Here is a 285768-nt window from a genome sequence, read left to right on the forward strand (position 1 = left end):
TGGAGTGTGTGCAGAATACGCTGCTCCCGGCCGTCGGGATGGAAATAAGTAACAGCCTGAGTAAGAGAGCAAATGAGTTGTCGGGATATTGCTGAATATCTTTGTGGTGCAACTGCGCGTGGTAGCAGGAGAATGCAGACAAAAATCTCATGGTAGCTCCTCGGCAAGTCTTTGATTGATGGAGACGCTTCAGGGAGTATTTCAATATGAACTTGGTTAAGTCTGAGCCACATGAGGCATTCATCACTCGCTGCCATGCAGGGGTGAGAGATGCTCACCAACAGCTAAATAGTATTTTATTTCAAAAGGACACCAGGGGAACCATCACGTGAGGCTTACCTATTTGTCGCCAGTATTGGCTCCTAACCACAACTCTGCAACATTCCCATACATCAACAACATGACTGGTATATTCTTCTGGACATTTTACCAACGTCAAATTTGTCAACTAAAGAAGATGGAGATATTTTTTACGGCGCTCTTTTGTCGCACTCAAAGACCACGCACATGTGTAAGCTTTAAAGTTAGCTCCGAGCTAACAAAATTGATTCTGAAAGTGTATCGGTAACCTATACTTTGAATCCCGTATTTTCCGGACTATAAGGCGCACCTAAAAACCTCCAATTTTCTCAAAAGACGACAGTGCGTTTTATAATCTGGTGCGCCTTATATATGGACAAACATGGATTCGTGGATGAGGACTAATTTATCAAAGTAAGCTTTACGTGTTTATTTTGTGTGTTGTGTGATATTAACGTTTGAGCAACGTTGAGTTATTGATATATTGTTATTGTTTTCACTATTTCGAGTGTTACTATATTGTGATTGCATTAACGTTTGAGCAACGTTGAGTTATTTATTCTATGCGCCTTATAATCCGGTGCACCTTGTAGTGCGGAAAATACGGTAGTAAGAAGCTTACCGTAGGCTTTCCAACTTACATTATATTCACAAGTTACAGTGAAATGACCTTTTACTTGCTAAAACATCATCTGCAATTCCCCATATAGATTGTCACTCATACTTGCTTGGTGCCGCCAGGAGATGACAGCTAATTAAAAAGCAGTGCTGAATCTTCATTTTTAGCTTCATAACAAACCTTAGAATAAGGATGAATTTATTTGATGTTAAATCAGATGAGTTTGTTGATGATGCCACCGAGTGACCTCGCACGGTTCTGTTGGGAAGCAAGTACAATTAAAGCAGCCTGTGAGCAAGCTCACACTAGTCACTAGATGTTCTATTTTGCTTTATTTGAATGGAATTCTGATAGATATGCCCCTAAAAAAACTCCTGTTGGAAATTACTGATCAGCTTCATCCTATGTGGATGAAGTGGATAGTGAAATATAATATAGTATAGTAATATAGTATTATTTTTCTCATGTAGTTTGTTGATAGTCACTCCAATGCATTTCAGTTTATTGGTGGCTGTTAAGAGGTTCTAATAAAACATCCATGGACAACAAACTTGACTGACTGCCTTATTTTTGCCAGCCTGCCCAGCCCAGACCACAAATACAAAAGAATTTTACTAGTTTTGCAATAACTGCCATTCCACAAAATGTTGGTCACATCATGAATGTCTCTATAACATTCCACACCAACCTTATATTGAAACCAGTAGAACTGAGATTATGTATTAAATTTCAGAAGAACAATCAAGGTTTGCTTGGCAGAGCTATAAATAAATTGATCCCTGCAGCAAAGTGTAACTTCAGAGGGATGAGTTGAAATCAGCTGGGTATTGAATAGCATATTAAGCCTGTAAGGGATCAAAGTAGTAGACAAAGAAATGTATATACTCCATATGTTATTTTTCAGTGTGGCAATTCATGGTTTAAAAGAGTTTTATTTTTATTCATTTGGCTACAGCATTCACAAACCAAATGATATATTTTGTGGTAGACTTGCTACCAGTTCAGGGTGTAGCCCAAAATTGCATGAGATTGGCTCCATTTGGCCGCAACCTGCTTTTAAAATAAAGGATTATTGCAGAGATGTCCAGAAGAAAGATGGCAGCAGTTCACCCAAATCCCTCAATATGCGAGGATCGCTTTCTTCTTGAGTCAAAAAAAGTAAAACACCCACTCGTTAACTCTCCCTGAGCTCTCACTTAATTGCATCAGACTGCTGTTAAATTGTGTGCTATTTATGGAACTGTGCTTGCCTGTTTTAGTGATTATCACAGCAGATTTTTTGAAACACAAAGTTTTTTTTCAAACCAAAATCCAGAAACATGGTTTTCAGCTAAATACGTTGTCATGATTCACTCTAACGACCTCTATCCCAATCACGAGCAAAATTACACAAAGATTGCATATAATTATTGACTGCTTCATGTACATGTTTGTAAAGACAGAATTGACACAATCAATTTCTCAATCGAATGATGAAACTCAAAGAAAAAGTAAAGGAATGTATTTATGAAGTACATGTTTCTCTAACTCTTGCCCAAAATGCCGTGCAATAAAAACACGATATCTCGTAAAGGTCAATAAAACAATACAACAGTGCAATATCACAAAGAATAAAAAACAGAGAAAATATAAACTCACTTTTTTAAAAGGTGAGTTGTCCTAGGAAAGATTTTTTAATGCACTTTTTGCGTCAATAAAAAAAAAAAAATCTGGCCAAGGGTTTGGGACACATATCTCAAACGTGTAGATAATATATATTGTTTTTTTTTATTAATGCTAATATTTAAATGGGAGACGATAAAACATAAATCTTTGTAGCTTTATTCTTGTTATTTTTTGTTGTAAAATATTTTATTATTACAGCTGCAGCTGTTGTGAAATGTGCTATATAAATAAAGTTGTATGTACAGTATTGTAAAAATGGTTGCTTCATTGCATTAGGTCTTCCTGCTTTTGTCACAGAAGGCAAAGTATTTTTTTTTATATAAAATTAGCATTTCTTGAATGCATTCAGGATTCAAACTATTCAGTGTTTTACACACGAGTAGCAGAATCTTAAAATCCATTCTACAGCTGACTGTGAGCCAGTGTAAATCTTTTAGGGCTGGAGTAATATGTTCTGATCTCTTTGGTCTGGTCAGAACCCGAGCTGCAGCATTGTGAATGTGCTGCAGCTGTTTGATGTTCTTTTTAGGGAGTCCAGTCTGACCAATGTAATGTGGTGTACAGGAGATAAATGCATGAAGAAGCTTCTCTTGGTCTGCTTGGAGAGTGCAAAATTAAATATGCTGTCAAATAAATCTCGGATTGCAATTTCACATGAATCTATCATGTTTTGTGTTTTAATATATTTGATACAATGCAGGAAAACAAACCTCACTAGAATAGAATTAAAACAGAAAATGACAGATTTAAAAAAAAAAAAAAAAAGTTTAGAAATTGAATTTTGGTAATGTTCCATATGGACCTCTTCCCTGTCTTTTGTTTCTTCTGCAGCAAACTCCCTCAATGTCAGAGCAGAATGGCAAAGACAATTAAAGTGTATAAATATGTAAATATGGTCACGGCAGCTCAACATGAGGAAGAGCGTAATGACATTTTCTGCCCTGGTTTGGCTAATCCCCAAGACACCTCCAAATTAGAAACCTTAATGACAACCAATAATGCACAGATGGTCAAACTCTGGGGGCACACTAGCCCTTCTGATCCTACCCAGGCGCCTTGCAGTATCACTCCTCGTGCCAACTCTACACATACACTCAAGCATGTGTGAGAGTGTAGAGACATGTAACACCATGCAGGCAGGCAGGATGGTACCGGTATGCCGCAAAGCATCATGGAGAACATAGAGGCATGCATTACCTCGCCAGATGCCACTCATACCCGTGAGGGCGATTGTGCTCGTAAGTAGAAGGTCAGTTCTTAGCAAACCCTGCCAGGTTACCTCTCTCTTTGTGTGTGTGGGCGCATTTTGAGGTTACTGTCCTGTGTCTCAGGTAATCTGTCCGATGAGGCTTTGCGCCAGATGATGTCCATCCATCTTCTCAAGCTGTTATAGAGAAATACTCCCAGTGGCCACCTCTCACCTCTCATGAGACAGGGTAAGTCAACACAAGAAAAAAAAAAAAAAAAGAGGGAGTGAGGAGAAATGGGGGAGCAAGATGTGACTAATTTCCGACAGTAATTAGTTCATCATAGTAGTTGGTATATGTTTCATCATGGAGGGTGTTTTATAAAAGGAAAAAAAATGTTAAAAGGTAGATGGCATTTATAGATATTTTACAATCAAACATTTCAATATGATATGTCCTCCAATCGGATGAGTAATCTCAGGTGAGTGGTGTGCCAGGTATGGTGATTTACAGGTGTCAGGCAATCAGTGTTGAATACCTGCAGGGCGTGGTTGAGCAAAAAGTGGGTCACTGGACGGGAGGGGCAGCAGAAGAGAAACAGAAAAGAGCTGACCATGGTGCTGATCGCATAGACACGTGACAGGTGTAGAGTTTCCATTGCCTGCAGGAAAATGCAAATTGCGCAATAGCAAACAACAAAAATCCAAAAACATCGTAAAAAGGTTTTACACTACCATGAGGTATTTTTTTTAGACGTGTCAATAAAGCACAATGTAAAGTAAAAGCGTAATGGAGGCGCGTGAACTGGCCGCCAGCCAATCACAGTTCCGTTTTGAACTTTAAAGAAAATTGCTGCTTATCACATCAAAATCCAAAGTAAAGTTTATGGTTAAGGTTTCAGAAATTAAGTTTATGTTGCATGGAACTCTTCTCCCGCAAAAGTCTTTCCTGTTTATCCAGACACTATCTCACATTAGTGTCAAAATACTGTTTAATTAATTGAAAAAGACCAATGTATTTATTTTCTTTGTCAGTAAAGTTTTTGAAAATTGAAGTAGATCTTACCTACCTTTTTATAGCTACAATTCAACTTGATAAAACAATACAGATATTTAGTACTTGGCTGATAATCATTTGATGCGATTGATTAGCGCCCATGGCCATCACCAAATTTTCTTCCCTGGAGGTGTTTTGCTCAGCCTTTACTACTTTTAGCATTTAGTTTGTGGGTCAGCTTCACATTTGTCTTCAGTAAGTTAAAATCATACATGTGGTTGATATCCAGCCACAGACTTGGCCTCTAAAGAATATTCCATTAATTCAAATCCAGGACATGAAATAATGACTGACTGATTTATTTTTAGGAAAATGTGAGAGTTCTGCAGAATCTCTATGAAATGTAAATAATGTGTTTTAAACTGAAGGAGAGGGAAGAAAAATATGCGCTACTGTTTTGTGTGAAAATAAGCTTGTTAGCTTTGACGGTGTAGCACTGACACACTTCCTCGTTACCACAGCAACAAATTTGTCCAGTGCTATTGAATGATGTTTCTTATTTAATTCTAGCAATACAAAATGAATGGGATTTTTAAAAAATAAATTAAATCACATTTCCATTTTTATAAGAAGATTGAGTTTGCCCAAAGACTCGGATGGGCTCCAGCATGCTTGAGACCTTCATGCGGAGAAGCGGTTCAGATGATGGATGGATGGATGGATGGATGGATGGATGGATGGATGGATGGATGGATGGATGGATGGATGGATGGATGGATGGATGGATGGATGGATGGATGGATGGATGGATGGATGGATGGATGGATGGATGGATGGATGGATGGATGGATGGATGGATGGATGGATGGATGGATGGATGGATGGATGGATGGATGGCACTTATTACGTAACAACAAATATGTGGATATTAGTAGGACAAGGTGAACAACCATAACGTTACTAAATGGACGGACTGCTCAGTGGCCTAGTGGTAGAGTGTCTGCCCTGAAATTGGAAGCTTGTGGGTTCAAAAAACCCAAAAGGCAAAAAAGATGTGGGTGTGACGATCATTGGGACTTTAACTTTTAATTGCATCTCCGTTCTCCACCATTCACAGTCACACACAAAGTGTGGTCTAAACACACACGAAGCTATAAACATTCCCACGCAGTCTATTTTTTTTTTAACAATTTATTAGTGGGGTAAAAGGCTTGGCCCAATCAAGACATCTTTAAAGTGGCACATTATGTGACAATTTGAAGAGGCTGCAATTCTTACCGCTGCGGGATAATTGAAGTTAAAGGTCCGAGAGCATGATGACAAAGGCCTTTTCTAGGCTGTAATCAACTTTGCAGCCCACGCAGAGACTGAGGGGAGAGCAAGCTGAAAAGATGAATCTGTCTGGTCCTGATCACAGAACAACTCTTCCAGCGGGTCGAAGCCTAGCCAGTTTGGCAACAGGAAGACTGTGAAGATTAAACAGTGAGAGCTTTCTCTTGATCAGGCCCCTCAGTCTGCCCTCCCCACCAGCCCCGCACCTGCTAGTCTCACAACCCCTGATATGCTCTCTTTTCTTTTACTCTCTCTGTCTCTCAACTTTCACTGAGTGTCTTTCTTCTGCTTTCCCTCCACTACCACCCGCTCCCCCACCCCTCTTCACCGCTTTTGATTATCGGCAACGACCCAGAACTCATGCGAGTGAATCTATCGGAATTTCATCTCAACTTTGCAAGCAATCACTTTCATATGAGCACAGTGACTCACAATCTCCTACGCGCATTTGTTCACTGGTCTTCATCTTTCTGCTTACACCCAGACATATACTTTCTCACTTAAATTAGAGACTTTCTCTTGCTCTCTCATCATCAAAATCATTTACATTAATCTTTACCCTGACTGGGTTTGAGCCGCTTACTCATTTTAATTCCACTGAGATTGCACTCTGAGCTTTCAAGGCCAAAACAATACCACAATGAAATTTGAAGTCACAATCATTTTTACTCAATTATGGAAATTTCACATTAGCTGGAACAAGACAAATTATTTGTTTTGTAGAAACTTTGGAACGATAGATGTTTATCAAACAGGAGATTCAACAACAAAAACAACTATGGATGGATGGATGGATGGATGGATGGATGGATGGATGGATGGATGGATGGATGGATGGATGGATGGATGGATGGATGGATGGATGGATGGATGGATGGATGGATGGATGGATGGATGGATGGATGGATGGATGGATGGATGGATGGATGGATGGTAGAAAAATCAAGTTTTGTTGAGGCAGTCTCAGTGGTGTTTATTTGAGAACTGTGGCATTCTGAAAATTTGGCAGCTTGCCCTTTGGCAAACTGCATCACTCCAAGTATTCTGTATTTGTAGAAGTTGGAACCCAGCATAACAACATATCAAAAAAATAAGATCAAGGTGAAAAGATACAAAGAGATGATACCTTGGTTACAGGCTAGATCTTATTTATTTTTCATTTGAATACGTTTATCAAATGCATTTCAAGCGTTTTTATAAGCAATAATACTTGATATGTTAGGGAAATATGCAATTCGGTGCATATATTAAATATTAGCATATTATTATTAGCATGATTCTATTGAAATTGATGGAAAAATAGTATTTATTTGCAGAATTAGCTGATGACAAAATCGACTACCATACAAACTATGAATGAAAAGCTTTTTAAACTTTTTGTTGGGTGAATTAATCCATTTTAAATCCATACACCTTAAAGAGCCTTTAATCCATCCATACTTATTTATATTACAAAATCCAACCGCCACACTGTCACTAGTGCCATTCCAAGGCCACTCTGATCCTTGCAGCAATTCATGTTTTAGTGAAAAATGACTTACTCTATAATACTAGTTTGCTGGAAAATCCTCTATTCAATGTTGCCTTGACAGACTCCCTCATGAGCTAATGTGTCACGCACCAGATGTTTGGAGCCAAACATTTCTAACCATGAATCAATCCATCAGTCAATCAATAAAAATGGCCCATTTTGAGTACATCCTTACACTAAAAATTAAAGCACATTTAGTTTTAGAATCCCAAAACAGCTTTACGAAGTTGATATAAGTGTTTTACTTGATTTGCAAACTCAAAGCAAAGCCCGTGGCAATGTCAAAACAGTGTCAAAAAAAATGAACATCATTATCTTTGCAGAATATTGTGTGTAGCATTAATATAGGATAAAATTATTTTTTGCAAGTAGTCATTATGTTGTGGCTCTCATGGTCCATTTACTCTCTATATATTTCAATGTCTCTTTGAGACATGATGCCAGTGTCTCCAAAATGCTTTCTCTTAACCTCTTTTGTTTCCATGCTGGATTGTTAGCAACTGTATATAAAATTCTCATTTGAATCCTAAAAAAAACTCTTTCCACCTGTTTCTGAGACGCCAGCATCAATGTTTAATGACGGACAGTTCATTTCCCCTCTCTTCAGTCAATGTTCACTTGTAAATATTTCATCGACAACGCCTACAGCCCATTCAACGCTCTGCTGTTTTTCTAAAGCCTCGGTCCCAAATGTTTCCCTATTTTTGAGTTCATTACAAATGAAGACAGAGTGAGAGAAATGGCAATTAATGGGAGGCCACAGAGCTGCTTAAATATTAAATTGATGGGCTGTGGCGACACACATAAAAAACAATCTTCGCTTATGGATTTTCATCCAAATCCAAATGGCAATAATCGGGTCAACAAAATTGTCAAGGGATTTAAAGTTTCTAAGCTCCATGCAAATGTTCCAATTGCAATGAAGATTCACTTTGCATTGTTGAAAAAACACATAAACAGTGAGTCCAAACAGAGAGTCCAAACAAAATCTTTATTCACTGGCACAATTGTTTAACTTTCAGCAATTTTAGGACTTTGGACATGCATAAATAAAACTTATACAAGTCTCCACTTTAATATGGTATACAAGAGACTGAACTCGAAAACATGACTTTACAAGTCTTGTCCACATTTGAAATATTTTATTTTCAAGAATGCCATTTGTTTTGTTTTTGAAAGAAAATGTTTTTGATCGTGTTCCTGTGAACCTGGCAACCCACTTGAATGCTATTATGTGGAGTGCATAGGCCAACTCATGAACCAAGTATTACAAAGGGATCTCTGAAGATTATGTTAGGATTGTTTTTTGATGAAATGGAGAAAAGGAGAACAGCATCACGCACGGTTTATCACTAAAGGACAACAGATAAAAAAATAATATAATTTCATCTCTCACCACAAAACCTACGTACATCGACTTCACAACATTTTCAAGTAGGTTAAAGAGACCTTGCTCCAGAGGGTGTTACATTCTTCTGAAAATTGGCTGATTGGAAGAGAACAGATTTGAAAAGTAGCTATTCGTTACAGCATAAAAAAAAATACATAAAGTCCCAAAATCCACTGGTTTAAATCACTTTAAATTAAATATAGTGGGCACATTCAATGAAATGAAAGCTAAACCTGTCTCAGTTGGTAAAGAAAACTTGCCAGTGCTTATGTTTAGTAAAAATTATACAGTATTTGCATAATAAAGTAGTTTGCCTTTTGCAAATCAAACAAAAATTAAAAGTGATATTAACATTAACTATAGTGAACACTGTGGACTCAAAGTGAATCCTTTGCAATGCATTGATTCAGCTATTACGCACATTAATTATCAATTCCAATTCAACAATAATTGCCCCTCGGGATTGACATACGACCATGTGATGGGGGGGGGGGGGGGGCATTGGTGTTTCGCACAACCTGAGAGCCCTCCGTTGCATCAGAGCCCCTCACTCACTCTCCTCCGCCAGGCTCCCTGCCTCCAACACAGGCAGGCTTCGAGAGAAGCTAAAAGGAGGCGAGAGAAAATAATCAAGCATCGGTGATGGCGCCTGCTAAAGCTAGATCGCTGCTACTAGGGTTGCTCTGGCTCCTTTTGACGGAAAATGTCCGGTGTCTTAACGGCGACGAGGACCAGAACCAGGACACCGAGTGTAAGACGAAGAGCGTCACCGTATCCGCGCTGCCTTTTTTAAGGGAAAACGACCTGAGCATCATGCACAGCCCGTCGGCCTCCGAACCGAAGCTTCTTTTTTCCGTTCGAAACGATTTTCCGGGAGATGTCGTGGTCGTGGACGACCTCGAAAACACCGAGCTTCCATTTTTTGTCCTAGGTGAGTTCCTGGAACATACTTTGTGTAGCTCAGCAGATGCTAATGGTATGAATGGATTGAAGCTTCTATGTAGCAGCAATGTTTGAAGCTTTGGCCCGCTAACAACAATTCTTACAACCATTAAAAAATAACAGTACTTCAACAACACGCATAATCTAACGTAATTTGCCGCAATTGTGACGTCGCTAATAGCTGTTAATGGTTGAATCTTGAGTGTTGTTAGCAATAACAATGGTGTGCTAAAATAAGAATAATATAGCCCGCTTATGTCAATTACAGCCACTTAATATTTCAGTGCATATTAAAATGTCTTCTTGTCTTTCATTGTTAATTCGTTTGCGTCATGCATGTGGTTTATTGGTGGCACGTTCATTTGTTTGTTTACCTCACACGCATGTCAATAATATAGTGTAAGTGTTGGATGTTCAAGGAAAAATGCTTTATATTGTTTAACTCAAACATTCGCCGTCTGTTGTTGATGCGAAGACTGATGGAGAAAAAGTTAGCTTGGCAAAACTTTGCTAGCTGCTGTCCATGGTGCTGAAGTGATTTGACGTCATGTGCGTCGTTGTCCATAGCAGCTGCCGAAAGCGTACACGTGTTATGGTTTCCACTAAGATGGAGTGTATTCCTGATTAGTTTAATGTTATTCTCATTGAAAAATAGTACTTTTATTTTTAAAATAAAGACCCAAAACTTTTGAATGGTAGTGTATACTAGACAATAACAACTTTAAGTTTAGGAATGAAAAACAGTATAACACTGTCAGAAATTTATTCATTCAACAAAATGGTAACGGTTATAATTGGAAATTTTGTTTGTTAAGTTTTTTTTTTTTTTTTTTACAGTATTAAATGTCTTTAGATCAATCAGGCATCCAATCAAAACAAACTGTCAGGGGTGCGTGAGGATGAGGATCCAAATGAAAACTCTCCCACTGTGCCTCCACTGTCAACTGCAAAAAGTGTTTGTGGTGGTTTTGTATTTTCAGAAATAATCTGATATATGAAGTCTCTGACTTGTATGCGAGCACCCTGGGATTGATTCCCGCTTATTGGTAGTATGCATGTGGGTGTGACTGGTTGTCTATATGTGCGACCCTCAACAGGATAAGCGATGTTGAAAATGGATGGATCTCATATATACGTTTGTTTACCTTGCACGAATGAAACTTCCTTTTCAGTTTTAATTCCAAATTTGAGAGTGACAGAGAATTCTTTGACTGACGGTGCAATTCATTTGCAATGCAGCTACTTGTTAGTGTTTACATTGTCAGGAAGACCCCAAGACTTCCTTCCATCATTTGTAATTTTATATAATACATAATAGTGATCAATTAATCTACTGTACTGTAATGTTTTGGGGGGGGTGAGAGGACACTGCAACGTCTGCATTAAATGCACAAAGGCCAGGTAAAATAAACAAACAAACAAACTAACTAACTAACAAAAAAAACAGAAATACCTAAATTAAGAATCAAACCTCTTGCCTGTAACAAGGACGTACTAACCACTTATTCCAGACCAACAGAATTCTCATACCCATAGGTGAAATGGTTTATTGATGAATAGTGAAGGATGTACTCTTGTCCTAGTTATTTTAATATTTATATTGTAATGTCAATGCGTGAATTGTTCTGGCCAAAATGTATTTGTAACATACTTGGAAGATTACAAACTGCCTGGTATTAAAACAAATCAGGTTCATAGCTTCCATGGTTGATTTGATAATTTAACTCATTCACGTCTATAGCTGCCAATGACATTGAATGAATTAATGATTACGAATCAGTATGCATAATTTGCCTGAAATTATGCAGATCATTATGAATTTGGGAAAGGAATGATGTGGTTTGTGACTAACACCTGACACGATGTGTGTAGTGGTGGAGGAATTCAGCATGGTAAGGAGATGCTTTGACATGGAGGGCTGGAAGACATGTCTCCGGAGTCAGAGAAATCGAATTACGGTAGTGGTGATGTGTTGCCAGGAGTCGGTGTGGGGATGGACCCGAGAATGTATTAGTACCTGTTTAGGTCATTGCTTTGTGCCCTGAACAACAGGATTTAGTTGTAAGTCTGGTTAGAGGTGATGAATGTCTCTGCAACAAGGTCTAAGGACAGGCCTAGAAATATTTTGACGTGGATGATTTACTGAAGGCTGTGATTTAGTTGTTAGACCATGTGGAGCCCGGAATTGAGGAGGTTGAAGATCCACTCTGTATTTTTTATTTTTTTAGTGCATCATAAAATTGAACTGAAGTGTATCTACTTCTCTACTGACTTTTTTTAGACACATTGAACGACTGGTTTTGTTATTTTGTTTATTTAACTATTTAATTGAGATGCTAGCACCTGAATAATGTTTTCAGTAAGTTTAATATTTTGTTTTTATACACCGAATCAGAAAAGGCCTTCATTGCAAACCTAATTTATAACCTAAAATTTAGCTTCCTATTTAAAAGCCCATTTATCTTGCTCATGAATTAATTCTGCTTCATGTGTTTGCAGCCTCTCATCCCGCTGACCAAAGCTATAACATCACATTTTACAACATATTAGAAGGGGATTTAAATGGATTTTACAACATTTAAATTGCTTGTCACATGCTGATATTAATACCAAATCATTTGTAATTACAATAATATATAAATATATATTTAAAAAAAGTAAAAATTTTAATTTCTTAGCACGCTCAAATGCATTGTTATGGGTCTGGCTATATTCTGGTTTGTGTGTTAAGTTTTCCAAAGAACGGAGTTGCTAGCCATCTTTTTTTATTAGTCTGTCAACCTACGGAGGATCAAAGCAAAAAAGTAAGCATAATCTGTATGCATGCTCACATGCTTCAGTGCTACAGACAAGGAGCTGGACAAACAGTCTGACACTGACTGGAAAAAAAAGTATATTCTTACCTTTAAGATTTCAATCTCGTAATTTATGGTGCACCATGCACATGCTGCCTTTGAGAGTTTATAAAGTAAATAAGAGGGAAGATTGAGGAATCTCATTATTCTCTGCACACGCGAGGGTATGGAAAATCTCTAGGGTTGAAAAATGGAGGAAAAGATGGCTATAGGTCGGTTCATTTAAAAGATGCATGCAGCAACATTCCCATGTTGAAAGCACTATACCAGTTAGTTAGTTTCTCCCTGTAATGCCCTTATTTCATCAGGCTGCAAAAAGCAATACATCTTAATTTTATACTGTCATCCCAGACTGGCCTCGATCTGTCAATTTGCCAACCTTGGGGAGAGGTGTTAGTGACAAAACAGCAGTTCAAAGGCAATGCAGGTCCATGGCCAATCATTGCTTCACTGACTTTATTTTCCTTTAATACGCAAATTCATATGCACGCGCACGTACATACGCACACACACAAATACACACAGCCTAACCCTCGAGTATGCAGATCTTTCGATTAACTGGCCCCACAGGGATGGGCAATTGAATGTGCAGGTATACGGGGATGTGCGGTCAGTCGCGTTTGCTTACGAGATTTCTCCATTCAATTATGGCCTGAAAATTCAATGATACATAACATTGTGGCTTAACTTTTGCGATAAGTTTCAACAAATCTATAGAAACTTTAAAGAGGGAGTTGACCCACAAAGTTTATATGTAATAATACAATTGTTCTGATTGATGTTTTGTTTGTGGAATACGTCAGGCAACATCTACATCAGTGTGTCACTTGCCCTAAAAAAACTCAACGTGCACAAATTAAACATATTTGTCATGCCTGACCAGGTCTTTCTCAAGTAGAAGTGTAGATTGTAGGAAAATATGAATGTCATATTTAAAGTATATGATTTATTTTTATGTAGTCTCATTTACATATTCCAGTCTAGCCAGGAAATATGATTTTTTTTTTTCGGGTGTTGATTTTGCCGGCTTGATGTTTGGAAGACACCTAAAGCATCATATCAGTCTCCCTTCGGCAACTCCTGACCTTGTTGTGTCAATCTAACATTCCAAATCAAGCAGAGCTCAAAATAGGTCATGTACCCTTTTTTTTCTTTCTTGACTTTATATATATATATATAATTTTTAGAATTATTGTCTTAAGAATACAAGAAGACAAGAATTCTTGTCTTAACAAGAATACAATTTAACGTTAAGGATAAAATTACACTAAAGCTTCTCATATACATATTTGTCTAATCACAAATATGAATTATTTGGATTGTATAGCTTCTGTAATTTGAAAGTATGTAGATAAAAAGGATATTTTCTCTTTTACCACAATGTCAAGACTGGCCTAAGGCTGAAACATGGTCAGTGACAGGCAGCTGTGAAAGTGTCTTGTACATCAGCCCAACCCTACTAAAATATTTACGTGAGCACGAGTTTTAAACTTTTCGCAGTTTAGTTGCCTGAGGATCTTTTCGACAATAAATCAAGCAGGCTGTAAGGAAAGAGAGAAGAGAAAAATCATTAGCGGACATTATAGAAGGAAGGGGTGGTACGATGTGAAAAGAGTTGATACATGCCTCCTGGTAGACAACTAAAATGCGTCCCACTGGACATCTTTGAATTTTGTTTTCCATAGGTCTGTTTTGACCTCTGATTGGTGTGAATGTGAAAGGTAGTCTAATACTATTTAAATAAATCAATCTCTTTTAATTGACAAATTGGACTCATCAACCATGACAGCTGAACAGATGAAGTCTGCTGTTTCAACTGGCAAATTTTGTCTCCCTTTGGTCACGTCCATTCAATGACTGACATTTGAGAATAATGACTTAGATAACAGCAAATTACACGAAGACCAAATTAGCGAGACACTTCTAACCACTTTGGTCTGAATTAAATGCCCCTTGTGGTATCGGCCTCATATTGGATGTTTTGGATTTAACAGTAAACATGTCCTTTTGAGGTGAACATCTGCTGCTCACATGTAAAGGCCATAACATAATTGAAGGGATGCATTGTTTGTCGAGATATGACTCATAACACTGCAATCACTGAATGAATAAAAATGATTTATTTGGGATTATTCTGATTCAATCATCTTCAGAAACACCAGTATTTATTTAATCAGTTATCTAGGGTACTTCATTCCAAACTCCTTGAGTTTGATACCTGTGATCTAGGTAATGACCTTTGCAAATAATAATCAAAAATGAAACATGCCATGAAAAATATACAATCTCTCGAAGTTCTCAAAATCGCATACGCATGAGGTTCTTTTTTTTTTTTTTAATGGCTGTTCAGTAAATTGACCTGACATTAGGAGTTTCTGCTGTCTGAATGAAGTGTCATGTTGTGTTGGAATATGCATATCCATGATGGGGGAAAGTCCTCAAGCCCCTGAAGACAGAAACCAATGTCTCCCTTCAAAATGGCAACATAAGTTTCTTGAAGATGTGTGCAGGGATGATTATTGTTACATGTGACAGTGTTAAAGATTGCCTGCGTGGGATTTTTGTCCTAAATTTGCCATCCCTGTTGTCATTGTTTCTGTTAGATTTACAAACCTACTGTTTCAATGTGCCACGTGCACTAACAGATGCTATCGTCTTGGCCCAGAGGAGGAAGACAGATGACCTGTCTTCTCATCTGAAGCTGAGAGATTGCTTTTTTTTTTCTTTCTTCAAATCTGCACTTTCTACTCCAGTAGCCTGCACCTGAGCAAGACCTTTCTCTCCGTACACTGTCGGGATTTTGGTATTTAAGGCAGAAAGGAAACATTTAAATGTCACTTTTAAGGAGGAACATATAGCCTTGCAGTAAGTAGTAAAACTCACTTCCCTTAAGTCAGGCCACATATTGCAAACTCAAATATTGCTTGAGGCAGAAGGAATTAACTTTCGGTGATCTAATTAGCAAACATAAGAAGGCACTTATAATTCCCTACAGAGCTCTAATAAAATGACACAATCTTCCAGCATTCTTTCTGGACATTATGCCAGCACTGCAATTAAACTACAGCTTTTTTTTATTTACAAGACCATCATGTTTAATTAATGTGTCTACAATTTAGAAGCCCAAGCTCATCTCAAGAAAAGAACTGGTGTTCTGCTTAATTACTGCAGAAATGAAATTTTAATAATGCCAACAGAAGAACTCGACACGCAATCAAGCCATTAAGTAGATGAAGGTAATCCAGCAGGACTGGAGTAAAATTAGAAATTGGTTGTGGGACGAAGAGGTAGAGGTCAAGTATTGTGAAATTAGCATCCTATGAAAGCTGGAAAAGATGCAAAGAACAGTCGCAATTTTTATTTTGTAAACATGATTGTGAAGAAAACGTTAAGCTTTGTTTCTTTTTTTTTTTTGCAGCCCGGCATCATGCCAACAAAAAAGGAATCATCTATGGGCTACGATTGTTTATGAAACATGGCTGCTTAGTATGCAGCATGCAGCTCTATAACCTGATGGAGCCTTGTCAGACCAAAATCTATATGTGCACTCTGATGAAATACAAAAAAATAAGATTGATGTGTCGTCAGGTTTGGCTGGACTGTTGGTAAACAAATAGTCTTGAAAGCTTGAAAGCAAACATACATGTAACACTGAATTATTAGCTGTCCAGAGACAATTCATAATTATTCAAAAAGTTCCTTCTGTGTTGTATTAATTTAATCAATTATTAAAATTAAAATACCTACCTAAGATAATCTATTTGTCACTAAAAACAAAACAATAACAAAAAAACAAACAGAAAATAATAGCAGCAATTTGCTGATTATTTGAATACGTTATCAATATACTGATACATTTTTAAATAATTGGATGTCTGGCTTTGAAACAGAACTCAGTTAGAGAACAAACTTTTTTTTAACACCCTTTGCTAGCATACGCACGCATGCACATTCGATGGCATATTACCCATTGAGCAATTTTGTTTGTAGCAAGATCATCGCTGTCTTTTGTCATCCCACTTAATAAGCAATGCAGACACCAGCAGTCAGAATGTCTGATTATTAACACCAATTAGGCATCCTGATCTTGTTTTGAGCAACTCTAATTGGCTCAAATAGGGCCATTTATGGAGCTTGCCTCATGAGGTCACTGAAACATAAAGGCCAGTCAATGCTGTTGGTCAAATGATTAGACAAGGTTTGATGGGTAATCATTCCAAGCGCATATAGTGGCGGAGAGAGTGCCAAATTAAATGAAGGAAAATCACAATTAATTATATTCCAATGCAGAAGGGCTTGGTTAATGTCATGTTCTTGTTCTCTTGCAAGTGTTCATGCATACAAAGTTTCTCCAAAAAATATGTCATTGTCAGGGTAGGTGCCAGAGACAAGTTCAGCTGGAGCTGATGACACACCTCCAGAACCAAGTTGGGGTTCAGTATCTTGCTTAAGGTTACTTTAACATGGTCAGTCGGGATCTGATGACGACCACATGTAAATGTCTGTCTGCCTTTCTGGCCTGTGCAAGAGATTACTGCATGCATCACAGCTGGTTTCACTGCTGTTCCTTGATATTTAATTTGAAGTCTTGGTTATTATTCGATGCCATTCTCCACAGAGGTTTATTTGTGTATAAACAGATGTAGCATTTGCATAATTCATCTGCAGTTTGTTTTGTAGATGGATCAAAATAATCACTTGTTACAAGTAAATCTGTCTACCTGCACACAGCGGAAGCCATTTCCATAATAAAGCCAACTTGATGTCTTAAAAAAAAAAAAAAGCCCTTTTCCGTTCAGATTTTCTATGCATTTGTGAAGTTTAATGTAAATAAGTTTAGGCGGACAAAGTTGAGTGAAGCTCGTGAATTTCTTGCTAAGGTACTTTATCTCAAGTCGCGGTTATTTCTTCAAACTAGTCAAAACTTTTCCTGGCATTATGTTTTATGTGCCCTCACTAGATTAAACATGGTATTCTGATTAATATTTGGTTTGTGGAATATGAATTATGCAAAGAAAAGGGAGGGCTGCCTTTTTTAGCCCGTGCTGACACCTGATTGCCACTGAAATTGTTGTCACAGTGCCTCCAGGATCAGCTTGCAGAAGTCACATGACCAAACCCAGATCACAGATGAGCTGTGACATTTGCGAGCTTAGGCACTGTGACATCAATTTCCATCACCAACAGGGCAAAATGACAGCCCCCTGCGAGGACTACAAATTTAACTAAAAAGTTGGGTGGGGGCATATTGTTATTATTATTAAAAAGCAAATTTTTTACTTTTTCTATAAACACCCTCCTCCACATCTGGAAAAATGTTGTAAAGTGATACCGAAATAACATTTCTAGAAAACAATCTTATCTTTTCACATTTGCAGTTATTAATAAAGACCTTCATTTCACCCCAATCTCAATCATCTGTCTATTTATCAAGCAAATATAGAAACAAACAGCATGTGGATTATAGAAGGGATTTTCACATTAGAGAAATCCATCCAACCATTTTCTGAACCGCTTATCAGTTTGTTAAATGTAGAACAAGATTTGTCCATTTTTGGGAGGGAAACAAAACAGAGTATACAGTATGATTTTGACTGAGTGGGTGGTATCTATTTTGAAGGCATTAGTGTCGGAGCTTTTGTCAATACTGTCAAAAACATGACACTACTGGCCAACAAAATAGAAATAAAACACAGACCAAATACAAGGTTGTTGACATTTTGCAATGTGCTTGTGATCTAATTGTTCGCTTAATATGTTTAGATATGGTGAGTCTGTGTTTGAGCCTTGGTATATTTTACCATGAGATCGGATTAGTACTTCCACAATTAGTCACAATCTTTGTTTCAATATGCTGCTGAAATACATTCAGTGTAATTCTAAAGCTAATCAGTGAACAGTTGAGATGGCTTTTTTTTTTTTTTTCCCCGGGAAGAATATCCTCATTCCACCATTTGTTACTAAGCCAAGGTTGTTAATTTTAGGGGGATTTGCTGTATTTCGGCTTATATTCACCACCTTTGGCGAGAAAAACATCTCCTCATGAATTACTTTGCTTTTGAAAATAAACCATCCATGATGCAATTCAGTTTTTTAAATAGCAACGTATACCTTGCTAAAAATATCTCAAACTATTCAGCTCTTATGTCATATTTCATCGCATGTCTCTCAACGGAAAATAACTAGACTGCCCATTTTTAAACGCGATCACTCCGCCTTTTAACTGATGGTTGCTTGTCTACAACTGTAGAAAATTGTTAATCCTGGTACCATTATATTTAAAGAAAAAAATCCATTTTATTTGAAATGAAAGTGAAATGAAAAGCCTAAAGACATGATTTCATTTTTCTTTGGAACTTTTTTTACGTTTTAATGAAAGCTAAAATATGCTCAAGGTTGTCAGGCTCAAATAGAGTGAATTAAAATGAAATGCAAAAGAGATTGCCAATAGACAATTTCTGTCTAACAAGCTGGCTATGGTCCATTTAGGGCACAGTATGTTCGATCGTCTCATTTATTACAGCCTGTCATTTGGTGAGAATGGAAACTTGGATTTGCCTTTTGCTGCTTGTCAGTGCAGTTATTGAAAATCACCTTCAATTTGCACCAGATTGCGAGGTCCAAGACACTTTGTTCTGTCAGATGTGGTGCCCACGCCCCGATCCATTTGAGATGATGCTATGAAAAATGGACTGAATAAGGCAGTATATCGGAAAAAAGGTATTACAACACCCTCATCAAACAAGGACTGCTCCTTTTTCTTATCTGATTCCAGGCATAGATACAGAAAAGTTTGCTCACCAAAAGTGCTTTATACTGGGTTTAAAAGGCTTTGATATTTTTTCGTATACAGCCTGAATGATTTATTTGCTCTGTCTGCACTGCCCATGAAATATCTAATATCAGTGAGAGTCACGCATCTGTTTTGCGACTAAGGTCACGTTCCTCTTTTGTCTCGATCCATGTCAAATCACAATGCACGCTTTAGAAATTGCCCATATGGAAAGATCCTTCTTCATCGTGACCGCGACAGGCTGAGAATTCGTCTTTAGTCTTTATTTTGTTTTCACAGTGAGTGAAAATGATCTAAGCGAACCTATTTCAATGGTCCAAATGATTTAGACACATGAAATAAGAATGGAAATATCACTTCTTCAACCTGCTTTGCCATGCCTTAGCAGTCTCCAGGGCTGAATTTGTGTAGCTGACCCCCGCCCTGAGAAAAAAAGGATCAAAAAGAAAGCATAACAAGAAATTTGACACAGTTTTGATGCACAGCGTTTGTTTTCTTCATCGCGCCTATCATAAGACCCTTGAGAGTTTCTCCAAAAAGTTTTGTCCTGAGCCTCCTACTTAAATTTGTTAGTATACTCCAGTGTCAGGATAACCGATTTGCCAACAAAGCAAAAGGAAGAAAAAGAAAAGCTCCGCTGCAGGCTCGAGCAAAGCTTCAATCAACATCCTGGGAGCTAGTTGACATGCAGGGTGTAGAGGTCCTTGCAAAGTTATTGAACTTTTCTCTCCAACCATTTTTCCAGCAGCCTTTTATATTACACGGCTAACTTCATTCTTTCCTTACCTGCCCTTTCTCTTTTCAATACCCGGAGCTCAAGTTTGAAAGACCCACTGTCCTTAAATTGGGTTTTGCTGGTGTGCATGGCTAACGAACCTGAGCCGTTATACGGTCGCAGCGACATGACTGGGATTCAGTTATATCCACCGCCAAAAGGCTGAATGATGATAAGTTCATTGCTGTGCCTCCTGTGTGCTCCAGATAAACCCCCCTACTTGTCAGGGGCTCGTCACAGCAAATACGACATCGGCAACACGGGCATAAGCTTGTTACGCTGGACAGGAATAGCGCACCCGCCGAGCCACTCCCATTTCCCAGAGTATTATTTATCATTTACCAGCCTGATTACTGCAGTTAACATACTTGTTTTACACACTGGTTTTATGCACCTGTGTGAAACTTATTTCCCACTTTAAAAAGTTTATACACTATAAGTAGAAACTTGGCAGATTCTGCCGTTGCTGGAAAAGTAGATGGCAAATCCTTCCCTTTTTAAACTTCTAATGCTGAAGTATTTCATTCGAACTACTATTGGTGATTGTAGCCTTCTAAAGTATTGATGCTGGTACTTGAAGTACCCCCAATATACTAGTAATTCATGATTATGCCTTTCTGTTGTACGCTAGGAGACAAATTCATGCCATTAACAAGAGGATAGCAAGAGTGTGCATTTGCTGTTTGTTTACTGTCGTGAATATGGCTTTAAGATTGCGTATCTTGTTTTTTTTTTTTAATTTGTTGAAGTTCTCCATACTGACTACAAATGGCTGGTAATAGTCGTCGACATTGAAGTTACTGGCGTTGTGCAAGTTGGATTTTATGACCTCAATACTGTATTCCCTTTTATTGTGAGATAGCTGTCACTCAGTATAAAGCAATAATCCTGTGGAAGTTTATTTTTTTATTATTCTCATCTTCCCTCAGCAGAGTCAGTGAATAATTCTGTTGATGTTGTTTATGCCCTGTTGGATGTTATAGCAGTCAATGTGAAAGGGGCTGTTGTTCACTTGCTGCTTTTTTGCCCATGTGTGCCTCCTGGCTTTGTTTTTCTCACTTTCATCAATTCTGGCAGTGTGGAAAAAAAAAAAGAAAAACTTACGGTAAGTGATATTTTTCTTCACACCACAAATAATATCGTGTTAACCATGACTGCTGGATGCAGTGAAATAATGCTCCTTGTTTAGCCTCATTTGCATCAAGAAACAATTAACCATCAATCAGTTCCACACAAGGTACAAAATTCTCAACGCTCAATTAATCTATCTAACCATTTTATATGCTGTAACTGGTTTTCCTATTTAATATTATGGGATGCTAACTTTTAAATTAGTTCTATACCATGCACTAGGTAAAAGTCATTCACAAGGCCGAAGCAATAACGAGACATTATATAAGTTTTATTTCAACAAATTCCAAATGTATAATTGAATAAAGTATAATAATGATAAAAAAATAAGACTCGAATCACGAAAGCCAAATTCACGAAAAGATTGAATGGCTTGAAAAAAAAAAAAGCTTTTTTCATAACAATGTCTTTACTTAGACCAGAAACATTGGAAATTAAAATCCACAGTATAAATTCTCGGTAAAGCAAAATTGTCAGTGTAGCAGTACGGAGTGGGCGGAGTCTGTCCTTATGTAATCACTATAAAAATAATTTTCCTGAACCCGTGATTGCATGCTAACACACCCACTGGTAGCAGATTCTACTTGCATCAAATCAGATATGTTTTTCTTCATTACATTTGGAGAGGGAAAAATTCCAGAAACAGATTCAGAATGTGTCTTTTTCAATATGATGAGAAGTTAAGAGTAGTTTCTAGTGGAGTACTTGTGCTTCTTGGCTCGCATGCTAAATTGCCTTTTTTGAACGTCAGTCAGCAGGGTCACCTTGATGCTTTTCTCTCAACTGCTAAGCTTTTTCCTCACTTAAATGGACTTCAAAGCCTTTTGTCGTTTTGCCTGATGAAAAATTGACAAGCAAAGTGGCCGAGTAAAGTGCCTAGAAATTATTCCAACTCAAGTGGATTATTTTTTTCCCATTAAAATTGTTAAATATAAATTGATGAACTCAATAAATGTATTCACAGCAATTATATATTACAAAGGAGCTCAAATAATATGTAAACCTGCTTTATTTGCAAGCATGTCCGTGACACATTGGAATCCTTGTTACATCTGTTGGACAGGAATACTATATGCATAACATATAAACACAGAAAGATACTGGGATGAAAATAGAAGAGGGATTAACATTTTTGACACCCTCGATGTACATTTATTCTCCAAACACGTTGATTAAATTATTTTTTCATATGCGTGGCTCCACAGAAGAACAAATGGGTAAAGCAATGGGACACAACAGAAATAGTAATTGCTATTCATTGCTGTATAGTAAAAAGCTTGTTTGGTTGGTTGCACCAAGCGTGCTGGCTTTTGCGAGAGCTGACGTGGATGTTGTATTAAGTCAACATCAAAATGAGACCGCCTTACAGAAGAGCAGCAGTGCTCTTTGAATGGTTGCTTTGTTAATCCCATTCTATTTGGGAGCAATGCCCAAATGGGTGAAACAAGTTGCTGCGGAGTTTTAGCGTTCATGCAAAACTATATTTAAGACTAAACATCAAGTGATCCGGCACAGCAAAGATTTTGCATGAAATAAATGACTACATGTGAAAAAAAAAAAAAAAAAAAAAAACTGAATCTGTTCACTTCAGACACATTAGGTTTTTAAAATGGCACCTGTTTGAACCGGTTTTGATTCTGCTCATATTCAAGCCATGCAGTCCAACCGCTCTCACTGTTTTGTTGTCGGGATTCATGCGCGTAATCGCATTTACAGAAACTCGGCAGGATGCAGACTTTACTCGAGTGGAATTTCTAATCACAGTCAGTAGGGTCTGTCTCGTTGAATCTCATCAAACAGAATCCTCCATGCATTCCGCAGCAGCTGCTTGCACAATCTCCTCTGATCTAAGCTCACCTTGAAGCGGACCACTCCTCCTTTCCCTATGTGGTCACTTCCCATATATAATCGTCCAATTTGGAAAATCCTTCAGTCATAAATTATTATTTGCAGTGATCTATTGGTGGTTAAATCTGGTTTTAGCTTGCTTGGTAGACTGGCTTACCCATTTGAAAGAAATCCGAAAGACATCCAAGCACATTTAATTTGTGCTGCCCTGCGTGGGGAGATGCTCTTCAGACCTTGTCTGGATGTGCTTTCAGTTTTTGTGTGAGAGGTTTTCATTTCACGTGCAAAATTATCATTTATATTGTCAACATATATCAAGTATAAGTGGCCCTGCCGTTTCATTAGTGCAAACTCTTTTTTTTTTTTTGTGAGCAGTTGCTTTTTTTCCCTCTTCTCTCACATAGAGACATTAAATTCCCTGTAAAGAAGCGTCTGATGAACTTTTCCCCCCGAGGGATGTCATCAACGATCGACCATCCATAAGTCTGACTCAGGGCCAACTCCTCCACCTCAGCCAAAGGTGTGTGTGGGGGGGGGTGCCTCCTCCTATATTACGAGCCTCTGCCCTTGTTCTGTTGGCAACTCAGATGCTCCCAAAAACAAATATGAATCATGCTTAGGAAGCGCACAATTACTGCCAAGTAAAATGTAATTTTCATTTAAAGTCCCATTTCCCCGACACGCTGGTTTGCAACTGTCTAACCACAAAACGACACTACCGGTGCATCATATCCAAGTCCGCACATTATCAATCAATTACTAATATGGCATGGCCAATCAAATGAGTTTACAAATTATGACTCATTCGTGCACAGCAATAATGTGCAGACACACACACGCACACACACTAGTTAAATTCAATTTATTATGCTACTACAACACACAGTAGATTAGTGCTTCAATTAACGTCTGTTTAATCACGCTTGGCTCTAGTTCATATTTTGCCAAGGCCTCGGTTATGACTTCTACTGATGTAGTTAAGACAGTTGTTTTTGTCTAAATTAGCGCTGTCTCATTGGGCAGAAAATTCATTAATTACAGGGTGACATCTGTATCCCATTGGCAACATGCATTGTGTGGTATAATCAACAAAAAATATATATGTTTATCATTTGAGTCCCCATTGAGGTTCAGATGACAAAAATAATCAAATCACTCAATTTTTTTGATGAATTGTAATATGAGGGCATCCATTTGTGTTCTTGACTAACATTAATTTGACCAGAATCTTCTGCCTCATTCCTTTGTCAGCTCACGTTTTAGATAATAGTTTTCTTTTACGTAATTCAGGAACAACTCTGAAGTCAATTTAGCTTATCGCCATGCCCTCTGGTGACCGAGGGCCACGTCAGTTCTTATCTTTGTCTAAAAGGAACCGAGTTTACAGAGGGAATACATTTGAGGCATGACAAAGACATTTTGGTATCTGGCTTTTTTTTCCCCAATATTTGTTGACGCAATCTATTAGGTATTGTGCCCGCAAAATTAAGTTGACCTGCACGGCAATGTTTAGAATTTTTACTTCTTATCTGAGCTGTACTAAATATTTGTATACTGTGGCGTAAAAATCTTTATCTGAAATGTCTGACACATATTGACACCAATAAGATGCATGAGGGACACATCCCTAAAAATTAGAGGATTACAAGTTTGAGGTGTTGTGTAGGTCATTTAAAAAATGATGAACTACACAGCAGCACAACGGGAAAGAAACACCACAAAAAGTTTTAATATTTTTGTCACACTTTAGAATGGTCAATCATTTCTAAAAGTAGCACCCACACATCAGGAATGTATACATTTAGAAAAATATTAAATTCGCCAAAATGTGACATTAGGTTTTAGGCCAGCGCAAAAATTCACGCCACTGAAAGAATGTGTCGGGATTTCATTCTGTTTTGATAACACTGAGGACACCTCTTCCTGGGAAGAAGGGACAAGCACTGATTTATAACCCATTATCTCATGGAAGTGGGGTCACCTGACTTCTTGCTCTCATATGAGACGTACGCACGGCCCAGCATTGATGTCTTTACTCAACCATAATGCTGACCAGCAGGGGTGAATTGAGGACTGGCGCAGACATGAATTGGCCATGTCGGCAGAGATTTTTTTTAAACAAAAGAAAAAGCCAACATACTAATTAAAAAAAAAAAACATGAGGCCCTCTTAAAAATGCTTAAATACTCTACTTCTATAAAAAAAACAATAACAAAAACAATAACTATTAAAACTTAACAAAATTCAGACATGTTTGGTGCATGGGAATGTCATTTGCCCTCCCCTGCCTTTTGTGGGAGGTTTCCCATGACAGGCAGGGGTGGGGCCGGCCACCTGAGTGGTGGCACCTGAGGTGTTAAATTGTTTGTGCAGTGCTCCTTCTCTCTCTCTGCTCTTTCCCACAACAGGTAACACATCTTGTTCATCTTGTGTTCCAGTTGTCTTTGAATTATACATGGCAACACCTTCACACCCACCCAGTCATTCACATTCATGCACTGATTTTTACTATGGCTTTCCATTTTATTTCATTTTAGGGTTAGGTTTTTTTTTTTTTTTCTTAGTTTTTGTTAACTATTATAACTTTGGTGTGAAGCACACACACACACACACACACGCAGGAATAGTATAGTTCTTTGTTTGTAAACCGGGTCTAATCTAAATAAGCGTTACTGCTATTATGCCAGAGACCGCTGTCCTTTGCCAGTAATCAGTATAATGGGTTATCCGACAAAGGAGGCAGGGCACACATTTCCTATGTGGAATAAAGTAAATTATGTTTATGCAAAAATTTGTAATCTTGATGTCATCAGCTTTCACTCGGAATACCTTGAGCCACACGCCACAGTAGATTTTTACCTTTTTTAATATAGGCCCAGTGCACTTAACCCCCCCACACATACACACAAATTTTTTTCCCCCTTACTGTGCAGATGACACCTTGCATACTTTTACAGGTATTGTTTTTTATTGTTGCGGATTTATACACTATATCAATTAAATGCACTTTTCATAAATTAAGATGGAAACATCTAACATTTACAACAAATTGTGCCCATCGTTATACTGCATGTTGTCAGATAGTGCACTTCACTAGACTTGATCGCAGTCAGCATCAAAGGATGAACTATGTTTTGCCTCGTGCTATACTTTTTTAATGACAAGACCCATCAAGGGATTTTCAGACTAGAAGAACAAGAAAAAGAAAGTGCACCAAAAAAAAACTGAAGTGAACTAAGCAGTTGTTCATTTAAGGCAGTACAGACGCCGCTGATGTCAATTATTTTTGTCTGACATTACAGAAATGTTTGTGCCTTGCCAGTAGATGCATACGGACGAACGACATCAGGCAATGTTTACCAAAATTACTATTTTATTTTGATACATTTTTAGCTTCCTGTTTTTCTCCATTTTATGTTTCCTTGCTTGTTGTCTCTGCTGGCATAACCAGATTTGCGCTAATTGGTGATTTGATTTGGATCTGAATATTCAAGTCTCAAAGATGTCGTACATTTTGAAGATTTACACTTTGCTTCTTGCGGTACATGCTAACCACTTGCACTAAAAGATAAGCTGTTACAAGTGCCTGCTGTGTTTTAAAATCATACATTAAACAGTGTTCGAATTAATTATGCACTTGTGTTTATATAAAAAAAAAAAAAAAAAGGTCATCGGAGATGTAAAATGTATTAGTCTACTTAATTTGCCATTCAAGTCAAGAGGGTGTTTCAAGAGTATATATTTTTAAATTATTTATTATTTTTTAAATAGAATTTTGATGTTACTTTTAAAACTTTTCTTGTATATTCAAAGTATTTATCATGGACAAATTTGACTCTGGAAGCCCTCAGCTCAGATGCACATCAATTATTTATTTACCCTCTCAAAATATTTTCTTAATTGTAACCTCTAATGGACATTTATGTTTTTAGTGCAAATCTCCGCCTTTTTTCAGGGCATGTCAAGAATTTAGAATTTAAAATTAAAATATATTCAACAATGCAGTTCGAATCCCACCAACAGCAGAAATATATCTTCAGTAGCTGTCTTTTGAAGCGACGAGAGGATTCATTGTGGACTTCTGATTGCACTCTGTGTAATCCCTGTTTGTATTCATGGCTTCCAGTCAATGCACTGACTGCTCTTGAAGTTTGAGCTTGATAAAGCTTTGCATGCAAGTCTCTGTGTGCACACCCGACAATTTTTCACAAAGCTTTGGCATGCATTTGATTTTCTTTTTTTATGGCAGCATGCATTAGAATATGATATGCTAAGGTAGGGCGTTTGAAATATTGTGTTTATCCGTGCTTTAAGTTGAACTATTCCATCACATTTTAGTCAAACAGTTGATGAGATGGGGAAGGAGCACAACATCATCTTGGCCTAGCCTGAAATAGATGTTTGCATGAAGTATTGGGGTCGGTCGGGGGGGATACTATTTAAGGTGAGAGCTGCAGGATGAAAGTAACAAACTTTGTAGAACTGCCATCGACCTAAAACCTCAAGTGATGTCATAGCCTTCCCGAATAATTATACTTGTGTGTATATTGCAGAAGCATGTTGGGATCACTTGTCAGCCCGTCCTCCTCACAGTTCAGAGGTTGCAGGTTCCAATCCAACCCTCCCTGTGTGGCGTTTGCATGTTCTCCCCATGTCTGCGTGGGTTTTCTACAGCACACCCGTGGAGAAAAGCGTTATGAAAAATGGATGGATAAATATATATTGCATTGCTATAATTAAAAAATGGAAACAGTGAGTAATTCTTCAAATAATAATGTGTTTACCATGCATATGAGACTGTATGGTTTTTAAAGTTTTATGGCGTCTCACATATTTACACGCATTGGAAACGTGTCACAGTTCCACATTTTTCAACACGCCAATTATCTTCTGAATCTATTGACGTGGGAGGAACAAATTAGTCTAATTTGTGCGCATACCACAATTAATATCTTTTTTTTTTTAATACACCCCTCCCCACTTTCAAGCTTGAACTGTAAGTCTTTAATGTCCCCTCTCAAGGGCATTGTTAGCACACAACGTGGACTGTATCACATGACACTGATTGATTGATAGGCTCTATTTTCTATTCATAATGCTAACTTTCAGACCAAATGCATGGAAGAAAAATGTTGGTTATCCTTGCCTTATTTGCTAGAGCAGTCTTGAAAACAAATGGATGTAGATTCCCTCTTCAGTTCTGTCAAATGCCCTCGAGCAAGATACTAAATCCTCAGTTGCTTGTTATGCTACATTACTGGTCGGTGATGAGTCGTTCATTTTATTTCAGTGGAGAGAGCCACTGTTATTTTTGCAAGGTGTAAAAAAATAAGCTTAGAGTGCTTTTAACAATTACTGTCGTCCACAAAAATGAAATCCACTTATCTTTTGTGCACCACAGAGATTTCTGGGAACTCAGAGGACATCCCTTTGGTGCGCTGGAGGCAGCAGTGGCTGGAGAATGGTACTTTGCTCTTTCACATACACCATCAGGATGGCAGCCTAAGCCTCCCTGAACCAACTGATGATCCAGCAAACACTTCTGCAAAGGAGGAGCTCCGCATCCTGCATATCTCAGTGATGGTAAGTTGTGGCTTCACGACAACAACGTGGTGATAGATCTTCTACCGGGTAGAGACTATTTTTCCATACGCCACATATGTATTTTCATGGAGATTAAGAAATTGCATGAGCGAGGTGGGACGTCGGGCGTCGACACACTAGGTAGATTCAGTATATTTCAAAATAAAACCGTTTTGGAAACTCTTTCAGATCCAGCTGCCTTTAATTTGTAAATTGCTTAATGCTTCTCTGCAGGAGGTTTTCAAACTTCTCTCTGTTCATCGTAAAAGTACGGCAGAGGATTAGGGCCAGTGAAAAAAAAAAAGGGGGTCAAAGGTTTGTTTGAACTCTCCAAGTTGCCGCTGAGCCATTAGTGGGGAATGGACCCATTTCCTTTTTTCCCCTCAATGTTGCTTGTCTCTCCTTCTCCTCAAAATGATCAAAACAACAGCTTTTGTTGGCTTTCTGTTTTTCCTCTCGCCAAAGTTAGATACTTTGAGTTGTACACACAATTGAATATAATGAAATGTATAAATCTTGATGACACAGGAAAACAAACTACACACAAAAAACACATTTAAAAATAGTCAGAAAGCAGTAGCAACACAAAGTATTTGTGGACTTTCCCCGCCCCTCACGACATACACATGGAATAAATTTGACGACGGCGCTCCGTGCGCCGCTCAATGTGGGTCTTTACAATTTGTTTGCAGTAAATATTTGTTGGATATATGTAATATCAAACTCAAAGTAGGAAGGAAAATATGTTTACAGTCTACACAGTAAATATTTCCTGTATATATATATATATCAAACTCAAAGTAGGGAAAAAATATGTTCCTCAGTTGTTTGTTTGAACACATTTTGTAAGCGTGGTGTGAAATCTATCCTGCTGTTTTGCCACCTGCCACAGAAGATGAACTAAAAACATTTTTTTTTTGTATCCTGTCTGACTGTGTATGATTTGTACCCCTTTGCCTGAGGTGTGTCTATGAAAACATGCATTTATATACGCAGTTCACAATGTAGATTTTGTAGGCCTGCTCTGTATCAAACCTTATCTGTTATGTCGACAATGTACAAAATGAATCCTGAGATTGCATAGCTTTCTGCTCTTGCCCAGGGAAATGTATATTTATTAGATCTTAGATATGCCACATCTAGTCCCAATGCCCTTTTCCAGTCCAAAGACATTGGAGTAGTGCTTTGATGGATGATCTGTATTTGCAGACATTGAAAGCACATTATAGCTGCATATAAATATGATTAGTCAGCTTGAAGAGAATTTCGCCACGTCGCCTGAAGAGAGGTATGGAAATCATGCTTTGACACATGTTGACCTTGTGACAAACATCTGACTTTGAGTAGAATGTTGTAGGTGAACAACTTAATGAACTGAAATAGCGGCGAAGGTTTAAACGAGGTTCCTTCATTGCCGATTGTGCTTCTTAATAATGTTACCCGATCCCCCCACCCCCACCCTCGGCTCCCGTTTATTGTCCACGTTCCATTGACCTCAAGCCAGTGTCATTCTGCCCCCTGTTTTAATAATTCCTCATCCAGAAACTCCTGCCATTCTGCCGGCAGGGTGTTTTCATAAAGGTGTGGACAGAGAAGGATTAGTATGCAAATATGAGCAAACCGTGATAACAGATGGAAGCAATGTTATTGCGCTGGCCAGAACCCTGTGCAGCCTGCCGCCCCACTGGAGGCCCTGACCTATAAATCCCAATTCATGTTGTGTTAAAGCTCCTTGTGGATTAAAAAATCTCCTGCAAAGGCTGTTTCATGGGTCTTTTAGCTGAAGATCACACCTGCCACGCACAATGCATTGACCTGAGCAACAGCCTTGACGGTCTGTCTGTCCGCCCGACTGTTCATCTGCCTTCGTTGGGGACCGCTCAAGTCGGTTGGCTTTATACAGAAGGGCCTGAATCACTCAAGGTTTGCATGTCTAAAAAAAAAAAGGCTGCATTGAGCTCATCTACCCGTATAAACCTTTTCAAAAGCCTGAAATAAAAAATGATAGCAAAATTTCATCTATTTAATTATTGGAGCTTTCTGAATGATTTAAGGGCTGATTTGGAAACCAGTCACAATTTGTGCTAGCCCTCGGAGCACACAAATGTCCTACCCAAACATTTGGGCAACCATTTCTCACACACTCGTGAATTCAAAAAAAGAAAATACCATTGCGGTCTACACCAAAAATCTCATAGCCTTTTTTTTTTTTTACAGTCTTTGACTAAGAGAAAAAGCAAATTGTCCTTTATCTTTAAATATTGATGATCCAAAGCCATCCCTTTTCTCTCCTCATCATCATGGTGATCACATTATCACCTCTGGCCATAACAGATCATCCACGATACTTGATTAACCCTGTCAAAAGACTGGTAGTTCAAAAAATGATCCTCAACTTCAACTCAGATCCCGCATTTGACGGAGAGATGTTAATCCCAAGCCTCTGGCCACACAAATAGCGACTTAAACCGTTTATATGCCACTAATTAGATTTTGTAGCTCAATTCTGTAATCACATCTACCATGAATTGATGTCTGAATTGTCTTTTCTCTTACTTTACTCATGTAGCTAAGATTAGATTCTATCACCCTTAGCCAAAAGAAGAAAAAATGTGATAACTCACGGAAAAATCAATCAACAAAATGTACACTCTAGGCGTCAAAGCAGCTGTTTTCGCCTGTAATTACAATTAAATTGTAAGTTTTACGAGATTGTACATTGTCTTTGCTGTTTTAATCATTTTCTTCATTGTGCGGAAACTCTTAAAGGGGCGGTCGAGCCGTGACGGTCTATTTTTTTGGTAACGAGCTCATTTTAATCAGGAAAATGAAAACCGTTTCCATTTTCTATTTCATCCATTTATTTTGGAGAAATAATGAAATGACTAATGCCTTGAAAAACACCCACTTTTAATCAGGAATACGATCATCCCTCTGAGAGTTGTTTTTAATTTTAGAAGTAGAGCCTCCAAGCATTTTAGGAGTGCCCTATGTTTCTTTTTTTAGGTTAGTAAACCTATTTGGAGTCCCTCTAGTTTGTTTCTTAGTCATTGTTTTTCCCCCTCATTATGTATGAAGGGATTTTTCTTCTGCTGAATAAATCTTTGCCTTGATGGCCAATTTATCTCTGCGCTAGAGTCCTCACTTCACCCCTGCTTGTCAGCACTATGGTTGAGTAAAAACATCAATGCTGGGTCGTGCGTACGTCTCATATGAGAGAAGGAAGTTATGTGACCCCACTTCCATGAGGTAATGGGTTTATAAATCAGTGCTAGTCCCTTCTTCCCAGGAAGAGGTTTCTATCCTAACGTTAATGTGGCTGAATATGGTTGCATTGTTATTGCATTATTTAGTGTCATTAGTGTTCCCAAAACAGATGTGTGTGCGTCTGTGTCGTATATACTAGAATTAATAAATGGACTACCGTATTTTCCAGACTATAAGGTGCACCGGACTATAAGGCTTTTGAGAAAATGTTAGGTTTTTAGGTGCACCTTATAGTCCGTAAAATACAGTAATTATCGCACTTGAAAAAAACATCCACCCATGTTGGAGATCATCTCTGGTCTCTTGATGGTGGAGTGGTCACCAGATTTAAATGTAACCTCAAATCACAAATATCCTGTAAACCTTAACTGTCAGCCACAGAGGCTCCCAATGCACAGAATTTCACTTGTGACCTACTTACACAAAGTTATCGATCCATTTCTTCCAGACCTGCTTTGCGGCTGAATTGTCACTGAGGTCATTGAAGCAGGTGTCTGGAGTCTGCTTTATGCTCCAATTGTGAAAGTGCTGCAAAGCAGCAGGGAAATGTTCTTACATGTTATATATAGCCTCCAAAGAATACGTTGTTCTTTTTTGTAGACAAAACAACTACATTACAGCTACCATAAAAGTTATTTAAGGAAACAATACACCATGAATTTTCATTTTGATAAAGAACCAAGCAATTGCAAGACCACCATGAGAACATACAAATTGATACTAAGAATAATCTTCTGTTTTCAGTAAGAGGGATTAAAATGTGCTGTGCCTATTGAAATTATTGCCACCGCTTCGCTTTCCTTATGGCTTGTTAATGCTGTGCACATAATAGGAGTAAAACCCAAGCATTCATGCATGCACACACGCGCACACACACACACACACACACACACACACACACACACGGAGCAGTAATAAGCATGAGTTCACATGAAAGGGATGGTCATTGTGACACAGCTCAACTCATGATATTGATATTGATGTTGCAATGCTCCTAAAACCGCCGTTGATAACATTGATCGCGTAAATCTTAAATCAATGTGACCCTGGACACTTGTAAAGCAGTCGCCCGAATCTCTTCTGCTACAGCAGCTCCATTTTTAAAAAGCCAGCCGACCGAGACACACCAATCCATAGCCTCCCCAGTTTTTCCCATGGGCTGCGAGTTAAGGCTGACAGCCTAAAACTTTTTGTTTTTTAAATAGTTTGGCTATATCTGTGCTGCAGTCACAGCACTATTTCATTCCTAAAGTGACAACTAAAATCGGAATCTCATAGTTACCGCAGCCAAAGACGTTTTCTTTTAAAGGGATTACGGTGAATATATTTCGCCGATAGCAAATGAGGATCGCATTTGATAAATCCACATTTTTTATTTACGAACAATTTCCTCAGTCTTGTTAATTGATTGACAGGAGATGTGATTTTCCACAACACTCGACAGGCATGCTCGATAGTGACACAGATGAACTGGCAGCATCTGTGGCACATGCAGCTTTTTATGCCCCCCCAGAGGAGTGGGGGCGCTGTTGAGTCATGTTTAATCACTCCGGCACCAAAGGCCAAATCCCCCATCATTACGATTGAAAAAGAAATTAATTACACTTGAGTGCAAAAAAGTATTCTACTTCATTTATTTTGTTTCCTTTTCTTGGAACGTTATTACTCTGCGGGTGTGTGCGTGTACGATTAAAGTATTTGTTCTGCTTTGTTCCTTTTCTATTATGTACAGCGCTTTGTGCTGCATCACCCATGCATGAAAAGTGCTATGTAAGTAAATGTTTGAATAAATAAATAAATAAAACCAATCAAATAAATTAAATAAATAAATAGATAAATAAATAAATAACACAGTGAGTAATGTCATTTATTGTATAATGCCATTACTCCAATCACTGGGTCCAACAATGGCCTCTTGTGGCTGGAGCTGAAGGGATTTTGGAACTTTTAATGGTGTAAAACTTTTCCTTATTGTACAGGGACAGTATGGTAGATTGTCGGTGCAATTAGTAATTATATCATGTGTGCTTCATTTTCTCCTTGAGTTACAAATCCATTATTTTCTATACTGTTTGTCCTCATTATCGTGGAAATGTGAATAGGGGGAACTTTTGACTTTGCTGCCTTCCATTTTGTATTTTCTTGCCCTATATTACTGAATACTATTTACATCCAAATATCATTCTGCCCCCCCTGGATTTTTTATGACATGAAAAAAAAGAACCATTTGGAAAGCACACTTTGTTTACAAGCCCATTAAGTGATTTGGACCAGTGTGACCTACTAAAAGCACCCTTACTTTGTTGACTGGATGTTTTTTTTCCAAAGGGGTTTGGAACTTCTCGGGCTTCATAGCTGATTGGGTGCTCTGTGATTTGTTTGTCCTTCAAACCTTGTTTCAGTGAACACAACAAGTAACCTGATGTAGGTAATACTTACTATATACGCTATGTTAGGTTTTAAGCAGGCTGGTGTCCTGTAAAGTAGACAATACATCAAACTTGCTCAGGAGATGAAAGGGTATGTGCTGGTTGACTGCCTTAGTGTGTCCTTTTCTAAATGTGAAAGGTGTCACACTGACCACATAGTGACAGAAAGAATATGAGCATTGGACTTCACTTGAATCGAATTTGTGACACAGGAACCGCCGAAAAGAAAATGCTAAGGAAATTGAAACATGGCCATGGTTTTGCACTACTGTAAAATCTTTGAATTTTGTATTTATTCCCACAATTTAAAACCGTTCCGAGCTTTTGAATGTGAAATCATTAATTTGTTACTATAACAAATTGTCAGAAACTCACACAAATCTGTAAAATATGTGTATATATATATATAGCTAGTTTCTCAACCAAATGATGCAATAATACAATAATAGTCATCAACTTCCCTATGGTAATTGAATATCATGGCTTGATGCAAAAAACAAATTATTTTCCTTGCAGTGTCCCATACGTTTATAATAAAACATGATGAATTACTACTGCACATTCGATGCCACAAAGTGCATTAGTCACACCTGAACAACCCCAAAGATGAGTTTTGCAGTTGTGCAACTTGTTGTGGAACTTTAGAAATGAAAGCAATGTGAAACCAGGAACATTTGCGGAGTGTAGGGCTACAAATATGAAAATATATGCATGAACCAACCAACTGTTTAAAATGCATTTTGGACCTCTACCGACAGCAAAATAAAGTGGCTGGATGCCCCAGTGGGTAGCACCCATGACCGGGGATAGGGGATCAAATCCAAGTCAGGACTACTGGTAGCATCTAGTTGAATCTCTTGGCAAGACCCTTTACGCTATTTACTATTTTCCTATCACAGTTGTGCGTGGGTTCCATCAGGAAGGCCATTTAGTGTAAAAACTGTGCCACACAGGTCATACGAAAAACTTAAAGGTAATAGAGAGAGTCTTATTTAGAATTGTAAGAATTTCTCAAAATTTTCTCCATATACGACTGACGGACTGTTAAATAGGTCGTCTTATATAGTATATTAATAGTACCGTATTTTCCGCACTATAAGGCGCACCTAAAAACCTCCAATTTTCTCAAAAGCTGACAGTGCGCCTTATAATCCGGTGCGCCTTATAGTGCGGAAAATACGGTATATATAAACCGCACGCTCTGTGGTACCAGAAAAACCTCAATCTTTGTCGGCGTGAATAATGGCAACATTGGTCAGTTAATTTGTCAATCAATCTGTTTTCCGTGTTTTATTTTCTTTATCCATTTATTTCTGCCATCAATCATAATTAATTGTATCCATATATTCTTACAAGACAGGGAAATTGTGCTAATAATAATCATTTAGTGAAGTTCACGTTTATTTGTAGACGTAAAAATTCATACTTTGACAACCATGTGATTAAGCATTGATTGTATGTCGGACCTCTGATAGTAAAGCACTGGAAAAATATGCAGGATGAAGTCAGTCTGCAGATTCATAATGAAAAGAAGTATGATCTCAAAAAGTAACCATTTTCTGTCGATTTCTTTGCAAGGGCAGAGTCTTTGGAAGGAAGAACAATTTGAGCTAAGTGACAGATTGATAGTTCAGCTCTAATACAATGCTTGCTCTGTCAGACTGAGAAAGGCCACGTGTCCTCTTTTCAGCAGTGTTAGTCATAAGGAGCCCTTGTATCATTAAAACACCATCCTCATCCGTTAGTAAGTAGATTATGGGGCTGGAGCAATGGCAAAGCTTGATGCGTGTTAGACTTTTATTGGCTCTATTAGAGGATACAAACCACTTAGTCTTCACTTTGATTTCAAGTAATGTCAGACATTAAACCTTTTTCCCCACATCACCTATTTTAGGCCTCTTCAAGGATGAGTGGTCATTTTGGTTGATGGGGCTGAATCACTTTTGGCAATTTTCATTTATAGCCATTTAAAATTTATGACATTTGGATGTAATTCAATTTTAGTTGTGGATGACTGCAGCATTGAGTTCAGTCATATTGGTCTAGTGTACTGTATATTTTAAAATATGCACTCAGAAAAATATACAACCTGACTGATAGTATAATACTATTTTGGAAAGAAATGCACACAGAGGACATTCAAAAATATTTTATTGCATACTGACGCTGAAACCGATGCTAAAATTTAAAAACTCATTATGTCACAGGTGTAAAACTCAAGGCCCGGGGGTGAGATACGGCCCGCCACATAATTTTATGTGGCCCGCGACGACAAATTGTGCATCAAATTCGTGTGTTATTACTAGAATTGCAAATTGTCTTCACTTTTAATAATATATTTTTTAATATTTGACTAGTTTTTACTCGTCTGATTTGAAAACGAGTTATTCATCAGTTTGTTTTGTAGCTTTTACTGTATGTATGAGGTGCTCATACATTTATTTGGGTTACCAGTCAGAATGGCCCTCCGAAAGAAGCTATGACTACAATGCAGCCCGCGAAAAAAATGAGTCTGACACCCCTGGCTTACACCCTATTCAAATATGGTGGTTTTCAAATGTGATGTTTCTCAAAAGTTCTATGCAGTTGCTCACACATTTCCTTGTGTGGAACATCTTTGTCTTTCAAAGCACTTCGTAATAATTTTAGCCCAAATTACTTTTGACTTCTGAACATGCAGATTCACAGCATACATGTCATGTGTTATCTCCTTGAATATGCAGATGAAACAAACAATTTATGCAAATAGGCCAGTAGCTTTTGTCATTATAAATAATATAGCAATGTTGCTAATTTTATCACTCTGCAATCGTAACTTATTAAACTCACATTTCACATTGGACATTTTATCCGTATATTTATTATTCCAAATTTTTGTGTCCGTCGAAAATCTTCCCATCTAGTATTGCCATTGCCATTTTTTCCCGTTTGTGTGGAACAGTAGCAGATCTTTCAGCTCTAAAAACCGCCTTATGTCGCACAGATCAGCAAGACAATGAGACAAAATGAATCCGACCATGTGACCTGACCCAATCATCAAGTATCAGCGCTTGCTGAAATACATGTGTGAGCGAATTATCATCACAGTTGACTTCTGTCTCTTATTTCCTCTTGCTCTAAGTTGAGCAGTATTGCATGTGACTCCCCGCCCCCATGTTTTTTGTGTTCTTGATATTCGCTGTCCATCATGCTGCACAATTGTGCCACATGTCTTTTTGATTTAACAGGGATTTGAAAATATAAAAAAAATATCCCATGATTACAGAACAACCGACAGGTAACAGAAATGTTACTGCAAGATAAGCATAATTCCCTCGGGAATCAATTTCTGTAGAAATAGTGTGTGAATGCTGAGGCTGACAGAACGTTCATTCATTGATCCATTTTTTTTTTTTTTTTTTTAAACTTTTAGAAACTCAGACTTGCGCTCACATTCAGAAACCGTTGAGGTTCCTCTATATGAGCTGCGACTGACCAATCCAGGGTCATCTGATCAGATAGTCTCGTTAACGTGATCTGAACAGGATTAAGTGGTTAAAAAAAAATAGATGGACAGTTGCATATTTCTATGGCACGTTTTTGGAATGACACATGAAGTGGGGTTAACCATCACATAACTCAAAGAATAAGAATGAAATCTGGGCTCACAAAGAGAACATGGTTTTCTCAGCGCGGCTTAAGGGTTTCAAAGTTTTTGGTGATCTGACGCTGTTTAATTCAACTCTTCAAAATATCCAGATATAAAAGACGTAATATATTCCCTGTGAAGGAATCACACCTTTAACAATGTGATGGATTGACCTCAAAACTTCGAGTCAAGGTACAGCTTGGAAAATGAACAAATGATGAGGGATAAGAATTATATCCTCTTGACACCTGGCTGAGAACGTCTCATAAATTCATAGACTTCATCTTTTTAGCATTCGTATATTTCCCTCTTAAATTGTGTAGGTAGAGTAGAATGGGTAGAAATGTTGAAAGCCAGCCAACACCTACATTTAAAATTGTACTTCTGGTGACATTGCTTCGACTTTGATATAGATTTCAATTGACAACATTCTCTGACTTTTCCTGTCCTGACCCTCTGTTTTCTGTCTCTTCTTATGTCTCCACTGTCATTTTTCTTTTTCTCCCTCAGGGTGGGATGATTGCCCTTCTGCTGTCCATCCTGTGTCTGGTCCTCATTCTCTACACCCGCCGACGCTGGTGTAAACGCCGCCGGATCCCTCAGCCTCAGAAGAGTGCCAGCGCTGAGGCAGCTAATGAGATCCATTATATCCCCTCAGTGCTGATGGGAGGCCAGGCCCGAGAGAGCTTGAGGAACTCCCGGGGTCAGGGGCCAAACTCCAGTGGTACCCTCAGTATCCGAGAGACTCCAATTCTGGATGGGTACAAGTAGGGTTTAGAGTCTAAAAGATGGCATAATGTTCATTATATAATATTTGAATAAGTTACTCTTATGTTGAACTAAATTGCTTAACGCTCATTGAATGCTATGATATTGCCAGGTACGAGTATGACATCACAGACCTTCGTCACCATCTGCAGCGAGAGTGTATGAATGGGGGCGAGGAATTTGCAAGTCAAGTCAGCCGTACCTTGGATTCACTGCAGGGTTGCAATGACAAGAATAATATGGACTTGACTCCTGGTAAGTTGATCAGAACTGTTGAAATAAAACGAATATCGAGTCTACTTACAGGTACGAAGCAGAAGAACAGTTAAGAACGTATTTTTAATAATAACCGTATTTTCCGCACTATAAGGCGCATCTAAAAACCTCCAATTTTCTCAAAAGTCGACAGTGCGCCTTATAATCAGGTGCGCCTTATATATGGACCAATATTGAGCCACTACAGTAGGTGTGTCCAAAGTCCGGCCCACAGGCCAAATGTATACATCTTATATATGGACAACATTTTAAAATGGGCCATTCATTGAAGTTGCGCCTTATAATCTGGTGTGCCTTATATATGGACAAAGTTTTAAAATGGGACATTCATTGAAAGTGCGCCTCATAATCTGGTGCGCCTTATAGTGCGGAAAATACGGTAATACATGAAGTGATCCCATACAAGACTGTTGTGAGCTGTAGCAAACTAGCTCAATATGAACTGCTAATCGGGGCTATCAAGCGTTTTCCTCTCTCGAAGCGGGGAAAAGTTGGTGGTGCTGAACAGGCTAAATGGCTTCTGTGCTGTAGCTACGTCTCAAAACGTTATGTAAATGGGCTGCAGTGCAGTGGGTAATTCCCCAAGTACAGGGCTTTTCCAGATAAGTGGTGCACTTTAATCGGCGTTTAAAAAAAAAAAAAAAAAGGACCATTAACACACTAATTTCGACACCCCCAATATCACTTTTGTCCTGCCTCAAGTGGTAACCTTGGAATATTATTATAAAGGGTTAATACGAACCTAGGTAATTTTGGTCAGTAATTATCTGGTTATCTTTGTTGTATCCGTGTTTTTTGGTGTGTGATTGCGTTATATGCATGATGTCACAAGAATTCACTCCCACACAACAATAAGGTTGCGGTGTCAAATCATTCTTTTCTGTTCCCATCTACAGACCAAAGAACATGGATGGAAGATGAGTGAAAGTGTGTGATTTAAGTTAATGTCTCCTCTGTGACTAACATGATCTATACCAGGGGTGTCAAACTAATTTTTGTCGCGGGTCGCGTCGTCGTCACCTTTTACTTGTGAGGGCCATTATGATTTTCAACACAAATAAATGTATGAACACCTCATATTATATACAATAGAAGCTACAAAAAAAAATAATCTGACGATTAGTTTTCAAATCAGACTAGTGGAAACTTTTCAAATATTTTAAAAATGGGATTTTTTAAAAGTGAAGACAATTTGCAATTTTTGTAATGACATTAATTTGATGCATAATTTATCTTTGTGGGCCACCAAAAATAATGTGACGGGCCGTATCTGGCCCCTGAGCCTTGAGTTTGACACCAGTGATCTATACAGTTTATTTGTCACTTTATTGCCTGTTTACAACAATATAAAGCACACAGCAAAAAAAAAAAAAAATCCACACTTAATAATTCTGTTTTAATTCCAAAATATTGGGAATTTGAATCCATTGATGCCTCTATGCTGTGTACATTGATTTATTTTCAGTTTTTACATTTCTTCCCTCCACAGTGTGTGATAACAAGCTGCCTCTATGCTGTGTACATTCATTTATTTTCAATTTTTCCATTTCTTCCCTCCACAGTGAGTGATAACAAGCTGGCTCTAATGAACAAATATAAAGACAATATCATTGCCACCAGTCCAATCGACAGTAACCACCAGCAGAACACCTTGCTTCCACACAACACCTCCACCAGCCAGCGCAAACGTCTCTCCAGCAACAATCGCAGTGAGTCACTATCTCCCACAGCTCTAGCATTTTGACAGAGAGAAAATATTTTTAACACCCCCACTCTCCCATAAACAATGTGTTTTCGCTGCTACATTTTTTTTTATTGCTCCTCTGATAGTGTGGAGGTTTGTGTGCATCTTGTAAAAAAAAAAAAAAAAGAGTATAATAGGTTTGTACAGTATCCCGTCCTATGATAAACGTACATTTTGCCAGCATTAGCTTTGTTCTTGCAGAGAGGCATCCTTCATTATGCATTGTTTTCACAATTACAGTGTCCCGTCATGTTAATATGATATTTCTGACATCCTTTTGTCAAAATAACCCAAGGCTCATGATTTACAACAGCAAAAAAAAATAAACTAGGGAAAGGAAATCAATTGCCATGCCTGCGTGCTTTTCCTCCAGGTACTTTGGTTTCCTTCCACATTCCAAAGACATAAATAATGGGCTGATTGAGCACTCCAAATTGTCCGTAGGAGTGAGTTTAAGTGTGAATGGTCTATGTGTGCCTTGTGATTGATTAGCAACCGGTTCAGGGTGTACCAGATGAATTGATGGATGTTTTTTTTAAGTGCTCTATAAATGAAATGAGATGAGTCAGATCTGGATACTGAATGTAAAATCCAAACAAAAATACAGTCTAAAAAGAGAACCAAAACATTTTCATATGGTTGGAAATGCAGTGTAAGAAAAGAACCAAGACATTCTCAAATTCCTCGGAGCCTTATGTTTCCCATTCTCCTACTCATCTTTGAGTCTCTGTATCTATCCTTCTGTAAGATTTATTTGCTTTGCTTAGGTGTGCTCGGTTTCAAACCCCATAGTGTGAACCTATGTTTCAAGCTCACTTATTTATTTTTGTTCACAAGATAATAGCTCTCCCAGGCTCTTGTAATGAACCAACTCCTCTTGGCTCCCTACAGTTCCTCTTGCAAACTGTGTCTCACTAAAAATATAAGACAGATGGAGTATTACCGAAGAGAACTTTCTGCCTCAATGACCATTAAAAGTGCTTAACTGTTCTAATAGTTCTACTGCTTTCCCGTCGTTTTGAATTAGAAATATACTTCGACCTAGCATTTTAAACTTTTTTAAAGCAGCCCATTATAATCCATTTTTGCTATTGTTTTATAAATATATCAAAATGAGCCTGTGACATGATTTAAAGTTGAAATTTATGCAGTTTGCCATTTGCATGCAAAAATGAGCAGGTTTGAATTTGGTGCCAATGTTATTAAATTACGTGCCCACTTCTGGGTCGCTACCCGCTCAACTCTGAAAAATTGACTGAAGGTGACAACACATAGCATCTAAGATGTAGCATCTGTTGCCTATTTCAGAAGAGTTGAGGAATAAACTGCCTCAGTTTATTTTTGGAGAAACTCCAAAGCACTTTGGAAGCAGAATTTTGCTGTGTTCAGCATATTTCATGTAGGATGGCTTGCTCTGTCAAGTCAACGTTGCTTTCACACATGCTACAAATGCATTTCTTGGTTCTAAGTGACACAGCCAAACACACACACATACACACACACAACACACACACACAGTTCAGAATGAATACATCAAAGTATTTTGAGAATCAGCCGGGGAAAGGCCTTGCTCAGTCCCCTTCCGAGTGCTCCCTGGGTGACCATAAGATTGCCAGAAAAATAAATTCTCCAGGGAGACTGGAACTGGCCACAATTCTGTCCACAGTGACCTTATGGTGTGGCAAAAATTATAAAGTTAATTCACCACACATTTAATAGTGTATTTCATAGAAGAAGACACTAATCTCCACAATTGAACTATTATAGACACATTGTGTTCATCAATTATTTGATGTAATTATGAGGACAGATTCCAGATGAGGCTTGTCGTGGTCATCCCACATGGATGGCTTTTACGATGGACTCCACAGAGTTGCAGAGACCAGACATGAGGTCTTAAAAGACCAGCTGAGGCACTGCCGGAGCAAAGTCAAACAACAGACAGGTTGGATAACGGCTGCAGGACATGCACTGTCGGAGCTGATGATTCAATTGGCGACCGCGGGAGCTGAGCCAACTTTACCAGTGGCAGATGGTGGCTACAGGATGTGGAAAAGGGTCGAAAGACCATCACTGAACGTGCGCTGCTGTAGCAGGGAGAGATGACAGTTGTAGAATATGGCTACTGGAGCAGGTTGTGAGACCTGTGAGTGAAAAGGTCTACCACATGGATGCAATTCTGAACTGATGCTGTATGTTTTTGAGCTTACAAGCGAGGGGAGCAGGTACGGATCCCTAAAAAAAAAAATTATACATATATATGGATGGTTAGTTAGATAGATAAATCATTTAAAACTCAAAGGTTCCTTTTAAAACTCGTCATGAGGCAACATCAGCTTGAATTTTATTTCCCTTCAAATTTATCTCGCTGATTCAGCAAATCATTGCTTTTGAAAGAGCCCCCAAACAACTACTCTCTCTCTGTCTCTCTCGCTCACACATATTATGAAATGCAATCCGTTAACTCTTCTAAAACAAGCCTCAGGACACACCCTCTAAATATAGAGAGAGCCTGGGGTAGAAGACTTTCACTTGAATTGTATTATGCAAATACGGAAAGAGCAGTTTAATCATCATAACATACTCTATCAAAGTTTATCCTTAAGATCATAGTTGAGCATTAAAATATTTGCTTAGCCCATCATCCTACTTGGAGAGACATGGAAAATATTCTCACATCGTTATAAACTCATAATCTTCCAAATAGGATTAAAAATGAAAACATAGATCTGGATTATTCAGTAGTTGATCTCTTACTTCTCCTTGGCATTACAATAAGATTCTCACAAGGTCATTATTGTGATTTTTTTGGTGAAGTTAAACAAAGCTTCCCTCTACTGGGCTATTTTCAACATTTTTTTTTTGTGACTCCAACAGCAGGTTCAAGTTTCTTGAACCCAGACGGAGACTCTGGCACTGAGGCTGACAGTGAGCCTCAGCTGGCTTTTTACACCGACCCAAACCGCAGTCGACGCCGGAGTCGAGGTATGAGAAATGGTAACGCCAACAGCGCATGGGGCTCAGGGGGTAAGAAGGACTTACACTTCAATTTCTCTCACCGCTTGATGGTGTCACCTCCCCAACGCATGACACGTAATATCAATGGTGATTGTAGCAGGTTGTTGGTTACAGTGTTGTCTGCTCATGATTCTGACTTATTATAAATATAAGTTAAATACATACATTGGTGTTAACGGTATGAAACAGAATGGTTGTGAGCATGTACAATTGATATTATTGCATCTGCAGTTATTTAGAAAAAAAAACAAGACAAGATCAGTGATTAACTTTTTAATACATTGCATTTCAAGATGTTGAAACACCACATTTTGAAATATTACCCATCAATATTATTTCGATGGAGAATGGGTTAAGTGCTGTCAAAGCACAGTCTTGCAGCACGCTTCATCTTTTTGCATGCCATGTTCTTGCAACTTTGATCATGTGCTCTAATGATACGTATAAACAAGCTGTAATATATGTATGTGAGGCAAAAAAGAAAATAAATGACAATTTCCTTAAAATAAACCGCTGTCAAAAAATGTTACAAAGCTTTTGCCTCCAAGCCAATTATTCCAAGGTAATTTGCAGAGGTATCGCAAATATAGCAAAGCTTCTATAGATGTGCAGCTATCATCTTTAATTAAAGCTGGGTTGTAGGAGAATATACAGTAAACATCTCACCCCATGCATTTTCTTAGATCCTGAAGAAAGAATATTTATTTACAAGGAAGGATAACACTGACTGAAAACATTGAGGGCTCTATTTTTGCACTCAGAGCAAGTTTAGTGCAAAGTCAAATTGTGTGCATGGGTGTAGTTTTCTTTTTGGCATTTTTGGAAATGAGCCTAGTTAGAAATTAGCATTTGCACCGTTATGGGCATTAACACAGCTGACTAGCTTCTCGGCCAATTGAAGTGGCCCCTCTCATTTCCTTTAAAATCACCTCGCGAGAAGTGACATTGCACAAGCTGAAATAGACTCGCTGGAGACCATGCAGAAGATTGATTTTTTTTTTTTTAAGGACTGCAACACTTGCAAATGTAATGTTAGCCATGGCGGTCACATATCACTGCTGTGAAGCGGGCGCCACCTTCCACCCCGATCATTTGTCTCCATGCGAGTGTATTTTGTCAGGGTGGGTCAAAACAGAAACGCAAAATGAACAGCATTTAAAAAAAAAAAAAAAAACATTCCCAATCTTAACAGTTTGAGTCAAAGCCATGAATTATTTTTATCTCTGCATCCTTCCTTGGATGGTAATACTCTAAAATAGTTATTTCAGCCCCACCGTGTCTCATTTCAACCTCCCAAAGGCCTTGTATATTCGCCCATTTATTGGTGGCAATTGTTTTGGCTTCCTTGTATAATGACTTGGTTTATGTTGCATGAGTGATGGGATGTGGGAGCAATAAAATGAAATCAGCACTTCATATGTCAATGTCTATCTGTCCCCATTCCTCTGTGTTTGTTCCCAGCAGCAGGTTCCCCAAGGAGCCCCATCAATAAGACCACACTGACTCTAATCAGTGTCATCAGCTGCGTGATGAGCCTGGTATACTGCTCTCACATATCCTGCAGCCTCTCAGTACGTGTAATCCTGCATGTGCCGGAGCACCTCATTGCTGACGGTAAGCAGCCTAAAATTGGGGATGCATTTGCCTCTGTCGTGCTTAAAATCCATCGGGGGGCGGGGTATTGGGCCGAGGTGATATTTTTGCGCAACTCCACAGAGAGTTCAACTCACTGGGTTACTAACCGAGTGCAGGTGTTTGAGAGGTGAGCCGCTGATTTGCTTTGCGCTCTGTGAGACAAAGGTAAATGCCAGGTCAGCCACCCCACCCCTCTGTGTTTTTCATGTGAGACAAGACAACAGATGTGCTCTCAAAGTATCACAGCATTTTGAGGCCAGGTCACAGAGAACACGCATAGGAAGTCCTTCATCTTCTACTTGCGCTAGAGACAATGTCAAAGACCTACATCGCTCAATTTTTTGCTTAACAAATGCATTTGTGAGGTTTCAATGTAAAACGATCAACGATGTGTCCATGTATCACATACAAAGTGTGCAGTGTTACATCTGCAAGTAAAAATTCGGATAATTTCCTTATTTTTAGCTAAAGGCACCTGGTTGTTTTCCTCATTCAGGCCCCAGCTTGCCTACTGGGAAAATGCAGCTCATTGGCTGTCATTTTAGTGAAAGCCAGGATTACCACTTGCCGAGCAGAATATTTAGCTGGCTCACCGCATGACACAGATCTGCCCCTAAAATGAGCTCATACCAGTAAGACTGGTAAAAGGTACCGTATTTTCCGCACTATAAGGTGCATCGGATTATAAGGCGCACCTTCAATGATTGGCCCATTTTAAAACTTTGTCCATATATAAGGCGCACTGGATTATAAGGCGCACCTTCAATGAATGGCCCATTTTAAAACTTTGTCCATATATATAAGTCCATATATTTAAACACGCCTGCCGTAGTGGCTCAATATTGGTCCATATCTAAGGCGCACCGGATTATAAGGCTTTTGAGAAAATTGGAGGTTTTTAAGTGCGCCTTATAGTGCGGAAAATGCGGTAAATGTGCTGTCACTTTGAATAGCGCTTTTCTACATTTAGTACTCAAAGCGGTTCCTCATTCATCTACTAATGACATACTATCAGGAGCAACTGGGGGTCCAGTGTCTTCCTCAAGAAGACTTTGACATGGTCACAATGAGATTTAATCCCCAGCCACTGGGTTGAGAGACCACTCTATACACTCTACACTATATTAATCTTTGGAATATTTAGATATAGAAATGCCCCAGACATGTTAATAAGACAACAGTTTCAAAATCGTGAAGATTGTACATTTCCTTAAATAAAGATTCCCTCATATTCCCCGTGCCCTACAATCATATCACCAGGGGGGCCACTGCTGAGGATTAAGGTTATTATTATTTTTGAATCATGTATCTGTGGCCAAGGGTGAGGTGCTTGCTCATTGGCATTTTTCAACAGCCACACGAGCTGGCAGTGTCGATATATTATAGACTTACGAGCCTCAGTCATCTATCATGCGGAGGTCTGATTTGATTCAGGGAGTTGCTGCTTGCCAATGTTACACACTAGCCCGCCAGGGAGACATTAAAATTCAAGGGAGTTGTCCATGGAGGAAACTTTGAAAGGAGAGATGAAAGATGGCGAATTTGCCTGTTGAATTACAAAACCAGGATCGATTTAGAATGTTTCCATAAATGTCTCCGCAATCTTATCAGACTTGATTTGATGCCACGGTGAATCAAATGAAAGTCTGTATTCTTCTACTGGAGGAGAAAGCTATTAATGCCAACAGCCTTTACAAAAATGAAGAGATAATTGTTGACCGCAATGTGGAAAATTGTCTTTTATTTCAAGTACAAAAGAAAACAAACACGAAAATATCATAAATGCAAAAACAGGACAACTGTGACATGCATTAATAATAATTACAATAATTAATTTTGTGATATAACGAATTTGAATGCTAACTGATGTGAAGTCAGATGCAGATCATTCTATCAAACAGCCTTGTGCTGCAAGATCATCACAGGTTGTGGTAAATCAAAATGGGGAAAAGGTCAGATAGATACTCAATCCCAAATGATGCTCTGGTATCTGCTAGGAGCAATTGTAGTACCAAAACATTATTTATTGCTTAAACAGTAGATCGATCAGTCGGAGACAACTTCGCAATACATAATAGTCGCTTATCACAGGTCTTATTTGCAATGAAACATAACAGTTCAGCAAAAGTTCAGATCAGAATTTCTGATTTCATCCATGTCCCACTCGACATGAATCATGTGTGTAGTTGTGTGGAGACAGTCTTTCACGAGTCTTCTCTGCCTCAGGGGACAAGAGCAGGTAATGGTGGGTTGCCTTCGTACCCGAGGCTTATAGTGTGGCTGGAGAAGTAAACACAACACACAGTGGCTTGTGAGAACTCCTTGGGCACATACTGAGCTTTGAAGACTTTCTGTAAGGTCTAAGATTCACTGCTAAAAGTTCAGTGTCCCGTCTGCTCTACATTCCGTCAAAGTCTGTTCTCAAGTTGGATTTCCATTTCTCTTAAATGCAAAAGTGTGGTCAGCAGAGGGTCTTATTTTTATTATTTAATAATTTAACATTAATTTATGTAGAAGAACTTTACCAGAAGTCATATCTGCAGTTTCTCATTATTAATCTGTATAGGTTTTTTTTTCTATCAACATTGTTCCTTTCCATCTGTGCCCTCCCCCGGATTTAGGGTCAAGGTTTATCTTGCTGCAAGGAAGTCAATTAGATGCCTCTGACTGGCTGAACCCAGCGCAGATCTTGCTGTACTATCAGCAGAATGCCAGTGGGCCGTGGGTGAACGAACTGTGTGGACGACGCCTGCTGGACCCCTGTGAGCACCAGTGTGATCAAGAGACAGGTGAGCCTTACAACAGTCAACACTAGGGAAGCATTTGGAAATGTTTTTCGTCACCTGGAACTGTAGCCAGAATTTAAACTCAGAATTCAAAGCATATATTTCATGATAAAAACAAAAAAAAAAAGATCTCACTCATGTAAAATGACCTTTAAAATGGTCCAGCTAAAGCTCCGAGCTAAATCTATACGCGGCTTGGCCGCCAAGCTGCATGGAAACTTGAGTGTGGCTTCTAAGTCTTAAGTCTGATTTTTAATAAATAATAATACCGTGAAGAAAAACGTCTTAAAGGATTTACAGTTTAGTGAAAATGGTTTCCAGGTGTTTGACGCATGTGACATGCAACCATATTACGGTCAGATTTTTAATAAATAATAATACCTTGAAGAAAAACGTCTTAAAGGATTTACAGTTGAGTGAAAACGGTTTCCAGGTGTTTGACGCATGTGACATGCAACCTTAATTCCCTCAAAGATTAATTGTGAAACATTTTTCAAGCTAGCTGAAAAATAATTGAGCCACTGCTCACCCTTTTAATTTTGACTGGTTGCCAACTTTGTGGTTATATTCAGAACCCTTAAGCGAGTGTATTTTCCAAAAAATGCCACATCACCATACACAAATATAAACAATTTGATGTTTATTCATGTTTTACAGTATTTCCATAGTATTTCCATTTCCTTCCTTAAATTAAACCAATTCTATCAAAGTGTGATTGATTATAAAACTTTTTGGCGTATTCCATAGGCCATGCAGAGCACAAAAACAACTCTTTTATGCAAGCTTTCACTGCAAGCTGTTCAGCGTTTTCCAGCACTCCCGTGGGAATTATACTAATCGAGTCGGGGAAACGTGTAGCATAGCACAAATGCAAAAAGGAGCAGAGGAGAATTTATCGAATGAATGGTATTTTTGTGCTCTTTTTGCTATGGCAGACTGTCCTTACTATGGAGTTTTAGAATCCAAACTGTTGCGGTGGGCGCGAATCCGCTCATGCAATGAATTGATACGTCCTCAGTGTAATCCACGAGTGAAAATACAGTCATTGAATTTAATCTCTTTATTGGAGTGGGCTTGGTTCCCATTGGGTCCTGTACAACTAAAACCCTGTTATATTTTTTCAATAGACAGACACACAGACACTTGGCTTAAAAACTGCCCTATGTTTTTGTACTCGATTTAAGATGGGCATGTCACAGCACAGCAGCAGCAGCTTTAAAATGTGCTTTTACGTTTCTATTTCTTATGATGGATATTCTCTGAGAATGACACTGTATAGTATTTGAAGTATTTCAGTGACATATTTAAGATCAGTTTAAGATCAGGGGGTGTTTGAGAATATCTTTCGTTCTTCACATGTCCTGAGTGTTGTTGTTAGTCACCTAAATGTTGAACAGAGGCTGTGATTTACCGAAGTCAAATTCCTTGTTTGGCATGCTCAAACATGGCGAATAAAAAACTCTTGAATCTTGAATCTTGAATATCGTGCTGTCATTTAAAAACAATGCTATTGAAAGAATTTTTTTTATTTACAGTTTGTGAAATTCAGTCTCTTCAAAATATTCCAACTCTTCCATTGTTCTGCAAAATATACTAATAATAATATAATTTAACGTCGTTTGACATGTCATCGTGGAATTCAAGGCCTTCGAGCAAAATAGAGTCGATAGAGACACTTCCTAAGCAAAAAACAAATGTGACACTGATGTGCGATGTGAGCAAGACTGCAAAATTTTGCTGTGATGGCATGACAGAGATTAATGAGCACAGTGTATTGAATGAAATTCTCTAATTTGATGCAGAATAAATTTGGCTAGGCTGCTATCTTGCCTTTGAATTGCCGATAATCAACCAACAGCCATAGGAAAGAAAATCAACTTATTATACCCCACATTAGATATTATATACTCATGTGAAGCTACTGTACATCATGATTTATTCAAGCCAGCCACCACATTCAACATCCAAATAATGAGAACAGTGTGCTGATGAAACAGAATTGTAGAATATTGTGTTGTTTAATGAGCTCATCATCCCGCTGTGCCTGTGATTATATTTTGATCTTTACTTCCACTAAATCAACTGTGCTCCCTTTTAAAACAGAATATCTATGACCTATCTATTATACATCTATTAAGTACTAGTACCGGTCGACAAAATATTTTTGTGTTAATGCCGATTATTCTGCCAGTACATTTAAAAATAGAAGATTTCATTTCTATTGATTTAGTTATTAATGATCTTCGTTCACCAAGATGATTGTTTAATTCATAATGAATTATTCATGTTTTAAGCAATGTATGATTTTCTTTTCTGAGAAGGGCTTAAAAAATGGAGTCAATCAAAGTACACCGGGTTTCAAAATACTAATTTTGACATTACAGACACTTATTTTCATGCAAAAACATGGAAATGTCTTCACTATATGCATTTTGTGTCAAACAAATAAGAAATGCTAATATTGTACAAACTGTATGACAAATTTTGAAAATGTGTCACAGGTATAGGAATTTGTGTTTTGCTATAAACTGCAATATGGCTCAGCTTGGCTTTATATACTGGCGTTCCGCTCAAGTTCAAGGCAACGGAAAACATGGACATTAACTTAACTTATCTCGACGTTCCGTTTCCATTCAAGGCAATGGGCATTAATTAACTTAGCGTCACTAAACCCATGCAGCTCAAAAGGGCGTGTCATATCGATCAATTTGTATCTACGACTGTTAGTCATATTCACCGCGCCCCAAAAAAAGGAATAAAAACAGATACTCAATTTTTTTTTTTTTTTTTTGACAGTCAAAAGAAAAACATTGTGCTTGACCTCACATGTTCGTACCTTGAATACTGATATGACATGACCATCTTAAACGGAAGACATACAGTATATTGTTTTGTTTTTTTAAATTCATTTTACGTGATAACAGTGGCTGTAAAATGTATACACACCCTCATTCAAATGTTTCTACAAATCAATCAAATGAGGAAACTCCGGCCATGGCGGCCCAGGTAGCAGGCTGTGGGTTTCTTTTCCTATGGGCTTAAGGTCACCTTGTAATTAAAAGAAATTCCATTGGCAAATACAAGACTAGACACAAAAGAGATATTTATCAAGCTTTAGATTACTGCTCCATGTTCCCATCAAGACCTAAATGTGGGATCTTTGGAGGTAAACTTAAATAGTTTTACTTGAAGTCTCTTACTCTCCTCGTGCATTTTTCAAAATTAAATTGCGAAATCCTGTTTCTTGCTTCTAATGGGTTAAGTTTCCTCATGACAGCCATCGTTATGAATACTGTTTTTATATTTCACACTTTTCCCCAACATATATCCGTGATAAAACCACTGTGTGTCTGTGTATGCGTGCTTACTTGTCTGGATGGTTGCATGTACGTGTGTGGAGGCGCTGCAGGGAGAATGCTGCGTTGCTATAGATAGCTTAAGTCCAATCCTCTTTTCTGCAAGAAAAGATACCGATGAGAGCTGAGATGCGCTGTGGCAACATCTGTGCTGCTTCTGCAATCCATTAAAGGAGATGAGGGAAGCTTTAACACATGGGGCCTCCTTCGCCGCAGAACCTGAAACCAGGTTATTTGGGTGTACCAATGCTATTTGGACTCACTCCCACCCTTACTATAGTTTGGTGTGTGTGCGCATGTGTGTGTGTGTTTGATGTTTGTGCTATTAGACTTTAAACAAAGCTGCATAATGGTTATGTTTGTGCACATTTCCAAAGCCATTCATCAATTGTAACAAGCAAAGGAAATGCAGTACTTTGTTTTGCATTTCCTATACTTACAATCCAGTTATGGATGATCTATTTTTTTTGCGTGAAAGTAATGTTTTAATTCGGCCACTATCCATCAAGCTCTGTTTGTCGTAAATATTATTTTAGAATGATAATCCCATTGCAACCGTTGTGAATATGAAGCGGTTTAGAAAATGGATGGATGCATGTCTTGATTTATCCTATTTTGTGAATAGCACCAACAAAAACTTTCATCGTAATTTATTCATTTCCACAAAAGTCAGATTTATTGTCATGAAAATCAAAAAATATTACTGACATGTACCTACTTTATGTGTTTCCCTTTTCTTTTCGCTCGTAGTTTTGGAGAGGACACTCCTTTATGTAATATGTGGAGGCATATAGTGGTCATCATGAGTAGGCACACTAAACACTATACAGCAGAAAGAGCACACAAACCAAAACTTCACTTCTAATGTGTTGTCGAATGTTTAAATTTACCCAAGATAATACTTAGCTGTAGTAGATTGAGTCAGTACATTTCTTTTTTTTACAGGAGAATGCATTTGCCTGAATGGCTACATGAAGGACCCGGTCCACAAGCACCTCTGCATCCGTAGTGAGTGGGGGCCCAATCAGGGGTAAGGACACATTCTCGCATCATTTGGGTTACTGCACAATCCTAGGGGCATGCAAAGGGTGGGGATGATGAGGGGGGAGCCACGGGCACCCCTTGGGAGGGGGTCACCCATAGAACCCCATTGACTGGCACCAAATGATATAAACAGGCATATGTGATTGAAGAGTGATAACATTTTTAAAATCTGCCATCACAGACTCTGCATATTTATTTATTTATTTATTTATTTATTTATTTTTTGTGGGGTGGCTGGTTTGCTATAGTGGGAATTTTATGTTTCTATTTTAGTTTGATGCATAAAAAGAAAATTGTAATACTTTGTATATCAGTAGAGAAGTTTTTTTTTTCTCATTTTCATTTTAGATGTGCTAAAAACTAATAGCAACAAAATATACTACACCACCTGTCGACTTTATTTATCAACTAGACGTACGAGAGTATGTGTAGATACACCACACGTTGTGATAATGTGCATTTTATCATGCTCTGACTAGAAGAAATGACTTGCAGTTCGACATTTGTAACATCACATCGCTCGCATACCATATACAAATTACTATCAGCCCTCTTGCTTTCATTTCAGGTTGATTTCATTCCTTGCTTTTTGTCTCTTATGATCTCTCTCTCTAATGACTTCATGTTTTTTTTTCATCATAGGCCTTGGCCTTACACCATTTTCCAGCGTGGTTTTGATCTTGTGATGGGAGAACAACCCTCTGATCGTATTTTCAGGTATGATGACCCTTAAAAAAAAAAGAAAAATTAAAACTAATAGTGTATTCCATCATCAATTGATATGTGAAAGGTTTTATATAGTGGCTGAAAAACCTTCATTATAACTTCAAAAGGTGTGACGGTATGTTGGGAACGAGATTTCATATTTTCTTAGGTTAGGGTCCCTTGTGTTCTCAGATGACTCAAGAAACAAACTTAAGAACTTTTAGCAAGCATTATTATAATTCGGTAGCGAACAAGGCATTTCCTGCAAGAGCTCTAATTTGAAACTGATTCACACCACGATACGAAATACTACTATCACGTTTGATCAAATTTTGTTTTCTTGTCATTAAAATAATTCCTTTTGTTACATTATATTCGGGTTATATTTCAAAGACATTAACACTATTTGTTATGCTGTCGTCTGCAGATTCACGTACACTTTAGGAGAAGGGATGTGGCTGCCTTTGAGTAAAAGCTTTGTCATCCCACCTGCAGAGCTTGCCATCAACCCTTCTGCAAAATGCAAGACTGATATGACAGTTATGGAGGATGCTGTAGATGTAAGGTGAGAAAAAAGAGGTGGAAAATTCTTGTAATGTTGACAATGCCTCTTCAGCAATTTTATGCTTTCATTTTTTGAACAAACCTTTTACAATCTTTTACCTATTTATGAAATATGTATTATTACACTACTAAGAATTGCATCTTTATTTTTCATTTTTATTTAAGGTGCTATGTTTGTAATGCTGCATGCTTATTGCTGTTTACAATAGTTGATGGAAAGAGTCAAATCCTTCTGTTATTTATCACAGAATGATAATGGTTAAGTAAATGACGCATAATTTATTCTAGATGCAATTACCGTATTTCCCGGACTATAAGGTGCACCTTCAATGAATGGCCCATTTTAAAATGTCCTTATATAAGGCGCACTGGACTATAAGGTGCACCACTAATGCATCATGTCAGATTTTTAATCCAAATCAAATCATTATCCATTTTATCTTTTTTATTTCAATTTCAGACACAACAAATTACTTTATAATCACAAAATAATGATCCATAGTCTTTTTGATTCATGATTCATAGTATTCAGCGGGCCACTTATGATTGATTTCATGACACAATGCTTCGGGACAGTTTAAATTTAGGAATTTGGTCCATATATAAGGCGCACCGGACTATAAGGCGCACTGTCGGCTTTTGAGAAAATTTTAGTTTTTTTTAAGTGCGCCTTATAGTCCGGAAAATACGATAAGACTTTTAACTTGTACTACACATCAGAAAGTTTTTTTTTTTTTTATTTCCATTCTTCCACTTCCTTACTGCAATTGTTATCATTGCCTTTAAACCTGAACAGCATGGTGGCCTGATGGCTGAGAGATTGACTGGTGACTAGTCGAGAGTGTAGCTCGGGTCCTGCCGTTTTAATTGACAGTGTTCATTTGGTTGGATTGATATGCTGTTCAAACCCAATTTTACTTATCTTTGGGGGAGCAAGCATGTTTTATACATTACAATTAACGGATCCAAGTGGGATTATTGACTCACGGCACACTGAATGATTTAACGTGACTGCTGTTTTGAGAGCATTATGTTCTTGCATAAAGTATGTGTGAACAGGATGAGATTAAGCAGAAGCAGAAGATGTTGGATAATGTTGCCAGTGAGAATTGACTTTTAAGTCTATGCTAGAACATGCTTTGTAAACAACTTAGCGTGCACAGCCGTGTCAAATCCTGCCCTAATTTGCAGATTGTTATTTGCCCTGTGAAAATTATGCCAGGTAAAATTAGCCATGCTTAAATGAATACCCCCACATCACTTTATTTTAATGAGCATTGAACTCTGCACCAAGGACTATTTTTTACCCCTTTGTCATAGTTTCAAGAGCTTGATCAAGTATAACTAGGGCAAGTGGTCCCAAGACAAACTGAAATCAGAAATACAAAGTTGGATGTCAAGTCGCTGCTAAATGTCTTCAACTGACATATTTCATAGGAAATGCGTTAAAGCACAGGTGTCAAACTCAAGGCCCGGGGGCCAGATACGGCCCGCCACATCATTTTATGTGGCCCGCGAAGTCAAATTGTGCATCAAATTCGTGTGTCATTACTAGAATTGCAAATTGTCTTCACTTTTAATATCTTCTTTTTTAATATTTGACCAGTTTTTACTCGTCTGATTTAAAACAAGTTATTTGTCAGTTTTTTTTGTAGCTGTTACTGTATATAATATGAGGTGCTCATACATTTATTTGAGTTGACAGTCATAATGGCTCTATGACTACAATGCGGCCCGCGAAAAAAATGAGTCTGACACCCCTGCGTTAAAGGATAGAGTTAGTCTGTTATTATTGCAAAAAGCCTGACTACAAGCTAGAGAGAGAGTGTGATGCATCAAATGTTCATCATAGAACTAGTTCTCATTATCACCCACAGCCCTTTCAGATCAAAAATTAAAACAGTTTTAAATATATGATGTGTCATAAGGTAGAAACTGGAATCAGATTTTTTTTTCCTTTGTGGAAAAAAATAAGGGTGAATCAGGGTCCAGAAACTAATGATGATGTATAAAAGGATTTATGTTAAGAACCTGTTAACTAGTCCGATGAGAAATTAGCATTTTTGATTCCCAATGTTCATTTATAGTCATTTCTCAGGAATAACACACACTCGGAAATTATACATCCATGTACATGTGCTCTAAAATTGTTGGCAAAAGATTAGATGTTGTCATTGGACATTTAATTATTTACAGCAATGGGTGCAAGTGCATGCTTGCGTGTGTGTGGTTTTTTTGTGTGCGTGAACTGTATGCCTGATTAATGTCTGTTAATTGCAGAGCGATACAGTATGACACTGAAGCCTTCGAAAAATGGCAAATGAACTGGTTCTTAAACTGCTATTTTTTACATATACTTCTGAGATTCCCATTTTGCAGTGTGCTTACATTTTGCTGGGCTGCTTTCATCTTCAGACAGCTGTGCCAATTAATGTTGTAATTAGAAGGTTACAAAATTTGCTTTCTTTAAACTCCCAATCATATGTGCTTGTTACATGTTCGACATTTGTATACTTTTTGTGTCGTTCTTTTCAGTATCATGTCTACCTTCAGTACATTTCAATGAGAGCTTCCAACTTGCACTTCCTGCAGATTTGGTTGCATGCAGTGATTTATATTTGGCGCAAAGGGCTAAATTTGCAAAGGGTTATTTGCATGCTAAGTTGATTTTAATTAGACTTTACATGATCAGGATTTTGGAGCCAATTATCCAGTTGAAAAAAAAACAAAAAACAATCACAAATCTGATCAAAACATAGACCAATCCTACCAATCTATTTAAGCAACTTTTTAATTTGCTGTATTGTTGAGCTCTGCTCTTCTCAGGGAATTGTGACTGGCCCAGCCCACAAATAGCCAAAATATTTACTTAATTTTCACCCTTTATGTATTGGGAAGATAAAATTAATAACAAACCAGTAGAATTCAATGTGTGTGTACATTGTTCGAATGTCAGTGTTAAGATTTTATATATATATATATATTTTTTTTTTTTCTTTCCCCCCAAAGCCTTCTCTGTATGCCAGTATACTATCAGATATGAAAAGCACAGCCGTACATTCTCAACTTGAATGAAACGGTAATAATTTATTTATAACAGTCTTTTCCCTTCATTTTATAGCGTGTCTTGGCTGTGTGTGAGGCATCTAGTCCTTTGTGGGTCCACATAATTATTTGCCCAACACATTTTTGCATTTCCCACCCCCACACACACACACACCCACACACACACTCACACACACTATTCACCTTCGGAAGCCCATCCCAAAGGGCCTTGTGTCGAGTGAGTTTCTGTTTTCTCATTGGTTAAGCTACAATAATTTCTCATTGGTTCAGCTCTATGTGGACTCAGCCTCGATTCACAATAGAGGACAATAATAAAAAGTTACTGTCAAGGTGCACTTTTTAAGAAAAAAAAAGAAAAAGATGTTTGATTAGTTAATATGAAGTGGGCTTTTAAATTCACGCAACAGTGATTGCTCTCTGGTTTAAGAATATAATGAGTGTCCCTCTTTCCTCTGTAATAATACTTACAAAATAATTTAGTATTGATACTTGCTGTGAGTTTCATCATCTGCAGACACCCTGCTTAATAGGTCCCCCCTGCACTAGTGTCAACAAAGCAAAAAGCAATTATAATAGAAAAATTGCTTTCTCAGAGATAATTTTTTTCAATGAAATAAAAAGAAGCAACCTATTGTCTTTTCACAGAGGAATGTGACTTTAGCTAGCAGACTACAGTATATACTGAATTTCCAAGAGTATGTGAAAAGGCATAATCTGATACAGCATGTGATCTTTGGCATGGATACATCATGCATTTGCAGAAATAGCTGACGTATCTGCGAGGAGAACAAGGAATTTTGCATTTTTTTGTTGTCATCGCAAGGATTGCAGTACAGTTAATTGAATTTGAATTCCATTGGATGAATTATTCATTGGCTACTTACACAAAACATTGATGAGAAACATAATTCAAAAAGATACATAAGGACAAAAGATTTAACTATTTAGAGTACAATGTTCATGCAACACATACTTTCTTCTATCTATATAAATTTCATACATGATCCTTAAAATATGATATTTTAATCCGATTTAACAAGAGCATATTGCTCTCATCATAATTAAATTTATTCTGCTATTATTTTGCACCTTTACTAGATATTTGATTTTCTTAAACTGCACCATTACAAGATATTTGATTTTATTAAACTAAGATGTTGGATGGGTTCAGCAAGTCAATGGAGAATAACTTTCCAGATGACTTTGAGAAGATTTGTGTCCTCTATTCTTGTCTCAAGTAGGGGAAGAAGTGCACCGATGAAATAATATAGTGAAGATGTGGTAGTGCCTCAACTAGGTCAGTGGGAAAAAGATTTCCATTCTCAAGTCTGCTACCTTTCAATCATGTAGGAGAGTCTGGACACTCATACGCAGCCTTCCTTTCTGTGGAGTCGTGGTCAGGAATACGTTCAAAAGGTTTCTCAATGGCAGGACTCCAGGGCTTGATGAGACTGATGGTTAAAATTCCCTTGGCCACACCGAGTGAATATCAGGGAAAGGGCCTCTGGATTGGCAGACAGGTGGGCCAAAGAGGGAAAGGACCATCCACATTATGAGCCCAAAATTAAAGTCAGCATCTGTGATGGTATGGCTTTGTGTTATTGCCCAGGGCATGGCTAATTTGCATATCTGTGAAGGGACCATCAATGCTGAAAGATTTTGGAGCAACATATGTTCCTATCCAAGCGCCGTAGCATCCCTGTTAATTTCAGCAAGACAAGGCACATTCTAATTGTGGCTTCGTAATGCCTCTCGTGGCCCACCATCAATCTAGACCTGTCTCCCACTGAAAATCATAAAGCACAAAACACAACACAAGAGACCCCAGTTGAACAACTACAAAAAGATTTTAATTGTTATACGGTGACAAAACTTGCAAGCTCCATTTACATGCAAGAAATCTTACACTGCCATAATGTATTGTTGTTTACAGAGAAGAATTGATGATCAGCTCATCCTTTGACTCTTTGGAGGTTCTCCTCGACTCATTCGGACCCGTCAGAGACTGTACCAAAGACAACGGCGGCTGTAGTCGCAATTTCCGCTGCATATCTGATCGAAAACTGGACTCCACTGGATGTGTGGTAAGTCATTTTTTTTGTCAAGAAAGTATGACATAAGACAAAATAGGATGTATTGCTGTCAAAATCCCAATTTATTTTACTTATTAAAGTTGATTTTAATACTACAGTAATCCCTCGTTTATCGCGGATAATTGGTTCCAAACAACACCCGCGATAAGTGAAATCCGTAAATACTAGTCTACCATGACCAGCAACCTCTGCCTTAAGGCAAATTAAAAGAATAAATCTTTAATTGATTGAGGTTAATTTGTCTGACATATATCAATCTGCAATTTGTTGAAACCGATACAGAACAAATACATTGAACGTCCAGCTGACATTTTCTTGCAATAAGCTTTTACATTGCATGCCATATTAACCTATTTGACTGCATTTGATGTCATTCGTTATTGGTACTGACGATACATTTGCAGCGTTACTGTCAAGCAAATATGTTCATTTAAATGCTAATGACCTAACGTAACATTGTGAATGTCTGTGTGAGTTCATTCCCAGAATTTGACGGGGGTGAATAAAATGCCCTGTCAAATTCTACAAATTGGGAACAAAATACATTCTGTACTTTTTTAGGGGAGTGTAGTATTGTGCAACACAACTTGTGGCTCTTTAAACTGGTGATATAAATGTGGATGCCGGTCAGCAAGGTGCTTGGCCAGATTTGATGTGTTCCCACCATGAGCAATAGTAATTTTATAGCAAGCCTTGCAGACAGGCCTGTCAGTTGGCCAAATAAATGATTACCCAAGGCAGATCCTCAAGCATTTTCTTAATAAAGGTACCCGAAATATTGGAAGACCTTTTCACTCCTCTACAGCTATGACAACTGTTCAGATCTTCAAATATAAAAAAAAAAAAAAAAATGTTATAGTATTAGCAAGTGGGAAAAAAAAAATCCACACTGGTGATGGCTGTGCCAAAAAAGAAATGCACCATCCGGGACTTTTATGGACGCGTGTTTATTTCAGCAAGATAATACTAAATCACATTTTGCACGTGTTACAGCATTCCCATTGAAAATATGTGTTGCATTATTAAACAAAATCCGATAACAGAGACCCCGCACTGTTGAACATCTGAAGCTGTACATCAAGCAAGAATGGGAAAGAATTCCTCCTACAAAGCTTCAACAACGAGTGTCCCTAGTTGCCAAACGTTTATTGAATGTTGTAAAAAGAGATGATGGTGATGCAACACAGTGGTAAATATAACTTGGAATTTTATGGAGCATGCTGCCACCATAAAATTCCAAGTTAATGATTATTTGCCAAAACAATCATGTTTCTCAGTTTGAACATCAAATATCTTGCCTTTGGAGTTTATTCAAATATAAGTCAAACATTATTTTCAAATCATTGTATTCTGATTTTATATTTGACACATCATTTTAATTGGGTTGTTGTAATACAGTAATACTAATTACAAAACACACACACGCATTCAGAGGATGTTTTTATGGACTGGGGAATAGGCCTATAAGGTGGAAATATTTGAATCACATCGATTCTGGTAGTCACATTTTCTTTAATACACATTAAAAACAAGTAAATTGGCACAACTTGGCAAATCTGATATTTCAAATACAAGAATTCGCAAAGTACTGCATGATGTCATTTGTAAGGTGACAAGTTAACACTAAGTGCCGGTGAACTAAAATAAATAAATAATTTACAAAGTACAACGCTTTTTATAAGTTTAGGTTCTCAATTATCTGTAAGCATGCCCCGCCCCCCAAAAAAACAAAACAAGTAATATGTATATTTTTAAACACTACTTTTATATGTGAGTAAGCTTCATCATACCAAACATCTTAGTAATTTATTAATAAATCTGTTGCACCGTGCATATTACTTTTTGGAATAGGTTTTGCACAATATGAAATAACTTTCCAAAGTTGCACTGGAATATGGCACTGAAAGTTCAGAGAAACATCATTCCCTTTCTATATTAAGCAATGACAGGGTTGAACTCTCTCGCCACCACTTTGAAGTACTTTAGCTATTCCAACATGTCCTAACATCTAAATGTGAAGTGGGAACTTGCACCCCAATTTACTTTTAGTCAAATAAATATGTAAATATTTTTTTATTATTTCCTCAGTATCCACTAACTGTATGCATACTGGACAAATCAAAGTAGCCTAGTCAGAAAAGAGGGGCATTCCCCAAATTCTCTTGAGGACTGGCAGCCCTGTTGTAGACGCAAAGGATTTTCTTCCTCGCAAATGTCACAAATTTGATATGGGTTATCATAGAGTTTAAAAAAAAAATTATAAAAAATGTTGAGTGGGGGAAAAAAGATTTTTCTGGCAATATAACAGAGATTCATCATGTACAGTGTAGTACACAGATTTAATATTTGAAATATTTGCATTTACCATTGCAATAGTATATTTGTCTTAATTAGTAAATCAAAAAGTAAAAGCTTTAAAGCCAACCGATGCAGTATAACGGTGACCATAATGAAAGTTTTGAAGCCTTTCATGTCATCACCCTCCATTTCATCTAGTTTTTGATGATGTCATCCCAGCTGAGTTATCCTTTTCCAGAGCTTATCTTCATTTACAGGATCTGCCTGAAAGCCTTCCCCAGGTGCAACAGCTGCCACTTTAGGCAGTCAGCCTCCAATTACGCGCAGATTGCATGCACAAATTAAATGAAACCGGCAGCTACTTTTATAAAAACACTGAATATACACAATTAGCATTTCTAAATTACACATGAATAAAAAGGGGCAGGTGAGACATTTGTCTTCCTTATGTACGTAAAGTCGTCGTTATATAGCCATTTCCCAATTAATACAATTACAATCTCTATAAACAGCCTTGATATGTAGTAATTAAAATAGGTTTTGATAATGAAAGGCATTGCAGCTACCTTTTCTTCCCTGCTGGAGAAAATGTTTTGAATTATATATCCAGTCTGTTGTAATATGGTGGGGAAAAAAAAAAAAAAAAAAAATATATATATATATATATATGTGTATATATATATATATATATATATATATATATATATATATATATATATATATGTGTATATATATATATATATATATATATATATATATATATATATATATATATATATATATATATATATATATATATATGTATATATATGTATATATATATATATATGTATGAGCATGAAAATAATTAAATACTACATGTAAATAAAATCAGAATGATTTCAGGAGCAATTGAGTCATCTCCTTGTCTCAGTCCTCCATCCATGCACTTTTTCATTGATCTGCCAATCAGACAAATCAGACAACTTGGAAAAGTGTTTAGCTTATCCAACTCCTCTTATGGGGATTTATTGCTGTTTAGCAGTGGCACAGTGCTGATTTCCTTAAGCCCCAAAAGCACTGTTGGAATTTATCTCCATTTAAAAAGAGGATTAAAAGGCATGGTGTTTCAAGAGGCTTTCTGAGTGCAGATTTAAGGTTTCTAACTTGCGCTACAGACCATACACTTCATACACTGTCCAGCTTTTAAACAATCACATACAATGGGGATTTGTTTTCATTATACATACAGTGTACTATGTATACAGCGGTGACGTGAAAAATGAGTTGAATTTTTTTCATGACATTGCTCCTATCTCCAAACACAAATAAAATGAATAGAAATCTAATTCTTTCCATTCCTCAAAAGTTGGTTATCTCATTTTTTTTTCCCTAAGGACAAGTTGCACTCAGCATAGTATACTATAAAAACAGTATAAATATTTGCTCCCCACGTTACTTGCAAAATACAAGCACAAAACTGTACTTCACCTCATGTATTGTCCGCCCTTGTTCTTCTGTGGTGTCCTTGGCCTGGGACGAGAGATTTGGAACCATTTTGTATTTATCTCATATGCCAGTAGAGAGGAAGAAGTGAAAAAAAATCTAAAAGATTTTTTTTTCCCACTACCGCTCTCATAGTGCCCCCCAGGATTGAGTCCTATGAAGGATGGGAGTGGGTGCTATGACCACCACATTGGCATTGATTGCTCTGATGGGTTCAATGGAGGTTGTGAGCAACTGTGTCTCCAGCAACTGGCTCCTCTGGAAGATGATCCCACTCTCTATAACATCCAGATGTTCTGTGGGTAAGTAAGTTAATCATTCAACAGTTTAATGCTGATAATTGTAATTGTCACATTTACACACACGTCAACATATGGTGAATACACTCACACCCACGTGCGTGCAAACGTGTGTGTGATTGTGGGTGTGTACTCACAGGAGGAGCTGCAACAATCATCATCACCATTATTATTATTAGTAGTAGTATTACACTAAAACTATTTTCTAGCTGTATTGAAGACTACAAGCGAGGGCCAGATGGAAGATCATGCCTGCCATTATCTGATGCCTGCTCAGAAGGGATAGACTGTGGGGAAGCTACAGACATTCCAGCTAACCAAACTGTGTTTGGAGATCTTTTTTATGGCTACAACAATCACACCAAAGAGAGCACCTCTGGACAAATTCTGAAGGCCACGTTCAGGTAAGATTTTTGTGAAGAGCACAACCACTAGTACGACTAGAATGTAGAAATGGCATATACAGTACATTATTTTGAAATTTAAACACCACTGTGTTAAAAGGTACTATTCTGTAGGTCAGCGATCAAACTTTTCTATTTTCTAGGCCATTTTCCAGATACGACTGTCCTCAGAGGGCCGTTATGATAGTGAAAACATAAATGTTTAATTGCCGCATCATATTGTCACATATTGCACAAAAATATGATAGATCAAATCACATGTCAAGCATAGCAGTTTTCAATTATTGTTCAAGTTAATGTAAAAATTGTAAAAAAAAACGTCTTAATATTTATTACACATGACAAATATTTTGGTAGAGATTTTAGCCAGGATCATTAAAACGGACAGACATGATTTGCTTTTACGGGCCACATAGAATGATTTGGCGGGCCGTATCTGGCCCCCGGGCCTTGAGTTTGACACCTATGCTGTAGGGCCTGTTAATAAATTCAAGTATAAAAATACAAATAGATGGTACACCTGCTGCATCAAATCGGGCTAATCATACAAACCTTTGAGAAGAAAAGTCAGTGTATGAATAATTCCAAATACTTTGTCGGAACCCACTGCAAGTAATTACACGAGTTTTAATGATACCTGAGTCAGAGCTTTAAACCTAATCAGTCTCAAGTAGTCTCAAGTTAAAATTTAATTATAGTTGATTGAGGAAAAAAAACCTGCTCCTGTAAGTAATGACCTTATGGAAATAACAAATATTTTTTTGTACATATATTAACTTCATTCAGTGGTTATAAAAAAAAATATACCCCTGTAGTTTTTTTCTCACAAAAGTGAATACACTGAAAATCAAAACACCCCTTCATTACATCTTTGGGGTTGATATTAAGTCACGCAAGGGTATGGTGTTGTCCGTCGTTGGATGATATACTATGTTTACTATGTGAGTCATTTTGGGGGAGCTCATTATTATTATCTGCATGCTGCAATCATTTACACAGGAGACCAAAAAGTCAGCAAAGTCATTGGCTACCAAAGTCATGGGCTGTTTACACTCTTTACCACAAATCAGCTCACAGAGTTGAGGAAGGAGAGAGTGAGTGAACGCAAGAGTGAGCGAGCCAAAGAAAAACAGAGGCAGAAACCTTTAACTGGGTATTTATTGATCAAATTGTTCTATTACATAAAGTATAAAATATAGTCTACCAGCACTCTATAAAAACAACACTGTGATTCGGGAATGAAGAAGAGCAGCATAAAAGGAAATGACTTCGAAGTTATAAGTAATGTCAAAATATTTAACCTAGCCCAATGGCTTATTTCAAACACTTCCCTTGGAAACTGAGAGAAAAAAAAAAAACAATGGGAGCTACAAAACCCTTTAGACAAGTTAGAATATGAAGAGAAATGTTTGGTCATCTCTGTTGCTCTTATGAAATCAATTAAAGACTGCAGGGAACTTGAACAAAAACATTTAGAACTCTAAAAAAATACGCTTCATTGAAGGATACTTTGAAAAGAAATAAGTCAATGTGTCTTTGGGTCCTTCTCGTATTCATGAAATTAAAACCAAGTTTAAGTGATTAAATGCAACGAACCAAAAATGTTGTCTACTTCAATGTTCCTTCATCATTTTATCATGTGTGGGGTGTGCAGTCAGCTATCAAATTGAATTAAAAGTGATTATTTTACTGACTGATATTAAAATATGATTTTGTTTAATGAAATATAGCTTACAGCATCACTACATCAGTGCTGTAGACGTCACTTTCATTTTCACATACAAATATAAACGCGAGTGGTGTCTCTTTTTAATAATTCATGTAGCATGTAGCATTTAATATTGTTTTTTTCAGAAACTTTCTATTTCTTGAATTTATCCATGGGTTTCCTACCAGTGGTTGATTTACATTTCACATTTTTTTGTCTCTGTCATGTTTTTTTACCGGGATTGCAGGATAATTTGAGTTGCAAATGATCAGGACACACTTGTTCAAGATATTTCTGTTGGTCTGTGATTTGAATTGACTGAGCGGTTTTCTCGTTAATATTGGAAAATATTCACTGCGGGAAATAAGTTTGGTTCTGTTTGGCTTACTGTTCTTTCGTTTATGATAGAAAACCTCTGATTGGTTAGTTCCTGATGTGTGGGCGTCTCTTGACTACAATATCCCTTTTATTGTGTTGGTCTAGTGGAAATTTAGCGGGCCGGAGGTCAATGTTTGACCTGACACAGTGCACTCTGAGGCGGACACAATTCTGCCGACGGCCCGCTGGAAGGAAATGTTCCTCTTTTTTTTTTTTTTTTTCTACATTTACATTTATGGTGATACTGCCCTGCAAACCCTCTGACCAGCACAAAACTACAGTTCTAGCAGGATCGCGTGTATCGTATTTTTTTTATAGTTCATGTACATGTTGCATTCTGACATCTTTACGGCCTAAGCTACTGTCCTAAAGCTCTTTTCAAACTCTCCAAAATGAGTCCTTTCTTTTCCATTCAACTCAATCGGAATGAAAGGGAGTATATATGAGAGTCGTACTGTACATGTGAAAAGCGTAAACAATGGTGAGACACTGATACGCTGATCATCTAACACCAATATCACCAATAATCAATCAATAGATGGACTAATTACTCCTCCTAGACAAACTCTTTGTATATTTCCATGTCCATTTGTTCTTTTACAACCAAGAAAACCTGCTCCACTGTTTGTGGAGCGTCAACCACAACAACATGTCTAATTGACGTCTAAACCCCGATGGTCTAAAGCGACATGTATAACTCCAGCAAAACTGATAACTTTTAATAAGAAACACAAAATAGTATACTGACACTGTGATTTTGTTTTTCAGTTTCAACTCAGACAACAAGTCTGCTGTCACACACTTGCTATTTAATTCACACCATTCAGTAACTCTGCGTTCACTTGCCTACTCAAATTCTTATCAGGCAGTGAGAGAGAGAGCGAGAGAGCGAGAGAGAGAAAATAAGGGTTGAAAAAGTAAAGTTGATATCAAGTACATCTAAATCTCAAATGCACTGATCTTATTTGAAAGTGCTTGAGGATGGCACGTTAAAACATACTTTGAAGACTGCCAAATGCTTCCTTTGTGATGAAAGAGGAAGGCAGACTTATTGAGAGGAATTCTAATGGAAGGGCTAATTTATAAGACATGACAGTGAATGAATTAAATCCACCCAGGATTCATTGTGCTAAAAATGTACTGGAGCAGTTGAATTTTTAAAAGTGACATTATTACATATTGTTTATCCAAAATACAAAAGAATACAACTTTATTTATATAGTAGCACATTTAACAACAGCTGGAGCAGTAACAAAGTGCTTCACGTATAGCAATGGGACAAAGACAATGAAAACATAAATTAATGTATAGTAGCGGAACAATAACAGTCAGAAGCCAAAGAAAAAAAATGGGGCTGATGGGTATATCCATCCAGTCATATTGAATTTTCATTTAGGCTGGGAATAAGCAAAATTGTTCTCAAAAACTTTATAGTAGATTGTAGGCTATTCATAAGAACAGAAAGACAGCAAAGGTGCATGCCATTTCATTATTGTAAATTGTTCATCAGAATTGTGTCCACAGATTATATAATAACAAATTATATAATCATAATAATTAATAATGATAATAATAATAAAAATGTGCTGTTTCATAAGTATGCAAAAAAAAAATAGAAGTATGTCCTGCCTTGCGTCTTCAATTCAGGCCAATGGTTACAAATATTTAACAGCATTGTGTCTTTATTGAAATGAGCTGTTAGCCCTTGAGATAAATTGTTTAAGAAATTTGACAGATGGAAGGATAGCAAGAAAACCTCTCTGTGATGTTTGCTGGCATCTTTTCAAAGGCCAATCCCCCTGTGTTCTGGAGTTGCACAAAACATCTGTCTCCATCATTCAATGATGATCAAACGATGATATCTATATTTTACATTATGATATAACTTTTCAAAAAGTAGTAGAGTCGTGGATTTTCATGTCATCTTTTTTGTATGTTGCAATGAAAAAGCATTGGACCAATCTTTCCCTTTTCAATTCATGTATGCTAGGCAAAATTACACAAGTCCACATTTTTGTCGTCAAGTAAAGTAATTTTTTACATTTACGCAAATGGTTTTTGGAGTAACAATGGATTTGCTGTCTCCAACCAAGTGTTTCCATTCGACTGTCGAGCAACAAGAAAATGAAAGTGAAAAAAACCACCAATTGGTGTGAGCATATGCCTTTTGGTACAGCAAACACATCGTCGGGGCAATTTGGCCCATCAGGAAGTCAGATCTATGATTCAGGTGGAGCAGTGTGCTTTTCATTATGGCCATGGAATTGTGGACCACTGCTCTACAGGCGTCACGGAGGCTGCTCAATCACTCTACATGTGTTTTGTGTGCCTTGGCCTGTGCTGTTTTGCCTTCATGAGTCTGACCTGTGATAAAGGCTATTCTGTCCCTGTCCCCTAGTCATTTCACAAATGATTTCCATAGCAACCAATAAAAAAGAAATACACCATAATATGACCCCAGCATGAAATTGAGTAGGTGGGGTCACACACACACTTACACTTTCACAATCACACCTAAGGACAATTTTGACTGGTCAATTAAAGAACAGTAGAACGATATAATCCACAGGACCAGATGACCTCATTCCACGATGGCCACATTTAATTTGGATCCCTCTTGCTTGGATATCTGCCGCTGTAATCTCTACTGGTTTTTCTTCTGCGATATTTCTGTGCTATTTTTTGTTACTCCGCCAGCCATTGGGCATTGATTTTGTGTCACAGTTTCTTCTTCCAGCATTGCTGTCTGTTGTAGATGGGTCTGTGTTGGTCTAGCCACTGAGAGTGGACCTTAGCTCGGTTGCTGGAGAACATTGGGTTTCTTCTCCTGGCCTCTACATCTCTCATGTACTTCTTCAAGCGAGTTGCCAAGGCTGTGAATCTTTGCTTAGTGCCTCACTTGTGGGCATCTTGTATTTTTTGAGAAGTTCTTTTAGAAGCTTCACACATTTTATTTGCTCTGTTAAGAGCTTATCTTCTATCTGGGTTGCCCTTACTTTTTCCTCTAGCCTTCTCTTCCATGGAGGTGGCCCATGCTCCTTTCGGTTCTCACCGCCAAGCATGCTGTTGCATAGATCAGCTGATTGGTCTCTGACATCATTCAGTAGTGAATCTGATGGCATTTTTTTCTTCAGCCTTGGCAAAGATGAGGTAGTTGAGTCCCTCAAAGGGACTTAATGACCTTCTCTACCAGGTCAATCGCTCTTGTATTGAGCTGTTCTGCTTTGTGCCTCATCCATATCCAAGTGGGATAGCAACTTCCTATTGCTGATGTTCAAACACTGATTCCGTAGTTGTTACTTGTTCAATGTGGATGTGGGGTACTGAAGAGTCCATCCCTCCCACATTCTGTGAACGTATTCTCTCTCTCGCAGTACTAAGCTTGTTTTGCACCCTGCTCCATAAATGCCTCACTCCAGCAGGAACATGGCTTCATTTGTGCTACATTGCCGCAAGCTCGCGTGACATCACTACCAGCTGTTTCCACATCAGGATACATTGTGGCTGGTCACAATTTCACAAAAGGACCGATCCCACAGGAGGAAAAAAAATCTCACCTTCACGTTCATGCCAAGCAACCTCGACACAGCCTATCAGCCAGTCTGAGCACTGCAGCGCAAACAATTTGCTGTCAATGTAAACTATATTCATTTAGTTTCCCTTCAAAAGACCCGCCTCCCTGAATAAAAAAAAATTGAAATATGTACTGCTGTGTGGACATTTCATTGACCCAATAAGCACCTTCATCTTTTGTTCAGAATCCTCTACTTATTATATGTAACTGACAAATCCCTCTGTACATATTTGTCCCAGATATCCCATTTCGTGATAATTTAATTTAATGGCTCAGGTTTTCTTTTTTGTCATTATTCCTTGGTCTTTCCCACTCATATTGTGATGCAGTATATAGTATGCTCTAAAAATGACGTCCTCTCCCCTCCCACTCCCTTTCCAGACAGAAAAATTTTGCTCGAGGTATTGAGCAGCAGCTACCAGATGGCATGGTGGTAGCATCTGTACCAACAGAAGTTCAGTGTCACGAGGAACTTTTAGACCCTGTGCCCGACCCAGAATACCTCACAGGTAAGAATTTTCTTACTAAGCAAGAAATTATATGTGGTCATTTATAGAAGAAGGTAATTCTATTAGAATTGGCTCACAATTAGAGATTTCCTTTACCCTCCTGATTTCTGAATTACTACATACATACCTACATATTTTTATTTTTTTTGTCTTCATCCCTCCAAAGAAGAGTAAGGGAAAGAAGCGAGACTAAGGTTTATGGTTAAGAGGAAGCAATGGGATTAGGCCCAAGTCTGCCGAGCTGCTCAACTCTCCATGTTCTCTGTGTATTGTAGCCTAAGCGAAACAAAGACAAGTACAAGGACTAGCCTCCAGACAGAAAAATAAAACAGAAATCATGACTGTGTACAATCTTTTGGACATTTGCCTTCTGTCTTACAAGATAGTGTACAAGTAATAGTTATCACTTGATTTGGTACTCTTGACCTCAAGATGACCTCAGTGTATTGAAAGCTGGAAAGCTGCAGAGTACGTTATGAGTTTATCTCATGGGATAATGTCCAATCCAATAACCAGCCCCAAGCTACTCTAAGTCCCCCACCCCACCCATCAGAACATGAAGCTAAACAATATTGCCATTTAAATTGGCAGTTTTGTTTAGAGGAAAAAAAGAGCCAGAAAATATCACAATAATATCTTAAACCTGCTTCAGCTACAGTTGGCTTTATTAGACTACCATGGAGAAATGTCAAATATGTAGGAGGGTATCGATCGCCAAATTAAATGCTAAAGAAACAAACACGCAATGGTCTGCTCTAACCACGCAATTCTGATAAGTAATTAAAATCACAGTAAAAAAATATAAAAGTTGCGGAAAAAGAAGGCACTAGCCCCAAGCTCTTTTATAGTTTGGTTTCTAAATAAGCGACATGCTTTTCCACCACCTTGTCAGAAATGATCCAAGTATCACATAAATGTCTCATGAAAGCTGACAAGCGTTCACCCTATGAATGCGCCCAGTGGAGCCTCAGGCATAACACATGTATTAGTTGAGTTCATAGCCTGGCCATTTTAACGCAACACATTGTAAGACAATTGTTTCATATGAAAATAATGGTTAGTAAGCGATTTTTACTGATGGAAAGAAACAGTGTTAATGGTTGCAAAGAAACTTTCCTGTATGGAGTCTAGATTGCATAAGCAATGGTTTCTTAGTAGTGAGCAGTGATAAGAAATCAATCTTCTGTTTATAGTTATCAGGAGTTTGATATTTCATATTAAGATCAGCATAATTAATGGATTTAACACCTTATTACAACTTTGTTCATCAAAGTCTAATAAAATAATGGTCACTGATGACAGTGGGATGAGACTGGATTGGGTCGTATAATTAAATTGATTTTTCTATTATTTTTTTAATTTGATATTCATTCTATTTTTATTGCTATAATCTGCATTTTGAGATTTGACCTTAAAAGTAAAGTTCATTATATATAAAATAAGGAATAAGTAACAGTTTGGAAATATTAACTTTCATAGAAATAGTAGTTAGCCAGATTGTTAAAAAAGCAATATGCTATTTGAACACACTTTTAAATAGGTGATGCCTATCGCATTTATTTTGTTAAAATGAAATGGAAAATCAGCCACAAATACCATGCAAAAGGATGAAAGCCCTCCATTGTTAGATGTTACATCCCAAGCATATCGTACTGAGCCAGTCAATGTAACATACTTAGTCTACAGTTTTATTCCACTCACTGCTCCCTGTCAACCAACATGAACTGATGGGATTTAAGTGTGCAATACCAGTTACAACAGATCCAAATCAATAATCTTTGGTTAAAAAAAGAAAAAAAAGATACCCAATGGGCTCTATTTTTGTAGACAGTGCACATGTGCTCAGTGCAAAAACTGGCACGTATTGATTTTTGCCCTAGGGCAAGTCGACTTTACAGTGTATGGGAATTTGGGAGACGGCGCCGCACCACACTGGGCATTCCATTGGACCAAGTGTGTTTTTGTTCACACGCCCCCGGCACATCTCACGAATTGGTGACTGAAAGTAAATGAGACTTTCGAATTTGATCGCGGTGCAGGTAGACCGAATCTTCAGGAATATAACAGTGTGGATCAAACCTTCTGAATGGGTGTCAACCAATGCAATGTCAGTGATTGCGTTTGTTTTCTCATCTTTATAATGTTTTTTTCAAAACAACCCACCGGGTAACAGCTCGGAGATGCAGGGAATGTGTCACATGTTCATGAACAATCGGAATGAAAGGAAGTCTCCAACTTCCCACTTCACAGCAAGGCTCTGCCCATTGAAGTGCACTTGCATTTCCTTGAATATACTTTGCAAGTGTCGATATCCTGCATGAACTCCAGAAAGTATCTTGCTTCTTCTTCCATGTCAAAAACATGTGCCTCTCCTGGGCTCAATTTACAGGGAATGAGAGGAGCCTCTTCCATTGGCCAGAAAAAAGGTCGGCTGTGTTCACTCCCACGATGGCGCAAATGCTCCTTTCAAACTGCGGCCCGTTTTCGAAAATACTAAATAAAAGAAAATTTAGGCCAGGCAAGAATGATGGTATGACACTGAAGCGATCGGAAAGGCTAGATAAAATACAATTTGTCTCGTCCCCTAGTTCATTTAAGAGCCACAGAAAGTCAGAAGAAAAGGCAAAACCCATGCACAAATGAATACTAATTAATTTGATGTTTGCTGTTCTTGTTTGGCATACGAACGTCATACATAAAAGGTGCCGTATTGTCAACCTGTTCTGTGGAACATTAATTATATAAACGCATTTCGAAGATGGCCCTGACATTTGTATCTTGCTACCTTTAAGGAGCTCATTTTATATTAGTTTATCAACAATGTCAACAATGACGTATGAGATTTCGCTCAGATTTCTCTCAGGCCTTTCCGTACCTGACCTTACCTGATATTAACTTACCTTACACTTGTCCTCTTGTCCGCCTACCTCCCACAGTAGTCTCAAACTCCAGCAAGCTTGCGACAATCTGCTGCCACTGAATTTCCGGCTGGCTGTCAAGCTTTGTCATTTTGCTCGCAGTTAATTGCAAGATTCACGTTATTGTCCATCGAGCGCAGAGGCTGTGTCAAAAAGTCTAACATCTATTTAGTCACATTAAAAGCATGCCATACCTCAATCCCATGTTGATTTAGCCAGGGTTGGTTGCTCTGGTCAGTATATTTGTCACAATGTCAGCAGTCCTTGTTCCAGCTCTCCCCGGTCACCCCAGGGGTGAAATCATTCATCTTCCTATTCATCTCAAGGCTTTAAAGCCATTCATCGTGAGGCCAGAGACCTCCATCAATTATTCCACAGGGGGAAAAAAAGAGTGAGGATAGGGAAGCTTTTGAAAGGCAAATACATCTTGATTTAATTGGAAAGCAAGCATGCTCTGGGCTGCTAAGCAGATTTCCCGTAAGATGGCGCTTGAGCAATAACTGATCGGTATAGAAAAGATAGACAAAGAAAAAGCATGCAAAAAGGAAACAATAGTGAATAGAATAATGGCAAAAATTACAATTAAAATTTCAGCAGCACATACACAGGGAGTACAGAACAAAAGCCTTAAAGAGCAGCCAAAAAATGAATAGGAAGAGACTTGTCTCCAGAGTAGTGATAAACAGACCATCGGCTGGGAATTTTTTACAGCGAAAGAAAAGTGATGCCAGAAGCAGGTTACAGGATCTCATGCCATTTGCTTTTCTGTGAGCAACAATATCATTTCACTGCCACTACTATCTGTAAAACATACATCACAAACTATATGGCTTTCAGTGTAAAATAGAGCAAAGAATGCCAAAGGTGAAATATTTGTCCCTGACAGAAACCACAGCTCTCTCGCCAATCCCCTGTCATTTCTTATCAGAGCTGAGGATGATGCTTATAGCTTAGAAAAAAAATGGCTGACACAAGCCCTTTTGTGCTGAAAGAAAGTGTGTTCGAACAGACAGCGATGGACATTTTTATCATAAGCCAAACTATGTATGTATTTTATGGTAAAAAATAAAAAATACATTTTGAATGAACACAGTATAATTATGGAAATACACGTCACGGGTCAATTAACCTGATTTAAAGATAAAAGTCTACAAAAAAATACAGAGAAAGAAAATGCCTCCATGCTTTGCGCTATACTTGCGCTGGGCATGAAATTTAATAAGTTTAATTTTTCAATAAATAATCACCGTAAGAAAAGACCAATTTACATTAAAGATGCATAGGCAAATAATTGTAGCACTCTATTATGTGGCAAAATTACGTTCACTGTCCAGGTATCGAATCGGCGTCATCAGCGTACACCACTACCCTGAGCAATCACATTTAATGAGTGAATTTACAGCATGCTTACTTTTTTTTCTAACGCAGAATTTAGTTATGTGAAGATGAAAGCAACTGGATGCAGTTAATGTGAGTTTGAACATCTACGGGATGACATAAGATAATCGTAATGTCAAGGTTACATGACTGAAGCACGAGAGTACCTTTGATCAAACAACTGACACACTATGGAAATTAGCAATTCTAAGGACTGCATTTGTAGGTGCACTGTCAGTAGTGATCTGTCACAACGGAATATGAGAGCAAAGGGTCATGTGACAGGTCTCATCTTATTTCCAGAGATCTGGATCTGAATACCCCTACACCAAGTACCGTGTTTTCCGCACTATAAGGTGCACCGTATTATAAGGCGCACCTTCAATGAATGGCCCATTTGAAAACTTTGTCTATATATAAGGTGCACCGGATTACAAGGTGCATCGAATAAATAACTCAACGTTGCTCAAACGTTAAGGCAATCACAGTATAGTAACACTCGAAATAGTGAAAACAATAACAATCTATCAATAACTCAACGTTGCTCAAACGTTAATATCACACAACACACTGTCGGCTTTTGAGAAAATTGGAGGTTTTTAGGTGCGCCTTATAGTGTGGAAAATACGGTAGTAATGGTATACATAAGAGTATTTTAATTTCTTGTGTATGACATATGTACCAAAACAACTCAAACTTATTTTTCTGGGATTTAGCATAGGGTCCAAAAGTTCTTTTACTGTAATGTATTAAATTGAAATTGGGGGAAGAGATTTCGCTGTATGCTTCTAACTTCCAATTGCCCCTCTGTTGATTAATAAAACAACTTGGGCCACATTGCGGTTTAGATTAATGAATACTATTGCAATCGGTGTGTTTCAATATGTAGCCCCTTGATTAAAATCAAATTGATCAGAGTCTACTCAGGAGGTCAACCTCCATATTTATTGTTCTTTTCGTAATTACAATATGCAGGATTGTCTTAATCAAGGCCGTGATCAGCAGCACTATACTATTCCTCTGATCTTATCCTATTGAATCTGGCTTCCCTCGGGTTTTGCACATTGCTTCTTTGCACGCTCCCGATGGTATGAGCCTTCACACGTGTCAGCACAGAGATGGCACATAATCTATATTTCATAAGGCCTATGTTTAATTGGTCACACTATGGGAAGGTCATTGTCATAAAGGTCCCCTGAGTTTTCTCCAAATGCTTTCAAGACACAATCCATTTAAAATAACGCACCATTCAATTATATTTTCTATAAAGGAGTAGTTAGCACCTGGGCTAAAACACTTTTCAATTTCGTGCTTGCTCCAATGCTCCTAAAAATCTCGCACAGGGGCATGTTTTCATCACTGATAGTTTTCACAACACTCAAGAAGTGGTTGGGAACTGAGGACACTATCTGTGGGTGGAATTGGAAAGGGAGGAATGTGCTCGTACCTGCTCCTGCGTGTGGTTGTGATTTCTGAACATGCATAATTCGTTCGGAATTTCTGCAGTCCTCTTCATTATCTAGAATCCTCTTGTGCTGTTTGCTGTGTAAATAAGTTGTTACCTCTATTCCACCGCTCTTTCGGGCATAACTCAAATATCACAAAACTCTATTGAAATTCAATAATTAACTACACACCCACAGTGAATTGAGAAAATTTCCAATTCATTCCTCAAACGATAATTAATTGGATGGATTTTCCACGTTTTGCGTGTTAAATGTCAGGTAATTAGCTGACAAAATCAGACAGGATAATAATTACAGTTCGTTGTCACAGCATGGCACCAAAGGGTGAGGCTCGGAGGGATTGGAGCTTCTGCTGACATAGACGTTCATGCCTGTTAGTTTCCAGCTGGTAATGTTAGCAGGAGGCTTGATTTTAAATTTAATGAAACTTGAGCTATGAGTGCAAATGCTCAGTGGAACAGTGCTCAGTTGGAGTTGATAGAGTATATGACCTCTGTATTTGACATTAGAACATGTCTATTTATCAAACCTGGAGCAGGAGTTGCTTTTTTTTTTTTGATACGTACATGAAGGACATCAAGACCTCATCACTTATATCAGTTTGTCCCTATGCCAACCCCCACGTTCCCTGAACTCAAACATTATGGCTATATATTGTAGTGCAGATTTTTCCATTATACCTCAAAGTCTCACTTTCACACAAATGGCGTGATTTCGTGAGTCAGTAACTATCTTATTCACTCACTAATGACACTAAATTAGGAGAAACTGCAAGCTTATCCGAATTTGAGGAACAGAGATTGAACCTTCAACATTTTGCGCTTGAACAATGCCCCATGCTTTTCAGAAAACAGAATTGTTGAATAAAGTTTACAATAAATTTATTAAAATATACCGTATTTTCTGCACTATAAGGCGCACCTAAAAACCTCCAATTTTCTCTAAAGCCGACAGTGCGCCTTATAATCAGGTGCGCCTTACGGGCCAAATGTATATATCTTATACACGGACAAAGTTTTAAAACGGGCCATTCATTGAAGGTGCGCATTATAATCCGGTGCGCCTTATATATGGACAAAGTTTTAAAATGGGCCATTCATTGAAATGTGCGCCTTATAATCCGGTGCGCCTTATAAGTCAGTCAAAGTCTGCTTTATTGTCAATTTTTTTCACATCTCAAGACACTCAAAGAGATCGAAATTGCATTTCCTACTATCCCACGGTGACAAGACATATTACAGTGCGGAAAATACAGTAATTGAAAGGTATATCCTCTCCTGTACTGTTACGATTCTAGTAAGTTGATTGCAATTTCTTACTGACAAAAATGGGAACACATTTGTACTTTTCCATATGCAAAATATATGGATGTTTTGATCTGTGATTTACAAAATGTCAGTTGGCCATTTAGAGAATGAGTGCCAGTCGTATGCAAGATTAATTTTCTTTCCTTACAGCCATTGCTGACCAGAACGGTTTTAATGTTATAGACACAATTAGGTTTGAAATCAGGTGAAATTGAAAAAAGAAAAAAGTCAGCTGTCATTACACGCACTGGGACATATTTTAGTTAATGAGAGAAAAACTTGTGGACAGTTTTGAAACCAGTAGATCGGGCCTTTGGAGGCAGCCAGAGTGGCAGTGATTCATAGTTCAACCCAGAGTCCCTCTCTCCCTAAGTCCCTCATAATTAAAGTTGAAGCATATGGCCTCATGACCACACAAGCTCAGAGGTATCTGCTGAACTTTTTTTTTGGCATCTTATTTCAAATTGCTGACAAAAACGGTCCCTCTCGCCTTTCTTCAGCGCAGCAGAAAAGGAAAATGTGTCACCTTGAGTGGTTACAAGCCACATCTGCCAGCCTAATTATCAAGTTTGCAAGCCACATTGTTTATGTGGGTATCAGCATAGAGCTAATGAGATTTTTGTAGATATTTTTACAAGGAAAAAGTTAATGAACACACCTGCCATACTCAATCAGATGCTTATGAAAATTGCTTACACTACATGGGCAGCAATAACCCACCTACAGTGACCCTTATTCTAAATATGTTTTCTTGTAAAATATAGAACAAGGCTTTAGACCAGATTTATTCAATTAGCGGCCCGTGGGCCACATGTGGCCCGGAACCATCCCCCATAGTGGCCCAGTTTGTGGTCCAGCCTACCTAAATTGAATTGGATTGAAGAGATGTGGTTGGTTCGCAAGATTTCGTAGCCAACATTGCTGACGGTGTTGTTTTGAGGTGTGGCTCGCATCGTACGTATTTTTATTGTAATTTTTTTTTTCTTTCAGAAAGCTGTTGGTTTTGCATCATCCTATCCTCCCATTAAGGATCTATTTAGCGTTGCCACAACCCAATCCTTAATATTCAGAATCCAGAGAGTCTAGTTTGGATCTTTACCAACAAATTCATTTGAGCAAAACTATTTATCAAAGTCTATATATTGCGATACTCTTGGATTACAGCATTTTCTTAGTGACGAGTCATCGTATGCATATGCTCCCGTATGTTCTCCTTCATGCTAAATCATTAATCACCAAACCTAATCTGGAATGAAATGGAGCACAGGCTAGACAAGTTAATGAGGTTCCATGAGTCATAAGATTACAATCTGACCCTACTCATTCTGATGAATCTAACAAGAAAAGCGCCTGAAATAACAAACACCTCTGACTTTCTAGTTAGTTTGAAGATAGCCATTGGATCTTTGGATTGATTTTTTTTTCTTTTCTAATCACTTTTGTTTTCGAACATCCACAAGCACTGCATTGATCTGTTGTCACAGTCAATGTGTTTACACATTAGAAAGAGTCTATTTATTTAGCTAGTCCGATTAGAATTAGTGATTAGAATTTTGCTTTGAGATGTTTTTACATTACCTTAAAAGTCATGTTTGAGAAAACACTTAGCAATGTGGGGCATTTATTTGATTTTGGAGATTCCACCCAATGCCAATGAAGTGATAGGGTGAACCCCTGAGACCGACTCACCGAACCCCTAGGGTTCGATCGAACCCAGGTTAAGAACCACTGCTTTAGAGCAAATATGTTACTGCAAAATTTAAAAATAAACTACAAAAGCACTTTTTTGTATGTTCACAATTCGACGTTATTTTTGGGTAAGAAAACTGAAGTCAGCTGGTATAGAACAGAACATCCAGAACCCTCATGATGATAAAGCGGTTCAGTAAATGGATGAATCAGAAGAGTTGTTCGGTATCCAAATGTGACGACTCATATTAGCGAGCCAAACCAAAGGAGCCGATTCTCCAAAAAGAGCTGTAATTCCCATCACTACTGTCGTACCCCATCCAAAAGCTTCTATACAAGGCCCTCACACTGTCTACATGAAGAGCGATTATGAACTTGGGATGTTTGCAAAGTGAAGTGCAGTCAAATTAATCATCGTGTCAGACAATGAGAGCAGAACACCCCAGGGCTAAAAGGGAGACAAGGCCTTTCAGCAAGAAGAATATGCTGCAGTACAGTACTCTGTGTTTGGGGCTTGGTCATTTTAACGAAGGGAACCGGGGCCCTTGCAGGCAATAGGAAGGTTATGTAGTGGTGCGTTCTCTCTGTGCCAGGTATTCTATGTGTCATTCCAGGGAGCTACTTCCCATAAGAGGGGATAAATGGATGTTGCTGAAGGTGAGGACAATGCCAAAATCTCACACTGAGTGGCTTCTTCATCAATTTCTTTGGTCATGTTGGACTCTATCCAAATGTTGCATTTTCATAGCATCAATATAGTGGATGTGTTACTGGCCAACATGGATGGAGCTTATGTCACACTTAATTTCCAAGTCATGTTCTTTTTAATGCACCCTCATGCAGAATGTCTTCATATCTGCCATTTTCTTGTTTGATGTACCGTATTTTCCGGACTATAAGGCGCACCGGACTATAAGGCGCACCTTCAATAAATGGCCCATTTTAAAACTTTGTCCATATATAAGGCGCACCGGACTATAAGGCACACCATTAATGCAATCACGATATAATAACTTGAAATAGTGAAAACAATAACAATATATCAATAATATTAATATGACTCAACACACAAAACAAACATGTAAAGCTTACTTTAATAAGTACAAAACAGTCAGATAGATCAGTAAACTTTAAAAGTTAAAGTTAAAAATAACAAATTAACAATTTTATGAGAGTCGAATGAATTTTTTATCAGAGATATTAAGTTTGTTTTATTGTTTGTTGTATGAATAAGAAGGGTGATATTGGTGTTTGTGACTGTAGTACACAGGCCAGGTTGCATCATGTCAGATTTTTAATCCAAATCAAATCATTCTCCATTTTATCCTTTTTATTTCAACTTCAGATGCAACAAATTACTTTAAAATCACAAAATAATGATCCGCAGTCTTTTTGATTCATGATTCATAGTCTTCAGCGGGCCACTTATGATTGATTTTATGACACAATGCTTTGGGCCAGTTTAAATTTAGATGCGGGCCACACTGGGCCCGCAGGCCGGAATTTGGTCCATATATAAGGCGCACCTGAGTATAAGGCGCACTGTCGGCTTTTGAGAAAATTTGAGGTTTATAGGTGCGCCTTATAGTCTGGAAAATACGGTACTCCTTTAATCCTTTGACACATTTGGATGCAGCATATAGGTGATCTTAGTTATGAACGGTATCAAGACACCTTCTGGGGGTGCTACAGCACACGTTGAGGGGCAGTCAGAGTGATGATATATGGCTGTAATTCCACAACTGCAGCAACCCACCATCGCTACAAGAGACAAGCGGATTTATATTCAAGCACTACGCTTGTGGTCTAGCATAAATGATGATAATCGTGAAGTTCAGGATATGTATGAGGGTTCATGGCACTTACTGGAACAAATGAGGCCTGCCACCTGAATAACTTCAGCTTCACAACCGTTTATTAAAAACCTCTGTAAGTGACATTTTGCTTATAATGTCACCCAAGAGAAAACTGGGAGATGACAAAGTCTGGGATGTACTCAATAACATGGGTCCTCTCTCTTATCATGTTTTGTCTATAATTGTTGATGGCAAGTGAGATACTGATTGTTACTGATTTATATTTTAAAAAGATTGTTGTCTCTACGTAGCTTCTCTAATTGACAATGTCCTATCGATGTAGAATTTTGCTTGTACTAATTATTGTAAATGCTGCAGTAGTAAAGGGGCTGTGTAGAATTGCCAAGTATTTTGGGAAGGTATTACTCCGCTGATTTTGGTTTAGGCCTTTGTAAAGGATCCCAGTAATTTCCTGAAAAATCTCATGATTATCTAAGCAGCAGTGACATGCAGGAGTCTAGAAACCAAGAAAAGAGAATGTCAGTGACATCATGCAATTCTGTGCCATCTTTCTACTCAGGGTAGAAAGCAAAATCTTCCTGCACTAACACGACATGTAGAAGGGACGTGTTCTAGTCATGCCAGGCTGTCGAAAGTGAACTGGAGCAGTTGCTTAGCTGATCCGGAATGCAAGTGAAATCCATAGAGACATGTCAGCCATTTGGCTGGATCCTTGCCTTGATGAAATGGTGTGGAAAGATCACCAGCAGGGTCAATTTGAAATAAAGTTTTGTTTTCGGGTATCCTACAAATATTGAAAATCATTTTAAAGTAAGTAGCAATGCATATTCAGTTAACATATTAGTATAACATGCACGAACCAAATACTTGAAAGTCAGCCTCTGCTTTAATCCAACTCAGCACACTACTTTTTTGTTGTTTTGCTAGAAAGGCAAATATATGTATAAGAATATGAAGTATGCACCGGACTCTGAAATGTGCAAGTTATCTAAACTACAGCTTAAGATATCGCTTTATTTTTTATTTTTTTTCAGAGGGCGCTGACTTCCACTTTCATCTAATGCCGACCAACCCACATTCTTACTGTGGTCCTTTTTTTTCTTTTTATCCCTAAATATTATCATTTTATTTGAGGGTGAACTGCAGTTTATGCTTTTATTTGATCTCAAGCCAATGAATTTATCATGCTTCTCTCTTGTGCCATCTAATCTACATAAATACATATTTCTCTCCAATTCTTGAGGTAAAATAAACAAGACTGAGATATTAAGCTACCCTCTGATTTATCACTGAGCTGTTTCATCCAATGCACTTTTCTCATTGTCGTTTTACTGCAAGGTTATAGTCGTGAAGTGCTACTGCAATACTTTTGTCTAATACTAAGGACGGCATCCATATTTATACATTACATGTGTGCATTGTGTGTCATTGCAGGCATGGTGAATTACAGTGAAGTGTCTGGCTACCCTCTTGTGCAGCGTTGGAGTCTTCGCTCTGTGCTCTACCATGTCAAACTCAATCAGTGGGTTTTATCTCAAGGTAAACCTCTCTCAGTTTTCGAGAATGAATTATTTGTTTAAAAAAAAGTGAATTCTTGTGTAGGTTATACCTTGGGCTGTGATTTTCCGAGCCCTGTTGACAAATATTTGTCATTGTTTTTCTTTGACGCATCAAGGTTAGCGTCTCAGTAGAACAATGGGCAATTTGTTTTATTTGCTAGACTGGCAAACTGACGGGCACCAAGTTAGCATGCGTGAGGGAATCGTGACGAATACATTTATCGAGCATATCCATTTGTATATGTTTCTTTGACACTTTCCAATCTGTTGCAAGACGTTAGTGACTCAAACCTCGGTGACTAATTCCCTATGAGAATATATTTTTTTGAAAAGTCACAACACTGTCAATCATTTTGTGGAGTGGTCTTCATCTCATAATGTCAAAATGTGACCAGTATGATCTATAGGGTTGTTTAAATACCAAAACACCTTTTTATCAACCTTTATGGGGGTTAAAAATCTGCACTTTGTGAAATGTCTACTGCTTCCAAAGACTTCAATTTACAAAGAAAATCTGTTTTTCCGTTACAAGACAAGCCAGAGCTAAGAGATAATGAGCAATTGTTAGATCTTAGATCTCTTAAATCCCATAATGTCTTGCGCTCGTGTCGACACTACACCACATGGGTACTTTGCTGGCAGCTTTGCAATTACATGCAAAAAAAAAAAAAAAAAAAAGTCAATTTTTGCTCTTTTCCTCCTAATTAAACTATTGACTGATTGTGGCTTTGCTGGTTAGCGGAGTGCAGGGCTGCAGCTATTGAATACTTTGGTATTCGGATATAAAATTCAATTAAACAAACGAGGATTCAGATAAAAGTAAAAAATCATTAAGGGAACAATTATTAGTATTGAAGAGAAAATATTTGTAGTGATTTTGGCGGATATAACAGCACATATGGTAAGCCTGGTTTGTTGAAAAATAATTATACCCCTGCTCTAGTGGTTCCATAGAAAAGACCAAACAATTATCACTTGCAAATATGCTTTTATACTGTATATTGAGATGAATATATGGTTGGATGACTGGAAAAATGAGGTTACCAAACATATATCCTTTTATTTTTCTTGTGTCTTTACTGGCAGGCTGTCATATTACAAAGCTGTATTTCGGAGCAGCACCGATATATTCTGACAGAGTATGCCTTGCACACCTTTTAGGCTTAGGGAACTGTTGATAGGTATTTAGTCAAGCAATGTTTCCTCTAGACTGGCTCTTGAACGTTGTCAGGAAGATTTTTCTATTCTATGAAAATGTATATGACTCTGTTTTAGTATTCGCCTCACCACATTATGTTTCCGGGTAATGGAACTATTGCTGAAATGTTACATTTAGTCACGTTAACTTGCATGAAATATACCACACACATAGTTTCCATTTTAGTTGAAACGGCTTTCATGCATTTTAGTGATGCTGTTGATTCTATGTTGTGCCTCAGGGGGAACAGTCAGTATTTGTTCATCTAGAAGTCGCGCTCTGCCCTTCCCTGTTTCTGCCATTTCCCTCTTTGGCTCGTCACATTTCAAATGCTACCAGAGGGGTAACAATTACCGTATTTTCTGCACTATAAGGCGCACCGGATTATAAAGTGCACCTTCAATGAATGGCCCATTTTAAAACGTTGTCCATATATAAGGCGCAACTTCAATGAATGGCCCATTTTAAAACTTTGTCCATATATAAGATATATACATTTGGCCCGCCGGCCGGACTTTGGACACGCCTACTGTAGTGGCTCAATATTGGTCCATATATAAGGCGCACCTGATTATAAGGCGCGCTGTCGGCTTTTGAGAAAATTGGAGGTTTATAGGTGCGCCTTATAGTGCGGAAAATACGGTACAAGGGTTTTATATTTGAAAGTAAAGGACCCTTAGCTTAGCTACATAAAGCTCTCTGTTTCTCACTTTAGTGAATTCCTTTAATTTTAGAGGAGAAATAAGAGCAGACAGCATGAGTTGCGTTATTAACTCCACGTCTCCACGAAATTATCATGATTAACTAGTATTGCACTTTTGATTTTCATTTATAAGCAAGTTGCAAGTCCTAAAAACAGCAACTCAAGTTTGACTCAAGTCAAGTCCCGACTGTAGTCTACCATCTCTGCTTGAGGGAAGGCTAATGTCGACCACAAAATATCTGCCTTTCACCACCTAACACCATCATTTAAAATTAATCAAATTATCTTTCTCATTTTCTTGCTAGCCTTCAGCTCAGCCATTCATTCACTGGATGGGGCAACACAGAGGGGTGACTTTGCATCCATCCTAAAGGAATTTGGGAACCACTATGTGCAGGAGGCCATGTACGGATTCCAAGAGTCCTGTACTATTTGGTACCCCAACAAACAGGTTCAGAGGCAACTGTGGCTTGAGTACCAGGACATCAGCAAAGGTAAGTTTGCGGATTAAGCTACATATGGGCCAATTTAAAGTGCAATTCCACTGTATTTAAAATAAGGTACATTTTGTATTTGGTTATTAATGAAGTAAATAATAAATAATACATGTAATTAAATAAATAATAAATAAATGTGAAATAGTTAAGTAGGCCTAACTATTTCACATTTATGACGCATATTGTGTCTGCAGTTTGTACATACAAGAACATGGGCTTCCTAATTGCTTTGAAATCATTGCACTGTTATCAGACATAATTATTTTACTTTCATTCTGAACATCCTTTATAAACATGGATTCATGGCCATGTTTAAGTGCAAGAGAAGCATTAGACTGAGAAAGTGAAACATTTCAGTCAAAAGTGGGCTATCTGTTTTGAGGAAAGGAATTAGATTTCAATGGGAAAGAGCTGGAATCAGAGTCATATTTCTTAATCCCCTTCTGGCATCGTACAAACGTCTTGGCCTTTTGGAAGGAGTAATGAGCTCGCTGGAGAGTTTGATGATCCATGTCCTCACCCTTTGCTCCAAATATGAGAACTGCCTGACTGCAACCTCCTTTCGTATCCAATGATGGGCAGACTGACCATTTCTTTTTTCATTTTTTTTATCGTTTTGTTAGGTTTTTAAAGTTTTTATTTGGCTGATACAAATGCAGCACTTCATATAATTAGTACTATAGGAATAGTTATTTTTTTTTCCAAGTCATATCAAACTGTAGATGACGGCAAAGTCTTTTCTGAAAACAACTCTTTCTCATATTCAGCTTGTTTCTTGTCACCGAAGAGCTCTGAAGCAGTGTATATCTGGGATGTAAGATTTCAGGCTTCTCATTCACATATCAAAACTTGCATGAGCTGCTCGTGAACATAGCAGAAAATCTCTTGTGAATTCCCGAGAATACACAGTGGCAGTGTGACCTAAAAGAATTCAATAAAGAGCATAACTTAAATTCCAAACATATACGGGACCAAGTAACTATGAAGGTTTATGTTTTATTAAATTATTAGTTATGTCAACTCCTGTGCTCTCCCTACGATGGCAACAGAGAGCTGACTGAGGTTTTTTTAATCAGTCATACAGTATTTGCTAAACAGATGGAAAAGTTGTGGATTAGTTTTTTATTTTATTTATTTATTTATTTATTTATTTATTTATTTATTTATTTTATTTTGTGAGTGGCACAGAAATTGCCCCAGTGAGTGGTGGTGGTGGTGGTACTCTTACGACGTCCACGTGATTCAAAGATCAATCTTTGGTTTGGAAGCGCTGAGCACTGAGATAAAATTCTGGGATGAAAACTTGATCAGCACAGTATTTGAAGGCACAGTAAGGTTTAACGAAGGAGATGTACTTTTTTCTATTTAATTAAAAAAAAACAATGTTTACATGCAAAGGGGCCGCCTTAGAAACTGAAACATTGTCTAAGGGCCAAAACAAACCTCAACTTTGTTTACAGTAGATTATTTAAAACTTATTTTAATGTATTTTGAAAAACCAATAACTCGCTAGGTACAGTTCTCAGGACTCTCAAATATAAAGTCGGACGCATAATATTATTGATCGTGATGTATAACAATACAGCCTCAGTCAGTATCTTTATCTTTGTCAGTCTGATTGAATTTTTCGATCGACACTAGCTGCCTCCCACAGCCCGAAAACATGTATGCTGCATTATTTGAAAACGGAATCACCCATAGGTATTACTGTCTTAATGAGTGTCAAGAGAGTAACAGTGATTTTCTGCATCATCTCTGTGATTGACACATGATCAGTGCAGGGTTTAACTTAACCTCTCACCCTTAATCACTTGGGATAGGCTTCAGATTCCCAATGACCTTGAATAGGACAAGCAGTATTGAAAAATGGATTTGTCACCATCTCTGCATGTATATTCCTTATTTTCTATCGCTAAAGAAATGCCCTGACCTATTTTCCAACCTCTGCTGCACTTGTCGGCTATTTACCAAACTCCAACACCATGTAGGCTGCCAGCCATTGAAAAAAAAGTGTTTATTCTCTTTGGGTATGTAATAATAACAAAGGATTATTGCTTAGGGGGCCACTGAGCATTAGGGTGAAGGCAATTTTTCAACAAAGATGGAAATTATAAATTAAAAAATGCATAATGATCAGATGACATATTGTTGGAAATTCAGTTGTGCACAAACAAATATGATCAATGCACTCTATAGCAAAACTGTGTTTGACGGACATTTAAGTTGGCAACTAAGGGTGCTTGAGTAAAACAAATAGTTGTTCATTAGGGAAAATATGGGTCTTCTCATAACAATAACAACATTGGTAGCAATAGCACACTTCAGCCATTGCCTGTAAACAGAAATGGGAAAAAAATAAACGGAAAACAGAAAGGACGTAATTACTGTCTAATTGCTCAAGGCAAACATAGTTATTCCGGTTTTTGTTTTGTTTTTTGCAACATGAATAAATAAGAAGATGTAGAAGGATTAAAAGAGATCCATTTAAGAGGGTGTGGACACAGGAGCAGCTATTAAATGGCAGCAGCAGGGAAGATCTGGTTTGGATGTGTTTGGGTGGGTGGGGTTGTCTGGGGGGGGTGTCATTTGCCTCTAGAAGACAGGATGATAAATGTGTTCTCCTTTCTCAGTTCCTTAAGAACTAAAACAATGGAGAAGTCTTCACCTCTAAAGAATCTTCTCTGAAACTTTTCATTTGCACATTTGTTTTGCTTTTTTTTTTATACAGTTAAATTTTGATGATTTTAATTTGTGACGGAAAGAGAAAATCATAATATACAGTCCTCCCCTAACCCATAAACACCAAAGTAGGGAACTGGAATTAACACAACATGTTCACTTTATATTTTTACTGTTAAAAAAATATTAAGCGAGACAATTTCAATGTCAAAATAAAAGTCAATGCTGGTTGAAATTCCATCCCCTTCTCTGCTCTGCCTTGCTTAACTCTAGTCTAGCCAGCCGTGACAATCAATAAACCCGAGTACTGAGCACATTGATCCTGCCATTGTCCTTGTCATTATTATTATAATTTTAGTATCCATTGTGCTTTTTGTTTTCTTAACTCCGCCCAAAGGTTTTCTTTTGTATTCTGTTTGTTCAATTTTTATGTCACACTGTTACAGCTCAAAGATTAAGGAAGTCTAGGTACACACAAACTTGTACAATGATACAAATTACGGACGGACGGATTCATAATCCAAATATGTTGCTTAATAAAGCACCACGGCTTTGTTTTTCTTCTACTACAAACATTCAGATAACAAGAAAGCTAACATTTCCTTATTACAATTATCTTCTCATTACATATTTTCTTTGTTCATTTAGAATAGTCAGTCTTGTCTGTTTACTTTCCTAGAGATAGTTTCCGAGCGTAAGAAGCGGGAAGACCAGAGATTTTAAAGAGTTGAGAAAAGCTGTCAAGTCAGCTGGGACGTCTTAGTGGTAAATCCATCAAAGTCTCAATTGTCTTCACAATTGTCTGAAATGATGAGCAACATTGCCAGCTTTGCAATCTGTTGGTTCCATTTCTCTCTGCAGTCAAGGCACATTACATAGCTGTATGTCTTTTGATGAGGCATTTTCATTCTTTCAGCGTCGTTGCGATGATTGCAAATTATATATGTTTGCCTCTCTTTGGAGAATTAAAAAGTAAACACAGTCATTTGTTTGGCACCACTCCTCCGTACAGACTAAATGTCTGTTCAATCTCTGTTTACAGCAAGACAATGCCTCTGAATGCGGCTAAGAAAATATGTGAAATACCATTGCAGTTATTGTGATCAATAAAGTCTTCTTTTGTTCTGATAATGCACTTGAGGATAATAGAATTGGTTGTTTTGCCTGATTCACTCATCCATATTTCATGCTAGAGCTTGGTGAAAACAGTTCCTATTAACAGGATCCTGTTGTGTGAGGTCTTCAGCACAGTAGGCGATCTTCATGACTCGGTTAATAGATCTAAATCCTGGTTCCTACTTTTTTTTTTTTTAAATTGCATTGCTGGCTGACCTCTGTAAATCTCTTCTTGAGGTAGACACTGGCCTTGGGTGCCCGCGGGGTGCTGTTGCTGGACCTTGAAGAATCTATTAATGGAATAAATCTACATACCTCCCTTTTCTATTATGGGCACTTATGACCCAGTGCAACCTTATGAAATATTCACTTGCATATCCATTTATTACATTCCAAATGGATGTCATTGGATTGAAAAACATCATGCAAGAAGAAGACAATTCATTTTGTTATTCATAATGTAGAACTAATTATGATATGGCATCACAGAACAATTTGTTACTGAATAACATAATGTAAACATAATGTACATTTACAAAAACCTAATTTACATGAAGCAGAAGACATTTTGTGCCGCGTGAACAAAAGTGTCACAATGTTGTTGGTTTATTTTTTGTTAAAACGTCCTGCTGTAAATTAGTAATGTCGTTCTATAGTTTATTTTCATGAAAGCAATGCAGCATTGATATTGATTAGATAATTTTGTGGCGGATTTCAGTCACATTTTAATAGCATTTTACCAACAGATGTATCTCAGGCAGGATTTTCCGGTTGCACAAGCAACTCCAGCAACTCCAGCAATGATCCAAGTGGCATTAAAATGATTTCCGATGTTGAGTTTAGTGTTGAACATTCTGTGCTTCTGAAAAGAAAACATAATTGCAGCAGATGTGTGCGGACACACTAACTGTTATTTTGGAAATAAAAACACTTTTAATTTGATTTTAATTTAATTACTTCTTGCCTGAAGAAGCTTTAATGAATGCTGGCCCATGAGTCAGCCAAATACATCAACATTTCAAATAACCAAAAACATTGTTTAGCAGCGGTCTTAGCATCCAACCCAAGCCTAGCAGCCAAAGTGGAAGACTCATAAATGTTAAAACTGAAATTGCTCTCAGTTTTCGTTCCCAACTGCATTCATCATTTCACATCTGTGAGTCATGTGGGATCTTTTCACATTTATTCAATTATTAGTAAATTATTGCATGCACACAGGCATTTTTTAGATTTGGTTTTGTTCAGGTTCTAATGCATGAAAATAATTACACTAGAATTGATTTTTTTTTTTTTTTGAGTGCTAAGACAACACGTTAAGAAGATTGACATTACCGTGTCATTGTGTCTTCTTACTACACCCGATAATATTAAAACTGTGGTTAATGTTGTATTTTGTGCTCTGCTGCCACCCCTCACTCCGCCGCCACCAATCCATAGATGACGCAAAGAAACGATGGGGGAGGTTTCTTTTTATAATGAGCAGTATTGATTTTCCTTTAAATTATATTCACATTGTCCTAATGTATTTTGTATCGAAACGATACTCAATATGATCGCTAAAGGGGAAAACACTCTGCTCTATGTAGACACTATATTTGTGACACACTAGATAGAAGCAAGCATCGCGTGTAACTTTGCTCCTCAGCAAAGAGCCAGGTATCTATCAAGGGCTTGCTAACAGTATCCAGGATGCAATCTCTCATCTATCCAGCAACAAGTTGTAAATTTTTAACAATTGTTGAGAAAGCAGAAAAATTTGAGATTAAAAAGTTCCATTGACTAAGACTGGGACCAAGGGGACCAAACCGCCACACCCCCAAGCCAAGACACCTGGCCTAGTTTCCTCCCTGGCCTGTCAACTCTCCCCCCACTGATGGGGGAAATCTGGAGGACTGGCTGGGTCGAGAAGCAGAGCAGCCAGATGAGAGGCCAGCACTATCGTGGCATAACCCTGCCCAGCATCTGCATCACCATGCCCAGTGCCAGCACCCCTGGAGACCCTGGCTCAGAACGTGCCCAATTTGCAAAAGCAATAGTAAAGTGCAGTGGATATGTGTTGAATGTGGGATGTAGAAAGCTAGACTACAGCAGGCCCAGCCTTGAGGCTTGCTTGAATCTAATATCATAGACATTTGTTGACAAGAATCCATCCTAGACATGTCACATTTCGTTTCTGCTCTTAAGCAGCAGCTCTCAACAATTCCCATTCTCTGTATTGCTGAGGCTATCAATACCTGCTGGAGCTGCACCTGTAGATAACCCTGACTTAACTTGGAAAGTTCAGTTTAATTTATATTCAGGGTTGTCTTGTACATTAAAATTACAGCTCAGACTGGGAACATCTGAGCAGATCCGAGCTCTACTGTTCTTGGTTTCTCTTTTTGTAAAAGAATATATATTTGACTTATACTCCAGAGCGAAATGTTTTTTTTTCCCATCTTCAAAATTCTTTTTTTGACTGATGTGATTAATACTCCTGAGCCACTTGTAGATTTTATTCTTCCTCAACCCTCGATTCATCCGCCCATCCATTTTGTATTGTACCTGTCCTCATTAGGGTTGTGGGTGAGCACTGGTTGTCAGTCAGTCACAGAGAAAAATGAATACTAAAGGTAGAAATAAAGCAGCTAGGTGAGCCTTGAATAACTGGGAATAATATAATTACATATTGGACACACCAAATTAGCCTCAGTAACACCTTTAATGTCAAAAATGTCACTAGACTCCAAAAGGTTGACATTTTCTGAAGACGCATGCATTTTTCATGGACTTCTCACCCACAATCGGTATTACGATGACTTCTGGAGGTCCACAGGGCTCAGGTTAAGCTGGACACGACACCCCACCTCCCAGCCCCAAATCAGTCATACAAGTCCTGTCAGATGTTAGTAATAACCAGTGGTGGGATTTTTATTCAAGGTCACTATTAAAAGAAAAATAATCCATAGTCTAGGTGTGTCATAGTGGTCACTAACGTGGTGCCTGCAGGCACATAATTAACGGGAATATTCTAAAAATATTTCACCAGTGAGTTACCAGTATTTCAGATTTATCAAAGTAGTAGTACTTTGCATCAGGTAGCCAAGAAATAACTTTTTCAAATATTTTAAAAATTTTAAAATTGATTATTCCATCATCTATTTAGTTATTCAAGGCAGTAGCCAAGTTATTTTTTTCATACTCCTTTGCGTCATCCCTGAATCCATTTTATGTGTAAATGCAACAGCTGCTCCGATGCATTTCAATTTTGAATCGCAACCTACCCATCTCCAGTTGTGTACTTGACCTTTGCTCTTCAGTCTCTTTACATTCAATGGCAAGTCTGTATAACATACTGTTGTAAAAAAAAAAAGTTAATGTATTCCTAATCTTTATATTTTATTCATTGTCTTATTTGTTTACACTGCATGGTAGTATAAGAAATGGACATTATGTTGCCCTCTGCTCTCAAACAAGCAATGGAGAGAAAAGTTTGCTTGTTAGCGAATAGTCTTAGCTGTGCAAGCAAGTATACACTATGTGAGATACTAAAGTGTTTTGTCAGAATAGATTGCTGCATGTGTACATTATATTCAAAAATACAGCCTTTATCAGTTTTACCATGTTTGTGTATTTCTGAATGCAAAGGTCAAACTGAGATAAAAGGTGACTCCTCCGAAGCAGTAATATTAAACAGGAAGCATGTACAAAAAATTTACAATGCCAGAATGTAATTTAAAGTCAAAGTCAGCTTTATTTCAATTTATTAATTATTAATTTATTTCAAATTTGCCAAACCTTTATTAAACTCGAGCATGTGGCAATTTAATCACCTAAACCGAACTGTGGGAAACGAGTTCCTCCATCCAGGGAAGCTGTTTTTAAAACTTAGAGGGGTGTTGTTCAAACTATGTTGCCACTGTTAATTACTGCAAGAAAAATGTCTTCAGAGATATTAATAGCAGAAGCAGAAAAAAACTTTTTAACCAATACATATTATTCTTGAACTCTACGACATTTTATTCACTGTCATACTACTAAAAACACATTTTGGAAAAATATAAAGAGAAGCCACTTCATTAAAAGTTTTTTTTTTTTTTTTTTTTTAAAGTCTGCAACAAACTTTACGCTACTATAAATTAACAAGAAGGTACCTTAAGCTCCAGGTCAGTCCGTGAAATAGAGAGAGATACGAGTACTATATTGAGTGTCCTGTATTAACTGGAGTGATTAATTACCTCCCCAAACTACAATGTCAGATTTGGAATGTGAGGAAAGCAATGGAGTCCCAGATTAAACAAATAATAGAAGAGGATGGATGGTACGATAACATTGGGAATATGCTGAGTGGCTGTGTAAAAATACAATTGGTGGTGGGGCTGTGTCAACTGAACGCGACTGACGTGAACTAAATTAAAGTTGGCAACTCCTTGCCGCACACCTAATGACATAGCACAGCACATCTACTTCAACAGAAAAACGTCTCCACAGCCACTCCACTGTTTCTATCCATGGCGTTACTGTCAGGAAAGTAGTGGATTGCCAAAAAGAGTGGAAACAAGCAAGGGTATTTCGAGAGGCTGTTGGCAATTAGCCATCTCCCCATTTCAAGAGTGGGAGAGAAGTTTGACTCATGGCATCCCCTGTAAAATCTAGCGGCGCATGTATTCTCCCAGACACATAAGTGTGTATGTCGGCAATGAATATGAGCATGCACGAAAGGTAAATTCAGTTTAAAATTTCTTTCATAATGCTGGATTGTCTTTAAAATAAATAATCATAGACGATGTAATGATATTGTGAAGCGCTGTAAAAGACTACACATACTGTATTTTCCGGACTATAAGGCGCACCATGAATGCATCATGTCAGGTTTTTAATCCAAATCAAATCATTCTCCATTTTATCTTTTTTATTTCAACTTCAGCCGCAACAACTTTATAATCACAAAAAAATGATCCATAGTCTTTTTGATTCATGATTCATAGTTTTCAGCGGGCAACTTATGATTGATTTCATGACACAATGCTTCGGGCCAGTTTCAATTTAGGAATTTGGTCCATATATAAGGCGCACCGGACTATAAGGCGTACTGTCGGCTTTTGAGAAAATTCTAGGTTTTTAGGTGCCGCCTTATAGTCCGAAAAATACGGTACAAGCCTTTGCCCTTATCTGACTTTGAAACTCTTCTTACATGAAGGCGAATGTGTGTGAAATTACCCAACATTAGCCTGCCAGCAAAACATTCTACAACAAGATATGCAGAGGACATTGAATGTTTAATAGTTAGGGTGAATGATCAGGTATGCAAATGGAAGGATTTAATATTTAATGTGGTCATGTCCAAGCGATGCATAAAAAAGATGAATTACATCTAATAATGGATATGTATTACCATTCGTGACTCATTTGGGTATGAAAAGGGAAGACTGAATGCTAAATAGACAAAACATTGGGCAAGCCAAAGCTGCTACAAAATAGCCATTCTATACCTTATCTTAATCAGTTGACTTTTTAATCAGGAGTTGTTCTAGACCCCTTGTTTCCCCACTGAATCTAAATCTTATCAAGGGTTGATAAGAAAGAAACAGCTTTTAGGGCACAGATATGGGAGGATGCCAATTGGCACAATACAGGGAGCTGTGCAGGTCTGACGATTGCTGACAATAAATCTATCATGATAATAATCAACCAAGTGAGATCAAAAGCATAATCTAAAAAAGTCATTTGAACATGAACTTCACTGCCCAAAAATGAAGCAGATACAAAATCAATTGTGGGGCCCGTTTATCTAATTGATCTATTATCATATTTTGTATTTCTATCCCATCAATTGGTCCTTCTAAACTCCTTCCTACATCTCCATACATTTACATATTCTACCCACATTGATCCTACTGAGCCTGGAGAGTCGACTGTGATCCTGAAGCTCCCGCAGAGCTTCTCTTTCTCTTCTTAACCTGATGCTTTTGAATCCTCCAAGCCTTGAATTCAGACACCTCTCTTCTTCAACCAGCATTCTCCCCTCACGCCCCCCACCCTTCTCTCCTCTCATTTGTATATCTCAGGTGGGTCACCACGTGAAGACGTACATTCCCCCCACCCAAAAAAAAATACATCTCACAATCACTTACTTTCTTCCACCCTATGGGGATTTTCTAATAGCCTTCTTCTCTGTCTGCTTCATACCTTCTTCCATCCTTCCTTCCTTCTTCCCTTCCTTCCTTGCTCTCTTTTATCTACCCTCCATATGTTGCCATTTCCCATGTGGCCATATTCCATCCTTTTGGAGCCTGGTAGCAACAGTGCAATGTTTCACAGTTCCTGCTCATGATTTGAAGGAAAACTACTCTGCACAACACAGATTCTTTACCTCAAGGCATCACATTTCCTTCCTCTCAAAGTTCTGCTTTTTGTCATTCCATCTAAACACCTTTCCAATCCTTGCGCTAACCTCTATGCACTCAGCGTCCTCCCACCTGAGTCTATCCAGAAGCGATTACATTTGTATGCTGTGAAAGGAGAAAAGGTGTGTGAGAAAGGTGCAAGATTATATTCTTCAACGATGTGGGGTTGCAGATTCGGACTGGTTTAACAAATGTGTCAGGAATAAGGGTGGACACAAAAGGTCTGGCGTGAAAGAAAAAGAAGCCAGAATGCAAATAAAATGACAATGAAAATAGGTAAGAACAGAAAAGACAATCATAAGGTACCAAATGAAGTGGATATAGCCTGAGTAAGGGGAAGACAATGTTTTATGCAACCCAACTAGTCCAAACACAGTACAGTATTTTCCGCACTATAAGGCGCACTGGATTATAAGGCACACATTCAATGAATGGCCCATTTTAAAACTTTGTCCATATATAAGATGTATACATTTGGGCTTTTAGGCGCGCCATATAGTGTGGAAAATACGGTATTCAGATTAATATTGAATATGAATGTTTTCATTCACCTGAGAGGTACGGCCATTTTGCGATTGCTACATGACCAAACTAGGTATCTAGTGATGTTTACCTGAGTCCTTAGGCACTGTCATTTTCAGTTGACAGCAAGTGCCAAAATGGCCACCCCCCTGAGATGGCTAAAAACAGGTGCATTCTCCAGCTCAATTTACTATATCCCGCAATCACAATATTAACTCATTCACTGCCATTGACGCATATAGATGTCAAAGTTGTATTTTATCTGGGCTGCCAGAATTATGACGTCTGTATGCGTCAATGGCAGTGAAGGAGTTCATCAGAATTAAGACTAGTTAGCATGCATGAAGCATAGGATTGTATTTTTTTTTTACTTGACTTCCCCTTTAAGAAAAATGAGAAAAAATAGAATGATCATTTGATGAGAAAAGGATGACAGGAGAGTTTTAGAAGCTTTACAAGATAAAAGAGTCATTTGAAGTTGGGCTAAAGGGGACTTATAAGTGGAAGGATGTAGAGAAGAGAGAAACAACTGAGAGAAAGGAGAAGAAACATTGCAAGGGGAAAAGAAATGCTGTCCAGTTTAAAAAGTTGCAAATAGAGGATTTTAAAAGAGGGACCTCAGGGTTGTGAAACCATAAGTAGGCCAGGAGAATTTTCAGCAAAATTGATTAGCACTAAAACAGACACAGTAGGCTTGAAGGGTGCTGTTTATCAGAACATGCCCTCCATTGGTTGGCACATTGACACACCCAAAGGCGGTGAAAAGGGAGGGAAAAAAAGACCCTCGGATGGAAACGACATACATCCAGTAGAGTGAAATAGACATACGATCGGTACAAATAGAGGGCGAGTAAGAAAGTGACTGACACATTGCTTCGTTAACACATCCAGCGGCTGTTCCGTGTTCTCACACTACTTGGTGAAAAAAAAAAAAGACGCTTTCGCTCAGTCTCATGGCACTGTTCATGCATGCGTGTGCGTCTTTGCCCAGAAATAGTTTGTCGTATTATCTCTCAGCCGCATCCCTGGGGTGTGCCGTTGCGTTAATAAGCAACACACCACGAGATGACTATATCCAAAGCACAGCAGTGTACAAACCAGTTTGCCCATTTTTCACCGTCTCCTGCACTTTTAATAATTTATTTCTTAAGTTTAAAAGGCAGATAAAAATCTTCTAACATTTAACATTACATTTTCTTGTTCTCCTACAGTCTCCTACAAACAAACTATGCATATTTTACATCAAGCCCATAACAGGAACTGTCCTTCAACACAAGTACTACCTAAATTGTGTTATTCATTTATCACATGATACTTGCTGACTCCAATTATTATTTACTTCAGTGCAAATTTACAGGTAAGCAAACAATACCAGAGAGCTCACTTTCGGAAATATCAGGACTGCAATTAATTAACAAAAACTGTCCTCGTTAGCTGGCTTGTGCTACGCAACCACTTAAATACCGTATTTTCCGGACTATATGGTGCATCTAAAACCTACCGACAGTTCGCTTTATAGTCCGGTGCGCCTTATATATGGACCAAATTCCTAAATTTAAACTGGCCCGAAGCATTGTGTCATGAAATCAATCATAAGTTGCCCGCTGAAGACTATGAATCATGAATCAAAAAGACTATGGATCATTCTTTGGTGATTATAATTTGTTGCATCTGAAGTTGAAATGAAAAAGATAAACTGGAGAATGATTTGATTTAGATTAAAAATCTGACATGATGCATTAATGGTGCGCCTTATAGTCCGGTGCGCCTTATATAAGGACAAAGTTTTAAAATGGGCCATTCATTGAAGGTGCGCCTTATAGTCCAGAAAATACGGTAGTTTGAAAGTAAAATTCATTGAATCCTTGAAAACTCAACTTTATATATTAAAAGGATGAGAAAATACATTCCTTAGAAAGGAAAATAAGAATATGCTGAATATTAACTACCAAGGCTCACCTGTTCTATAGTACTTTTTTGCTTCCCCTGTTCCACAACGACTCTTTGACATCAGCACCTTAAGAAATAATGACGCATGCATTCCCCTGCTGGATGTCCACTCCTCCAGATGTTTTATTTATAGGTTCTGCTCCGCGCGGTCACTCGAATGAGTATGTCTGACCATGGCGCACCCACTTGCTGTTCCAGAGAGAATTGCTATTGATCCAGAGGAAAGTGAAAGACATCCTGCTAATCCTCATTTGTACTGTCCCAAATTGCTCAAGCAGCCGTCAGTAAAATGCTTGCCACAAACTAAGACACGTTTTGGGAGAGGTTTGGACATACTCAATGCATTAAGTCCAAGCCATTCTGTAGATGTAAAGAGAAGAAATAAGCTGTTTTTAGTTTATCTTGAAAGTTCGGTGAGGGGATGGGTTAAAAATTGTGAGGCTGGAATGAAGGTGGAGTCAGTGGTATTAGCAATGTCACGTACTAATCTGCTAAAACAATGTATTTGCATTTTCATAACTTTTGGGATTGGGTTGGGGGATGCATAACTATGGTCAAAAACCTAAAAAAAAAAATCCATGTCAGTGGCCCTTTTATAATTTTTCTTGTATTATAAACTCGAGAGAAGACTAAATTGAAATGCCGATTATTTTTGTCCAGGCCTACTCTAGATCATCAAAAATTCTAAAAAGGAAAAACGGAATGGAAAATGTGTGGTTTTACTTTTAGTTGAGCTTCATTTAAACAACAGATGGCAATGGCACGGTTACAAACGCTCCTCTTCTGTACAAGACAACAAGCAACATATACAATGCATGGATTTTAAACAGATAAAGGATGCCCAACATTGAAATCTTGCTTTCCTGCAGTCTTCTGTTGAAATTAAAATATAAATAATAACCCAGATTCATATCCCCATCTAGAAACACTCCTTATTCTGAAAATCATTCTGTATTCATATGCCACACACCAACATTATGAATAATTAATATACGAGGAGAATACTGCACAGCTGGCAAGGAATGCCGTAAGATACCCAGCATGAGTATCTGTTAAATGCATCTTCATAACTTTGCCTTTAGTCAAATTACTGTTAAGTTATTTAATTTTATTGTGATTTCATTCATGCTGTTAGTTTCTACATATCACAGTTCACAAAAACATCACATTTGTGCTGAATTGCAGATCAAAAATGTAAAATCTTTGCTTCATAATATTACAAGGGGCTCATTTATGAAACATGAGCAGAACCATCAACATTTTAGTAACTACACCCTGAACTAGTTGCCAGCCAATCACCAGGCACACATAAACGAACAAGCAATCACATTGTGTCGCTCATCTAAGACTGATGGTTTGTTTTTAATTCTGATTTATGGATGCACTGACAGTCAAAAAGCAACACGGTGTGAGTTTATGAGCTGTCAAAATCGTTAATCATGATGTTTTAATCACGGCTGTTTGTTTATTCGTGTCTTGCTTCAGTCATCTTGCTGTTTCTAACTAATTGATTCCCTTGTCTAGCTCCGTGTGAAAAATATCAACTTAAAATGAAAGAGAGGGGAAAAAATGGTTCGTAGCAGTAGAAGTTGGAGCTCGGGAGTTTAGTGGGTGGGGCTCAGTACAATAACTAGTCAACTAAATTATTGTGTCATAGAAGTCAGTTGTTTTTAGCATCCATATGTCATCACCAACTGATTGGCTGATTACCTCATCCAAGATGCACTGGAAATAACTTTGGAATTTAGACTACAAACATTTGAGTCTGTTCGCAGTCACATGGGTGAGGCAAACAATATATTGTCCAAAACTACTAATGTGCATTACTGCATAAGTCACGATCCCTTTTACCCATTTGCCACAATGTCGAAAGTTGTCTTGCGCAATTACTACTGTCATGGCAGTAGTTTTGTCTGAGGAGACAAAAAAATAAAAAAGCAGGCTAGTCCTGGCGTGAGCTCAAACACAAGGAGGGAGTTCCGACCAACGCTAGCTGTATGTATGTAATGCCGGGATATAACCGGCTATACATAATTCATTCCAACTGCCGGCGAGCGAGGGAGCAATATATTCTGACATTCCGCGCTCGCACTCATGGGAAATGTGGTATTACCACTACAGGCAAAACACTACCACTTTTCTCCATATAGTCAACGAAAAGCAAAAGTTACCTTGTGCTGCTTTGAATTTATAATGTCGCAATATTTAAATTTTGTCTGGATCCGTATAGAAGGCATTTGAGTCCAGATATAGACTGAGGCCCACTTGTTGCAGACTTCTGACCAACATGCACCAGATCCTGTTGTTCATTTTGATTCAAATTATTTATAAGGAGAAATGTGAAAAAGATAAAAAGGAGCGTATTGATGATGGATCTGACTCAGGATCAAAATCTTATTATGCATGCTTCATGAGCACTACAATAATAACTAGAGGCGAGGTCGCTTGTCAAGGTGTTCTGTTCAATATAAATTATTACTTTTTGAAAGCATAGTCCTTACACAATTGTAATTACTATGAACTGTGCAAAAGATATATTTGTAAGATTTTAAGATGAGCATTTAACCTTTTATGGGTTGTGTTGAACGACTCAGCATGAGGGTATGAGCAGTCGTTTTTGTCAGGTAGCAGGGTTTTTTTTTTTTACATGGAATTATTTCTACCAGCTGTAATGTCAAAATTATAACAAGCACCAGAAGTTTCAAACAGATGGCCGTTGTGACATCTTTAATTACGTTGTTATCCTTGCTCTGTAATTTTAACACTTTATGTATTTTTGTGAGCGAATTGAGGCAACTCCGTTGTGTTTTATTTTTACTGTGAGATGAGAACATGGAATAGTTTCATGGACGTAGAGTGGAATTTGACAGTTTGATTCTGAACTGATTTAAGAGCCATTATTTTGGGAATATATTTATAATTTACTTGATTGGCATAATTAAGCATAAAAAAATGGTGATTTTCCCCAAGTGGTAATGGAAGCAGAACTGTCAAAGCCACTTTAGAGACATTATTGAGCGCTCATGGTTATGAAAGTAGTGAAAAGGAGAGTGTGAAGTTGTCATTTTTGGTGCCCCTCTATTAGTGATTGACGAGTTCAAGATGACCGACCCCGACAAAGTGGTTGTGTATTTTATTTCTGTCTTATATCTGCATTATTTTAAGCTGTGAAATATGGCGAGTGATCATAGAGGGAAGGAAATAATGCCCCTCAAAGTGTGTCCGAGTTTGACTGAATTTATATTTGTATGTGTATAAAGCATGTGTTAAGAGAATTTGGCTCCTTTAAAAGCACATGTATCTCCCCGCGGAGAACCGAAACATTCCTTAAAATATCTCTTCGACATTTAGCACCCAATTGGTGGTGCAGAGTCATTTTTTGACACTGATAGGTGTTAGTCAATTCTTGCACATCAGAAGGTCCCCCTGCAAAGAACTTGACTGAGATAGACTCACTCCCACTCCCAGATATAATGTGTTAGGGCTGGCATTTACAAAAAAGACAAGTTGCTAGGGTGATGACATTCCTTATTCTCATCCATGCCTGAATAAATTCTAATTTATCCTAATTAGGGCTGGTTAAATGTAGCAGTTATGTACAGGGGAAATAATTGACCTATTGCAATAGTGAGCCAGTCTTTTATTAAGTGACAGTGACCTTTAAAGGTTACACAAAGGCTGATACTCAAAAGACTTTATTGAATACTTGGTTTTTAGAAATATACAAACCCCAATTCAATTCAATTCATAACTTGTCATTATTTTAACAATTTTGACAGATTGGTTTGTTGGAAAAATTAGACATGCAGTCGGTAACATGCCTAGGTAACTTTATAATTGGACCTTTAAAGACATTAATTGTAAGGCAAGACCAAATGTTTTTATAAGAGAACTCACACAAAAAAAAATACTTTGACCTTATGCGACTGTAAATACTTTGTTTCACATTGTTAAACAGCAGGCAATTAATTGAAAAGGTAACAAGCTGTGAAAACAAATCTTCAAATATTCACATTTGTCCTTATTTGACGCATATTCTTCATTTAAGGTGAAAATTAGGCTAATTGTGAAATGTTCTTATGGGCGCACACGCACTCAATCCCGTGGGACCTGCAGAGTACATCAGTGTGAGTGTTAAGTGTGACAAGATAGACAGAAGATTGGAGCGGAATTCAAATGAATTTCCGAAGTTCACACAGTTTATCACGTATAATAAACGGTGAGAACGTGTGAGGTGTCAGTCATTCAAACCTAACTGGAAAAATGCATAAATCAATGCGAGGTTGTGTTTTTCTAAAACTTTCTTGATCTCTTTCATACAAACGATGCACATGATGAAGATAGAAGGCTCAAGATGGTCTTTTAAACGTGTGCTTTTCTATTCTGAACCGTGAGGACAGCATCATCATTATTATAGTCTGCGTGTGCACCAAGGCTTGACGAGATTTAACGAGTGGGTGGATTCATGCATGCGAGTTTTTTGGGAACACCGCCATTACTCTATGTTCTTACACTCTACCTTTAATAGAAAGTGAAAAGTTTCTATCATACTTCACCAAATGCATTATAGATCTCATTCTTTGAGGTTTGCGGCGTCTGCGCCTATGTGCCGACAATGACAATGATCGTGGGGAAAGAAATGGAGGAGAAAGCATGAAGGTCATAACGTGATGAGATAGTCGAAAGGAGACCATACGAAGAAAATCGAATTCAGGCTATGAAAAATGACACGTAGGTGTCTATCATTTTAAAAGATTTTTTAATGCTTATATTTAACGTTTGATCATTGCGTCAAGCAAATGCTGGAATCAAGTTTATAGGCAGCTGTGTACATGCCCATATCCAAAATGAAAAAGTCAAAAATACTCAAACAAAGCTTCTACTGACTGGAAAATGATCTTTATTCAGTTGTAATGATCTGCACATATTTCCCATCTGCAGTGACAGCTGCAGCACAATTTCCGAAGAGGCTGGAACTGTGATGTGTCTGCCCTCGGTTGTGTACATTTGACAGACCAGCTGCTCTGATTGAACCAATCTTGATGTAACATTTTGGAAATCGGCAACAAAACGCACTTTGTTGTTAACACCATCTACTAGCTTAAATGTTTCCATTAGTGGCAGGTTGTACTTCAAAGCCGAAACAGAGTTGAAGGAGTATCTCACCAAAGTACGTGTAAGGGTGTTTAACATAAAGTACTACTGACAAATGGGAAAAATAATCAAGGAAAAATAAAAACATAAAGCACTACCCTCGCTGGTAGTGCTTTAAGCATATCAAAGTTGAAAGTGGAATTGTGTCGACTGAACTGATAACATTTTGTATAACACTGAAAGCCTATTTTTACGGGGGGTGTCGTACATTAATTCAACTTGTGGGGGAGAAGTTGAAATGTGTATTACGCAACCAAACCAAGTTTTTGTCCCAAGGAGCAATGCAAATTTAGCTCAATAAAACAGAATACTCACCATTTGCCAAAGTTTTCTTCTTACGCAATGCCTTCCAATGAGGTTTTGTTTTTGACAGTTCCATGGATAATAAAACAGATGTGGGTCAGCACCAAATTTACTACTGTTGACAAGGCCATCCTCACTGGTCCCCTTTTGCTCTCCCAATTGTAGTTTTGTGGACCACAAATTAAATTAGACTACCGTATTTTCCGCACTATAAGGCGCACCTAAAAACCTCAAATTTTCTCAAAAGCCGACAGTGCGCTTTATAATCTGGTGCGCCTTATATATGGACCAATATTGAGCCACTACAGCAGGCGTGTCCAAAGTTCGGCCCGCGGGGCAAATGTATATATCTTATATATGGCCAAAGTTTTAAAATGGGCCATTCATCGAAGGTGCGCCTTATAAATCCGGTGCGCCTTATATATGGACAAAGTTTTAAAATGGGACATTCATTGAAGGTGCGCTTTATAATCCGGTGCGCCTTATAGTGCTGAAAATACGGTAAACTAAACCTGTCCCGTAATTCGCCAAGGAGTTTTTGGCATTATGATCGCAATTTGTTGCTGCCTGTGTCTCGTGACCATCTCAACCCTTCCATTTATAATTTATCACGTGCAGTACTCTGGTAATGCATCTCAAGTAACTATTCTTTATCACACTTTCTGCTTCTCTCTTCTGTCTGTCCAATCCATCTGTCCAGACTTGTGTGTCTAAAAGGCTTTGGGTGGTGCTGTTGTGCCCAGGGAAGTGCACAGATTTGGATAATCACTGTCTGGAGATATGTTCAAGATAAGAGCTATAGTCACGCTCTCCTGGTATGGTTGCCAACAGTGTATTTGTGTGTGCATGTGTGGGTGTGAGATAACCCCATAGCCTCTTGTCCAGGCCAGCTGTGGGTTGCAGCTGATAAGTGACACAAGTACATTTCATGCCTCCAAATAGTAGACACCTTGAAAACTCGATTTTCTGTTTTGCTTACGAATAACGAGAACATTGGAAAAAAACGAACATCTCAGTTCGTCACTGATGGACTCCTGTTTTGCTGACGACTGATGAAAACACACATAGCGTGTCTCTTGTGTGTGTTTTTGGCGGGGGTAAATAAACAGGCTCAAAAATACCCACAATAAGTTAAATCTATGAAGTAAAGGTGGATTTTTTTTCTCCATTTATCATTGTTTTTTTTTCAGTTAATATATAAGCCTGCCTCTATAAGTACTAGTCAATGTTGCCCTAAAAAGTGCCTTAGTTACTTATTACTTGCTTTAAAAATACCTTAATTACTTTACTGATTACTTGATTTTAAAAGTAACTTAAATTACAAATTACTGACAACCCTGCTATACATAAAAATGACACTACCGGTCTCATTTAGAAATGCATTTTTTTTTCTATTTTTTTCTAATTTTTTCATTGAAAATAAAGACAAGCAAAACATTTTTTTTTTAATAAATTTAAATGGATATAAATTTATTGCAACAAGTTGAGGGCTACTACTCGCCCCACATCATCAAACATGCATTAACTCAAATGTCATGATGATTGTGCAATATAGTACAAGTATAAAATAACAACTAGAAAATAGGAGATGTGCAACAAAAGTTGCAAGCATCAGTAATATGTATATAGTGATATTCCACCATTGTAGTCACAATCACTCACTCATAATGAACTTGTATTTGGCACCACTAACAAGCCTCACAAATAGGTAGACTTGTCACTGCCTAATTAATAATATTACCTGACACACCAATTGGACACACAGGAAGAATGGAGTCATTACTGTATCCTGTTTTGTAGGACAGCTCCTGTATAGCAAGCAGGTGGAGAGAGAAACGGAATTAAAATAATAGTACAGAGCAGATTCTCTGTCTGGTAGTGAGCAAAAAAACTTAAGTCTATATACTTATTTTAAGGCCAGGATACCAACATCATTAGTAGGGGACATACATATATAGTAAGCGTTGTTTTCACATTTTTCAAGAATATAAATTGATTGCTGAGAATGAAATACATTTGCTGCTTTAAATTATTGAAATAAAAAATGAATATAGTTAATTTGTTAGCATGTTACAATTAGTTTTGGATTTTTCATTAATGGTTTTTATTTTGTCGTGACTTTTTTAATTTATTTAGTTTTTAGAGCAAGTTTGTTAGCTTTTTGTTAGCTTTTATTTTTTGGGAAAATGCATTGTTTTAGTTTCCTTTTTATTAGTTTTCTTTATTTATTTTTTTATAAATGTTTTGAGTATTTGTCAAGTGCAATCACTGAGATTCATTCATCAATATCTTGTTTTTGTGTGGGGTCTGCCGAGAGGACTTCATGGACATTGCAGAAAGTAACATAAAAAAACAAACTTCATGACTGGTATGAAAAGTATGCACTCCAGACATTACAATATAGTTTACTTTATCGTAATAGTAGCGATCAAAAACCAAAAGTAGCAGTCAGCCTATGAGCATAGAATTGTACTCAAAGTGTTTGTAGGTTACACTTATTTGCACATATTGACACGATAGTTCTCTGAATGTGGTAAGGTTTCGCTCAAAGGGTGCTTATTACACCTGCTTCAAGCTGAGTCTGTTACGTTAGAGGACGGTCAATAGTTGACAGAGACACGCTGTTGATTCCATCAAAGCTGACAGTCTTCAAGAACTCTGCTGGATTTCACCCAGTCGGATGGCATTATTCTGAAGGACCAAACCACTAATCAATGCTTCTTGTTGTGGGGAGAAAATGGCTTTCCTTTTATTCTCATTGGCCCATCTTTTAGTTCTACAAAGAAGTGTGTACAGGCAGTAAAAATGGTATCGTGAATGAAGATCACATTACTTACAGTACAGTATTCTCTCTGTTAGAGTAAATATTGTACAACAAGAAACGGCCTGTTCTATTCTCGGAACGCACTGATAATGGTGGCCACAGAGTCTGCTCGGATTAAGGTGGACTCTATCGCGGTTTCCTCACGGTCATGCGATGAACTCGGACATGGTGTAGGAAAAACATTTTTCGTTTGAAAAATTGGTTCAGGCCTTTGAAATTTTGGCTTTAGTGTTTTAGCATCTGTGAAAAACTGTAATTGAGAAAAAAATTAACATGGATATTTTTGCTGAAGTAGATTTAGTTTTATAAACCTAAAATTTACTTTCATTTTCTTTATTTGTTAGTTTTGTTTTTAAAATCTTAATTAAATTGTTTTTTTCAATTACAGTCTTAGATTTTTCATTTCACTAACCTTGGTATGTTGACATACTCATATCTGTCAATAAAAATCAGTGGGCTGAATTTAATTATTGTTTCTGCTGTTGTGTACCTCAAGCCTTCATGAAAGATGTTTTTTTTTTTTTTTTTATTTGACAAAATATTTGGAGCTGAATCTTAATACTTTGTTTGATAAACTGCAGATCCTACCCTAAAATTTGAACATTGGCACGGTAAAAATAATTTGAAACATTTTGCTTCCAAACCCAATTTGCAACTATGATGGTTAACTTGCATGACGTCATATTTGTCCTCAAGCTCTACTCGGAAACACACAACAATAAGCAGTTATGCTTACAATATCGCCAAGATGGACGATCAATGTTATTGACCATTAAAGAGGGTTCGCTTGAGATATTGAAAAAATGTCAGAGACTTTATTGCAAAAAGTAAGATAAGTATTTTTAAGTGAGTCTTGGGTTACAGGACTAATCGATGGTCATTTTCCTACCTTGCTGCACTCATTTAATCTCATCTCTGTCTTGTACTATTAATGTATTTCTTAAATACTTAATTTCTCTGTGCTTCATTACCCTTCTTTCATGCATGTTATCCATGCATCCTAAATAGAATAGATGCTCTAAAATTGTGATTACTATCTTGTACATCTGCACTGATTTGCAGCAGCAGGGCCCACATGAGGTTGTGTATAATTGTGCACCTTCTGTTGAGGGACTCCGAGGTAAAGAATTTTAAGATTCTCCAAAGCTGCCATAATAAATAAAAATCAGGTCTCCTCGGAAGTTGCTTAATTGTATGCCCGATCAACAAAACTGTGACTAATGGCGGGTTTTGTTGAGCGAATATATTTGCACATTTGAAAACAGCTTCATTTTTTTATTGATGTTTTTTGTTTTGCTTTTCACCAGAGCAACGATAAGAACATAAGTTCAAAACAAATTTAATACATTAGTGGTACATACACCCAAGTCATTAAATGTATTTTTATATGAAACTATTAAATCTGAGAAACACATCACGCCCTTGGCAAAAATGAACAGTGACACACTGCGAAACTATTTCTCCAAATTTGTAGAAAGGTGTCAGGAGAGCAGAGCTGTTGGAGGATAACTGCAGTAAAAGTAGACTCCTTGGGGAGCAGTGTTTTCTCATTGCTTTGATTATGCCTACACACTTTGAGATTTTATGTTAAACCCTATAGCATGTCAACAGCCCTCAGCAAGCCTCTGCTGCTGAGCCTCAGTAATGAGAAGTGATTTCAGCACACTGTGGATTAAAGCTGTTCTCCCCATTGCTGCAGTAATTTTTTTTTCACAGTTAGACGATGCATAGTACAATAATTGAATGTTTTCGTTGCCTGTCTGGCTCTTTATTTTGCTTCTCTTCATACTTGTACATAATTTGACTCATACCACCTGTTGTGAGTTGAGATACTTTCTAATCGCGAGCTAATGGTAGATCATGTATGGATTTTAATAATATATCACATTTGTAGTTTTCGCTCTGAAGTCTGCCCAAGGTACCTCAGCAGATATCTCAAAATCATTGTACATTCATTGCTAATGATGTCTACAAATTGCAATTATTTGGCATCAAAATGTACTGTACGTGGACATCTTTACTGATGTCCACTTCAACCAATTTCACGATTAACGTCTTCAAGGTTCAATTTTGAGATAATGACAAAATAAGCAATCTGCGTAAAGTTTCCCTTATGTTTCTCTTTCATAAGTCTCCAAGGTATGAGCACAATTTATTTCAAGAGGCGTGATAATGGCTTTTCCCCCATAGAAGCTCCCATTTAATGTCAGTAAGACCCCACAAGTTGCGTCGATCGAAATTATAATTTGTAGAAATGAGCAAAGCCGAAGTCATCCTGCAAAACTGACATTAGCGATTGCTCAACCAATACGAATTTTGTCGGACAAGGGCTTGTCGACCAATCATCCAGCCGGCAGACCTCAGCCCTACAAAAATGTAATGGGTTTCTTTGTGACGACATTAGGAACATTTTATTTAGGGACGGGAACTGCTTTTCCGCATACTATCAGACTGACTATGTCATAGAAGGAAAGAGACAAGCATTGTAATATTCTTTCCTGGCTTGCATTGTCACATTCTGTTATCACTTAATGTCTGAAAACAGTGACCGATTGTTATCCAAAATTATGTATGAGAGTGGCATGAATAAAATCAATCATAAAATCAAAATATAAAGAAATTTAGTTGAACATTAGCTAAATAGTTAATAATTATTTCACTTTATATTATTTTCAGTGATTTAAAGAGGTACAGTAGTCTTATTATGATCAATACTCGAGAATGAATCATGCCCAGTTTCTGCTTTTCATTTCCTCAGCTTGTTTGGGTGAGGCAAATGGTTTAGCACTCCACAATGAAGGTCAGTGCTGTGTCCGATAAAAGTTACTCTCTCCTAAAACTTTTTCTCCCCTGCGGTCTCTGTGTAATCTCAGTGTGAGGAAAATGCCAGCTGCCAGTCTCATTCACAGAGATATGGACCGAGCCCTAAACGCACCTGCTTACCCACGGCAGAATAACAGTGAGCGAGAAATATATGTAGATTATAAAATGGAGGCAAGCTTTCAGATGATAATATTTGAGCACCGGGCTGGCAGGTCCCAGAGAAACTAGAACCAGGTGTTGTTGTTTTTTTTTTGACAAGCGTGTGTGTGTGTGTGTGCATGCATGTGTGTGGGTGCCAAAAAATGTGCTGTCAAGTCCTCAGTGTAACTCCCACTTGGCAGGACAAAACAAATGGCATTTTCTATAGATTTTTGGCAGACAAGTCCCACTACAACCATCTTATATCTTATTACCAACAGCCTGAGATGCGCAACTTGATCTTTATCTGTTAAAAAAAAAAAATCCCCTGGCGTAAACGACCTTTTACAGTCCTTATCTTTCAGTGTCATTTTTTTCCCCCTGTGTGTGTGTGTTTTCCTCAAAAAAATCAGCGAATATCCTCAAAGCCTGTAGGGGAGCAATTTCTGGAGGATTCACTATGGTAAGCATGTCCAAGGTGATAGCACTCAAGTGGTACTAAGATTGGGAGGACTGCAACTGTTTTTTAATCAAAAATCGAGCAAAGACCTTCAGGCTATGTTGAAGTAATCTGCCTGCAAAAATATAATCAGCATAAATATGTTGTCAGTCAAAGTTTACTCTCGAGGAAGGAAACATTCTCCTCGATTTTTTTTCTTGAAGGAACTTAAGAGTTGTATATTGCTCTGTGAAGCATTATTAAAGTAAAACAAATCCTATAAAAGATTGTGCATATTTCCCATGTCTCAATATTGCATTTATTTTGCGGAAATCCTTGTGTAAGTTATTTGTAAATTAACATGCTGTGGATAATGCCACGGGGAAAACATTCTGCATATGTAGCATAAAGTCGTATTCCTCCTATATTGAAAAAAAGTGCACATGAAATGTATATGAGGGACATAAAACAGAATGTAAAATTTTATTTCTTGTATTAAATGCCAAGGCATAAATTTTGGAGCACAAAGAGAAGGTCATCAGTTAAAGAAGGCTTTTTTTTTGCTGCCGCTGACTTTTCAGGGCAGTAGCATAACTTTACTGATAATGGTCCTTCTGACCTAGAGATGCTTTTTGACAACCACAAGCACTCTCCTTTATTTTGCTTCATTTGATTTTTTTATTAGGGGTTCACAAAATGTACTGTTTGTTTTATATGATGTTTTTTGGTGGTCGCAGTTGACATTTTGGGCTTGGGTGTTGAAGCTTATAATGTCCCTCTCACTACCCTAACCCTAACCCTAACCCCAGAAGCAGCATAATAAAGAAACACTTTCAGTTTGCAACAACATATTCACTCGACTATTTTTATTTGAATCTATAAATGCATGTACTGCAAGAAGCCAGCTTTTTCAGCCAATAGGATCGTCTTGAATTCACATGTGACTTGTGTGTCAAAGGGGCATTTTGTTGCTGAGGTGCCAGTTTTCTGCAAAGCGAGCCTTGGTTCATTTTAATAGGGAAGAAATTGCGTCACAATCACTCGGATCTTGTGAACCAAGGTTCCATTCTGCAAAGTCAACTATATTGTCAATTTGACATCATTAATTGTCTTTCGATGAGAATCTTTATAAGAAATGTTTTACATGTGTACTCAAAATGGTATATGGTAGCAAATATACCGCTTTCGTTTATTGATTTGTTTCACGTAGACAAGTGAACCGCCATTACTGTTGTGGCTAGGTGGGTGGGGAATTATCTTTAATTTAGTGTTGGGTGTGCTGTGGTTGACTCATCCTTTATGGCGGCACTATAAATGTGAATATTTATGTATTCCATTATGACTGTGCTGTAAATAGGCCTCGAGAGAATTCTCTAACGAATGTCTTGTTTCTTTCTAGATGATTCAATTGAATCATTTAACAGTCCCACAAGGGAAGTCATAGTGTGTGTGGGAATCTGACAGTGGTCTGCAAATGAACAAGCCTCTCTCTTGCAAACACTTCCATCTATCCATCTATTTTTAGAACACTTTTCTTCATTAGGGTTGTGGGTGAGCAGGAACCTATCCCAGCTGACTTTGGTCAAAGGAATACACCCTGGGCTAGTTCCCAGCCACTCACACATATTCACGACCAACAATTCATACTCCTATGGGAAATAATATTTAATTAACCTAATGTGTGTTGTGTAATGTGGGACAAAGCCATTGAAGAATTTTTTTAACGTTAGATCTTGGTTGATACTAGTGGCAGCTAATGGGAACTGCATCTCTGAGGCAGTGGTCAGCAGCCTTCTTCAGCAGACAAAGCATGTCTTCAGAGCCCACCCTGCTTCAAATACTGCTTTAAACATAAAGCGCCTATCAAGGCTTACTGAGCTTGTCAGATATTGCGAGATATCTCCGTGATAATATCTGCATGCTTGGCAGGTGGATTGGATTCTGCAGGGTGAGGCTGAGTCAAGGGTTTTATTTTGATAGGCTGAGTGTGAAACTTAGTAAAGTATACCAGAAAGCAAGGTTATGGGGTGTAATTACGACTCAAAAGTATCAAAATATGTGCACTCTTTTAACTTGTTAATCATGAATATGGACCGCCCCCCCCTCCGTGTCACATGTCAAAACAGATCCTAAAATCCATGTCTCAAAAGCAGGTCTAATCGGCTTTATTGGCACTCTGCTGGGGGCTAATTACAGTGGCCTGGCGTTATGAGCAAACCGCTCCAGGGTGGTTATTTTGGTGCAAATATTCATAACTTTTTAATTGGTTTGACAAATTAAGGCCTGTTTGTTACTCAGCTCTGCTTAATCCATCTACAAAAGTTGTAAATTTACACTTTTTGAGATTACCTCACTCATAGCCAAAGTTTAAAAATTGTTAAAAGTGGGAAATTTATATACAAAATATGTAGTGGCTAACAAAAATATTCCTAGATATCCTAGAGTAAAACACAGTGATTTCACCACTGTGGCAACATAAGATGACTAACCCCTGGCTTCAGCCATGAGCCCCGAATTGTTCATCAGTAATATGAAAGTCCATGATGTAAACCTCAGACAGAGTGCACCACATGTCCCACTGTGCCTGTGCAAAGTACTAAACTGATGCAAGAACAGCTTTTAACGATCACATCTTATCTTCAACTCAAACGGAGACAGGGTAATTTCTTGGCCAGGGGTTTTTAAATTTTGAGCCACATCTCAGGAGGCCACTGCAGGGTGCAAATCATTACTATTCTGCGAATGAGGCAAAAAAAAAAAGATCTTGGCAAAAAAATGCTCATATTTGCGGTTTTGAGGGTCTTACTTTTCCCACGCTGTTACAGCACCCTTTTTCTCCTTTTATTATTCTAAGAATTGTCAATGTCAACCATCCATTGATTTTCTACAGCGCTTAGCAGCCAATCACATGGCACAACCAGACAAACCATTCACACCTAGGGAAAATTTAGATTCTCAAAATTAATTCATAAAAGATTCATTTAAATCCGGTGTGGAATGTAACCATTGCAAATTTGTTTTCCTTAATTCAGCAAGGGGGCTTCTGGTTTACCTTCTGCTTTACTGCATCTATTTTTGTTTGTATTTTATTTTTATTTTTGTTGCATATCACACGGAAAAGCAGGCCACTCACATGTAGGCATGCAAGGAGAGATCAGAGTGAGCGAGATACATACACACACACACACACACGTCAATGGGAAAACAGTTATTTCTAAATTGTTTTCACTTTTACAGAAACAAGTACAGTAATTCTTTAACTGCCTTTGTCAATTTTACTCAAACACGGATAAAGCTCTTCTTTTTTTTTTCTTTTCTTAAATCATGCTGGGGAATACTCCAGCACGCCCGCGACACTTATGAGGATAAAGTGGTTCAGAAAATGGTTTTATGTGGTTTGTATGCAGTGTTGTATTCAGATTTGTCATATTCTTATGATAGGAGAAATGTAGCCATACAGGACAAATATTTTGAGTATTTTTCTTTATTTTTTCATATTGACTTTTTTTATCTTTTTATTATCTGGTTCTGACATACCTTTGTCAAAATACCACAAGAATCAATAATTACAGCATCTCACCTCTAACTGTATATACTACCGGGAAAATAGTGATAATGGAATTTTTTACAACAATGACGACTCAAGGTGAAGGTAGTTTGTTGAAGAAGCAAGCAGATTCTTTTTGCGCAAGTGAAACCCAGAGTGTACACTCAATATGATGACTAAATTAAACTTAGTTTAGCGAATGAGCATATTTGGAACTATCGTTAAACACAAATATCACCCAATCCCAAATCTTTAGCGTGACCTGGCATTGACCATGAATAGCCAACTGCTCATGTTTAACGAGACTTCTTTGCAAATTCTTCTGGATATCCAACCAATCTTTTCGTTTGTACCATTCCGCTTGAGTGGTAGTATCAAACCGTTTAGACCCAATGTTTTTTATTCATTACCTCCTGCTTTGATCAAAAATCCAATTTTAAAATTGTTTAAGTTTCAAAATGTTATCCGCCATTAGTCAGGGCAGGCAAGTGGGAAAAAACAACAAATGATCGAGGGCTGACCTTGACCCAATAACTTACAGCAACTTTTTGGCTGAGCATTTTGCCTTGAGGCCTGTTGCTAATGAATCATGCCCCTTACAGTGAGGCTGGAGAACCGCAAGCCTCGGACATCGTCCCTTTCTCTGCTGTTTGACATTGCACAGGTTAATAAAGTTCTTGAGATTTTTTTCAAACAAACCCATATATGTATTTAGTTCATATGCCAAAAGTAGTACAAATAAAAAAACACTATATATACTTTTTTTTAATTATATATTTAATTTTCCTTTCAATGATGTCAGGTGAGGCTCAGGCTCACCTGCCTCTACTGGTCCTAACCAAATGCCCAAGCCACCTCATCTGGCTCCTCTCCTGCAGAGGACTTTGAGTTCCTCCAGGATGACCAAGCATCTCACCCTATCTGTAAAGGAAAAGCCGGACACACTCAGGTGGATATTCTTGTTAGCTGCTTGTATCTAAGGTCTTATTATTTCAGACACAGCTCACCCGCAGTTCATGACCAGGTGAGGGTAGGAAGATAGATCGAGCCGCAAATCAAGAGTTCCACCTTCCGGCTCAGCTCTTGCTTCATGACAGATACAGTCTGCATTGCTGCAGATGATGCATCGACCCACCCGTTGATCTCCTGCTCTATCTTCCCCTTCCTTGTCAAGAAGACCCTGGGATGAAATCGTCCAACTTGAACTCAATCACTTCAGGTAGACTCTCAATCCTAACCTGATTTTTATCTCAACCGCTTCACACTTGGCTACAAACCAGTGAAAGTTGGAGCTCCATCCATCCATCCATCCATCCATCCATCCATCCATCCATCCATCCATCCATCCATCCATCCATCCATCCATCCATCCATCCATCCATCCATCCATCCATCCATCCATCTATCCATCTTCTTCCGCTTATCCGGGGTCAGGTTGTGGGGGCAGCAGCTTTAAGAGGGACTCCAAGACTTCCCTCTCCCTAGCCACTTTGTCCAGCTCATCCCGGGGTATCCCAAGGCGTTCCCAGGCCAGCTGAGAGACATAGTCTCTCCAGCGCGTCCTGGGTCGTCCCCGGGGTCTCCTGCCGGTGGGACATGCCCGGAACACCTCCCCAAAGAGGCTTCCAGGAGGCATCCTGGTGAACCCTCACTGGGAACGAATCTGACTTACTGCCGGAAATGCGGACCAAACTCTGGCATCAATGATACAGGGACCGAACCGCCCTTATCAGTTGGTTCGGCACCCCGTGCTCCCGAAGCACCCTCCACAGAACTTCCCAAGGGACACGGTCCACAAAACACATGTAGACTGATTGAGCGAACTCCCATACACCCTCGAGGATCCTGCTGAGGGTATAGAGCTGGTCCACAGTTCCACGGTCAGGACGAAAACCACGCTGCTCCTCCTGAATCCGAGATTCGACCTCCTGACGGACCCTCCTCTCCAGTACTTACCAGGGAGGCTGAGGATTGTGATTCCTCTGTAGTCGGACCACAAGTTGGAGCTCATGGCTTGCTAAAGTAAACACAACCATATCATCTGCAAAACGCAAAGCTGCAGGACAGAGGCCACCAAACTGGAATCCCCGAATGCCTTCGCTACACCTAGAAATTCTGCCCATAAATGTTATGAATGATGTGACAAAGAATCATCTTGGTGCAATCTGACCTTCACAATGCGGACAAAACTCCGACACCAGTTGAACAGGAATAACCCCATATCAGGGGGTTCGGTCCGCCGTACTCCTGATGCAATTTATAATTTGTCAGTCACAAAAAGAGCTGCTCGGTATATCATTTTGCAGGTTCACAATGCACAAGCACGCAACATACACATATTGTTTATCTGTTTCGTACATGGGTTCCTTTTTATTGGTAGTAATTATTTTTTCATTTTCCTCCTCCGCAGACATTATCCCTCTAAATCTAGGCATTTTAAATACAAATTTCTCATCTCACTGCTTTCCAATTTACTAAGCTGCTGGCTGCTTTGATTTCTGACATTCGGGCAACAGCAGGGGCTCATGATTACATTCCATAACCATATAATGTTCAACTCAGGCCAAACACAATCAAAAGGTTAGTGTGTTTTTCCTTGCTTCAGTTTGCTGAATCGAACATGCACGTGGATTTGGTCCAAAAACTGCTGCCAACCCAGTGAAGCACTAGCAGCACCTAGTGGCATTAAATCCAACTGAAGTTACAAGAAAAAATACACCCACCTGAATATGTACTGGGTTAAAAGAAACCACAGAGAAAGGAACTTTAGGATTTTGGATCAACATCTTAGACATTGATCATGCACAACGATACTTGGTCATTTATTTTCTGAAAAAAAACTGCATCTGGTCTGAAGAGCAATGGAAACAGACATGAATGCATAAGACAAGAAAGAAGCCTTTTGCTGGCAAAAAAAAAAAAAAAAAAAGAAGGCTTTTATCCTTTTCAAAAGTGGATGGTTGCATGTCTACTGATCTCTTTCCACTCAGTTTTTTCTCTCTCCCCTATCCAATGTGAAAGTATTGTGCAAGTAGGAGATATGACTCAAGTCTGTGCGATCGGTGAACTGGTGTTCTCTCTTATTGGAGTGTGTGGGAAGAAGGAATGAATGGAGAGCTATTATGTGAATCAGAAAAGCTCTTAGCTCCATCAGAGATGTGCCATCCACCAGATACAGGAATATCTAGAAAAGCCCCAAATTCCATGACACATAATATTGGACCCTCACGCACATACACGTACACTCACACAAACGCACACAGAAAACAATGCCCCACGGTTGGTGTCCTGCAGTTTAGAGAATATTAGTTGCCAGACGTTATCATAAATTACTTTCCTCACTTTGCTTCTGTGGTAGAAAATATATCAAATTATTAACCACAATGACTAGATGCTTAATCTTAACCACTACGCCAACAGAAATGGAGGACCATTGCTTTATCAGCTACAGAGCTGCTTATCTGCTGCCTGAAGCATATACCCTGCATTCCTTTGAGAGGAACTCAGCGGACCAAAATAAAAGGCTTATTTTATCACTTCTGGTTAGTTTCCTGTTTGAGTTCATGCGTTTCATCAAATGGAATTCTATGTCTCGGTGTTAGCATGGATAGATAGTCAATCTGTTCCAATACAGAAAAAAAAATCTATATTAAAAAAATATATATATAGAGTCACGAATGGTCATGCAAAATCTGAGCTTCTGAGACGCTGCATTGTTACAGATCCGGTGATTTTAAATTATGATTAAGCAGTGATGGCTAGTTTATTGATTGAATTAAAGGGGACTGTTGGACCTTGGCGAAGGTATGCGCTTGACTGAGTGCCATTCTAGTTTGAAGAAGCGATCCATTTTCTGCTGCCGCTGCAGCTTTTATGTTGGGTGTCAGTAGGCTTTAACAAAAGTGCCTGTTGGTCAGATATCTTTATAAACCTCTGCTCCAGCATAAGGCAAATGAATGAATCAAAGGCTTTTCAGGCATAAAGGCTGTGTGTACAAAGAAAAATAAAATTGCTGACTTAAAGATGATTAAAAGTGAGCAGTCCACCCACATGCCAAATACCACCACCATGACAAAGATGAAACTAATGCCTACTGGATTTAATGCCTGCATCATAGCTTTAAAAAAAAAAAAACTAGTCTGATAGCGGTTAGCATATAGATGATTCACTTACTCTATACACTGTCTCTACAATGGCGCCAAAGCAAAAATAATCCTGAAGAACTTGAAATTTAAATCGCCAAAGTTGATCTGCTTTGTCATTGTGGTTTACTTCCAACTTGCTCTATTGTTTTTAATTACCCATAGGACCTAATTATAAATGAATTTGGGCATTTCTAATTGGCGTACAAGTATACGCATCGTTAACAACAATACATATCTGTCGGCAAGCATTTCTTTGTTGACACTCGACAAACCCAGTGAGGAACGTTTAGAGGGAGGGAGAATAGAACTTGCATGCATTCATCTAACTTTGAGACATTCCACATTCTTCTTTTATTATTGTTGGCATTTGGTGATCCTCATGAGAGATATTCACCAGGGACATGTACCTTTTAAGAGAGCGACTGGAGTTTTTCCAGATTCCAGATTCGGGTGGCTGACTTTTTGTTGTCAAAACAGTCTTCTTCGTTTTGGACAAGTTATGCCTTAGTTTCCTCATCTGGTGATTGACTGCAACTACGGTGAAGTTACAAAGCAAAATTCTGACTAAAGTCTAAATTTTACGCAAAAGGTGGTTTCATTGAATTTTCATGCATTTGACTGCCAACATGGTCCAGCACATATTTTTGGTTGGTTGGTTGGTTGGTTGGTTGGTTGGTTGGTTGGTTGGTTGGTTGGTTGGTTGGTTGGTTGGTTGGTTGGTTGGTTGGTTGGTTGGTTGGTTGGTTAACATATTTTTGGTTGGTTGGTTGGTTGGTTGGTTGGTTGGTTGGTTGGTTGGTTGGTTGGTTGGTTGGTTGGTTGGTTGGTTAACATATTTTTGGTTGGTTGGTTGGTTGGTTGGTTGGTTGGTTGGTTGGTTGGTTGGTTGGTTGGTTGGTTGGTTGGTTGGTTGGTTGGTTGGTTGGTTAACATATTTTTGGTTGTTTGGTTGGTTGGTTGGTTGGTTGGTTGGTTGGTTGGTTGGTTGGTTAACTGGTTGGTTGGTTAACTGGTTGGTTGGTTGGTTGGTTGGTTGGTTGGTTGGTTGGTTGGTTGGTTGGTTGGTTGGTTGGTTGGTTGGTTGGTTAACTTATTTATGGTTTGTCGGTCGGTCGGTCGGTTTGTTGGTTAAAACTTATTTTTGCTTAGCCAAAAACCTGTGGCCTTTTTTACCTCACTTCTGTTTGTCTCTGGAGTCCTTTTATATGTTGTGGACTATTTATGAGTCAGAGTGCACTAACACATGCAATATTATGCCAATGCAAATCAACACACTACATGTGAGCTGGATTCTTGATGCCACTCACCCTCAATCAGACCCCATTTACCGACACAGCCATCTGACTGGTGAGAATGTATCAGTCAAGTGGTCCCAGTGGCCTCATTGCAAGGTCCATTGTCTGCATGTTTATCTGGTCAAGGACAGGCTCATTCAGGATGCACGCACACTGAGACATTGCATGACACAAGAGTGCACACGCACACCCTGATGCAAACAAATGTGGCTTTGGCATGAATTTCTATTTTATATTGTTGGAACTCCTGTGTGGGAAACATCAAAAGGTCTTTTTTGCATGATTATTTGGCTCCAGTAATAAAGGTGCTCTAACTACTGTATGCAGTCTGCACAGTTTGAAAATGTCATATTAATGCCCCCCAGTGGTTATATGAAAAAGAGCTCCATTTGATGCTGGTTGAAATGGATTCACTTAAATAAGCTTTTCAAACGCTCATAATGTGGTCATTTTTAGTTCAGTGAGGTTTGAGAAATCCTAGGAAAAAATATCTTTAAAGGTAAAGTGTTGTGCAAAGAACATTAAATGCACAAGTTAAGGAAAACTCTCATTCTTATAAAGTTGTTTCATTGGCTCTAAAACTGAAGTTGTATTCCATCAATTAACCTTATCCTTGCAGGAACTGAATGTCGCTTTATTACGCGCAAATATTCACAGTACCACTTCACCATTCTTCTTGTGATGTAGATGAGCTAAAAGTTTCCAAATGGGAGCAGTACAGTAAATGCAGAAGTGTATTAATGCTTTGGAGATTTGCCAAGCTACTATAAAAGACAGACATTTTCTGTCAGTTCAGCTTTATTAATTCCCAATGTTTCTTGCCTCATTCCAAAAATCTGGTAACCATTGACTGTATCTCTCTCGTCGATAGTTTGGGGGTTTGAGGGGCTAGTTAAAAATATTAGCAAATCAATGAATCAGCATTACTCAGTGGTGTAGCTTTAAAATGAAGGATTAGAATGGATTACCACTATTGTACCCCCCCTCCACACACACACACGCACACACACAGCGGTTCAAAATGTTTTTACCAATGTCATTATAAACAAAGACATTTTTGAAGCCTCATGTAGCTATACTCCAGCTGATTAACTTTCTTTATTGTGTCTATTTAGGTAACTCACCCTCTGAGGAATCAGAGGAGCATGACAAGGAGCCTAGGACTTTGACCTACCCCGCATATATTGCCAGTTTGCTGGACGCAGGAGCCAAGCGGATGGCAGCCGGTGTCCGTATGGATTGCACCAGCCAGGGCCAGTGCCCTCGTTCTTGCCATCTCTGCCATATGAGTCCAAGGGCGGCTCAAGGACGACAGCAGTCCGAGCCTGTGCTATTGCAAATCACCAAAGCAGCTCCCATCTATGAATTGGTGTCCAACAATGAGACATATCAGGTGTGTTGAAGATTGTTTTTAAGGTGAATATGGATCCTCACCAAAGAGGAGACTAGGCCCTAATTAATTCCTCAGTAGGGATATTAAATATGTTTGTGCAGCTGAGAAACAGACGGAGCACATTTGATTCAAATATTATTGGTAAACAAAAATGTCAAGTACACTTGTGTGAAAGGACATGTCACCAGCCAAGTGACATTTTTCCAAAATCACAGAAGGACAGCAGAAGTCTGGCAGTGATTTCAGTTTATTTATTTATTTATTTATTTTCAAACATGTCCAGAGGCCTCTTTCAGTCCAGTGTGACGAAACGAGTAAATTTCTTGACACTTGTCTAGAGAATTAAACTCGCATAGTTTTGACGGTCCTGTCATTTGTGTACATTTCATGCACTGACTGGTCTTTCCCTTGCTGCTTCTCGTTCAGCTCATTCATGTGCGCCAGAGTGAAAGCTGTAGCTGAAAGCTAATCTGTGTCACTCCGATCAGTAAAAGCATCAACGTCAAGTTTCTCCTAGCAAAAAAAAGGGAAACTAAAAAAAAAAAAACCTACAGCTGCAATCTTCAGTCTTAAACATTTCCACCAATTCTAAGATGAATACATTGATGAGTTGTCCTTCATCTCTCAAAATCTCATTCAGAAATATGTTCCAGAAACTTTCTTCTTGAACATCAGAGTTTACTCAACCAACATCACACCGAGCTTTGTTTTTGTGTTCCGACAACATCAATATTTTAGGTCGATACGCTAGCAAAAGTAAATGTCATGATAGTGCAACGTATGCTCCTGGGGTGTCGGCATACTGGTATTGACAAAGGTTAACTGGAGGTTGTTGGTGTTGTGCAGGAGGAAGAATAAATGCATAAAATATATTTCTATTGAATTTAAAAAAGGGCCGTGTCACCATCATGAATCTTTCAAGAGAACCTCTGCGAAGGGATTTACAATCCATGGTTAAAGTGACGGTTGCTGTGATGTTTTAGAATGAATGAAGGTGCCCAAGTGACATTTGAATTTAAAAAGCATATTAAATAGTAAGACATGACTGTACTTTTCTCAAGACGAGCATTTGAATGGAGATTTTAAACCAGAAACGATTGAAGGAATTCTCATTCAGTTTTAATTTAAAAACATATTATAAAAATAATTAAAAAATGTATTATAAAAATTAAAAATTGAAAAAGAATATTGGTTTGCTGCATATAGTTGTCACGATGAGGCATATTATAAAAATCAATTTCATCAAAATAAGAGCAATGCAGTCTGCAAATCCTTGAAAAATGAAAAATTTGATAATATTCAGTGTATTACTTGCATTCTATACTTAATACCCAACAATATCAATAATTAATTTGTATAAAATTCAACTTCCCAATCATGCTTCTGTTTACACACTTGTCATTGTTTCTTTGCCTTTTCACAGGCTCTTCAAGAGGCAATGATGAGCATGCTGTGGTGTTCAGGGAGGGGTGACGTGATTGATGATTGGTGTCGGTGTGATTCCAGTGCCTTTGGTGCAGATGGACTCCCCACCTGTGCACCTCTTCCTCAACCAATGTATGCTCTTGTCAATTTTTACACCACAGAAAATTATTGATTCCTCCAGTCATATCTAACGGTCAATCATTTTTGATGTGTGACATTAAGAATGTACATAATTAGAATGAAACTCATCAAATTGAATGCTAATCAATATGATTTTGTGGAGTCACATCTTACATCAGCCTGAACAAATCATCTACAATTTTGAAACAGTCAAATTTGACCAGCACATGATGTAAGGGTCAAATGAATTTATGTATTTCAAGTAAGTTGAGAACTGCGGGAAGAAAAAGTCATTTTAAGCTGCAGGAGCAAAGTTGGAATAATGTATCGTTCCTGTCGGCTTTTACTGAGTGTTCTTTTTTTTTTTTGAGCTATTGTGTTTCACCAAGAAGTCATGCTCATGATTTTTTACTCGTTTCCAGGCTGAAACTATCTTATACTTATGAGCCGAGTAGCTCATTGCTCATCATGGAATGGAACCACACAGAACCACCAATTGGTGTGCGGATCATTGATTACCTCATTAGCCAGGAGAAGGTGACTGAGAGGACTGACCACTCGAAAGTTGAGACAGGTATTTATTTATACTTAGAACAGTTCACATTCTGAAACCTACTTAGTTCAACTTTCTCCAAACTAGCTATTGCAGTTTTACAGGGAAATAAATGCAAACTTTTTGGGGTGTATTTTTTATGTTCAACAGGCCATATTTCACAGTCAATAATCAAATGAGACAATATAATCATTATTTCAATATCCATACTTTTGGTAACATTTTTGTTTGGTGTGATGGGATTTTTTTTTTTTTTTTTAAAGGTTTGGAAATACCGCAGGGTGTTGTAGTTTTTAAGAAATCCACAAGATGGTAGTCATTAGTAGCAATATTAAGATTCATGTTTTTTTTCCTTTGACCGAAACTATTTTACTGTATTTTTTTTGTGTGTGACAAAGATAAAGTCAGCAATACGTACAATAATATTTTTTTATTTTTTTTTATTTTTGTCGTACACAACGTTGTCAATTGATTCCACAGATTCATAAATGTTCAAGCATGGGTAGTTTGCTGTCAGTTGAACTTTTTGAAACCTTTTTGTGCCTCTCATTTTACGTCATTTTATCTGCGCTTGCATTCAATGCATTATGCAGCGAGCTCTGCTGTAGGAGATGATTGATTACTTTTGGTGAACACACCCTTATGTGAACATAGAGGCAAAGGTGTGGATGCTCAAAGAGGAAAGCGAGGAGGTGAACAGACCACCAAGGAATGGGGTGATAGACAGAGTAAAAAAAAAAATCAAAGACAGGCAAGTCTGAAAAGGCCTGAAAGCACACTGAGCAGTATGGTTTTGATTTCAGCTGTGTTTCATCTCGGAATATCACACTTACATAAACCAATGGACATTTCTCCTCAAGTTCTCCTTTGCTGTGTTTCATTCTTTTGTGCTTTTTATGCTCCTCTCAAGCTTCCTCTAATCTCCTGGTCCTCCTGTCCCATTGATTTCTCAAAAGTTGTAAATGCTGGCATGTTTTTTATTTAGTTTCCCCTCTTTCTAACCTCTCTGTTGCTTACCATATGTTCGTTTCCTCAAAACTGTATTCTCTCACTCGTTGACCTTCAAGGCGTTATTAATATGTACAGCAGGGTAAAAAAAAAAAAAATTATACAATATACTGTACAATTAGTCATCAGTCAAAACTGATTCCACTAAACTAAATATAAAATAAAATGACTAAAATGGGAATAACAATTAATAATAGTCTTTAGGGAAGATGCAGTGGATGAGTTACAAAAAAAATCATGTTTAGTGTTGACATAATTTTTACAGAAATAAGCGTCAATGCTCACTCAAATGTCCCTTTAAGCAAATACTTTTTTTTTTTATTCCCATTTTGACACCACTAAAACTACTGGTTAAATTACGATAAAATACACACTACACTGTCTGAAAACAGGATGTTTTGAAGTTTCATTGCGAAACTGTTGGCTGTGACCAGTCATGAAATAGCTTAAAGCTTCAGTGTTGGACAGCTGCGTGTTTTGGATCATAACTGTTTGGGTTGTGTTTCACTTGTTATGCAAAACCCGGCAAGAGCTCCCTCATCTGTATAATTTCACTTGCAATTGATGGGGGTAGCCGAAACACTTCAGACACACTTTGAAATGCTCATATCAGAGGAGTACATATGTGAGACGAACAAAAAAGGGAAAGGGAGGTATTGAAATGTGGAGAGAACAAAAGGAGAAAACACAAATGACTTCTTCACTATATATAAATCAAATGCAAAAAAAAAAAAACAGGCATGGCAACAACTGTTATCAATTGGTCCAGTGTAATTTTATCAAATTATAGAACATATTATTGCCCTTCTCAGTGTTAAAAAAAAGTTTGATTTATGGTGAAGTGGAAGGTCAACAGCTCACATATCAAACAGAATTTGCAAACAAGAGCGTCATTCCATTGCTTTATGAAATATGTCTTTTATATCAACTTGAGCTCCCACCCTCCCATCACTTCCTTCCTTTAACAATATAAGAAAGGTAGACAACAAATTCCAGATGTTATTTAACAAAGAACTCAGCTGCCATTTCCATTTATGTTTGCGTGCATGTATGTACGAGTTGTTTTTTTTTTTCTCCTGCCCCTTTTTTTAATCAGCTCATCAAATCAACATGTCTGCCTTAGCATTATTTTTTATTGAATTCAGTGCAAACCATGTGACAATGCAGATTTCTTCATAAGCTAAAAGTTTTGTGTCTTTTACTAGAACCTTCCTATCCAGAAAGTGCCCTGCCCACACAGTCAGGAAAGATGTGCTTCAATTTGTCTGTTGACATGAGCTAATCCACAACTTAGTAGGGAAATCCTTTTAAAATCAACAAATTTTCTTGACCTTGAATAAACAGCGCTTATAACCACTTTTAATTTTTCTGTTTGGAATTTTCAATCCCCCTTTCCAATTTCCCCCCTTAACTTGGCATTTGCTACTTTCTGTTTTCCATATCGAACAATCGTATGAATGCTTCTTATGAATACAGATTCCACTGCAAAAACAGATTTATCTTCAAAGCACACCTCCTTTCCGTTTAAAAGCAGGGAAAAACAGATTGACTTGAAGGGTCAACATGGGTGCACACACACACACACACACACACACCGCCTGTCCAGGCCTGCACAACTGAACTGACAAAAGCAGGCACAACTTCAAAAGGTGAGAGATCCCATAACTTCCATAAATCAGTCTCTTGGCAATCCTTGATTTTCCAACCAATCAGACTTGAAGAATGCAAGGGGTAAACATCTCCAGCTGAAGGACAAGTAAAACAGCGTTTCAACTGCTTATCTGTATGTTTCTTGCCCTTTGCATAAAAAAAAACAAAGTTTTTCCACAAAACACTAGCCTGAAAGAAATATTACGCTTACCTGACAATTCCGATTGTGTTCTTGTAGCACATTTGTGGGCTAACTAGTTTTAAAGGCTAACTTTCATAAGCTTCAGTTTTCTTCAACCAGTTCTCATTTGCTTGCCCTCTGTATAGAACCTTTCATTCCTCACAACAGGTGGTTTTAAAGAAGAAGCCATTTTTCTTTTAAACTACTGCTTACAGTTGAATAAATATTATCAGTCATAAAATAAAATTAGTTTAGGACTCGGTTGTACGTTATTCAATATATTTTAACTTCAGTCATCACCTCTAATCGCTGTTAGAACCATAAAACTGTTGGGCATGATAAGTGGCTCGCTGGCTGTACAAAAGAATCGGTGCGTCTATGCCTATAGCAATAAATTTGAAAAATCAGTTTAATATCATACTTTTATGACTACATTTATCCCCCAGACCGAAGCATTGATGCCCAATCAGTTGCTATCAGAGATAAAAATCCAGTCTGTCTCTTGGAGGTTTCGGCACTTTTTCTAGATAGACAAACTTTTCATTTCCCAAATGAGTCTTCCAGTGTCGTCTTTGGATAAGCTCCTGGGCTTGCAGTGCAAAACTAAATAAAGGGTCATATTTCTCACATTGTGGCTAAAGCAGCATGTTACACCAAATGACGGAAAATATAGTTCACTATGTTTTGAACATTCTTGTTTGTCTTGCCAATAAGTTTATGTTACAATTTTATAGTACCTTCAAGGGACCCAAGGACTCGTAATTGTAACCCATCGAGGCAATTGAAATGCATCTACAGTCCGGGAGACGTGCATGTGTTTTTGTCTTTCCTATTAGTGAAGAAGAAAATGTCCAACATCACAGATTGCATTTTTCTATTAGAAGGAATTGGCTTATTCCTGTTGACCAAAGTGCTTTACACATTTAAATAAAAGTTGAGAACATACACATTTACCATTTGGCCAAATATTTCATACATTTCCCAAATATGGAACAGCATTTTCCGCACTATAAGGCGCGCCGGATTATAAGGCGCACCTTCAATGAATGGTCCATTTTAAAACTTTGTCCATATATAAGATGTATACATTTGGCCCGCGGGATGGACTTTGGACACGCCTGCTGTAGTGGCTCAATATTGGTCCATATATAAGGCACACCTGATTATAAGGCGCACTGTCAGCTTTTGAGAAAATTTGAGGTTTTTAGGTGCGCCTTATAGTGCAAAAAATACGGTATCTCAATACTATGCTAGAATGATGATGCGAGAATAAAAAACAAGAACTTTTCTTTCAGGCTCATTTGTCAATCTGCGGTTTAGTCTTGTTATTCACACTGACTGTGTACACAAAAGAAAGAGACCACATACTTGGATTTATTGTGATGAAGTGCATTCAGTTTTTATTTAGATGAGAATCTCCATAAGTTATGAATCTTGAACAATCAGATTTATCTACCCACTGTTTATATAGAATCAAGAGCATGACAATAAACCAACTATAAAATGTTGCGCAAGTTTCAATACCATTATTCCTGCAACTAGAGGAATGTTTTTGTTTCTCTGTATGATTTTTATTCCCCTGGTGTTGCGGCTCGCCTATAAATGCCATGGCAGCACGTTGTGTTCACTGTATTACAGGTCTTCTGTGATTGAAGCACACTGTGCTCTGCATTGTGTTCCTCTGACCACCCACATGAAGCTTTCATCTCAGTATGACAGTGCACAATGGGGTTCCTCATATTGTTTCATTGAGCTGCTCACTGTTGTTCAGCTACTTCAAACTGACAGAAATGAAGGCATATGTTGTGATTGGCAATATTTCAAATGAGCCAGAGAAAATGTGCTTGTGGTTATTCTTATTCATTAGGACATTGAGCCCATTGCAAGTGGACTGCTCCGTTTGTTTGTTTCTCCTCTCAACACTTTGTGGCGTAAATAGTTGCATTTTCCACACAAACTCAAGTTTGTGCAGTCCTAACCAAGTGTTGTTGAATGAACTGATGAAGGCTTCTCGAGAGGCGAAATGTCAGAACAGTCCAGTTGCGATCGATCAGTGCCTTGAGAAAGCCAAACAAAAGTTCATGTGTCAAATTCATTTTTGTCCAATCACATTTCAACTTTTATGTGTTGCCAGGTAAATGTAACATGCCCAAGGCCTTCAGAATCCAGAGTGCTGCTATTGAACACACACGCAGATACGCCCATGGGTGCACACACACACACTCGCACACAAACACACACAGTTGAAGCCTTTGGCTCAAACTGGTGTCGGCATTTTGCCATCCTCTGATTGGTTCAATAGTTATGTTTACCGTAATGATTTGTCTAATATGCTCACTAAAGATTGATTTACAGAGGAGAATGATGTCAGATATGATCCAACCATCCATTTTCGGAACCGCATTTCCTCACGGAGCCGCGGGCGTGCCGAAGCCTATCCCAGCTGAATCTGAATTGGTTGCCAGGCAATCACAAGGAACAAGCATTGACACTCACAATCTCACCTATTGATAATTTGGAGTGGTCTGTCGGCCTACCGTGCATGTTTTTTGGAATGTGGGAGGAGGAAACTCTCATAGATACGAGGAGAACATGCAAACTCCTCACAGGAAGGCCGGTGCAGGAATCAAACCCACAACATCTGCACTGTGAGGCGGACGTACTAACCAGTGTTGCCCCGTGCCGTGCCATGTCAGATATAATTAAAAATTCATTTAAAACAGTTTGACTTATCATGACACAACTTTTATGTGACCCCTGTATCAATTAATGCCACAAGAACTGAAATTATTTGACAAAAACTTGAGTATTGTTTAAATCACGTTTGTCTCTGTGCTTTAGAAACGCTCCTGAGCTTCGTGGATGATATCTTGTCTGGCGCCAGGTCTCCATGTGTGATGTTAGGAGACATTCCAAACCTGCTGTCCTCCTCGGTCAGCATGATCGTCCGCTGTCTGGAACCTGACACCACATATATGTAAGATAATCCCTCCTTTTTGTGATTGAGATTGCTCCAAAAATGGTAACGATTATTGAATCACATGGCACAATGATTCATACTTGAATACATGCTGTACCTAAGGTTTTGGAATGTGAGAGAAAGCTGGAGTATTTGGCAAAAAAAAAAAAATCCACACAAGTCTAGAAAGATCCAAGAGCAAATCCAAATTGATGCATAAGAAGAGGTGCCATCAGGGATTAGTCTGTGCCTTTGTCTGTCATGGGTCATTAGAATCTTCAAATCCTTTTTTTTTCCCCTGGTGGCTTTTTGAAATTGAGAGATTGAGAGTATGAGAGATTGAAATTTTCAGATGCAGAGTCTGAATATTTAATTTGAATTTAATAATGACCAAATTACCTGTGTTGGCTTTGGCATCCATTGGCAGACTCTCAAGACTCCGATCAGTTTAATTTTATGTAACTCTAGATTTATTCAATTGTGTTAAAAATGAGGATAATGAAAGTAAAAGTATCAACAATGAGGACATGATCCTTGGGATCATTGGTGTATTTGCAAATTGCTCATGCCATTTAGCAAGATACATTACAGTAATTTGGGTTCATTTTAGCAATTCAGAAATTACTTCAAAATGGTCTTTTAATGTACCATTCCCACAAATAGGTGGGAATATAATTCCATATTAATAACAAGGTGATTTTATCAAAAGAGAGCTGTTAATGAGTCATGAAAAAATGATTTATTCCATTAAACATTTACACCACATGGGAATTTACTATCATTAGATGACCAAGACACTTTTCTCAGTCTGCACGCACACTTTCTCAGTACACATGCTCACACTTAACCCACAGACAACTTGCCTGGAGTGAAGTAATACACACATCTCAAAGAGGAAATGAGATGGCGTTTGGGGAGAAGCTGAGGAACGAGTGAGAAAAAGATCGAGAGGCAGAGAAACATAATCAGAATACAAGGAATGTTTTGATGTACTGTATTTAGTCTGTTTCAAAGCTCCTCACGTCCTTCAAATCCTAGCAAGGGCAGGGCTCCTGCACGCTCTAGTCTGTCTGGCAGCTCATTGTCACTGAGCCAAGGCCCTGTTTCTCTCCCCTTATATTTCGAGGGCCCATCCAGATATGGTCTTGTTTCAGGAAAAGTTTGTGTGAGAGGCACAGTAAGCACAAGCAGATGTTTTAATGATGAAAGTGATGAAACCCATTGATCCAAAATTATTCTTTCAGAGTTTCTATGATTCTTTCTCAGGTCTTTGTCTTTAGTTGTGGATGCTATGAGCATTTTAGCCACTGGATGGGGATATAATTCAGAACAATTTGACGTATTTGTGCCTTCCATCCAGAGATTGAGATGCAGCATAAATAGGTTACCGTATGTCTGTCTAGGTTCCGGCTTTGGGCAGTTGACAACACTGGGCGTCGCTCCAGTCCAAGTGAGGTCACTATTAAAACTCCATGCCCAACTGTGGATGACGTCAAGGCTCAAGGTGAGGAGAGAGACACGAGATAAAGTCACGTCTCACTTGGAGGCACAGGAGCCTTGTTGAATTTCGTGCGGGTGTCAGTTTTTATCGTGTGTATGCTGAGAGTGGAATAAAAATCAATTCCATTCAGTTACTTTTCATGAACTATGTATCAATATGGGTTGGACAAGTGTATTCAAGTATTATTAGTCAGTCTGGGATTACATTTTCCAAAACAAACATGGACATTGGGGTGGGTCGTCCTAATTTGTCATGTTCCGTGGCTGATTTACAGTACAAACATTATTTTTGTTGATTACAAACGATGTTAGTCCGCACGGTTCAACAGTTAGCCAGCTGTTGATTTGCTGATTTAACCGAGCTATTACAAAATGCGCCAGCCACTGAATTATGGTACATTCAGGCCATGCTGTTGTCATTTTTATTCCCTGGAAATGATGTGTTTCAAAATACAAATCCTAAATTGGACTGCATTTGTATTTTTCTTGAACAGACTATTGGCATCCAAAAATGAGCATATATCTTGATTGTGGCAAGTGTGTCCAATGAAAAGGGTGGAATAACAGTTTTCTCAGCAAATCTTTAAAATGATCCCAAAAGTTTTCTCAATGGTCTGACAGTTGTCATTTTCATCATTGTGTTGCCTGGAAACTGTATCCATTTGTTGTGCCCCTCCAGAAATAGCTGATAAAATCTACAACCTGTTTAATGGCTACACTAGTGGGAAGGAGCAGCAAACAGCTTATAACACTCTGATGGACCTTGGTGCTCCAGCGTTGCATCGAGTTCTCTACCACTACAACCAGCGATATGAGAGCTTTGGAGAATTTACCTGGAGGTGTGAGGATGAGCTTGGACCCAGGTAAAATCAGGGAGTATTCCTGCAACAGAAGCAAATCTCCATATTAACACCCAATGCAAAAAAAAAATAGAGCGTAAAAAGGGAAGTCATGCTGTAACTGAATTATCTTTATTCAGCAGTTTTAGGATTTTACTTGTATTATTTTCATTATAAAATAAAGTTTTTCACCAAGTTGCTCAATAGCATTCCAGAGGCTGAAAAAGTTGCCTGAGGAAAAGAGCCAAGGTGTGTCGCTGCCCAACTTTACAAACCAGGGGAAATGTGCAGAGTTGTGGGAGGTAAAGAGTGAGAAAGTCGACGAACCACACAGTGAAGCTATAAAGAGTAGTGGAGGCCAGATTTGACATCTGCATTAAGAACAGGGAGCGGGTGGAGTACATTAACATTTATAAAGGTGGAAACATGCACTGGAAATGAGAGATTAGCCAAAGTAAAACAGATTATATGGGCATGAATGAGAGGAGTGTGGGGGTGAAGTATGAAGAGACAGGAGGAAGAGATAGTGAGAGGCGAGGACGGACGGATTTCTTCTTTGTCGGTTCACTGCTTCTGTTTCGTACCCCAAGTCATGTCATGTTTATTTTGTACCAGGTTTATTCCTAGTTTTATTTTGTTGCTTTACGTTCTGTTGTACTTTTTCTTCCCAAAATGTTTCTATTTTTATTCATCCATGCTTCTTCATTTCCTTTTTTTATGAATATTTTCTGAGCTGTTCCCCAATCTTGCCTCCCTGATTCCTGTTTGTGACATTGAGGGATTATGATGAGTTTACGGTAGAAGAAAAAAAAAGGAATTCCAGATTATGATGGGGAAAGACAGAAAACTTGGATTTCGGTTTTGGCGTTGTATCTATAACGATTATCTTTTTATTATGTTTGATCAGAATTATGACTCAGATGCTTTCCACAGATGCTCATGGCACATTGGTCCGAGAAACACAGTAGTGGGAACCACACATTTTCCAAGTTTTAAAAAAAAAAAAAAATGTTGATGTGCAAAAACATGACATAAAATAAGATTTTACAGGTTTGTAGCTGAGTTTGTAAAAAAGTTGTTCAATAGTGGACTGTTTGAAGTGGTCATATTATTTCTTGTGCGTGTCTCAGCTCTCTTTCATCATCTCTCAAATTCCAATATAAAAGTACTCATGCATACATAGACAAAAAGCCCGGCTAAAAAAAAATTCCCGAGCTTCCTTGTCACAAACAATAAGGACTAATCAAAATTGATTTTCATTACGTCATCAGATCACTGATAATAAGAACCCATGTGGGGGTCTCTGACTCAGTATCAACTCGTATGAGCCAAGTATGCAATACTGGGAAATAAATGAATGATCAAATATGGCTTCATCTTCAACAGCAGATATTTGGACATGTTTTTAGAATCATATCGACTCACAATGACGAGACTGTTTGGCTTTCATTGAGGGACATTTTTGTTCCTTTTGATGCTTGATGTTTTAACTAAAGCCATAAACTCACCAAAGGTCTGTCCATCCAAGTCTTGACATTTTTTCTCCCGGGGGCCAGACCTTGTCATCACTATGAACGTACCCATTATTTAAGGCACACCACTTGGCTGCTTCCTCCGAAATTCAAGATGCTTTGGCAAATACGAAAGAATAGCTTTTTTTTCCCTCCTCACTCTTTTTGTCTATCTCCACAGTTGGACCTCTTTTCCCTCCATGTTCTTTTTGTTTTTGATGACAGATTCTAATCAGAGTAGTGCCTGCAATATTTAGTATTATTATGATTGGACCTCCTCTCAGGACATTTTCATTGCAGTAGACAATAATATTTTACAGACAAGAAAACGACAAGTTCAGGAAAAGGGTCTTTTCAAATTGTTTGTAAACGGTGGCTAGGTGAATGAAATTTCTTCACGCATATCAGATTATGGATCAAAATTCATTATCAGCTTCCGGGAATAACGGAAACATGCATACTGACATCACAAACATGCAAACGGCTCAGTCTTCTGCATTAATGTGAATACCACGTTGTTGTTTTTTTTGGTGTTATTGGTTCCAACAGGAAAGCTGGTCTGATCCTCTCGCAGTTAAATGAACTTTCCCCATGGTGTAAAGGCCTCCTCCAGGAGCCCAAGATTGGCCTTCGTCGGATGTCTCTCAAGTTCCTTTCCTGTCGCTACACTGACACCAAGACCTTTGAAATGAACTGGGCAGGTATGGGCCAGGACGTACACAAAGCATGTGATGAGCAAATGCTCACTGTCATGTATAATGACTATGGTGAGCCCAAGGAAATCTAAATGTACAGTGGTGTTCAGAATAGTAGTAGTGTTATGTGACTAAAAAGATTCAACCAAGTTTTGAGTCTATATTTTAAAGTTACATGGGAAACAAGGTATACAAAGGGGCAAAAAATGATTGCCTGTTCATCTACATACAATTTTTGTCTTGGGCCGCATCATAGTCATAAGTTTCCCTCAGAGGACCTGTTCAAATATTTTACAAAGGTGAATGCTAATAAAAATAGCATTCAATATCTTTAGTTTTTTAAAAGTGAATACAATTTATGATTTTAGTAATAACACAAAGTCAATGCAAAATTTCTCTCATGGGCCACATAAAATGATGTGGCGGGCCGTATCTGGCCCCAGGCCCTTGAATTTAACACCCATGATCTACAATGATCTCCAATGCTTTAAAATGGAAAAAAAAAAAAAAGATGCATGGAAGGAAATGGAAAACACTACTATATATACTACTAATATTCTGAACACAACTGTATATAACCCACCCTTGCTTTTTGTCAGATCAAAAAAAATTTGACAGTTTTACATTTAAGTGTGCACACTTAAAACATCAGAGCAAGCTTGTTTAGTTGATGTCTTTCCAACTCTTCTGTGGCAGTTGATCAGAAACAAATCAAAGGTCAAATTATAGTTACTAAGCATCTTTGTAATAATGTCATTTCACCAACTGAAGCCTTGCAACTTTATTGTTCGTCACTGTGTTTTGTTTTGTTTGTGATATATATGAAAAGATGTTTTACATGTGCTGATGCACTTTTTAACGTCAGCTACTGTATAGGTTTAAAGATAAATATTGTATGCTATAAGGGTGTACAACGAAACAAAAACGTTATTGAAACAGAAGTGTGAAACAAAAAAGTTACCTTTAACGTAGCCTTGCATCATTTAGTTGTTTTGAATTAAGGAAGTTCTATGAACAAATCAGTTCTTAAAGCAAATATATGTATTTTTGAATATTTCACTCACACTTTTATTTTTAGATTAGTTGGAGTGTTAACAAATTATATAGCAAAAATAAATGGTGGTTTTCTGTAGGTCAGACGTGATGGGATTTTTATTTAATATCCCTTGTCAAATTTTTTTTTTTTAAATCTTTGATTTCTTTTTATTGTTTGTAAAATGATTTGGGTTGGAAATGCCCAGGATGCTTATTTTCAAGTTAGTCAAATGTAAATAAGCTTTGCTCTCACTGGATAGCTGTTCTCCTTAATTTGAAGATGGAAAACAGCTTTTAATTTTTAATTTCTTCTACCTAATAAACCATAAAAAAAAAAAAAATGGCGTAACGAACAACTAAGAAGCAGGGTGCGACAGAAAAATTACATGGATGTAAACAAAAAGAGGGCCTCAGCTATTTAGACTCAGTCAGCTCCCATTTACTTGAATGCACAAGACATTCCATTTCTCGCCCGCATTTTATTTTGGTGACAGTAATTGCAAGCTTCGCTATTTCCTCCAAAGGTGCTTTCTAAATTATAAACTGTGAAGTATTGTTATAGAACATAATCTACTGTGCTTATTGTATGCTCTAATTGTATAGCTTGAAGGCAACCGGCTGTGTCTCACTTGCTCATAACCCGAAAATGTATTTTAAGCATGTGAGAACAAACATTAGATTTTGATAGCTGGGGACTTTTAAATCATTTCGATGTTTTTCATTCGGAGTTTTTTCTTCAGTCCACTTTCAAACTGTGATTTTGAAGAAAATTTCTCAATGAAATGTTGTTAAACTTGTGTATTATTTGCAATTTTGTTTCTAAATATAAATTTGTAATCTGAAAGCAGGTCCCATCTTTCACACGGGGAGAAAATAAATGGAGTGCCATAATCTTGAATTTAGAATAAAAGAAAAATAAATTGGAGTGCATTCATTCTATAATTGAGAAATCACTGTTATCATAAATGTAACTTTGAGGAGAAAGAGATATGGAGTGAGGTTGAGATGAATGAGGAGGGCAGGACACAGCTGAAATAAAACACTTCACAAATGTTTATTTGTAATTATAACTTCATACCGACATTTGTAACCTACTGCTATCATTTGCATACACATATAATTTAAAGATCAGTCCATTTTGATATACAATTTGTCTGCACTGCTACAAAACATAAGAAAGCCAGTGAAAAGTTGGAGCTATAAATTTACTGGAACAAAATTTCCAGCAGGGTCCATGCCAAAGTGTCAACAATTAATATTAATTGGCGGTCTGATAGTTGTTGGCCATACGGTGGTAAATAAAGTCAACAGATTTTAGACAGCCACCATCTCAATAATACCCTGTTTCATTTTAATCCTGCAAAAATGAAACAACCTTTGCTCTCATCAGAGACTGTATTTGAAATTAACCTTGTTGAATATAGGATTTCAAAAGAATCATAACATAGCACTAAAAATTGAGTACCTTGGTTGATTTTACAGGAGATTCTGCTTGTCATTTGTAGCTACGGGTATAATACACAAGGCATGAAATGGCAAATTTAATGTGGTGAGGAAAAAAAAATCTGTTACTAGCTTGAACAATGTACAATACATAGCATTCAAGTAGAATTTTAGAGTCAAATTGCTGAATGTACAATTTATGGTTGCTACTTTTGAATGAGGTTGTAACAGAAATTACTGTCATACCTACAATATGTGTCTGAAAGTATGTTTTATGTTCCTGTGGTTAAAACTGAAACTCATTACTTTCAATGTAGAAACACTAATGGTTTATTACCTTCTTTCTTATTGATCTTTGATTATTTTTGTGCAAACTTTGATTATATTTAGGGAGACTGTCCGAGTACTTTATATTTTTTTTATCTTACTGAAGTGGCCTGAAGGTAAGTGTCAAATAAAGGTATAGGTGTTATTAATTTCTAATAAATTTCTGAATACTAAAATGAATGCTAGATATTTGTGGAGGAGGCAGAGTGTTTTACACATGCATTATTACATTGTACCAACGTAGTGTTTTTCCTCTGTATATGCATACGTACACAAGTGTTTTAAAAAATATTGTGCGCTTCACAAGATAGCTTGTATTATCCTATTTGCTGTGTAGCTCAGTCTTTGCAGTACTAATGTGAAAAGCAGACCTGTTTATTTCTTTCTGAATATACTCTAATAGGCTATTGTGAGACATTGTACTAAACTCAGGAATTGCCTGATTAAAGGATTTTGCAACATTGTGTTGCTAAAAAGGGATTATGACAACTGATTGAGAGACACAAAAAAAAACAAATCAAGACACTTGACCAACTCGTACCTGCATGATTCTGTCTTTAAATGTGTCTGTCATCAAGTTAACATTACTTTTTTTTTTCTTGAAGAATAAAGACATGAAATGTGGCTATAGGAATGTTATTTGTTCCCACTTCAAAATTAATTGATGAGATTAGACCAATTTCAGTGATCAAGTGCAACTGATGAAGCAGCTTCATTTACTTGTGTGCGTGTGTGAAGATATGTATTAAATTCACGCAAACAATTCAGTTACACTAAAAAAGAGTTTAAGAAGGTGACAATACCGCAGTTGTGTGCTTTTGGGAAATATTAAAGTAAAGCATTTTGAAATATTGGGTTCAGTTTCACTTTAAGCATCTGTTGAACTGCTAAATAAAGGGGAAATTGTAGTGAATATGGTATAGGACTTTTTTTTTTGGGAAGCATTTAACAATATTTAGACATAGAGAACAAAAGTCAAACCACTGAAAAAGATAAATATAGTTTCAATTTATTCAATAAGGTGTATAGAGTATTGTAGAATACTGAACATGGTTACACTTATCTGCAAGTTTGGATTAACTATTTGGATACATGATTTCAGTTTTTGTACGTTTCTTGCATGGATACAACAGTGTTGGGTGTTTCACTTCGATATCTTATGTAGAACTGTACGGTTCATTTTTCTAACTCCAATAGATAATCCACAATGTTTAAGAGCAGTTCTTTTCACATTGTTTGTTTAATGCTCAACTTTACAGTTCCATTTGTACAGTAATAAAAGCTTGCGAAAACAATTTGTCGATATTAATTTCGTGGAAATGCAAAACTAATTACGGTTACCATCGATGATTTCAACATATCAGCTAGTAAATACGTATTCGAGACATGTCTTGATTTAGTCAATACACATTTGTCTTAACAAAGCCATTTACATTTCTAAGGTTAATAGTCATTAATACAAGTCCTAGGATGAGCTAAAACCATTCTGACCATTGCTGATAGTTTGATGATACATAGTAGCAGCAGAAAATGTTTCATTTTGAGTTCCCATCATTTCATAACACATAATACATTCTATTTCTGTAATCTCTTTTTATTTACCTATTGACGGCAATGGCAAAGGTGCTTAACCACTTTCATTGACCCTTTTGAAAAGACATCTTTGCCTTCAAAACGTGTACAAAGTACATGATAAGGTAATATTTGAGCTTGTTGTGTATATTATCTACAGCTTGACTTATGTTACACCACTTGACTTGCTTGCACTCATCTATTTTATGGGATTCCTCCTCCCCCTTGTGGGTCCTTGCCTTTGCTCTTATTTTCCCTGGCATCCGGATCACGGCATGTGCACTCATCTTGATTGCAGTCTGCTCCAAACTGAATGACCTGTTAGAAAATAAGTATCATTATTGGAAACACCTCCAATAGTCTACATTTTTGGTGTTGATATTTGAAAATCAGCTAAACAGCTCTGTACACATCATTTTCCCTCATTCAGTAAATATATTGCCATCGTCAGACTACCCGAATGTAGCCCTAGCGGATTTTTATTGTCTCATCATTGATTGGATTGCAAGCAAGAAACATCATACTGCCCCTCTCCACCTTCCAGAAACAGATTCATTGTCTTCTTTTTTTGTTGCCTTTTCGAAGCAGAAAACAAAACGCTCATGTACATAATGCCTTCATCAACAAGACTTTGACATTTGTTTGGCCCACGTCCCCAACGGACCTCCACCAATAGACTCAATCTATATGGAAGCACTTAATGACTGAAGGTGGTCTGGTGAGTGATGGACTTGAAGTGTGACAACTCACCCCGGCCAAGACACAGAATGATATTTATCTGGTAGCCATAAGGCACATCTCCGTAATTATCGCAACTCAAAGTTGGCGATGGCTCAGTCAACAACCTTACAGGTAAGTAACTAACACTGATTTTCGTGCGAGCTGTATTTCTATAAAGTGTAAAAACCGTCATGCAAATCACGTCTCATGTTTTATTTTAGATGACGACGAGAGAAACCGTCTGACTGGTTCAGACGAGGAATGCCCCTGATTTTTGGTAGGTGATCATTTATATTATAGGAGAATGTTTGCATTCTTCACTGTTAGGTTTGTAATGTCATATTTACACAAAGTTCCAATATGTTAAACAAAATTATCATAATCGTTTATGTGCTTCTTTTTTTCCCAAATGATTAAACAGAATTGAAAATGGAATCGGAATCGGAAAAATCTTATCAATTCACATCCCAAGTCAAAACACTATTCTGTTTGGAGCCCTTTATATATCAGATATTCACCGTTGTTTGTTGAGTTACAGTTTATATTGATTGGGCCAGGACATTTACCGTATTGGCCCGAATATAAGGTGACCTGGATTATAAGTCGACCCAGACTCAAGTTTGAAAAAAGCCTTTGTCTAGACCCTGAATGTAAGACGACCTCCCCTTTTTAAGTTTTATTTCAATGAAAAAGACCTCGTCTTATATTCGGGCCAATACGGTACTTCAGCGCACCTACAAAATGAGCTGAGGCAATAGTGGAGGTGTTATATTTTTAGTGCGGCAAGGCGTGGTGAGCAGCTAGCTATGGATCATATGTCTGGTCTCTCAGTTTTAATGTACTAAAAAGTCGCACTTGGGAACTCAAGTAGGATCTTCAAAGAAAAAAGAGGAGACCATTTGGTGTCACCTGGTCTTTGAACAACAAGAAGCCTTGAGAGTCGACGGGGAGCAGGAACACATCGTCATGGGTGGAGGTAAACCGATGAACACATGTTAAGAATCAACAACAAGAGCTGCCAGCTCTGTCTAGGAAGCAAGCCACCACCACAGGTTGTAAAACAAACTCTGGTGCCCCGCAAAGAAGTCTGTAGCAAGACATGTAAACATTTATTCTTGGAGAGAGGGAGCAAGAGGAAGACTGTAAGAGGAGAAGAAGAGGGAGAATGGAAAGTGGGAGGTAATGAAAAATGAAATGGACAACAAGTGAACCAAGATGTGGGAGGTAAACTTGTTGGTCTTCATTTCTGACATTTAAAAGGGATTGAAATCCATGGATAACCTGTCCAAATTTGTGCAACAGATAAATATTGGAACTAAAGTAAGAATGAATTTTGAAGGCTCTACGTTCCTTCAAAGTTCTGAAAGACAGTAAGCATGGTTAAGTTCACTTCCTGAGCATAAACCTGAGTTGCTTAGCTGCTGTTATAATGTGGCCAAATGAACCACCGTACTTTCAACACCTCTGCTCCCTGCCTGCTGACTTTGTAATCCTCTTTTTCCACAGTAAAATGGAGTTAGTGGTAGTTCTCTGGCAGCCCATTTATTGTGGTGGCAACTACATCCTTATAATCCTTCTACATTTAGGAAGTCATAATGTGCACTAGGCAAAAAAAAGAAACAAAAGAAGTTCAACCATGCTAGACAAATAACTTATTAAGGTGCCCCGGAGTGGGTGACATGAATATGTAGCTGCACACTAGTGAATTGAGTATATGCACTATTTTCCAAATTCTAGCACATTAAGGATTTTGAGATTTTATTATATGTTAGATGAGTGACAGAACTTTGAGACAGCTTTGATAATACAGTGGAGCACAAGTTTTGATGAGTGAGAATTGTTAATATCTAATTTTGGGGTGCAGAAAATTTTTCTCTGTCACGTCAAGATTTTGAGCATTAAGAACCCCATTTAAAATTTGAAATATGAAATAAAATGAGCATGTACATAAATAAAGCATTAAAATTGGAAGTCACTCGCCGACACTCGCCAAGTTGTCGGGCAGCGTGGGATGCGCCATTTCAATTACAGGATGCTGACGATCTTTTTACAATTTGGTATATTTGTATTAATAAAATAAAATTCAGGGAAAGCATGAATGGAATGAATTCGCCTCCAGCATGCCCGTGACCCCCATGACGGTCAAGCGGAACGGAAAATGGATAGATGGAAATACCTTTCTGGACGATAGTGTAGAAGGACAGCAATCTCCTCCGTCATACTGACAATAGGCCCGATTATTGAGCGTGTCGCACCAACCATCCCCACCAAAAGGCTGCGCACAAGATATAAAGTATTTTTTAGGAGTGCAGAATCAAGATCAAGTATATTGTGATCCCACATACTGATTTACAGAGTGATGGAATGTAATACTTCCCGTCTTTTCACTCAAATCAAAGTAATTTGACATTCTGGTAAGACATTTAAGGTTTATTCCACAGCTCACTAGCGGTCAGTGTAAAACCTTGGAGTACTGTGTTCTGATCTCTTAAGTCTGGTCAGAACTTGAACTTTGGTTTTCTGAGCTGCATCTGTCTGATGCTCTTTTGAGGGAGTCCAGTCAGAAGAATTTAACAATAATCAAGTCTAATGTGGATACAAGAATGGATATGCAGTGGTTTATGACTTGGATGACATTTGCATTAATTGTCAATGATTAACAGTGAAAAAAAAAGACAAGTATATGAGAAACACATGTGGTCTGTAATAATTTGTGTTGTTATGGAAGATAGGGAGTTGTTTTGTCTCACAACATTCACTGCAAAATGAAAGAGGAAGGAAAATGTTTGCCGGCAGTTAAAGAGAGTGTGTTTCATCAACAGTTTGCGTTCCAATGGCAGTTCCAGGATTGTCAGAGCCAAACAATATCCGGCTTTGGGATTTTAGAGGGGCATGTATTGGAAATTAGATCAGAAACGACAATAGAATAATGTTTTGATCTCCAGTGATCATTACATCTTTTAATGCCGCACACGATGGATTTAAAAAAGAAAAACTAGGTATGTTTTTCTACTTGAAACCCCATTTAATTATTTTAACTTTTGCTGGACTGAGCAAGTTGTATTTCTTCTTCACTTTGGTGTGGTGTCAAATAGAAATATTGAAAAAGATGTTTTAAGATGATTCAAACCACCTTTTTACTGTGTCTCCATCATTGATCATTAAATGTAGAATTCAATAGCTCAATTCCATTTACACATTATAATACCGAGTGTCAATAATCATCAATTTGTTGTATTTACATCTTCATATAGGGTTGTGGAATATTCTTCTAAGAATATTCACATTTCTAACTGGACCATAAACATCAAGATGTGTGAAATATTATCTCCGTGAAGCTATAAATATTTTAATATTTCTTGGTCAGACACAATGTCAGTCAAGATTGAAAAAGACATTCACGCATTTAATCGTCTCAAAAATCTGGGTGACATTGATGCCTGTGTTGTTGGCCTGGTTTAACGGAACAGGAACCGGAATGCTGGGGTGGAAATATATTCACGTACTTACCTCACATGATTGAATGCAATGAATGTTTTCAGGGGCTGGGTACCACTTCATCATCCCCGTGCAGACAATGGTCTGGAAAACAAGGCAACAAAACAAGGCAAGTTCAGCAATTCCAAATGAAGAAATATAACAAGTGAAAAGTTACAAATACTTCCCACAGTCCTAAAAATTTTATATTATTTTTATATTCAAAACAAGAGTGCTCAAATGTTGCTCCAAATGGATCTTTTTAGAACCTCTGTTGGTCAGTAGCCCTCACAATCACCACCAAATTGTCTAGCTTCTGTTCAGACAAGGCAGAGAGAGACCTTATAAATTCATGGAACACCATTTGCAAAGGTCTTTCCTGGATCGACTCCTCAAATTGTAACCTTCAGCATTTGCTGACGTGTTGCAGAGTGTGATGCAGTGAAGCTGTCAGCATGTGAATAAGCACATCCAAATCTTTCAAAAAGGTTGAATTGACCCCCAACTGGGTTGAAAGTGAAGTTCTGATCCAAGTCTCTGATCATGCAGGCTTTAAAGGAAAAGTGTTGTGCATATTTAAAAAAAAAAAAAAAAACTTGGAATATAAGAAATATAATTACTGGTCTCAACTCACAACTGTTCATTGACCATAAGTCAAGGTGTTCAGCCAAAAGCAAGCAAAAAGGCAATCTCCCCCTTCTTGGCTTGTCAGGGAGCGTAGATATTTGAGATAACACAAGGCAACGTCAAGAGTATGCCGTAAGCAACCAAAGCTCTCTCCAACTATTTGACCTTGCAGAGGTCAGATTCGCGGACTGACTGGCAGGTTAAGCGACCACCCAAAAGCGAGGCAAAAGTGAGTCAGTGTTGACAGCATTCATTTAGAATCTATTCATGAGATATGATGCTGTAACATGAGCCAACTTTCAAGCAAAATCTGGCAGTCCAACAAGTTTGTTCATTGTGTGAGTGCGTTTCCTGAAAATTTCACGCCAACTGCAACCTTTCCTTTTAGACAATCCACTTATTTCCAGTAAAGCAAAAACATTTGGACACACATCCAAATACACCCTGGGAATGTGATAGGCTGCTGTAGTTGAGAAATGTTTTCAGAGAAAATCCTGCCAATTATTTGGTCAAAAATCTGATAAAATAGGACATTCATAAATGTCAACCACATATTGTATTGTTATTCAGCAAATCTGATTATGTCCAGAAAAAAATAATTGTATTTAATATATTTAAATACTTTTGCTTTAGTGGAAAGTCGCTATGAAGGATGTTTCAGATCTAGGGGGGCATTCGTTTAAATCAATTGCAAACAACTTATTTGACTTTTCTCAGCGCCCTCCTGGCATTTAGATGACACTGAGTCGCTGCAGCCCTAACATTTTAGGCTTACAATATAATAAAAGAAGCAAGATCACATTGCTCGGCCTGCTGGATAGAATGTTCAGAGCATAGTTGCATAGTTGTGTGCAAAACTTGACTCAACGTTGCATTTAAAGACCACTTAAAGCCTACCACCTTCATGTTGCGGCGAGCAAAGATTATAAATCTAACATTTGCCTCAACAGTTCCCGCACAAGAAAGTTTCGTTTCTCTCCATAACAGAAATAGACTAGAGTTAATATGAGGCCTATGGGTTTGTTGTTACACAAATATATTTTTGTTCAAGGATATTTTTGGGGTGTTTTCTGCTTCAGAATGTCATTGATAAAAACAAAACAATTATATTTTGTGTCAAAGTTCAGTGTGGCTGGGTGGCAGGTGGACCCAAGCCCTGCAGGGAAACAGCCAAGGCAAGAGTACCGGCAAAAGAGTTATTATAGATACACGGAATTCGACTTAATATGAATCAATCCATAAAGATGGATAAACGGCAAGTAACTCATTTTACTGCATGCTGTTGTTCGGACCACCAGCTGTTTCAATGTATTATTCATTCTGATGGATTTATTTCTTTGCTGTTTTTCGGTGGCTCAGCTTTCATGACAGTCCAGATCCGTTACATGGCAACAGGGAAACAAAACAACCACTTTTTCCAAAACCTGCCAATGGTTTTCAAATTTCGCAAGCTGACCTGGACAGATACGTTGGAAATTATGACTGGTCGACTACAAAATACGAACATGTACTACTTTGACCTTTGACTTCACATTCGACATGCAGGTCATGTCAACTATGTTAAATCTACATATAAATTCATTAATATGATGTAGACTTGTTTTGATAATAGTGAGCAGACTTTGAAAAAGTATTTTAGCAAATTGTTCAATGAATTATAGCTATCATTATAAACTAACGCCTGAGTACTATTCATGTACATCTCACCTGAAGTTTGATGGGAAGTATCCAGTGTTTTAAAGAGCTAACTGTAGAGCCATTGGGCAGAACCACTGGGTCATGAAGATCCATGTCCGGGGTCAAAACGCATGTTGGGTAGCAAACAGCACCTGCACAGAAAAAAATACAAAATTAATTTCCTTGTTTCAATATGAAGTTGAAAATGACACCGTTTTGCCACTAATCAATATCTGCAGTGTTCGTTTTACTCACCAATTTCCATGCCCCCATTACAGCTATACGTTACAGAATTTAGATCAGATGGAGCAGAGCAAGATCCTTGGAGTGTGGAACACATGGTAAATTGTGCTGTCCATTCACCATCTTTAGTGCAGCGAATCCCAATCTGTAAACCAGCAAAGTCAATCACACTATTCAGTAATTCTTAATCTAAAATAGAATATGTATTTCTAGAAGTACCGGAAGCCGTAAGAAAAGAAGACTTTAGTGTTAATTGTGTTTTACATCAAAAGACAATGCATCATTCTATCAGGAATTATTTTTGTATTTTACACGTGCAGCAAACTCATTTACCGTATTTTCCGCACTATAAGGCGCACCTAAAAACCTCAAATTTTCTCAAAGGTTGACAGTGCGCCTTATAATCCGGTGCGCCTTATACATGGACCAATATGGATTCGTGGATGAGGACTAATTTATTAAAGTAAGCTTTACGTGTTTATTTTGTGTGTTGTGTGATATTAACGTTTGAGCAACATTGAGCTATTGATATGTTATTGTTTTCACTATTTCAAGTGTTACTATATTGTGATTGCGTTAACGTTTGAGCAACGTTGAGTTATTTATTCTATGCGCTTTATAATCCGGTGCGCCTTATATATGGACAAGGTTTTAAAATGGGCCATTCATTGAAGGTGTGCCTTATAATCCGGTGCGCCTTGTAGTGCGGAAAATACGGTAATGACACAAATCTTCCACAGGCCTTAAGTGAAATTGTGATCTACACAATGGACTGGAATGTGCTCTAAGTCTGGAGATTTTTGTCCAAACACTTACATTTTCTCTCGCATCTGGGCACTGCAGCGTACAGAGCGTGTCATAGTAGAGGCCATTGGTGCACTCATACATGCCCTGGAAAACACCAGGTAAGGCTGGGCAAGATATGGGCTCACATGAGGTATCCTCCCATTGCCCTTCCTCTAGGCACTCAGTCTGGAAGTATTTCCTAAAAACAACACAAGAGTAAGAAAACGCTACGCCAGATTATTGAAGTTTTTGAAAGGTCAGCATCCAGTAATTCCAATAACAAGATAAGGAAGGTGAAAATTAAACTTAGTTGACTCTGACCACAGGGATGTCATTTGATGTTGTGTTACAATAAATTGGGATTACTTGAGGTTTCACTTTAATATAAAGAAGTGCGAGCAGATATACATGGTATACAGTGGATGCACTCAGTGACCACCCCCCACCCCCCAACTTTTTCCAAGCTACACAGGACATCCCACCCTCCAGTAAAATGCATTATATGTGAATGCATCATTATGTGCTATAGCAGGTCACATGGGTTTACATGTCAAATGCATAAAAAAGCTTGTTTAAAGCTCTTTCACAGCAGCTGCTGTTCTACTTCACACATTGAACTAATAAAGCATCAGGGGTTATTAAAATGTTTACACGATTGCTTGAGAAAGTGAAACTCATAAAGTTACCAAGCTGCAAACGGATCTTAACATGAAGTTGTTTTCCACCTTACTAAATGGAAATTTTGGTCTATGAAAAAACAATGAATCTATATAGTCTCAGTTTCATATCACAGTCAACGCTGTTAATATTTAATAAGATGCTGATGAAGGCAGAACAGTGAGGGGATTAAGTTTTGCAGAATATTTTACACATGCACTCAACATGATAATTCCATAACAGATGTAAGGGAGGGATTTAGTTCATCTGAAGCAGGGTACAAACCTGGCATATCAACGGTTTCCTTTTAATGGTTGTTCAGGTAGTTACTGAGTACAACCGGCAATGAAATATAACAAGTGGTAAGCATTTTACTGGATTGTAATGTGAGCCTGTTGTATATACTCTAACGTAATACAAAATGTCAAACTACGTCTTTAAAATTGTGCACATGGGTATGCTCTGGTGTAAAGCACCATTGTTGTGGATTTAGGTGTCAATATATTGCATTGTAAATGTAGACGAGATTATTCACATCGTTGGATTTTATCATGCTGATGGAAGTTAAATCTATTTCATTACATAGGGAGGTACGGATGTTTACATAATATTTTTTGTCAGTCACTTAGGATGTTTTTTTTTTAGATATTCCAAAGTACTATTCTCACTAAAAGCACCAAAACACTCACCTTGGTGCCTTCTTTTTTAGGCTTCCCAATACATAGAAGCCTGGGTTGCATTTGAAACGGCAGGTGGAGCCAACATCATGGCTTGAGGACAGGCACTCTGCCGTTAGCAGCTTGGCGTTGGGGATGTTTGGAGCCTCCGTGCATTCGATCTTACAATAAGCCTCTGGAAAAGACCACAAACCATCCTCCAAACATACCAACCTGTCATTGTCTCCTAAGAAGAAAGAGGGGAGGAAAGACAGGAGATACACAGTAGGAGATGAGGGAAAAGGAGTTGCTGTTATAGAAATTGCCTCACACAAGCAAGCTCTTCCTTTGGCCACATCAATGCAGAATAATGGATGTTCGTTATCTCTAAGGAGGTTGCTAAGTCAGTACTAGTTGCTCGTTATACAATGAGGCTAGAGCACATCTAATCAGCAAAATCTTATCCATCCCATTCTGGTCATTGTCCTTTGCCTGCCCATCATTGCTTCTACCTACTCTCGTTCTCAAATCCCAAACTGTTCAGCATTGTATGTCTTGGAGAATGTGTGGATTTTTCTCGAACCCAAGACAGGAACCACAAATCCTGCAAAATCGAACTTTAAGATAAAATAGTAGTGGAACAAGTAGGTCACATCGTGGACTGATTTGTCTCAGTTAACATTCTTGTTTTCCTTTGAGACTTAGTTCTGTGATAATACAGAGAGGAAAATCAAATGTTTTGCAATGCCCAAAAATAATATTCTAGTTCAGTCTTTACATGGAACATGAATGTTGAGTTTAAGTACCAACATTCTAAAGTGATCATACATTTATAGGGTCTAATAGTTGAAAATAATGTTTTTAGACATGCTGGCACTGGTATCCAAATTTATTAGTTGTACTTGGTAATGGATATATTCTCGTGACTCGTGACAAGCACACCGGCCTTTGGAGTGGCATCCAAAAATATGTAACCAAAAGCCACAAATTTAATTTTTTCTGCACAATCTGTTTTCAGATCACAAAAACCGGGGTCGTACTGCTGACTCCACAATGACATTTGAGCATTCACTGCGGCTTGTCGACCACAGACGAGTAAGCGTGCATCACGTTTGTTCGTTTTGATCATTTCAAGAATGTACTGAATGTTCAAAGATGGAAAAATGGTACATCTGAGGGGGGAAATGGAATGAAAGAATGGAAGAGAGACGAGTATTTTACGTAAAACACTGTAGTAATAGGGACGCAAACAAATGGACTTCCAGAAAATAAATTCCCATCCCAACGAACGATAACAGTGAATGAAGTGGATCACCGTAAGCCGAGATGTGACAAAGGCATGATTTATTATTTCAAAGTGCTGTTGAGAAAGAAGAGGCTTTAGATTAGCCAGCTGCCTAAAATGAAAAAAGCTGCACAAATCTGCCGATCCAACTGAAAAATCACTGTTCAGTTTAAGACCCAAGTTCGAGAATGTTGGCTTTAGATGAGGCGACGGGGAGCCCAAGTCTACAAGATGGAGTGTCGGGAAGGAGCAATGAGGTTAAACACCAAAACTTCTGCTGTCTTATCATTGAAAGACAAGTACCGTAATTTCCGGACTATAAGCCGCACCGGACTATAAGCCGCACCAGCTAAAATTCAGGGATATTTTAGTTTTTTTCTTACATAAGCCGCACCGGACTATAAGCCGCACGTGCACATGAGTTTTTTACAAAGAAAGACAGTACACAGAAAGCCGTAAAAATCCATAAATACGCCGCGCCGCCATTTAAGCCTCAGGGTTCAAAGTAACCTTCTGAATGAAATGCATTAAAAGTTCACATTCATTACAACTTGTTTTTGGCGAGCAAAATTTCAGAAGAATTGAATTTAAATGCTGATTGATTGGGTTTTAATACAATGCAGATGGTCCAAACAGCGCCACTCTGAGTCACATGGCAGAGTAAGAGAAAGGGTTTAGAGCCCTTTGACGCAGGTAACCTAGTGTGCATTCCTACTAAAGCTCATAATAGTCACAAACAACACAGCCAGAATAAGCAGCAGCCATAGTAGTGTTTTAAAATAGTATTTTTGTTGTTTTTTTCTTCAAGATACCGCACAACAGTGGTCCACAGCCTTTTTACGAGTGTATAAAAGTGATCAAGTCATCACAAAAATCACGGAAAAAATCTTATATAAGCCGCACCTGACTATAAGCCGCAGGGTTCAAAATTTTGGAAAAAAGCCGCGGCTTATAGTCCGGAAATTACGGTAATTGAGTACCATCTAGATCAGTGGTTCTTAACCTGGGTTCGATCGAACCCTAGGGGTTCGGTGAGTCGGTCTCAGGGGTTCGGCAGAGCCTCCACTGCGGAAGTCCGAACACGTCTGATTTATAAATTCGTGATAACGCATATTTGAACTGGCCTCGCAAAGGCAACAGCAGAAGTCACACTGATTTGCAGGTCTGTAATTTGTTTTGAGTTCATGCATTGTGTTGGTTTTGTTCTTAGAACAAGGTGATGTTCATGCACGGCTCATTTTGTGCACCAGTACCAGACATTGATGTCTTGATTTTTTTTTTTCACTAAAGAGGGGTTCGGTGAATGCGCATATGAAATTGGTAGGGTTCGGTACCTCCAACAAGGTTAAGAACCACTGATCTAGATCTTTATTTCATCTAGACAGGACAAAAGTGGCCTCAGTGTAAAAGTTTCTTTTTTTTTTTTGCTCAGCAGGACATAGGTCTGACAATCATTCACAGAGCAGTGGAAGGAAATGCCATGTTTCCTTAAGATGGAACCCAAAGACAGCAGACATTGAAAACAGCAGAGGCTCCAGAATTGAACCCTGTGGAACACCATGACATTGAGGCCGTGAAGGCCAAATAAGTTCCAAACCACTCAAAGGTAAAACATCTGATGTTGTATGTTGGGTAGATTTACTGGGACATTTCATGTTTACATTGTTAGGGAGAAGAAGAAAAGTCCATTTCTTAATGCCCATGTGGTGCTACAAATGAGCCAACAGAATATACAGAGATTTCAATACACGTATTACATCAACGATTCAACAACACATCAAACCATACTTGGAAAATATTGAGGTTTACCTTGAAGTATTGCCGGTGAGCCACAAGTAAAGGAGCATTCTTTTCCATAGGTCGTTCCCAAGGGACAACTGAATATGGCATGGTACACATGAGACTGATCAGGCAGGCCGCAGTCGAGAGGCTGGCAGCTAACTGCGCGATTCCATAAACCATGAAAACATTCCGTCTCTGTTTGTCTCTAGAAACAATAGAGGCACAAAAGTGAGAGGGATTTCATAATCAATAATCAATTCTATATATAACTATAAACATGTCATGTGTTTTCACTCCCCTACAAGATTTCTCTTTTTAAAAGGATTGGTTAGTACCATTCATGTGACTATTTTTATTGTATTAATTCATGTTAATATAATAATAATAAGAGATTGAGAATAAGAATAAAAAAAGAAATCTCTAAATGTTTAGGTTTTATTAATAAGTATATTCATATATATTCAATATATTTCACTCCCCTACAAGATTCATCTTTTTAAAAGGATTAGTTAGTACCATTCCATGTGACTATTTTTATTGTATTAATTTATGTTAATATAATAATAAGAAGAGAAAGAGAATCAGAATAAAAAAAAATCTCTAATTTTTTAGGTTTTACTAATAAGTATATTCATATTTATTTTTAAAAGGATTAGTTAGTAGCATTCCATGTGATTATTTTTATTGTATTATTTCATGTTAATATAATATTAATAATAATAATAAGAAGAGAATGAGGATAAGAATAAAAAAAGAAATCTCTGTAATTTTTTAGGTTTTATTAATAAATATAAATATTAATAAAGCCAGCATCTAAGGCTGTAAAACATGAGACATTATTCATTGTACCTGGTGTGGTGGAATTTCCCTCCCGTTAAGGACAGTGATGCTAAAACCAAAGTGACACTGAACAGTGCAGTGAGACGACTGCCCACCTCCAATACACCTGCCAAGGACACATTTGATTTTGATCAGTTAGCATTTTACAAATATCATATTGCTACACAGGGCCTACCTGACAGAGGCATGTTCTATCTGGGGCGGGCTGCAGCTATCCATTTGACATGTCTGTCTCAAACAGCTGTTGCAGCAACACAGGATGGAAAGCGGAGGCACAAAAAAAGAGAGAGAAACATAGAATCTACACTGTTCCAGCCTTGATATTGAGATCTATAGTTTTGTTTTTTTGCAGAATGATGCCAAGCAAAATAGCTTCACGCATGCTCATTAGATTATGTAGTGTGTTGTACGTAGGTAGCTGTGGGAGAGCCCACCCTCTGATGCGCACCCAGTCACGGCGAAGGTGCTGAAGTGGCAGGACGTCCTTAGGGCTATGCCCCCGATTGCCACAGATGAGGAGGAGAAGAGGAGGATAACAGATGAGGTGAGGTAGAAAGGTTGAGAGAGGTCATGGGTCACGTTAACCACCAATGGGTTCCGATGGCATGAGAGGTTATGCGTTCCTTAAATGGAAATACTTCATTGAGTTGCAGATACAATGTAAATGACAACAGTGTTTAATGGGACAGTTTTATACCACATACATTTTTTTTATATAAATACATCTAAGGTCTCAATAGTCAAAGTACCTAATGAATGATTATTTCCAATCGTATCAGAAAGCAGGATTGTAGCAGTCCTCTGACAGTGTTCCCCACTCCATGACCCATCTGAAGCCAGATACACCATGACAGAAGCTGCCACTCCAGAATGGGCAAATCCTACCTACAATTATAGCGCAAAAACATTTCAATACACAATTTATTATGAGTAAAAAACATCAGTAAAACCGTAAATGTTCTTGTATGACTTTCATTGTGGCCGGTTTCATTCAAGAGAAAATGGGTGATTTGGAATTGGACCATACAGGTAAAGCTAAACTTTGTATTTCAAGTTGTGAAATATTTTTAAGAGGAAACTAAACATGAATGCCCTCAAAACACCTGTTATGCAGGATGGATGCAAGGACCATTCATTATTTACCTTAAATATTTTGTTATGCTAAAACTCAGTCATTACTGAGGGTAGGAATATGTGAATCAAACTGAATGTATAGCTACCCAGATACAAACTGAAAAAGAACAGTTACTCAGCCTTACCTTCAGCCAAAATGGATGTTCCAGGTCATTACTTGTGTCAGAATGAGCTGTGCAAGGGAACCATGCATCAGTGGGCAGTTTTTCGCTCACGTCCATGTACTGGTACCTACAGAGCTTTACAGAGCAAATAGATAACAGCAGGTTTTATACACACCCTTTCAACATTATTATTTTCTTCTTTGACTGACATTTCAGACTTGACACAAGGTTGTGTGTGTTCTATACATCCAGATCAGAAACCCAATTTAAAAGATTACAACCGTTCAAGACATTCTTAGAAATTAGATATTATATGTAACAAAACACATTTTTAGCAGAACATGGTGAATTTATTTTGCGGATTTTAGCGGTGTTGAATTGCTTATTCAATTTCATCTATTCCCCAAAGATGCCACTTGTCAAATTGGTAGAAGCGTTTACAATCATCCAAGTCTAATGGTTTAGGTGTCATACTTTTTTAAATGATGGTTCCCCGGTGGCTGCGTGAGCGGGACAGTGGTCAGGGTCCTGATGAGAAGCAGTAGCAGTAGATGCCCACTGGTCTGTGTAACCCAAAGGTGTAAAATAACCACAGTCCTGAACGCTGGAAACACGTTCAAACTCTTCGCACACGCCGTCCCCATCAAAAACATAACATTGGCTGGGTTCACCTTTTGGAAAAAGAGCAAAAGAAAGGAGGATTTATTAAAGAATAAATATCCAGATTTATAAATCTGGCAGGACAACTTGCCTGTCAGTGAACCAAATCTGAGCAAATCTAAATTATATTTTTGTTGGACACAGTTAATGGTAACCATGTCAAGTCCACACTATCAGGCTTAGTGACACTAAAAGACTCCAAGAAATAAATGTTAACTTCAATTAATATTTGAAGACCACACCAGGACAAATCTAAATCTGCAATGTTTGCAATTCGGGTGTCCACGCATGCACATTGTCTCAGGTTTTCCTTGAATGTCCTTATATCCATCCAGTGCTTATCCTTCGATTGTTAATTGACTGCATGAAATGTGTAGTGCTACCAAAATAAAGATAAAAAACATCTCACCAATTTTTGTAAGTATTACAAAAAGTGCAGGAATTATAAAAAAGAGCACAGTCAGCAAGTCAAGCCACTTCTTTTATTTAAAATACAGCAGATTTTGCAGCCAAATGTATTAAAAACCCAACATAAATGAACTGCTAAATGTACTTATACTAAACAGTGTATCCTGTTGGCATACACAAGCTTCTTGAGACTCACCAATGCAGTTGAAGCCCTTTTCCGTGTAGCACTTCTTAGAGCAGCCATCGCTATCTAGCAGATTACCATCGTCACATTCTTCTGCCCTACAGAGACAGCACAGTCACGATCGTTTTAGTCTTAATAAAGGTGGATTAATGTAATTTCTGGACTATAAACCACACCTGAGTTTAAACCGCACTAGCTAAAATTAGGGGAAAATCCAGTTGTTGTTTTTTTCCATATATAAACCGCATCAGACTATAAACCACAGGTGTTTTAAATAAAATGCCCTCATTTCTATTACCCATATTACCAAAACAAATCCTCTTAAAATATCATAAAAATCATGAAAAGTCCATAGATCAACCGCACTGGACTATAATACGCAAGGTTTAAAGCTTGTGCAAAAACGGTTTATAGTCCGGAAATTACGGTACATATCCACATAGTATTCATTAATAAAACGTGCATACCCTTGAATGACACCATCGCCGCAGTAGGGCTGCCCATGAGTGTAGAAAAGAGATGGGGAGGAATTGCTGAGAAGACCTCCAATCTCCACTTGAATCGTGTACTCATACCTTTCTCCCCTTTTCACAGTTCTGGAGAGATGAACATTTACTTGAGCTTAGATGTATGGCTTCATGAAGTTACAAGTCTAGCTACACAACAGCTTTATTCTGTGTAGGGTTTGTTGGGATTATACTGGTCTTGGAATGAATCCTTATTTCATTCTAAATACATTTTAACTTAATATTCCACTGTGATATCGAGATATGGTGAAACGTTAGCAAGTCGGACTCGCAGTTGGAGGTTTTGAGTTTGGATTTTATTTTGGGCCTTTGCATGTTCATGACTATGCCTGTTTACACTCTCAAAACTGTAGTTGTTTTGCAAAAAAAATAAAAAAAAAATTGTTGGGTTGTTTTGTACAAAAGCCCGTGTTGTTTTGGGCAAAACAACCCAGGACGAAACGGTCCGATTTTAAACTGCTAGACCAAATCCAAGCAGTTACTTGTGTTTATGGCCTCTGATTCCACAATTGGTTCTGTTTCAAAAAATATGCTGGCTCTTACGTTGCTTTACCTTTGCTATATATTTCTCATACTTCTCCTCCCACTCCAAATCCTCTTGCACCACTTAATTCTTGATCTCTTTTCTAGATTTTATTTTTTACGATCTAGTACATTCCCTAATTCCCTTTTCAGGTTATGGCCTGTAATTAATCCCATTTTGCTCCTTCCTATGTCGCTGCCAAAATCACTATTCTAAAAGACTCCACCTTCCACACATCAAGACCAAGCTGACCTTAAGCTCCTCATAACTCAACTCCCACCAGTTCATTTGAGTGCATTTTTCACTTAAATGTTTATTTGATATAGGAGAGGTGTTCCGATTAAAAAGAAAAAAACAAATCTTTAATTTACTTGGGAGATGAGGCACACATGACTCTACCGGGAAACGGGAAAATACACACATTTGTGGACAGACATGTCAGTCATCACTTAAAGGTTACCTGTCCGTGAACGTCTGCTGGGTCTGAGGTAACGGCAATTTGCTGGTGAAGGCTGGCTGCCGGTGAATCCGATAGAGCAAAGGTTGACAGCCAGAGCAGAGATGACTACCGGGGCCAGAAGACAACATTGCGGCATCAATCTCCATCTTCTCATCAAAGGTGCAGAGCTTTATGGCACTGATGGCAACATTGTTGGTATCGAGGCGCAGGGTGAAGAGCATGTCACAGAAGACGTGCTGTGGTCCAAGGTTCATAGTTTTACCAGTGTCTGTTATCAGCTCTATGTCCGCAATAGCAGGATTATCTGAGAAGGGGTAAATGAAATATAATTTGACGAATGTCATGTGTGTCCAAAGGTTAGTGTTGATGTAGCTTGTCACTGTACTACAAATTATAAAGTGAGACTTACTTGCTGAGACATATGTTATCCAGAGGGTAAGAGTGTGTGGAACAATGGGGTAGCGAAATTTTAGTGTAAGGGTACAGCCCTCCGTTTCAGGACAAGGTGATGTCACGTTACTATCGTAAAGGCTAAGTTCAGGACTCCATGCTTGGAGACTCGGCTCACATGACTGCTCAACATCAGGTGGGCCTGGAGTTCAAAAACACAACACGAAATTGGACCATTATTAATCTATCTTGTCACTTTTGACATAATATCACAGATGATCAGTTTATTCATTTAGACATGAGGTATGTAGCAGTCAGTGGTGTCAAACTCATTTTTTTCGCGGGCCGCATTGTAGTCATAGCTTCCTTCGGAGAGCCATTATGACTCCCAACCCAAATGTATGAGCACCTCATTATATATAGTAAAAGCTACAAAACAAACTGACAAATAACTCGTTTTTAAATCAGACGAGTTAAAAGTGGTCAAATATTTAAAAAATCTGATATTTAAAGTGAAGACAATTTGCAATTCTAGTAATGACACACGAATCTGATGCACACTTTGTCTTCGCGGGCCACATAAAATGATGTGCTGGGCCGTATCTGGCCCCCGGGCCTTGAGTTTGACACCTGTGATGTAATATGAATGTTTTGACTGACCAATAGCCTCATCAGGTGCCCAGTAGCCAGACGTGTCACAGATTCGAGGTGAAGTTGCCTCATAGGCATATTGGTGGAAAACACCATTTTTATCACACTCCCCACAGTTGATGGCAGCCACATGAGAGGGGGAGCTAGGACGAGAGAAAAACACATGATGGATATTTTTGCTTTTGTCAGTAATTGAGCAATTTTTAATACAACAGTACCTGTCATAGAGTGGCCCAGTTAATGGTGCAACCCAAAAAAGTGAGACTGAATCTTGACTCTGGTCAGTCACCATTGCTGGCAGAGGTATGGCAGCAGGTCGACGTTCTGTCAACCAGTTCTGATAGACCAAGTCGAGATAACAGTGCATCCTGGCTACTTGATTAGGAGTAAAATGATTGGTGCAGTTGTCATCTATTAAAGGGAAAAAAAAAAATTATCAAGTGATCATCGTGTTCAAATTCCAACCGTCATCAACTTCATCTAGCACTTGGTATGCTAAACATTAGGAATTTGTATTTTTTCATCACGCTTACTTATTTTTCCAAATTTACTCACCAGTGTAACTCATGTAATTACTATAAGGGGTGTCCTGATATGTGGTGATGCCACATGTATCATTAACAGGTCCGGGATCATGGCAAGCTTTGGATTTGGGTGTTGGCGCAGTGTCAGCACACAGATCTCCAGTTTCCATGGATGGGGTGGTTTCCTACACACAGGACAAAACAAATAAACATAAATAAATTAAAAACTCTATCCAGCTTGCTTTTTCTAAATTACACAGACAGCAGATAACAAGCCAATTTCTGTCATATTATTTTATAATATGGAAAAAAGTCAGTAGCTATATAAAATCACAATTTGCTAAAGGCATCTTTGTAATATTCAACAATATTTTTTTCAGAGAAAAAGAAAATACAGAACAATTTCCCGTAAATCAAAAGCTTGTAGCAGTTTTACCTGACACGGGTCATCACAGGAGTCTCGTTCGCTCACTCCCTTGAAGACATGGTACAGTCCAAATATGTGGCCCATTTCATGGATCATAGTGTTATGGTGTCCACGTGTGCCAAAGTAGGATGGATTCAAGACCATTCCACCTGAGGAACAGAGCCAAATATTGTTAAGGCAAAAAAAGTGTTAGTTATGATATATGTTAGTAAATAGTGGTGGCATAAACAAGAGGAAAGGTAATAAATATATTAAGAACAGCTGTATAGTGGGAATGGGTGGCAACTGTACGGCGCTCACACTGGCATTTCTGCATTTTGTTGTTGGGTTGGTTTGCCCTTTTCCGTGGAAAGTGGTTTAATGATTGGGAGAGGAAAGAGGCAATATGCCAGGAAATCTTTACCATCTTGTTCTCTCCATCTCATTTGGACAATACAAAGCATACACCATAACAGAAGATGCCAAATGCAGAAACTGAAGGAAAAAATTAGAGGGCAAGAACGATGCACATTTTACTATTTAAATTTTATTTTCTTCATTCATAGTTTTTGTCATTTTAAGCGGTGAACCTTCACTCTGTCTCTGCTCCTCTTTCAATTTTCACGGAGGAGTCACATTTTCACCGGTGTTTCCCCTCCCTTTATGCCGCTCTTGTGATTGTTGGCAACGTTTTTGTTTACGTTATTGTTAGAGCTCATCTATTGGTTGTTGGTTGTCACCACGAAGACTGGAAAGACTTACGATAATGTCAAACACGTAATTGTTTTAAGGCCAAGTATGGAAAAGACTGACCTAAACCGTCAAAGATTACCTACAACTTTACACTAAACAATTAAGATGACTGGAGTATAAAATTCTAAAAAAAAAATCTCTCAAGACTCAGTTTTTAATTTGAGACTGAAATTTGTTAGGTAGCCCAGCACAACAGAAATTTAGACAGAATGAAAAGTTTTAGATATTTGACTATCGCTCACGAGAAATAGTTTATATTTTTTTGTTCACTGTGCATAATAACGTAACTAACATGGTGACAAAACAGTTATTTGGTGGAAGTAATATTATTTAATTACCTTGTTGCGTAAGTGCTTCCTTTGCCCATGGCCAAGTTGCAGCTCCTGCCAGCTCTTCTCGTACAGAGTTGCTGGCAAAGAAAACATTAAGGGTCTCGCTGCCACTCAGGTGAAGCTCCTCTTTAAGCTCTTTCACACTCATATAAGCCCTGTGGAAGAGGAAAAGGTGAAAGAAACACATATTGATTCGAAATATTCAATTATAAGAATTTATCTTTATGTATCAACTAAGGGTTATAAGAAAGGGGCTCAGGAAAGAGAATCATTCCTGAAGGGAGAGTGTGTAAAACTTTTTATTTTCTTATAATTTCAATACTGATATGCATCTTTTTTTTTCTTTTACAAAGTTGGAGGTCAAATATTACATGGGTCATGCCTCACAATTTGCTGCCATATTTCTGCTATGGATACCCGAAGGAGACAAATCACCCGATCACAAATAATGCTGATTAATGATGACAGAATGTTGAAGAAATTAGTGGGAGGGTTGCAAAGTGTGGCACCGTAGTGTGCGTGCTTCAAAATACACGCGCTTCAAATGTAGGTCATTGTATTCTATTACTTCACCACTAGATGTCATTAAAAGATAAAAAAATCGACACGCTGCCTCTGAACATATCAAAACCCTTGACACACACACACAGTTGAAGGGCCAAGATATTTTTTTCCATGTTATCATATACGGCAGGGGTGTCAGTAATTTTTGTCAAAGCCTACATCGGAGTTAAGGTTTCCCTTAGAGTGATTGTTAAAGTTTGATAGTAGTAGCACCAGCGGTAGGTGGGCTCCCTCTAGTGGTACACAAAAGAATCAATGCATCATACAGATCAGTTGTATTTAACTTTCAAATACTACAATATATTTGAATTTAATCTTTAAGAGCTGTTTGTTTTTAAACTTATTTAGGTACAGGTTATATTTCACTTTTACATACATAATAATTGTAATACTTTGACTTTGTTTGGTAAAAGTACATCATTTTGTCACATGACAACTTTATTTTCCTAAAAACATTTTTTCCTTCTAATATTGTGACCTAATCTTATTGGAATTATGGCGTATCTTTTCCTGTAAAATCAGTATTCCTGTCAGATTTTTGAATTTGCGTGTATTTAAACATCGTTCTCCCGTCACATACTATAACCCCTCGAAGTAGCGAATTTGCGAAAAGTGAAACGCAAAGTAGCGAGGGATCACTGTATTCCGACTTTTGACCTGATAATGTTCTGTTTTCATATTTCAACTTTTTTCCTGCAAACAAAAAGTTTTTTCTTACAGTCTCACAACTGTATTCTCAAATGTATATTGTTGTTTTTTTGTAATTGATTTAATTTATTTATGTATAGTTTATGGGCAAAAGATCTGCCGCCAGTCATCAGAAAGAGACAGCTAAGAGTTGCTTCAGTTCTCACACCTGAGTGAGAGCTGAAACAACTCTGGCTGCACTTAAATCAGAAAAGTGAAGAGCATACATTTTCCAGAGACATTCAGTTCTGACAGTCAAATGGACCGCATTTTAACAACTCATTTTTATGTATCCCCAGCATATTAAAATGTTCATGTTTATGGTGAAAGGGCAGGATTTTCTAACCGGAAATACTGACTCGATAATAAATAATCCAATTTTTCACAAGTGGGGTACAAAGTATGACTAATAGACCACCACTATAATCCTGCAGTGGTGATGCACTGGGAATGTTTTTCATTTGTAAATATCCGTGCCATCCGTGTAAATCATGGAACATTTAAAGAGTTGCAGCTAAATGATCAGAACCTGTTACGCAACACTAGATCTGCAACAGTAGTAGCTATATAATTTTATTCCACTCCTATGAATTTAACGTTCCTAAGTCCTCCAGAGGGAAACATTTGGTCATAAAAACTAATCATTCAAATTTATGTGTGCCTATACCACCAGCTGTTCTACTTGGGGGGGAAAATAAACATTGCATGTGTAACATTATTTTCCTAACTACTTGAGAATTTATAGTCTTCAACTTCATAATATCTTTTCTAAATTGCAACTCAGCACCAAATGAGATAAAAAGCAACTTCAATCATGTATGAGTACAAATATGTTGTTTTTATCTAATTCAGTTGAATATAAGAGTCACTCGGGTTTTTTTTGTGACCCATTGAAGTAGATTTTACGAGACACCTAAAGGAGTGTTGTGGCATCAAATATCTATTTTAGAACTAAGTATTACAAGTTATAAGTTCCGTGACTGGTCAACAAGGATCTTCGCACCCATGTGATGACAGAAATAGAGTGGAATAAACACAAAGTTTGTTTTTCTTGTAAAAAGCAGCCACAAACCAAAAAGAACACAAAAATTTGGATGTTATTTATTTTTGCCCTTTGCGTTACAACTCCAAACACAATATATAATTAACAAACAAAACAAGATTTAGCATAACCTTTGGAGCTTTCGCTTTTACCTGCTGGTTGATTACAAGTACTTGTAGCTAAAGCCAAACTGTGGCATGCTTTTTACTTTCTGTACCTGGATTTTACACCTCTGCTGATTGATCCCTACTGAAGTTGCGGCAACTTGGCTGTAGTGCTCTACCAGAACTGCTGATTAGCTTTCTTTCCAAACTGTGATTTTGACAACTCAAAATATGCAGTACCTATCTTCCATGTGTATACCAGCTTTGCTATGTTATTGAATTCCAAGCATCACAAACATCCAGCCATCCATTATCCAAACTGCTTAGCATCACAAAGGTCATAATTACTGAAATATATAACATTTGTTAACTCACCTATTGGGTGACTCTGGATCAAAACAGGTCTTGAGAACATCTGTCACTTCTGGGTCACAGCAGTCTCCATCGTCATAGTCATAGTGTATACTGTTACATTCCATGTTACAAACTCCATCCTGTCTCTTCCAGTTGTAGCAGGGACCTAGCCTGAGGCAGTCCCCTCCATCATGGCCTGTCTTTGGGTGGTCACATTCTGGATCACAATGGCGGTTTCCAATTTTCCCAATTCGACAGTTGCTAAGAATAAAACGTTGCCGGAGGCTACTGTTTTGAACCGTGTGTACAGTCAACTCTAGGGTGATATTGTAAGGGCGAAAGGCATCAATCAAAGCCTGGTGTTGGAGGTGAATCTGTGCTTGTACCACAGTTGGGTTTCCACCATCATCATTGGAGAGGTTAATAATCCTGTAGCGAACGTGTTTGGGTGTACGGAGCGGCCAGTAGTTGTTGTAGCCAGAAATTATGTCAGTGTTGTCACAAGGTGTAAGACCGCAGGGTGGTGGCAAAAAAGAGGAGACAAGCTCTAAATCAGGGACTGGAGTGGTGATGACAGCTGGATGAAATCCAACTTTGTAAGGAGTCCACATCTGTTCCACCTTAAAACAGGAAGTAAAGATAATAAATGATACTGCAACAAAGCAGTCTACTTTAGTGTGAATATCAAATGAGACACTGGCAATGTCGACACGTACACAATTTTTTTCACTGGTAGACAAGCCTTGGTTTTAAACACGATACATCGAGCAATGAATTTTTAAATTCTTTTTTAGGCCTCTAATGAGCTAAATTCCTCTTAATAGCCAGATACTATTTTTTGAAACCTTGAAATCTTTCTGTGTACGTGTTGATATGGCCCAAGAGATGAGAGACAAAATCCAAGATAGCTACATTTGTAAAGTCAGCCCACAGAGCCACAAGAGGCTCCGTCTTTGGGAGAGGTCGCATCTGCAGGTCCTCATGAGTTAGGGCATAGTCCCACAAGACTATGCCTCCTACTTGGCCTCTAAAGCCTTGTCCCTGCTCTGGTTGGTTACTGCCCAGGATGAAGGTTCTGCAGGACTTCATGAAGGGGCTATAGAGATTTCCCAACTGGAGATTGCTTTCTCCCACCTGAGAGGAAAATACAGCCAAGAAGATAATTGAATCCATAGTTTTTTTATTCTAAAATCAATTTTGTAATTTGACCAAAATATATACAGTATTAAAATGAAGACGTGTTACATGGTACTTAAATAATGAAAAGCGCATACTACATACCTTGGCTCCGTCAACATACAAGGTCATGTTGTGGCTATTGTAAGTCACAATCAGGTGAGTCCAAACATTGGCTCTGTACTGCTGGTGGTTAACAACAGTGGTAGCTTTCAAGGCTCTGTCTGTGCGAAGCGTGAAGTAAAACCGTGCATCTTTGGTGCCTGCAGAATCCATGGTGCGAATTCCTACTGACCAGCCCTTCTCACTCAGGGAATGGGAACAGTTGTCATAGACACCTAAAACACAGAGGCAAAAAAATCTGTTCATTTCATTTCTATTGTGGGAATGCGGAGTACTTGACGCAATGACGTGAGCGAGCATGGATGTCAACAAGGAAATAAAACACGAAAAACAGATTGATTGACAAGTTGACTGACCAATCGTGTCATTATTCACAATGATTGGTTCTAGTCCCACAGAGAGAATATATATATTTTAAGATGACCGATTTAACAGTCCACAGGTATGTGGGGAGAGATTTGAGACAATCTAAATTCTAAATAAGATCCTCTCTAATACCTTTAAATATTATTGTAAAAGATTAAACTATATACATATACAAGACATTGGATTGGTAGAAACATGTTGCCGGCCAGTTGGATCTGGCATGGACTTTTTGATTCAGCGTGTGTGTGTCACTGTGAAGATTTTAATCTACGATTCATATTTTGCTTTGAAGCAAAACTCATGACTGGCAGTCTGCCACATATGAAAAGTGGCTACAGAATTCCGCACACTGCCCAACACAGTTCGGTCACATTCATTACATTAAAGAAATGTAATGAAATTAAAGATACTTCAAGTATTTCCAGTCATTCAGACACAGAGAATACTTTGACAGAAAGGCTAGAAAGAACAGAACAGAAAAGTAATGAGAACAGAGACATTTCAGACTGCCAAAGTAAGGCTTGGATGTTTTGGTCTGCTCTTGCAGCAGACAGACACATGACTCCATCTGTTGCACAGATGTCAAACCGTGGGACAACAAAAGGTCAGGGAACCCCTTTTCTCTTCACAACCCTGTCTGTGGGTGTGTGTAAATTGGGTAACTGTGGAAAAAAGATAATACATAAATATATTTAAGAAGATGAGTTAACTGAATGATTGCTCACTTTGAGTACAAACATAGGGCTTTGAAGGCCATACATTTTCCTTTACGCAATTAAAATTCCATATGATACAAATAAAAAAAAAGGCTTACTATAAACATCCATTAATCTGTCCGGTCGTCCATCCAGACATCTATGCATTCGATTTTCAAACCATTTATCCTATGTGGAGATTCAACTTTTATTCCATCTATCCATCAGGTGCTTGCTGGAGACTATCCCAGCAGGCAGGGGACACCTTGAACTGGTTGCCAGCCAATCGCAGGGCACACACTGGGAGGAAATCGGAGTGCCTGGAGAAAACCCACGCGGGCACGGGGAGAACATGCAAACTCCACACAGGGAGGGCCGAAGGTGGAATCGAACCCGCACCCTCCTATGAGGTGGGCGTGCTAACCAGTGCTTCACCTTGCCGTCTACTCATTTTCTTCATTTTTTGTTTTTTTCGTTGTGTATTAGGAGATTCCTTCTGGCCACAAATAAAGGCAATGAAGGAGAAACAGTGTTGGATCTTTGATCAGAGTAAATTTGAGCAGACATAACAGTTTGAGGTCTAACTCGCTATCAAGACTGCTCAGGAGGTGCACCCACATGCTTTTATTCCCCTTAATTTGTGTGATGTACGTGTTATGCTTTCAAATGAGCAGCTGACAGTGGCATTCATCATTAGGAGAAAAAACAGGTTCCTTGCACACGGTGGAATTCTGCAGGATTAAAGAAAAAAACCTAAATCCACGTACATACACAGCGTTATGAAAATGAGCTAGAAATTCACACTTTTAGATTTGATTTTTTCAGGCAAATTATAGACTCCAACAAACAACCAAAGTAAATATAAAATACCGTTTCCAATTGATTCTTGTTTATTGTTGGTCACACAAGTTTCTCAAGAATTTAGTTACGACTGATTGGTTTGCAGTATTTTAACAGATCGGGAAAACATGAGGTCACTATGTTGCACAATGTTGGTTGTAGTTCTGTAAATTGCAGTCCATATTTGGCCTTTTAGTCACTTTAAAGTAGAAAAGGGCTCTAACTTTGAAAACACAAATATTTACACCCATATGAACGCACACGATCACCCTGAAGCCACCTGCTGTGACCGCAACAGGTTTTGGCTTCTCCAGAAACGTTTTTATTTTTTTTATCTGTTCACCACAGCCTTTCAGCAAATCACATCTTTTGCCATGTTTTCCTTGCATATTTTCATTGGATGTGTCTGCGGTCGATGTGTCACTGGTTACCACAGGAACGTTGTTTTTGGTTTGAGCTCAAAATATTTGTTTACTGTAAGTTTTGAAAACGTGCTGGAAGTAGACCAAAGCGGCGTACACACACTCCGATAGATAATCAGGCAGGATTGGCTCCCAAAACATTTCTGAGCTCCTTTATGAGTAATAATTCCTACCTTATCTTATCAGAAAAAAACTGTAGTAAATATTTTTTAAATAAAATAATAAATAAACAAATATTTTCATTGTTTAAACTTATATATGTGAAGCTTGCAATATTACTGCACTGAAACAGAAGAGCAACCTGTTGTGTAGAATATTTACAAGTCATTCCAAACAAAAAAAAAGAATAATTTCTTTTTTCTACTTATAAAATGTTTGCTAGTCTGACCACACCACAGGTTTTTAAAATGGCTTAAAATACAACACACAAATATGAGAGAGAGGAAAAACGGGGCCACGTGTTTTGATCAAATGCATCAAATTCAAATAAATTCAGTGTATGACAGGAGAAAGTTAGCAAAATTGTATGATCAGCTGTGACCCACCTGCGATGACTGCAGGGTTGCTCTGCCCACCTTCTGGATTCAGCCATAGCTCCAAGCTAAACTTCTCCCTGGGGAGCTCTATCCCTGCAGAGGGCTTCAATCTCAGCTGCTCCTGGCGCCCGGTGAAGTACAGGGTCGTCATCCAAGAGGGGGGCACCGTTGGCACGGGTTTGGCCCATGAAGACGTGCTGCTGACAGACTGGCGTGCGGAAGGATCAACATCTCCGGTGAAGTCCTCGTTCCCATCCTCCAGACCACTGGAAGCTCTAATGCTGTCATCTTGTTGGATTTTCTGAGGAACCCGTAGCCTGGGAGAAGCTGAACTTCCAGGGGAGCTCGAGTTTCCCTCGTGGGTGCTGCGTTCAAACCTGGAGCCCCGTGATGCTTGACTTTGACTCTCATCTTGTTGTGATAAGATCCAAGGCTGTGTGTCTCCATTTTGGTGAAAAGATCCAGGCAAAGTCTCAGGCGTTTGCTCCTTTCCCAGTTGTGAAGCACCCCGAGTTCCCTTCTCTACCGGGGTGTCAAACCTGCACCTTCCTTCGCAACCAACAGGAGCGCTTGTGGCAGTATGGAGCTGTCGCCGGTTGGTCCTCGAACTGGCCACTGAATGGCGGTGTTGAGCCGGGGAGAAGGATCGCGGCTGCTGCAGGGCTCTCCCGGAGCCGGAGACAGCGCAAGGTTCACCGGCGAGGCGGGAGAACTCCTCGTCTGCACGCTGCGCCAAGCCACGTTTGTACCGGTTCAGTGGGTTGGAGTTTAGCAGCCATGTGTTGGTAGTAAGGGCGAGGACCAGAGCGAGGAGATTGATGGACAGCATATTTTTGGAACTTTGAATGGAATATTTGAGTAAAAATAAAGGTGATGCACAAATCTTTGTCGTTGCAATTATTATTGCTTAATTTCCACAAAGTAAAAAGGTGCTTTAGAGGAAATTGAAGATTTCAGTTGTTAGGAAAGGTAACTAATTATAATTTATTTCTACCATTTATATGTTCGTTGTCTGGGTAAGTTTATCACTTACAAATCCACAAAAAATAATATTATTTTTGCTAAAAAACTCAGTTTCACTGCATCATTTTGCCCCCTTTCCATTCGTGGTTACTTTCCAGGGGCAACATTTCTCTTAATTTTCAGAAAGATTCCTTACTTTTTTCAGGTGTCAATAGAGCACGAGAAAATTTCAAACTTAATTAAACACTAATGTGTGTGTGGTTCCCAAATTGACAATTTTTGATTCAGCCACAAAATGTCATGTTTTACCTGACCATTGTGATGTAGTGTGTCCAAGGTCCAAAATGTGACTGCAAGGTGAATCAGAGTAATAAATCTGTTTTTCCAAATGCAAGATGATGCAAGGTGTCAGAGCAGAGCTCAACGATCATCAATGAACGGGGACACAAGTATTAGTCCAATAAAGCCCCATCCTGTTCCATGTGTCTTCTCCTCTTGGTTGTGGTGTACGTCTGTTAGCACTTCATAGAGGGCTGCTTCTCTCCACGTTCCATACAATTTAGGATCTCTCTCTCTCTCTCCCTCCCTCTCTTCTCTCTCTCTCTCTCTGCTCTCTCTGATCCCCCCCTCCCAGGAGCCCCAGTCTGGCCTTACATCACCAGTGGGGAAAGTGTGGTGGAAGAGGCTGTCCTACCTATGCCTCATAATTTTGTTTTAAAGGGGAAATCCTCCACCACTCTCTCTACCACAATCCCATGTATCACCCCCTGATGCCTGAGGCAACTGCCAGTAAAGTTAATGATGTATGAATTATCCGTGTCGTGCGTCAATAATACAGTCACACAATCCATTATGTATGTATTTATTTGATAGTTTACTTGTAATAGAGCTTTAAGTTTAGTTTAATGACATGTCCATGCTATTGTCTTTCATTATTTCGTCACAGTGCATTTGTTTGTATCTCAGTTCAATGTAATGCATTGCTCCTTTACAACTTAGGTTAGTTCCCCTTCACCAACAAGGTTTTATGTCTGTCCGAACATTCGGCACTTGACAATTTAAAGTTTATTCAGTTAAACGATTATATTATTGCAGAAGCCTACGTTTCTTATTACATCTGCAAAATAGCCTGCTGTTTTGTTTAATTAAATGCTGTTAAATGTTCTTATTTTTCTAACATTGCCAATTTGTACATATAAGTAAATAGAAGAAAAAAGACACAATAAAATAATGTGTGTTCTAAAAATTTTGTTTTTCCCTGTTTTCCAAGAATGTGACCAAGGCAATTGTACTATGTGGCCGACGCAATGTAGTAGAAAATGTGTTCAAATTGCATCGCTACTGAATTGGGGATTCGTCATTGGAGCTACTTGGTAAATTTAAAAATATGCATGATGTAATGGTATTCACGAGAACTGCAGGCTGTGCGTGCACGTGTGTGCTCCTCCTGAAACATAACGGTGTTTGAGCTTTCCTTTGTTACCACTCCCTCCATCCCCCCCCCTCTCTCTCTCTCTTCCTTTACCTCACCAACTGCCTCCCCCCTATTCCTTTAATGATCTCTCCTTCTCGTTCATTCTCTGGCTCTTCTCAGTAGACAGGCAAAACATCTGTCCAGCACATGAAGATAGGTTTTTTTTTATAAAACAAATATGTTACCAAACTCCTGTGCTCCTGGAACTGAAAAACACAGAAGAGCATCAGGTGAAGAGGAATTTTCCCGAAAATTCCTTCCTATGTTTATTTATTTATTTTTTTTGCACGTCACGTTCTCCAAAATTTCAATCGATGTTTCAATTGTGTAAATAAATATTTTAAAAATGACTTTCAGTAACTATAGCCTGAAATATATTATTTAAATTCAAATGAGTTCAATGTAGTTAAAATAACCCGCATATACAATTACCTGGATATACTTTGAAAAGTGATTAAATGTACAGTATTACGTTGATATATACCTCACAAATGGAAAAAAAAAATTGCCGGTGGACCTACTTGAGATGTTTCCAGAAAAATAAAAGTTTTCACCCACAAAATAAATAATTGCTGCTACATATGAAACAAACAGTGAATCACCTTCCACGCATTAAAATACACGTTTGTGTTATTTACACCATGCAACTTCATGAGAGATTTTGCAGAACAGACAGCTGATGCTGTTACACACCTCATATCCAACATTTTTTTTGTCAGGCTCAATTTGCAAATACTACACCTTAGCCGGAGATGAAGATAGGGGCAAGGGGGTGGGATTGCAGCAAGCTATTTCAGAGGCCCCCAAAGGGGGAAGAAAAAAAAAAAACAGATTGGGAGATAGGAATTCCACAATCCCAGTTTGCCTGTCTGAGAGATCTGCCGGCTCAACATTCTTTTTCTACCGTAGAAGTTCCCTTTGAAACCCAACTGCAACTATGTTGAAGGGAAAAGAAAAGGAAGGGGTAGGATTTAGAGTAAAAAAAAAAAAAAAGTGGAAAAAAAGAGGATGATGGGCAAGATACAGAAGAGGAAGAGAGTGATAAAAGAGTGCACAGTATGTGTAAGAGGGTCTGAATAGTCTGCTTCACCAGGGCCTCACCCCCCACTGTAATGGGACCTCCTAAGATTAGCCTTCATCTGAGCTTGTCCGTATTGACCACGATGACCCCAGGGCCCACACTTGTCTTCTCACTTCTTTTGGTAGGCACACACAAACGTCACTCTATTCATTACTTCCTTTAATCACAAACTTAGTATCTCTTGTTAGCCACCTCTGACCGACCAACGTATTTCCTCTAATCACACACACAACCTACCTCCTTATTAAAAGGAAGTGGGCCCTAAAAGAGAAACTAGGCAGGGCAAGAAGAAAGCAGAGACATAAAGAAGGCAAGCTTTTCAACACCACTGGTATACTGTTAAAAAAAACAAAAAAAAACAGGAGCTTAGCGTACTAAGGGGCGAGATGACATATAAATTTGTAAGTTAACATCTTACTATATGATACATTATATTAATTCAACTATATTTTTCTGTGCTATACAGTATGTTGAGTCAGTGGCAAAAACCATTGATGGTAAAATCCGAGACAAATATGTACCCCACACTTTCCATAGTTTTGAGTCATATAGTAAACATGTAAGTAGAGCAACCTCTCAGGCAATTTACTCCTTGATGTATCCAGTAATTTTCCTCTTTGCTGAAAACTTTATTTTAAATCCTGTCTGTGCCCCATAATGGTACATGTGAATTTCTTCCACAAACAGAAACATGGGAAAGTCTATGTTGCGTGGACCCCATACACTGGCCACATGGAGGTAAAAAATGGAAAAATAAGTAGCTGGATGGATAAACTGTTAGTATGAATAAGTTATTGCTGCTTGCGTTTTATTTGCTAAGCTGCGTCCAGGTGGATGTTTGATTGACAAGACAGGGCTTTTCTTGGCGAAGTCACTGCCTACATTTTGCGGATGTGACCTACTGCCTTGTTTGTTATGTTAAGGAAATGCAATTTAAAAGAAAAAGATACAGGAGGAAATGTTTTTCTGTAATGGACTTAAAGGATATACCACTCGTTTATTTAACACACTATCTTGCCATTGTTAATTTATTTTTAATTTACTTTTTATTTGACTACAGCAACATTTTTTTCCAATTCTGTTATTTAAATGAGGTTAATACTTAACTTATTTACAATGCACCAAAACTTTGGGAAATATCTTGTTAATGTATTTAATATTTCCCTGATCTAATATTTTGGGGAGGTGTGTGTCTATGGACTAACTAATGATGCAATTCTACTCCTATCCACTAGAGGGTGGTATGTGGAAAGCCAGGCGAATACTGCATACACGAGCAATCGAGGAAACTTGAGCTAGTACTCTCCCTGTACCTAAAGTGGCTAGCCGGCTAATCGTATGCACGGCGCAGAAGGTTGTTGTTTTTCTCTTACAATTCTCAGGTATTTTCTTTGCTACTATAAAGGTTTTTAAGTACGTCACCAATAACGAGACAAGCGAGACAAACACCAACAAGTTAATCTAAATACGCTCGATGACGTGCCACCATTACCAGGATGTTAGCATATAAACTAAGCAGCTAGGTGGACAGTCTGCACAAGTAGCCAAACAGTAGCGTCCGGATGATTTGAACAGTGTCACGGCGGATTCTGGGGAGTTTTGAGTGGGATTTGCATGATGTCAAATAGGCGCTCCCCGCAAATCGCTGGAGGTGCGACTTCTGGGCCCAGCACAAGTAGCAGCACTAGTAGCAGCAGTGGTACTGGAGGAACCGTGAACCCAAGTGGTGGAAGCAATTCTGTCACAAGCAATGGAAACAGCTCAGTTACTAGTGTGTCCTCTCGGACACTGGCAACAGCGGGTGACAGTGGCATGTCGGTGCCAAATTTGGTCGCCGTGTCATCAAGCCGAGGTGGGTTCGCTTCTCTGATTAGACCTTCCGCGTCCTCAAGCAGCAGGAAGAGGTCCCTCCACCAGGCACCTCTCTGCAACGGCTTGTTGAACTCCTATGAGGACAAAAGCAACGATTTTGTCTGGTGAGTGTCTGACAATTTGATTCATTAGTTAGCGTTCGAGCGCAAGTGTGAAATGTGCAACTTCAACTTTGACTAAAATGTGACCAGATCAGCGTGAATACTTTAACATAAATGACAGTCATTTGGTTTGTAATATTCTGGTTAGACAGCAGGTATTGTAATATGTACTTCTGTAAATTCAACAATTATCATCTTTGCAGGTGAGATTTTTGTCTGTTTTTGTGAATTAACAATGTGTGCCTAATGAAATGGATGCTTAGGTCGACGTAATTGTACAGACCCGTTTCCATGTTTGTAAACAACGATGACTAATCCGGATGCGCGCTCACAGTTAGTGCAGAAAGGACAGCGGGGTAATCTAATGGACACACATTTCAAAAGTCGACTAAATGTAAAGTACAGGTATCAAATAATGAAGTAGAAAGCCATAGTTACATTACTTGACTAGAAAACTTGGGACATCTCTTCTCAAGTGAAGTCCTCCACATATTTGTATGCAAATATTTGTATTTCTATCCCTTACATACAAAAGCCGCATTACTTTTTCATTTTGGATTGTGTTCATTACAGTTTCTCATTGTTCAAAACACTAATATGATAAATTGAATGAGTTTGATTGTTGTTGGATGAGAAGTATAAACATATCACGTTCTAACACACCCTAATTTGACCTAAACCAACAAATGACAATAGGCATATATGCAGCTCAAGCTGGTAGACTCCAGTGTAACATTTTAATACAACATTTAGGGTGTACCCCGCCTTCTGCCCAAACACTGCACACCCGATGTTCCTTTTTATTTAGTGGAGAAACTTACTGCAGCCTTACTTGAGCTACTTTGAAGTTGCGGCAGTGTTCTAGGATGCCCAGGAAAAACCGGCTTAAGTAAAATATGCTAATGAATCAAAATCTTAAGTTATTAATTCGGATTAAAGGGAGTTTAACTATGCTCCAATTATGTCTATAGAGTCAGCATGCACATAACAGTATTGTGCTTACTTCTTCTAGCCCCATTTGCTTTGAAATGATCGAAGAGGCACACATGACCAAGTGTGGGCACAGTTTTTGGTAAGTGAATTTGAGCCACTTCTAAGATTATGGAGATTGTGGCTGATTTGGATGGCCGTGTGTGCGTGCGTTTGTGTATTTTCTCTGCCAAAATGAATTTTAAAAAAAAAAAAAAAAATTAACTCTCAACTGTTTTCAGCTACAAATGCATCCGCCAGAGTCTGGAGGATAGCAACAGGTGTCCCAAATGCAACTACACTGTTGATAACGTGGATCAACTTTACCCAAACTTTCTTGGTAGGTGGTGACTAATAGTAATTTAGATTGAGTCAATGTGTTATGCTTGTTGTGTAGTGGAATATCTAAGGTCAAAGAAATCTGTCCTGCTGGTAGATTGATGAAATTTTTAAACTGTTTTTCCCATTTGAATTGTTGAAACAATCGTTTGAGCAATTTCAAATTTAAAAAAAGCATCAAACGATTAATTGATTGTCAGATATAATTGTCGATTAATTGGTAGGATTCTTGGTGCTTTGAATGAGTCTGCGTGATGGTATCACTGTTTGTCTTTCATACTCGTTTTTCGATGCTCTTTGCGTGTGATGGACGAGTCTATCTTTGAGAGACCAATGTTCACTCCACAATTCATACGAGTGCATTAATTTTATACTTTAGGTTAAAACACAGCCCCATGCCAAGTGTAAGGTTTTAATTGAAACTTGACCTGGAAAAATGTGCTTGTAAACTTGTGAGCTTGTAAGGAAGAAAATGCAATGTGCTTCATTTTCATTCCTCTGGGTCACCATGGTAATAAAATTAATAAGTGACAAAATTGTGACAGTAGTCTGTGAAGCTGTTCCACTGGTTTTGGATGTTTTTCTGTTTTCTATCATTTACTCACGCTTTTCGTTCTCCTTTACTGCCACCAGTAAATGAACTAATCCTGAAACAGAAGCAAAGATCAGAGGAAAAGAGACTTAAACTAGATCAAGTAAGTAAAATGCATCTACAACTGTCCCAGTTGTATGACATCCAGGCTGACAAAAGGGGGGGCAAGCCAGTTACATTTTATTGATCAGTCTCTTTGACCCCTAGAATGGATCCAGGTGGCATGTTTTCCAGGATGTGTTGAGTCCGGACCAAGAGAACCTGGACCTGGCAAATGTCAATCTAATGTTGGAGCTATTGGTTCAGAAGAAGAAGCAGCTGGAGGCGGTAAGCCAGCATGCTCAACAAGTCTTTTTATCACCTAAGCCGTTTTTTAAATAACTCTGAATGTTACGTCAGGCCCGTTCTCAGCTCTTCGTTTGTGTTTATGTCACGTTAGCATACCTTTCGTTTAGCCTGTTGTTGCTCGTTCATGTCTGTTCTGTTGGATTTTGTCGAATAGATTTCCCCCAAAATGTGACTCATACTCCGGAGCGACTTATACGTTTTTTTTTTCCACGTTATTGTGCATTTTATGGCTAACGTGACCTATATTCCGGAGCGACTTTTAGTCCAAAAGGTACAGTATGTCTTCGGGTAATTTACAATTTTTTTGTGTCAACCAGGAATCCCAAGCAGCTCAGAGACAAATTCTCATGGAGTTCCTTAATGAAGCCAGGAGAAACAAGAGAGAGGTACTATTGCTTGTCAAATTATATACCGTGCCTATAAGAATGTTTCAAAAATACCCTTCTAAAATGATGTCATGATTTAATTAAAAAAATAGCCATCTTTATCTCTGTGGTTGTTTTTAACAGCAACTAGAGCAACTGCAGAAAGAAATAAACTTCCTTGAAGAGGACGTAAAGCGTGTTGAGGTAGGATGATTTATTAAACTAAACGTAAAAAAAAAAACGGGAGCAGTGCTCATTATTCTCACATCACCCTCTGGTCAGCCAAACATCTTATTTTATTTATGTTTCTTTCCAGGAAATGAGCGGACTGTACTCTCCAGTGGAGGCAGAGTGTACAGTGCCCAATGTCGAGGCCCCCTCACCCTCAGCCAGGTACTGCTTGACCCCATCAAATCATCTTGCATCAGCTTATTTTTTTTTTGTTTTGTAAAATACAACTTTATTCTCGACATACTGGTTGATCTATGCCAAAAGGAGCTCAAGATGACCCAGTAAAGGTCAAACAATTCTAGGACACTGGGCAACCTTGTGATGATGTCTGAGATTTGAAAACATGCTGGTGGGAAATAATGGAAATAATAAATATAAATTCATAAATAATTAATTCCTGATTCACATTGTTATCATTGGAGAACCCGTATTAGCGATAATCAGTTTTTCCAAGTAACATTTTGACGTTTAATGTTCATCCAGTAAAATTAAGTGGTGTTTAAAAAAATTTATTATAATTTGCCATTGAAATTGAATCTTAAAACTGCACATTATGTTTATAGAATTTCTTTGAAAATATCTGCCTGTCTCTCCTCTAATAGCTGCAGTAGCATAATGGAGCCACCAAACTATAACCAGCCACCAGAATTTGGTGTAACAACCCAGGTAAGCAAGATGATCTTTCTATTTACGTAAAATTTTGTATCAACCTGTCTGTTATTTTCCATGCCTTGGGATCTGACCAAAGTCTTTGTAAAATGCAGGGCAAAAAGCAGACATGGTATAACAGCACGCTAGCATCAAGGAGGAAAAGGTTGACTGCTCATTTTGAAGATCTTGAGCAGTGTTACTTCAAAATGTCACGCATCTCAGGTAAATCTCAGTGAATCATTACAATCACCTCATACGTACACTACTAGACATTTCCCCCCCATCATAATATATACACAAAACACACGCTTCTATGCTTGTTTTTTTTTCTATTTATTTTCCAGATGAAGGGAGGAACTTGAACCAGCTGGATGACTTCATGGAGTGTCTCTCTAAGTTCACACGCTACAATTCTGTGCGACCCCTGGCCACGCTCTCCTACGCCAGTGACCTCTATAATGGGTCTAGTATTGTCTCCAGGTATGACACGTGAGATATTTTTGTCAGAAATCATAGAACTTTGTAAGTACACTTTAGTAGGTTATTAACTCTTGGGAGTGCAAATATTGGGCTTGCAGTGGTTCTTATTGCTATAGCTTTTGGTTTTAAAATTAAGATTGGGTAGTCGTGTTATAAATTCCAACCGCTTTGAGTCATAGAGGTACGTGTTAATAACATTCTCAAATTGATTGACGTGTGTGTTTCAGCATTGAGTTTGACCGCGATTGTGACTACTTTGCTATCGCTGGTGTGACCAAGAAGATCAAGGTGTTTGAATACGGTACTGTGATCCAAGATGCAGTAGACATCCACTACCCTGTCAATGAAATGACATGTAATTCAAAAATCAGGTGAAAATCCCCCCAAAAGTGAAGTTATTTAAGGATGCGGGTCAATATTGCAACAAATATTATCCCAATTTTGTTCATTGTAGCTGTATCAGCTGGAGCAGCTATCATAAGAACCTCCTGGCCAGCAGCGACTATGAGGGGACAGTCATATTATGGGATGGCTTTACTGGTCATAGGTCCAAAGTGTACCAGGTACTTAGATTTGGGTTTCATAGTGGAATATTGCTGACCTTAGATATTTTCCTTATTGTCATGTTTTAAACTATCCCGTTGTTTTATTCACAGGAGCATGAGAAACGGTGCTGGACTGTTGACTTTAATCTGATGGACCCAAAGTTGTTGGCATCTGGCTCTGATGATGCTAAAGGTAACTGAAGGATAATATTTTTGATTCAGCACCAGATTGATTTGTGATTCTATTTTCCAGCACCTCAATCAAAACGTCATTGCCTTTATTCTCACTGTACAAATGCTTGTTACAACTGACTTTTATGGATGATTGATGCCTGTTTTATCTACTTTTGATTGTCAGTGAAGTTGTGGTCAACTAATCTGGACAACTCTGTGGCCTGCATTGAAACCAAGGCCAATGTCTGCTGTGTTAAATTCAGTCCAACATCCCGGTATCATCTGGCCTTTGGCTGTGCAGGTAATCTTGTTGTAATCGTTGGGATTAAAGTTTTATCTCTTAAGATATCTAACAGGCACCAACTATCTGAATAGTGTTCATCCATATTCATTTGGTATTTTCTTGCAGATCACTGTGTCCATTACTATGACCTCCGCAATATTAAGCAGCCACTCATGGTGTTCAAAGGCCACCGAAAAGCTGTTTCCTACGCTAAGTTTGTCAATGGAGATGAGATCGTGTCTGCGTAAGTCTACTTTGTCTGTGTGTAGCTAGAGGTTTTTTTTTTAATCAATCTGTTTTGTTAAGTACAGTGAATAAAGTAATATATTTTTAAGTAATCGTTAAATTGTAATGAGTTTCTTGTTGTTCAATATACCAGCCCTCTGCTAATTTTTGTGAAAATAGGTTTTAATGTACTCTTGCGATCTGACTGACCCACCTTATTCACAGTATGATGTGAACTTGTTTTGGCAATGTTTCTCGGCAATGAAATGTAATTATACTAATAAACGTGCCACTCAAAAGCTCCTTCATTGTTTGAATCACATTTCAGGTCAACAGACAGTCAGTTGAAGCTGTGGAATGTCAACAAAGCTCATTGTCTGCGCTCCTTCAAGGGTCACATCAATGATAAGAACTTTGTTGGCCTGGCTTCCAATGGAGACTATATTGCCTGTGGTAAATATTATGCTTCTATTCTGTAATACAGTGCACAAAGAAAATTGGCCATACCTCCTTAAGTATATACTAGTCCCTGCATTTCCTTGATTGGTCCAGCCAAGCAGGGACACTGCCTCAATATAAAACCATGTCTATGTTTTTGTGTGCAGGCAGTGAGAACAATTCCCTGTACCTGTACTACAAAGGACTTTCCAAGACACTTTTAACATTCAAGTTCGACACGGTGAAAAGTGTGCTGGATAAAGAGAAGAAGGAAGATGACATCAATGAGTTTGTCAGTGCTGTCTGTTGGAGGACTTTACCCGACAGCGTGAGTTTTTGTTATTTGCAATCATCACTTTGCTTTGACGGCAGGTACCACTGATCTTGGGGCATTCTGTAGTTTTGTTTTTAAAATAGTCTTTTCTTTTTCAGGAGTCAAATGTTTTGATTGCTGCAAACAGTCAAGGAACAATCAAGGTTTGTGTACAATTTCTATGATCTTTTACCTTTCTTGTCGTATGCAAAGATACATCACTGTACACAATTTATTTTACATTGTTACCAAGTAAAGCGTTACCCCCCCCAACACTCGTGACGTAAAGTATCTTTTCCCCTTGCACAGGTACTTGAGCTTGTCTGAAGACCCTGATCCTCAAATGATGAAGACCATACCTTGAGCTGCGTGTTTGATAGATGGAAGAGGCCAAGCTGCCTACTGAACTCAGAGTGCCCGACCCCCAAGGAGAAGTGATGTTTAAGGAGCTATGGGATTTTTTGTCAGCATCTTTATACTCGGACATCTGTATGCCATGCTGTCATTTTATAGAGGGGATTTTTTTGTTTGATTTCTGTGACAGTGGTACAGGTACAGTAAAGCATCTCCATGTTTTTTTTTCTCCTCAGATCCATACTTTTTAGATTTTTTTTTTAATTCACCTGTTGATCTTTGGTTCACATCCAGTCAAATGCTTTCAAGGCTAAAAGTACAGGACTATTTACCACACAAGTTTGTTTTTACATTGTACTTCAAATCTCAACCCAGCCCTGAATGTTTGTTGGACTTCTCTGAAAGTTGCTTTCCAGGATGGAAGAAACTAGTTGTAATTATTCAGAATGAAATAAAATTCTGTCAAACATATTGTCAGTTGTCAAACTAAGACATTTAAATTGTTTGATACTAATAGATCATGGTAAGGCTGAGAAATCCCTTCATTTATGTATGTCTCATGTATGTAACCAAAGGTATGGCTCAAACATGCCACATTAAAAGTAGCAGTGGAAATACTACAGATGAAAACAACAGAGCCCAGTTCCAAATCTGACAAACTATTTAAGCTTAACCGATAATCAGGAGGATTTGAAAAAACCCACTAAGGCCTACCTATTTTGCGATGAATGGAAGAAGAGCTGATTTCTATTTGTATAACTGAATAAATTATTTCAAAACCATTTTGTTTCACCTGGTCATGAAAAAAAAAACTCATCTTCAGTATTTCCCAGTGTTGTCTTGACTGAGCCTTTTTGAGGGAGTTATAATTGATAATGGGTTCCAAATGTGTTTTTGTCTTCTTTTTTTTTTTAAATGTTAGTGCTCAAAATGTTTAATTTTTTCCCACATATCCTCGGAGCATTCATGAATGCAAGATTATTGCACGTGACAAGTGTTCCATTAAGTGAAGCCATAATTTAATTTTAGTTGTCATGGCAGATGTATGTGCTGCAGGATAGACAAACTATTGTTCAATTGTAATTTCTATTCTGTGGAAATATTGAAATATTGTTTTGTGTCTGAAAGGAAGGTCCATGTTTACTTCTTAGCTTATCATTAATAAATTTGTGTTTACTTTCAGATTTTATTCATTTGGTTTAATAAAAATGTCAAGCATCTAGGAAATACAGTACATTCTAATTCAGTCCTTTTATATTCCTAAACTCAAACATAATTTGTCAATCTGGAAGAAAGCGAAATCCGAGTTTATATACTGTCAGGCCCCATATTACAGAATAAAGGTTGACATAACAGGATGCACAAGTAGTATGAGGAAATAGCAATAACAAAGGTACGTAATAGTATTTAAACGTGACAATGAATTGGGTTTTTGTGTCAAAACTGTAAAACAGGCATTTGTCCTAAATTATGAAAATGTTGATCTTATAAAAAGGCATGTCAGCAATCTCTATTAATTTCCTATTTACTTTTTTTTTAAGCGCAATTATTTCTCTATTTTTACGTAACAACAACGACAAGCCAGGAACTGTCGACAATAACAAACAAGGCGGGATCATTTTACAGACGCACCACGGAAATCTAGCTAGATTGGGGCCGTTGCAAGCAAAACCGTGTTCCTCCGAACAAAATTAAGCGTACCCTCTCATTTTTGTCTGCAGCTTAAAAACATCTAGTGCTACAGAGAATATGGGGGTCCCGAAGTTTTATCGATGGATTTCCGAGCGTTACCCTTGTCTCAGTGAAGTTGTCAAGGAACATCAGGTAAGAGGTGACCGCGGACAGCTACTCCGATTTACCGTGCGTAGCCAGGTTAGCATCTGTAGCACTTGGCTATCGGCTTGTGAACTTGGGGCTGTTTAAATTTAATGCACTAGATTAGTTTTTATGTTTAAAAGAAATGCAATCACTAGTTAGCATCCTTTTTTAATCTTCTGTTGACCTACCGTCTTCAATAGCGAAACGGTCTACTTTGCCGAGAAAGTGTTCATTTAAGCCCGACTCTAGTCCAAACAATTTTTGTGTAAACTGATTGTTCGAGTACAGCTTTTATTGTGTGGCGTTAGAAAGTCAGTGACAGACATTTAGGTTGTCGGAAAAATCATTTTGAGTGTGCGTCCATATTTGTGTGCGTGCACGTGCGTTTGCTCGTGCACGCACATTTTAATTTGGTAAGCATTTGAAATTGATTTCTAATACAAAATCATCAATTTTTTTCAGATCCCAGAATTCGACAATCTCTATTTGGATATGAATGGGATCATTCATCAGTGTTCTCATCCAAATGATGAAGATGTCCACTTCCGCATCTCTGAAGAAAAGATTTTTGCTGACATTTTTCATTACTTGGAGGTGCTTTTTAGGATCATCAAGCCACGCAAGGTTTTCTTCATGGCAGTTGATGGTGTGGCGCCAAGGGCAAAGATGAACCAGCAGAGAGGACGGAGATTCCGGTGGGTTCAATAAGAAGGAAGTGATCATTCGTATTTTTGCCTTCTGACTAAATTGACACATTTTTATGAACATCAGTAAGTTTTAGAGACAACATCATGAACATGTGTGTTTGTGTATGAAGGTCTGCTAAAGAAGCAGAAGAAAAAATTAAAAAAGCTCTGGATAAAGGAGAGTTGTTACCCACAGAAGCTCGTTTCGACTCCAACTGCATCACTCCAGGTAGGCCCTATTCCTCCCTCTTTTCGCATACTTCTGGCAATCGTTTGTTTTTCTTTTTCCCCTCCATCTTAATACATGTTTGTCGCCCATCCGCTCCGTGTTGAAAAGCATGACTTGCAAAGTGTCATACGGAACTTTTTTGCCGACAGCTGTGGCATTCGGAACATCCAAATGGCCACTTCTGTGTCAAAATTGTTTTTAAATGTCGTTTGTACTATGTTTTTCAAATGCTTTTAAATGTCACACTTGGATATGAATAAAGATGCCTTTTTTTTTTTTAAATAAATTTAAAAAAGGCCCAATTTCCCCCATTTTTTCCATATTGATCTTATATGGTAACAATAGAAAGGACACGAGATTAACGACGTTATTTTCATTGCATTCGCAAATTTGACATCCTTGATCATCTCTTCCTAGGCACTGAGTTCATGGTGAGACTCCAAGATCAGCTGAAGTATTTTGTCCACAACAAAATCTCTACTGACAAACTTTGGAAGAATGTCAAAATCTACTTGTCTGGCCATGAGGTGCGTGTGGATTAACACTTTGGTCTTAACAAATATCTTGCTAAGATTGATTTCCTGACCAAATTGGAGCCTTTCCAATTGTTTTCTAGACCCCTGGCGAGGGCGAGCATAAGATCATGGAATTCATACGTTCAGAGACTTCGAAGCCACTTCACGACCCTAACACCCGGCACTGCTTATATGGCCTGGATGCCGACCTGGTATGATTAGTGTGCATGGGAATTTGATGTGAAAGTGTATTAATGCAGCATGTTGTTTTGGCCCATTCATAGATCATGTTGGGTTTGACCAGCCATGAGCCAAATTTCTCGCTACTCAGAGAAGAGGTCCGCTTTGGAGGAAAGAAATCCCAAAAAAGGTTTGAATGTTGTTCTTTTTAAAGGTTGAATTTTGACCACCAGGTTATTTGGAAGTAGAACCGGTACAATGGAAAAGTGCTTGAAAACTCCTTGGTGAAAAACTCCTGTCCGTCTCATTCCTTCCAGGATAACTGCTCCAGAGGAGACAACGTTCCATTTGCTCCACTTGTCGCTGATGAGGGAATACATTAACTATGAGTTCTCTGAGGCTAAGGTTGGAGATCAGACACTCACATCATATTTGAAACACCTAAAGCTTGCATAATTAAAATGATCTTGATGGATGTTTTTTTTTTTTTTTTTAGAATCAGTTGGGCTCTAGATATGACTTGGAGCGGATAATAGATGACTGGATTCTAATGAGCTTCCTTGTGGGGAATGACTTCATCCCTCACCTTCCTCATCTTCACATTAATCACGATGCTTTGCCGTTGTTGTATAAGACTTACATCAGTGTGCTACCCAGTCTTGATGGTGAGGAAGTCACGAACGAAAAAGTATTCTGTGTTGACGCTCTTGTGTTTTAATTCTGTGTTACGTAGTAAGCCTGATACAATATAACGTTTTAGACCAAGTTGTAGAGCAGGGATGGGCAGCTTGGAAGGGACCACAGTTTTGTTTTTACCAAAGGTCCAAATCAGACCGCAGACTTCTTAACAAGATGTAGGACAAAAATACAATTTCAAATGTGTCTATTTACAAAATTGGTAACGCCTCTTGTAGGGCTGTAGGGCTCATGAAAAAAAATATTAATCACAAGAAAATGTTAGTACATAAAAAAAAAAAAAAAAGAAATATTAAGACAAAAAATGATTTGAAACAGTATAATTATGTAACTACCTTTTGGACCAAACAATCTTTATGAAATTAAATTGTAAAAATTTTCCTGAACGACGTTTGAATGAAATTTGGCAAATTTCCATGGGGGTGCAAACCTACATACCGAACTACAATGCTCATCACTGTGATGTGAATCAAATTGGGTTTTTTTTTTTTGTCCTCAGGTTATCTGAACGAGAATGGCCATCTTAACCTCGGAAACTTTGAGAAATACTTGGAAAAACTCTCTGAGGTGCGGATTTTAGAATTAAAGCAACACTCTTTTTTTATTGTACTAGGGTATTGCTTTCTCTAGTGCTAGTATACACAAATACAGTAAATACTATATTAAGTATTAAGAAAACCTCGTTTAACGTATTGTATTTTGCTACCCCTGTCCAGTTTGACCGTGAACATTTCAGTGAGGTGTTTGTGGACTTGAAGTGGTTTGAGAGTAAAGTTGGTAACAAGTACCTGAATGAGGCGGCGGGTCAAGCAGCAGAGATGGAAGCTGCCAGTAAACGCACCCACAAGGAAGAGGTAGGGCGGTAGTCAATTATTAAACCTTATCCAATATTCCCTGTTGTGTTTTCCTGCATACTACATGTGCTAATTACCACACTTCTTGCGTGTTTTACAGGATTGTTCTCTCCCGCTGGTAGAACTGACATCACCTGATAAAGTGACAGACGGTGGGAAAGTACCTACTGTCGAGGACGAGGAGGAGGAAGATGATATATTTGAAACTGAGTTTAGACAGTACAAGCGCACGTACTATATGACCAAGATGGGTGTCGACACGGTGTCTGAGTAAGTTTTAGAGTTTTTTTTATCTACCATGCACCCACTCATAACTGTTAGAATATTTATACGATGTTTTCCAAGCACATATTGTAGTGGGTAAGTGGAGAAAAAAAACATTTCAAGATAAGTGTAGTCCAAGCACGTATTGTAGTGGGTATGTGGAGACATTTTTATTCCAAAATAAGTGCAGTGCCCTCCACATTTATTGGCGCTCATGGTTAAGTTTTTTTTTTTATTATTTTAGCTACGCGATTTTTTTTTCTAAATAATATTATATATATAAGGATATTTTGTAAAGTAACCTGAAACAATGTCTGTGTTAATTCTTTTACAGTGATTTTCTATCAAAGCAGGCCAAATGTTACGTCGAAGGCATCCAGTGGATTCTTCACTACTATTATCATGGGGTTAAATCCTGGAGCTGGTGAGAACAAATTCCCATTTAATCTTTCAGTGGCCTGCCCTTTATTACTTAATATCTGCTGAAACAAATTGGAGTGTGAGACGTTATTTTTATTTGTAATTTTTTTTTAACTGCCAAAGAGATGTTGGTTTTAACCCATGAGGCATCAGGTTTTTTTTAAATACCGTAATTTTCGGACTATAACTCGTTCATGTCTGTTCCTGGTGTTGGATTTTGTCGAATATATTTTCCCCAAAATGCGACTTATGCTCCAGAGCAACTTATATATGTTTTTTTTCACGTTATTGTGCATTTTATGGCTAATGCGACCTGTATTACAGTACTCACTTTTGATATCACTATTTTAAAAAATTGCTAGAGATCAAGGCGATTGTGTGTGTTGCTTGGTGCGCAATTTTGCATCCTTGATGCTTAAAGGGTTAAGCTTATTAATACTATCTTTGTTTCGGCAGGTTTTACCCCTACCACTATGCACCGTTCCTGTCAGACATCAGGAATATTTCAGAATTGACGTTGACCTTTGATTTTGGGAAACCCTTCCTGCCCTTCCAGCAACTCTTGGCAGTCTTGCCCGCTGCCAGCATGGAGCTTTTGCCTGAATGTTACAGGGTAACACACACATCCTCACTGGACCTTTTCCTCATTGCAAAGAAACCATCCAAATACGTCTGACTTGTGGATTTAATATTAGCATCACACAACCCAGACAACATGATGTCCTTTAAGAAGAGTCAGTCATAGATGTTAGGGAGAGAATCCGGTCACTTTTCAAAATAAAGTATTTTTCAGCCTAGCCTAATAAATAAACCAGAAATGCTGTAAGTTTGTTGTTTTGTTTTGTTTTTTGGCAGTTCGCCGCGGCTAGCGCATGGCAATGCACTTTTTGGCTATATCTTTTTTTTTTTTTTCCAGGTTTTTCATTGATTCTAGTGCTCAGTGGGTAATTTCCCCCAGAATAATCGTAATGTATTCATTTTCCTATACAAACTAAGCTTTATGTTCACTTTAAACCTTTTTTAATAAATGTTTAAGTGACAGACAATGTACAAACAGTAAACTCTTGAATGTAGCTTGCAGGAGGAAGAACAAAGTTGCTGAACCCTTATTGACAGATGTGGTCACAATGGAATTAATTAGTGCACTGTTTTTGACTTTCCAGCACCTGATGACCAGTGAAACGTCTCCCATTATCGAATATTACCCTACGGACTTCGCAACAGACCTCAATGGCAAGCAGCAGGAGTGGGAGGCTGTGGTGCTAATTCCTTTCATCGATGAGGTAAAGTAAATTAAAACGCCATAACGCTTTTATAAATTTTGTTGAATGTTCTCTTCTCTCTTATTTTTTTTTTAAATTTTTTTTTTTATTATTTATTTATTTTTTATCTTGTCTCGTAACAGAGGTGTTTGTTAGCGGCCATGGAGAGCTGCAATCATAAGCTGACAAAAGAAGAGAAAGCCAGGAATAATCATACAGAGTGTGCTCTATATACATATGACCATGAGGAAGACTTCACATACTACTCCACCATTCCTCAGCTCTTCCCAAATATCATCCATTGCCATGTCAGGTAGATGCACACTTCACCCCTTAACTCTTACACTGGTAAACTGAGCTAGATTTCTAAAATCTTATCATACTATGTCAAACATAAATCACATTAACCCGTCATAATTGCATGGCAGAATTAAAATATATTCTCGTTCTTCTTTTCCCTTTGTCTTCATTGTTTTGTGGTTGTCTCTTGTCATCGCTCTGCAGTTACTTCATCACCACATTAACTAAGTATAGCTAAGATATAATATATGAATGGAGAGATGAATATCATTTAGATGCGTACTGGAATGGAATGCATCCATCTAACACCTCTCATTTGAAATGTCCACTGCAAGTTAATTTGTTATGCCCCTGGGTTTTCCAGGAAAGAAAACATTCCCATGGATGCCTGGCATGTTCCACTAAACCACATTGGCAGGACTGTGGATCGCTCAGCTCTGTATTTTTGTGGATTCCCCACACTACGTCACATAAAACACAAGGTATTTTATGCAGAACCCTTTTGTTTCTTGACTCGATGACAAACACAGGACACTTATCATTTAGAGCAGTACATCTAGGAGAACCAAAAATATGGCACTTTTCATTTAAAATGAAAAATTAACTGTATAGCCAAATGTATATAGCCAGGAATGAAACAGCCACATCTATGTAAAAAAAAAAAGCAGCAGATGAGATTTAGATGTATTGTGATCAATAAGCACATTGTCTTGTTCTTTCTATTATTTATTTGTACTTGTTCTTTTAGTTTAGTATGAAGAAGAGCGGGGTGGTGGTATTCCAACAAAGCAGCAGAGGTGACAATATGATACTGGAGATCCTCCCCAGTCAGAAAGAGGAATTGGTGAGCTCTCTTGTCTTTTTTTTTTTAATGATAATGTCTGTGTATGTGGAAGTACTTTACTTTAATACTTGGTTATCTAGCTTCAGTATAAAATATGGTGCACAATATTAGAAATGACTGCTCTCTTGCAAATTATAACCACGATGATGAAGTGTTGTTTCCCCGCACTTCTCTGTCGCTAACATGTGCTCTGTCTTCTTTATAGGATTGCGATGATGTTGCTGAACGAGTACTGGGGAAGTCAGTCTTTGTCAACTGGCCACATCTGGAGGAAGCACGCATCATTGCTGTGACAGATGGACACACCAAGTAAACTTTTTTTTTTTTTCTTCCTGGCGAAGATTTTTTTACGGTGTTTTAACGCCGAAAGTTTCATTCATCAACGAGAAAAAATGTAGAATAAAAAAATTCGTATGCTTCAAAGATTTTGTCTAGATGAACCATCAGGGGTCCAACGAGTCTACGACAGGTCTTCCACCCCTCCACCGACCATAGTCACATACCTCTTAGACAAGGAGCAGAGGGACTGGATAAAAGACATCCAAGGAATAACAGAACAGTAAGGCTCAAACGCGAGCAAAAATCATTTTCAAATAATGAAAAAACTGTTCTTCAATTCCATACATAATCCCATCTGTCATTCATCCCCAATCCCATATTTTGTAGCTACCTGAAGAGGAAAGGCATAACAGTGAATGAAACAACAGTGGTTTTATATGGACAACTGCTGACAGGAAGAAAATACGTCCCAAAGTCGAACGGTGTGGTCGAGTTGGAGAAACAGTGGGCGAAGCAGGTCCTTCCTTTTGCCTACCAGACTGTCGTCCAGGTACGCGTTCCACAAGTTTCAACTATTGCTCACTAGTTGACTAGTAATGCAACCAAGGTCATTTGCCAAAGCTAATTGCATTTCCTAGCAAATGTCTCTTCTCTCTTCCATTCTCAAACACATTTTTGTCGTCAAGCTTTGGGATGAAGACATTCATTCATTCATGTTACTTATTGTTCATTTTAAAATTATGGTTCATTTCATCTGGAGGAAAGCATTGCTAATGTCATATACATTATCATCCACTGCACTGATAAACGCTGTGCTCACTTTTCTAGGACATCGAGGCCTTTTATTCATCTTTGGCCTGCTTTAAGAGCTTAGAAGACCTCTATCCTCCACAAAGCACTGTTTTCATGGTGGGGAACCACTACTTGTATGCTGCCATGGGCAAGGTCAGTTAACTGCAATTTCTACACGTCTAAGACTTTGGATCTCACTCCAACCATTGCAACTGCACATCTATCACTCGTACATTCTGAACAGGTGCAAGACTCCAGCGATGTCATCAAAGATGGCCGTTTGCGTGTGGTTTTCAACCTCCCATATGAACCCCAACTAGAGGTTCTCATCCAAAACCTGCATGTAAGACATACATTCACCATCACACACACACAAATTAAAAGTGTGTCTCCAGTTGATGTTTCTGAATGTATTTGTCTTTTGTGTTTTGTAGAAGTACTCTGTAAAGTACAGCCCTGGGTACATTGTGGCATCCCGGCTTGGTATTAGCGGCTACCTTGTGTCCCGCTTTTCTGGAAGCATCTTCATTGGCAGAGGATCTAAAAAGAAGTACAGTACAGTACAGTACTATAATTACCAGACTATAAGTCGCTATCTTTTGTCACTTAATGTGTATTTTTCTGTCTTATAGAAAAGTGTAGCCTGTACACATACCTTTTTTTTTTTCTTTTTTTGCACGTGCGTGACACATTCAGATGTGCTTGATGGAACAGAAATTACCGTATTTCGTGAAATACCAGTGTATTTCAAAAACGTGCCTTTATTACTACCCTCATGACTAAGCCATTTGTGCTTGATATGTCTGCAATTACATTTTTAGCCCCTGTGGAGAGCAAAAAGGTAATGTTGGCCTGAACCTGAAGTTTAACAAGAAGAATGAGGAAGTTCCAGGGTACACCAAGAGAACTGAGAAGGAATGGCTTTACTCTGCTGCTGTGGAGGAGCTATTAGCCGAATACTTAGAAAGGTAAAACAGAACATTGCCATTCAAGTGGGATTTTAAATAATTTATTGGAAATATATTGTATTTTAATATACTATCATTTATACTTTTATAGATTTCCTGAGGTGTTTGACACTGTTGCAAGAAACAGTCACGATGATGTGTTCTATGAAGACGACATCTGGCCCGGGGAAGACCACAATGGGTCAGTGCATATACTTGTACTTGCCCTCATGTATAAACAATGTACCTAATAGGTTATATTTACAATAAAATAATTAATAATATAGTCCTTCCTTAAAGGTATTTTATATTTGGTAAACGTCAGATAAAAACCAAATCATGACACAAAGTCAGTCTAAATCTTATGTGTGCAAATATTTACAAAGCTTCACTTGGTCACTTTTATGCTACAGCCTTGTTAAAAAAAAGTTATTTTTTGCAAATGTATTAAAAATTAGTCGATAACATGTTAGCCTGCAATTCAGCATTAATGGATCAGTGTGTCAAGTGTGACACTTTGTTCTTCCGAATGAAATATGTACGTATATGTAGTTTGTGTCCAGCACACCACTAGTAAGGCTTAAAGTTATACCAGACATTTTTAAGTTAAAGACAAGCACTTAACAACTTCCTAATGGTCCACAGGGCAGAAAAGGTGGCTGAAATCATGACATGGTTGAAAAATCACCCCGTCAGCTCCATCAGCAGAGCGTCATGTGACTTGCAAGTGTTGGACGCCGCAGTCATCGAGAAAATTGAGGAGGCTGTGGAGAAAGCCAAGGTGTTATGCACACACACAAGCACACACATTCTTTTCTGCGCTATTGTTAATTTGTTTCAGCTCTTAACCATAGTTTTCCTTTCTATGCCTATCATGTAACACAGGTGAAAAGGAGTACAAAGAACGTTCGAGTCACCGTAAAGCCGCATCTCCTGTTTAGGGTTTGTATTTTTTTCTTTTGTAATGGTCAAGTCTGTCCAAGTCTTTTTACTGTATATTATTTACCTAAGGTGTTAAAGATGTCCTCCCATAGTTTTTAGATTACTGTCCTTTGAAGCATGTCTGATACATTGGTGGATATTAGGTTCCTGTTTCACATATATGGTTATGTTTTTCTGCTTTTGTATTATTAAATAAGACACTATCATCTTTGCATCCATCTGTGGGCTTTTCAATGGCAATGCAAATCTGAGAGGTAGAACACATTTAGGATTTCTCTCAGGCATCCACGTTCTCATATTTCCATGTAGCCCTTGGAGCAGCAACAGGGTGTGGTCCCAGACCCCAATGCAGAGTATCGCCTGTTTGACCGTGTCATCAATGTCAGAGAGAGCTTCACTGTCCCGTTGGGTCTCAGAGGCACCGTTATTGGCATTAAAGGAGGTGATGACACATCAGTTCGGACTCGTCAATTTCATTTGTTGGAAGCCAAATATGCGTGTGGACATACTAAAGGATGAAGATGTCATTAATATTGTGCATGTTTTGCCTTTCAGCTGAGCGTGAGGACGAGGTTCTCTATGAGGTGCTGTTTGATGAGGAATTTGCTGGAGGGCTTAATATCAGGTAATTGAAGCCAATATGATGAGTTACGTCATCAGTTGTGTACAGCCATGGCCAATTGTTGTGAGAATGACAGTAAAAAGTTTACTTGGCATTCTTCATGACGGTAATCGGCATGTCCTGCCTGCATTCCATGTCTCCTTGTGTCAGGATGTTCAATATAATGCTGCTACGATCTAAGACGAGACTTTCTGATATCCTCAGGTGCACATCACCTCGTTGTTACCGTCTACCGCCCTGTGCGCTACTTAACCAATCGCATGGTGCCCGAATGGAACCCACGGACAACAAATTCGCCGCCATTGTCAAACCTCAACCTGCTGCTGCCACCAACTTCAACTCGCATCATCATCTTGCTAGCCTCAACCATTCTCCACGTTCACCCTTTATATCAACAAAAGTAAAGGATTATTTTTATCTCATCGTTGTCACGATTTTTGCAATCTCTCTTTTTTTTTCCCCCCTCATTCTCTTTGTTTTACCTAATAGCATAATAAACACAGTGAAGTAAGACCAGCCTACCAAGGCAGCGAAAACGCTAAGGCTGCTATGCAGAAGCAACAGGATAAGGTGAGTTTATCTACCCGGGATAAACATTACAGACTTTTCTCTGCAAACTTTATACTTTGTCCACTTGTCATGACAGAGTCAAGACATGTACATGAATGTATGGCAGTCTTTGCTAGACTCCTCTACTTCCCATAAACCTCCTGCTCAATCGCAAACTAATGTAAGCTCTCATTTTTTGCTCATGTTTATATATATTTTTGTCTCTCTGCACAGTGCTTTGATAACGCACTGATATTTTTCACTTGGGGCCAGGTCGAGCCTGCCGCATAATTTTACGTGGCCTGCAAAAGTAAATCTTGTCTGTCGACCATGTTGGTTTAAAACGTGATCTGTAAAAGTTAATAGGTATCGTGAAAAATGTAGTTTGTGTATTTGTGTGTACTCCGCAGCCCACTGCCGGTCTCATTAAGTTGTTGAAGAAAAACGAAGATGACGTTTCAGTTTTATCTCAGCAGAACACAGTCAACAAGGTATTCACACACACGGAGAGGTGGTTGTGGTTTGACCAAAGTTTCTCTTGAGTGTTAAATTGGCTGCAAACTTATCCTATTTTTATTTCTCCTGTTTAAATTTGCATTTATTCAATCAGACATCAACTGAGTTTGAGGACCTGATAGCCAGCCTTAAGATTTCGAAGGACAGCCAACAGAGTCCTGCAAATCTTCCTCCAGCCCCTTTACAAACAACCGCCACCCAATCCGATGAGCCTTTGTCACCACAGTCCTTTGCAATGGTCAGTATCAGTCTTGCAACAAAAGAAAACGGATATTTCTTTTGTGAATCCCACCTCTACAATTAGTGACCCTTTACTACAAAAACAAGCACCGTTGTACTAAGATAGTGTTCCAACTGACTGTGCTTGCAGAAGGGCACAAGGGTGTTGAAAGAGATGCTGAAGATTGATGGCACTGCAACAGGAAGTTCTGCCCCTCAGGAGACTGCGAACAACCAGAAGCAAAACACAAGAAGAAAGTCCAAAAAATTAGGTACCTTATTCCTATGTACAGTGATCCCTCACCACTTTGTGCTTCACCTTTCGCGAATACAGTTAAAGCCTGTTGTCACATTTGATTTCCCCCCCTCAACTAGCGGCACAAATGAATCTTCCCCATGGAGATAAAGCTCAATCGTCTTCTCCTGTGCCTGATACCTATGTTCACCTGCTCAACGCGTTGATGGCCACTAAGGTGTCGGAGTTGGAGTGCGTGTGTGTCGCTTTCGGCATGGCACCACCGGAGTTCAGCTTTATGCACAACAGACTGGTAATACTGCAATATTTGTCTGGCATCCAATGTCCTGGATTTGAAACAAAACAATGCATTGCTGCAATCTTAAAAAAAATCTGGGCTGTGTCTGCAGGGTGTTGCGGTGTGTCAGGTTAAGCTGTCCAACGGTTTGACTCTTCACGGGCCTCAGTGTCAATCAGAAAACGAAGCCAAGGAGAAAGCTGCTGCCTTTGCCTTACAGCGACTGGTACGACAAAATTTGATCAAATTACATTACAGCAGAGCTTTTTAAAAATCAATTTCGCTTTGTTTCAAGACAATAAAGTCAACTTTACTGTTATACATGATGTGAATTTGATTGTTGATTCTATATATTGACCCAAAAAAATCTTTCTATATAGTCATGTTTTTTAGTGTTTAATAAAATCCTTGCTTCAGTTCCCAGAGTTTAATCTGTAAATAAAAAAAAGAAATTTGACCAACAAAAAGTTGTCCCTCAAATTGGGTTATTGATTTGCTAACTGCTCTGCAAAGAAAGCACATTTTGAGCATTGTGTTGTGTAGTGATTCAGTAGTGGATCTCAGTTGATCATACTACACAACGCAACCTCGGATTAGATTTGTTTTCTGTCATTTCATGTACCATTATTTAGTTAAAATAAAAAAAAAGAGAGAGAATCTATAACAGTCAAACTTTTTGCCCTGCTAGCATTCACTGGGCTCAGGTTTCCCTCGTCAACCCCCTCCATTCCATGGAGTGGCGGGTTTGCAGTCTCCAGCCTTCAGAGCCAGGCCTCCTGTTTACAACCAGCCAGGTAAATCCATGTAATATAAAAAAACGTAAACATTTGATCACACCTGCTAAGAGGGAGAATGCAAGTGAACTTTCCATTCCATTCTTCTTATATTTTCATTATCAAGCAATATTGTGACTGGAACAGAATTTGCTCACGGCACTTGTATTGATCTCTGTAGGCGGCTTGATGATGCCCCAGCGGGGTTGTTCTCCCGCCCCTATCTGGGGAATGCCTCTGCCACGCCACCCTCACCCCCATCCAAACCCAGCGTTCTACAGAGCAGAGGGAACGTTTCCTGGTGTCTCGAGGCCACAGCCAGTCAATACTCTGCCCATGGGCTCACATCATCAGTTCATCCCTTTACAGGTCAGCATACAAGTCGGTGAACACAGCCTCCATAGTTCAACACAATTCTGAGATGCTTTTTGGCTTGTTTGCAGCATTCCCTGTTCGTTAGCAGTGTCAAATTAAGTTCATAAGTAGAGATACTACTGTAATTACTTGATTCATTAAGAGGAACAATCCAACACAAAAAAAAATCACTTCAACCAATGCAGTCAAACTAGGCTTTGGTCTGTTTCTGAAAATGTCGTTGTGCTCTTGAACACCAACAGGTTACGAAAAAGCGAATGTCTACCAACCACAAAACCCAAGAGTTTTACTCAGCTGCCCAGAACGCAGCTAGGAACAAAGCCCGACGAGGCCGGGATACGCATCCTGGCCAGTCACAACCCGTCAGAGAAGACGACCCTGCTCCGGCAAACACGCTTCCTGTGACGACGACCCACCCGTCCACGCCTCCTCGGCAAAATAAGCCGGCCGGGGGCCACACCCCTGGCTCCGCCTCCAAAAGGAAGCACAGGAAACTGGCTGTGAACTTTGAGGCAGCTCGAGTGTCAGACCAGTGAACTTGATGTGCGTCAGCATGTGTGCTCGCACCTCTGCTGCATATTGCAGTTGCTCCGTTGGCTGATTGATATACCAATCACATCCTTGCGAATTTTAGAGTCAGATTTTTGTTCAGTTCGTTACTTTGCATTTTGGACTCCAGATTTGACAAAGATGAGAATCTCACAATAGCAACGATGGCATCACACTCACAGAATTGAAGCCCTACATTTCGAAGTTCACCTTAACTATGCACCGCCTCTCCAATTTACAGAGACGAACTGAAGTTTTTCCAATGAGAAGTTGTGGCAGCTCCCACAGTAACTGCTCTCTGATTTTTTGCGATTCCGTCTTTTCTTTGCTCTAGTAGCTTATTTTTATTTTAGGATTTTGGCTGCAAACCTAAAAGTAAAAAAAAAAAAAAAAATGCATAGTTGTAATTATAGTGCCACTACAAGATTTTAAGTTCATTTATGATGGTTGAAATGCCCCCGCCCAGTTTTTACAATTGGAAACTCATTTTGATAAGGCCAAGTGTTTAGATGTTTGTCCTATTGAAACCCTGCGTACTCACACGAGGACATTTTATGTCTGCTTCTCAGAACAATGTTACTTTTTTTCAAACTTTAACCTCATATGGGGACACTACCATCTTGCGCTGGTCATACCACATTACACCCATTTCGGAAGCGTGGAGCTGCCAGTGTGGAGTTTAAAAAAAAAAATTTGATTGGCAAATACGTTCAAACGTACTCACAAACACAGCAAAAAAATGTGTTAAGCAAAATTTATGATTATTGATGATTACATTTATAGTTGTAAATAGTTTTTTAAAGTAGCACATTGTCCCATTTTTGCATTTAATTAATTTTGGAAAGAATTGGAAATTATTCTTGTTCAGTAAATTTCAAGCCATTTTTTATTTGAATTTGAACTTCAGTTTGTATCATCGCTGGACCGGGAAAGTTTCATTGTTCAGAGTAGAATATTTTAGACAGTTTTGATTTTGAAGACTGAAAACCCACCTGATTGTAAAGCATCAATCTTCACCACCACAAGAGACAAAAACCCAACCACTTTAGTAATTGTACTTTTTAGGTCTTACTTATCCCAAATCGTTAGGCGAAATAAAAAATGCACACCGAATAAAAGCTCGGGTCTCAAGATGTTAAACCCCAAGAAAAGCACATTATTTTTACATACCATAGTATTTTCAGTTGAAATGAATCTGATGGATTAACTTAAGGATTTAGCTGTGATCTGATGCATTTGTGTAATATGCTGGTGAAACCGCTTTCACCAGCATATTACATATTTACATTTGCACAAACCTTTTGTCAGCCTGCCTGAATATTAGTCAAGTAATGATGGTGATGATTGATATTTTATATACAATCAAAGAACGGAAAACCAGCATTTATATTCACACTGTAGTGAGATGCTTTCAAAATTATTCATCCGGTCTGTTATGTGTCGATCTTAAAGAAATAAATATGTGGGCATATTCGCCAAGCAGAAAAATTAAATTAGTCAATTTCCTTTTATAGATTTTATGGATGGCTGATGGGTACTTTCCTCTGGCAAATTGTTAACTCGTTTTTTTTTTTTTTTTTTAACGTAGTGATATCAGTGTTACAGTGAACATACTTATGAGGGCCTTGTCTTGCTTACATTTTTTTTTGGTGCTATTTCACTGGCTAAAGGATAAGGTATAATAAAATATGACAGCTCAAGCATGTATTTTTTAAAGTGTTTGAAATTAAATGTCAATTTTAAGTTTAAATCCAACACTGCTGTGTCAGAGGATGACGAATCTGTGTTGTTGATTGCTTCATTTTCCCTGATTTTGGGGTTGCCTACGACTGCTTCAATAAACCTAATCGAGAGCCTGCGGCATCACAAGTAAGATATATGACACTGTTATAACTACAATTAGGATACTTATTAAATAAAATGCACATTTTGTTACACAGGGATTTTACACCATTATCTAAAATACCTTTGCAAAAACAAAGCTTTGTGCTCCCGATAAGCAAATTCCTAAACTACAGCAATAAATAAATCTTTGTTTAAGCCAAAGTGACCCTTATATCATTTTGTAGGGTTGTATAAGGCAGTGTTTCCCAACCTTTTTTCATTCACGGCACACTTTTTCATTGGAAAAAATCTCGAGGCACACCACCAACAACAATCTGTTAAGTGTTACACGAGCTTCTATATTAAAATCAGTTATATTACAACAAAAGACGTAAAGTTCTATTCCTATATATGTATGGAGAGTCGAATAATTGAATTAAAATAATTACTAAATATTCTTTAAATTGTATTTCTTTTTTTTTTAAATGAACGTGACGGTTTTTGAAAAAAGGTTCCTTAAGGAATAAACTATTGAAAGTCGGGGAGATTATGCGTCTCTTTGGGTAATCTTGATTTTATAACACTCGTAGTAGTTTTTAAATAACGTGTATGCATATATACGCCTAAATATTGTTATCCAATATATCTACTGCAATTTCAAATTGGATTGCTGGGTTGAAATTTACTGTTATTATTATTATATTAATAAACATTTATGTTAAAACTTGTCTGGTGTTTTATTCCTTGTCTTTATATTCGCCAATTAAAACATAAAAATCAGACATTTGGTGAACTGCTTTATATGACGTGTAGGTACATCTCATGGACACTTCAATAGGTACACTACACGAGGTAAAAAAAATAAAAAAAAGAATAAATAAAGACTTAATTGCACAATATCTTACTGACCAAGAGCTCCTTAGGGCCGCATTCCAACATGTTTTCCAAGTCCTTTGACCATGATATTTCCCTAATAAAGTGGCCTGTTATTAGGTACACTTGAAAATAGCTTGACACCTGTGACCTTTGACCATAATATTTCCCTAATAAAGTGGCCTGTTATTAGGTACACTTGAAAATGGCGGTGTACCTAATGGAGTGTCCGTGTCATTCCCTCGTTAAGTGCAGGTGCGTAAAAAGTTTTAGCTCCTTTTGAACGTGAAAGTGGCTAAAAGTTTTCACGCACCTGCACTTAACGAGGGTCACTTGGAAAACATGTTGGAACGCGGCCCCGAGGACTAGAGCTTGACGCCTGTGACCTTTGACCATGATATTTCCCTAATAAAGTGGCCTGTTATTAGGTACACTTGAAAATGGCGGTGTACCTAATGGAGTGTCCGTGTCATTCCCTCGTTAAGTGCAGGTGCGTGAAAAGTTTTAACCCCTTTTGAACGTGAAAGTGGCTAAAAGTTTTCACGCACCTGCACTTAACGAGGGTCACTTGGAAAACATGTTGGAACGCGGCCCCGAGGACTAGAGCTTGACACCTGTGACCTTTGACCATGATATTTCCCCAATAAAGCGGCCTGTTATTAGGTACACTTGAAAATGGCGGTGTAGGTACACAATCATATTTTCAATGGAGTGTCCGTGTGATTCCCTCGTTAAGTGCGTGAAAAGTTTTAGCCACAATGTTGGGAAACATTGGTATAAGGCAGTGTTTCCCAACCAGTGTTCCGTGAGAGATGTTCAGCTGTGCTGTGGGAAATTGTCCAACATTAAATACCGAGCGCATTGTAAACAGGATCGCCAAACCACAGGTCGGTTAGCGCAAGGCCTGGTCAGCCACTTGCTAATAGTGCATGCGTGGCAAATTGGAGAATCTTGAGACTTCATGTTGTGGCATCGGCACAGACTCAGTTTATGTGTGTGTTGCTGTTAGTGTTGGCTCGTGAGTGAACGAGTCGTTCAAAAGAACGATTTTGTTTTCAGTGAACGAGAGTGAACAAATCACCTCCTAAAGTGATTCGTTCTTTTTTCAGTTCATATGACTTCAACCAGTAAGTGTCGGTAATGCGAGAAGAAGATTTGAATCGACGGATGTGACGTCAGGGCTTTAGGTCAATTGAAGACAGGTGTGCTCGATCAAGGGGAGTTATCATATGCAAGTGCCACCGAGCGCGTGGCGGCGGCGGCGGACAGTTTCTCAGGTAAGCGAGCATGCTAGCAAATGTTTGTCGTCTCCTGCCGTTTTTCACGACGGACGCCGTGTTTGTTGCACGATTGGCACGCTTTGCTGCCTTTTCTCACAAGCCTTTTTTTTTTTTTTACATTTTGTTTGTCGCAGGATTGTCGTACTCTCGTGACTCGGCAACGTCACGTCCACCGCGACGGTGGGCCTGGAGGTAAATTGTAGGCCGCAGGCCATTTAGCCCGTGAGCAAATGTTTGCAGTTTCTTACGATGCCATTTATTATTTCTTGCAGGATTTTCGCTGTCTAGGGAGTGCTTGAGGTTTCGGCACGGCACGGCACGCCACAATCCACTTTGCGTCGCGTCGCGTCGTTGCGCGTTTTGGTGGTATTTTAAATGTATTTCGCGGTTGGTTTTTTTCATGCTGGCCAGCATTTTTTTCATTCGTCTGTCTGTAGACTGTTCGTAAATGACGCCGCCGCTAAGCGCGTGTTTGTCTGTCTATAGGAAATGTTAGTTTGACTCTAGTCAACAATTTTTTTATTATTTTATATGATGCGTGTGCCATTTCCGTGTCATGCAAACTGGTGAATGCAACGTATGTTACGTCATGTCCAAATCGGACCAAATCCATTCAAAGACGGCGCCCGCCCGCCCGCTCTCGTTCCGTTACGCAACAAACATTTGCGCGGCGGGTTATTTTCTCCCGTCTTGGACGCCGCCAACCTGGATCATCTGTCCAATGTGAGGGGAGTTGATGAATGATGAAATTAAAATATGAATTATAATCCTGAATAATTATCATAATTTACTACAATGTGATGATTATATATTTTTTCAAATGTAAAACTCTACTTAGAATGTATCAAATTCAAATATGAACTATAATTTTGATCAATTATCATAACTTACTACATTATATTTTTTTTCAAATGTGAAACTCCTAGTATGTATAATTGTTGGTAAAAAAATCATGCCATTGGCACTCGACTCAATGTCTATTTTTGTTGCAATCATTTGCTTGTCTTTTGTAACACTAAAAACTGCCCAGCCAGCATCCTTCTATACAAAGCAAGCAGGAGGCTCTTGAAGGAGCCCGTTCAGTGATGTTGAGGACACTGAGAAAGAGTACTCCTAAATCAGGTGAAAACCTGTTTTTGTCAAGTTTCAACTTCCCAACACACAATGGTTGTCGAGTTTTAGCTTCCCAGCACACAATTAATGGCTGGCTGTGTTTTTGTAGGCTGCAAGAGGAGCCGAATGGGATAATTCCATATGAAAAGGCACAATGACCTATCCAAAGGAGCAATGGCCTATCCAAAGGAGCAATGGCCTATCCAAAGGAGCCATGGCCTATCCAAAGGAGCCATGGCCTATCCAAAGGAGCCATGGCCTATCCAAAGGAGCCATGGCCTATCCAAAGGAGCCATGGCCTATCCAAAGGAGCCATGGCCTATCCAAAGGAGCCATGGCCATATGCAATGGAGCCATGGCCATATGCAAAGGAGCCATGGCCATATGCAAAGGAGCAATGGCCATATGCAAAGGAGCAATGGCCATATGCAAAGGAGCAATGGCCATATCAAGTCAAGAATCAAGCATCGCGCTGCAAAAGTCGAAGTGTGCGGATCATGTGCCCAGGAGGGGGCAGTGTGGTTGCCTTTGGTTATGGGTGCACGACGGAAAGGTTGCAGGTGTGGACAGTGTTTGGGGGTCTGACGGTTGGTCTTGCTTAAGAGGTTGTGGCTTATCTGGATCCAGCGGTGTCTTGCGCTTGGTTGACATTGACGGCTCACTTAGGGGAGGACGTGGTGACTTGGATGGAGACAAAACTGAACTTTGACGCGGAGCCCAATGTCCAAGCTTGCCATATGACTTGTACCATTTTGTGTCTTTTTCTAACCTGCCACTGTCGTGCTCGCTGCGTTCTTTGTTCTCCCCCATCGGTGTAGGGCAGCGTTGGAGCGAGCCGATCCCGAATGTCCAGTTTTGCAATTTGACTTGTACTATTGTCTTTTTCTAACCTGCCCCTGTTGCACTTCATCTAACCCTAACCTACCACCACTGTGGTACTTGTGTTCTTTGTTCTCCCCTAGGTGTAGGACCGCATTGGACGGTAACATTTTGTCTTTTTCTAACCTACCACTGTCGTGCTTGATCTAAGCTGTGTGTCCTTTGTTCTCTAGGTGTAGGGGGCGGTGTTTGGGCGAGCCGGTCCACGAGGAAGACGTAATGATGCGAGCAGCGCCCAACTCATTGCATGTTCTGCCATTTGCAGGCCGGACGCAAAAGGGGGGGGGGGGCGCACAGCCCGATCCGACCGGGTGACGCTCACCAATAGTAGCTAGCCGCTGTGCTCAAGTAAGCAAGTGACTGACAACTTGGGGTGCTCTTTGAGTTTCTAACATTTGTTTCTGTTTCTGCAGACGGCGACCGGGATGTGACACGATCTGATCAGAGATGAACGGACCGCTGTGGCATCGCTCTGAAGTCGCCGACTTTTGAGGGAGACCCGCTTCCCTGGAGGCGTCGACCTGCGCAGCTTCAACGTGTGAAATGGATTTCTTTTTTTTTTTTTTAAATTACACCAGCGGTGTCCCAATGTCTGCTTGAGGGCTGCATACTGAAACAAATTCAGAATTCTTTGACACCAATTACTTCAATCAATCACGAAATGTTGCCATTGACATTTTGTGCTACAAAGCAGTGTTGCGTTCATTCATGTGGTGTGTTGATCAAGTTGCCCCGAGGCTGCCATTTGGACACCAATGGTGACGTGTGTGTGTAGGGCTGCACGTGTATTGGAAAACTGCCATATGGTGGTCTAGGTTATTGACATGCACTTTAAGACAGCAAACATTTGTTTTTTCATGTCTCAAATGAAACATGTTTTCTTGCCTAACTATTTGTAATGCGTTAAGACGATAAGTCATTGATGTAAGTTAAAGTTAACTCATCTAACTGATCTCATTGCGATCAAATAGTTAACCTCCATCCAAGAATTTTGCACAACTTGCCTCAATGCAGTGGTCTGGCCCAATACTGCCATATCATTGATTTTCCAAAATGTTGTGCAGCCCTCATTGAGTGCCAAACGCGCAGCGACGGGAAGCGCAAGCGCCCGCGCAGCGACGGGAAGCGCAAGCGCCCGCGCAGCGACGGGAAGCGCAAGCGCCCGCGCAGCGACGGGAAGCGCACGCTTCCCGCGCAGCGACGGGAAGCGCAAGCGCCCGCGCAGCGACGGGAAGCGCAAGCGCCCGCGCAGCGACGGGAAGCGCAAGCGACGGCGCAGCGAGACTTCTGTGCTTGTCTTGCAAGGTGGAAGAGCTGATGTATGAAACGAAGAGCCGGTGGACGGAGGCCACCAGACCCGCGATTGGTGAGCGGGGTGCAAAGGAAGGAATCACCCAAAGAAAGCAGTCGCCAAGTGTTGAAGAGGAGCCGGATGCATGACTGGCCAAGGCTGGCCAGAGGCGGTGACATGGCAATCCAATCTGCAAGGGTAGTGTACACACTTGTTGGTTTTAATTTGATTTCCTTATTTGTCTGCCGTTCAGGGTTGCCGGGGCGGCGGATGGGACGAGCGCCAGCCTGCACCGAGAGGGGCTGGGCTGCACCCACAAGACCAGGGAGGGGGCAGGTAATGAGTACGTTGACACATGTGAACCGCATGCAACTGAGTACCGTTTGTCTTTTTGCACTCGTGCGAGGCGGAAGACGAGTCCAACGCCGGCCTAAGTAGACCCGGACCTTGGCCAGTGACGAGCGGCCCACACGAGACTGATGGGTGCAGATGCAGCCAGCGTTTCGGGGGAGTATGACTTTGTTTTTTCTTTGGTGTTTTCCCTACCCCTGTCTGTTTGAATAGGGTAACTAGTAGCACGCACGAGCATTTGTGTTGCTGTGACCCTCAAGATACGAATTGGCAAAGTAGACACCCCCTGCCTACCTCCCTCCCTCTCTCTCGCTCTCTTTCTCCAATGCGCCCGGCAGTACCTGCATGGCCTGGTGCGCTCAGGGTGGAACGTGGCTATACCTTGCCCTTTGTGGAATAACAGGGTATAATGTCTGCCTGCCTGGGTCCCAGTGTCGTCGACGGTGTCGAGGACGAGGAGATTCTCCGTGACGTTCTCCGTGACGTCACGTCTTCCTCTTTTTTTCCTCTCGGGGCCAAGCCAGCTCTACTCAGGGGGAACTGGCCGGTTGCGCTTAAGTGCGCACCAAAGCCTCTTCTCATCTCCTCTTGCTCTCTCCCTCCCTGCCTCGCTCCCTCCCTTTTTCTAAGGGGTCGAACATTTCATAACCCGGATCGCTCCAATGCAGGAGGGCCGTTTGAGACATGCGTCAGCCCGTGCGTGCCGCTAGTTACCTGATTCAAACTTACCTTAGTCAAGGTTGGGGGGGAGGGGGGTGCTAGTGGAATTTTTCCCCTTGCCAAAACCACCACAATATGTCTGCCTTTCAGGATTGCTGAGGTAGTGGATTGGACGAGTGCCTGCACAGAGAGGGACTGGACAGGACCACGAGACCAGAGGGTAATAGTAAAAAACTTTATTTGTAGAGCACCTTTCATACAAGAAATGCAGCTCAAAGCATTTTACAACAAAGAGAGAAATTATAAGCATTGAATTCTTCATATAGGAACAGACATAAAAAGAAAACAAATATTAATGTATGCATACGCAATTAATAAAGGGAGCTTAAAATAGGAGCCAGCTTTAATAGACAGCTAATGAGTACGTCCGCAGAAGTAAACCGCATGCAACCGAGTGCTGTTTTTTTTTTTTTTTGCAGTGGCACGAGGTGGAGGATGAGTCGAAACGTCGGATACCGGCCGGGAGGATAACCCAACCGTCGGCCGACCTTGACGCCCGTGACGAGCGGCCTACGCAAGACGAATGGGTGCAGATACGGTGAGGGCAAAGCGCCCAGCCAGCGTTTAAGGAGAGTATGACTGTTTTTCCTTTTGTGCTTTCTTTCCCTCCCTCCACTTTTTCACTGGGTGTGCACACTGGTTGTCTGCATGATGCCTCTTTCTTTCTCAGCGCAGCGTCATTTTGCAATATTGTTGTTTTACTGTTGTTTTTTTAATAATGAAATGAACTGTTTGTACTGTAATTTTGTTTGTGTGCGTACGTGTACCACTGAACTGCAATTAAACTGTGAACTGAATTCATGTGGTCCATTTTAAGCATTGGCAGTCTATCGTACATACAAACTGGAATCATTTGAGACATTCTTAATGACAAGACAATTGTAAAGTTAGGCTGAAACAAAATTGACTTGATGAATATGCAGTGTCAGGCTTTTTTTTTTTTTTTTTTTTAAATCATACAAAGAAAAGCGGGATGCATTCTAAATGGTTGACAAAAGCCAAGTAGCCAGACACCCATACATGCAAACGACAAGCGCACAAACGGTCTCTGTTGCGATCAATAAGTCATCTTTGGCAACCCTGCTTTAAAATGGCCACCGAACTCAGAATCTTGCAGAATGTTGGTACATTTTTCTGTAAGAGTAAAAGCTGTCATTTGAATTTAGTCGGAGCCATGTTTTGGTTTGTTTTGAATCGTCATGCATCATGTGGGCATTCTTGTGAATAAAATCAACAGTGGTGTTTGCTTCTTGTTGGTGCTCTTGTAAATAAAGTAAACTTTGGCGTCAGTCATCATTCGCGATGTGCCTCAATCGATGGTGCATCGCTTGAATGTGGAACTTCTTGCATGTTTTGTTGCAGGGCTTGGCGTCCCCATTGGCTGTCTGACCACAAAGAAGGCTGCTGCTGTCCAGTCCAGGTTGCTGCTGTAGTCAATTGAATGTATAAACATAGTGTGTAACTTCCAGGACCTTAGCTTTCAATTCAAAGCAGTTGCGAAACTACACGGCCAGCGTCGGTACATGTACTGGGTGGTACCACCCAGTTCAGAGTGAAGTAAAGGCCAGAGTGTTCTTATTCATACCGGCATCCTTATGAAATTGTCCATATCAGAAAGGCTAGATGAATTCCAAGTGCTGCCACCGAGTAGCAGCATATTTGCCTCAACCTCTCTGATGCTGGGTCAATGCAATGCACCTTTCGTTGTTTTGCCCAAAACAACCTAAGAAATAAAGAAGTACTGCCGTTATCTCGCCAGTGTGCATGTGTGTTAAAAGTACAAGACAAACTCATTTGCATGATAGACGTCTAAACCACATGCTAGATATTTGCCTCAACCTGTCTGATGCTCTATTTAACTATGCGATAATTTTTAACAATTTCAATCATTGAAATTTTTAAGTACATTACAAATGATAGGCACCCCAATTAGACAGCTGGGTCAATGTGACCCGTCTTTTGCGGTTTGTTCTGCCCAAAGCAATCAAACAAATACACAAGTACTGCCGCCATCTTGACAATGTGCATGTCCCTCAAAAGTACAAAGCAAACAAGTTCATTTGTATAATACACTTCTAAACCACACGCTAAAATAATTCATGTGATGCAGAAAGTCTCCTTCTGTAGCTTGCTATGATTTGCCAATTTGAGCGATGACGTATGCGGACCAGAGGCTGGGGGTTGCTCGTCCATGTGCCTAATCGCTCGGGCATTGATACATCAGCAATGCTTCTTTCTAGGTCTCCTCATGTCCTCAGCACTGCAACCCTTTGTGCCGGTACACCATATGAAGTAAATGATGGAATATGGTGTGTTTTTTTACACCTCCTCTGTGTATCAAGCATACCAGATGGTGTTTTAGAACAGCCTAGAATAGTAAATTACAAAAAGTAAAAAAAACTTGTAAAGTTCAAAAAAGTTATTAATTCACTTATTAATCACTGCAAGTGAGAAGTACAGGCAAATGTCTGCCTAATCATAGTCAACGCAATGGAGCGAATATCGCAGCGCGGCGTATGCCGTAGGAGGCGGCAGGTGGCGCAGGCGGCATGGGCAGCGCAGGCGGCATGGAGCGCAGGCGGCGCAGGCGGCGCAGGCGGCATGGAGCGCAGGCGGCGCAAGCAGCAAGGGTGGGGAATCGAACCCTGGATCTCAGGTGTTCAAGCGCAGCGACGGAGCCACTCGCCAAGCGTGGCGAGCTCGGCAGTCACCCCGCTTTCACTTCGAGTCATTCTTATACGTTCAGTATTGCGCTCCGCGCGCGCTGGGTAAGTACAAAAGGGATCAGAGCGCCGCCGGCTGTCAGGTCACACTGGCCGACCGGTTAGTGACACGGCCTCTTGCCCCGTACAGTCCTGGTTCGATCCCAGGGGTGAGAACATTCACCGGGCTACTTTTGTAGGTGTCTGGATACATGCATATAGATTGCATATCCAAGTATTTATTTATGTGTAAGCACCCAGTGTGGCCCCGCCCGGAAGTGGGCGGGGCGATGCAGCTGGCCCCGCCCCCGTCGAAATGGCCCCGCCCCTGGCCCCGCCCCCTGCCCTACTAAATGACAGTAGGGCAGGGGGCGGGGCTACGCCCCGCCCCCCTGCCCTACTAAATGACAGTAGGGTAGGGGGCGGGGCGGAGCCCCGCCCCCTGCCCTACTAAATGACAGTAGGGTAGGGGGCGGGGCGAAGCCCCGCCCCCTGCCCTACTAAATGACAGTAGGGTAGGGGGCGGGGCGAAGCCCCGCCCCCTGCCCTACAAAAGACAATTGAAAGTGTATTGAAAGACAGTAGGGTAGGGGGCGGGGCGAAGCCCCGCCCCCTACCCTACTGTCTTTCAATACACTATTAAAAGACAGTAGGGTAGGGGGCGGGGCGAAGCCCCGCCCCCTACCCTACTGTCTTTTAATAGTGTATTGAAATTGAATTGAAGACTATTAAAAGACAGTAGGGTAGGGGGCGGGGCTTCGCCCCGCCCCCTACCCTACTGTCTTTTAATAGTGTATTGAAAGACAGTAGGGTAGGGGGCGGGGCTTCGCCCCGCCCCCTACCCTACTGTCTTTCAATACACTTTCAATTGTCTTTTGTAGGGCAGGGGGCGGGGCTTCGCCCCGCCCCCTACCCTACTGTCATTTAGTAGGGCAGGGGGGCGGGGCTTCGCCCCGCCCCCTACCCTACTGTCATTTAGTAGGGCAGGGGGGCGGGGCTACGCCCCGCCCCCCTGCCCTACTGTCATTTAGTAGGGCAGGGGGGCGGGGCTACGCCCCGCCCCCCTGCCCTACTGTCATTTAGTAGGGCAGGGGGCGGGGCCAGGGGCGGGGCCATTTCGACGGGGGCGGGGCCAGCTGCATCGCCCCGCCCACTTCCGGCGGGGCCACACTGGGTGCTTACACATAAATAAATACTTGGATATGCAATCTATATGCATGTATCCAGACACCTACAAAAGTAGCCCGGTGAATGTTCTCACCCCTGGGATCGAACCAGGACTGTACGGGGCAAGAGGCCGTGTCACTAACCGGTCGGCCAGTGTGACCTGACAGCCGGCGGCGCTCTGATCCCTTTTGTACTTACCCAGCGCGCGCGGAGCGCAATACTGAACGTATAAGAATGACTCGAAGTGAAAGCGGGGTGACTGCCGAGCTCGCCACGCTTGGCGAGTGGCTCCGTCGCTGCGCTTGAACACCTGAGATCCAGGGTTCGATTCCCCACCCTTGCTGCTTGCGCCGCCTGCGCTCCATGCCGCCTGCGCCGCCTGCGCCGCCTGCGCTCCATGCCGCCTGCGCTGCCCATGCCGCCTGCGCCACCTGCCGCCTCCTACGGCATACGCCGCGCTGCGATATTCGCTCCATTGCGTTGACTATGATTAGGCAGACATTTGCCTGTACTTCTCACTTGCAGTGATTAATAAGTGAATTAATAACTTTTTTGAACTTTACAAGTTTTTTTTACTTTTTGTAATTTACTATTCTAGGCTGTTCTAAAACACCATCTGGTATGCTTGATACACAGAGGAGGTGTAAAAAAACACACCATATTCCATCATTTACTTCATATGGTGTACCGGCACAAAGGGTTGCAGTGCTGAGGACATGAGGAGACCTAGAAAGAAGCATTGCTGATGTATCAATGCCCGAGCGATTAGGCACATGGACGAGCAACCCCCAGCCTCTGGTCCGCATACGTCATCGCTCAAATTGGCAAATCATAGCAAGCTACAGAAGGAGACTTTCTGCATCACATGAATTATTTTAGCGTGTGGTTTAGAAGTGTATTATACAAATGAACTTGTTTGCTTTGTACTTTTGAGGGACATGCACATTGTCAAGATGGCGGCAGTACTTGTGTATTTGTTTGATTGCTTTGGGCAGAACAAACCGCAAAAGACGGGTCACATTGACCCAGCTGTCTAATTGGGGTGCCTATCATTTGTAATGTACTTAAAAATTTCAATGATTGAAATTGTTAAAAATTATCGCATAGTTAAATAGAGCATCAGACAGGTTGAGGCAAATATCTAGCATGTGGTTTAGACGTCTATCATGCAAATGAGTTTGTCTTGTACTTTTAACACACATGCACACTGGCGAGATAACGGCAGTACTTCTTTATTTCTTAGGTTGTTTTGGGCAAAACAACGAAAGGTGCATTGCATTGACCCAGCATCAGAGAGGTTGAGGCAAATATGCTGCTACTCGGTGGCAGCACTTGGAATTCATCTAGCCTTTCTGATATGGACAATTTCATAAGGATGCCGGTATGAATAAGAACACTCTGGCCTTTACTTCACTCTGAACTGGGTGGTACCACCCAGTACATGTACCGACGCTGGCCGTGTAGTTTCGCAACTGCTTTGAATTGAAAGCTAAGGTCCTGGAAGTTACACACTATGTTTATACATTCAATTGACTACAGCAGCAACCTGGACTGGACAGCAGCAGCCTTCTTTGTGGTCAGACAGCCAATGGGGACGCCAAGCCCTGCAACAAAACATGCAAGAAGTTCCACATTCAAGCGATGCACCATCGATTGAGGCACATCGCGAATGATGACTGACGCCAAAGTTTACTTTATTTACAAGAGCACCAACAAGAAGCAAACACCACTGTTGATTTTATTCACAAGAATGCCCACATGATGCATGACGATTCAAAACAAACCAAAACATGGCTCCGACTAAATTCAAATGACAGCTTTTACTCTTACAGAAAAATGTACCAACATTCTGCAAGATTCTGAGTTCGGTGGCCATTTTAAAGCAGGGTTGCCAAAGATGACTTATTGATCGCAACAGAGACCGTTTGTGCGCTTGTCGTTTGCATGTATGGGTGTCTGGCTACTTGGCTTTTGTCAACCATTTAGAATGCATCCCGCTTTTCTTTGTATGATTTAAAAAAAAAAAAAAAAAAAAGCCTGACACTGCATATTCATCAAGTCAATTTTGTTTCAGCCTAACTTTACAATTGTCTTGTCATTAAGAATGTCTCAAATGATTCCAGTTTGTATGTACGATAGACTGCCAATGCTTAAAATGGACCACATGAATTCAGTTCACAGTTTAATTGCAGTTCAGTGGTACACGTACGCACACAAACAAAATTACAGTACAAACAGTTCATTTCATTATTAAAAAAACAACAGTAAAACAACAATATTGCAAAATGACGCTGCGCTGAGAAAGAAAGAGGCATCATGCAGACAACCAGTGTGCACACCCAGTGAAAAAGTGGAGGGAGGGAAAGAAAGCACAAAAGGAAAAACAGTCATACTCTCCTTAAACGCTGGCTGGGCGCTTTGCCCTCACCGTATCTGCACCCATTCGTCTTGCGTAGGCCGCTCGTCACGGGCGTCAAGGTCGGCCGACGGTTGGGTTATCCTCCCGGCCGGTATCCGACGTTTCGACTCATCCTCCACCTCGTGCCACTGCAAAAAAAAAAAAAAACAGCACTCGGTTGCATGCGGTTTACTTCTGCGGACGTACTCATTAGCTGTCTATTAAAGCTGGCTCCTATTTTAAGCTCCCTTTATTAATTGCGTATGCATACATTAATATTTGTTTTCTTTTTATGTCTGTTCCTATATGAAGAATTCAATGCTTATAATTTCTCTCTTTGTTGTAAAATGCTTTGAGCTGCATTTCTTGTATGAAAGGTGCTCTACAAATAAAGTTTTTTACTATTACCCTCTGGTCTCGTGGTCCTGTCCAGTCCCTCTCTGTGCAGGCACTCGTCCAATCCACTACCTCAGCAATCCTGAAAGGCAGACATATTGTGGTGGTTTTGGCAAGGGGAAAAATTCCACTAGCACCCCCCTCCCCCCCAACCTTGACTAAGGTAAGTTTGAATCAGGTAACTAGCGGCACGCACGGGCTGACGCATGTCTCAAACGGCCCTCCTGCATTGGAGCGATCCGGGTTATGAAATGTTCGACCCCTTAGAAAAAGGGAGGGAGCGAGGCAGGGAGGGAGAGAGCAAGAGGAGATGAGAAGAGGCTTTGGTGCGCACTTAAGCGCAACCGGCCAGTTCCCCCTGAGTAGAGCTGGCTTGGCCCCGAGAGGAAAAAAAGAGGAAGACGTGACGTCACGGAGAACGTCACGGAGAATCTCCTCGTCCTCGACACCGTCGACGACACTGGGACCCAGGCAGGCAGACATTATACCCTGTTATTCCACAAAGGGCAAGGTATAGCCACGTTCCACCCTGAGCGCACCAGGCCATGCAGGTACTGCCGGGCGCATTGGAGAAAGAGAGCGAGAGAGAGGGAGGGAGGTAGGCAGGGGGTGTCTACTTTGCCAATTCGTATCTTGAGGGTCACAGCAACACAAATGCTCGTGCGTGCTACTAGTTACCCTATTCAAACAGACAGGGGTAGGGAAAACACCAAAGAAAAAACAAAGTCATACTCCCCCGAAACGCTGGCTGCATCTGCACCCATCAGTCTCGTGTGGGCCGCTCGTCACTGGCCAAGGTCCGGGTCTACTTAGGCCGGCGTTGGACTCGTCTTCCGCCTCGCACGAGTGCAAAAAGACAAACGGTACTCAGTTGCATGCGGTTCACATGTGTCAACGTACTCATTACCTGCCCCCTCCCTGGTCTTGTGGGTGCAGCCCAGCCCCTCTCGGTGCAGGCTGGCGCTCGTCCCATCCGCCGCCCCGGCAACCCTGAACGGCAGACAAATAAGGAAATCAAATTAAAACCAACAAGTGTGTACACTACCCTTGCAGATTGGATTGCCATGTCACCGCCTCTGGCCAGCCTTGGCCAGTCATGCATCCGGCTCCTCTTCAACACTTGGCGACTGCTTTCTTTGGGTGATTCCTTCCTTTGCACCCCGCTCACCAATCGCGGGTCTGGTGGCCTCCGTCCACCGGCTCTTCGTTTCATACATCAGCTCTTCCACCTTGCAAGACAAGCACAGAAGTCTCGCTGCGCCGTCGCTTGCGCTTCCCGTCGCTGCGCGGGCGCTTGCGCTTCCCGTCGCTGCGCGGGCGCTTGCGCTTCCCGTCGCTGCGCGGGAAGCGTGCGCTTCCCGTCGCTGCGCGGGCGCTTGCGCTTCCCGTCGCTGCGCGGGCGCTTGCGCTTCCCGTCGCTGCGCGGGCGCTTGCGCTTCCCGTCGCTGCGCGTTTGGCACTCAATGAGGGCTGCACAACATTTTGGAAAATCAATGATATGGCAGTATTGGGCCAGACCACTGCATTGAGGCAAGTTGTGCAAAATTCTTGGATGGAGGTTAACTATTTGATCGCAATGAGATCAGTTAGATGAGTTAACTTTAACTTACATCAATGACTTATCGTCTTAACGCATTACAAATAGTTAGGCAAGAAAACATGTTTCATTTGAGACATGAAAAAACAAATGTTTGCTGTCTTAAAGTGCATGTCAATAACCTAGACCACCATATGGCAGTTTTCCAATACACGTGCAGCCCTACACACACACGTCACCATTGGTGTCCAAATGGCAGCCTCGGGGCAACTTGATCAACACACCACATGAATGAACGCAACACTGCTTTGTAGCACAAAATGTCAATGGCAACATTTCGTGATTGATTGAAGTAATTGGTGTCAAAGAATTCTGAATTTGTTTCAGTATGCAGCCCTCAAGCAGACATTGGGACACCGCTGGTGTAATTTAAAAAAAAAAAAAAGAAATCCATTTCACACGTTGAAGCTGCGCAGGTCGACGCCTCCAGGGAAGCGGGTCTCCCTCAAAAGTCGGCGACTTCAGAGCGATGCCACAGCGGTCCGTTCATCTCTGATCAGATCGTGTCACATCCCGGTCGCCGTCTGCAGAAACAGAAACAAATGTTAGAAACTCAAAGAGCACCCCAAGTTGTCAGTCACTTGCTTACTTGAGCACAGCGGCTAGCTACTATTGGTGAGCGTCACCCGGTCGGATCGGGCTGTGCGCCCCCCCCCCCCTTTTGCGTCCGGCCTGCAAATGGCAGAACATGCAATGAGTTGGGCGCTGCTCGCATCATTACGTCTTCCTCGTGGACCGGCTCGCCCAAACACCGCCCCCTACACCTAGAGAACAAAGGACACACAGCTTAGATCAAGCACGACAGTGGTAGGTTAGAAAAAGACAAAATGTTACCGTCCAATGCGGTCCTACACCTAGGGGAGAACAAAGAACACAAGTACCACAGTGGTGGTAGGTTAGGGTTAGATGAAGTGCAACAGGGGCAGGTTAGAAAAAGACAATAGTACAAGTCAAATTGCAAAACTGGACATTCGGGATCGGCTCGCTCCAACGCTGCCCTACACCGATGGGGGAGAACAAAGAACGCAGCGAGCACGACAGTGGCAGGTTAGAAAAAGACACAAAATGGTACAAGTCATATGGCAAGCTTGGACATTGGGCTCCGCGTCAAAGTTCAGTTTTGTCTCCATCCAAGTCACCACGTCCTCCCCTAAGTGAGCCGTCAATGTCAACCAAGCGCAAGACACCGCTGGATCCAGATAAGCCACAACCTCTTAAGCAAGACCAACCGTCAGACCCCCAAACACTGTCCACACCTGCAACCTTTCCGTCGTGCACCCATAACCAAAGGCAACCACACTGCCCCCTCCTGGGCACATGATCCGCACACGTCGACTTTTGCAGCGCGATGCTTGATTCTTGACTTGATATGGCCATTGCTCCTTTGCATATGGCCATGGCTCCTTTGCATATGGCCATGGCTCCTTTGGATAGGCCACGGCTCCTTTGGATAGGCCACGGCTCCTTTGGATAGGCCACGGCTCCTTTGGATAGGCCACGGCTCCTTTGGATAGGCCACGGCTCCTTTGGATAGGCCACGGCTCCTTTGGATAGGCCACGGCTCCTTTGGATAGGCCACGGCTCCTTTGGATAGGCCACGGCTCCTTTGGATAGGCCACGGCTCCTTTGGATAGGCCACGGCTCCTTTGGATAGGCCACGGCTCCTTTGGATAGGCCACGGCTCCTTTGGATAGGCCATCGCTCCTTTGGATAGGCCATCGCTCCTTTGGATAGGCCATCGCTCCTTTGGATAGGCCATTGTGCCTTTTCATATGGAATTATCCCATTCGGCTCCTCTTGCAGCCTACAAAAACACAGCCAGCCATTAATTGTGTGCTGGGAAGCTAAAACTCGACAACCATTGTGTGTTGGGAAGTTGAAACTTGACAAAAACAGGTTTTCACCTGATTTAGGAGTACTCTTTCTCAGTGTCCTCAACATCACTGAACGGGCTCCTTCAAGAGCCTCCTGCTTGCTTTGTATAGAAGGATGCTGGCTGGGCAGTTTTTAGTGTTACAAAAGACAAGCAAATGATTGCAACAAAAATAGACATTGAGTCGAGTGCCAATGGCATGATTTTTTTACCAACAATTATACATACTAGGAGTTTCACATTTGAAAAAAAAAATATATAATGTAGTAAGTTATGATAATTGATCAAAATTATAGTTTATATTTGAATTTGATACATTCTAAGTAGAGTTTTACATTTGAAAAAATATATAATCATCACATTGTAGTAAATTATGATAATTATTCAGGATTATAATTCATATTTTAATTTCATCATTCATCAACTCCCCTCACATTGGACAGATGATCCAGGTTGGCGGCGTCCAAGACGGGAGAAAATAACCCGCCGCGCAAATGTTTGTTGCGTAACGGAACGAGAGCGGGCGGGCGGGCGCCGTCTTTGAATGGATTTGGTCCGATTTGGACATGACGTAACATGCGTTGCATTCACCAGTTTGCATGACGCGGAAATGGCACACGCATCATATAAAATAAAAAAATTGTTGACTAGAGTCAAACTAACATTTCCTATAGACAGACAAACACGCGCTTAGCGGCGGCGTCATTTACGAACAGTCTACAGACAGACGAATGAAAAAAATGCTGGCCAGCATGAAAAAAAACAACCGCGAAATACATTTAAAATACCACCAAAACGCGCAACGACGCGACGCAAAGTGGATTGTGGCGTGCCGTGCCGTGCCGAAACCTCAAGCACTCCCTAGACAGCGAAAATCCTGCAAGAAATAATAAATGGCATCGTAAGAAACTGCAAACATTTGCTCACGGGCTAAATGGCCTGCGGCCTACAATTTACCTCCAGGCCCACCGTCGCGGTGGACGCGACGTTGCCGAGTCACGAGAGTACGACAATCCTGCGACAAACAAAATGTAAAAAAAAAAAAAAAAGGCTTGTGAGAAAAGGCAGCAAAGCGTGCCAATCGTGCAACAAACACGGCGTCCGTCGTGAAAAACGGCAGGAGACGACAAACATTTGCTAGCATGCTCGCTTACCTGAGAAACTGTCCGCCGCCGCCGCCGCCGCCACGCGCTCGGTGGCACTTGCATATGATAACTCCCCTTGAGCGAGCACACCTGTCTTCAATTGACCTAAAGCCCTGACGTCACATCCGTCGATTCAAATCTTCTTCTCCTGATCGTCCAACGGCGCTCGGCACACTGACGCCACCAGGTGGTCGCCTGTCATGGTGACTACTGTGGAAAGGGTTGCTTGGGTCTATCCGTTGAAACTTTCAACACCGAACATGTTTGGATGGAGGATACCCTATCAATATGACCAAATCTCCTTTGGTTTCCGAGCAGGCTCTGGTTGAGTGGTTAACGCCATTGCCTTCCATCAAATGAAAATATTTGTATCGAGAGTTCATCCTAAAATGAATTGTTCTTGCAAAAATTCTGCCGCCGTTGCAGTGCTCCCGTGGACTCATTTTCAAGTCAGTTGCTAAGAAACACCACACCGTTGCACAGAGACAATTCTTGAGTCATATCAAATCAATGATTTTCAAACGGGTCCAAACAAGTTTTTCCCTCATGGCTACAAAGATCTTTAGATCTTTTCGTTCACTCTCGTTCACTGAAAACATTCGTTCTTTGTTCACTCACGAGCCAACACTACACTGCAGTAGTAATACACACACACACACACACACACACACACACACACACACACACACACACACACACACACACACACACACACACACACACACACACACAATGACACGACAATCACGATGACACGACTTTTCACGCACCTGCACTTAACGAGGGAATGTTGGGAAACATGTTGGAACGCGGCCCCGAGGACTAGAGCTTGACACCTGTGACCTTTGACCATGATATTTCCCTCATAAAGTGGCCTGTTATTAAAAAGGTTGGGAAACACTGGTATAAGGTAATATGCATTGTGGGAGTTAAAAGTGCTGAGGAATAAGAGGACATGCTAAAAAGAAACAGGCAAAGTTTTTTTTTTTCCATCAAACAAGAAGAAATGTCATGCCATTACATTGCAATGCAAAGAAATGGGATACAATCAAATGTCAGTGTATGAGTAAGCCATAGTTAATAAAAGCAACATTCTTAACCAGACATGAAAAGTAAAAGGGTTTTAAATGGAATTTACCTTTAAAAGTACAGTCCATTGGAATGCAGCTGTTCTCAATGGCTAAACTAATTTAACAAATTTAATTCACTAACCTTGAGTTTTACTACATTTTTCCTGTTATCATATTAAATTAAAGTGTTAATTAAGTGATGGGATTCGAGTGATGCCCGCACCTGGTTTTGGCAGCAAAAAAAAAAAAAAAATAAAAAAAAAATCAGTGCAGTTTATTCATTTAAGAGACACTTGAAGTTGTGCAGGCACAAAGTAAATAAAAAGCATCACTTTTCTTTTATACATGCGTGCTGAGATTTCATTCTTACATATAAAATAAAACAGGATTATGACAAATCATCATAGCTAGTGATGTGCAGTAATATTAGTTGGCACAAAGCAGCAGCTTTCTGTACATGATTTCTGTCTCCGCTGCCATCTTTCCGTAATTGTTATTGCAAGAAGGCAAATAAATAAAATAGAACTTAAATATGAATAAATTAAGCTACACTTCTCATCATTCACACGTCCGTTTATGCCATTCTGTGTCCCACAGTTGTCTTTTGATCATTAAAATAAACTGCCCACCATTCTCACACATGCTCTACCATCTGAATGTGCTGATGTCCCTTTGTCCATAAAGTGTTCATACAAACACCTTCAAACAAGCCGTCCGAGTTCCACTATTTCTCGCTATGCTTAAAACTACCATACAGTACATCCTACGGTCTTGAGTGTATTTTCTTGTGGTTGCTGAGTTGGAGGGCTCAGATGAACCATTCCTTCTTGCTCTCGTCGATAGTTTCGGTGAAGGCGGGGTCGTTGACGATGATAGCCGCGTCGGCACAGTCCGCTGACTCGGCACCCTTAGCCTCGTTGGTATGGTAGGAGCCTTTGTGTTGGAACATGTGGCGGATGACAACCACCATGATGCACAAAACTGCAAAGATGACCATGGCGATGATGCCTGGGAGCACAACAAATGGGAGAGAAAAGGTCATAACCCCCATGATGCAACTTGCCAAAATACACAGCTCTTCATAGTTTTGCTGTTCAGTGCGTCTATCTGCGACACAATGCAAATTTTGTGTTGCAAACTGCATTGTGAACCTTTTTTTTTTAGCCTTTTAATATTTACCTCCAATGACTGCAGAGTTGCGATTGACACCATTACTGCTTGACGATTCCTCACTGAAAGGGAAAACTGCTCCGCCTGCGAGCAAAGTCAACACAGAAATGTTGAACCTGGCATTCTCCTCGTGTTTCATGCACAGGTATTTTACCCTACCGGTTTCGACGTGCCAGGGGTCATTTGCCGCCAAGGGGGAGATGGTCAGCGGGGAGGCTCCACAATTGGACGGAACCAGAATCCCGTGGGTACTGACGGGTGCCGCCTGGCCAGAGCGCAGGGCGGCTTTGAGTGGCGCCACACTGTTCAGTTGAACCCTTGACAGGCAGCCCACAAAGCCTGGCGTGTTGTAGCGCTCAATCAAGATGGGGTCAATTTGTCCTGTTTCTGCAAGCACAACACAAATGAGCCCCGTCAAAAAAAAATAAATAAAAAAATAAAAATCGTAAGCAAACACCTTAAGATTATCCTAGGCACTTACCAAAAACTTTTCCAAGAAACAAACTTTTGATCAAGTTGAATTCTGTATCCGAGGCCTCGGGTAATATGTGAGTGGACACTGGGTAATGGTCAACCTGGAAAACATGCAAAGTAAACGGAGCAATGACATGCGTGTTTGGCCAACAACCCCCCAAAAAATATGGCAGCTATGTCAGTGTAGCTAAAAGCTCACCTGTAATCGTATCTCCCGAAAGTGTCTGCTTATGTTGACAGTGTGAGGCTGCCCGTTGGCCATGTTACGATGGTCAATATCGATAGTGAAAGGTTCGTTCAGCCCTCCTAATCTGTAGCGGATCTGGAGCGTTCCTGGAAAAACATGGATAAACCACTCATTGGTACAAAAGGATTGCAACAACATTTTAACAACAGCCCATGCAGAGGATGGAACTCAGAAGCTCACCATTAACCCTGAGCACCACAGCCAGGTAGTCCTGTGTCCTGGAACTGATGTAGACCAGGATGCTTGGAGCACTGGAAGTGCTAAAGCTGAAACTAAGCTCCTCCTGAGTCAGGTTGGCCTCAACAGGAACAGCGACGTCCGAAAAGCTTTTTCCCTCCTGGACCACAAAGTAGGCTGCTTCTGGCTGGAAGTCATAGCGCACCAGGGTTCCGGTTTCAAAGTAGGCGCCCACGTCTACCGCAGATCCAGGAAGAAAGAGAAGGGGTTACTTCTTGATGTGATGTCACCTGCAGGACTCCAGTTAGTGTGTGGACCCTACCCTCAGTACAGAAAGGTCCATCAAATGCCGTGAGCGAGCAGTCACAAGAGTATCTGTTGTACTGCTCCACGCACTTCCCTCCATTCTTGCAGTGCATCCCATAGCTGCTGCAGTGACCCTGGCAACCTGGATTTACCCCTGAAGTCACCTTAGCCTTTTCCTCCAGGTCATAGGTCAATCCATTTATCGTCAGAGCTCGCATGCAGCCCAGGAATCCCCTCTGACCTCCTGAGGCACCTGGGAAGAGACCAAAAAAAAAAAAGAGATTTGACATGAACTTTTTCACACCTCAGCTCTTTCTTACCAAGGTAAAGGTCGCTGTAGAACTCCAGTTTTGTGTGCCCCTGCGGAGCTGTGAGTCTGATCTCTCGGTGCTGTCCATCAAGCTGCAGCACCGCCTCCTTGATGTTCTTCTCGGCCTCCACGCGATGCCACTGGCCGTCATTTAAAGGCACCGCAGAGTGCACAAGAATCTCCATTCGCTCACTGCCCACATCGAAGGAGAAAGACACCCAGGAGGCTCCTGAAACACCGGGAGGACATTATTCGTTCATTTCGCTCAGGTTACGCAATCTTCAACTTCAGACATTGGAGAGACAAGAAATTGGTTCTGCTGTTGAGTCTTTTCCAGTTGATCTGAACATATGACGATACTGTACCTCTTAGTTCAATGTGAAGGAAGTCCGATGTTCCAGAGTTGTCAAGGAAGACCCCATGGCTGGAGGAAGTCTTAAAGTAAAAGGAGATGTCAGTGCTGGTTTCTCCTCTGATGGAAGAGAAGTGGAGGAAGGAAGCTGGACTTGTGAAGGACGCGGCATTCCAGTATTTTCCTTTAAAGGCAGTAAGAGCAGACACAATTCTTCTGTTGTGATTCTATTTCAAATAAACACATTTAATTCTCTGCTGAGTATGAAACTCACGGTCCCCCTGACATCTGAGCGGCCCCACTGTCAGCTTAGCCTCAGATCCAGCTCTGCCTGTATCACCAACCACAACCTGCCGGACTGGCAAGTGGTCCTTATACACCAACAGGCCCGCATCTTCTTTCCTGCGGACACACAGATTCCAGATTACAAACGTAACTGGGAGAGAAAGACAAGAAAGATTGCCCACCACTCACCAGGAGCGCTGATCGGCGTCACAGTTGCAAAAGTGTTTGGGGTTGGTGCAGTTGTGCTCAATTCCACATGCACACTTCTGTATCCCTGGACCTGAACCTCCCCAGTAGAAATGTCTCTCGTTGACTCGTCCTAACCACCAGGTAAACGGTTCACTGCCTGGAAGTTAAAATCAATATTTAGTTCCTAATATCAGACCATATTTTCATTTATAAAAGATACTGTACGTGTAGTGTCTTATTGCATTATTATCTATTGAGGATTCTGAAGAAAAGCAACAAAGTATTTAAATTGATAATACATAGTTTGAAGCCCTTTGTATTACGTTCATTATGCAGTATAATAATGTATGTTTGATTTCAAATTGATTTACCTGGAGTGTTGAGTAGACGGGACATTCGGCAGGCATAGGCAAGATATTGTTCGCACTTTTCCGCACTGCTGGTGACTGAAAACAACTAAAAGAAAATGCAAAAAAAAATTGCACCCTCGATTTTATATTCTCTTTAGCAGTTAATTGTAGTTTATTCACAAATTCCAAGAACTCCCCTTTGCCAAGCATAAATACTGTCACTATTGTGTACCTGCTGATCTGTTACATTGTAAGTGATCTGCAGTACTGCCTTCTCCTCTGGATTAGCAGTCATGACTGATGTCTGAGGTGCAAGGTTGTTCTTCACTACGGTCCAAACTTTTTCTTCTGTAAATCAGCAATTCACACATTAGTCAGTGAACAGTAAACAGCAGATAAGGAAAGTTAGAAAGACCCAAAATATCCGAGCAAGTCCACCTCTGAATGCTCAAAAAAAAAAGAAACATAACAAATAAATAAACAATATAAATATAAAAATAATAGTATGATAAAAATATGAAAATGAAAGTTTCGGAGTGGCCAAGTCAAAGTTCAGACTCAAATGCCATTGTGAATTTTTGTATGTATTTTGTCCTGTCAGAATAAATAAAATCCTAAATTAGAAACTGCACTTTGAATTAACATGTCCTGTCTTTTTCTTGATTCGGTATTAAAATTGCTTTTATTACATGAAACGATCAGAAGCGGACAACTAATTTTTTGCTCACCCGTCATGTCACACATAACTCTGAAAGGCTCTATAGCACCACTGCCATCAGGGTCAATCCAGTAACTCCCAGTGCCTCTACCCTGGTGCTTATAGTCTTCACAGGACTGCTGGAACTTGGCTGCACGGGAGACAAACAGCACAAAACTGATCAGCCCCAAAAATATTTTTTTAAATATAATGACGTTATTGTGCTTTTGTGTGCTCGTACAGGTATGGCAAGTAGCCCCAGCGTATCCAGTGCCACTACAGTTGCAGCTGAATGTATCCCATGTTTGAGAACAACGGGATCCGTGCTCACAATGGTTGGGGACGCATCTAAAAGGACACGACAGACACGTGGATGAGCAATGAAATAGATACAGCGGCCTCGAACTAATCCAAACAACGATTCTATTGTGTACCTGTCAATGATGGCGCACATATTCAGGCTGACATTTTCAAAGGTTCCAATGAGACCTTGTTCCACGGCCTTGAGGTCAGCTAGATGGTCATCGATGTGGATCAACTGCATGCAGCCCTGGAAGGGGCGCTGATGTGTGTGAGTGGTTGAATGTGGGAAGTAACCTTGAAAACAATAAATAAGGGGGTCAAAATTCACTACTTTCAATTTGAGTAAAGTAAAGTCAGTTGCAAATTCAACATCCAAAGCCATTTGGTCTCGTCACCTCCAAAGTAGTATGTTCCGCCCGTCATGATCTGTACTGGAATGGCGGTTCTGACTGTGGATGCCTCGTCTCCATCTACTGTTAGCATTGCATAGTTCTCCAAAGCATTCAGATGGACACTGTGCCACTGGCCATCATTCAGACCGGAGCCTGAAAACGACAAACATGCCTCATGTTTATAAAATCATTCGTAGAGGATTCCAACATGAACCTCCAATGACAAACGAGTAAAAGCTCACCTGATGAAATGTCAATATGCGTGTTCTTTTTTTGTGTCACGTTCATATATACGACAATCTTGCCCTCGGTCAGTCCCACCTCCACCCAGCCATCAGCTAGTGCGGTGAACATCAGCAATCCATTTGGATTCCATGTCCTGAAAGACAGACTGACAGACAGTGTGTCACTGTCAGTCTGTCCAGGCAGGAGCAGGAACGATGTGGAGTTGAAGAAGACAGGGAAGGTGTTGGACTCAGCACAGGAAAACGTTAAGTTGCGCTATGGTGGGGGAGAAGGGGAAGGTAGAAAAGAGAGACAAGAAAAGTAGTAAGAATGCAGTCACATAAAATCATTGTTACAAAACTATCTTGGGCAACACTGCTGAGTCTATGTATGGAGTTTAGTTTTATTTTTGTTGCACACTAAATATACAGACTACACACATGCAGCTTTCCAAAACCCGAATGAGCACAGCTAAGAAGGGAGAATCGTCTTACAAAGCTGGATGTGTCCACTTTCCCCCTGCGGACCAAGTGCGTAATGTTGTCGCCATTGTAGGTAATCCCCTCCATGCAGCCCACAAAATTGTCTCGACCTCCCGAGCTTGACTTTGCTGATAGAGGTAGACCCCCGAAGCTAATCTGGAAGGAAAACAAATGCTATCATTTCAATTCATAATGTGTCTGCTGCTACTTTGGGGGGGAAATTGAGGGTGGACACAGCACAGTGGTGCTTTACCTCATAGTCAAGATCGAGATGAGCAAACTCTCCATTGGTCCTGAAGTGATGAACATGGTGATCCAAAGTAAAGTTGACATTCCTTCTGTATCGCTCTATGACAACTGAGTGCCAGTGGTCGTCGTCAAGTAAGCTCCCACTGGTCACCGATGTGTGGCCTTGGATAGAGCCGTACTGGTTACTGCCTGAGAGCAGAAGAATGTTGACGGTTGGCAGCTGGAAAGGAAAAGCTTAACAGGGGCAGCGCTGTTACGGTCCGCTTAATGTTAGGAAACCTACCAAGATTCATACTGAGCTGAAGTCTCGCCCTTCGAAGCTCCAGAGAAACATAGTCTCCTTGTTGTCCCTCCCCGTGGAGCAACACTCCATCTCGAGCTGTGGTTCTAAACTTCAGAGCGATGACATCCTTTAAAATCTTCATCTTTCTACTCCTAAAGCGGTAGGACAGGATTCCATGGCCATCAAAACCGATCACATCAGCCCCTAGAAGACATTATTGGGTTCATTATTGGGCCAACGGTAGGCAGTTGACTTTGGCTATCATAGTAAAAAAAATATCGTATAAAGGAATGAGTCCCAAAGTCAGTACTTTTTTGGCATGAACTGATTTGGGTCGTCCTACTAGGCACATATAATTTCATCCCAAATCTTTCCAAGTTGGGACCGCAAGTGAGTAGAAGAGTTGGCAACCCTAAACTAACCCTAACCCTATATCCCAATGAAAGGTGAACAATACTCGAATATTACTCACAGTATGAGCAGCCATAGAGTTCCAGACGGAGTCCCACGCGACCCTCCTTGCTCTTGTCCAATGGGACAAAGCGGACGTAACGGGCCAGAATGACGTGCTGCAGCTGATAACGAATCACTCCATCGCTGTTCACGTTGCCGTCAAAGTTCTGGACGTAGACAGAAACGGAACAACCTTTGGATTTGGTGGTCAAATTCAAAAGTACAGATGGAACAAAAGTCTAAGAATCTTCCTTACCCAGATGTTTCCATCCTGTAAATAAGGCCTCCAGTTTGTCTGCGTATCGCTATAAAGTAGCTGATATTTGCTGGTCCAGTCAGAGCTACTGTAGCGACCCTGAGTTGCTATGGCAACAAGCTGTTTTCTGGCACCCAAATCGACCTGTAACCATTGGTAACGGTCTGAGTCCGAAGGCGACCAGCCTCCAGCCCCTGGTTTTGTAAGTATCACACAGATGGGCAAGTTAAGAAATGGCACAGAAGAAATGGAAAAATGTAAACTGTTCAATGGCCATAATTTCCAAGAATAACACACACTTGAAAAATGATCTTTGTAGCATTTAGCTAAGTATGTCATTTTTGCTCCACATTGGCAACTCTAAAGGGATTTTATCAAATAAACATAAGCCAAGTAAAACAATATTCAGAGTGATGCAATTAAGTTATCTTGAACTACACAAGTTTAAATTCTAATGGATATGGTCACAAAATTTCAATCTGCATACCTTGTTTCCGATTAAGCTTGGCATAACCAGCCCCATAATCTCGAGCATAAACTGATGAGCTGGTGAAGGAGCTATACGGAAGAGGTGTGGCCAAACTGTCCTCACACCTTCCTAAAAGGACACAAAAAAATGTCAATACCAGTTTTTACAAATTGAGTGTTCAACCAATACAGTATTCTAAAACTTTAAAGACATTAAAATCCTTGCTTGGAATCAGAATCCAAGGACTGTTGTCTGACACATGAATTATGATGCAGCAATTATGCCTGCAAATTGGGAGATAACGCTACCTTGCTATGAGCTAATGATAAGGTTAACACTTCAAACACTAACAAACGTGAGTTATTTTGAGATATGACTTTGCTCTCGTTCAGTTCTGTTCTGTTTGTGCAAAAGAAGTTTTAGTTTTGATGATCATGATGTTAAAGGATTTGTGTTTGCGAACTGAATTAAATCATTTTATTTTAAAATTGTTTCATCCTCATGTATTTTAATACATATGAAATAGACTTTCATGAGAAATATACACCACACGGTTTGAGGTTGCTCATGATTTGTTGTTCCTTTCAATTTCAACACACACACACACACACACGCACGCACACACACACACCCTATGACAAACCCTACTCTCACGATCAGCACAATACAAGAATCGCCCATTTATGTGTGGGACAAAGCAAAAAAGCACATATGGCAAAACAATAATTAGAATAATGATAATAATAATAATAACAGATCTATATTTATGTCATCTCTGATCTCTATTTACGTCATCTCTATTGTGATGTTCGGGGTGAAGAACTGCACAGATGGTGATTACCTGATTTACTGTAGCTTTATCTTCGTCAATTCAGCAAATAGACGCAGAATTTGATCTTATAACGTTATGGAAGTGCACATATACGTTTAATGTTTGCCTGGTGAGTGCATGACGGAAAATTAGGTAGATGATCGTTTTGAGGCAGTTTAGCCACAAATTCTTATCGTCACTTCATCGACTCCAAATTAGCTAGCTTAGCTACCAGTGTGTCTGTTTGCACCCACTTACGGTTAACTGAGGACGCAGCTCTGCAGGTGATGGTGATGCTACACAGGACTGGTAACAACAACTTGGTCACATGAGACATTTTTACAGGGAGACCCAAAAATCCAAACCCAACCGAGAGACAATGGAGCGAATCCCTGCGGGATGCTGCTGATTTCCAGCTCCTGCGGGGTCTTCCTTACAGCCGAATACGTTGCTGTTATCTATCGATTGAAAAATAAAAGTCAAGTCACCTTGCTATGCGGCTTAGAACGCGTTCTTTTACCTCCTTTCTGAATAATTAAGGCGGGTGTGAGTGAGCACCTAGAAAAAGATGGTGTTTGGGAGCCTCGAACCCCAGGTGCATGATCACACAGCCAGGAGCTGTCCAACTGCTGGATAAAGCAGCGGACCCCCCCGTTTCATCGATACACTTGGTACGGTCCAGACGCTGTGCAATTCAAAGGGCCCCAAAATATCAAAAGGAGGAGGTGAGGGGGAACAGAAGGGTCCTCTGTTTGCCCTGAGGGAATAACAAGCACGCATCATTAGCTTGATATAGAGTATTGGATTTGTTTATTTAACCAGATTCAGAATCAGACTTCAAATTTACCTAAGGACAGTTAGATGGCCCACAATAACATCAGATTTTTTTTTTCTGTTCTCTGATTGGCTGGTCAGAAATAGCCAAACCTGACAAAACATGTCAGAATAATCTTCAAGCATTAATAAATTCATTAATCAGTATCACTAGTGAGCATAATGTATTCATGTTATTTGATAAAGATTCATTCTGAAGTGCTCCAGTTGATAAACAGTACATGGTACAGTTGTGTCATGTTATTAATTGCAACATGGCGTGGTGATATTAAGGAGAGGAATTTATTTATTCCCTGGTTTTTCATCCTTTTCAAGACTATATTTGGCAATTCAGTAAACCTTTTGTGTTTTGTGAGTTTTAACAAGGATATCCCATGAGATGAAAAAAACAAAAACAACAGGCCCCTTTGCTTGCTTGTGTGTGAGCTGTTGTGACATTGACAGTGGCACAGTAATACAGATTTGTAAAATAGTATATTTTCCAACTAAATAAAAACACAACATAAAGCCTCAGCCCTTTTTAATTTAATGCCTAATAGTTTACACATTATTCAAAAATGTTTTACAGTAACTTTTATTGGTGCGTTTGTTTTTTTTGACGCACAGATTCCTTCAGTATTATCCTTAAATTAATTTTAAGTACAATATCTACGAGTCACTTTTTTAAACTTACATCAAAACATTTTTGGGAATAAGAATGACTCCCGTCATTTCAACATATGACCATGACGAGTTCAAACTAATCTCCATGTAAGTCCATGATTCACCAAATGATTGTGTTAGCTAACGAGAAACTGCCCCAAAGGTTTTAGTTATGAAGGTAAAAAAAAAAGGCAACAAAAGTTGTACTTTATCCAGAAAGTGCAGCATAACAAAGACTTCATCATCAACAACATACTAATTCAACATCATCAATAAAATATACTTTTTCATGGTAACAGTTTCATTATTTTGTTTTAACATTAACTTTAAATTTATTATTTCCCTCAAATTTCTAGTTACAGCATGTAGTTCCTCTAGTACTCATAATCAGAATGCGGTGTCTTCTGTGATGTGCTTCGTGTACTCTGGCTGCTGAGACTTAGGTGTCTCCTGAGACACGGGATTTTCTTCGCAAGCAGCCTTTTAAAGTGGCTCTGAAATTTTTTACCCACAAATGTGTAAAAGACTGGACTGATACAACAATAAAGGTAGGCTACATTGCGGGTCACAAACAACGCATAGTCCAGCTTGTCCGAGTAAGTGCAATCGACATCCGGACTGGAGCTTTGTATGGCTCGAAGCAGGATGACGACATTGTAGGGGGTCCAGCAGAGGAAGAAGGTAAAGATGATGATGAATATAAGCTTGATGGCACGACATTTGTCCCTCATTCGAGTGGACATGATGCGGACAGTGATGCTGATGTAGCAGTAGCTTACCATGAACAAAGGGAGGAGGAAGAACACCAGAAATTGTTGATAATAAGTGACCAGACGCCACAATGCCATGGTGCTTTCAGAGTATCCTGACTCCTCACACACTAGCCCATTGGAATTACTCTTCCACACCTTTTGGAAAACCAGTTCTTTCACACTGGCTATAATACTGATGCACCAAACCACAACAGAGGAAATGAAAGCATAGCTCCTCTTTCTGCTCTTAGCAGCTGCTACTGCATGCACCACTGCAAGGTATCGGTCGAACGTCATGAGCGTGAGGAACAGGATGGAGCTGTAGAAACCGATGAAGTAGGCGCTGCTGACCAACTTGCATAAAATATCTCCAAAAATCCACTCAGACAGATGATAAGTTGCCCAAAATGGGAGACTGGTGGCAAACAGGATGTTGGAAAGGACCAGATTGAGCAAGAAAATGTTTGTCACTGAGTTGAGCTTCTCATACTTGTAAATGATGTAGAGGACGAGGCCATTACCAAGGTAACTCAGGAAGAAATTGACATAGCAGAAAGCCGGGTTGAATTTGGAGCCAAAATCATTGACGTTTGACTTCCTGCAGAGTTTGACACTATCACTGACAACATCGTCTGGGTTGTAGGTCACATTCTCGAGAAGGTCCAAGATGCCCAAGTCGTCAAACATGTCCATAGTTAGCGATTGTCCTGAGGCACAGAAATATTTTCAAAGTATATTAGTTTTTGTCCGCTTTTTGACTTTTGTGTGTGAAAATTACAAAGCCATTTAAACGATTAGACCACATCTGAGGCAAACTGAAGCAAATTTGTAACTGAAACAAACCATAAACCATTTTCGACATCAACAATCATTCTGAATATTTCAGTATTGATGCGTATTTCAAAATAACCCAGCATGTTATGAGAAGAGTGTCTTGCGTGTATATTTCCGTTACTCACTCAAAAGAGAGAACAGAAACTGCTGACTGTTACAATAACAGTCTGGTGTGCAATACTACTCTTGACTTGTTCAGTAGTTTTTATTTTCTATTTTTTTACAATAACAGTGAAAAGCCATGTTAATGATCACCTTTGCATTTACAAACTACAAATTACAAACTAGCTATATGTGCATGTATGTGTATATATATATATATATATATATATATATATATATATATATATATATATATATATATATATATATATATATATATATATATATATATATATATATAAACACATATATACAGATAGATTGAATCAATCAAAAAGTTATTTTCTTAATCATCTTTTTTTTTAGTTAGGTTTAATTAAATATTTAGTAGTCACACGTACAGTATTGACTGTTAAGTTGCCCTTACGTTCGAGAAATAGAAAATATTTAAGTGTAATCTATTATGAGGAAATATCATAGAGTCAATGTTTTTTCTCAATATCAATATTGATTCTTAGTGTATCCTCTAAGGAGAAATGGGCACAGAAGCATCAAGGAATATATCCTAAAATTTCAACAGACAAACATAAAATATTTGCTATCATTAAAAACAGTATTATGTGCTGTTAATTACAGAGTACACCCTAAACTTTAGTTCCATAAAAAACAAAAGCAATAAAACAGTGACTATAAAAATAAGAACATTGATAAATGAACTAGAAAAGTCATTCTCATTTACTCACCACTTCTGTTTTCTTTATAAGGCGTTTTGGAGAGAGACCACAAAGAAGCTCTAAAGTCTACAAGTGCGGAAGAAGACTTTGAAAGTGGGAAGGCCCGGAACTCACAGAGGACGTGCACGCTGACGTACTGAGTACACAGGTACTCAGTGTGTGCAAGTGGAAAGTCACATTATACTACTGATCAGTTGAAATGTATTTTAACTACCGTAATTTCTGGACTATAAGCCGCACCAGACTATAAGCCGCACCAGCTAAAATTCAGGGATATTTTAGTTTTTTTCTTACATAAGCCGCACCGGACTATAAGCCGCACGTGCACATGAGTTTTTTACAAAGCAAGACAGTACACAGAAAGCCGTAAAAATCCATAAATACGCCTCGCCGCCATTGAAGCACCTGACTATAAGCCGCAGGGTTCAAAATTTTGGAAAAAAGTCGTGGCTTATAGTCCGGAAATTATGGTATATTCCAACAATGCAAACTTTCTTGAATTTGAATTGAACCCAAACACATCACATGGCAGATTTTTTTTAGGGGAAGGTGGAGGTATACATACCTACATGAAGTACATAATGTCAAGAATCATCTGGAAAAAAAGGAATCATGTGAAACATTTTATTTTCCATTGAGAACTTGTGTTTTTTTTTATTAAAGAGCAAATGATAAACAACCATTTAAAACAAACAATAGGGAAAGAAATAGAAAACTCCATGTGCTGGCTGTGTTACTGATACTGGCACCCTTTCCTGGAAGTAGCCGAAATTTGCAAACCGCAATTTCCTTTGAATCTCTGGTTCCGCTCAATATATACGACAAGGAGATAGCTCTGAGGGAAAGCAATACAATAGTGACATTTATAACCGGGAAACTGAATGTTCTGTTGACACACAATGTACTCAAAAATCGCCGAATTAGTGAAAAAAAGTAAAATATATGCACAACAAATTTTTATCAGAAACCAAGACAGTGAGTATTCCAAACTTTATATCGGAAACACACACATGCACGCCCGCACATACACACACAAAACCAAAACCAGTGTTTAATTTTGCTTCATTAATGCCGTGTATACATGAGATTGTCCAGCTAAGGACAATCGAAATGAAAGCACTAAAATACAATAAAATGATTAACATGGTATAAAAGTCATACAGAAATCATTTAGAAAAAAAAAGAAATTCTATGAGAAACTACAACAGCAATTCTCCATTTTTTTCTGAAACGTTCATTGCTTATTGTTTCCATCAAATTTCTATTTACAGCATGTAGTTCCTCTAGTACTCATACTCAGAATGCGGTGTCTTCTGTGATGTGCTTCGTGTACTCTGGCTGCTGAGACTTATGTGTCTCCTGAGACACGGGATTTTCTTCGCAAGCAGCCTTTTAAAGTGGCTCTGAAACTTTTTACCCACAAATGTGTAAAAGACTGGACTGATACAACAATAAAGGTAGGCTACATTGCGGGTCACAAACAACGCATAATCCAGTTTGTCCGAGTCAGCGCAATCGACATCGGGATTGGAGCTCTGTATGGCTCGAAGCAGGATGACGACATTGTAGGGGGTCCAGCAAAGGAAGAAAGTAAAGATGATGATGAATATAAGCTTGATGGCACGACATTTCTCCTTCATTCGAGTGGACAGGATACGGACAGTGATGCTGATGTAGCAGTAGATGACCATCAACAAAGGGAGGAGGAAGAACACCAGAAATTGTTGATAATAAGAGACCAGACGCCACAATGCCATGGTTCTTTCAGAGTATCCTGACTCCTCACACACCAGCCCGTTGAAAGGACTCTTCCACACGTTCTGAAAAATCAGTTCTTTCACACTGGCCATAACACTGATACACCAAACAACTGCAGAGGATATAAAAGCATAGCTTCTCTTTCTGCTTCTAGCAGCTGCTACTGCATGCACCACTGCAAGGTATCGGTCGAAGGTCATAAGTGTGAGGAACAGGATGGAGCTGTAGAAACCGATGAAGTAGGCGCTACTGACTAATTTACATAAAATATTCCCAAAAATCCATTCAGACAGATGATAAGTTGCCCAAAATGGGAGACTGGTGGCAAACAGGATGTTGGAGAGAACCAGATTGAGCAGGAAAATGTTTGTCACCGTGTTGAGCTTCTCATACTTGTAAATGATGAAGAGGACGAGGCCATTACCAAGGTAACTCAGCAAGAAATTGACATAGCAGAAAGCCGGGTTAAATTTGGAGCCAAAATCATTGACGTTTGACTTCCTACAGAGTTTGACACTTTCGCTGACAACATAGCTTGGGTCATATGTCTCATTCATATTGAGGAGATCCATGAGGAGGGAATATTGGTCTTCAACCGTGTCCATGGTTGGAGATTGTCCTAAGGCGCAGAGATATTTGCAAAGTATATTAGACTGATAAATGTCACAACATTACTTGTTGAGCCACACAAAGTGGTTAGACCACTGTTAAGCCTAATTTAAAATCATTGATGCAAACTTGAAACTGAAAGCAAGAATTAAAAAAAATTCTAAATACTATGTATATATACTTCTTCGATGACCAATCAGTCTTAATATTTCAGTTTTGGTCTTGATATGGGAACAATACAGAATGTGTGTATTACATTTAGTCTATTACTACTCACCCCAAAAGGGAGAACAGAAACTGCTGAGTGGTGCAGTAAAATGTCCTGACTTTCACAGATGCAGTGTGCAATACTATTATTCTCAAAAATGACTCATTCTCAGAGGTTTAAAAAAAAAAAGGAAAAAGCCATGTTCGTGATCAATTGCAGAGAGGTGTTATTTTATTCCATTTATTTACAGCAAACCTTGGCCAATGTCGTTCCCAGTAGTGCAAGAAATCTTAAATATACACAAAGTCACAAAACTATAATTATTTGTTTTAAATAAATGTCCCTAAGTCTAAGTCTAAGTTATTTTATTATAAGTGTAGCAATCAAAATGTCATATTTAAAAAGGAATACACATTGCCATGTTATTTTGCTACCAAACTGTGATATTTTATTTTATGCATTTACTGTATTGGAACACAATTAAGTTAGGTTGCTTTGTGATTTCAGTAAGGTTAGCGGATGCAGTTTTGATAAATTATACCACATGCATTTATCATATTTGTATAAATTATCAAGGCCTTGGCTACACAAATGAATTGCAAACTGAACGAAGATTCAGACGATCAAGTAAAAAGCCTTTTTCTTACTCTGTTTTTTTATTGCCTTTGAGTTTGTTGTTCCCTAAAAAACTGTTCTAGAAATGAAACAGCTGCAATTTTGATTTCTTACATTTATTATACTCTGAGGAAATATTATGTAGTAAAAAAGAATCATAAATTGTAAAGAGTGCTGATTTGTCTTTTGCCTCAAAGTGTGTTGCTCAATATGATTATTACTCTCCTAAAGAGGTAAACACACAATAACTACTCTACAATAACAACTATGATTTATACAAACACACAACTAAAAAGATTTGATGCAATTTAAAACAGTATCATATGGCCTAAATTTTAATCAGACTAACATTTGATTACAAAATTTCATATGGTATAAAAACAGCAGTTCATTTTATATCCAATTTCTACTTGAATAAAAACCTGGGTTGATTATTTATGTATGAAAATTCACACTTAATTACTTACCAAAGCTGCTTTCCATATAAGGCTTAAAGGTCAGAGATCGCAAAGAAGCACGCAAGTCAATTCTGACTGCAGATCGAGAATCTGAAAGTAGGGGTGCTGGCTTCCTTCCAGGAGATGTGCACACAGATGTTGTGTACGTGTGTGTAAACTGGTGGCTGGTGTGTGTGCGATAATGTTGACCAGTCAGCAAATAATCGAAGTGGGTGTGATGCAGGGTCTTCGATCACTTAGTCACTGTTATTTATTTTGTATTTTAAGTTAGATATCAAACCAACTAAATTATGAATGCAAGGCAAAAGAAACCAGGATGAAGGGTGCAACGATAGCAAAGAAAACTGAAATAAAATTCTATATTCAGTATGGAAAATAAAATATTTAAGTGCAGTTACAGGAAATCCATCTTCTCACTTGATAAAGTATGCATGTGCAATATCTCATACAAACTTTCACACAGGCAGAGCAGTAAGCAAAATTCTTCACACTTTTGCCAAAATTGTCACAGTTTGGTCATGAGCGTGATGAAGATATGATTCCCTGAGATTAAAATAATGATATTCTCTTTAACGTAACACATAAATCACTGATTTCTCATATTAATGGTTTAAACCTTCAAGCTGTGGTTTCTATATGTACTGCGCATGATTCAAAAAGTAGGAAGTTGTGGTAAGTGAGTCAGTTGAACATTGTTGGGGGCTTCAAAATCAGTTTCGAAATGATAAATAGAAGAACATTGTCCACTTTGTCTTGGAGACAAAATATTGACTTGAGGAAGTAAAGAGAATTCAAAATATCAAGTAAAACAAAAGAAGCCAGAGCTTGTTGTGAATTACTTACAAATGTGGTCTACCTGAAATCCCTAAATTGCTTTTCTGCAACTAGTGTGGGGTTAATTCTACCTTGAAGTCGTGAAGAGTAGTTGCAATCAGTCGGTATCCTCAAGATGCCATTCTGATGCCACCAACGGAGGATTCATTAGGTCAATGGTCTCACCTTCTTTGAGTCTCAAAACTGCCAGCTTCACACTCCATCTACAGAAACACAGTTTTGAAATATTTGCCAACGTTTAGCCCGTGAAGGGTATTGGGTTTTATAATTTTGACTCTATACGTATACTGCAACAATAGAAATACAACATCATGACATCAAGTCCAAATTGGTATACAGTGATCCCTCGCTACTTCGCGGTTCGTTTATCGCAGCTTCACTACATCGCGGATTTTCTTTCCAAATCAAAAAAACATTTAAAAGTCAAAAAACTGTATTGCTGCTGGTCTAATATTTTTTTTAAAACATTCATTAAAAGTGCCATTAAAGCAGCAGTAAACTTGTCTCCTGCTGCTTTAACGGCAATTTTCCAACTTTCTAATTAATCAGTGGGTCCTTTCTGGAGCATAAATGTATTTTGACTGAGGGAATAGAATGTACATACCTGTTGGTGAGTGGGTCTCTGATGGAAGATGTATATAAATAGCCCCCAGTTTTTGAGCCAGTAACAGGGATCTTTATCTGCAAAACCATAGAAGCTCTAATGAATACATACAGAGCTCAACACAAATTTATAATCCCTCAAATGGACTTTGCTGGGTGACTTCACTGCTCATTTCGGCAATGACAGTGAGACCGAGAAGGGCATGGTTGGGAGGAAATCAGAACCCAAGTAGTAGTAGTATGTGCACTTTGATGATCAACTTTGTTATCGTATCATCAAATTTGCAGCTGTATGTTTTGGACATTGAGGTGAAAAGAGGGGCGGAGGTGTCAACTGATGGTGTGTTGGCACCGATGGTGGCGGAAGATGCCAGTAAAGGCATCAAGGATACACTCACTTATGTTGAGCATGCTATGTAAATAAAAAAAAATATTACCATGTGGCTTTCTAAACACAGTACCTGTGCTGTTTGGTGGTCTATTCGATTGTGCCTGTCAGTCAGATGGATGTTGTGAATTTTTAATGGTGGAGCGCCCAAACTCTCCATGGCGACCGTACATGCTTCCAACTTCTGCAGAGGCAACTTGTGGTAGTCTGACTCAGCAAATTTCTCTAATATGATACAAAAAAAAAATCTGGTTTATCCTTTGAAACAAAATACTGTCACATTTTTACTACTTCCAAAAAACTGAAGTGACACCTTTGATTTTTTTCTTTTTATGTCGAGAGACTCAAAATAAATCAGTGAGCTTTCAATGAAAATTCTGCATCGATAAATTGTGTACCGGAATTTTTTTTTTTTTCATTTTAAAAAAAGAACAACAACAATTTCTTATCTGTATAGTTTAGTACAGTCAGTGTAAAAAAAATAAAAACAATCAAACGTTAATGACCTAACAGTTTTATACTCACTTTGCATCAGGTAGTACATGGTGCCAATGCCTCCTCCTGTCAGTAAAGTGGTGAATATTGTGAGCTGTTGCAGTTTATTGGTGGAAATCCTCATTTTCTGTGTAAATAAAAAAATTAATAAAAGGAAATACTGTTGTGACCAGAAGCAGATACTGCAGATTTGCCCTTCGATACAGTTCGCCAGTCCCTCATTGACACTTTCACTGAGTGAGAAATGACATTAACGACTCGACTGTCAGTGATTAATTGACAAGCATTAAAATTAATCTAAAATCACAATCATTTCTTAGAGATATCCTTACTTTGTCTTACTGATTCACAGCGCAACTAAATTTTATTTAGCATGTTCACCTCTTCATTCATCAGTATCAAGCAGTAAGGACGCCGTGGGACAAGCCTGCGTTCCTAACTTCCGTAAACGTCATTTTTGGTGCGCTCCATTATTGTTCCGCCATGTGCCTGTCGGGTTCTGGAAGGCGGGTACTATGTTAGATTGCAACACTACTGTACTGAGTTCATTTCTGGCCCCACATATAATTCTACTGAGACAAAAACTCTAATAACAACTTATGCACATTTTAGAAACACGTTAACTTTATATGGGAATAAAAGTAAGGTCTAAAAGTGTACAAAGACCATATGAAAGCCCCGTGCACGGGGGCGTGGGGAGGATGGCGTACGGTATATTTCAGTCGGACACTTTGCACTCAATCATCTTGCACTCAATTTCATTTATCTGGCATTGCGAGTATTTTGGGATTTTTGAATTGTTCAGTCTGAGAAAAAAACAACTCCTTCGAGCCGGATTTGAACCAGCGACCTAAGGATGACAACAAGCTCTACAGTCCTCCGCTCTACCAACTGAGCTATCGAAGGATAAATTGGTGCATTGCCACATGTACAAACAAATGCAACAATCTCCCAAACTGGTGGGTATTTGAATTGTTCAGTATGCAGTCTGAGAAAAAGACATCTCCTTCGAGCCGGATTTGAACCAGCGACCTAAGGATATCAACAAGTTCTACAGTCCTCCGCTCTACCAACTGAGCTATCGAAGGATACATTGGTGCCTTGCCACATGTACAAACAAATGCAACAATCTCCCAAACTGGTGGGTATTTGAATTGTTCAGTATGCAGTCTGAGAAAAAGACATCTCCTTCGAGCCGGATTTGAACCAGCAACCTAAGGATATCAACAAGTTCTACAGTCCTCCGCTCTACCAACTGAGCTATCGAAGGATACATTGGTGCCTTGCCACATGTACAAACAAATGCAACAATCTCCCAAACTGGTGGGTATTTGAATTTTTCAGTATGCAGTCTGAGAGAAAAAGCAACTCCTTCGAGCCGGATTTGAACCAGCGACCTAAGGATATCAACAAGTTCTACAGTCCTCCGCTCTACCAACTGAGCTATCGAAGGATACATTAGTGCATTGCCACATGTACAAACAAATGCAACAATCTCCCAAACTGGTGGGTTTTTGAATTTTTCAGTATGCAGTCTGAGAAAAAAAAGGAACTCCTTCGAGCCGGATTTGAACCAGCGACCTAAGGATGTCAACGAGTTCTACAGTCCTCCGCTCTACCAACTGAGCTATCGAAGGATACATTGGTGCATTGCCACATGTACAAACAAATGCAACAATCTCCCAAACTGGTGGGTTTTTGAATTTTTCAGTATGCAGTCTGAGAAAAAAAAGGAACTCCTTCGAGCCGGATTTGAACCAGCGACCTAAGGATGTCAACAAGTTCTACAGTCCTCCGCTCTACCAACTGAGCTATCGAAGGATGCATCTAAGTGAAGTTACATCAACACACAAATCCAATAAACTCCTACACTGGTAGGTCTTGCAAAAGTTTAGTCTGAGAAAAAAAATGAACTCCTTCGAGCCGGATTTGAACCAGCGACCTAAGGATATCAACAACCTCTACAGTCCTCCGCTCTACCAACTGAGCTATCGAAGGATGCGAATTGTCTTAGATAAATGAATAGAAACCTAGCTAACTACCAAACTTTTCATCTGCAAGTGGGTGTGGTTTTTTTTAGATAAGCTTGTAGAACTTGAAAAAAGAAAAAAAAAACACGAGAAACACACTTTCATCATATCGATGATGTAAACCTGGAAACTGAGATAACGTCTGTTCCTAACCAACCCACGATAAACACATTTGAATGAACACTTAATGGTAGATTAACTCGTTTCTCTTTCCGTTAACAATATGATACTTAAAAATGACAATTCACAGGCGACCCTTTTCCTTCTACCATAACCCACAAAAGCGCGAAACAAATAATGTCCAATCGGCTTTCCATAGCACGCTGCTGATAAGGGGCGTGGCTTCCCTGGCACACACACACACGCACGCACTTAGTAGTACACAAAAGCGAACAAGCTAGGACTGTCATCACGCTGCACAACGGGGCGCAGAGCATAAACTACTTCCACGCAAAAATTGTAGTGTGCCGACTATCAAGTAAGTAACCTACTTTGGGAGCATACCAGATTCGAAATGTTAAGGGTGTACTGATTCTCAAATAACAGGTTACGTGAACATTGGATACCGAGGGATGGGTACACCGCCCCCCCCCCCCCAAAATACTTAGATAATACATTAGATAAGACATCATCTTTTACAACAATCCTTCGTCCACATTGTCCATTTTCCTAACCCCCATCAATTAGATCGTAGTCTTATACTATGCAAAGTGAGTACTTGTTTGGCCCAGTATGATTTGGTTCATTTAGCAAGGCATGATCAATGCAACGTTCTCTCCTCCTCTCACAGGCATGACGTTTGGAGCTGTGGTGGTGGGCATCGGGACAGCAGGTTGGGTGAGGATCAGAGACATCTTATCTTCCCTGCCGGGCAGTTCTGCTGAGAAATTCACTGTCCAAGGATTCGTCTCTAGGTCGCAACAAACTCCAGTCTTGCACACATTACGCACAAATACAAACCACTTTAAGAGTGAACTCAATATACTCAATATGGCGTTATTAAGTCATAAGTTGATGACACCTTACGTTAATATTTTTGTCAACAGGAGAACTCTGGACAGTCAGCAAGGAGTGAGTCAGATTCCAATCGAAGAGGCTCTGAGCAGAGAAGACATTGACGTGGCGTTCATCTGCACAGAGAATGCATCACATGAGGATGGTGTCAGGTATGTAAAATAATCATAAGTGTTCAATATTTCTGCCTGAGTGTATTTCTCAAATGTGTCTTTGCTCAAGGTCATCTTAAAAGTTTTGTGCACTGATGTTTTTCTGTACCAGAACTTTTTTGCAGGCAGGGAAACATGTTTGTGTGGAGTATCCCATGACGCTAAACTACAAAGCTGCTGTTGAACTCTGGAATTTGGCGCAGGAGAAAGGTGATAATAATGTGTGACTTAGTGTACAAGTACAAAAATCTTGAAACGCATCTCTCAAATGATTAGTCAATTGAGAGGTATTGATCAAGAGTATAAAAAAACTTCAATATGTCAACATTGTAGATAAAATATTGTGTCTGTGTGATAGGGGTGATTCTTCACGAGGAGCACATAGAACTTTTTTCAGAAGATTTCAAATGGCTGAAGACAGAGGTCAAAGGAAAAACTTTGCAGGAGGGAACGCTTCATTTTACAGGTTATGGTTCTATTGGTGGTACCGTATTTTTCTGACTATAAATCAAAATGTCTTACCTTAATTCTTATCCTGTGTTGTATTCTGAGGTCAGTTAGTGCACTTTTTGGTGCCATAAATCTTTGTTGTGGCATAAGGAAGCTGCATGCTAATCTAGACATACATCACACATTTGTTGCCATGACTACTACTTTTACTACTACTTCATTTTTATCCAGTCTACTCATTTTAATATCCACAAGTCCCACCTTAGTATAACTCGCAGAACCAAGCAAACTACGAAAAAAGTGTAACTTATATTGTGAGACCAGATACATTTATAGTATTACCAGGCTTATTGAATTTTGTGTTTTGTTTTTTTCTTAGGTGGAGTTCTGAAGCCAGGATTTGGTTTTCTTTCATTTAGTGGCATCGCTCGTCTTACCTGGTTGGTTGTGTTGTTTGGGGAGCTCTCTGTAACTGCAGCAACCATGGAACAAGACTTGGGCACTAACTACAGCAAGATGACTGCAAAAATGCTAACTGCTGACAAAAAGTGAGAGAACAATTTTAACCTTGTAAAATTATAAGATGACAGATATCTAAAAGAATGAGTGGGGGCCCTTTGCTGCTTTTTGTTAGCAAAATAATGGTTGTTTTTAGTGTTTTTTTTTTACCCTATTGAGGTTAAGAGAGCTAGGACTGCCCCCATTTAATATTTTTAGAATCGATATTTTCTATCAATTATTCCATCGATTAAATGAATAATCGGATAAAGTTTAAATTGTATTTTATTTGTACATATTTGTTTTATTTAAGCGTATAACAAAATATTTTCCCCAAGTAATGTTTATTCAGTGATTTTTAAAAATAAAAAACAATTAAGCAATATTACGAGAGGGAAATTACTGCTTTCATGCATTTAATTTATTCTTGCTGTGAATGGGTGATTTGAATTGATTGATTTAATTGATGTATTTCACCTTTTGTTTTTTCAGACCTTTGACTTGGATTGAGGAACGAGCACCAGGCCTCCCAAGAGCCAAGAATATCAACTTTCAATTTGAGTCCGGACAACTGATTGAAATCCCTCCAACACCCAGAGGGGCAGTGGGTCTTTTCATGCAAGATCTGATCCACTTCTCCTCCAAGCTAATGGGGCAAATAAGCCCAGATGATCTCCAGAAAGAGAAAACTAGAGTCCTTCACTGCTTAGAATTAGCTGAGAAAATACAGCAACTTAGCCAGAGATAATAAGTCTCTCTACTTAACCATTTGCAATATGACTTGACTTTTTGCAAACTGATTTTTTTTCCTACAAAGTACACCAATATTGCTTATAGAGATTAAAGAAAGGATGCCAGATGAATTGCAATATTTATACAGTATTTCATTTTAGTGTGTCCGTGTATACAAAACCCTATTTAAATGAAGGTGAGATGAAAATGTAAACAAAAAAAACAAATATACTTGTTGAAACTAATACTTTAAAATACGTTTCATAGCAGGTTTGTGAAACAAAGCAAAAAAAATGACAAGCTCCTCCCCAAATTCTTCAGAAAACCCTGAAAAACGTTCTCTGCAGAGAATAGAGGGTGAAACATTAAAAAATGTCCAAAAGATTTTTTAGGGGGAGCCAGTGCCCTCGCAGCACCCCTTCTAGCTCCGTCAGTGAGAAGCATTCCTCAAATCAGAGCGACCTGAGCAGTTGGCGGACCAGTTTTTCCAAAGGGTGTGCTACCAAGTATGAAGTGAAGTTGCAAAAATGTTATCCAGTCTATTTTGGGAGGTCTGTGTGGAATGATCAGATTTGGCTTTTTGTGTTGGCTGTTCCCGTACAAATAAAACAACAACCAAGCATTTGTTTTTGCTCTAATTTCTGTGAGATCTGGTGTTATTTTCTGACAAAAACACATGGGTGCCAATGTTTTGGGCCTTGACTACATGTGTATACTATACATACTGTATAAACATTTTAATAAACACTTCATGGTTTATACAGGTTCCTAAATCCTCTTTACCCTTCCATAAAACAAGTCTTCCAGCCCATATGTGGACATGAACAAGCACTTTTTATAAAAAATGAAAACATTTGTTTCATAACACAAAGTAGAAAAATGATTAAGAGTGCATTGATTATAAACAATCGTTAAAATGTGTTGTACTTTACAGGCACAAGATAGACATCCTGATTAAAAAGTACGAAATAAAGTCCCTGTGGCATTTTTATGTACTTGATGAATCCAGTGCAAATCAAGAACTTGAAAAGATTTGTTACCGAGTTTAGGTGTCATTCCTAATCAAACTGCCAAAGTAAGCAGTTAAGGTCTTTAACTTGTTGTTGAGGATATTCTGCTCTACCTCCACCTTACCTCCAGGACCAGCCAGGGAGACAATCTGTGGACAGATTGAGAGACACACCATTATAAGATTTGTCAAGTGTCGAAAAGTTTTCTATATAAATTGACATCAAATTCATTATGGCATAATGATTATGCAAAAGCTACTGAATGCTCCAAGTAATGAATTTAACATTTGCAAACATTGCCGTGCCCAATGCATTCATTATTTTACTCATTATTTTCTTTGTAAAGAAAACTTTGTTAGATATTCCTGTTAGATATATACTATATTGCAGTACAGAAAATGGACTGATGTGTTTTGACTTTTGAACCCAATAATGCAGGTGTTAAAAACTTGGATTTGATGGACATAGCATCTGCATAACCAGAACCATTTTCAAAAAACACAAAATGTTTTTTTTAACTTTTGCACCTCCACACATTTTACGACAGTGAAGATTCTGACCTGATCCATGTCTGCGTTGCGAGGCAAGAAATACACAATGTTGTCTGATATTTGTTTAGCCAGATGAAAAATCTGAAAAGTGACCCCAGTTAAGGATAGAAACTAATATAATACTTATCATGTCATTATTAGAAATCAAAATTGTCAAAACATTGAAATAATTTGTCGTTACAAAAGTTGAGTTGTTAGAAAAGTAATTTACTGCACAAACAATCTAACTAGGAAGTCATGCAGTGCTTACTGATAGACTGTTAAATTGTCAATAAAGAAAAACAGCAAAAAGGTGTAAATAAATAAAAGGATATCCATCTGGTTCCATCATGGTCTTTATGTCAAACACCTCTGCAGTCAGGTAGTCTGGTCCTCCCCAGGGGGGCGACAAGAAGACAACGTCACCGCAGAGACGAGGCGCCAGCTGAAGGAAGTCCCCTTGAATAAACTCGATTTGATGTGCGACGCCATAAACGGTAGCATTGTGGCGTGCTAAGTCCAGACGTACTGGGTCAATATCAACAGCTAGGACTGAGAGTAAAAACACAGGACATGTGAACATACATGCTGATAATCCTTGATTGAAAGCTGAATTCAACTATTTCAAATTCATTAGGAAAAGCTATTTGTGTTTTTACAGATTTTTACCTCTTTTCCCAGTCAATGCAAACTGGATAGCATTTCCTCCAACTCCGCAAAATGCATCAATGATCAGCTGAGTGTTGGAAAAGCTGGACTCCACTCTGAGGGCAATGTGCTCAGCAATCTTCTCTGGTGTCACAGAAAACCAGCCCTCTGAAACATGTGACGATGTTAAGTTTGGGGACATTTAAAAGGTGCAGAAGCACACAAAAACCAAAGAATAAAAATGACAAGATTTAAAGACCTCTGTCCAGTTTGATTCCTTCGTCAAAGCGAGAGAAGAGTCTGTACCGCTGAGCCCAGTATTTGGCCAGCCCTGGTTCTGCTGCCATGTCTGCCGGTATCTTCTGCTTCCTCCATCGTTTATTCATCTTCTTTGGCTTTTTTGCTTCTTTCACAATCAGAATTGATTTTTCATCATTAAGAATACCATACATAAATGTACAATCCTGATGTGCAAAAGTTTTCTTCACAAAAAAAAAAAAAATCTTTTTATTTTTTAATTTTTTTTCATTTGTCAACTGTAATCCTAAATGTAAATTATTATATAGTTCTGCACTCACCAACATTCCCTGGAGGTTTGTCAGGCAAGAGAAAGTCTGGGACTTCCAAACATTCCAATTGCCTAGTTGATTCCTCTCTCTCGATATCCTTCTTCTCAATGTCCGGGAAATTAGGACTCTCCTCTTCAAATGATGTATGACTTCCATGTGCAACGTTCTCACTACTGACGTCATTTTTGTCAGGCTCCTCCTCCGAGTGCATGCTTTTTCCTTCATGCTGTTGTTGCTCATTTAAATTCGCATGTGCTTCACTCTGAATCGCCCCAAGAAAGTTTTGAACCTGTGAAAAACAACAGAGCAGTTTTTAGTTATCGGTATAGTGTTCACATTTTAACTCAAGTGGTTTGGTGTAATTGGTTGAAGATCACCTCTTTCAATCAGTTATACGCTTGTTTGGTGCACACCAAGATTCGCATGACCCAGAGTAGACTTAAGTTAATTTATTTTAACGGGAGTGTGTTTAAAGTACAAGTACAAACACGGATTCCTACCTTTTGGAGGATGGTGCTACCATCTTCAGTGAATCTGATGTGTGTGTTCACACTGTTGCCAGGTCTCTTGGAGCACCACCGCTTCTGACGCTTCTGTCCCAAGTTGCTTTTAAAGTTAAAAACACTGTCGAACCTGAAAGACAGGTCAGATTATTATTTTCAAATTCATATGAGTGTTGATGATGGATTAAAACAAACTTGATATGGAGATTAAAATAACAAATCTGAAAAAGTCAGACGCACAGTGACTCTGGATTGTGTTTCAGTCCAAGTCTGTTCCAGGCTTCATCACATGTGAGATGTGGGTTCTCCTCCACGTCAAATTCATGGCTGCAGAGAAAATGAAAATGAGCCATCAGGAAAGTTATTTTTACACTATCCATGATATACACTACTCGCAAAAATTAAAGTAACACTATAATATATAGCATCATGACATTTAAACTTCTGGGATTTCGATATGCAGGCCGTACCAGAAGGATGAAAGAACTGCTACTAGTGACTGATGGTGAAAAAATACACCAGAAGTCAATGTTCAAATTTACCTGCGTTTTATTTTACTTTGTCCGCCTTTTGAGGGATTTTCGTCATCATCATCATCTTCCCCATTTGATACCTGATTCGAAGAACCTACATGTATGTTGAGACTCCCTGCAGCCTGCTGAGACTCTAAATAAATAAACAAAAATAAAAACAGACTTTTTGATACAGTGATTTGATGAAACAATTCATTCTGACCTAGTGTGGGACATTTTTTTTCAACTAAATAAAATAAAAGAATATTCATCCATTGTAATTCAATACTGTACACACCTACATAGAGTGGCAAACATGCAAATGTGGAATAACATTCTATTTCGTATCTCCTACCAGCTAAAATTCAAAAATGATAATGAAATATGTCTGATAATGCAATATGATTTATATCTCCATCTCCTCAGTATTACCTGTGTGTTGGGTTCCTTCCTGGTGTGAGGAAACATCTGATTTCTTACCAGAATTACCCCCATCAGAGGGCTCAGAAATACAGTCTTCGGCATGTTTCTTTGGAACACTGGCCATATCGGAAGGTTGTCTGGTTGTTCCAGAGTCAGCTGAGATGTTCCCACCTGCCTTTAAAGTGCAGTTCTTTTCAAGGAGATCATTTAAAACCTCGACACCATCATTTTTTTCATCCAGCCGATCCTCTGAATGGTTCACTACACTTTCATCCACCCGCTCATTTGTAGTTTCTTCCCAAGTGTTCTTCTCACAAGATAAGTCTGTGGTCCAGCCCTGTGCTGCCCAGTATGAGTATTGCTCCCAATAGTAATAATAGGTGTCTGTTGCGTGTTGATCCCAGATGGCTTTTTTGTTGGGGTCGTCCCATGGGCTAGTCACACATTGGGAATCTTCTGTAGACTGCAAGTCATCAGGATGTTTCTCCAGCCAGCTGTTCCACAGAAGAGCTTCACCTTGTTGAGCTAACCCAGAAAGAGATCAATAAAATAAAAGACACCCATTACTTAGTTGTTATGGATGCAATTATCAATTAGATTGGATGAATTGGTATCTGATAGAGATTGATCCAAAATGTTTACATGTGCTTTGTCATGAAATAAAATACTCGGAATGTGTCCACATTTGTAACATCAGTCCTACCCCAGTATGTCTCCCAGCCAGCATCATTGGTCGATGGGGTTTCGACTGCTTCATCGAGCGTCTCTGTCTTCAATCCTTCTTCCAGAGGATCACTGATGTCTGTGCAAACAGACATTAGTGAAACTATAAATCACAGTGATTCATAACGTCATTACATCTTGTGGGATGAGGGTTTTGTGGCTTGGGAGGAGTTTAGGGTAAGTACTTTTAATTGGCCTCGGAAACCAGCTCTGTCTAGAATTGGCCTTTGAAAACTTCCGTGTATGAAATGCTTTTGTGTAATTGATGATGCCGCAACAACCATGCCCAACTGCAAGGATAATTATTTGCTGCTAGAACTCACAGTACAAGAAAATAAGACAAGTTGTACATTATTGTTTTCTTTGTTGTTGTTTTTAAACGCACCTTTCCTATTCACCTCCTTTAGAGAACACATATAAATACATGATATATTGATATTCTAAACAATAATACACTCAATCCAAACCCCGCACAAGCCACATATTAGTGATGTAGGTTAAACTGCATAAAGATACAACAGAGCCAAGAACAGTGTCGGTCAACAGTTTGCCGGTTTGAAAAAAATAAAAATAAATTATGTTACGTATTACCTTTGTCAGTAAACTGCACATTTTCCTCCTGTTCCTCAAGAGATGGTGTCTGATTGGTAACTGGTTGTTTGGTAGATCTCTTCTCCTGCCACATGAGCACAAATATAATCAGATCTGATATATCTATTAATGCCTCTGATGACATATTAGTTTGTTATTAGTAACAGAATGACATTATTAGATGGCATTGCATCTGACTGGTCAAAATCAAATAAAAGCACATAAATCCATCTGAAACTTATAAGTCTCTGCTATGTTGCATTCTCCATGAACACAATGATATTTTTTCGATATCTTGTGCAGTCTTAGATAGTATTCACACTTTAACCAGAAATCAGCAAACATACCTTTTTACGCTGGCTGGAAGAGCTGGCAAAGGCAAGAGGCAGACCCATACTAGACATCAGTTGAGCCTCTTCATCTAAAAATTCAACTTCTTCATCACCCTCTTCTTCCTCATTCTCCTCTTCTATGGACAATGAAATATGTCAAATAAAATATAAAAATATAATCAAAAACCTACCTTGGATTGCAGAGTCTGCCTGATCAGGTGAGAGAAGTCTATTATCTGACCGATATAACTCTCGATCACTAGGAAGAAGCAGACAAAAAGATGATGAACACAGCGTCTAAACAATTTATACACATTAATAAGTGCGTTTGTTTGCGAGATATAATTGAAAAAAGATCACTTACTGTACAAAAGCTCTGGAGCAGCAGCAGTGGATTATTTCTTCGGATGAATGTTTTCTGCTGAAGAATATGTCTGCCACGACTGACACCGTGTTCTTGTCCAGCATCATGGAGTCAATTCAGCCTTATTAATCAGAATTGTTTACAAATTAAACATTAAACCAGATTTACTGTTGTGGCAGCATGGGAAGACTATTTGTGCGTCGTGAGAGTCTTCCGGCCGGATTATCCCGGCAAAACATTTCAGAATAAAATAATCTTTTTACGTTTGTGGTCTGTGGTTGTGATTCCAACCACACTGGTTGGAAGTGATAGTCTTTAAATTTGACTACATAAAAAATCTCGTATTTTAAATCGATGTATAAAAAAAATACTTTAACATTTATTTATGTCCGGGGTTTCGCTGTCATTCCCTCGAAAACATGTCCCCACCGGACCGATTTCTGCGTTACACTCAAAGCATCGCGGACCCCGGAATCGCCAGGAAGGCATTTGTTAGTTAAATATCGTTGCTAATATAATTTTAAATTATGTCTCTACAACCAGCCATTATAATTTAATTAACTCATATTTTGCCTTGTTTACGTAAATTCTGAATTTTATCAGCGAGTAAATATGACGCCACACTCACTGGCCCATCGTTTTTGTCGATGTTATGATAATAACATTGCTTCTGCCAAGCTAATCCCCTTCTAATTATTCCAAACACGTTTGTCATGGGAGACAATACTATTATGAAGTTGTGACTTTCCTAACAGCGCCACCAAAAAACTCAAATTTAATCGTTTCCTTCTCTTACCTACTTAGTTATAGTCGCAAATGCTATTCAGGCATCATCATTTGAATAATCCAGAGCCACGTCTTCAGTGAGTGACAGCAAGGAAGGATGTCAAAGGCTGTAAACGAGTCATGTCTGACGGGAGCAGAGGACACAGTCGCCTTCCTAGTAAGACATTTCTGTTATCTATTCTGTTATAATATAAGCAACATGTAAGAATTCCCACTGCTGATCTTTACAGCATCTGAATATATTTAGTGATTATTGTGGATGTTCAGGAACGTTCCAACAATTTTATCTGTAGATATTATAAACTGCTGTGTTAATCAATTTTTTTTATTTTTTGCATGTAGCAATTGAACTTACTGATGTCCATTTTTGTTTGCAGCTTTGTAGCTTTCATGCCTTGGAGGAATGGGTTGGCCTTGGTCAGGTAGAGGACTACCTGAGTGTTCTCGAATACTTATTGTGGGTCTTCACCCCTCTAGCGATCGTCTTTATCCTACCCTTCCTCATCGTCATCCTCCTCTACCTCTCGATACTTTTTCTTCATGTCTACAAGGTAGGCAAAAATAATGTTTTGTTTCATGATATTAATTTGAATGCGTTTTTTATTTTGTATCACTCATGTCCAGATTACTGTCAGTACTTCACCATATACAGCTTTTCAGTCATTCAAGGCTTCTCTAGGTTCTGTCAACAAGAACTTTGTTAATTTTGAATGAGATCCAAGTAGGCAGAGCACAGACAAAAAGTTTTAGTCCTTTAGTCAAATCACAGCTGTTGAAGTTAAGTTGCAGTGTAGTTGTTAAACTATTTTTGCTTTTTTTATCCTCTAACAGAGGAAGAATCAGTTGAGAGAGGCATACTGCAACAACCTTTGGGATGGAGCCAGAAAGACTCTGGCAACGTTATGGGATGGACATGGCGCTATATGGCATGGTAGGATTAAATTCGGTGGAAACTTACTCAAATTGTGGAAGCTTTAAATCCACTCTTCGACAGGACAGTGGTTGTGACCTTTTAGAATTATTGAAATTAGATGTTTCTTTGCAGTAACTCAGTAATATGCAGTTATTTTGTCTTCAATCACTTCTGCATTGTGTAATTTTCTTTTCCACCAGGATATGAGATCCATGGGATGGACAAAATCCCAGACAAAGGACCAGCACTAATAGTGTACTATCATGGAGCCATTCCGATTGATTACTACTACTTCTTAGCTAATGTTATTATCCAGAAAGGACGAACTTGCCACTCTGTAGCTGACCACTTCCTTTTCAAAATACCAGGTATGTGCGGTCTCTGACAGATACAAAATCTACAAGAGTGCAGTACTATATGTAATAAGAAAGTAAACCTCATCATTTTCTTTACAATATGTGCCCCGATTAATTAACTGATTAATATTGCCTTTGTGGAATAGGAGTTAAGCAAGAAAATTCACCCGTTTTTATCCATCGTTCCGCCAGGGTTCAAATTACTATTGGAGGTGTTCAGTGTGATGCATGGTCCTCAGGAGGAGTGTGTACAGGCACTGAAGAATGGTCACCTGTTGGGCATTTCTCCAGGAGGTGTGAGGGAGGCTTTGTTCAGCGATGAAACTTATCCTCTTCTTTGGGGTAAACGCAAAGGCTTCGCCCAAGTCGCCATCGATTCTAAGGTGGTACGTAGTTTTTCCTGAAATTAAAAAACAATCCCTTACATCTCATTTATGGTTACAGTATCCAGAAGAGGTAAGGAACAAAATGCTAAGCACAGCCATTTAGAAAAATATTTTAAAAAATGCACAGTTATTATGTAGATATACTGTATTATCTTTTATGTTTCAGGCTATAATTCCAATGTTTACCCAAAATGTCCGAGAAGGCTTCAGATCTTTGGGAACACTGAGTAAGTGCTCATTGAATTGTTTGGCTCGAATTCTTTTGCCATCTTTTTTATCTTTAATCAAATATTTATTTTACTTCTGTTCACCTGCACGAAATTCACAAATACAATTACATTTTCAGCCTTAATTGTAATCATTTATTTATCTATTTCATTTTTAATCACACCAGACACCAATGTTCTGATCCTGTGTTTTTCTGACCAGGATTTTTCCGTTGGCTGTACGAGAGATTTCGTCTTCCTATCGCTCCTGTATATGGTGGATTCCCAGTGAAGTTCCGAACATTCCTTGGCGATCCTATCCTCTACGACCCTAATATAAGTGCTTCAGAGCTGGCAGAAAAAGTACGCTCAAAGCACATTTCAAATTTTTGCTAGTCACTATCATGAGGAGTGTTCATTTTGATCCTAAATTGGATTGAATACTCAGATCTTATTAGTAAAATTGATGGACCCAAGGTGCATTTCAGATTACTAACTGTAAATAAATCAGAGAAAATGGCACGTGGATGATGATGATGTCATGAGAAGACTATATATTTGATCCTTTCCTTTACAGGTAAAACAGGCTGTCCAGTCTCTCATAGACGAGCACCAGCAGAAGCCCGGGAATGTTCTGAGAGCCCTTCTGGAGAGATTCCGCACCAAATACAAAATTGAATAGCGTCATCATACACAAACTATCCATTAGGCAGAACAAAAATGGGACATGGAGGGAGTGTGTTCAAAAAGGTAGACTACGTTGGCGAAGTGCATTATTCTAAAGGATTATGTCGAAGCGGAAAACTTGAAATTCAGATTTGATGGATCTTTAGTGACACAAGTCCTGGAACTTTTCAGATACAAGTTAGATACATATAGACTCATGTCAGTGCCAAACTGGCTCCCTCTCCATACATACATATTTTTTGAGTTAAACAGATGTGTGTTGATGGTCTGAAAATCACTGTGTCTATCATCTTGATTTCCTCATGCTACCAAAGTTAGACTTCTTGAAGGGTCTTAAAGTTTTTTGTTTTGTTTCACTTCAGAAGCCCTGCTTTTCCGTTCTTGGTGTGCAAATCAAAACTGTTGCTTTAAACTACTCTTAATATGCCTTTGTTTGTGAAAAGTCTTAATAGTTATGACCAATTGGCCTCATTTTTTTATTTTTTATTACAGTACTACTTTTATTGTGTGCTTGGAGTAACACCTTTTAATTACTATATTATCAATGAAAACAGATTTGGACACATTCTGGCTAAAAGCTTGTGAACACTTTGTATGGGTATCATTCTTTTTTAATAGAATTATTTTGGTATATAAAATGTAATTTGAAGACAAATTATTGGTTGTTGGAACATATCAAGACTGTCTACTTAACATAATAATATGTGGAAGGATGTGGATTATTAAGTTTGTTTGCACTGAACATGAAAATCCACTGGTCACCTTTACTTTTCTTTTAAATAGAAATAGTGTCACCCATTAAAAATGCATCCGTCCACCCATCTATACAGTTCCTCTACTGCCTAAATATTTTAGGGAGTTACTTTCAGCTTACAACTTTGTCAGGGTAAATTGAACTCATTTGTAAATTGCCAATATTGTCTTGAATTTGAAAGTGACATTTTGAGTCGGGTAATTTGGACATGGAATTTTGCTGTGTCATCTTTTTTGGAAGAGGAGTCTCCATAGCAACCATTTTAAAGAAAAGGGTAGAAGCACTGATCTGGCCACACTTGAAAAGATGTATTCAAGTCTATTTTGAGGGGTTTTAAGATTCCTGAAGTTATCATTTAGTTGGAATTTCGATGTTATAATGGCAGTCCTTACTTGACTTTGGGGAACAAAATTTGCAAGGTGTATGTTGCGTAATAGCAGAATGTAATCCTATTTGTATTATTTCTAGTTCCTGGGTGCTTTGGAGTGTTTTAAAATGTGCAGTACATAGCCCCCCTTTTTGAACTGTCTACATTGTGGTTGCAGATGCAGTGTAATTTATTACTTTTCTGTGCATGTAAACATATATTTGCATGTATGTACTAATAATTCAACTGATGAAAGTTTTGCACAACGATTTTTGAACATTGTAATTGCCAACTCAGAGTTCATTTTTGTAAAAATCAAAAATGTGTTGTTTAACTGATTGTTTTATATTGGTGTCCTGGTTGCTTTATTTCTATATATGTAGTCTATGTATTTGCTTTTAAATGACAGACTTTAAATAGGACATTTTTTAAATTTGAATAAATCTATTTTTTTAAGAAATACCGTTTTAATTAATGTTGCTCCATTTGATGAAAATATGTGTATATATATAATATCATATTTATTCATGTTTGAAAAAGGAATAATAGAATCTACAGGAGCCAGAAAATTACCATCGAAATAACCACAGTGTACTTTATTAAATACATTTTGGTAGTTTGCATTAGATTCAAATAAAAATTTACAAAAAAAAACTCCCTATATACAAAAATGTTTTGATCTTCATCACTCTGGATTTTATTTTTTTTAATTTAATGTATTCTTCATCCATAGAACACCGTCCCCCCACAGTTTAGCACTTCAGAATTTAATCACAGAATGCAATTTACTATTTTTCTTAAACATTTCTTTTTTTCTGAAAATACACCACATATACCACACATATTGTTTTATTCTCTGAAGTACTTTATATTGTCATAATTAGAGCCAATCTATTGGCGTCAAACCCTTCACAGTCAGAACTCAAGATAGGAATATCCTATTTTTAAACATGTACATTTTGCATATGTTTATTTACAGTTAAGCTCTAAACTCATCATTTCCGATATTCATTTCGTACGTGGTATCATCCAACTGTTGACCAAGCCACTTGAACAGGATGCTCATACAAGTGTGTGACAGGATAAGCAACTTGATTTTACTTTTATTTGTGTGCTGAATAATCTAAAATAGGTGTTACTGCACAGGTTTTAATACGTCCATCAAAACTAAGCCAGTCATTCAATTCCATTATGTTTTTTTAGTAAGTCCGTTGCTGTATCAAGAGAGGATAATCACGCGACACCAATGTGAGTGGTGTGCTGTTAGTAAATTGTTTTGTTTCAATCAATGTCTCACATACCATAATATCCACTAAATTGTAAGATGGGGATTAGAAAGAACCTCCAAGTAGTCCGGCTTTGTTTGGACATGCACACAACCTGCTGTCCATACAAAAAAATCGTGAATAGTTACACTTATACACCTTCATATAAACACACATATAGAGTTGGCCAAATTATTCATACCTTGTTAAAGTGATTATTATTTGTTTAATAGATATACTTTGACCCCTTTTCCTGCTAAAAGATATCCATCCATCCATCCATGATACGCAATATGCGAGTGCATCGGATTTTAGCAAGTAATATTTGAAGAAAATGCCACATTTACAGTATTGTCAAGTATAACAATACTGAATCAAATTGTGATCCAACCAAACGAATCAAATAATTTCATTTTGAAATGAACAGTCCTTGAAATCGTATGGAGATGAGTATTGAATCGTCTTTTGCACATTAACTTAACTTCTTTTGATGACCAATTTGTCTATACAAATTAATGATTGGAAAATCGAAAATCTTTTTCTGACAGACTGAGATAAGCTGTTGCTATATCAAACTATCAAACGCTCTGCATTATGGAAACACGCCGGCAACCTTGGCTCAATTGCAATGTCACAGTTTTTATATGATTTGTGTTTTTACTATGCTGAAAGGGCCTTAGAATAAATAATTATACTTCAATTTTCAATGGGACTTTTGAGGTTTCAGTTTGGCACATGACAATTATAATGCAAATATTTTTATGCACTGTAAATGGGTGGATGTGATGAAGATGAGGAGGTACTCATTAACTGAATGTACTGAGGTAGCTTCATGTCAACGGTAAATTGACAATATGGTCTGCAAGTCATACCATACTGTCGCACGCATGGACGCGAATTGCGAACCATTTTTGAGTAAATGATATAATTACTGCAACGCATAGCACAACAGCGAGTCACAGCCAGACATGACAAACTAACTGCGCATTGTCTACTAATTAAACTTCCCGACTTCCCCATGACCTGCTAGAATCACGATTCTTCAGAATTCTGACTTTAAAGTGGGAATTCTCACGTTAAAGTCAGAATTCTGAGAAAAAATGTCAGAATCCTGGCACCCGCCCTTTTTTTTCTTTCCTACACTGGCCCTATAATGCTCTTCTGTACATGTTCGAACATGTAGTCACAAAATAATAATAAAAAATATGGCTGGGGAGTATGAATGTTCACCCAACATTGTCCCACAACAATACCATCATGGGATCCACAATACATTATGCACACACACACACAAGACACATTGGTTATGGTTGGTTGTGGGGAAAAAAAGCAAATAAAATGTTTGCAAAACAAAACAGTATTGGGCAGAAACCAGAGAGAAAAAAAATCAAAGACTCAGGAAAATGCAACCTGCATTATGAGCGAGTAGAATAAAAATAAAGACATACAGAATACATTAGAATACAAATCATTACTTTTAACAAAGTGAAGATATTCAAGTAGGTTAGGGCATGTCAGCTATATGATGATGATATGATAATTTTTGTCTTGGACAGTGGCATTATTACATTTAAATTCAGACTGACAAGCTGAAATGATGCAACCTTTCACGCGAATGAACAAATCAAATCAAAAGTGACATTTTGATTATCCAATTGCCTTGTGTTGTGCTTTTCTCTTTCCTTGGAAAATAACAATATTGTATACATTGCAAAAAACATTTAAAAAATGGAAGCTACTTTGGGTAAGGGCTGTATTTAACTAAATGAGAAAATTACATCGCATTGTGTGATCATGTGCTTACTTTAACATCCCAGCATTCCCTGAATGTTTTTTTTTAAGGTTGTGATAGTTAGGAAAGAGGTGGAAATGCGCTATATACAGTGATCCCTCGCTACTTCGCGTTTCGTTTATCCCGGCTTCACTACATCGCGGATTTTTTTCCCCCAAATAAAAAAAACATTTGAAAGTCAAAATAAAATTTCTAAATTGAGGAAACACGTGTCTAACCTTTAGAACAATGTAGTATTGCTCCCAATGTTCGTTTACATTCCTTCAGAAGTCCGTTTTCGTGTGCTAGCACGATCGCAAATTAGCATCTTTCCGCTAACTCGCGGATTTCACTTATCGTGGGTGTTTTTTTTTTTTTAAACCAATTATCCGCGATAAACGAGGGATTACTGCAGGGGTGGGCAATTAATTTTTACAAGGGGCCACATGAAAAACCTGAGTTGTGTCAGAGGGCCACACCTACGATAACTTAAACCTGCTCAATTTTCTTCCATTGTAAAATGCACTAAATTATTTATTTTATATAGATGGTACTGGTAATTAGAAGAATACAATTATTCTGCTTATATTTATATTAAGCTATGTGAAATTGTGGTGTAAAGGTCAAATAAAAAAACAATTATTAATCAGTACAATTTATTCTTAACTTCTTTAAATTTTCCTCAAATGACAAAGCCGCTGGGTGTGAAATTTGATAAAAAGTCCTTGTTGGGCTTGCAGTTTTGCTAGCAATGCATCAGCCTCTGATGCGCCCTGTTTATCAGACACATTTTTTTTTTCTCATGCTTGGTCGTGTAGTGGCGACATGCACATGGCTTTACCTTTCATTTCTGTAAAGAAATACTTGGCAGTCCATGTCTTGTTGAAAACACGGCGCTCCTTGTCAACTTTTCTTTTCTGAGGGTCAGCAAACGTTTCTCGGGCAGCATTACTTTGCACTGATCACCTTTACGCACAGCTCACGTACACGTACGCTACACGGAAGTGCGACGCCTTTCAAAATAAAAGCGAAACAGTTGTATTGTACGCACGACACAAATTTTTTTTTTAAAATTACAATTGGCCTCTTGCGGGCCGGACAGGGACGCACAAAGGCCCGCGGGCCGTAATTTGCCTAGGTTTGGATTACTGTATGCCTCACCTCTTGAATTTGTCTACAATACCTATTGTAGCTTTTCCAGATGTCTGGGGAAAACTTTGTTAGATTCCCATACGAGGACAGTATGGAATGTTTAAGTGTTCCTTAAATTATTACCTGAACTATATTTAAAAGTTTGCGATGGCATATACGTTGGAAGATGTATTCTATTTCAAATATCATCACTGTGGGAGTCAGGAAGTGAGTGGGCCGGGGAACAACCTGCTCAACTTGTGGCCTATTATCTTAAGTCTTTTCAAGTCAGCAGTACCATCACATTTAATTCCACAAGGGGCATGGCAAGTCACAGTAGTTAAACCCCTTTTTGAGTTTGTAAACAATGTGGCATCATTTTGGGGGGGGCGTGGCTTAGCTGGAGGCAAAATGATCTAGCATGCTTGAAAACTGAAGTTGGCATATTTCATCTTCACTTTGCCTCCAGCCAACACTGACGTCATCATGACGTAGGCCATAAAGGGGTCCATATATTTGCACACAAATTTGTACATACGCTCGCACACACAGACACACACGGCATTGTGCAAAGTCTTAGGCCACCTTGAGCTTTCTTCTTCTAATGATCTTTTTACAGCAGCCATCAATCTGAACAGGATAAAAAAAAATTAGCTGACCAATCGTCATGAAAATTAGTAAAGGACGGGCATAGACAAAGGAAGAACTTTGTTGGTGATACTTCAGTTTAGTTATTTTTGTTCACAGCTTGGCCTTGTTTGAGGCCTGTATTTTACTCACCAACATTGTATTATAGTACTTGCTAAAACAACATCTGTAATGGTGATCTAAGACTTTTGCACGTATAGAACAAGAATAACAATGACTTCAGTACCCACTACTGATCTGAAAAGGTAAGAAAATGCTGCATGTTGTATAGAAGTATTGTACATCCCGGTTGCTTCGATTTGGCGTTGCAAGCGCTTCCTTCCTGGCTGTATCATTTCTTTTCAAATGGCATCCACCACAGTCCTCAATTCTGCTGCTCTCCTTCACAAGGTGGAACTTCAGCTCAGTTTAGTGTAGAAAGCTGTTCTCTATTGTCGACTTGAGGTGCCAGGAAGTTTTTTTTCTTCCCCATGTCAATCGGCGAGTTGGAGAGAGAGAGGCTGTGGATCTTTGTGTCCAACTTCGACCTTTTTGTTCCACCCTTTCTTTCAGCCAGGTTTGACAACTGTAAATAAGTGCTACTTTGACCATTGTCTTCAAGTACTTGACCTTCTTCTTCTACAATGAGCTAAGACGATTAAGTCTGCACTTGTGGAGAGACTACTGTGCCATCTACTGTATGAGGCGCTCCACATCTTCAATATTTCCAAGGAAACGTTTTGGCACTAGGAAAAGGGAACAGATATTGTTGTCAAATTGATGAGAGGTGTACACAACATCAGGTCATCAGAACTCTCTAATATGAGGACACCTGCACAGTAAGACATACATGAGTTTTTCAAGTTTTGAATCAGGGAATTTTTCCTCAGAAATTCAAGTGTCACATAGGTTTACACGTGTAACATCTGATGACTTCAAACTTGGACCCTGGAGGGATAAGGAGATCCCAATGGATTTGTTAAACTCAGTCCAAGTCACATAAGTCTCTTGGGGTTTTTGAGTTTTTCAGTACTCTGTTGATATGCATTTTTTTTTTAAATACCACACAGGATTTCCCTGATGAACCCAAGTAAAAATAAGCAGACAAGTAAAAATACAAAGGAGATAGCGATGAGCTTCACCTCTCCTCTGATCGTTGGATTTTTCATTGGAAGGTCACTGAGTTGACGAAGAAAGTAGGGGGAGAGAGATGAAATGGGGAGTCACGTGCCACAGTCTGTTTTGCTGATTCTGGCTGCTGGGTGGAGTTAAGAGAGCATTATAATGTAGTTTCATACTCCAACCTTTCTTGTACCAGGGCATCATCTTTATACTGCAGCCGTGGAGGAGTCAGCGAGCAATCTATGGCCAAAATTGCCTTTCGTATACTACGGTCGAGGACGTGGCGCTCCCAGGCTGGGTAGCGGTTCCGACAGAGATCGATCTTGATGACGGTCTCATCGAGGCGAGCCGCACGAGATGATGGAGTAGATGGCACGGTGTGTCGCACCTGAAACACTGGCATGCAACCATCCCTTTCCGTATATTTTGCAGCGTCGCGTTCCAATGTTGTGGTGGCGCCCCGGTTGGAGCGCAGAGAATTGGTGCCACCGTCAGACGGTAGCGTGGAGAACTGAGTCGTGGCATCCAGATCAAGGCGCTGGCAGCTTGGCGAGTGGCCAAAACGAGGCCCGTTTGGATGGAAAAAAGCATAGTACATGAGCAAGAAAACCACCCCTGTGAGGAAACTACTGAAGATGACGCAGAGTGCTGGCACAGCAAAGGAGTCAGTGGGGTGAGGTAAGCGGTAGATGTACCACAATGCACTGAGAGCTGCATTCTCCACCAGTATCACCAGGTAGTAGATGAAAAGACGACACCTGCGATACAAAATAGAAAATAACTTCATTATTTATTTAATTAGCATGTTCTCCCTCATACAGTATACAGTGATCCCTCGCTACTTCGTTTATCGCGGCTTCGCTACATCGCAGATTTTTTTTTTTCCAAATTAAAAAAAAACATTTAAAAGTCAAAATAAAACTTCTAAATTGAGGAAACACGTGTTTAACCTTTAGGATAATGTAGTATTGCTCCAAATGTTTGTTTATATTCCTTTAGAAGTCCGTTTTCCCGTGTTAGCACGAGCTTGATTTGGGGAAAAAAATCTTTTGGCTGTCTACCAGCAATAATAATAACTGTAAATACGATTATTTTTAGATTATTAATAAGCATACTTCTCACCTTGTCCGTCCCTCCTTAACATTGAACCAGGAAAAGATGTAGATAATGCCCACCACCATGTCAAACACAATTTCTTCCCACTTGCTGATGCAAAAGTCCGTCTCACAGTGGACAATCCAGAAGGTCATGATGCACCAGTGTAGCACGATGAAGATGCCAAAGTAAAGTTGGAAAACGGACGCAAACAGGGCAAAGGTGATGACCCTTGCGGCGATAGTGAAGAAGTGCCAGCAGAACTGAATGATGACAGCCAGGTAGGTGATGGGCTTCTTGTCATCCCGAGATTCTCGCAGGGCCTTCTGATAGGAGGCCAGGGCCCAGGCAAGTGAGACCAGGGAGGCTGCTGCTGTCATACCTGAGACACAAACACATTTCACATTGTCTCCATGATGGAGGTGTTTGCTGAAGCTTAGCATAAACAAATAATGAAGTATTCTGCATTCAACTCTGAATAAGAGTGAAAATGACAAGACATTTATTTTCATCTGCTGGTGAGCACAAATACAAATGTTCTTTTTTTTTTGGGCACAATATAAGCTTTTAATACGATTTAAACATTGTGTGCTTTATGTCCAGCAAAGCATATATTTAGGATTAACAAAAAGATGAATAAAGCTTTTTGAATGATCTGACCTGAGAATTTCTGCTGGTTAAACTAAACAGGCTGGAGAGATTTTTTTTTTTTGAGAGGAAAACATAATCACCACAAATGAAAATAAAGCTGCTGGAATGGTCCACCCAATCACATGTTCTAAAGATCTAAAGAGATATATTTTAAACCGAACTCTCATTTTCTATAAAGTACAGAATATGAAGAAGATGATTACAATGATGATGAGATTCCAAGATGAAGTGTAATTTGTGGTCAACATTTAGAGGTTGCCTGTTACAGAGATTTTTCTCTTACCTTGCACAGCCTGAAGTTTGTGTGTCTGTATTATGATGCACAATTGTAGCACCAACTGTGGAGCGCTCTCGAGAAAAGTGGCCAGTAGATGCAGCATGCTCACGTCTGCAAACTCATAGATCATCCTCCAATGGTAACGCCACCGGTCAGTGTCAGAACTCTGACGACTCCGAATGCCCAGATAAATAGTATGGAGGTACCTGTAAAATAAAAAAATAATAAAATAATAAAATAATACCAAAGTGGTAACTACCAGAATTTTGGTGATGAATTAAATGTCGTGAAAATACTGCAATGATTTTTATTTTTTTTTTGCATTCTCTGTCTTGTCCTCTGCCTTTGCCTCCTACACATATTTCATTATCTCTTACCACCAATATATTCCGGCATTTAGCAGTCAGCTAACGGGCCAAGAAATTAAATGCCATTGTCAATAAATATTTGTAAAATATAATCTGGTGCGAGGGTATTAAAGCTGTAGCATGTTCTCTGCTCCCACTTGTCTCATTGTGTGCTTATGTGTGCAGAGACTGAGCTGACTGTCTGGCCTGCCACTCTCGCTACATTCACAATTTAACCGAAGGTGTCCCAGTTCTGACTGCTTGTCACATCCAGTGAAGAGGAAAGTGATGTCTCATTTTCATTTCAGCCTCGCACTAAGGCCATCAGAACAGTCACTATTACCATGGCAACACCATTTCATCCATCCAGCATATTCTCTCTCAAGTAGCAGCTGACATTTATCAAGCATTACAGTACTGCAATTTAATCATTCATCCCATTTAAATCGATTTAGAAATTTTGTGCAGTGCAATAACGATACCCGCTCATTTCCTCATGTGTGAGTGTGAAGCTGGTCTGTTAGTCAGCATTCGATGAACTGTGTAAAGCAATATTCTATAAATTGTGAGATGTTTTCTGACCCAAGAGATTATAAAAATGCACTCAGGTATCATTGTTACACTGAAGGACCATTGTAAATTGCGTATTATAAAGACATCTGTGATTATTCCCATCAATTGTCCAACACTTCTATTTTTTTTAAAATTAAGAGTGCCATATAATGTATTATCTAACTAAGGAGGTTGATTTTGAAGGTAATAAACGCCGTGTGGCTAATCCGGCTAATTTGAAAATGTTTAATACGTTCTGAACGCTACTCCATAGTGTATCGTGGTCAGAGAGACCTCTGCAAGATGGATATGAATAATGCAAGAAGTGGATACACCTTTCACACACTTGCACGCGCACACACACACACGCATACATCGTGAAATATTTAGTGCAGTTGGGATTCCCTGATGCAGATACTTTACCGTGACAGCTTTGAACAGCTGCTGTTAAACTGCAGTCATACCCCCTTCCTTAAATCACCATGACAACTCAAACTTAGCGTTGCAACAAAGCAGGCTCGCTTAACAAACCCATCAGTTCCATGAGTACTGATGTGTGTACTGTGCGTATATCAAATACATACTACATAATTAATAAAGAAATTAATTACAATAGATGCTCCTAAATGCATTTTGGCGGTACACCCACAGTGGTTAAACACAGTATGTACATTCGGAAGGAATGCACCAAGATTACAAATTCATATTAAGTTCTGTGCAAACAGAAATACACAGAGGAATGAGATATTGATGTGCTTTCACAAAATAGGTCATATGTGTGACGTGATCATGTGGGAACAAAACAGTAGAAGGTTGCAGATCCAAACTGGAAACTGAGAGTGTGTTGATCATGTTTAGAATTTGAGAAACAGTGGCCCTGAAAGGATCTTGCATCCATCCATTTTGTATTCCGGGAGGTGGAGCTAATCCCAATGGATTTTGCTCGAATCGGACCAGACCCTGCACGGGTCGACAGTCAGTCACAGGGATATGAATGTACTACTACAATTACAAGACAACAGTCATTAAATAATTTAACAGTACAGACACTCTGAGTAAGATAGTCTGTCATCAAGTGATCAAAACAGAGACTTGGCTGCAGGGATGCTATTAAAAGAAAAACTATATATGCATGTAAAAAGGATTGCCTTAACTATATTATGCGTTAGAAATAATAATGTGCATTTACCTTTACTGATCCAAGTGATATGAAAATGATGACCCATATCACATCTTAAGGGTTTGAATGTTATGCAGGATTTAGCTACCTAATAAATGTGGGCGTGTCTAACATCTGGCACCCATTTAAAATTGATGATCCGTCTTAAGGTGATCAGGAAGTCATGAGGTGTGTGTGACAATCAAAAGTAGAAAGCACAGCAGCACCGTTTATTAAGGTTCTAGTTTACCTTAAAGGTAAGGGGTGACAGCATCCCATTTGTTCTGTGTATTGATGGAGAAGGGCAAAGATGGCAGCTAGGATCGGTAACGTTCTTAGTTCTAGGGCATTTAGATTGCAAAAGGTTTGTCGCGGTCATTTGTTCATTCTGCTCAAGTGCACATCCATCCGCACAAGCATCCTACCTCCATAGCTGGCCCAGCTGGAAGATGTGGATGAGAGACTGAGAGAACCACATACACAAGGAGTATGAGGCCGAGCGTTTCCGAGTCCGGCTTCCCATGGCGGTGCTGTTGGTGCTGTTGGTCGTAGTGTTCTTACTCGCGGTCGACGCCTGTCTCTGCGGCGTGGTCGGGGGATGCTGAGCGCTCACATCACCGTGTGAGGCCGAGCCACTCAGCAGCTTATTACCGTCCATGTGCGAGCAATCGGCGGCGGATTCCGTCGCCTCTTCTGTGCTGAAATCGTGAACGAACCATCTGAAGCTAAAGAGCTGCACCGAGAAGGAACCCAGGACGACGAAGAAGAGTGTCAGGCCGAACCACCAGTAGTCTCGCTGGAGGTAATAGTCGACTGACAGCCACACATCAGTGCCCACATCGGCTACATACACGGCCACTGCGGCGACTATCCACAGGCAGTCCCACACCGTGTATTTCTGCTGCTCCCTGCCCAAGCGAAGACAAGCCGTGTTGGAGCCCCCGCCGCCACAACACCGCGATTCCCCGTTAACGAAGTCAGCGTCCCCGGCGCCAGCGGAGTCAGGCTGGCAGCCCGGGTGGAGCCCTTGAACCGAGCCGGAGTACTCCGAGTTCTGCAGGGGCGTGAAGGCCACGTCGCTCTTCTTCATCTTCAGGACCCCGTCCGATTTAGCAGCCATTGTTACCAGTTTGAAATAACACTAGTCTATTATTTCGCCCACCTTCTGAGCCTCTCTCCTCCACCCCTGTCTCCTCTCACCGTCGACACCCTTCTGCGCGTCTCCTCCTCTTCTGTCCCCCACCACCTCCTCCTCCTTTCTGGGCAGGAGCGGCTCCGCTACACAGGCGACAGGTCATAATCCACAATAAAAAACAAAAGGAGGATTTGAGTTTACATCTTTCCGCTTGGGTTCAAATCACATATTAAGTGCGTTTCTTTAAACGGACCTCGGCTGACATTTAAAGATGGGGTTTCCCGTTTTATGCCTGGAAGATCATCCGCTCAAGTTGTGCTTCCACGGGTGGAACCCGCAAGGCCAACGAAGCAGATGAGGCGACGATGAGAGCCTGAAGAAGAGGAAGCCTGCAGCCACCAGCTTTTTCAATGGGAGCGACCAGAAACTATGACATCATCTCTCCCTTACCGTCTTCCCCCTCCACCGTTTGCGGTTAAATGAACTGTTTTCCCTTTGTAAAATTTATTAGACATATTCTCAAATGCCGTGGTGCAAATGTAGTGATTTATATGGTGACATCAAAACATTGAAATTAATTTGAATTACGAAGGATTATTTTTTCTCACTCCTTGCACCACAGAATCTTTGGATTTATTTTGTTGCAATCTATAATCCACTAGATGTCCCTTTAACACTTCAACATTAGTTCAATTTGATTTAATGATTCATCAAAAAACAATACAACATTCCGCTGCTTAATTACATTGTATTGTAGTCTCAATATTGAATGTTGCCTCGCCATATTGCGGTTCACTTTTCGCGGACTCGCTGTTGCACAGATATTTTTTTTTTGGTCCGCGTATCATGCTTTTATTTATTTTTCTACAGCGTAGGAATGGAGCGCACTCATAGTGCTTCTATCTACAACATATGGTGCTCAAAGTGCTTTACAAAGGCTTTGTCTACACATAACCAGGCTTTTAAAAATAAAAAAAAAAACAATATTCCCCCTTTCTGTGTTAGTTTCAAAAAGCCACATCCACACCAAACCAACTGGTGTGTGGGAATAAGGGTGTAGATGAGGCACACTTCTCTAACTTTACGAATTATTAATCACTATCTAGAAATCTAAAAGCCATGTCATGTGAATATTGAAATCTTGACTGACAATAACAGACTGGCTGATGGACAGTCCTAAAATATAGAATTCACTGGCAACAACTGTCCACAGCCAAACAAGGATCTAGAGATATCTGCAAATCTCCACATTGGCGTTTTCAGAAAAAAAAAATATTTAAAGAAATCACCGGGGAAGTGTGGATGACAGGTCAAATCACAAAATATCTCTCCCATTTATAAAATCCCTGGCTATGTGTAAACAAACAAGTTTTATTGACATACCCTTTCAAATCAGTAATGTGTTCTCCATCCTGATTTGCCGGTCTGTTCGGAGGGATAAATTCGTAGTTACAGATAGCACCAAAGTTTTTCCTCTGTTTTTTTTTTTCCTTGCCGATGTAACAATGCAGCCACGACTCCCACAGCCATCATTTGACAGTTCTCAACTTTGATGTGCTGTTGTTGTGACTCTGTTGACATGGATTAATGATGTTTCTGTGTTTGTATATACAGTACATTATATATATATTATAAATACAGCTGACACCCCCCCACCCCCTGAAATATGATTAGACTTCCCACCCACACACCACCAGGCGCCAGACCAGATAAATGACTTTTGGAAAATTTACGATTGTTCCCCCTTATTTACCCACACCTCTCATAGGGAACATACTGTATAATGTTAATGAGCATTTTCTGAAGAAATTGGGGGGTGTTGGGTAATATTTTTTCTTTTGTGGCGCCCTTGAGCTATGCACAAGAAAAAAAAAAAAACTCGCTTCGCCATTGCATGAGCGATGGAATGGGGCTCTTGTTATTTCTTGCGTGGGACTTTGTCACCCAGCGGGACTTCTTCCATTAGTTTCTGCAGAAAAATTACAGAAATATTTGGTATGTTGACTCACTCAGCCATCTCACAATCACACCAACCACGCTCACCTCAAGCAGTCTGCTGAAGTAGGTGAATCCATCCTCTGTATCCCTGCGGGTGTCATCTACTTTGTACCTCCTGCAGGCTAGCAGCAGTTCATTGGAGCTGTAGAGTCGGGCTGGGTCGATGGAGTAGCCGTTGATCAAGCTGACCAAGTACTCTCTGTAATGCTTTCTGGATAGTAGCACACCATCACAAAAGTAAAGTAGTATTTAAGATGAATGAATGGGAACTTTGTAAAGTGACAATACAAAGAGGCTGAGTACAGACAGCGACTGCAGAGAGCAGCTATAATTCACATTTAGGTGAGCCTTTTTAATAGAAAGTTGAAATAAATTCATATAATGACTATCATTCATCACAGCAAATTACAGGAGTTATTATATCTTTGCATTATGCAGTATGCTTTCGTGAGTAGCAATAAAAAGTTTTCATACTCGCACAGTCCAGCATGTCCAGTTTGGGTCTGTGCTCCACAAGCCGAGTCAGGTTGCTGGCCTCCATCATCCTTCTGCTCAATCACGCCACATAGCCCTTGGAAAGATAAACGCAAAGTGTGTGATTATGATGTCGAATATCATATGTGTTGGAACGTTCCCTTGGATTCACTTCTTATAATTCTGTGTGCATGTGTTAGCTGGATAATGCAAGAGCCTATCTAATTTTTGGTGTGGATCTAGATAAAAGGTGCATATTCAGGATTTTTTTTTCTAGTCTACTGTATTTGGGGCCCTGTTGCGCCCTCTTTGAATAGTATGAATACATTTTTCCAACCTATTATTGGTGGTGAGTAGGTTCATCTACCTGTCTCTGTTCCAAGAGGGGGCTCAGTATTGTATGCGACACCATTGTTCTATCAAGAGAAAAAAGAAAATATTTGTAATTTACTAATTCATAGTAGACAGTAACTATTTAACGAGCTCAAATGGTTTCATCTCACTCTCTCTTTTTTTTTTTATTTACAATATTATGACCATCAAACACAAAACAAGTAAAAAAAATTCTTCACGGCTGGTTTATTATAGGAGAAAGCAGAAATATTTTTGCTGAGCCTTTATACAGTTTGGTAACAACGAGTATGTGTTTTGGCTCCTTTTTTAAACTATTTTAAGGACTGCCTTTATCAAATGTTAAGTTTCTGCTCCCCACCTTCTTGTTTTTGCGCCTTCACATAATATCTTGTAAAGAAGATCAAGAAGCACCTCTCTGTGAAAAGTCTATCAAGGAAGACACTGCCAGTGAAGGATGTTTTACTTATTCATTCACTCACCATAATGTGAGTAGATTGCCACTTTGTCCATCATGTAAATTGATTGCAAAATATCGGAATCAGACACCTGCAATAAAGCCTGGAGTCTGGAAGGTTCCCAGTCTCTCAAGTAGAAGAGACAATCCCTGGGGTGATGAGCATGTAGTCCAGATACAGTGCACTCATCCACAGCGCACGTCTGGAAGCAAAAACAGAAAAGTGTTAAATAGAATTATTTGGGATAAAAAAAATTGTGAACAATTGATTCAATTGAATGGTGATTTTGCAAACTTACAGTATGGAAGGGGTTGTTGCAACCACTGCAGAACTGGTAACGACATTGAGAGCAGCAGAAGTGCATGCAGCCTCCTTTCGACAGCGCATACTGGAAGCGGCAGTTCGGACAAGCTTGAAGGAGAAGGATCCGTTAAAGCGGGTTGCGTTGGTCGATAATTATAAAAAAATAGAATTATATTATTATATTCTAAAAATGAATTGACAGTGTCTGAGGGGTTAAACAGTGAGGCCTTAAGTTGGACAAGAGAGGCTGGATGTAGTATTTTCTTTTTTGAAAGTCGTTAAAGCAGGACTACAATCACAATAATGTGATCTGCGTTCTGAAGAGACAATTACGTCGAGAAGATTTGCTTAATGTGCTTTCTAATGAACAACAGTTACAACTTTTTTAAAAGCAAGGCTGTCTGGCATTAATACAAGTTGATTACAATAGTATAGAAGAATATAGAAGAGTCCTTTCCAACTGGGACACTTTGGAGATCTTGTCTCGGAAGTGGCCAATTTTCAGTTACCGTATTTTCCGCACCATAAGGTACACTTAAAAGCCTTTAATTTTCTCAAAAAACCCAAGAGTTGCATTTTAATAAGGTACGCCTTTTGTGCGGACTGAATTTCAAAATCTGTAAATGTTCTAAGTATATTTTTAGTGTATTTGTGATCGTGTAGGTGACACGCACTTATGCCGTTGTCTCGTAAATAGCCAGCTAGGCCTTGTTTCTGATACTCTGGATCATTTTCTCTCTTCCAGGACTGGTATTGTTCACAGGATAAACCAGCGTGCTGAGATTCCCACTGCACACAGGAAAGAGAAAAAAAAAAAAATGTAAAGAGTAGGAACAGTTCCCACAAGCTTGATGAAGTTCCTTTGTCCGTTTGGGAAATTAGTGTGGGGAAACGGAGTGCTCAACTGCCTAAGCTGTTCTTACAACCGCTTAGTGTCTGATCACTACATAAACGTGACTTCGTTTTTGTCTGTCTTACATCGGGACACCTACTCTGCTGCAGCAAGACCAACAGAGCCTTTTGACAATTTTATAATGCTTACAATTTACAGGGCTGGCTCAGATGTGTGCAGAATTTACTTACAGGCTTTTTGCACTGAGCGCAAAAACTGTTGCGGCACTGAAAACAGGTGACTTTAAGCTGGTCACCATCATAGATGAACCCATACGAACACTGTAAAGAAGAGAGGTTAATGAAGTTGATCATGGATACTTTTTTTTTGTCTCTCCAAGTGCATAATGATTCTTGAAGAACTTACATGACAGCACCACAGGAACTTTGGATCCTTGATAAGGGCCTGCTCTGTCAGTTTCTTATGGAAGAGCTCATATACTTCAGGTTCCAGGCATTCTCTCAACTGAAATACACATTTATATTGACAAATACACGCTATTATAATGTAAACATATACGGTACGCTACAGAAAATATAAATAGGTAAACACTACGCATGATATTGTTGAAATAGTATCAGCTAATTTTTATTTGGAAGAATGTGTTACAGGATTAAAGGAATAATTTTGTTAATTTTGAATAAGTTTTGTTAATAATTTAAAAAAATAATCGTATATATATAATTATTACAAATATTGATAATAATAATTTCTTTTTAGAAGGTGAAGTTACATGCACCTACTCAGTCTGTTTAAGATCAGGGGATGTTTGAGAATAATTGTCAATTTTATTTGGATATTTGAAGCCCTTTGAGACTTGTTTGTGATTCAGGGCTGTATAAATAAACTTGACTTGACTTGACTTGACTAAATGACTAACATGCATGTGTGACATTATTCAGCAATACTCGCATAAGCATGCCTGTGGGATCTAAATACTGGAAGTAGGGCCACTCACACTGACACAACCTTTACGATAACCCCAATTCCCTGAACTGTCATTTCTTTTCCACTAAGTCTCTACAACTATTGAGCCACTGTAAAGCAGCTATATAGCCATACTATAGCTACTCCCACCAGTAGCACTGACAGCTTCTTTAATTGTGATATTGAAAAATAGATAGAAATAAAATTGTATTTTTATTTAACCTTTATTTACCCGGGCAAACAATTAAGAACAAGTTCTTATTTACAACTGTGGCCTGACCCAAAGAACAATGGCTCTTTGAGGGGGATGGGGGATGGAGTGCTAGAAAATAAATAAATACATAAAACAAGTTTATACAATCAAAAATAAAGAACAACAACCAAAAACAATAAAACTACAATATAACAACATATTTAAACTAACAGCTGCAAGAGTCGGTTGAAACTATTATATTTTAATTTTAGGTATTTTGCATAGTATTCCAATCATAAGCTGCAGAGAAATGGAAGGAGTTTCGACCGAAAACTGTACCTGGATGTCCAAGGTGGAGAAGTAGCTGTTGAGATCCTCAGGGTCATTGATGTCAGGCTCCCAGCAGACTGGACACACCATGTCTCGGATATGTTTGTCCCTAACAGCGATGGTGAAATGCTGCTGGAAACAATCACAACACACAGAACACTGGCACGATGTCAGGGACTGCATCTGAAAAGAGGAGAAGGAACATTTTGAAGTGCATTCATCCGTGTTAACATGTTGCAGCCTTCTTCTGACTCATCTATACATCAAGAAAAAGAGAATGACACAATTACCTTACTATGAGGGAAAACAGAAAGACAGATGGGACATTCTTTGGCCAGGACTCTTTTGATGAACTCCCTGTCATGAGACTCCCGTACGGCCTGTACTACATCCTCCAGAGAGTAGGAGGCATTGTGCTCCTGAAGAAGAGATAGTGCCAGCTCACAGCGGCCCCAGCTGGGTAGATCGTATACGGCTAGTAACCTCCGACATATACGCTGAAAATGGAAGATCACTTGACAGTTAAGTTGAGAGACTCAAGACAAATACAAACAAATAACCATCTCACCTGTTTGTCAGGGTGATTGATATCAACTGCTGGCTCAGGCTCGTCACTCCAAATACGTTCATGAAAGGGTTCCAGAAGGGGGCGCTGCAGAGATGCCAGCGCCGCTCTGACTTCCCCTCCACTCTTCCTCAATACCTCATGACAATGAGCTTCATCAGTAAAGCCCAATGAGCAGAGTAGCTTTACCTGGGGGAAGCAAGTGACGATAAATGTTACACCAGTATCAAGGTGCAGTGTATTTCGAGCAAAGTTAATAATTTATTACTTTTGTGAGTCTGTCTCGAAGGGCTTGTCTGGCAGCCTTTTCAGAATCACCTCCTGTTGTCAGCCAAGCCTGCTTGGCTTCTGCTCGAGAAAGTTGGACTGCAACTTTTCCGGAATCCTCAGTGGGAGCCTCACACGACCTGTTCTGTGTTGAGAGTACAACTGATTGGAAAAAGCATAGTTGTTTTTTCCACATTATGGCTGCGGATTTGAATGAGTTTTGTGAGTTTGCTTGGGTCACATACAAACTGATGGGAGAGCATCGCTGACAACAAGCTGATCTTGTCCAGTTGCTGAGGCAGCTCGGACTTCAACCATTTGCAAGGCAGGATGCTGGTGTTTTTAGCAACCCTAATGCATGTGTACACCTCCTCTGGGCTGATGCCATTCTTCTCCCCATCCTGCCATTGATAGAAAAAGGAAATGCTATCTACTCAAATACATTGAAGCGTGCAACTGGGACTTACTCGAATCAGCTGTATTAGCTTCAGCCCGTCCTCCTTCATTTGCCGCTGCCTACGGGAGTTTGGGTCTTCTTGCGTCAGTTCTTTGGGTTTGACTGACAGAGCAGGGACCCGTCTGACCGGGGAGGGAGGGCGGAGTTTTGATGGCAGAGGTGCAGGCTCCGGACGAGCGAGGTCACACATCTCACAAACTGTGGCAGGTGAGTAGTTAAGATATGTACAAAACTGACACACCCACTGGCCAGTATGATGACAAGATGATTAAAAAAACAAAACACAGCAAATATTTGCCGTTAAAAATGTGTGCGATTAAATCAACATTTCAAAATCTTTCAGTATTCCCACCTGGCTGTCAGGATCCCCAGGCATGCCCAGTACAGGTGCTGGTGGTCTGGGTGGGGTGATAGGAGGGTGTGAAGGGGTAACCGGAGGTCGTGTAGCCAAACGAGGTCTTTCACACACTTCACACAGAATGCTGCTGGCTGCGTTGACCATAGTGCAGCTCTTACACTGCCACTCTATATTAAAACATTCAAAAATTATATTTCCACATGCTTTCCAATTTAAACACTTTGTAGTAATTGCCTCAAAAATATCAGCTTTGAAAGACCAGTACAAAAAAACGAATTATTTTTATCATCAATTGAGGAGGTCACAGTTTGACACACCTCGTCGAGAGAGGATTTTCCAAGATAGCGAAACAAACAGTAGGATGAAAACAATCAGATTACAAACCACTCGATGAAACAGACCCGTGATGGTAGCGGGTGGAGATTCATCCGCAGCGGAGCCGAGCGATTCACAGCGAGGGCACTCGCAATCCTCACACAGCACATCTTGGGATGAGTTGACTTTTGTGCAGTGAAGGCAATGCCAGGTGGAAGAACTGAAAGTGGAAGGCATAACAGTCGTCAATTAATTATATAGATTAGAGCTTAGGTGTCAAACTCAAGGCCCGGGGGCCAGATACGGCCCGCCACGTCATTTTATGTGGCCCGTGAAGACAAATTATGCATCGACTTTGTGTCATTACGAAAATTAGAAATTTTCTTCATTTTAAAAAAAAAATAGAGCTATTGCTAGTAATTTTAATACCCATTTATCTTTTAAACTGAACAGTTTTTACTTGCCTCTGATTTCAAAACTAGTTATTCATCAGATTGTTGGGTAGCCTATAGACGACGTTGTATATAACGGCCCTCCGAGGGAAACTATGACAACGACAAAAACGAGTTTGACACACCTGGATTAGAGTCTCAACAGACCTATGAAGATTATTTCAGTCACAGGAACTTTTTCAACGGTTACATACTATACGACACCAAGCAATGGAGTATCAATAATAGGTTTATATTTCATTTAAATTCATCAACCCGACTGATTTTATGGCGTTCAGAAGGTAATATAGGTCATGTCGAAATGATCAACATGGGAGATGAGCCAGATAAGTAGCAGTAAATGTCTTCCAGGTTGTCAGTGCCGACACATACTGTATTCCCTTTACGATATTTATACAAAACTTCCAATTCAGAGCCAATTATGTATATGCGTGACATATACCGCGGAATGTGTTCAGTCTAACCTTTTACTAGTTTCACTTTTAGACGTGGCGGAAGAAATGGAAGATGTGACAGCAGTTCGACGGTGCTTGCCCCTTCCAGGGTAGGAATGGTATAGTCGGTCACACTCGGAACACATGCCTTGGAGGCAAGTCAGACAGTGGACGGTGATACGAAATATTCCACAGAGGGTGCAGTTCTCTGAAAAGTAAAATAAACAATATGATTAGAATTATAGCTCCAAATAACTTTTTGGTCTTTAAGAAGCAATTGTGCTAATCAATGACTTATTATTTTTTATTTTTTTTGCAGGTTAATCCACGGGAAAAAGGTTTTTACTAAACAATAAAAAATACACAAATATAATGAGTTGAACATTCAATATTTCAGCAATGGATTATCCTGGCAGCTTTTTGAACATCACATTTTTATCATTTTATACAAATATTTTTAAATATACACACACGTATACACATCAGTTTGCACAATATAAAGTTCTGTAATGTGTTCACAGCTATGAAATAATTCAGCGCAGTGAAGCTGTTACAACGTCTCATCACCTGGGTGTTTCTTGAAGGGAGGGAACAAGACCTGAATGGGCCTGAGACTTTGATGGTTGGAGGAGAGTGAGCGAGCTTGGCTGCTCTCCCTCATGGAGTGATGGTGAAGAGGGAAGGCAAGCGACTTGGATTGGCTGTCCGAATGATTTTTGCGACAGCTGAAAGATGAACGGCTGACCACGGCATCTGTGTTCAGACCTACATCCTAAACATAGAGGAAACATTAGGTGATATTTAATGAAAGTGAAAATCACCATTGCTGACCTTGTGTCGTAGAGTAGGAATGATTCTCTCATAGAATTCCTGATGAGGATGCGTCTCCTGGGATGAAATAAAAAAAAAAAAAATCATGAATGTTTTTTAAAATAAAAAGTCAAAACTGATTGAAATTTCAACACAACAATTTGATACTTTTTTATTAAAACAATTTTTTATATACATTTGTAGGGAAAGAAAGGAAAGATTTGGGAGATCCCAATGATTTTCCGGATAAACATGTACTGAGACAAAAGGGCACACCTTGATAAGCATTTCTAGCTCCATCCTTAGGCTCATCACCTCCAGAGTTATTGCTGCAACTTTGCCAACATCAGGATCTGTGACATCATCAGGGAAGCTGAGCCCATCTGGCTGCTGATTGGAGTAACCATAGAGACAAAGCACTGCCCTTCCTCCCTGAAAGAAGAGCGAGAAGATAATCAAAGGTTCACCAAGATACGTTTGTTATGCTTTGATTTAGTACATTGGCTGAGAAAAGATGGGACGACATTTTTCCCCCAGGAATTTTCTTCCCAGTTTCCATGGAAAACAGACTGTATATTAAATGCTGCTTATCAGCTTTTCTTGATGAATTATTCAGATTTGTAAATCTTAGGCCACCTTTTAACAGTCTATGTGTGTCCATATTACCTGGATAGCATCAACGGTGGCCCTGAACACTGGATTGTTGTGCTTGACAGTTCTCCAGAATTTAGGTCTGTTGGGATTTGTTAAATTACATCCATACTTTTCCAGGATGTTCAAAGCTGTAGATAAGCGCTGTAGTGATGCAAGTGTCTGAAGAGAGGACAAGAAATATGGAGTAGTCACTAAACAGGTTCGAGATTAAAAAAAATAAATACAATAATTTAAGTGATGTCATCAAAACAAAACATTAGAAGCCCAATTTCTTCACAGATCATACTGGAACATGAGGACACTGTTTTGGCATGTGCAATCTAATTTATGTTACCTCTTTTCTGTTGCTACCAAAGCTGTTTTCTATCACCATGGTTTCAGCAGCAATGTGGTGGTATTTGGAGCATGGCGGTAAAGGAAGATTAGCCATAACCATCACACCAGCTCGGACATCCACCACCCTGCCGCCGGAGTATAGACACACTTCCGCCTGACTGCGGACCTCCTGCAGCTGCTCCGATAGGGAGGGCATCCTACATATGCGGTATGAAATAAAAGAAAATCATCTTTTCAGACTCTAGGTGACAATAGAACATGGCAAACTGAGCCAGGAAACAATATGCATTACAATACTTGCCTCCGGTGACGTCATGAGATGAAAAAAAAAAGTCAACAGTGCTCCAAAAGTGGGTGGACCAGTTTGCCATAAATCTCATCCCCCAAAATCACTACAGGTTATTTTAGGGCACGGGATTTAGTGCTGACATGTTTTTTACGCATACACCTATCATATAATATATATTTGATGACGTATACGTGATCGCTGTATTGTCTCTTTAAGACGCATTGATTTATGATGCATTGACAATCCGTTATTGAATCGATTGAAGACACATCTTAATATGCTACAGGAAATTAAACCCTTAAGCGATAGATGGAATTGTTTGTATCATTTTTTTTGTTATGAGCGTCATTTCATCGTGCAGATTCGAACGTGTTTGCATGAACGCTATAGCAAGCTACTAATGCAAACGTAAGGAATCACGGTCGGCTGTGTTTTACAAAGTAAGGCAGTATATTTGAGCGCGGTTGCCTACCTTTTAGTCACAACAACACGGTGGAAAGAACGGAGAGATTCCACGGTCCTCGGTATTGAGGTGCAATATTTATCGGGGTCTGAGAAAATAAGAGCGGAAGCGCCATCAGGGAGCAGGTGTGTGCGTTCGTGACGTCATACGCCAGTGACGCTAACGTAATTATTACTGCAACACAATAATTATGAATAATAGTCAGATTGAATATCAAATAATGCAGAACACTGCGTATAATTTTATGTTTCATTTCTTTCATTTTGGTGATCCTTATATTTAAAAAAAAAAAAAAAGAAAATGAAATTTACACCACACAGTAATAGGCCATTCAGACACATTTTTTTATTTTGCATGTATCAGTAAATGGATGAAAAGTCACTATTCACTAAGTATATGTTGATTCTCGCACCTGACTAATCATAATATTCCTTTTAAACTAGAAAGATGATGATGAACCTCACAAAAACAATAACATCTGGAAAACAGAAAAATGGAGAAAAAAATCCATGGTTTGTTGACTACAGTATTTGCAATATTTAGATGACAGTAACACTAGCAAATGCAATTGGAACATGTGGTTGTGTACATGTTTGTTGTCAAAAAGACGATAGTCGTACTTTTGAAGTTAACGGAACAATAATCTGAGAAATACACTGCCACCTCTATTTAATGATTATATAGTTTGAGGTAATCAGTTAATAATGTTATTTATTATGCCACAGTTAGACTTATCAATTGATTTAGAATCCAATCAAACCATAATATATTCATTTATGGATGCTGTAGTTAATAGACACATATAAATACACTTGTAAGATATACTGTATTTAGATCAGCAGTGCAATTCAAATATATTGTACTCTCTCAGAGAAACTTACCTTACTAGCAAATGCAGAGGAAATTGCGGCACAGTGAGGTTAAAACTGTAGGCGATGTTACTAGTTGAGTCACAATGAGGTTAAGTACTGTACAACAAAGTCAAACATAACCAGAGGATTTGCATATCAACATATTGTGTCCATTGAACAAGGAAAAAAAAGAAAACAACTCTTACTCTACAATTTTTCTTCCACCTTCTCATAAATTGTCTATTTATGAAAAGGCACCCATGTTTGAATATATCTATAGATGTCAACAAGAAAATGCAGCGCCATTGTCTTTTTAAAAACACAGTGAATCACTGTTATTAGACAGAAAAAAATAGCATCAATAATCTATACACCGGGTTTGAATTTACACACAAGTCATGTTTTATGTGTTGATACCCGTGCTCAAACTATATTTTCTCTCGCTAAGTCATTTTGTCCATACAAGTAAATCTGATACATGTCAGCTATCATTTGAACGTGCAATGCAGCATTCATTAATTTTCAACATGCAATTATTTAAGGTTGAACTCTTTCACAGTAAAATAACCCCAAACAACACAAGAATATAATTACAACATGCTGCAGGGTGTAGCCTTGGTTAGCACCTCTGGCATCAGTATTTGAATGTGAGACACTAAAAGAAATATATTATAAGAATATTTGCATATACACTAAGCAAACATTGGGCAGAGCATTTACTGATTGTGTTTTTTGACTGATAATTTTTGATGCTCCAATGTTTCCAACAACTAAAATTGCCAAAAATGATTCAAACTGAAATGACAATGATGGCAAAAGTACAATAAACATGATTCGATTAAAAGACAGATAAGTCTCATAGAGACCAGATTGTTTAGGTACATGCACAAGTGCACTTGCTAACACGTGATGGGCAAATGTCTCGTCTATGGAATGTGTCAAGGCCCCTCGATTTGTTATGACTGTTCATGACAGGAGCGTCCGACCTGGGACTCAGGCAGAGTTTAATGACTCCCTCCATAGTTTTATCTTTTGTCATGCTATCTATTCAGTCTATCAAGTTTGCGATACATTACAAAGTATTTTCTCTTTATTAAACTGCTGCTACTTCTCTCATTGTCGAGAGGCGTGCCAAGATGTGAACAAACAGCAAACACTTTCTGTTCCTCATTCATCCCCTTTAAGTAACTTATTTTTAGGCATTATAGAAAAGAGGGGTAAAAAATAAATACTGTACAACCATACAAAATATACAACACGGCTCACCCAATATGTTTGACTACGCTTAGGGCTGCATTTCAAGTACGGTTTATAATAGCCAAAAGTCTGATGAGCCATAAATTTGCATGTATTACAAAAGACACTTTTTTTTTTTTTTTCTCCACAATGTGCAGAATTTTTATATAGAATCTTGATTTCCTGAAATAGCCTGAAAATAAAACAATAGAAAGGGGTGTACACATAATTTTGTTGGTGTTATGTTCAAATGTGGTTCATCTGTGGTCAAAAATTCAGTGGTTCAATGTCCTTTAGATTGTACACTGTTTTTCTCCAAGGTGGTTTTCGTGCCTGTGTTGGGCAACATTTTTCATGTCCCCATTTTCCTCAGCGCTTTTGGAATGTGGGCTCACATGCTAGTTTCATTGGAGGATTCGTGACTTCCATCTAGAATGTGGTTTTCTTGCCTCTCAGCACCTTGAGATGGCACCTCCCTTCCTCCTCCCTCCATACTTACCAGATCCTGCGAACAGTTGAGAAGGTTGGCCTTGGGCAGAGGGCTGGTGCAACTAGCCGAGCCGGCAGCAGACTTCTCCACGTGATTCTTTCCTTGGTGGCTTAAGCTTGTGAGCTGTCCTTCACCCTCTAATCTCTTGGCTGCTGAGCCTTCACCTTCCCCCTTAGAGTTGTTTGGACGAACAGATTGCTCGACCAGGGACGGAGATTGTAGCAGAGCCAGTGAAGATTTAGTGTCTTGCCTTCCAGAGCTGAGCCGTGACGAAAATCTGGAAACCTTATCGTCTGACAGTTGCTGAGAAAGCTTGGCTGTACCAGCAGAGGAGGAAGTGGCCACTGGTGTAATCACTGCCATTAGAACATCATCCTGGGTTCCAATGAGGTCACTCTTGTTGTCTATTGTCTTTTGTAGGCTGCTACTATAATCCGTTGAGGAGGTGCAGCTGCTGTCTGCAGTTGTATTGATGTTGGGACTGGACACAAACTTGTACAGCCCCTCTTTTATAATTTCCATTGGCTGGGTGCTATCAGTGGTCTTATTGATCTCTATGGCACTAATCCGAGTCAGATCCAAGGGAGCGGGTGCACGCAGTTGTCTTGAAGTACTTTGACTAGCTCCAACGCTGGGGATCAGAGAACTTTTTTCGGCTCTTTCTCCTGAAAAGACCTCAGCCATGTTGCAGCCTGCTCTTGCACTTCCGTCAGGGGATGTTTTTTGGGTTTGGATGGGGGGCAGCAGATTCATCTCCATCTCTTCATTGATCAGTTTTGCTTGGTTCTCCTGGAAAGTGCTTGCACATTCTAATGTCTTTACGTTGAGGTGTTGAAGGCTGCCTTTGCTAGTCAAGGGCTTGGGACAGTCAGGTGAGCCCACTCGAGCCACTTCCTGGTAACCAGATGTAAGTTTGGACTGACCGGGGCTGCCTAAATCCGCATTGGAGTAGCGTTTATGGTAGCTCCAGCGGCTAGGTGACAAGTGATTATCCACTGGACACTTACCATCTTCTTTCTTTTCAATCAGCACATCTGTAAGTTCCATGTTACGTGCAAAAGCCTCTTTGGGATTGATCGAAACAATACTTCCACTTCGTTTCGCTCGTTCAAGAGCTTCCCTCCTCTTGATGGCCTTCTCCTGCCTCTTCTGCTCTCGATAAAACTCGGAGAAGTTGTTGACAATGATTGGGATGGGAAGGGCAATGACCAAGACTCCAGCTATGCAACAAAGTCCTCCAACAATCTTCCCCAGCAAGGTTTGAGGGTATATGTCTCCATAACCAACAGTGGTCATTGTGATTGTAGCCCACCAGAAAGAGGCAGGTATGCTGGTGAATTTGGTGGAATCCTCATCTTTCTCAGCAAAGAATACTAAGCTAGAAAAGATCATAATGCCCATGGCAAGGAAGAGAATTAATAGACCCAATTCGTTGTAGCTCCTTCGCAGCGTGAAGCCCAGAGACTGCAGTCCAGTGGAGTGCCTGGCCAGTTTCAATATCCTCAGAATTCGCATTATTCGGAAAATCTGGACCACACGACGCACATTTTGGAACTGCATTACATTCTTGTTGGATTCGGTGAGGCATAGAGTCACATAGTAAGGCAGTATGGCCAGCAAATCAATGATATTTAGTGGCGCTTTGATGAAATTCCACTTGTTGGGTGCTGACAGCAGGCGCAACAGGTACTCCATGGTGAACCAGGCGATGCACACTGCTTCTACGTGGGCTAGGCTTGGGTTGTCATTAAACTGGCCAAATTCGTCCACAACTTGCAGCTCTGGCAAGGTGTTGAGTGATAATGAAATTGTGGAAATAATGATGAACAGGATGGAGATCATAGCCAGAATCTGCAAGACAAAGGAAAGAGAGTGAATGTTATTTTTGGTTGGTACACAATGTATTTCGTTTTGATACACAATCTGGATGAGGATTTTCGAAACCGGGGCAAAATATCTTAATCATGGCATCTGGTATTGTCTGCTAGGATTGAGATGCTAATTAGTTTTCCCAGACTAAGAGAATGTCACCATTATTCAGTTACTGATAATTCAATTGTTCTTCAGGGAGTTTAAAGCGAAATAATATATTTCTTTGCTTGAAGGAAAATCTTTTTTGTTTTAATACTGAAACGAACTGCAGGTGTAACGGTGAGGAGCCATAAGCTTGTGCCGTCTCTCACTCCAGCCTTTGCTAGGACATTTCAGGATAATTGTAATAGGATTGTCTTGCTATCTATAGCGAGGATAGAGAGCTGTTAGAAGTGGTTACTCATTCTTTCCTCCTCTAACAGGAAGAATCAAACATGGTTGCAAATTCCTTTCTAAAGGAAATTATTCTTTAACAAATAGATGATATCAAGAAAGAGTATAACTTAAGGACATTTTCATCTGGAGATACTAAATTAAAAAAAAAATTCAACATTGCATATATATTTGTGCTCTCTTGCATCTTTTATGACATTCAATCAATGTTAGTCCTCATTTAAACATGGACGTTCAGGAATATGTCACAAGAAATCTTAATTAATGGCTGTCAAAAAAATATTTCAAATGCTGTAGCCTGGATCAATGTTATAAAATTGATCGTGTTATTCATATATGTAGCACGGCTCAGAGTGTTGACACATTCCATCCCAATATTTTTCTGTCCATCCATCCATCCATCCATCCATCCATCCATCCATCCATCCATCCATCCATCCATCCATCCATCCATCCATCCATCCATCCATCCATCCATCCATCCATCCATCCATCCATCCATCCATCCATCCATCCATCCATCCGAATGGAATCCAAAATCCAAACGCTTTTGATGTTTACATTTGCTTTTGTCTCATCTTTTTTTGTGGTTTATGTCTTGTACGGCAATTTTGTTTTTTCCTTATTGTTGTTGTTCATACCTGCGTTTGTCAATTAGCTCCCTTAGTCACTTTTGTCTTGTCAATTTAATATTCTGTATTGGTTCCTGTCAGTAGTTATTACATTTCCAAATCATGTTACGGTCAGTCAGTCCTAATGTTTTGTTTGTTAGACTTCTATTGATTTAGTAATTCTTAATTCCACGTGCTTTGTTTGCTTTCCTTTTGTTCTTTGTGAATAAATACTTTTTTTAGATTCCATTTGGATTCTTGCCATCCAGCTAGATCCTTCTAATTCTAATAACATTGTGAATTCGGCATGGTTACAATTTGCCAAAGCACTCATTGGATCACACTTGGGTTGAGGCTGACGTCTAGCTACTGCAGTCACCGGCTCCATTGCATAATTTGTGAAGAAGCCACGAAACGCGCCATGGATAGCGTAAATTGAATTTTGCGTAACGGCCATCAAGTTTCTCAAACTAGGACTGAACTGCAATCAAGGACAGATTAAAAACTGAACGTCAATTGTATAGATAGATAGATAGATAGATAGATAGATAGATAGATAGATAGATAGATAGATAGATAGATAGATAGATAGATAGATAGATAGATAGATAGATATTTTTTGTCTTTCCATTTTTGTACAGTAATATTATTATTTTTTCCACTAGTTTGAAATAAACGAATAAACTCTAAATGTAATTCTCCAGTAAGAGCATCTGGCATCAAAATTTCGCCAAATAATTCATGACTCACTTAAATAACCCTTGATGAGAGAAATCAAGTTGAATAAGAAGTTTAGTAGGATATTAAATAACATGAGAGTAAATCCCATCAAACTGCAATAAGATTATGTGCATGAATTTAAATTTGGTTATTGAAAAAGTTATTATTGGTAGTATGTTATGACATAGCGGTGGGTGAATTTGTGTGTGCGTGTGTGTGTTCCACTTAATACTTGCATCTAATCAGCTGTACTTTATCATGCTCAGAGAAGGATCTCTTATTGGCTAAGAGCTGAATGACACACGGGGAGTGTCATTGCGCAGTGGCCTAAGAAGATTCCCTCCTGCTGACCCCACACTTCTGAAATAGTCACAAGGATCTCTGTTATATTTAGAAACAAAGTTTGCTGCTAAACTTATGTACGTATTACGTATGATTTCATACCTCAAATTACAGGCAGTTTCAATTTTTGTTGTTTTGATTCTCCGGTAAATTACACTGCTGTCCTGACATATACATATTATTCCATTATTATTTTTTGCAGCTTCATGTGAAAAGCAATTTTTAATTGCCAAAAGTGAAATAATGATAATTAAAATGATTAGAACTCGAATGACTTCTGTCCTGTGAAAACCTAAGAATAAGCAATTTATGAAACAAATTGAGAATTCATTTCCACGATGGGCGCCAAGAGAATTAGTCATGTTAATTACAAAATGATACATTTCACTGTTCTTATCTGTTCCAAGAACGCTTCTGGCCAATACATGATCTACCTCAGGAAGGCTCATTTTATCATCCTTTTAACTTCACTAAATCTTAACTGCTTAGGGCAAACAGCTTAATCTGCTTTTGCGACAGACTCTTCCGGTACATCCAGACTCTTCACACTCCTGCGTCTCCGCAGTCTAGACCCAAACTCCATCCAGAAGTCGGGATTTGGGTGTAAAGCAAATGAATAGGTCTGCATCAAATCCTGACCTTGAACCCACTGAAGACTTGTTGAATCAGTTTGCTGCTCTAGTTCCAGCTCTAGTGTTGAGATGGAGCTGCTATTGGTCCAGAATTGAAGATCCTGACCATTTCATAAATTACAAAATATGCCATCTTCGACAAGATGTTGGCATGTATAGGATTGGCTCACAATTTCTGTTGTATTTTGGCGGGGTGGAGGTCAAGGCTATTTTGGGGCCAGTCAAGTTATTTCATTCTCAACTTGTCTCAATGTCTTCAATGAACTTTGGACATGATTAAGAGGTTTGTCTTAATACTTCTGTTTACACTTTATTTTGGAAAAAGTACCAAGTAAGACTGTTAAATTTATTCCTTTAAAAGATGGAGATTTGTTTTTCTTTTTCAACATGTTTAAATGTTATTTATACAGTTTTTGTGTTATAGTTTATAAACCACATACCCTCTATGGTGACAGAATTGCAGTTAAATATTATGAATTTGGAATTTCCAAAAATGTCAATGATTTCCTCTGAATTGGTTAAAGTGGGCCAACTCTGACTAAGCCCTGGAATTTGAAATCTTTCCATTAGAAGGGTTATCATGGAAGTGCGAGCTGCTGTTACCTTTGCTGCCACAGATGAGCTGGGTTTCTCCAGGAGATCCCACAGCTTCTGCCTCTGGTCAGGACAGCAGCCCAGTTCCTCCTCCTCCTCTCCTTCCTTGTCTCTCAGATTCTCCGCCTCCCTCCTCAGCTCCTCATTCATCTGCTCCTTCTTCTGGTGGTATCGTGCCTGGCAGCAAGACTCCAGGTAGATCTCATCAATACCCCAATAGTCCAGCTCTTGGCCAAAAGATAGGGCGCACATCTCCTCCATCATGTGCAGTTTGCCAGTTCTGTAGAAGTTGAGAATGGAGGAGAAGGCCACGGGATGGCGGTCGAAGAAATACTCGTTCTCAGACAGGGTGTAGTCATCGCAGACCTCCAGCAGTGACTCATGGGTGTTGCAGTCTCTCAGCTGTCCCAGACGGGTTCTGGGAAGGCGGTCCAGCGTTCGCCATAAAACTTCATGTGTTAGACCTCCAACATTGAGTCGGACCCTCCGAGATCGTGCCTTCACGCGGATGATGTCGATGGGCTCCGGGGGCAGCACTGGAACCGCCGGGGGTCGATTGAGGACTTTTGGTGTACCGTAGAGCGCTTTGTCTACCATATTTATGCAGTGTGAACTCCACTAATGGATGTGATATTGACTCGTCGGGATGATTTTGTGGTGGCCGGTGGGCACAGAGTGGCTTGGCCCACCAAGCTCACCCAGCTCTTTTCAGATAGTAGAACTGGTGCTGAGATCCATGACTAGAAGGGTATAAAGAAATAAGCAATATTATTAAAAATATAAATTTACATATGGTATTTATACATTTTAAGTCGTACCGTAATTTTTGCAGTAGTCGTTTTTCAATTCATTTTGACAACAGTAAATATCAGGACAGATGAAGTTAGCTAAATGACTCAAACTCCGTTGGCTAGAATTAATTTAGTTTGGTGAGGATCTGGATAAAACAGCTGAAATGATTTTCACTTTTTGAGTCACTAAGGCACGAAGGGAAGCGTCTAATTAGCTATAAGACAGACAATCCCAAATTTGACCTCTGGCCTTGGCAAAGGTCTGTGTTTTACTGAGTGACACCCCAGTTAGAGGTCAGTAGATCAAATCATGTTTAAACTGTAAAAAAACATTTTTTTTGGCCTCAAAACAATCAGTTAGACATTTATAAAAATAAGGAGTTAGCACAACAAAGCAAGCAAGCTGTTTTCTTGAAGGTTAAGGGTCAACCATTCTGTAAACTTCATTCACTTTCATTTGCTAATGTAAACACACGTCGAAATCATTTTCTGGAATTAAAAGTCTTTCAATGACTGCTCTATAAAATGTTAATCGTAGCTTTTTCCGGGAAATCAATTTTATGGTTGTACCACTAGAGCTTATTCTACCATTAAATGTCCTTTGACTGTGGGACTTTTATCTGATTGTATAACGCCGAACCACAAATCCTTGCGGGGGCATTTGGCTTTGTCTGCCCAAGTTAATTATAGCCTGTCTATCTTCTCTCAGGACACTCATAGGACACACGACGATGTCAGCATCCAAAACTACTACGTCACTAAATGTCAAAATGCTAGTCGCACAACCAGAAATTTATTAAATACTTAATAAATGGTTCTAAATTGTTCTTGCTAACTTTTTAACTGAGTTGAAAAAACATTCAGATGTGTAATACTCATATTAGTATAGAAGATTTAATTTTTTCATTACCAAACAATTATGGGGCTTTTATTTTTATCAAAGTTAAAAAAGAAGGCAATCATTTGGGACAATATTTTCATCGCAGAAAGTTAAGACCGATAAGACTTTTTTGCAGTGTAAAATACGTATAAAGTGCCATTTTAAGTTTTAAATGATAAACACCATAATTAATAATCTTTAATGAAATTAACAATGCGTGCCTCTGTGCAACAACACAACATAAAATAACTAGGTATGTACAATTACACCTGGATTTTAAATACTTCATAACAAAGGTCATGCTAGCAAAAACTAATGATTATTATTGTGTTCTGGACACCGTTTTCCGTTACGTCGACACTTTTTCCAAGTCGAAAGCAAATTGTTTAGAACGCAGAGTCAAAGTCTAAAAAGAGAGCATTCATTTCCAATTCGTCATCAGGAGATTAGGCAGACTGTGGCTTATCCCGAGATTATGCACTTCAGTACCGCAAATTTGAAAAGCACAAAGCGCACAGACTAATGCCATCACAGCATAATTAAAAAACGTTTTCTTTTTTAGAATAATCAATATAACCTCCCTTTTCATATCTCATATTAGAAATAAATGTTCCAGAGGGAAGAAATAAAAAAAACAGGTTGTCAAGAATTTAAGAAACTCAAGAGGAAGCCTACCTGTGTGGATTTTGCTGAATAACTCTTGAAGTCGAACTCTGCTTCTTCCAGGAGGTCCCACCATAGCAGCCACCTAGTTATCTCTGATTTTCAACACCATACTGAAGATACTGATAAATGAAACCCACAAGGCATAGTGTCAAAGATCCACATTTTGGCCAGATAGTTAAGGCCAGCTTGAACGTTCAGGTTATGTTGCATCAAGTGAGGCGTCAGTGTAGCTGAGATACATGAGGACACCTGCAAATAACTACAGACAGTCGCTGGTAAGAAGGACTAAACGGATCACGGATGGATAGAGACAGGGAGAAAGAGAAAGGGGGAGAGACAGAGAGAGAGAGAGACAGAAAGCAAGAGAGTGAGCGAGAGAGAGAGAGAGCGAGAGAGAAAAAGAGTTTCGTTCAGCACCAAGGACAGCTCTTCTTTGGAAAGCGGTTAGGGTTAGACTTCAACTCGCAGTCTGCCTTGTCTACTTTTGATTTTCCTAAAATATTAAATAATATTACAGATAATAAATATTAATAAAGACATATAAATATTAAGATTTATCAAAAAGACAAATAATTGTCTTCACAAGTCTAGCCTGTTTTGTAAATTACAGCCACTGGTCTAAGATGAGTGTAGAACATGAGTGTTTGGTTGTGCAGCGGACAGAAAAATTCGAACACAGCAATATCGTGGAACTAGCATTACAAAGGTCAGAGTAACAAGTTCACCAGTCTGCAGACACATAACATACTCTAAATAAAGGGTCACAAATGTGCTGCCCATGAGCCCAACAAAAAGCATTGTGATAGTAGTTAGTCTTCGTTTCTTAATTATTCATTATTAATTATTATTATGAATGCATTTCATTTCAAACAATGAACATGACTTTAGGCAGGCATTCAATTGAGACAAAATTGTTTTGTTTTTTTGTCTCTTTCCCACTATATAATATAGTATATATAGATATATAAATATAAAAATTATATTAATTATATATATATATAAAATTATATATTATATAATATATAATATATATATATATATATATGTAAAATTATTATTATTTTTCCCGAATGATCATGATTACAAGTTCAGAATGAAACTTATATTTATTGGTTTACAAAGTACACTAAACGTCTGAATTCCTATACAGGATAACTTATAGAATGACTTATGATATTTGTGCATCATAGTGCAGCTTTAACATTAAGACTTAACATCAACAGGTATACATGCATCATTAAATAAAAGATAGAAAAATACATCATACCAGCGTTGGGATTTAAAAAAAAAAAAAAAAAGGTAATTAAGAACAAGGTTAAACAATCAATAAACAGAGGGGATAATGCTTTATATATCTACCCACATTATATAATTTGACACTTTTGTAATATTTACAAGCTGAGTTACATTTTTGGAATGCTGTGAGCTGTCAGACACACACAAGGAGTGGACACAAAATATTAGTAGGGTCAGGGGTCATAACAATGTGGTCCCACACACTGAAGCATCAATACCAACCCTAAAATTCAAGGCCAGTTTCAGTTCAGAACTAGTTAAACATAACGCATAAGTCACCCAAATTCACCGATGTTCAACTTTAGATAATAAGATCTGCCAGAGGGGACTATCAATGGAATTAAACACAACTAAAGTATGTACATAAAAAAAAAAAAAACACTATTATTACAATTCTTTGTTGCTTTTTGTTGTTGCCAATGTTTTGTTTCAAGCTCAAGTTTCTTGGTATTGTGCTGAGGTAACTTGTGGTTTATTATTTGTGTTCCAGTCGTAACAGCTGCTCTTTACCATTGATGGTTAGTGACCTCAGCTGGCCGTCCTCTTCCACCTCAACCCGCTCTTGACCATTCTCAATGATCCTAGAAAAGGAGAAAAACGCAATTTCTTTCTCTTCTCATCTTCAAGAGTGACACAAACCTGTTTCATATGACAAATAAGATAAACCAAAACTTGTGTTTACCTTTTAGTCGTGATCTTCCTGCCGTTGATGATTTTCGTAGAAGTAGACACGGAACGGAAGTTACCCATGCCTCCTCCACCACCTCCCCCAAAGGAGCTGCTGGAGAAAGAGGTGAAGCCCCCGCCCCCGAGACTACCCATGGTCGTCATGTGACCCATGTGACCCATATGACCCATGTGACCCATGGGGCTCATGGAGCCAAACGTACCAAAGCCTGCAAGGGGAGAATGAAAATCATAAAACCTGAGTAATTAGCATGGAGTGAATTCGATTGCCCATTGTTGTTGGTTTCTTACCTGGGTCAAAAGGCGAGAAGCCGGCACCAAAAGGTGGAAAACCTACAAAGCCCCCCAAGAATGAGCCCCCTGTCCGGTTTCGACTTGCGCGACCTTGATGGCGCCGTCCGCTGCCAAAAAAAGGATCATCACCAAATGGATCTGCACCTTGAAGAACAAGAGGAGAGAGTGAGCAAAAAGCTTCCAAATGAAGGAAACGCAAAATGGATGTACCGAAAAGGTCTGCAAATGGGTCCCTGCCTCCAAAGAACTCCCTGAAGACATCTTCTGGGTTACGGAATGTGAAGGGTTCTTGGAAATGATCTTCATTGTGGAAGTGCCCACCTGTAACAGATTCATTAAAAACATTTGGACATATTTAGTAGTAATTAGATGAAAACTATGTGGAACACAAAAGTGAAATTTGGTTTAGCTTCAGTCTGGGAAACCAGAAGAATTTTTTCAGGATGGATGATCACATTACCTCTCCCTCGAGCACCCCTCGTCAGTCCTTCTTTGCCATATAGATCATATGTGCTTCTCTTGTTCACTGGTAGAAAAAAAAAAATAACATGGCTCACCATTTACAAAACAATTTTATGGACAACAAGACCACAGCACATTGGCAAATTTCCAAGACATTACAAACCATCTGACAGGACTTCATAAGCCTCTGACAGCTCCTTGAATTTCTTCTCAGCCTCTTCTTTGTTTTCTGGGTTTTTATCAGGGTGCCACCTCAGGGCCAGTTTTCTGTACCTGTCAAAGGTCAGAGCAAAAATCAGCGGCATGAAATACACTTTTTAAAGCATCTTCTTCTGTACACTGCATGTTTTTTTTTTAGGTCTGTCAAGAAATGAATTCATCATAAATTCAGGATGGAGAAATGAGGCCCATTTTCAAGCAGCCCTGAAGGTGAGCCTGTCAATAAGAAGTGTCGCAACTGTTACGTCTTTCATCTTTGCTCTTGTCGCATTATAAGATGAACAAGGACTATTTCTGAGATACAATGGATCGTTGTTCCCACGAGTGAGAAGTTTTTGAGATGAGAAAAATCGGGCCGAGTCGAACAGGCTTAACAGGTGCTAGTGGGCGTGGTTCAATAAGGAGTTTACACACCAGGATTGGCGGAGGTTGTAGTTACTTGTATTAATCATTCCACACAAATTATATCTTTTGAAATAGAACAAAAAAGTACAGGATGCTAATTCAAGGTGATGATGAAATGCCATTAGCGGTTTACTTGAATGACGTACACAGTTACAACAACACAAACGTAAGTTGCGTTGACTCTTCTGGGGATATACGAGAAAGGCCCCTCAAAGACGAAGCCTACAAATTTGGATGCTGACATTGTGCTGAGAAGAGTCAAACAGTCATGTGATATTCACAAGCTGAGCCCTTAGACACTGATATCATTGTGTGGACATCAAGTGGTCTTTTTCCAAAAAGATATTTTTGATATTTGTATAAACTTGTAAAACGTATCAACTGACGATTTCTTTATGTCCTCTGCAGACGCATCTCTCCGTACTCCTAGAATCTGGTAGTAGTCCACCATAGTGTGTGGCTGAAGAGCACGACAATGGGTCTAAGGAACCTAAAAGTGAAAAGCAAATCATACAGGTCAAGAACAACCACAGCATGTGAATTGGATCAACATAAGCATATCCAATAAGATTTTGAGTTTCATTCAGGCCTACTAGGGATCGCATAGGTCTTCATCTTCAATGTCAAGTGGGTACCACCACCCAGTGTTCAAATAGGAAATAAGACTGGTTAAATGGTTGATAATCAAAATCTGACTTGAAACACTCTTCTTGTTTTACTTATCGTAAATATTCTGTAAACCCAATACACTTGATTTCACTTGTCAAATGTCGCATTTAACTGAACTTCCTTTTTCGAACAACCAATGACTCAAAAGAGAAGTTTGAAAATTGTGTTCCCAAAGTTTTTTTTCATACGACTATGTCGTTCGATTTGCATTACATTATGGAATTTGTCATAAATTCATTTGTTTGTATTTTCTTTTCCCTTGATTCACTCCCTTCTCAATGGCCTCGTTTAGATATAAACACATCTCATGTACTTAAAAACGTTTACACAGAGCTATTTCGTAACTGATTCTATCCTCAATTTACACATACGCGTTTCAGATCCAATATTATTTAAGCAATTAAAAACAAGAAACATAAAATACGGTAACTGTAATCCTCTGTACTGTATGCTGGAATTGTGGCTGAAGTTTGCTTTATGTGACCGCATCAACCCTTACAAACACATCAATAAACCCTGCTTAAAATTCCCCCACAAGATTATTAAATCTACCTATTATTAAATCTACCTAGCAAAATGATGGTGGCGTTTAGCTTCTGCTACATGATGTCTAGTGAATGGGTCCATGACTAGCTTAGCGCTGTGCGGTTGAAAACATCACATATGCTCACTGTTCAAAATGATCTTACCTAAAACAGCTTCGGCGATGTATGACGTAAAATGATTCGTAGAAGTGATAACGAATGTCTTGAAAGGGTTTCCCGAAAGCTAAACAGTTTTTTTCGTGCCACACTTTGCAATTTCTTGGATTAGTCGCATCGTCCGGCTACTGCGTCTTCTTCACCTGAATCTGCTGCGCGGCTGCTGTTTTTTTCACCTCACCCAAACACCACGCCACCAACTGGACGTATTAGGTATGGCAACGAATATTCCCATTTGGGTTTAATTTAGTTTATTTGAAAGCTATCAAGCTTGTGTAAGGTGAATAATACTCTAATGGGAGGTCTAATGTGTTTGTGTGTCTTGTAACATGTTTTGTGAGGCACTTTGTGTTGTTTTAAAGTAGGTGCTATGTCACAGGTGTCAAACTCAAGGCCCGGGGGCTAGATACGGCCCGTCACGTCATTTTATGTGGCCCGCGAAGACAAATTGTGCATCAAATTCGTGTGTTATTACTAGAATTTCAAATTGTCTTCACTTTTAATATCTTTTTTTTAAATATTTGACCAGTTTTTACTCATCTGATTTGAAAACCAGTTATGTCAGATTGTTTTGTAGCTTTTACTGTATATAATACGAGGTGCTCATACATTTATTTCATAATGGCCCTCCGAAAGAAGCTATGACGACAATGCGGCCCGCGAAAATTTTTTTTGGACACCCCTGTGCTATATGAATGAAGGTTTGATTGATAATTGAGAAACATGCAATGAAGTAAAGGTTATAACAATACATAATTTGTAGTATTTATTCAGGCTGATAATTTACAAATACCACAAATTTTTGCAAATGGAACACACACTATCTACACATAGGGGTCACCAGGTCACCCCCAAGGACAACCCAGGGCTTTTCCAAATATAGCTCACCAGTAATGAGACAATTTGGGTGAACTTATTTTCTGAAGTGTATCAAACTGCCAGCTAGGGCTGGTTGTCACTATTGAATATTTATAGAATTGATCGATTCATTGGAAAAACATTATTTTACATTAAAAAAAATGATTACCTGTTAATGGACTATTGCTATTAGTTATTGTTTAATTTCAATTACACTGGAATCAATTTAACTGTTATTGGACTTTTGTAAGTCTGAAATTTTAAGTTAAACAATGGCTCTAAATCATCAATTATCAAAATTGTTGATAAGATGATCAATTTATTTTTACATCTCTACTGGTAGCCTTCTTCACTAACGAGTAGCCAAACGGTGATCATTAACAGTTCACACTTTTTCAGCTGAATGGGAAAAGGACGGTTACGGTGGAATCCAAAACAAATGACAAAAAAGCTGATTAAGCACTTTAGTTCTTCTGTATGTCCTCAATGATTCTTAAAGTTTCAATTATGACATATATTTAAATGGGCAGTTCATTTTTACAACGGTACATTTACAATTTTCTCGAGCCCAAATCAGCATGGCGATTAAACAGCAAGTAAACAGAAACATGAAGGTGCAATAAACAACCCAGTATCCTGAGGTGAAAATCATGTTATCCTTTTTGAAGGAAGAAATGGTCAAATTGGTTTTTATTTAAGCAGCTTTGCAGTTGCCATGGAGGTCATGGTAGTCATGGTAGTCATGGTAATAGTGGGCACAGTGATGTCTTTGAAGATGGGCTGTGTGAAACCTCCATAAGATACTTTGTTCTCGCTGAGCGTTCCGATGATCATTTGGCGCATATCCCTGCTCGCATCACCGCGCACCGCTAGCAGTGCCTGGATATGCTCCTCCCTGAGGGAACAGTAAATCCATCCTGCTTTCAGTGTGATTTCTGGTATAATTATGGTTTCACTAGTACGTCATCATCATTTAAAAGGAAGAGAGATTTAAAACAAATTTGGTGGTACAGATAATGGATATTACAAAAAAGTCAATAAAAAACAAATTGCAAACAAACCTCATAATCAGTATTTTGCATATTTAATAACGTCACACTTCAATACGGCAATTGACACAGAGCCCCGGTACCTGATGTCGGGGTATTTGGAAACCAGCGTAGTGACCTCCAGGAAGAGCAGTGTCGGGTCGGTCAGTTTGAAGACTTCAGCAATGGCCACAATAGCGCCACATAGACGATCTGTGTCTTCTCCCTACAACAGAATAATCTTCATTAACCATAAACTTCCTTCTTATCCGCCTAAACAGATGAACCAGGTACAGTTGTCCTGCAAATTTTGCAATCTGGATTATGGTAACATGAGAACTCACAGCAGCCAGTTTTCTGAAGAGGAATTTAAACTGCTCAGCCTCTTTGGTCATTCTCTCAGCTCCTTCCCTCCTCTCATCAGCATTCTTAAAGGTGATCCTCTTTTGCATCACTGCCTTAATGTAGTCCACCACAACCCTGCGAAGGGCTTCGCTTGTCATTTCCTGCACGCACGGCACACGATTATTTTTAGGTTTGTCGCAATAATAATGATTATGGAAAAAGAGAAAAAAAATCTGCAAAAATGTATTTCTTACCCGATTAAAGGGTTTCTTGATCTTGTTGAAGTCATTGAAGTAGTCTTCCACTGTCACACAGATAGTATCCACAGCATGAGATCCTGTCAGCCATTTTCTGGTTAGAAGTTCATTGAGGTGATGCTGGAAATGACAAGTTAAATGTTGATATCTGCAAGATTATATGCACAGTTTGGACACCTGAAACATCCAGCACGTAAAACTTGTCACCTTCCTACCTCAAGGTCTAAGAAGACTTCATCTAAGAGGAACTGACATCCCTCCTTGGCCACCTCGTTGAGTGTCCTCTCGATGGCAGCATCGCTGTCGGTGGGCTCCGAGGACTGAGAATATTTTCTCTTTAGACTGTTGATGGACTCTCTAAAGAACACATTGGATGTGTGTCAAACAGTATTAATATTGCATTGGTACTTCCATTATTGAAGTAATGAATAATGGAGCCCCAAAGAGAATTAAAAGCTAACAAGCAACTAAGATTAGCACTTACTTGAATGTCTGACAATTGTTTATGATGGCGATCATGTATTGCACGTAACATTGAGGAAGCTGTCGATCTCGCAGATGTTCTTCTTTATAGGCCACAGCCTCTTCTCTGTACCTAGACAGCACACAGTATGGAGAAAATATTTACGTTGACACATCTCGGTATATCTATTTATCAGAGAACAACCTCTGGTCCAGACAGACAATCGAAGGTAACGATCAAAACATTACCGAATGAGGAATGAGTTCATCTGTTTCAGGCAGAGTTTGAGAACCTGCTCTTTAAAGTCCCCATCGATCTGAGCGGCTACTTGCAGGTTCTGTTCAAACATCTGCGTAGAATGATAACACAGAAAAAATATATATCAGACAAATGTTACAGGTAAAATAAATAGCCTCTTAATCTGTATGTAAAAAAAGATGTATGCTACCTGAAAGACGATGGCAGGCAGTGTAGTTTGATAGTACCCATCCTGATCAGCCTCAGGCTCTGTTTCTTTCTGCCAGTCCTTCTTGTCTGTTTCAAGAGCTTTCCTCAGCCAGCCGGTAATATTGGACTGAAGACAAAAATAGCAATAAACACTCAATGCAAGATGTATTTGACATAGGTGTAATGTTAAGTAATTTTGTCAGGGTGAATATATTCATACAGAAAGATCAAAATTAGTTGAATATTCCATAACCGATTTATTTTCTCCATCAAAGAAATGTTCATTCCGAGTCTGCATCTTATTGGGTGTGGCGCTTACTGTGAAAGTCTGGACATATTTGCTGAGTAAATCATCCACCACATCCTGAGGTAGGAGGGCCTCGAGCTGGTTGATGTCACATTCAGCAAGAAGCTCTGGATGCCCCATCATCTCTGCACTAAGAAACACACACAGAAGAACAATGTCTGATTGCTTCTTAGCGCACTGGCAGTAGGACCAACAGTGGGCTAGAGTTACACAATCCCTGGAGAAGCAATTCTTTTTTTGTATGATTTGAAACTTACCAAAAATATTGCATCAAAACATATTAGAAACAAGAACTGGAAAAATCCAAAGAATAAAACATTGGCATGCTAGACAGTACCTCTTATAGGTATTGAGGACCCAGGTTAACATGGACACGATTTCATTCGCTTCCAAGTCCTCAGATGCCAATTCTTTGACACGAGTGGAAACGGCATTGTGGTAAAGGCGGAAAAACCTGAAAGATATGCATACAATTATGAATATTAGCAAACAATAGACGCTTCCAGTCAAAG

The 285768-nt window shown here is 39.1% G+C and overlaps 14 protein-coding genes, 5 long non-coding RNA genes and 7 other non-coding genes across 54 annotated transcripts in view; 8 read left to right on the forward strand and 18 right to left on the reverse strand.

Moving 5' to 3' along the window:
* The first annotated feature begins 9546 nt into the window (after positions 1-9546).
* On the forward strand, positions 9547-135096 carry astn1 (astrotactin 1). 9 transcript variants are annotated; one of them, XM_049747513.1, is made up of 25 exons: positions 9547-9951; positions 28766-28947; positions 38782-38851; positions 38930-39032; positions 39152-39294; positions 40878-41024; positions 43937-44086; positions 45539-45691; positions 48334-48501; positions 52800-52884; positions 53541-53615; positions 54031-54168; positions 59167-59317; positions 63245-63411; positions 63618-63812; positions 69854-69981; positions 81990-82094; positions 84321-84509; positions 118949-119226; positions 120650-120783; positions 121194-121345; positions 127005-127140; positions 128526-128626; positions 129302-129485; positions 131522-135096. In XM_049747513.1, the coding sequence occupies exons 1-25, from the start codon at positions 9663-9665 to the stop codon at positions 131757-131759; spliced, it is 3861 nt and encodes a 1286-aa protein (XP_049603470.1). In that variant the 5' UTR covers positions 9547-9662; the 3' UTR covers positions 131760-135096. The 9 variants fall into 9 exon arrangements, with proteins under 9 accessions (XP_049603470.1, XP_049603462.1, XP_049603464.1 ...); XM_049747512.2 differs by having other exon boundaries at positions 9548-9951; positions 38930-39038; XM_049747505.1 differs by having other exon boundaries at positions 38782-39038.
* A 360-nt stretch (positions 135097-135456) lies between these two features.
* pappa2 (pappalysin 2) lies at positions 135457-164321 on the reverse strand. The gene is made up of 27 exons (XM_049747504.2): positions 162769-164321; positions 159883-160115; positions 159514-159735; positions 158623-159221; positions 155857-156005; positions 154796-154935; positions 154391-154544; positions 154054-154246; positions 153845-153978; positions 153204-153386; positions 152795-153098; positions 151752-151880; positions 151297-151382; positions 150507-150703; positions 150054-150167; positions 149544-149679; positions 149243-149417; positions 148970-149035; positions 148804-148900; positions 147982-148159; positions 144921-145134; positions 143605-143773; positions 142801-142933; positions 142576-142697; positions 140275-140346; positions 138941-139039; positions 135457-136362 (listed from the first exon to the last, which is right to left on the reverse strand). Exons 1-27 carry the CDS (start codon positions 163586-163588, stop codon positions 136249-136251), a joined length of 5232 nt encoding a protein of 1743 aa, XP_049603461.1. The 5' UTR covers positions 163589-164321; the 3' UTR covers positions 135457-136248.
* LOC137839592 (uncharacterized) lies at positions 139028-161775 on the forward strand. The gene is made up of 3 exons (XR_011085580.1): positions 139028-139763; positions 140307-140371; positions 161190-161775. It is a non-coding gene; the product is annotated as an uncharacterized lncRNA (long non-coding RNA).
* On the forward strand, positions 145185-149338 carry LOC125985094 (uncharacterized). 3 transcript variants are annotated; one of them, XR_011085582.1, is made up of 3 exons: positions 145185-145982; positions 147608-147778; positions 149209-149338. It is a non-coding gene; the product is annotated as an uncharacterized lncRNA (long non-coding RNA). The 3 variants fall into 3 exon arrangements; XR_007487218.2 differs by lacking the exon at positions 145185-145982 and adding an exon at positions 146082-146471 and having other exon boundaries at positions 147605-147778; XR_011085581.1 differs by lacking the exon at positions 145185-145982 and adding an exon at positions 146082-146471.
* Positions 164322-167540: 3219 nt separating the features above from the next.
* cop1 (COP1 E3 ubiquitin ligase) lies at positions 167541-175339 on the forward strand. The gene is made up of 20 exons (XM_049747226.1): positions 167541-168253; positions 169263-169322; positions 169462-169559; positions 170192-170253; positions 170358-170477; positions 170816-170884; positions 171008-171067; positions 171180-171256; positions 171697-171760; positions 171859-171967; positions 172090-172225; positions 172453-172596; positions 172680-172788; positions 172882-172963; positions 173129-173245; positions 173354-173471; positions 173781-173905; positions 174058-174218; positions 174323-174367; positions 174513-175339. Exons 1-20 carry the CDS (start codon positions 167892-167894, stop codon positions 174528-174530), a joined length of 2136 nt encoding a protein of 711 aa, XP_049603183.1. The 5' UTR covers positions 167541-167891; the 3' UTR covers positions 174531-175339.
* An 834-nt stretch (positions 175340-176173) lies between these two features.
* On the forward strand, positions 176174-191577 carry xrn1 (5'-3' exoribonuclease 1). 2 transcript variants are annotated; one of them, XM_049747151.1, is made up of 40 exons: positions 176174-176381; positions 176838-177070; positions 177193-177290; positions 177708-177817; positions 177907-178017; positions 178090-178175; positions 178303-178390; positions 178482-178650; positions 179181-179248; positions 179398-179535; positions 179636-179805; positions 180134-180223; positions 180676-180832; positions 181383-181502; positions 181625-181794; positions 182146-182263; positions 182530-182625; positions 182831-182934; positions 183050-183184; positions 183292-183454; positions 183733-183849; positions 183941-184039; positions 184131-184246; positions 184518-184664; positions 184756-184845; positions 185289-185424; positions 185529-185585; positions 185895-186027; positions 186141-186210; positions 186412-186607; positions 186697-186777; positions 186854-186937; positions 187167-187247; positions 187367-187510; positions 187643-187763; positions 187867-188039; positions 188137-188250; positions 188713-188818; positions 188979-189166; positions 189415-191577. In XM_049747151.1, the coding sequence occupies exons 1-40, from the start codon at positions 176307-176309 to the stop codon at positions 189706-189708; spliced, it is 5046 nt and encodes a 1681-aa protein (XP_049603108.1). In that variant the 5' UTR covers positions 176174-176306; the 3' UTR covers positions 189709-191577. The 2 variants fall into 2 exon arrangements, with proteins under 2 accessions (XP_049603108.1, XP_049603109.1); XM_049747152.1 differs by lacking the exon at positions 186854-186937.
* Positions 191578-193222: 1645 nt separating this feature from the next.
* On the forward strand, positions 193223-199802 carry LOC125985050 (uncharacterized). Of its 2 annotated transcripts, XR_011085631.1 has the most exons (7): positions 193223-193695; positions 193833-193890; positions 193971-194820; positions 194921-196038; positions 196104-197153; positions 197235-197317; positions 197388-199802. It is a non-coding gene; the product is annotated as an uncharacterized lncRNA (long non-coding RNA). The 2 variants fall into 2 exon arrangements; XR_011085630.1 differs by having other exon boundaries at positions 196104-197317.
* A 3335-nt stretch (positions 199803-203137) lies between these two features.
* Positions 203138-208790, reverse strand: LOC125985098 (uncharacterized). 2 transcript variants are annotated; one of them, XR_011085641.1, is made up of 5 exons: positions 208217-208790; positions 206902-208116; positions 205787-206836; positions 205623-205705; positions 203138-205552 (listed from the first exon to the last, which is right to left on the reverse strand). It is a non-coding gene; the product is annotated as an uncharacterized lncRNA (long non-coding RNA). The 2 variants fall into 2 exon arrangements; XR_011085640.1 differs by having other exon boundaries at positions 205623-206836.
* A 43-nt stretch (positions 208791-208833) lies between these two features.
* LOC125985099 (uncharacterized) lies at positions 208834-209572 on the reverse strand. Its single transcript, XR_007487225.2, has 3 exons — positions 209340-209572; positions 209143-209200; positions 208834-209062 (listed from the first exon to the last, which is right to left on the reverse strand). It is a non-coding gene; the product is annotated as an uncharacterized lncRNA (long non-coding RNA).
* Positions 209573-210659: 1087 nt separating this feature from the next.
* On the reverse strand, positions 210660-219855 carry cntnap2b (contactin associated protein 2b). 2 transcript variants are annotated; one of them, XM_049748422.2, is made up of 27 exons: positions 219728-219855; positions 219439-219637; positions 219139-219338; positions 218088-218198; positions 217601-217794; positions 217364-217511; positions 216892-217095; positions 216613-216797; positions 216372-216515; positions 215895-216153; positions 215656-215805; positions 215392-215554; positions 215199-215305; positions 214989-215108; positions 214493-214608; positions 214282-214366; positions 213911-214067; positions 213711-213838; positions 213450-213620; positions 213095-213313; positions 212791-213027; positions 212472-212705; positions 212244-212377; positions 212052-212145; positions 211730-211957; positions 211580-211654; positions 210660-211408 (listed from the first exon to the last, which is right to left on the reverse strand). In XM_049748422.2, the coding sequence occupies exons 3-27, from the start codon at positions 219215-219217 to the stop codon at positions 211209-211211; spliced, it is 3942 nt and encodes a 1313-aa protein (XP_049604379.1). In that variant the 5' UTR covers positions 219218-219338; positions 219439-219637; positions 219728-219855; the 3' UTR covers positions 210660-211208. The 2 variants fall into 2 exon arrangements, with proteins under 2 accessions (XP_049604379.1, XP_049604380.1); XM_049748423.2 differs by having other exon boundaries at positions 219401-219637.
* On the reverse strand, positions 219674-231936 carry coa1 (cytochrome C oxidase assembly factor 1). 9 transcript variants are annotated; one of them, XM_049748439.2, is made up of 6 exons: positions 229128-229899; positions 228777-228873; positions 228325-228476; positions 227865-227941; positions 227332-227463; positions 221681-221815 (listed from the first exon to the last, which is right to left on the reverse strand). In XM_049748439.2, the coding sequence occupies exons 1-5, from the start codon at positions 229137-229139 to the stop codon at positions 227358-227360; spliced, it is 444 nt and encodes a 147-aa protein (XP_049604396.1). In that variant the 5' UTR covers positions 229140-229899; the 3' UTR covers positions 221681-221815; positions 227332-227357. The 9 variants fall into 9 exon arrangements, with proteins under 9 accessions (XP_049604392.1, XP_049604393.1, XP_049604396.1 ...); XM_049748442.2 differs by lacking the exons at positions 221681-221815; positions 229128-229899 and adding exons at positions 225011-225155; positions 231803-231936; XM_049748440.2 differs by lacking the exon at positions 221681-221815 and adding an exon at positions 225011-225155 and having other exon boundaries at positions 229079-229893.
* On the reverse strand, positions 229569-229652 carry trnay-gua (transfer RNA tyrosine (anticodon GUA)). Its single transcript is given in 2 exon segments — positions 229569-229604; positions 229616-229652. It is a non-coding gene; the product is annotated as a tRNA-Tyr (tRNA).
* Positions 229751-229834, reverse strand: trnay-gua (transfer RNA tyrosine (anticodon GUA)). Its single transcript is given in 2 exon segments — positions 229751-229786; positions 229798-229834. It is a non-coding gene; the product is annotated as a tRNA-Tyr (tRNA).
* trnay-gua (transfer RNA tyrosine (anticodon GUA)) lies at positions 229933-230016 on the reverse strand. The gene is given in 2 exon segments: positions 229933-229968; positions 229980-230016. It is a non-coding gene; the product is annotated as a tRNA-Tyr (tRNA).
* On the reverse strand, positions 230116-230199 carry trnay-gua (transfer RNA tyrosine (anticodon GUA)). The gene is given in 2 exon segments: positions 230116-230151; positions 230163-230199. It is a non-coding gene; the product is annotated as a tRNA-Tyr (tRNA).
* trnay-gua (transfer RNA tyrosine (anticodon GUA)) lies at positions 230300-230383 on the reverse strand. The gene is given in 2 exon segments: positions 230300-230335; positions 230347-230383. It is a non-coding gene; the product is annotated as a tRNA-Tyr (tRNA).
* On the reverse strand, positions 230484-230567 carry trnay-gua (transfer RNA tyrosine (anticodon GUA)). The gene is given in 2 exon segments: positions 230484-230519; positions 230531-230567. It is a non-coding gene; the product is annotated as a tRNA-Tyr (tRNA).
* trnay-gua (transfer RNA tyrosine (anticodon GUA)) lies at positions 230661-230744 on the reverse strand. The gene is given in 2 exon segments: positions 230661-230696; positions 230708-230744. It is a non-coding gene; the product is annotated as a tRNA-Tyr (tRNA).
* On the forward strand, positions 231096-234260 carry blvra (biliverdin reductase A). The gene is made up of 7 exons (XM_049748444.2): positions 231096-231254; positions 231567-231690; positions 231823-231942; positions 232055-232152; positions 232301-232408; positions 232772-232940; positions 233383-234260. Exons 2-7 carry the CDS (start codon positions 231569-231571, stop codon positions 233636-233638), a joined length of 873 nt encoding a protein of 290 aa, XP_049604401.1. The 5' UTR covers positions 231096-231254; positions 231567-231568; the 3' UTR covers positions 233639-234260.
* Positions 233750-242282, reverse strand: tgs1 (trimethylguanosine synthase 1). 5 transcript variants are annotated; one of them, XM_049748427.2, is made up of 16 exons: positions 242155-242282; positions 239828-239948; positions 239655-239722; positions 239479-239600; positions 239132-239216; positions 238521-238619; positions 237827-238342; positions 237425-237548; positions 237123-237209; positions 236880-237012; positions 236389-236668; positions 236070-236216; positions 235832-235978; positions 235498-235714; positions 235193-235271; positions 233750-234781 (listed from the first exon to the last, which is right to left on the reverse strand). In XM_049748427.2, exons 2-16 carry the CDS (start codon positions 239932-239934, stop codon positions 234668-234670), a joined length of 2325 nt encoding a protein of 774 aa, XP_049604384.1. In that variant the 5' UTR covers positions 239935-239948; positions 242155-242282; the 3' UTR covers positions 233750-234667. The 5 variants fall into 5 exon arrangements, with proteins under 5 accessions (XP_049604384.1, XP_068509616.1, XP_049604386.1 ...); XM_068653515.1 differs by lacking the exon at positions 242155-242282 and adding an exon at positions 240628-240753; XM_049748429.2 differs by lacking the exon at positions 242155-242282 and having other exon boundaries at positions 239479-239597; positions 239828-240634.
* On the forward strand, positions 240632-244742 carry tmem68 (transmembrane protein 68). The gene is made up of 8 exons (XM_049748443.2): positions 240632-240770; positions 240991-241164; positions 241445-241544; positions 241727-241894; positions 242075-242268; positions 242435-242495; positions 242698-242837; positions 243052-244742. The coding sequence occupies exons 1-8, from the start codon at positions 240711-240713 to the stop codon at positions 243154-243156; spliced, it is 1002 nt and encodes a 333-aa protein (XP_049604400.1). The 5' UTR covers positions 240632-240710; the 3' UTR covers positions 243157-244742.
* A 109-nt stretch (positions 244743-244851) lies between these two features.
* Positions 244852-255963, reverse strand: xkr4 (XK related 4). The gene is made up of 4 exons (XM_049748430.1): positions 254705-255963; positions 252228-252427; positions 251321-251675; positions 244852-250956 (listed from the first exon to the last, which is right to left on the reverse strand). The coding sequence occupies exons 1-4, from the start codon at positions 255397-255399 to the stop codon at positions 250356-250358; spliced, it is 1851 nt and encodes a 616-aa protein (XP_049604387.1). The 5' UTR covers positions 255400-255963; the 3' UTR covers positions 244852-250355.
* A 135-nt stretch (positions 255964-256098) lies between these two features.
* rnf31 (ring finger protein 31) lies at positions 256099-266902 on the reverse strand. Of its 2 annotated transcripts, XM_049748425.2 has the most exons (24): positions 266750-266902; positions 265987-266185; positions 265665-265811; positions 265275-265430; positions 265020-265076; positions 264756-264960; positions 264219-264396; positions 263389-263522; positions 262982-263154; positions 262640-262873; positions 262418-262573; positions 262174-262317; positions 261909-262094; positions 261631-261837; positions 261350-261523; positions 260257-260355; positions 260082-260171; positions 259673-259787; positions 258994-259106; positions 258787-258897; positions 258254-258302; positions 257887-257983; positions 257458-257623; positions 256099-257383 (listed from the first exon to the last, which is right to left on the reverse strand). In XM_049748425.2, exons 2-24 carry the CDS (start codon positions 266182-266184, stop codon positions 257333-257335), a joined length of 3240 nt encoding a protein of 1079 aa, XP_049604382.1. In that variant the 5' UTR covers position 266185; positions 266750-266902; the 3' UTR covers positions 256099-257332. The 2 variants fall into 2 exon arrangements, with proteins under 2 accessions (XP_049604382.1, XP_049604381.1); XM_049748424.2 differs by lacking the exon at positions 256099-257383 and having other exon boundaries at positions 257395-257623.
* Positions 266903-267063: 161 nt separating this feature from the next.
* Positions 267064-277117, reverse strand: LOC125985511 (potassium voltage-gated channel subfamily B member 2-like). The gene is made up of 3 exons (XM_049748426.2): positions 276828-277117; positions 274491-275221; positions 267064-271168 (listed from the first exon to the last, which is right to left on the reverse strand). The coding sequence occupies exons 2-3, from the start codon at positions 275076-275078 to the stop codon at positions 269219-269221; spliced, it is 2538 nt and encodes an 845-aa protein (XP_049604383.1). The 5' UTR covers positions 275079-275221; positions 276828-277117; the 3' UTR covers positions 267064-269218.
* Positions 277118-277905: 788 nt separating this feature from the next.
* dnajb6a (DnaJ heat shock protein family (Hsp40) member B6a) lies at positions 277906-281718 on the reverse strand. 2 transcript variants are annotated; one of them, XM_049747359.2, is made up of 9 exons: positions 281540-281718; positions 281280-281344; positions 280568-280671; positions 279721-279830; positions 279556-279621; positions 279306-279416; positions 279093-279239; positions 278797-279010; positions 277906-278695 (listed from the first exon to the last, which is right to left on the reverse strand). In XM_049747359.2, exons 3-9 carry the CDS (start codon positions 280630-280632, stop codon positions 278590-278592), a joined length of 819 nt encoding a protein of 272 aa, XP_049603316.1. In that variant the 5' UTR covers positions 280633-280671; positions 281280-281344; positions 281540-281718; the 3' UTR covers positions 277906-278589. The 2 variants fall into 2 exon arrangements, with proteins under 2 accessions (XP_049603316.1, XP_049603315.1); XM_049747358.2 differs by lacking the exon at positions 281280-281344.
* Positions 281719-282302: 584 nt separating this feature from the next.
* exoc3 (exocyst complex component 3) overlaps positions 282303-285768 on the reverse strand; it is a 6085-nt gene continuing 2619 nt past the window's right edge. Inside the window, exons 7-16 of the mRNA XM_049747203.2 lie at positions 285594-285710; positions 285269-285386; positions 284951-285076; positions 284751-284851; positions 284524-284634; positions 284255-284396; positions 284037-284159; positions 283782-283943; positions 283542-283663; positions 282303-283304 (exon numbers count right to left, since the gene is read on the reverse strand). Of these exons, the coding sequence (XP_049603160.1) occupies positions 283100-283304; positions 283542-283663; positions 283782-283943; positions 284037-284159; positions 284255-284396; positions 284524-284634; positions 284751-284851; positions 284951-285076; positions 285269-285386; positions 285594-285710 (1327 nt within the window). The 3' untranslated portion in view covers positions 282303-283099. The remainder of the gene's footprint in view (positions 283305-283541; positions 283664-283781; positions 283944-284036; positions 284160-284254; positions 284397-284523; positions 284635-284750; positions 284852-284950; positions 285077-285268; positions 285387-285593; positions 285711-285768) is intronic.

This window comes from Syngnathus scovelli, chromosome 17 (genome assembly GCF_024217435.2).
Source record: "Syngnathus scovelli strain Florida chromosome 17, RoL_Ssco_1.2, whole genome shotgun sequence".
Classification (NCBI taxonomy): Eukaryota; Metazoa; Chordata; class Actinopteri; order Syngnathiformes; family Syngnathidae; genus Syngnathus; species Syngnathus scovelli.

Excerpts from the sequence above, each read along its gene's own strand:
- astn1 (XM_049747505.1), top strand. The coding sequence starts at position 9,663 with ATGGCGCCTGCTAAAGCTAGATCGCTGCTACTAGGGTTGCTCTGGCTC. Across the intron at positions 54,169-59,166 it reads GAGGATGCTGTAGATGTAAG|AGAAGAATTGATGATCAGCT; the intron begins GTGAGAAAAAAG and ends TGTTGTTTACAG. Across the intron at positions 82,095-84,320 it reads TCAGTGGGTTTTATCTCAAG|CCTTCAGCTCAGCCATTCAT; the intron begins GTAAACCTCTCT and ends TTTTCTTGCTAG.
- pappa2 (XM_049747504.2), bottom strand. The coding sequence starts at position 163,588 with ATGCTGTCCATCAATCTCCTCGCTCTGGTCCTCGCCCTTACTACCAAC. Across the intron at positions 153,099-153,203 it reads GATAACATATGTCTCAGCAA|ATAATCCTGCTATTGCGGAC; the intron begins GTAAGTCTCACT and ends ACCCCTTCTCAG. Across the intron at positions 148,160-148,803 it reads GGGAAATTCCACCACACCAG|AGACAAACAGAGACGGAATG; the intron begins GTACAATGAATA and ends TATTGTTTCTAG.
- cop1 (XM_049747226.1), top strand. The coding sequence starts at position 167,892 with ATGATGTCAAATAGGCGCTCCCCGCAAATCGCTGGAGGTGCGACTTCT. Across the intron at positions 171,761-171,858 it reads AATTTGGTGTAACAACCCAG|GGCAAAAAGCAGACATGGTA; the intron begins GTAAGCAAGATG and ends TGTAAAATGCAG. Across the intron at positions 172,789-172,881 it reads ATAGGTCCAAAGTGTACCAG|GAGCATGAGAAACGGTGCTG; the intron begins GTACTTAGATTT and ends TTTTATTCACAG.
- xrn1 (XM_049747151.1), top strand. The coding sequence starts at position 176,307 with ATGGGGGTCCCGAAGTTTTATCGATGGATTTCCGAGCGTTACCCTTGT. Across the intron at positions 185,425-185,528 it reads AGGCTGTGGAGAAAGCCAAG|GTGAAAAGGAGTACAAAGAA; the intron begins GTGTTATGCACA and ends CATGTAACACAG. Across the intron at positions 186,211-186,411 it reads GCTGGAGGGCTTAATATCAG|GTGCACATCACCTCGTTGTT; the intron begins GTAATTGAAGCC and ends TGATATCCTCAG.
- cntnap2b (XM_049748422.2), bottom strand. The coding sequence starts at position 219,217 with ATGTCTCATGTGACCAAGTTGTTGTTACCAGTCCTGTGTAGCATCACC. Across the intron at positions 212,706-212,790 it reads TGGACCTTTCTGTACTGAGG|ACGTGGGCGCCTACTTTGAA; the intron begins GTAGGGTCCACA and ends GATCTGCGGTAG. Across the intron at positions 211,409-211,579 it reads CAACTCTGCAGTCATTGGAG|GCATCATCGCCATGGTCATC; the intron begins GTAAATATTAAA and ends TTGTGCTCCCAG.
- blvra (XM_049748444.2), top strand. The coding sequence starts at position 231,569 with ATGACGTTTGGAGCTGTGGTGGTGGGCATCGGGACAGCAGGTTGGGTG. Across the intron at positions 231,943-232,054 it reads TCACATGAGGATGGTGTCAG|AACTTTTTTGCAGGCAGGGA; the intron begins GTATGTAAAATA and ends TTTCTGTACCAG. Across the intron at positions 232,409-232,771 it reads GGGAACGCTTCATTTTACAG|GTGGAGTTCTGAAGCCAGGA; the intron begins GTTATGGTTCTA and ends TTTTTTTCTTAG.
- tgs1 (XM_049748427.2), bottom strand. The coding sequence starts at position 239,934 with ATGATGCTGGACAAGAACACGGTGTCAGTCGTGGCAGACATATTCTTC. Across the intron at positions 236,217-236,388 it reads CAAACCTCCAGGGAATGTTG|AAGCAAAAAAGCCAAAGAAG; the intron begins GTGAGTGCAGAA and ends TGATTGTGAAAG. Across the intron at positions 235,272-235,497 it reads ACCATGATGGAACCAGATGG|TTTTCAGATTTTTCATCTGG; the intron begins ATATCCTTTTAT and ends AACTGGGGTCAC.
- tmem68 (XM_049748443.2), top strand. The coding sequence starts at position 240,711 with ATGTCAAAGGCTGTAAACGAGTCATGTCTGACGGGAGCAGAGGACACA. Across the intron at positions 242,269-242,434 it reads TCGCCATCGATTCTAAGGTG|GCTATAATTCCAATGTTTAC; the intron begins GTACGTAGTTTT and ends TTTATGTTTCAG. Across the intron at positions 242,496-242,697 it reads CAGATCTTTGGGAACACTGA|GATTTTTCCGTTGGCTGTAC; the intron begins GTAAGTGCTCAT and ends TTTTCTGACCAG.
- xkr4 (XM_049748430.1), bottom strand. The coding sequence starts at position 255,399 with ATGGCTGCTAAATCGGACGGGGTCCTGAAGATGAAGAAGAGCGACGTG. Across the intron at positions 252,428-254,704 it reads CAGCTGGGCCAGCTATGGAG|GTACCTCCATACTATTTATC; the intron begins GTAGGATGCTTG and ends TTTATTTTACAG. Across the intron at positions 250,957-251,320 it reads GTTAAGGAGGGACGGACAAG|GTGTCGTCTTTTCATCTACT; the intron begins GTGAGAAGTATG and ends TTTGTATCGCAG.
- rnf31 (XM_049748424.2), bottom strand. The coding sequence starts at position 266,184 with ATGCCCTCCCTATCGGAGCAGCTGCAGGAGGTCCGCAGTCAGGCGGAA. Across the intron at positions 265,077-265,274 it reads AGCTAGAAATGCTTATCAAG|GAGACGCATCCTCATCAGGA; the intron begins GTGTGCCCTTTT and ends ATTTCATCCCAG. Across the intron at positions 263,155-263,388 it reads TCCACCCGCTACCATCACGG|AGTGGCAGTGTAAGAGCTGC; the intron begins GTCTGTTTCATC and ends GTTTTAATATAG.
- LOC125985511 (XM_049748426.2), bottom strand. The coding sequence starts at position 275,078 with ATGGTAGACAAAGCGCTCTACGGTACACCAAAAGTCCTCAATCGACCC. Across the intron at positions 271,169-274,490 it reads GCTCATCTGTGGCAGCAAAG|ATTCTGGCTATGATCTCCAT; the intron begins GTAACAGCAGCT and ends TTTGTCTTGCAG.
- dnajb6a (XM_049747358.2), bottom strand. The coding sequence starts at position 280,632 with ATGGTGGACTACTACCAGATTCTAGGAGTACGGAGAGATGCGTCTGCA. Across the intron at positions 279,831-280,567 it reads GCAGAGGACATAAAGAAATC|GTACAGAAAACTGGCCCTGA; the intron begins GTCAGTTGATAC and ends GACCTTTGACAG. Across the intron at positions 278,696-278,796 it reads AGGAAGATCACGACTAAAAG|GATCATTGAGAATGGTCAAG; the intron begins GTAAACACAAGT and ends CTCCTTTTCTAG.